Raw genomic sequence first — 242294 nt, 5'->3', positions numbered from 1 at the left:
GCCTTGGCCACCTCCCGCTCGCCCGGAGCCTCTCGGGGCAGAGGCTGCGCGGGCTCCTGTGCCCAGGGAGGATGTGTTTCCCGCGGGAGCCATGTGGGCCCTGCCGGGGTTTGCACGTGAACACGAGGCGAGAAAGCAAATCCCATCTTGTCGGGCGCAGGATGAGCAACACCATCGCCCCGGCTTTCTCCGGCTCCACAGGCGCCCTCCCTTCTGGTACCTCAGCCATGGGCACACGGGGGGCACCCGGTGGGAGGAGTGCGGCACTGGGGCTGCTCTGGATGCTCTGGTGGGGCTCGCAGGGAAAGGTTTCCGCGCCACAGGGCCAGCGGGGCCGGGATTGCAGGGGAGGCCACCATCCAAGGTCAGGGAAAGCAGGAATCTGCCAGCCATGGGAGCTCCTAGAGCAAGGTGCCTCCGGGACAGGAGTCACCCAAAAGGCGAGACCAGCGGGGAGGAGCATAGCAGCCACGAGCCACCTCCCGTCAGGTCTCCTTAATCCCTGCGTGTGCCCACCCGGCGCAGCAGCTGCTCGAGCGGGTACACCCACACCGGGTGCAGCACTGGGCCGCTGGTGCTGGCAGGAGCACAGCCCCTGAGGCCGGGGCCATTGAAGGACGGGAGCTCCATCCCGGCATCCCGGCGTCCGTGGGGTTTATCAGCTCCTGCCAAGCACCTGCTGTGCCAGCCCTGGGCTCCCCGCACACGCCTGGTCAGGGTTCCCCGGCCCCCACTCTCCTGCTCCCTTGCCGCTGTGGTACTGGGTGGCTGCACAGACAGCTGTGGCGGTGCCTTGAGCTGACTCTGGTGACTGCACCGGGTCCTCCATGAGAAAGGAGCTCGGTTTCCCTGTTTGGACACGGATGCCTCCCCGCGCTGCCGGCCCTGGGCTGATGCCGTGAGGCCACGTGCCCGGTCAGGGTCCGCACTGTGGCTGGGTCCCCAGCGCCGCTGCAGCCTCCTGCACCAACGGGGCGAGGGTGCTGGGAGCGCAGGCAGGGAATGCGCACCAGTGCATCTTCCTCTCCTGAGCTGCCACATCCCCCGGGAGCTGTAAGGAGAACTGAGGCACTGCCTGGTCCTTGGGCATCCCCCAAACAGGGAGATGTGGCGGCGGTCATGAGAAAACCAGCCCGAGGGGCTCTTGTACAGCTGCCCACCCACACCAGACACCTCCCAGGCAGCACTGGCACCCCAGGGTGATGGGGCACCTCGGGTGATGGGGCTCCCCAGGCGACGGGGCACCCCGGGCAGCGGGTGGCTGCTGCGTGGCGGCGGGGAGAGGCGGCCGGGCAGGAAGCAATACTGGGTGTGCTTGTTTCTGCTTGAGCGCTCTCACCAGCCACATGGGATCTCCTGGGCTTTCACTTTCGTTACCAGTTAATCTTCTGCGGCCTGAAAAAACTCTGGAGGGAAATTCAGCGGGCGCATGGCACCGTCACTCTCTGGCCTGGGAGAAGCGTGGGTGATGCCTGCCCAGGGCTGGGGAGCACCCAGTGCCAGTCCTGGGAAGCCGGGACAGACGGGCTCGGCTCTCCTTGCTCGAGTGCCACTGCTGGGACAGGAACGTTCTCAGGACAGTTAATGCGCTGCCAATTGCAAATCACTCGGCGAGTATGTAAAAGCATGGTCCCAAGTTCTCACCTCTCCATTTTTTTTTTATCTATTGCTTTTGTATTAAAGTCTTCCTCTTTCCTTTGGGAGCGTGCAGCCATGGGAGCCGGTTGGAGGGGAAGTGAGCCCTGGGGACAGTGCTGTGAGCCCCGAAAGCCGGGGCCACGGCAGGAACACGGCAGGATGCCCAGGGACCCTTGTGCAGCCAGCAAAGCCACAGCCTGCCCAGGGTGCCATGGCCTTTGGGTCTCTGCTGCCCAGAGGGACACCCCCAAACAGCCTTTCTCCAGCGCCATCTCCTCACCCCCTAACCCAGTTCCACGTGTCTAAGAGATAGACATCTGCGGGACGGGCAGGCACCACCCCAGCACCTGCTCCCATGCAAATGCCGGCCACAAACCGGTGCTTTTCGGCTCACGTCCTCCCCGCCAGTACTCGCTACGTGCCCAGAGCAGCTCGGGATGAACGGGACAGCCCGGGGGGAAGAGTGGCTCCATCCCAGGCAGCCCCCAGCTCCCACCAAGCGTTCTGTCGCCTGCGCTCACACGTTCTGGGGGCATCTCACACACATGGGCCTGACACATCAGTGCTGAGCCGCTGCCAGCAGCGACCTGGCTGCTGTTCCCAGCGCTCCCCTGGTGCTCCAGACCTCACAAGAGGTGAGCTGGGACCCCAGCGGGTCAGGGACAGGCACCCAGCGTGGGGCCGGCATCTCCCACACTGTCTTTTTCCACTCAAAGGAAAGGAATGGGGAAATCGGCGAAAGGACTGCACTCCCTGCCCTCCCTGCCTTGGCTGCGGACACTCACGCTCCAACGAGTTGCATCACGCGGACAAACGGCTTTCACAATCCCCGGCCCACATAACCCATCAGCACAGTCATCCAGGCACTGGCTGCTCTTGCCGAGAAAATCAAGGTCACACGCAATGTCTGCGGCTGCTGGGCCCCTGGCTGGGCACAGCGGGTCCAGGCAGATCCGGAGGGTCCTGGGGATGCAGCGCTCCCCGTGCCAGAGAACCCCATAGCCACACGTCCTCGGGAGGGCTGGAAAACATACACAAAACAACCTCCGTTCCTTCTCCGCTTCTCTCCAACTTCTCACTCCCCTTCCCCGTAGGAAGGGGAAAAAAAAGGGGAAGAAATTAGTGATGGGAGAGGAATTGGGAGAGGGCTCCATGCCAAGAGGGCAAATGGAATCAGATCAAATCAGAGTTTTGTTTCAAATGGACCCCAAAGAAAACTCCGAGCTGGGCGGTGGGGATGTCACTCAAGAGAAATTCTTCCTTTCTGGAGAGAGGAAGGGAACTGGGGAACGGCGGCTGCATCAGTAAGCGATGGAGAGCCTGCCCCAACTCTGCCCCGACTCTGCCCTGGTGCTGCCCCGGTGATGCCCCAGCGATGCCCTGGCACTGTCCCGGTGCTGCCTCGGCACCAGTGGCTGTGCTGGCGGTGGCTCCTGGGGACAAGGGGGCCACGCCAAACCCTCCCAGTGACAGCAGCCCCAGGATCTGTGCTGGCAGGACGGACTCTGCAAACACCAGAGAAGGTTCTTGGGCAGAACCAGTGTTCCCTCTGACACCGTCTCGCCTGGCCCCGCTTCAGCACGGAGCGGCCAGACGCTGCCACGGGAGAGCGGGCACTGGGGTGGTGCATCAGCATCCAGGGGATCTAATGGGCAGCACCAGCACCTCCGGGCAGAGCTGGAAAGGTGGATTTTCCAGCCAACAGAGCACAGCAAAGCGCCTGAGCCCACTCACAATCCCGGCAAGTCCCCGGCACAGCTGGGTTCCTGCTCTCATCGGGACAGCTCTTGTGCTGGTCCTCAGAAAGTCTCAGAAAGCCTCTGGGAAGGTAAACAGTGTCCAGGCTGAGCTGCGGCCAAACACGTTGTCATCTCAGATGAGCTCAACAGGATGCCGAGTGACGCTGCACATTCAGGGGAGAGAGGGAGCGTGGGGCTTCGTAATTGATTTCCTAGAAAATTGCCTCTGTGTTTGGAGCAGGAGCGTGAGGAGCACAGGCAGAGCAGCCTTCTTCTCTAAGTGACATCTCGAGGAGTCCTAATTATTTCTCAGGAGTGGAAGCATTTATTTAGGCAACCTCTGGAGAGGTCCTAAGGCTGCTGGCTGTTGCCCCCCCGGCACATCCTGTACCCGAGGCTCCTCCACATCCCTCTCTGCCGCTCCTGGGACACACGGTGTGCAGGGCTCGGTGCTTGGCCAAAGCACAACCGCACTGACCATGTCACCTACAGGCAGGTGCAGCCTCTGCTCCATATGCTCAAGCCTATCTGTGAGGTGGGAGATCTTGCCGAGGACCCCAGCCCCAACCTGTTCCTGCTTTGGGTCCCACGCGGTCCCAGATCTGTGCCGAGGCCAGAAAACCCTCTTGTGATAATCCAGCCCAGTTAATGAAAACCAGATGAATCCCCAAATTAGTCACAGCTTCATGTTTTCCCACTCGTTTTCAAGCGCAGCGAGGACAAAGCTTCGGCGGAGCTGTGCTGGCACCACGGACCCACGGCTCCCGGCACGGTGCCCTTCTGCCCACTCCAGTGGCCCTGAGCCCCTTCTGCTGCGGGTGCAGGTGCCCACGGGCAGGGACGGCGTCACGGGCTCGGCCACGCGAGCTCAGGGAGCTGCAGCCGCCCCCCTGCAGCAGATGTCCCAGCGCTGGAGCCGCTCCTGGGTCTCCGGCCAGCGCCGTCCCCGGCTCCTCACCCCCGGCAGTGTTTGGTCCCTGTGGTCTCTGCAGAGCAGAGTGGGCAGGAGCGCCGCGAGCAGCAGCGAAGAGCTGAAGCTGTTGCCTTGCGGTCTCGATTCCCAGGGCAGCCGGGGGTCTGCGCCCGCCCCAGCCACCCTGGGGGAAAGTGCTGTCCTGGTGCCCGGGCACGGCACGTCCCGTTTTCCCTCACACGGGCCATAAATCCTCCTCCGGGGAGAGAGAGGGATGCACCCAGTGCTGCCAAAGCCGTGGTGGCTGCTGGGTGCTGGGAACAGCCTGCCCATGCCAGGGTGGCCCTGCCGTCCCCCGGGACCCGGGCATGACGCAGAGGGGTCGGGCTGGAGCCGGATGGGCTATTTCTGCCACAGCCGACCCAGAAGTGGTTTCCGGACAGGCTGTCACAGCCGAAGGATGCAAAGGGACATCCCATGGGAGAGCTGACCCAACGGGCCCCGTGGGGCTCTGACCCCACCAGGAGGGAGAGGACACAAAACCCCATGGACAGTGGACACTGGTCTTACGGGCTGCTCGCAGAGAGCAGAGCCAGCAGCCAGCGGGGGGGCAGATCGGGCAGCATGGACCCCGCCAGGGCATGGCCAGCGCGGCACAGAGCCGGCGGGCAGGGGAAAACCGGGGGCACCCACAAAGCTCGTCACCACGGGAAGCTCATCACTGGTGCAGGCTCAGCCCCACCAGTGCCTCGTGCCAGCAGGAGGGGAGGACCTACTCCAGCAAAAACCTGGGAAATGGCATTTTGTCCGAGGGGGAATTTCCACAGGAAACCTCTGCTTCCAGCCACGCGGATACGGCTGGGAACAACCCCGGTAAATGCTCGGCCTCAGCAGCCCACGAGTGTTCCCGCCTGGGCAAAGGCTCTTTGTTCCCTCGCATCATTCATCCAGCTCGGAAAAAACATCCCGGTTTCTGCCTACTGAAAAACACGGGGCAATAACGGCCAGTCTGGGTCTGCGATGGGAACCGGAGCCCCCCATCAGCCCGGCGAGCACTGCTGCACCCCAGGGGGGGCACAGGGAGCCCAGCCGGCACCCCCGGCCCAGCCGGGACCGAGAGAGCGAACATCTCGTGCCCACCGCAGGGCTAGGGCTGGCGGGGGGCCTCAGGAGTGGGGGGACCAGGGCAGCACCCGCCCCCACCCACCCCACGACGGTGCAGCCGCACATCCCCGCACTCACCGGAGCGCTCCCCTCGGCAGAGCCCAGGTTGCCACAGTAACCGCTCGGTCCCAGCCAGCTCCTGCCATCAACACGCTGCTGCGGGAGGGAAAGCAGGAACCCCAAAGCAAGAGCAGCCCCGACCCCCCCCCCCCCCCCCCGGGCCGGACACTGCCCCTGCAGCAGCCGGAGCTGGAAGAGATGGTGACTGGGCAGCTCCGAGGGGGAAAGGGGCCGCTTGTGCCATGCTGGCCAGCAGCGGGGCGAGGTGTGGGCCGGGGGACTGCCGTGGGGCACTGCCCACGGGGTCCGGCTCTGGGGATGGCGGGGGGGCACAGCTCGCCCTCCCCGTGCTGGCGGGTTCCCAGAAGAGCTGATGTGCACGGGTGAAGGCAGAGGGGTGCAGAGGGCTCCTGCCCCTGCTAACGGTGGCACGTGCTAATTCCCAGACTTCGTGCTGAGGGACACCAATGAACCTGCACCTCTGCAAAGAAAACAGGGGAAAAAACCCACCCGAGGAGCCCCTCTGACGGGCTGGCAGCTTGGGGCATGCAGGGCTCGGAATCTAATTTTGGCCAAACCCCACCAGCCTGCCAAGCAGCCAAAGCCCAGGAGCAGTGTTGGTCCGTGGGGACGGTCAGGAGCAGTGCTGGGTCCAGCCTGGAGCCCTTTACCCCATGCTCGGGGCGAGGTGAGCCCTCAGCCTCAGTGCCGGCACAGCCCAATGCCGCGCGCTAAGCTGGGATGGGATGAATGAGTGAAAACGGGCAGGTAGTGTCCCTCTGCCATGGCAGCCTCCGGCAGGGCTGGCAGATGGTGGCACTTGGGGACCGTGCTGTGCTGCAGCTCTGAGTCTGACCTCTGCCACACCTGGCAGCGGGCGCCACCACCGAGACCTTGCTTGGCCCAGTTCTGCGTATTAAAGTTTGAGAGTGATGCAATGTTTGACTTATTTTATGAGCGTTGGGAGGCAGGGATGGCATTTGGCTTGGGCAGCGACGGCTTGGTGCTCTGCAGCTCAGCTCAAAGCTGCCTTGGAGGAGGACATGAGGAGGAGAAGGCTTGGATGGACATTTGGAGCAGAGCATCCCACCGCTTGTTCCCCATTCCACCTTGATGGCAGCACACAACTGGACAGAGGATGGAGGAGGAGACGGCAGCGCCTGTCTCCCCTGGCAAACCCGCAGGTACAGAGCAGCATTTCACCGCTCCAGCCGGCCCTGCCCGAGCTCCACGGGGGTGCGGGCACAGGGCTGGCACCGACCCCCCGTGCTGCCCAGGGCCTTTGTGCCGCCCACATGCATTGCCCAGCCGAGCCGTGGGCGAACGCTCCTGCCCACCCACGTCACCTGGCTCCATGCTGCACCGCTGCCACTCCTGCGGGGACTGGGGGTGCTGCTCCGGCCACTGAGGGTGTGCCTCTGAACCAGCGGTGGGTTGGGAAGGTGGCGATGGGCTGCATGGGAGCAGCCATGGGGCTGATCTCAGGGGGTTCGGGGTACCCACAGTGGCTGCCCCGGGGCTGGAGGGACAAGGGGGGGGTTGCAGTTTCCCTGCCCCATCGGAGCCACCGGGGTCACCCACCGGAGGGAGGATGGGAGCAGGACCCCGGTCAGGACACAGCTGAGCCCCAGGGGTCTATGCCTCCCACCCCCCTGGCAGCACTGCCATTTCAGTCACTCCGCCCCAGGGCCGGGGCTGTAATTATGGCTGTGCCGCGGCCTCGCTAATCCCCGTCTGTGGGCTCATCCCCACAGGGAACTGTCAATATGGCGCAGACTGGGCTCGCCCAGGGCCAGTGGGACCCTGGGGCTCGGCCGGCTGCAGGCAGCAGCCGTCGCCCCCGGGCTCCCCGGGCAGGTGGCTGCCCGTCCCCATGGGGCCACCCCATCCCTGTCACGCAAGCATCTGCGTCCCAAGCGGCTTATCTGCATTTGGAAACCCCTAATCCGTTTGCACATTTGGCTCAGACACCATCCCTGCTGCCGGAGGGGGGGGGCTGCGGCACTGGGGAAGGGGCAAAGCCGCCCCCGTGACCTCCTTTCAGAGCCACAAACAACCCCATTCCCCATCTCCCACCCCCTGCCAGGTCCCGCTGCACAGGGAGAAAGAGGGGACACAGCCCAGCACAAACTGCAGCCCCCCAGGGACGGGATGGGTGGCAGGAGGGGGGATAGGGGGGCAGCGGGTGCCCCGTGCCCTGGCTGCCCCTTGACGCGCGGGGGTCCGGCTGTGATAAGCTCAGCGCTGTTTGTTCACCAAACCTAGAAACTCGCATTGTCACATTGTTTTACAAAAAGGCAATTGCTGAACCTGCTGTTGCAAGATAGCCAGCATCCTGTGAGCGGGCAAGGCTAAAACTGCAAAGGTCAGGTTATGCAAACAAAGTAGGATGTGAAAAAGACTTGGAGGAGGGGAGGGGGGCTCATGAAGACGAAGAGTACATGATGTGAGGAAGACATGAATCTTTCATCCCTGCGACAACCAGGAGGAAAAGGAAAGCAGAAAACGACCCCCTAGCAACAAGTCGTGTCGTGCAGATGCAGAGTACCTCTCTACCGGAAAAAGAAGAGTATAAAACCAGGGACTTTCAGGAACCGGGCGCGAGCCGTCGGCGGAGTGAGACTCCCGGGCCGCCCAGCGCTGTTTTGCTTGCTGCCGCTTGCTAAATAAATATTCCAAATTTTAATTGACTCTGTCTCGCATCAATTTGTGGGATCAACTTATAACAATTTTGGTGCCGTGACTCGGATAGAGGCAATCTGGTGAGAAGCCCCATACAGGGAGGCGCCCCGCTGAAATTCAGCGGCCCTGGCTGGGTGCTATCGCATCACATCCTCTACCGACGAACCCTAAATTCGGCAACAAGCAAAAGAAAGCCGGCAAACCCTGTAATCTTTGTGCACGAAGCCCCGAACGAAGACGCAGGAACGCGTGAGTATAGGCCGGTTATCCGTTCGGTTGGGGTTGGGTATCCCGGAGTGTGATAATGTGAGACGTCCACCGGACTTAGTAGTCCACCGGATGAAGCGAGTGCGGACCCCTTAGTAGTGCGGTTCCCATCTCCCGCGAGGGACTGGGCCACGAATAGGGGGAGCGTGTGTGTGTGTGTAAGAAGGCACTCCGGAAGATGGGACAGAGGAAGAGCAAGCCCTCTGATCCCATGGGTGGATTGGGACCTCATGTGAGACTTCCCCAAATACCACCAGACAGTCCATTGAGTTTAATGATCAAATATTAGGATGATTACCCCTTCTAGGCGGGGTAAGGACAAAGTGAAATTGATTCACTATTGTATGGAAATATGGAGAGAAAGAAACAAATAAGAAAATGTTTATATTGGCCAATTTAGATTTGTGATCAGTCTGACTATCTTGGTGCAGATTAGTGGTAACAGTCTGACTATCTTGGTGCAGATTAGTGGCAAACGGCAAATAGTTTAAGATTTAAGTTACACGTAACTAGCTATTGTTTTAATTAGAAAATCTTTTGGTGTGAGTGAGAAGTGTAATAGGCTCTTTTATATGACTGAGTGAGTGTTTGAGTGAGTGAGGTGCAGAGTTTGTGTGTTCGCCCTAAGCAAAAAAGAATTTTTATAATAGAGGAGAGTGAACATCGACATAGTCCAGGCGCAGACATTAAATGGCTACTACAGCGGCCAAACTGGACTAATCAAGACACTGAACATAAAACTCATATGGTGGATCTGCGCACCAGAGTTGATCAAGAAATTAAAGAATCTGTTCCTCAAAGACAGAATATAAATAAAACTCTTAGTGAATATCAAAGGAAAGATAACCCCCCCGACATTTATAAAAACATTGTTGAAAAGGAATATAAGACAAAAAGATTTTAATGAAGATTAGAGGGGTCAAAGTTTCTATTTACTGGGGACTCGTAAAGTCACCGAGCCCTAAATGAAGTTAAAATTGAGTCCCCAACACGAAGTGTCCGAGTTCCTTGTGAACTTGGGCGCCAAAAGATCAACCGTCCAAAGGTTACCATCTGGATGTGTTGAATCAAAGGAAAAACTCCGAGTAATTGGTGCAAAGAGGAAAACTTTTAAAGTGCCCCTGATAAAAAGTGTAACAATAGAAACTCCAAATAAATATGGAGTGAGAACATTTTTATTAGTTCCAGAAGCTGAATATAACTTTTTGAGATGAGACCTGATAGTAAAATTAGGAATTAATTTGAGAGTAGATCAGGAGAAACTAAAAGTAAAATTATGCTTATTAACTGCAGAACATGAAGCCACAATTAATCCAGAAACCTAGTATAGCCCAAGATCGGTGAAAAAAAAAAAAAAAAAAAAAAAAAAAAAAAAAATTAAACCGATCACAGTCTCCATAAGAGACCCAGACCAACCAATTAAGATAAAATAATATCCCATCTCCAGAGAAGGGAGAGAAGAGTTGCAACCAATAATCTAGAGATTTTTGACCCAAAGACTTTTAAAACCCTGTATGTCTCCTCACGATACTCCCATCCTGCCCGTAAAGCAGCCGGATGGGTCCTATTGTCTGGTATAACACTATACTTAATCAATTAAGCCCAGATTACAAATGGTATAGTGTCATAAATTTAAAAGATGCCTTTTGGGCCTCCTCCTTAGAGGAAGATTGCAGGGATTATTTCGCCTTCAAATGGGAAAATCCCAAAACACATAGAAAACAACAATTACGGTGGACCGTCTTGCCCCAGGGGTTTACAGAATCCCCAAATATGTTTGGACAAGCTTTAGAGCAATTATTAGAATCCTATAAATTAAATCACGAGTTGATTCTAATACAATATGTAGATAATTTACTAATTGCTGGAAAAACTCAAGAAGATGTTAGAACTGAAAACATTAAGTTGCTAAATTTTCTAAGTCTCCAAAGACTAAAAGTTTCAAGATCTAAATTACAGTTTACAGAAGTAGTAGTAAAATATCTAGAGCACTGGCTTACAAAGGGGCATTAGAAATTAAATCCCAAAAGAGTAAAGGGAATCTTGCCTCTAACAATACCTACTAATAAAAGGCAAACAAGACAATTAGAATTGTTAGAGTACTGTCGACAATGGATAAAAGATTATAGTAATAAAGTAAAATATTTATATGAATGAAATTAACTAAAAATGAACTAGTAAAGTAGACCTCTGAGGACAAGAGGCGTTGGGAAGAGATAAAAAGAAAATTGATAGAAGCACCTGTCCTCAACTTACCTGATATCCGTAAACCCTTTCAAATTTTCATCAATGTGGATAATAGAACAACATATGTGGATTTGACCCAGGGATGGGCAGGGCAGAGAAAACCTGTAAGATATTATTCTAAAATCTTAGATCCTGTAAGCCAGGGGTGGACCACTTGCCTGCAAGTGGTAGTGACAACCGCATTATTAATAAAGGAGGTTGGAAAAGTCACCTTAGGAGGTGAACTGAAAGTATATACCCCCCATAACATCCGGGGAGTGTTGCAACAACGAGCTGATAAATGGCTTACTGACAGTCGGTTGTCGAAGTATGAGAAAATTCTGATTAACTCCCCTAGATTAGAAATGGAAATGACTTCCATTCAAAATCCGGCCCAATTTTTATACGGAGAGCCCAAAGAAAGACTACTGTCTCCAGTTAATAAATCTACAGACCAAAATAAGAGAAGATTTAGAAGAAGAAGAATTAGATGAAAGAGAAAAATTCTTTGTGGACGGCTCCTCATGAGTAGTGGAAGGGAAACAAAAATCGGGATATGCCATCATGGATAAGTACACTTTTCGAATAAGAGAATCAGGGCCATTGAATACGGCTGGGTCTGCAAAAGCCTGTGAATCATATGCTATGTTGAAAGCACCAAAAAACTTTTAGAAAATAAAATTGGGACTATTTATATGGATTCCAAGTATGCCTTTGAGGTGGTACATACCTTTGGAAATCCTACCAAAAGAATTAGCCCGGGGCATACTTAACAAATTACACAGCAGAACCCATTGAGGAATTCAAGCCCTTGTAGATCAATTTGAAACTAACTATGCCTGTGTCGAGATATACGGTTTAGCAAAAAGGATCTTAGAAAGATGTTTAACCTGTCACAAAGTGAATAAAAGACAACTTAAAGAAAAAGTACAAGAAGGGCGTGAATTGGCTAAAAGACCATTTGAAAAAAAAAAAAAAAAAAATATACAAGTAGATTTTACTGAATTACCGAAGGTTGAGAGATATCAGTATCTATTAGTCTTGGTTGATGATCTTTGTAGAAGCCTTCTCGGTGGTAAGAACTACGGCGAAAACAGTTATTAAAGTTCTCTTGGAAGAGAGGCCCACATTTTACCTCCAAAATAATCAAGAAGCAACTAAATTATTTGGGACAAAATAGGAATACCACACTCCCTGGTATCCTCAAAGTTCTGGGAAAGTAGAAAGAATGAATGAGGAGATAAAAAAGCATCTAACCAAGCTAAAGGTAAAGACGAGAATGAATTGAGTTAAATGTTTGCCATTAGCCTTACTACATATTAGAACTCAACCAAGAACAGATACTGGTATATTCCCCTTTAAATTGTTGTATGGGATGCCTTACAATTTCAGAATATTAGTAAAACACCTGAAAGTCGAAGATGAAATCTTAACGGAGTATATTTTAGAACTCACTAAAAGAAGAGACCTCCCTTGGACATTTCCATACACCGAATCCAACCTGGAGATCAGGTGTTGATCAAAACCAGGAAAGAAACATCATTAACGCCCCGCTGGGAGGGACCTTTTTGTTGTTTTACTTAACACAGATACAGCAGTATGGACAGCGGAGAAAGGATAGACCCACACTAGCAGAATAAAAGGACCTATCTTCCCAGAAAGGTGGACTATGATGTCGGAACCGAGAGACCTTTGAGTAAGATTAAGGAACAAGACTGGTAAATGCACTTTTCCAGAAAAGAAGTAACGGATAGTTTAACCATGTATAAAGCACCATACTTCTGGATACCTATGTTACGTTGTTTGCAAGTGTGCAAAGTTTGGTAAGAAGTGGTCATGTGTCTCGTTTAACATGCAATCTTGCTGTATGAATTGTCGCAAAAATCTGACATATCAAGAATCAGAAAGTCAAGCAAAAATCTGTAAATTATTTTGGGGATGAGAACTATCAATATCTGAACCCTAGGAGGTATATGAAATGAACTGGTATTGAGCCTTAAGACAGTGTGCTGTAAGATTCCTCTGGAAACAGGTCCAGCAACAAAACAGGTGGAAATATATTTAAGAATTATTGATAAATTAACAGCAGAGTTACTAAAGTGAGAAAGGCGTGGTAAAAGAAAAGCCAGAAAATTCCCCTGAAGACTACCTGCTGCTGCCGAGAAGATATTGATATCCCGTTGCTCTCTGCAAGAGAGTAGACGAGGACAGGCAGAGAGGTATTAAACAGTGGGGAAATGAAAGCTGGTATCCTTTCACTACCACGGCCTCAAAAAAAAAAAAAATGAACACCAACCCTTCAATTAGCACCATAGTTAACTACCTTAATTTCCACCCTGGCGGGGCCCCTCATAATACTGTGGTTAATTTTAACCTTCGGGCCTTGTTATTGTTAACAAATTTGTAGCTTTTGTTAAGAACAAGTTAAAAACAGTGCAACTAATGGTAATAAAGCAATCAAAACTAGAAATGAATATTATACCAGATGAAAACTCTGAGTTAAATGCAGCTTGTGAAGTACTGTCCAGGTTTGATCAGCAAATTTCTTGTAAATAAAAGAAAAAGAGGGGAAGGATTGTAATAAGTAACAGAAGATCATTTGCTGATCCAACCAGTCGCTCAAGGACCGTCTGGACAGTAGGTTATCTCAAGCACAATAAAAGCTCAAGCACAAGCGCTTAAGCGGTTTGATGAACAAAATAGTAAAAAGTAAAAGGGGGGAATTGTGATAAGCTCAGCGCTGTTTGTTCACCAAACCTAGAAACTCGCATTGTCACATTGTTTTACAAAAAGGCAATTGCTGAACCTGCTGTTGCAAGATAGCCAGCATCCTGTGAGCGGGCAAGGCTAAAACTGCAAAGGTCAGGTTATGCAAACAAAGTAGGATGTGAAAAAGACTTGGAGGAGGGGAGGGGGGCTCATGAAGACGAAGAGTACATGATGTGAGGAAGACATGAATCTTTCATCCCTGCGACAACCAGGAGGAAAAGGAAAGCAGAAAACGACCCCCTAGCAACAAGTCGTGTCGTGCAGATGCAGAGTACCTCTCTACCGGAAAAAGAAGAGTATAAAACCAGGGACTTTCAGGAACCGGGCGCGAGCCGTCGGCGGAGTGAGACTCCCGGGCCGCCCAGCGCTGTTTTGCTTGCTGCCGCTTGCTAAATAAATATTCCAAATTTTAATTGACTCTGTCTCGCATCAATTTGTGGGATCAACTTATAACACGGCCAGCCTCCTGATGCAAATCAGGCCACAGCACTTGCCAACCGCGCTGCCAACTGGAGCGTTCACAACAGCCACCCCTGAGATCGGATCAGCAGCCAATTAACCCCGTTACTCACGGGCCCGGGCTCCCCGGCTAAACGTGGGGAGCGGGGCAGGTTCTGACAGGGATGCAATAGGGCGTGTGGGTGCAGGGAGATAAGAAACCACTTATCTGCAGGAGTGTGGGATGGGACGCTGTGTTCCTGACAACAAACGGTTGTGGCAACCCCATGGTTTGCATATCTGTAAGAAAATTCCTTGTTCTGGGGTTTTCTACCCCATCCTGCAGCTGGCAGAGGGGAGCTGGGAGCCATGGGGCAAGGAGAGGGGGTGTCCCTGGGGCTGGGCTGGGGCATGTTCCCACGTGAGCTACCCCCCCATGGCACCCAAGGCAGTGCTGCCAGGAGCGGGTGCACAATCCCACGCTGCTGCCTCGGGGCAGCAGAATGGGTTTACCGGCTCCACACAGAGCCCTGCTTTGTTTTGGTGGCGAAACAGAGGGTCTCGGAGGGTCCGGTTCCCAAAACAGGGACAGGAGCAGGATGCTCCGGGGGGTGGGGAGGGCACAGGAAGGTTTGGGGCAATCTCCAGAGCCTGGAACCAGCCCAGCACAACCGGTCCCACAGGGGCTAGGGGGGATTTATTTAGCATGACCCGCATGGAAAAAGCCCTTTGCTAATCCTGCCCTGACAGAACAATAATCTCTCCCTCTTGGCCTCATCAGAGCCCAAACACAGTAAGGATCCCACTGCTCTGCAGCTTTGTGGAGGGCTGCGGGTGGTGATGGTGTGGCAGCAGCGGGAGATGGTGGTGCTCTCTTGGCATCAGGTCGCTGTTGTGCTGCTCCAGCCCCAGTGCAGCCCACACCCTCCACACCCCGCACCCACTGCCCTCGGCCCGTGGGTGCATCCCCATAGGGCACCAGCTCTGGCGCGTCCCCACGAGAGGGCAGGACAGGCCCACACTCAGCCCAGGGCCACAGCCCTCCCTGCAGCACTAGGGACACAGCCAAGGAGAGGGACAGTGGGGAAAGCCCCCTCTCTCCCCAGAGCCCACCGCCCCCCCCAGGCAGAGGCAGGCAAAGGGGGAACGGCAGAGGGGTCGGGGTGCAGCCCTACGCATTGGCGGGCAGGGAGCAGCCAGAGCAGGGCCCCGGTGCAGCCGCATCCTCCCACGCTGGCACCGGCGTTTCCTTGACGCAAGGGGAGGAGAGCCAGCGCCGCTCCGGGGCGAGAGAACCCAGCAATACCCCCCCGGCCGCCCCCAGCTCAGCTCCCCTAAAGCGGGGGGCCCGAGAGCAGCCGGCCCACGCGTGCGGGGCAGCGGCACAGCCCAGCTGCGGCAGCACCAGGGCGGCTGGTTCGCGCTGAGCAAACCGCAGCTCTGGCGTCGGGGCCGGCGTTTTGCTGAGAGAGGCCCCAGTTCCCAGAGGGGGGGTAAGGCAGGCGCCGCACACAGACAGCTCAACTCACACCCCGAGAGCACGTCGCTTCAGAGCCTTTATTCTGGAGAAAGTTAGAGCCTGTAGATACAGCAATAAAATATACAAAAAAATAAAATTTTTTACAGTATTGAGTGCTGCCCAGGGCTACAGTGACTGCAGCTGGAGGCAGCTACATATGAGCACAGGGGCAACCAAGGGGCAGGGCCCTCATCCCCTCTGGGAACCTCTCAACTTCAAATGGCCTTCCTGTCCCCAGGGGCAACCACAGCACCATCTCCTGCCCACACACAGGGCACAGGACTGGCCCAGACCCCACAGCCCTCTGCCCCAGGGATCCTACCCCTGCCCTGCCCACAGGCTGCGGTGCCGACAGCACAGCCCACAGCTGAGGGGGCGGTGGGGACCACCCCATGGTCTTTACTGGGCACAAGAGACAGAGCAACCCGTTGGGTCCACCCTGAGCCACAGCATCATCACCGGTGCGGATGATGGAGGGTTTCTCTCCACCCAGGGCCAAGTTAAGACACACCAGACGTGTAAAGCCCAGGGCTGGTGCCCAGTAAGACAGTTTTCCGCTGATGTTACCCACAGCCTCGGTGCTGACAGCTCCCGCAGCCCAGACCCCGAGCACCGGGCAGGGCTGAGCACACAACCACCCCTCGCAGTCCCGTTAGCACAACGGGCTTCCAGATGCTGGGGGGAGCGGGCAGCTCTCCTGCTGCCTCTCCCTCCTCTTCCTTGTTCATCGGTGTCTGCGAGCCCACTGCATGGCAAGGGCAGGGCTCCCCCCATCTGCGCATGTACAGAACCACAACCAGAGAGAGCTTCCAGCTCTCCTCGACCCCCTTGAGTAAGGAAACCTGCCCTTTGCAACACCCACGTCTCTGTCAAGTGCTGGCCAACAGCAGATCGCTCTCCCTACGTACATCCTGCTCCCTTCAACTCCTGCCACCTCCTACCTCAACAGCCACAGCCAACCTCTAACAAAAATGCCACGCAAAGCCCCTGAGAAGCTGCAAACCCACTGCCTGGGACACCACAAGCCATACCAGAGGGAAAAGGGCCAAGCCGGGCCATCCACTGCAGGTCATGTTGGATCCAGCAGCCTCCCATGCTCCCCCGGGATCCAACGGGTGTAACCCTGCACAGCACGCACTGGTGTTGGGACACATCTCTGCCCTGCCCCAGGGAAACCAGTCATCCCAGCAGCAGCCCTGGGGCTGCTGGAGCCAGGCAGATCCGGGTGCCTGCAGCAGGAAGGTGGTGGCCAGCTGAGGCAGTCACTGAAAGGCCCTGCTCCCAAGCAGACCCGGCAGGAGCATCGCCCTCGCAGGGCAGGAGCGCCGGGACCCATCCACCTCGCAGCTCTGAGCCGCGTGCTGGTGCTCCTGGCCAACAGCAGGGCCAAAGGTGGAGAGAGGAGATCCCTCCACACTCTGCGAGCTCCGGGAGGGAGCTCATCAGGTAACCTGCATGGAGGCCAGGACCAGCCGATGCCCTCTGAGGCTCCCAGAGGCAAATCCGGGCTCAGGGCATCTCCACAAGCTTTTGGACTCTGGCAGTCAGGAAAGCAGCTTCGAACAGCAGGCAACGTGACCGGGGCTGCAGAAGCATTTGTAAAAACTGAGGCTGCGATCGGAGGCTAATAGGCACTTGAATGAGCAAAACAATAATAAAAAACTGTTATGGAAGGAAATAGAAAAAGGTTCATCCCTCCCTCTCCCCAAAGAGATGAATGGCACCACCCTGGGGAGGGGGTATTTGTTTGGGTCAGACAAGGGATCGGTGGTGAGGACCGCAGTCCCCAGCTCCTGCCGAGGAAACGAGCAGCCGTGACCAAGCAGGGCGAGACCGGGGGATCTTTGGAGGTGGGAAGCCCAAGAGTCCTGGGAGGGCCCCCGCGAGCGCCGGCGGAGCACCTCACATGGGTGAAGAAGCACACTCCGGGGTCAGCTCCATGTCGAAGGTCAGTGACTCTGCGGGGACACACAGCCGGAGGTCACAGGGCCCACGGGTGGTTACAGCCAGGACCCCCGTGGGTGCCACAGCCCCCCCAGACTCACCAAACTGCCCTCCTGCATTGGCCTCGGCGCCCTCGCTGCTGTTGCCAAACTGCATGAGCGAGTCCAGGGTGCGCGGGGACATGGGCAGGTCGATGGTGTTGCTGAAGGAGGTGCTGTCGGGGAGAGGGGGAAAGGAAAAAGCACAGAAACCTCCGGAGTCAGGGCCTGGCCAGAGCTCTCCAACGTCCCCTCTCCCCCCAACAGGCCTCAGGGCACGGTCCCAAGCGCTCTCCAGAGGAAAGGGGCCCCAGGAGGGGAAGAACAGGCCTGCGGTTAGGGCAGCAAGCCAGAGCCCGGCGCAGCCCCCATGGTCTCCCTCTGCCCAGAACAATCCAGGCAAGAGCGGGAAGGAAACCCCCCCTCAAGCAAGACTGAGCATGAATGTGTGTGTGGGGCTTTGCAAAGACAGCCCCCAGGAACACTTACGGGGTGACACAGATGAACTTGGTCTTCAGATACGGAGCAGCACCTGCAGAGGAGCGAGCAGCCTTGTCACCAGCCGCCGGAGGAGGAATACTGCTCTCCCCCCCTCGGAGCGCAGACCTGCAGACAGCGCCCACCCTCCCGGCCCCCGCGCAGCCCCCACTGCCCACACCCCACGGGGACCCCCAGCTAGTCCCATACTGCAGCTATGCCCGCGGGGGACCACAGCACAGGATCCTAGATGGCGACAGCTCTTCCACCCGCGCTGTCCCTGGAGCTGCCTCACAGCGCAAGAGCCGTGCTGGAGCACAGAAAGTCAACGACTACCTGAGTCAGTAGCTTCAGAGTGCTCCTGGCTCTCTGAGCGGCAGTACTTCCCAAACGCCTCCTCCTTGGGGATGTCCGGGTACAGGTACACCAGGGGGGACACCAGGATGTTGGTGGCATCCATGATTTTGTAGCCCATGATGATCTCCGCAAACGACATGTTGTTCAGCTGCTGCTTGGTGTAAGGCTCCACGGACTGGATCTGGGTCTTCCCTGTACAAGGAGACTTTTGACACAGGGCAAGACACCTGCATTCCTTGGGCAAAGGCAGGGCCTTCCTCAAACACCCCAGGAGCAGCAGGGACAAGATGGGCCTGGGGCTGCGCTCAGCCTCACGAGGCACCCAACAGCCCACAGGACAGGATGGGGACCTGCCAGAGGGCTTCAGTGCTGCAGAAGCCTGCCCCACACGGGCAGGGGCACCTAGGAGGCAGAGACCAGCAAAGAGCACCCAGGCTCAAAGACTTAACCAAGGGAGAGGGCTTTGTCAGGGCAAGGACAATGGATGTCTTATCAGTGAACACTGCCATGGTCCAACCCCCCTTCAGAGCCAGGAACGCTGGCTGGGCAAGACAATGTTGGGAGAGCAACGTACCGCTGATGTCCTTCTCCACCCATGTGAAGGTGATGCCGCCTTCCTTGCTGCTCTCACTGAACCGCAGCAGGAATGTTCCCGGAGGTTTCGTGCTCAGGATGGCTCGCTCACGCTCCTTGCTGATGAACCCCATGATGTACCTGGGTGTCAGGAGCAAGGGTGGGTCAGGACACTGGAGCAGCTACTCCGGGACACAAACCCTGCTAGCTCTCTGCACAGCATCAGGCAGCAGCAGGACCTGGCCCGGCCACTGGCAGAGCCACCGACATTTTAACAATTCCCAGGTGGGTTTTTACTCTGAACCGGCCAACAGAGCCTGGACAGAAAAAGCATCCCAGGAGAGCCCACCTGCACCTGGACAGGACTCGCGGGACCCCTCCCATGGCCCAGCCCAACCCAGGGTCTCCAGACTGACGCTGGCCGAGGCTCACCCTTCATTCCACAGCGCCAGGATGTACTTTTTCACCAAGTCAATAATGTTGTCCAGCCAGACCCAGAAAGAGAAGCCTTTGCCAGCCATGTTCTCCTGAGAATGAGGGCAGAGAGGCCGTGAGCACAGTTCAGAGGAAGGGAACAGCCAAGGGACAGCACTCGGGGATGAGAGGGAGTTATACCTTGCAGAACTTGGCCCAGGTGATCTGACAGCCGGAGTAATTCACACCTGGCCCTGGCAGAGAAGAACAGGAGCATCAACATTTAGATTGAGCTTTTCTTCCAAAGTCACCATTTCCAGGGAGCACCGTGAGGAACAGCAGGGGTGGGCAGGACACCCAGACCACATTACCCAGAAGTTTTTCTGCCAGTGTTGTCAGCTGCTCAATGCTGAGGCCACGCTTCGTGGTGGAGGAGAACTGCCAACTCAGCACCTCTGCCACCTGGTCCCAGGTCCCGATGGGGGGCTTGGTGAAGAAGTTTACGTTCTGTACAAGAGAAAACACAGCCCTGAGCAGGACATGGGACGGAAGCAGAGCCGGGTTGAGCCCCAGCCCCGCTCCCAGGCCACAGATTCCCTCTCCTGCCTACAGCCTGCCTGCCGGGACACTCCGGTCCCAGAGCCCTACCTTGGGGTTGTTGGTCAGCATGTTGTACCACAGGATGGATGCCCAGGCATTGGGCATCTGGCAGATGTTGGAGATGACCACCACTGGCAGTGAGTGGGTCTGCAAAGACAGGACGTGACCACAGGCTGGGACATCTCCCAGGGCTCCTCTGCACCCAGGCCCATGGCAACGAGAGGCAGTAACCCACAGCTCACCTCTAGGTCGATCTTCAGCCCCTGGTGATACACCTCTGTCTCAAAGGTGATGAGGTGCAGCTCCTCGGTGACTATCAGCGAGGCCTAGGGTAGAAGAGGACACAATGAGCATGCAGGAGATGCCTGCCCTTGGCCCGACACACGGCCATCAGGCCCAACACTGTTGCTCAGGTCTGGATGGACAGGGCTGGTCTGGCAGCTGCCAACGTGCCAGAGGGTGCCTGCGGACAGCCCCTCTTGGGGCAGGGCTACCACTTCTCCTTGTGGCTCAGCCACGAGTCAGGGAGCGAGACAGCCAGCAGAGCTGCCAGCAAAGGGCTCTTACACCAGGGCTCCCCCAGCACTTACATCGCAGTTGGCTCTGCCTCCGTTTCCGCACCGCTGCTCCCGCAGGGTCTGTCAGAGAAGGAACAGGCTGAAGCAACACTGCGACAGCACACAGTCTCACCAGGAGCAGCCCAAGAGCTCATGGTACCTACCAGGTGCTTGAACTCTGCTGAGAGGCTGCCGTTGTTCGACTCCTCCATGTTCATGACCTTGGTGTTTGTCCCCAGGATGTTAAACTTCCGGGACCTCGAAAGAGGAAAGACAGAATGTGGCTGACAGGGCCCTCTCAGAGCAAACACACGGTAGGACGTTTGCCAGGATTAAAAGCAGAAGCAAGAAAAGGGAAAAAAAAAACCAAACAAACAGAAGAACAACCACCATTGCACTTACCCCCGAAGTGCTGCAACGTCCCCAGAGTCCCTAAGAAAGGGGAGAGAGACACCTGGTCATGGCCATGGCATTCCTACCCTGACGCAGACACACTGGCGTGTGGGGCCGGCTGCGTGACAACATCGAGCCCCACAGGGCCCCCAGACTGTCCCCCTGAAGCGGGAACGAACCCTTGGGACCCAGCACCACCCCACATCCTCCAACGGCAGCAGGAACAAGTCCCACTCCAGTCACCCCACCCAGTGCCACCAGGATCAGACCATGGGACTCACTTGTCAATGCAGACTTTAATTTTCAGCTGATAGTTCAGCTCCGGAAACTTGACCAACAACCTGCAAAGAGTCAGCAGACAGAGAGTGTGAGCATGATCCTTCACACACAAACGACTCCAGTTCAACACAGCATCTGCACAGAGTGCAGAACAGCTGCATAGAGAGCAGCGCTGTGCGCATCCCCCTGCAGGCAGCACCTCAGTTCACACCAAAGTTCACAGGGACACGGCATTACACAGCTCCTCCGGCATCCCCGAGCCCGTCCGCATGCAGGCCTGTGACACGTCAGCCCTGTCCTCAGGACCATGGAGGTGCTGACACCTCCCTGAGTGTCCCGAGGAGGGCTCATTTTGGCTGCTGACTGCCCACACCAGGCAAACATCTGCTCTGACCAAACACCCTCCCCACCGCTCTGTGGCCAGATGCTGCCACATGCCAAGGGGGCGACGGGGGCATAGAGGGGAGGTGGCGAACAAGCTCCAGGCAGAGCCTGGTGTCGGAGCAGCCGCTCTCGGTGGAGGCTGGCAGGGAACACGGGCCAGCTGAGAGGCAGCTGGCCAGGGACGCACTGACGCTTCCTGCTGCCCGCCCCCGCAGCGGGATTTACCAGAATCCCGGCTGCCTCCAGGAACGCGGCAGAGCCCCAGCCAGCAGCCGCCATCCCTGCACTGAGTCACGCAGGCGGCACTCCAGCGGCACCAGCCTGCTGGGATTCATTCCCTCCCGGTGCCAGGGCTCCCCAGGCAAGCTGGAGGCTGCACCCGCACCAGCATCTCCTTTGGAGAGAGATCCTGCCTTGCTTTCCCCTGCACAGCTTCTGTCCCTCACCCATACTGCAGCAGGACCACAGGGGCCAGTGACACCCACCTGACTTTGGTGGTGAACTGCACGCCGGTTTTGATGACCAGGGGCCGGTCGGGGTGCATGGGCATGCAGGGCTGCCTCTCCACGACGAAAGCACTGCAGGGGAAGGCACAAGAACCACAGTCAAACCTCAGGCCCGGCTCAGCACCCGTGAGCCAACTGCCTGTGCCCAGGGGACTGCCCACCGCTCCCCCCTTGGCACCTTTTCATCAGGTTCCTGAACAGCTCCACAATCCGCTCCTCCAGCATGGGCCGGTGTTGGACAATTGGGTCACCCTTGTAGGACACTTTCTGCTGCAGTTCTTCCAACTTCTTGATCTGCTGCCGGGTCTGTAGCTGTGATTCGGCAAGAGAGGTTATCCTAGGGGAGCAGGAAGAAGCAGTGTTAGCTCTGGCTGCCAAGCCCTGTCTGGTCCCAGCCCACAGAGCCCTCCTCTTTCCTCACTTGCATGAGAGAAGACACTCCATACCAAACCATCAGGGAACAGAACACATCTCCTGACCCCATGCATTTTTCCAGGCCATTCATTACAAAAGAAACCTGCACCCCAAGTTCCGCAGAGACACACCAGGACCAGAAACATCTCACAGCAGCCTTAAAATCCCACAGGCCTGGGGCTAACCATTCCAGCACTAGAGCCCACTGTCGAGGACTAGTGGATTACATTTATGCTTGCATGCATCAGAAGCCACAAGGATATTTCCAGAGGCAAAGAGCTCATTTCCACAGAAGGTATTCAAATGCCATCTCTCTAAGGACTGATGCAACCCCCAGCCAGCTCCTACCAGTTCTCGAGCCGGTCTAAGCAGATATTCGGTGGGCCACCAATGCAGGCGATCTGCTGCCGTCTCTTCCAGTCTGCCAATTCCTCATCTGCCAGCAACTTCTGCACATACTCCATGGCTGACAGCAGTCCAGCCAGTTCACTCACAATACCCTGTCAAAAAAGAAAGCAGAACATTCAACACCCTCTGAGATCTGCAAGTTTCACCTTCACAGACAAGAAAGAAGTCACCCAGGGCTGTATTTCCAGCGCTGCTCTCAGTTCTGGCCACGCAGGAACACCAAACTCATACCCCAGGAAAAGGGCACTGCTGCACCCCCGGGGGATCTGGAGGGCCAGCTGCACGACATACCCTCCGCATTTGGTCCAGCGCCGTGAGCATCTGTTCCAGCTGCTGCATTTTCTGCCGGGTCACCGACTGATTGTTTCCATTCAGATCCTGCATGTCTGTGCAGAGAGGTGAGAAAGCTTCAGCCAAGCACATGGACTCCTCCCACCCTCCCAAGCATCACACGAACGAAAGACTTCCACTGCGAAGGAGCAGGCACTCTAGAAAGCTGTTATATTTAAGCAGTGATCTCACACAGCTTTTAAGCACCCTGCTGGCTTTCCTGCATGCACAGCAGCACTATCCCCTCCACAGTGAGGTGGTGAACTCTACCTCACAGGCAGAGTTCTGGTTCAACTCCCTGGAGGCAGTGTCAGTGGCAGAAACAAAACACAAGGTTCCTCCAATTGCCATGCAAATGCCCTCAGCCTAAGCCACCCTTCAGGCTTGGAGAGGAGGCACCGGGAGGGCTGGAACGTGTCCCCCAACAAGTTTCCTTGCAGCAACACACTTTGGTTTGCCAGATGCTAATGAGCTTCCATTACCTCCTTGGCTTTTCAAAGTCTTGTAGTTAAAATCAAAGTCATCCTGTAGATTCTCCACCACTTTCATCTTCTGCTCCAGATCCTGCAAGGCAAGAGACAGGGATTTATTTAAAGCACTAGATCACCTCGGTGGGAAAAGGAGAAGGTGCTTCGGCAGCACACATACCTGCACTCTCTTCCTCACGTCCTGCAGATGCTGCTCCAGCATCTGCTGCTTTTCTGTCACTACAGCTGCTGTTGGATGTGTTGCCTGGCCGCCTTGCTGCAGAAAGGACAAGGAGGGCATCAGATCCAGGCCATGACCCAGGAACGCTCCCCTCCCAACCTAAGCAGGTTTTGTGGGAAGGGTCTTCATCCCTAACAAAAGCCAGTGTGGTTGGCTGCTCACTTGCAGCGTTAGCTCCAGGTCTGCGCAGCAAGGCACACAGCACACCCCACGCGAGGGGCGAGAGGAGAGATGGATGCGCACCAAAGCTAATGGCCACCCCCGGCAGAGAGCACCCGGGCTGCATCCTGGCGGGAAGCAGCTGCTGCCCGCAGAGCAGAAGTTATCAGCCGCCGCAGCTGGACCTTCCCTCAGTGCAAAGCAGCTCTCGTTACTGAAGGAAGCACGTGGGGAGCTTTGGACTGCAGCTTCCCTTCAGCACCGTGTACCCACACAGCGCTGTGGGGTGGGTGGCAGGACGACAGCCCCGTGACACCCAAATCACTGACCTGGGCTGCGGTGGCAGCCGTCTGGAGGAGCCGGGACTCTTCCCACAGGCAGCGAGCCACAATGCGGGCTATTTCCATCGGCTTCTCCAAGTATCTGCTCTGTAAAAGGTTCAAACCCCCAAGGTTAGCACGCACAATGTAAATCCCAGGGTCTCTGCCTCTGTTAGGGCTGCAGGTCACGAGCAGTGTCGAGGAAGCCGTTGGAACACGAGGAAATGGCTTCAAGTTGCGCCAAGGGAAGTTTAGATTGGATATTAGGAAGAATTTCTTTACTGAGAGGGTCATCAGACACTGGAACGTGTTACCCAGGGCAGTGGTGGAGTCCCCGTCCCTGGAGATATTTAAGGGTCATTTAGATACAGCGCTCAGGGCCATGGTTTAGTGGTGGGTTGTCAGTGTTAGGTTAAGATCATCTAGTCCAATCCTTACAGGTCTCGTCCAATCTAGGAGATTCTGCGATTCTGTGAGTTCCACGGGCTGCCCCCACATCCCCCCTGCCAAACCAGTGCTTCCCGCCTCACCTGCAGGAACTGCTTGATGCGCCGCAGGTTGTGCTGGTACAGGACGTTGGACTCCTGCAGGAAGCGGCTGTACTGCTGGTCGATCTCCCCCAGCAGGTTGTGGAACACCAGCGTGGCGTGCGACTCCTTGCTGGCAGCGTAAGCCCTGGGCGAGGGAGGGCAGAGTCCTGGGTGCCCGGCACAGGGGAAGGGGCAAGGCAGCGCCAAGGGCAGCACCAAAGGCATGGCGGCTCTGCTCGCACCCGCCATCCCTCGGGCAACGCGACGCCCCAGCCACCTTCCCAACCTGCACCAGAGCAATGGTCAGGGCAGGCCTGACGTGCCTCATGCCATTAAACTGAGCCCTCAGACTGTGCCCACGAAGGCAGGGCGACAGAGAGGTTTGGGACTCGGGCTTAAAGCCTGGCCTTACGCCAGGCAGACAGCGCACACGAGCACCTCGCCAGTCCCACGTGCTCCCTGGATGGGATCCAGGAACCGGTGCTCTGTGGCAACCTTGTTTACAATAGAGGCCAATGCGAGACAGCCCTGGATGGGGACATCCCCACCTCAGAGCTCCTCCTTCTCCTGGTCCAGGGTCTGACACCACATGCACAGAGTCCCACTCCCCTTCACGCCACACAAGCCTCAGGGAGGAAGACCAGTCCCGCCACATCAAGAGCCTCAGGAAAGGGGCAAAGCTCCTCCAGACCACCTCGGTGCCTGTTGCCACCCGAGGGTGGGTGTCCTGAGCAAAGTCCCCATGTCGGCATTTCGCAAGGCCTTACCAGTCCTGGCTCTCGATCCACGGGGCCAGGAACTGCCGGAGCTCCATGGGAAAGCTGTCACTGTAGAGCTGGTGGAGCTGCTCCAAGTACCGTGTGTCGAGCTGCTGCAGCTGGTTCCACTGCGCCATCCTGGCCAGCTCCAGAGACCTGCCGGGACAGGCACGTGTGCTGCTCAGAGCTGGCACCCGGCAGCCTCCAGACCCCCTGCCACCAGCCGTTCGGCAGGACCCAGCCACAACTGCTGCTCCCCTTCAGGAAGGGCTGATGGGGCCAGAACCAGAGACAGCTGGGGCACGGCGAACCCGGGGCACGCAGCTCCAGGAGAGATGGAGCGGGCAGGGGGCGGGCAGTGCCCGTCCCTCCGAGGGCAGCGCAGAGCTGGGGCAAATGCCGTGTGTGCAGCTCTGGGCCCACAACACTGCAGAGCTCCAGTGCACCCTGAGGGATAAGTCCAGACCCCGTGTCCCTCCAGAGCCGCTCACGCATCCAGGAGCTGGTTCCTCTTCAGCAAAACCCACCCTGAGCTGGCAGCCACGGGACCTGTTCAAGGAGCCCTGGGACCGGCACCAGTTTGTGCCTCCAGGCTGGTCTCCGGCAAGGTGAGAGCAGCCACCAGCTCTGGCTGGCAGGGAAGCGCCACTGCCATCACCCACAGGCAGCCCTGGGTCAAGGGAAGGTGGAACCACAGACCGAAACTGCATCGTTAGCGCAGGAATAACGGCATGCACGCCTGGGGGAGGGCAGGGAAGGAGCCAGCCTGGCTGTGAGGGGAAAAGCCCTTTTCACACCCTCTGACATCCGCACCCTGGCACTCGGCTCCGGAGCCCTCAGCAGCGCAGGACATGGCAACACAGCCTCACCTGCCTGCAGGGTGAACGGCAGAGCAGCCAAAAGTGAGGGCCCAGCAGCACCACTCCATCCCGAGAGCTCCAGCAAAACCCAGCCGAAGGCGAGCGTGGAAGGCAGCCTTCCTGCCCAGCCCCGGTGAGCTTCCCGCGAAGAGCGGCAGCAGAGAGATTTCGCTCCAGCTGCCCCAGCTGTGAAGCTGAATAAAGCCCGGATTCTGACTCATTCTCTTTTTACCACACGTCATTAAATTAATTGGAAACATCTGAGATCAGAAGAGCTGAGCTTGCCCTGGCACTGGCAGCCGGTGGCCATTTGCACCAGATTACAGAAGCGCAGCAGGCAGGCCCTCGCTGCCGCGCTCAGCCCCATCCTCCCACCCTGTGCAGGATCTCACAGCCCACAAACCCTGAGGGTTCGGGGAGGCACAGCCCCAAGCAGGTCAGACCAGACACAGCCGCTCTCACAAACCCAGAGAGGTAGGAAGCCTCACTTCACGCTGCTCCTCGCACCGCAGGGTCAGATCAGAGTTAAAAATTACAACTCAGGCAGCTCCTAATGCCACCAAACCCCTCAGAGCTGCGCAGGAGCTCTCCAAGCACAGGGAATGCGGCTCCGAGCTCAGCTTCGGGAGCTGAGCTTCCATCTGTCCAGCTTCAGCGTGGTGAGCGCCGAGCTTCCCCGCCGGAGAGCACACTTCCCAAGCGCCTGCCTCCAGCAAAGCTTTCTCCTAGACAGAGGCACCATTTCCAAAACTTTCCTACCTTCTTTCTCGGGGGGGGAGGGAGGGGTCTTGGGCACGTAGGTCACTAACGACAGGTACAAGGCTTTAATCTGGTGCCAATGTCTTCCAGGCACCCCCTGGCCAGACGGCACACATGCCTGCCTCTGCTCCGGGAGGCAGGGAAGGAGCTGCAGAGCTTACAGTAAGTGCAGAAGGCGGAGACTGCCAGGAAACAACAGAAACAAGGAAGGAGCAATTTTCGAGTTAGAGACTTGTGTGTCAATGGAAATCAAACTAACGCTAACGAGGGGACAGCAAGCTGTGTTTAGGGAGCGAAGGCACAGAGCTCTGCTCGACGCCAGCAGAAAGTCACTTCCCCACAGAAAGCTGTTTGCTTTTCCCAAAGGTCACTGCAGCGAGCCACACGCCAGCTGGCGTTTGGGGATGGCCAGGCAGCCAGAGCACCAGCAGCCGGCACAGCCAGCGTCACAGGAGCAGGCGAGGGGGCTGGCACCGGCCACAAGTCCCAGGCTGGCCCTGGGCTCGGCACTCCATCCCACGGCACCGCACTCCACCCCACGCAGCACCGGCGCAGGAGCCTGCTGCAGCTGCTTCAGGAGCAAATCATTGCGGTGGGGCCGCCCCGAAGAGCCAGCACAAAGTAAATCCCAGCGAATACGCCAGGAGGTGTGAAGGTCTGGGAAGGCACAGGCAGCAGGAGGGATGCCAGGAGGCACAGAGCAGCACCCGGCAAGCGGAGCTTTGCTCTGCGAGGAGGCAGGTGGGAGGAAGGCTGTGCCACTCCTCAAGAGAGCATTGCTGGCCATCTGTCCACCTGCAGCAGCACGGGGCACACTCCTTCCATGCAAGCAGCTGTGGTGCATTCACAGCACTTTTAACTTGGTCCTGGAGGCTGCTACTACCAGAGCATGAACCCTGTGGTGCTTCTTCTGGGGAGAAAAACCCCATAAATACATTGGCCAAGAGCTGAAAACCTACAAGCCACCAGAGTCCCCTGCCTGCCGGTGAGCTCAGCCACCTCATTTCCTATTGCACCATGGCGATGGCACCGCCGTGCACAGGGGGTGCTTCACCACCCTGTCCAGAAACAGCCACCGCTGCCCCAGCCCCAAGCCAGGAGCCGTGGACGGGTGCTGCTGGGCCGCTGCTGCAGTGTCACCGTCACACGGGAGCCAGCTTCCCGGGCAGCATCCGGTGCGGAGCAGCTTCCTGCTGGATGGACCTTCCCTTATCAGGCTGCAGCAGCTGAACCCAATACCACTTCACTGAACCCTTGATCCAAGCAGATCTATCACAAGAAAGCCACAACCTGGGTGTTTCAGGGCAGTACCGGAGCCCCAGCCTGTAGAGCACCAAAAGGGCAAAGGCAAAGCTCCCAGGCTGCTGCACGGCAGCAGCAGCATTTGGACAAGAATCAGCCACTTCTCCCCGCCACAAATAGTTGCAGGACGAGCCACCGCGGCAGCCCGGGCTCCTGCTCAAGCGCGAGATCCTCCCCACCACAGCGCATGCTCTGTGGCCGCAGGAAGCCGGTGCCCCACCAGGGCCCCAGCACCGTCGTGACAATCCCTGAAAAACAGAACTCGCATGTGGCGAAACATGAGCTGCTCTGCCTCTTCCCACTGCAGGCATCTCACAAGGAGAGCGGCAGAGGAAGGAGAGGAAGTCACTGCAGACCACATACACGAGTACAGAAGCAGCATGGCAGGCTCGCCCCGCACGGGAGCGGAGCAGCAGCCTGCAGGGATGGCCGCTGCCCATTCACTGCGCCTGCAGTCAGTCCAGGGCAGGACATGGTCTCTGCTCGCCGTCCCCAGGGACTCTGCTGCATCCAGTTCTCACCTCAAGGGATCTCTCACTGAGGTTTTTAAAGCCCCTAGTTCAACCGGAGCCTGACCTGGCAAACCCTCCACACGCTGACGCAAGAGCAGTGTGCCAGGAAGAGCCCCGAGACATGCTTTGCTAGAACAGAGGCTCATGCCAACAGAGACAGCTCTGCCGCAGCGGGCAACAGGAGGGCACACAGCCCCGGCGAGGGGGCCCTGCGACAGAGGCCGCCCGGCCCATCATCGAGTCAGGGGGGATGCAGGACCGTCGGGAGCAGGAAGGGGTCAGGAAGCGGCTGAAAGCCTCTGCTCCCTCACGAAGGGCTGAGGGGAGACGTTGCCTCCTTCAGCGCAGCACCGAGCTCCAGCTCCTCCAGAATCAGCAGAAAGCAGCCAGGCAGCCTGAAGCACCGACCGCCCCCGAGGGAAAGGGTCCCCGTGACGCTCCTTACTGTCACAGTCACCAGCATTAGGGAAGCTCCGACCTCGTCAGGCCCAAAACCCCACGCAGAAGCCAGCCAGCCCCGCCGCCGGGAAGCCTCTCTTGACTGGGTTTAGAGATCTGAGGGTTGAACCTTTCCGATTCCGCTGGGCTTGCCCGTCTCTGCGGTTAGCCTCTCCTCCCATCTCTGGAATGGAGCCAGGGAGCAGCCGATGCGGCCAGGGCCAAGCACAGCATGATGCAAGCCCAGGGGTAAACACACTGTCCAGAGCTCAGACTGAAGCTACTAAAAGTAGCTCAAGAGCTAAAGTTCATCTTTCTTTAGCTCCCCTGCAAGGGCAGAGCACGAGAGCCGGGCCCAAGGTGTGCGGCATCACTGGCAGCTTGGGACAGCTCTGCACACTCCAACAGCCTTGCTTGAAAGAGGGTGGCTGCCCTGGAAGCAGTCCCACAACCGCTCTCCATCTGCTTTCTTGTTGCTGGGAGGCACCTGAGAACAGCCCTCGCCTGTACCCCACAACAAGGAATGACTCCCAGGGCAATGCATACGGGAGGAACCACCGGAGAGGCCCCTGAAAGGACTGTGGTGCTCCTCGTCCCCCGCAGTACCACAAGCAGGACGACACTCAGTGACCAGTAGCATTGCACAGGTCACATTAACAGAGCTATCACCAGCAGGAGCATCAGACTCCATCAGGGGAGCTGCCCCTGCTTCCACACAGCCATCAACAGGCTGATGACAAACTGTTCTTCTCCAACAAAGCAGCTAATTGCTCCAGGCAAACACAAGAGCAAGTTTTGAAAAGACTATTAGGAGAACTTGGCTCTTCTCCTCTGGAGCATTTTCAAAGCCAGCCCTGGAGGCGGAAAACCAGAGCAACAGTGCAGAGATTTGCAAAAGAAGAAGAGGGTGACAGCGAAGGCAGGGCAGCAGGAGGCTCTGGGTGACCTCACAGCGATAGCGCTGAGTTCCCTGATCAACCCACAAGCCACAGCTGGCTGTTCCTCCTCGCAGCTCAGCAGCTCTCCAGGATCCATCCCAGCACAGAACTCACACTGTGGGTCACCAGCCCCCCCAGGGCAGAGGGTGCCCGGCCACATACCCATCCTGTCCTCTGCCACCGCTGCACCGGCAGCTCCATCAGATCCACGGGAAACAGCAGAAGAGGCTGCACTGGGGAGTAATGGCGATGGCAATCACCTTTGGGGTGGAAACGGGGTCAACTGCCCTGACACACACACAGGCAGGGCCAGCGTCCTGCAGATGCAGGAGGGACCTTCTCTGGAGCAGGCCTGGGGCAGCCCACGCTCCCCGCGGGGACACCACCCCTGCGCCCTCCAGCTGTGCCCCTCCGGCAGGCACAGGCACACACGGCACACAGGCAGCCTGCGGAACACAGGTCACCCATGCCATTGGACAGCATGGTGCCGAGCAGTGGGAAGCTGCCGGGCAGAGCGCAGGCCAGCAGCAGGCAGGAGTGGTGAGCAGCGCCGTCAGCCCCCGCAGAGCGCTCGGGCGGCTCAGCCACATGGCTCAAATACCCACCTGAGATGCACAACCCAACAGCTCCGCTCTGCACCTGCTCCTCGGCATTGCACCTACCACCAGCAAGGCCGGTTATCAAACCCAAGCTGGTCCAGGCAGGAGATGTCAGGCAAGAGATGGCCAAGCAGTTCTGTTTGGGGGGGGTGGGTGAAGCTGCAGCCCTGAGCTCACACCTCGGCCAGGTCTCCCAGTTTTGCTCTGCCCAGGCACTCACTGGACCCTCAGACTTTCACTTAAGAGTCATTTCAGCAGAGTGAAAACCACCACTGGGACGGGCGGCACCAGCACCTGTCCTAAACCCTCGCTCAGGCAAGCCCGAGTTTGCAGCCCACAATGAACCCCCCCAAAGCGCACGGGCCCCGTGAGAGCCCATCGCTTGGCCTCAACGCAACCAGACCGCCGGCGGCTCCTCTGGCCCTGCCCCGCTGATGCGGACGCTCTGCCCTCTCCGAGAAGCCCATTTAGGCTTTGAACCCTCTGTCGGGGGTCGCGCGGTGGAAGCAGCTTCACCGGCAGCCCCAGCTCTGCCCCGCTGCCCGGGGGGGCGGGGACCCCGCCTGTGGCACTCGACGGCACCAGCGCCGCGGGAGCTCCGAGTCTCGGCAGCGTCCGGGAGCTGTCCCGGCCCGGCTCCGTGCCTGCCGGGAGCGGCGGGAGGAAGAGAAATCCCATTTGCTGTAAAACCAGAGGATTAGGTTAATTAGTACCTCCTTAACTACGGCTCCGCGGGAGCGCGGGTGCTGCCCTCACCGGCTGCCGGGCGCCCGCTCATGGCGGCACCGCCAGGCCGGGCCGCAGCGGGAGCGAGTCGCCGCCTCCCAACTAAAGCGAAACCGCCGGCTGTCCGCGGGGCCGAGCCCGACCGACAGGGGAGGCTCCCGGGAAGGCCCCCCGCGCCCTCCGCCCCCGCAGACACCCGGCGGGACGGGCCGCGGCGGGAGCGGCCCCCACCTCCCCACGGCTCAGCCCCGCCGGGGCGCGCAGCTCCGGCCCCGCGGCCCAACAGCCCCCGAGGAACACCGGCAGCGCGGGCACCGGCACCCAGCCCCGAGCCTGTACCCCCGGGGCCCTGACAGCCCGGTACCGGCGGCGCCCGCCGGGAATGCGCCCCCCCCCCTCCCCGAACCCCGGGCCCGGCCCCCTCCGCGCTCACCGGCGGTCCCGGGCGGGGCGGGGCAGCGGCTCCTGGTGCCGGCGACGATCGCGTCCGGTCCTCGCCGGAGTGACGAGAAACCTGCTACCCGCCCGGGCCCCGCCCCGCCGCGTCACGCCGAGCGCGGCCAATGGCGGTGCGGCGTTCCCGCTGCCCCGCGAGGGACGGGCCCTGACGGCCAATCAGCACAGCCGCCCCGCGTCTCGTCACGGCTCGCGGCGCGGGGGGGTGTATGTGCCCCCTGCCGGCTGTTCCCGGACGGCGCCGCCTCCCGCCGCGGGGAGGCGCTGGGGAGGGGGCTGCGCGGCGGGGGGGGCGGCGGCTGCCGGGAACGGCCGTGCGGGAAACCCAGCTGAGTTCCGGGCAGCGCCATGACGTCAGCGCGCGGCCCGCCGCCGCCGCCACCGCCTCTTAAAGGGGCAGCACCGCCCCGGAGGCCCGGCAGCGACACCGCGTGGGGGGATCCCGCGTGGCCCCGGCCCCGCGTGGGGCTGGTTCCCCCCCTTCCCCCCGCCATGAACACGCTCACGCTGGTGCTTTAGAAAAGAGACTTTATTAGCTGCGCTGCTCGCCGGGACGCAGCCGGGGGGATGGTGGGGGCTCGTCCGGGTCCCGCCGCCCCGGCCCCGCGCTGCCTTCGGTACCGGCCGCCCCGGCCCCGCCGCTCCGTGGGAAGAAATTCCGGCGTGGAAACCGCCCGTGGGCCCGCGAGAGGCTCCGGGGTGTCCCCGGCGGAGCGCCGGGCCGCTGCCCGAGCGGGAGCCCCGCAGCCGCCCCCAGCCCCGCCGGCACACGGGGGCGGCCCCGGCAGCGCGGGACCGGGGGCGGGCTGGATGCGCTAGAATAAGAAGAAAAATAATTCTTAGGGGAAAAGCGTGTTTATATACTCGGTTATGTCAGCGAGAGCAGCCCCCAAGCCCCCGCCGGGGGAAGCGGCCGGGCCCAGCGAGCGGAGCGGGACGAGCCCGGCCCGGTGCCTCCCGCGCTGCCCGCCGGGATCAGCGCCCCCCCGGGGCCGGGCCGGGCCGGCGGTGCCCGAGCGCTGCCCCGCTGCGGGGGTCCGGGAGCGAAGCTGCGGAAAGCGGGAAACGGGGAGAAAAGCGCAGGACGTGGGCAGGAGCCTGAGCCGAGCCGAGCCCCCGGGAGGAAGCAGATGCTCAGAAACACTCGGGGTCCGGTGCTGGACCGGTGTCAAGGCCGCTCTCTGACCGTCAAGAGCCTCACGTGGCATCAGCGCATCCCTCTGCAAACAAGCTGCAGCCGGTGGTGGCTGCTCCGGCACTGCTGCCTGCGCGTCCCCTCTGCCTGGGCAGGGAGCGGTACCTTGCTGCCTGCTGCGGCCACCCCTGGGGGGACCAGATCCAGCACCCCACCTCCGCCATGCTCCTTGCCCCGGCCAGGGTGTGCCCACGGCCACTGGGCCTCCGGCAGCTGCATCAGTAGCCCAAGCAGGGGAGCGTGTGGCCTGCGCTGCTCCTGCCGCGGCCCCGCGGCTGTCACATCGACAGCCCCAGTGCAGCGGGGAGCAGCGGCAGGCCCGGCTGTGTGATGCACACAGGGGCACCCATGGCGGTGCTGGCAGCAGGGCGGCTTTGTGGTGAAGCCGTCATAGGCACCGCCATGTAATCCAGTCCTCGAGAGGGCAGAGAGGAGCAGACCCGCCTGCCACGCTGCTGGCTCAGCTTCGCCTGTGCTCTGGCCTTCAAGAGGACTTGCTCGGCTCTTCCCTCCCCTGTGCAGGTGCATCATGGCTCCTCTGCGTCCCCCATGGGTGCTGGGAGTTGTCCTGCCGGTGGGGATGGCCACGCAGCCTGGCACAGGGAGCAGGGGTGGCGTGGGCTGGCAGGCTGCTTGGCAGGAAGCTTTCTTGACACCAGGTCTTTGCTTATGGAGGACATTTGGGCTTTCCAGGTGTACAGCCGTTATCTTGGTTTTAGCACTCTCCAGCTGGGCCGGGTCCCCCTCTTCAGGTCTGGTGCTGGAAGGCTCTCAGGCAGCCTGCGGCAGGAATGGTCTCCAAGGGTGATTTAACAGTGTAAGAAAAAGAGTCCCGTGTTCCTAACGTTTCTGTGTGCTAAAACTAAAATACAAAATACACCTTGTCCAAGCAGGCAGGGGATTGGCGTCGGCTCTGCAGGGCAGTAAAGATGCATTGTGTACACTTCCCCTGGGGCACCAGGGCAGAGAGAGATCTCGAAATGTGAATGATTATGTGTTCAGCCGTCGTCCACAACCCTTCCGTGCTGCAGCCTGTCCTACTCGCTGTCACTCTTGTCCACCAGTACCGCATCGGACTCCTCCGTGATCTCCAGCAGTGTGTGCATCTCGGGGCTCTCCCCACGCATCAGATCCGAGTTTTCTCCCTCCTCTCCTCCAACCTCCACCAGCTCCGTAGCTTTCACTTCCACCTCGCCCTCTCTTATTTTCTTGACATGGAAAGTGAAGGGTGGCACTTTGTAGACGGCTGTCTTGGACCTGGCATAGATGGTGTGGTCAGGGGTGAAAGACTTCCTCAGCTTGTCCCGAGAGGTCTTCATCTTCTCTCTTCTTTCGTTAGTCACAATCTTGGTGCCCAGTTTGTTCATCCTCTTCTCCAGGTTGTGGCGAGTCTTCTCCAAGTTGTGGCGGGTCTTCTCCAGGTTTTCCTTGGTCTTTAGCTTAGTCTTCTCCATCTTCTCCTTTGAGAACGCCTTCTTAAAGTCATCCACTCTTTTCATGCCGCTCCTTTTGATGCGCTCTGCTCGTGACTCTTCAATAATCTCTTCAATCTCCACCTCTTCATCTGAGGAGAGCTGGATGTGGTCCTCCTCCGCATGGTCCTCACCCACAGGCACCTCCTCGCCCTCACCTTCCTTCTCTAGCTTTTCTCCTTCCTTCAAAGACTTGCTGATGCTCAGTTTAGACGGGAGCTTCACTTCATCCTGCAAGACACAGAGCGGAGCCAGTGAGACACACACACCCAGCCTCAGGAGCCAGCCCCCGCGTCCGGCAGTGCCTCAGAGCAGAAGCACAGCTACGGTTCATACGATTCGTGGCTAAACACACCTGGACAATGTCAGGCCTGGGCTCATCCTCCCTTAGTGCACCTGATAAATTACTGTAAATAGGACTTGCTCTACCTGCAGCAGCTTAGGGCTCCGCTGCATTTAAGCTTCGGTATACTGGCTCTGCTCACTCTGGCCTGGTTCCAAACCCATCTGTGACTCCAGCAGTGCAGGACGAGGCACTGAAACTGGAGACTTCTCCCTTCCTCCTGTGCCCCTGTCACAGTCCTGTCCCCTCCAGTTTCATCTTCATCCCAAGGCCTGGCCATCGCGTGCCCCTGCTCCTGGCCCCGCATCCTGCCATGGAGGGGCACAGGGAACCCACTGGAGCGATGTGGCACCCCTTTGCTTCCCAGTGCATACCCAGGGCCCTTCCCATCCCCACCAGCCCATGGTGTTTCAACTTATTTCCCACAGGTGGTCTTCTCTTGGTAAGACCGCTGGCCACCCCAGCTCTCTGGCCTGGCTGGGGTCCGGCCAGCAGTGGCCCTGGGCACTGTGTGGTGCTGGGCTGCAGATGGCGGCACATTCCGGAGCTGGGAGTCCGGCCACGGCACACACTGGCCTGGCCGACCCCGGTCTGCACTTGGACTTTCCCAAGGCCTTGCAGGATCCAGATGTGGGGCTGAGACATCTCTTGGGATGCAGCACGCTGCCCTGTTTTTCCCATTTCTCTGCTGGGGACTAAGTTAGGGAATTTGTCCGAGCCTGTATCTGAAGGCGGCCCTGACTCGCACAGCTAGGTCTGCAAGGTTACTCTGTCCGCCCTCGGGACAGGAGGTGAATTCATTCAGCTTCTCCACTCTCCCGGGTCAGCTAAGTTTCTGATCCCAGTGGCAGAGGACAAGCATGTGCCCAGGAGAGGGGCACAGGTCTGGAGTGGGATTGGTTTTCATCTGAGCAGCACATAGCGTGCGTCCCTGCTGCAATGAATCACGCCTCTGTTCCCAGGACAGGCTGGAAATAGCCCATCACTGTATGAAGCGTCACAGCTGTGGGGCTGCAGCCCACGGCTCAGAAATTTATTGCCCGTGTGGTTTTAACCTACGGAACTGGGTGGGAGAGGCGTGGAGCTGCTGAGACGAGCACTGTCAGAAAGCCAGCAGCAGCCGAAAGGCACCGTGTGGAACAGGCACGCAGAGAGCAGAGCTGCTGGGCTGAGGTTTGGAGAAAATGACCGCTGGGCACCATTCCCAGCCCTGGGGCAGGCAGGAGCTGAACACAGCAAGGACAGGGGATCCCAGTCCAACACCAGCAGGAGCAGGGCCCGCTGAAATCAAGGCGCAGACCCCGGGGTACCCCAGGCCCGAGTACTTGAAGCACGTGGCAAACGCCAGCAGTGACTCGCCTTCCCCCGGCTCGGGGATGCCAGGACCGGAGCTGCGTCGTGTCCCGGGAAGGTGAATTTGCCGTGGTATCTCTCGTGCAAGGCTGCACGCTCTACGTGTCGCACTTGCGCAACAGTAGCCACTGCACCAACACAGCTGTGAGCTAACGAACTACGCAGATGTCAGGAGCCAGGACACTCGTGATGGTCAAACCACCAAAACAGCCCCTGAGGCCCGGCCCCAAAGAGCCGCGCCAACTCCAGCCCCACTTCTGTACAGGTTTCTCTGGTGCTGCCACAGCAGAGGACATCCCAATCCCTCACACAGCGCCAGAAGGGACGAGCGTGTTCACACGTCTGCGCCCCAAGCACTCTGCCACCACGCACCAACACGCTGCTGCTCCGGCTGACCAAGGTCACTGCCACGCTGCTGCTTCGGCCTGAGCCCCCCCAGACATGGGGCTGCTCGGCTGGGCCAGCTACACTGTCCCCAGCTCTTCCTTCCCTTACACCACTGGAGAACTGATATTTGCTTATTGAATAGGTGACTCCCGCACAGCTTCACCTGGAAGAACTTTGTGAACAATGAAAAGTCAGCTCCACAGAGCGCTGGGCTCAGTGAAGGTGACACAGGCTGCAGTGTCCGTGGTCAAAACACAGAGTCTGCCAGGGCAGGGGTTTCGTTCTGGGTTTTATTATATATTATTATTATTATTTTATTTACTTATTTTATTTTATCCATTTGCACTGGGAAAAGCTCTTTTTATTGCTCCAGATCACAGCTCAGGTCCCAAACACTTCATGGAAATTAAGGTGAAGTGGCCAACATATGTTTTCTTCATTTGATTAGCCACTTCAGGAGAAAACAATACACACACTCTCCAGAGGGTCAGGTCAGTCCAGAACAAATCCACATCACTGGGAAGGCAGGGATCCTGTTCTCCACAACAACACCTGCTGGAGCAATCCCAGAGACTCCGGGGGACCCTGCCCCGCCGAGAACATCAGGAACTCCAGCCGCTTCCTTCCCTCTGAGTCAACACAATGAGCCAGAACAAAGGCATCCCCCTCTCGCCTGGCACAACTGTCGCTGGAAACAGGCCATATCCTGCAAACTCAGATACTTATCAGCCCCTTGTTAGCTCCAGAACATGTGTGTGCAGAAAGAAACACCACCTCAAAAACTCCATGTCTGCCATGTAAATAACCTCTTTTCCTCGTGTTACACCAGCAAATCCATCTTCTGACTGAATTTTCTGATGTGGCTGAGTGGGCTGCACCAGCAACAAACCCATCCGACCGCGGCAGCATCCTGCAACTCTTTCCTCACAATCATGAAGATGTGGCTAGCAGCAGCTCCCAGTACATGGGACAGCTGGAGCAACCCTGACCCTGTTCGGGTGACGGTGCGGCCCTCTGTAATCCCTGACACTTAATCCTGAGAACAGCGCTTGCCCGGCTGTCTGAACTCCCACGCACTGCACTCACAGACAGACCCACGCTTCTGCTGCCCCATGCACCGTCCCCGCAGGCAGCTGCCCCAGCCCCAGCGCAGCATCGCTCATGGGCTCGAGACTCCGCTCACGCCTGTCTCGGGGGCACTCTCACTGCTCAGACACAGAGGCCAAGACAGAGCACAGCTATTCCCATAAGTAAGGATGCCTACAACCCCAGCTTCCCCCCTCAAGATTGTTTCCCAGAGCTTTTCTCCAGCTGCACTTGGGAATCCCTTTGCAACCCTCACCGGGCCCCCTTCCCGCAGAGCCAGGGTGACAGGGGAGCATGCCCACTGCAGGGCTGTGGGGCTGGCTGAGGGCCACCACATAGTGCATTTCTCTTTCCTATGCCTGGTATAATTCCTGCATTTTTTTCCCCTGAGTCTTCTTCAATCTGATTGCTTATCTGAGCCGTAGATAACCAGCCGGAGGACAGCTGGTGAATTTTCAGCACTGTGTGCTGTGGGTCACTCTCCTGACTCAAAGCCCACCTGCATCTAGGAGCATTCCTGCTGGTTTAGCGGGCTCTGGCCGATGCACAGGACAGCTGGGGTGAGAACAACCAACAGCTCTGGCATGTCTTAATGGGGAAGGGTACATTGCTGCTGAGCGTTCCTCACATATAGCTGCCCACCTGCACCCAGGCACTGCCCAAATGCCACCAAGGGTCTCCTCCTCCCTGCTTGAGAGGAGTTTCTCCCATGGGGAAGGGGAGCAGCCCGGGGTGGGCAGAACGTGCCCGCAGACACGGACGCATCTGCTTGCGGTGGAGGACAATGGGACCTCGATGGAACAATCAAGAACCATCCCGGGTTGAGGGGTGGCGGCTACACAAATCCCCGCTCTGGGCAAGGCACTATGGTCTGTGCACTTTATTTCACTCATGACTCGCGCAGATGAGCCACATTTTTAACAGCAGGCATTCCAACTACTCTATTTTTACTGGGAAAACACTGACCCTTGAAGTGGGTGAGTCCAAAATCCTGGGTCTTGGCATCCCCGCTTGTTGGGGTGTTCAAACCCTGGCTCCCAATCATCAGACATAACCCAGTTCTGTTCTCTAAGACAGCTTGAATCCAGCTGGCATAAAGACAGCAAGTAAACAAGATTTCCCAGAAGATTTTCATACCAGCAGAAGAAAAATCTTGCCCTGCTCTGTGCACAAAGCAGAGCTACACCCAGCAGAAGGACAGGTAGTGTGTGTGTGTGCTGGGACTGAGCACGCTGCCATCTGATGTGCTTCACATAAAGGTTCAGCTCCGATTCAAGCTCTACGTTTCTTTTACCCATCTACAGGTCGCCAGCCCCCAACCCATTTCACAATCTGACGTGCACAGCTGTGCTGTCCCTTTGGCCCAAAGCTTCCCTGGGAAGCGGTTTACTTCGGGAAGCTCCCTCCCGCTGGCAGAGCCGATGGGATGGGCAGCCCATCCCTCTGCAGACCTTGTGGGTGCCCGGAGGCGCCCCGGTGCCCATACCCAGCATCCGTGGCTGCTGGCTGCCAGCTGACAGGGTGCTGGGCTGCTCTGTATTCCTCCTACTTCAAACAATTCAGAGCTGTTAGATCTGCCGGGCAGACCGGCCCCTGCCTTGTTCCACTAAGTGGGCTTTTTATCGGATGTTGTTTTCGAGCCCGCGTTCCCTTGCAGTGAGTCACCCCGGCAGCCCCATATGGCCATGTACACACCGCCTGGTTGCTACAACACATGTCAACACTTCCCCTGTCATATAAAAGGCCAATGAGACACAAAGCTGAGCTGCATTCCCAGCCACGCAGAGCTCTTCAAGCACTGCAGGATCACCAGCAAATCTGGGGAACATTCCCAAAAGGCAAGAAGGCTCCTGGGCTGCTCGTGAAGAGGCTCTTATCGTCAGTGCATAAAAAACAGAGTCCCAGAACTCTCAGCCACTCCGACCTCCGGTTTGAAGCTTTAATGGAGGATTTTTCACATGCGCATGCTAATCACATCTGTAATTCATTTTGTTCAGTTATTTTTACACAATTGCAACAGCACGAACGGTTGAGTTTGGTTGACATGCAGCTGTAGCATGCAGAACATGACCAGCTTACATCCCCAGGCTCTGCCATGACCAAAAAGGGCTGATCCCAGCTGCTGCTGGGTGAGCTGGCGCTTGCTGCACCTCCTGCCCCACACCAGCCCTTCCCCTGCCCGCCCGGGGCAGGTCAGATGAGCTCCAGCCTGGGGGGAGGCTGAGGGAGGACTAAGAGCATCTTGGCAGAAGACAGCTGCCTTGGTCAGCCCTGCCAGAGGAGAGAAGGTTCTCCACTCCCATTGCCACAATAGCTGTTTTGCTCTGCCAGTCCTTAGAGGATGCTTTTCCCTGCTGACCTTCCATCAGCATCACGGGAAGGAGGACTCAGTTATTCCCGAGGAACAGCAACACACCTGATAAGCACCCACAGCCCAGCAGAGCTCAGGGATGTAAGGACGCCCTGCACAGCAGAGGAGGGCTCTGCTTTCTTCTCCAGTGCCTTGTTGGAACAGAATTTTTCAGTGGAGGTTATAATTGCTATCAGATTCTCTTGCTATGTCACAAAAAACCTGCCTTTTTTAAAAATCTTGTCACTCTCCTTGAAAAGGAGAAGTTTTCCCAGGCAGCTTCTCCCAGGGACACCAGTTCCTGGGCTGGGTTCACCTTTGCCCGGCTCTCGGGGGAGTCCTGTCCAGCGACCGACGTGGCCGTTCCCACCGGACAGCGCTGCACACACCCGACGTGCAGGCGTCGGGAGCTTGGGGTATTTTCTCCAGTAGCCACACAATAAGAGGAAGGCTAACAGGGCACTATGCTGTTACCAGCGGCCCTTGTGGCATGAGATAAGCGTTAGACAAACAGCAGTTAAAGTCACCACCAGCTCCAGCCGGTGTGCGGGAGCTCAGCTCGTAGTGAACAGCCACTGTGCAGAAATGGATGCTGCAGTGCCTACCTGAGACAACTGTAGTTTTATGTCACAGTTTGTGCTCTCTGCCTGTCTTTTGTCTATTTAAAACAACAACTTCAAACCATTTCACAAAGTCTTATAAACAAAACCTTACAAGAAGCCTGAGGAGGTGTTACCGGGTCTGTATTTCAGAGGGAGAAACTGAGGCTCAGCAAACAGGCAGGATTTGCCCAGTCACAGCAGAGGCCAGCAGAGCCAACTGCTCCTGGCTGCTAGCCCTTCATGCAAGCCATACAGCAATTCCTCCGCCCCAGATCGCAGAGGTAGAGCACAACAAGTCCTGTAATGCCTGAGAGAAAACCATAGCTCCTCTCCGTCTGTTATAACTAGGGCAGAGCATGCAGCGAGCAGCAAGCAGCTTAGCCAACAAGCGGAGGCATTTCTGCCAACGGGAAGATCAGCCTGGCAGGTCTGAAGGTTGCAGCAGCCACAGGCAGGCGGAGAGGCAAAGGCTCTGGTATCAGCAGCTTTCAGAGTTTCAGAAGAGGTTCAAAGCGATCTTCAGGGGGTACTCCTGCCGAGGCCCTAAACTGCTGCCTCCTCGCATGTCTTCTGCTGATTTGGGCCATGGCACTTTCCGCAGCGTGGGCAGAGGGAACCGTTCCTGGAGACGGCTCAGAGGGCAGTCCCTGGTGAAGACTCAAAGCGCACACGCTGGATCTTCTCGGGCTAAGATGAGGAAAACTGTGTTTCAATGGCCAGCAGAAAGGAAGCACAATGGAAAAACTTACCTGTCTCCACCAGGAATCTGATCAGGAACATCGCCAACAAATACTCCGGATTAGCATGAGAACAGGCAGAGAGAAAAGGCACAGGGGTATGATTTAGTAAAGGGAGAAGCCAGGTAGCAAAATTTGACAGAAAAGATAGTCAGCAAAGATTTATTAGAAGGAAGAGTGTCCTCCTCTAATTTACGGCAGGTCCTAGGAGACGCAGAATCCCTTCTATGGTTTCGGGCACGTTTACACTGAACACTGCCACAGGGCCGGATTCTGCTCTCTTTTCACACTGCTGTTCACAAAGTGATTTGATGTCAGCTGTTCTGGAGGTCTCTCCAGTTTCTGTGGTATAGCTTAAAGTAGAGTTTGCTTGTACGTGTAAGATTATGAAAAGATAGTAATTTTAAAACCCTGTGTTTATTAATTCAAATACACAAGCTGGAGAGATCGAAACAGCCGGGTGTGATTCCAGACCTCCATCCGCTGGTTTTGTCAGTGTACTGACCGTACCCTAAACCAACACTGGACAATACCCAGCAGCTTACAGACATCTATGCCCAGTGACACAGCAAATACACTCACTGCAAGATCAAACACTCTCTCTTCTGCTAAACACACTGTGAGGACAAGGGCTGGCTACTCAGCATCCCAAGCAGCAGCTGGCATATAAAATTAACCCCTCCATATGCAATAGGCACGGACAGCCTCAACTCCTACATTCCGAAGGTTGGACAGATTTTATCTCCAATAGTGCCAAGAGGTCCATAAAAAGAGAAGCATCGAGTCCTTAGAGAGAAGACTACTGAATCCTGCAGTAAGAAGTCACCAAAGAACACTCCCAAGACAAAGGAAAAGATCTAAAACATGAGGGGGAAAAACAAAATAGGTTGGGATTAGGTAAATGGTAAAGGGATAAGCTAGTTTGTTGTCAAGCAATATCTCCCTGACTAGCAGAAGTCCTTCTCCTCTCTGTAATTTTGTGTATTGCGCAATCTTCTTGGCACTTTTTTCTGTCAGGTGCATCTAGTTACTCTGTGTCCTGGAAGCTATGTCCTAAAAGGCTGTATCTCCCTCATCAGCTGGTGAGAATGAGCAGCATGGTACAGGCACTGGAGCTAGTTCAGACCTGGTGGTGAAAAGCAAGGGAGGAACGGCGCAGGGAGAGGAGGCGGCTGTGTCTGGAAAAGCGCTTGTGCCTCCCAGTGAGTCAGAAGAAAGGCAGGGCTGTAGGAAACAGAGAAGTAAATAGATTGCAGAGTGAAAAGGCTTTTTTTTTTTTTTTTTTTTTTTCTTTTCCCTCTGACAGCAGAAAAAAGTTTTGATCCTACTATCAGCCTGTTTGTACAACTGGCTTTACTCTCAGAACTGCTCGTCCCGGATAAACCTGTCTCAACTGATTAATAACTCCAGAGCTATTTATGAACAGCAAACCAGTAAAGGTGGAGTTTGCATTACAGATGATATGCAGATAGATCTGTGCTGATACTGACATTTGCATGCTCACATAAAGCTATAGACTAAACATCCTGAGAATTTTTATTCTAAATATTTGATTTTCCTTCACTGACTCTGAGGATCTTTGTTTCTGGTCTTTGTCTTATCTTGCAGCTGGACAGTGGACCCACAATTCTTCAAGTATTTTGTAAGTTGTAGAAGACCTTGCAGAATCAATAGGATAACATGATCCCAAACAGGATAAAAGAGGGCTAAGCATGCTGCCGAAGAGCTTATGAGTCATTGCCATGCTTTCTGTGGAGACTGCATAGCTCTCTACTCATTACTCAGATGGGGACAGCACATCACACTATTGGGTATTGTAGCAAGAAGCGGCTTCAGCGAAGATGCAGGAACAGCCCTCAGTTTTACCAGGTCTGTGCCCAGGTCAAGCAGTACGTTCTTCAGAAAAATGGCTGTGTTAGACTGAGCGTGGCTGCTCATGCCTCCCAGAAAGTGCGTGCCTTGTCTGGAGCTGGGACGGGGTGGCAGCACGCGGTGAGTCACCCACAGCACAGTCAGTGCCAGCCTTGTGAGCAACGCTGAAGGGCGCAGAGGGACGCATGCCAACTACAGAGTGTCTGCATTTACATAAAATGGGGGAAAGGGAGATAATATGCAGGAGTACGACTTCTCCCATGATGCTCCCACCCTTCCAGTGTTTTGCAAGGCTGTGACACTAAGCAGCTTTTACCATCTACCAGTCAAATTCCCACCCAGGGTACACCGGAGAACAATGGGACTGTGTCTTCCCAGGGAGAGGCACGGTCTGAGCATGGACTGGCTTCTCAAATTCTTTGGTTTCTAATTCCAGACCTGCAAACTTGGTTACACGCAGCCTTGGAGAGCTTTTCCTGCTGTGTGTCCATGATGGCTTCATTTATTTTTGCTGAGGACTTGTATCTAGCTTAAGAATGGAAAAATGAGCCACAATCTCACTGGAAACTAGAGCATTCGAGCCACCTAGCCCAGCGAGCACGGCCAGCAAATTCTGCACTTCATTGTACTCCCATGCGCAGTGGCACCATTGGCATCACACAGACATCATGACAGATGCTTAGATCCACTGCCAGTAGGCACAAGAGAGGCTAGAGAGATGAATATGTGATCAGAAGGAATATTACCTTTGGTTTTACTTTCATGAGCCATTAATAATGCAATCTAACCTTATTCCAACTGGCTGAGCAGCCCCTGGCCCTTTGCTCTGAGACAATTTATTGCTGCACAGCTCAGTATGTAACTATAACGCTGAAAGGATTGCAGCAGACCAAACAGTCCTGGCACTAACCACTTATAAATAATACCTGAGCAATGAAATATTAATGCAGTTGATTCCAGGCTGCAGCAGAGTAATCCATGCTCCAGAGCTGCCTTTTGGTAGAAAGACTGATAATCTGCACTAAGAAAAATCCTGGAAGTGAGAGTTAGTAACATCCTGAAATATTTTTAAGGTTCAGCCTCCTGTGAATTATTATCTTCAGACTCTCATAATTCAGCAATGTGGAAAGAATATGAAGGATTCTTTGCACATAAGGATGTTAACACGGTGCCCCTTACAATGGATGGAGAATTCAGCGCTGCAGCCTGAAGGAATTGAGATGAATGACATTTCTCTCCTTCCCCTGGGATGGCATTTTTTCACCGCTAATTTTGCTACCTCTGTGACCAAAAGCAGGAGAATAGAAGGGAAGATAGAACAGCTTTCTGGGCTGGGACCCCTCTGTTCCAACAAAAGAGACAAATGATCAGAGACAAACAGTATCAACTCTTTAATTAATGAGTATGGGTTTGTGCAATTCAGATTTTTTGTTTTTTAACAAAGGCTTCATGATGAATTCTCTTTGGTACTTCTTTCAAGAACATAATAAAATAAAGCAAAAGCAAATCCAGCACCAAAGGAATATTCTGTGCCCATCAACCACACCAGAACTGTCACCGGGTGAGGTGTTTCCTGGGATTTGGCAGGTTGCTGATGCACAAACCCACCAGCAAGAAGTGCACAGTAATTCTCTGCTGAACCCAGGTTAAGAAATGTTGTGGCTATAAAGCAAGCTGCTTTTGAGTGGATTCACAGCAAAATGAAACAAGCCTTTTATTTTTAAGTATTATTAGAAAATAAACACAAAACCCACTGGCTGCTGCAATACAAACCTCTGCAGTGAACCACTGGGAAAAACTGATGCTACACACGGAGCTGCTCCAGATCCCGAGAGGGACTCAAGTTCAAGTGCAGAGCGCTCCCAAGCACATGGAGCCAACCTGCCTTGCAGGAAAAGCGTAACACATATGCCTCGTGCTCCTGCCTATCCCCAGTACTGCCATTCAAATTTTATTTGAAATTTCTATTTATTTTTTAACGCTTGTAGTTGGGCAAGCTCCACTGAATCCAAGGTATGTAATCCACACAGGCTGTTCTTTGGAACTACAGATTGCGCTGTTTCTCACGAACCCTCTGCTGTCATTAGACTAATGAAGTTTTTGTTTCAGAATGATTAATTTGAAACAAAACCATAGCTCGAGGCAGCTGACACGCTGTTTAGGAGGTGGAGAGAGGCTGCAGCCCAGGGGCAGTGGGTGCGGCGGCTGCGGTATGTGGCTTTGTACGCCCTGCACTCCTGGCCCCGTGCCTCTCGTCAGACCCCCGAGCTCATGTTCTTTTCCACGCTCTCTTTTGAGGAGCACAGACCTAAAAATGAGGCACTTCGGGTCCGGCCTTGGAATCTGTTGCATTAATGTGTGGGTTTGAAATTCATCCCTCCTCCCCACGATCGATGATCTTGTTGCTCTCATCCGTATAAGGCCCACTCAAGGCACAAAAGCCAAGCTGTGCTATTTATATTTCCTCATCCAGCCCTACCTACCCTACACATTGTACAGTGAGATTCTCGTTCTACCCAGCTCTCCTAACTGCCCGGCCCTTCCCAGGGAACCCCCACCTCTCCCAGGCTCTGAGTGGCCACTGGAGTCACCCGAAGAGCAGAGGGGGTGCGCGGGACCCCCCGATCGGGCAGCGTGGGGAGCAGCCCGCCCGCACACCGCGGACAAAGGCCGCTCTCTTTCCCCAGACAATGCCACACGCCACCAGCCAGCTCTCCCTCGGGCTCGGCGCCCACGTGCGCCTCAAAATAAAGCACCAGCACATTTCAGAAATTCAATATTCAATACGTGCACTGCGTGCCACAAGCATTCGGATGTCTGGCTGTAAGAAAATCAGGCCTTTGGCATTTGCACAAATAAGTTTAATTGTTGAAAAATGTTTGGAGGAAAAATGCCATGCTTACGTAAGCGCTGACACGTGCCATTCTTCAGACGAGTGTGGCACACTGTCTGGTTTTACAGCAGTGGCTGTTTGCATGGGATATCCATTATTTAGCCACGAACTGTAGTAACCAGACCCAGATTCTTGTATCATAAAACCAGGAGATTTGGGATGAACTCACTTTAGTTTGTCTTTATTAGCAACCACTCTAACCAAATTTGTTGGTGTCCTAATTTCTCTGAAAGACAGGCGCCCGGGACGGGTGGCACAAAGGAAGCACTGAGGAGCTCTGTTCCCATGGGCTGTTAATAACTGCACGTAGTCATCTGACATCAGACTTTTTCGGAGGGCAAGTTCTGTTTACGGACTGTTTTACACAGCAGCTTGTCAAAAGTCTGGCACTTTGCTTTTGGTAAGCTCATTTTCAGAACAAAAAGATGTGGTAATTTGGAGGGGGGTGTTTTTTTCAAATTTTATTCTCAAGAATCGATCTAATTCCCTATGTTAAGCCAATGTCAAAACGCTTACCTCCGCAGAAACCAGACCAGCTCCTGGCAAAATCAGGTTAAAGTGTATTTGAGAGAGTGAGCAAGTGAGAAAGGGCACGCACGTCTATAGGTGACTGCGAACAACAGCCCATAAACATTCTGCTTAATGCCTCGCCCTCAGCTGGCCCTAGGGGAAGTGATTTTCAGTTCTGCCCTTTCTCCCCGAAACTTTGCAACTATGCAGGCAGATGTGCTTCAGGGTCATCTCGACAGGTCAGGCTTTCCCTGAATAAAATTTGATTTTCATTTCCTCCTAATCTAACAGCTAGCAATATCCAGCGCTCACGTGTAGTTTGACCTCTTCTCCCAAGGTGCCAAAAGGTCTTATTTGCACTCCTGAAATAGTCCCTCCATAACTGCTGGAGCCTCAGTATCCAACGCTGAGAGAATAATCAAACATCTATACTCAGTAAAGAACTGATTTCTCTTTAGCTCCTTTTATTTCTTCATACCGTAGAATCATGGAATATTAAATACCTCTGTTTTACTCAGCTATCTCACTTGAAAATAACCACCACTGGTTTTATGTAATACTTTGTGTCTCTTCAGATGAGTTTATCTCTTGTTCTCCAAAAGAAAAGACTAATAAATCTTTGCCTTTTTAGCCATAGCAACTGAAAATGCAATCGCACAGGACAGTTAATCACAGCTTTCGAAAGGCAGCTTTATCTGGGTTAGAAAGTAGTAATAACCTTGCTCACCATCACATAATTAATTACATTATCCAAGAAAGTATCTAACACAAACTTGGATACCTTGTAGGTCTTGAGAAGTGAAACACTGAATTAGAAAAGAGTTACTTTGTAATTTTTTTTTTTAATGATAGACACAGTTAGGAAAACATAGTGACTTTTCTTCATTTAAACTCCCAGGGCGGAGCCCATCATAAAGTTTTGGTTTTATAGACTCTTGAAACATTTTTTTTTAATTTCATGATTATTAATACTGAAACACAGAAGGACATTAGTAAACAGGTAATGCAGCGGGACTCAACAAGGCTTCTTGCAACAACTAGCATTGTTCAATATCAGTAAACCATCTGAACATCATCCTCGGTTTGATAAATGCCTTTAGAATGTACACACAAAAATGTCACTTCTTTCTGTATAGAGTTTTATTCTTTAAATGTGCTGGCATTATCTGTTTTGCACAATCCCAGACGAAGTACCACTCTTGTCACTGATGTGCCTAGAATTACTGACTGTGATAAAATATTTGTATGAATAAATTGTGACACAAAATTGTAACCCGATGTTTTTGCAAATCTGCTGTGCAATTCCCACAGTCAGGCTGTGTTAGGAATTTCTGAAGAATGACATCTTCATGACTACAGTAAGACACAAACCTTAAAAATCCTGTCCCTCCCAGGAAAAAAAAACAAAGCAGAATAAAAACCCCCAAAGTCAAAAGCAAAACTTCCAAGATCCCCCAAAATGTTTAACTTCAGAAGAAAAGGTCTCCACAAATAAAAGAGGCTCCTATACACGACAGATTTTTTTTCCTTACACCAAGCGATAGAATTCAGGTTTCTGTACATTGAAAATTCATGATGACATTTTTATGGACTGCAATCTATAGCATAATGCAACTATTAAGCAACCCTGTTTTCTGTATGAGAAATAATAATTAATGTAGCTCTGAGACAGGCTGTAGATTGTTATAATTTAGAAACATTCTCTGTTGACCAAAAGTCTGTGTTTCTATCATATGCAGGAAAGAGTGGTAGTGCAGAGGACTGCAAAAATATAGCCCATTCTTCCAGGGGATTCCCTGTGGTCCATGCCTGGCAATCCAGTTCTCATCGTATGGGTCTGTCTTTGCCACAGTAATGCGGCACAAGAGTACTATCAAGAAAACTATTTATTACTCAGGCACATTAATATTATTATTGCCTATTTCTTTCTAGTATTCAAACACCAAAAGCCCATCATGGATTTTGTGTTTCATTTTAAGCACCAAATTAAGAGACAATCAAGAGTTTCTCCCCCAAGAGAGACTTCATTTGCCTTAGCAGTGTCCGTCACAAGCCTGCACGCTTGCTGCCACCCCTTCGGTCTCCCCAGAACTGGATCCCTACCTGGTGTGGCAAGGGCTACTAAGGCTCCCTGCAGAAGCACAAGGATTTCCATGAGGGTGCAAAAGGCTCCATTTCACATGAAGCAAACCTGGAGAATTTCTCACTCGTGCTCTGTGGCCTCCCAGTCAAATCACACTAAATTCCATGCTGGGAAATTGTTCTGAATTACAAATAACTCTTTTTTTTTTTTTTTCTTAATATCTTTACGATTCACAAAATCCCTGCCATAGTCCCTTGTCAACTGATTCACCACGAGGCTGTTCTGTCCTGATTACATCAGCAGGAGTATCGCCCCTGATTTCCTTTAGAAGCATGACTGCCTTTTTTAATTCAAAGAGAAACTCTACTCAATATTCATAAGCAGCAGCAAACCAAAATGAACAGCTCACAAAATGTCAATCTGCCAATGTTTAGGATGCTTCCAAAGGACTGAGAAGCTTGCCAGCTTCCTACCTATTTCCGTAACCCACAAGGAATGTTATGTTTAAACAATTCCCTTCACTCTTCTCATTTTGCAATGATTGTTGTTTCTGCAGTACGCTTGGAGTCCTATTTTCTTTTTCCATGGATAGATCTATCCTCCCCCAAAAGACTGATACAAAGAGCTTGTAATAAATACGTATATATAACTGGTTAGGTTGCCCGTATGATCTGAATAGGCTCGAGTATTTCAGCCTTTCAGGCATAATAAAACTACAAACGCTTAAGCTCTGAATCAGAGGGTTACACAGGCCCCTGTACTTGTCAGATTCTGAACACATTATGATCAGCTCTCCCTTCAAACACTGTAGTAAGAAGCGTTTTCCTTTTTTTTTCTGTTTTCCTTCTCTCTCTTCCTGTGATCAGCACTGGATGCTTCTCTATTTGTCCCTGATGATGTCTATTATTAACCCAGAGGCTTCTAACTGAATCGTTAACTATTTCACTCGCTCTTCTGTGGCCCAATAGAAGAGTTTGCTGTGATAAGGAAGACTAACTCTAGACAGGAAAACTGACAGAAACATATTCTTCTCTTTCTTCTTGTTTAATATTAAAGGAAAAATCAATGCTTAGCACAGAGGTTGAACATCAAGCGAACCAAAGCTGTTTTTGAAACCAGACAACTAGAAGATTCAAGACTCACAGATCGTAGAAAAAAGAACAGGGAAATCTGTACAAGCACAACGACAAAGGCAGACCCAAGTGCTAATGAGCTCAAGGAGTGGTTCTGTATTTTCTCTAATGTCTCTGTCTGTCCTCGTCAGTGAGGTTAACCCTGATGCTGGGGTTACTGTCTCTTGTTGTTATCAGATGCATGTCACACATCTGAAATAGTATCGCTCTCCACGTAGCAATACACATGTTCCCTCTCAGAAGAAAAGATGTTGGCAGACAGATTTACAATACTCCCTTCCAGAACCCAGTGCATTCTTATTCTTTTTTCAGCTAAGCAGTAAAATCAGGTTATTTTGGTACTTCTGGTCCATTGCAATGAGTGCTTAGGGCCATTCTCACTATCTTGGTTAAAATTCCTGTTAAATGTAGCAACTCTATCAAACCTTGTCTTAGATCACATAGAGAATGTTAAATCATGAATGAGAGAGCTACTTCAGACCCGCCTCAATTTGGACCACCAGACAGTCAGGGGAGTTTGGGAGAGCAATGGACCAACCGTGCAGCGTGACAGAACTCTTGGCAAACAAAACACCCGCTAAGAAGACATAAAGAAGTCGTGAAACAGCTCCTTACCTGGTAGATCATGACTTTGAAGTTTCTGCGTTTCAGGAGCTCCGCTTCGTTCGCCTCTAGCTTCTTTATCTGCCCAGCTTGCTTTTCCAGGTTCTGCCGAACAGTTTTCACATTGACGCTCACCTTGCGCACTTTTTCCAGCATCTTGTTCACGGTGTTGCTGGTGGTGGTGTGTGCCTTTGTCAGCTTGGTTAATTCTCCCTGGATGCTGGTCACTGCGCTATCCATCTCTTGCTGTCTCTCCTCCAGCTGTGTTTGGGTCAGCTGGATCTGATCCACTGCTCCAATGATCTTGTCCAGAAGGGTCAGTACCATCACACCATTGATCTGGTCTGATTTGATGGGTTCTTCAGGCACTTGCTCCTCAGAGGCCTCAGAGGCAGTTGGTGGTTCGATAATTTGCAAAGTAGTATCCTCCATGATCGCCTGGGAGTCCTGGCTAGCGGAGCCCGGAGAAGCTGTCACTGCAGGGAGAGAGAGGAGGGAAAACTAAACCCGAGCCTCAGCTAAACTCTGCGCTGGGAGACACGCCAGAAATGGAGAGCACAGTGTGTGGATGTCTGTGCTGAAATTCAAATGGCACAGCTCCGCAAAGCTGTCCAGTGAAACTGCCCTGCAAAATTTTCCAGGCTTGCAGGTCATTGGCTGACTCCACCTCAGCTATATAAAAGGAGCCCGCTGCCAAATGCCTGATGACCCACCCTTTCTGAAATGATTAAAATAGTTGGAGAGGAGGCGATGGCTTTGCATGCAAACGCAGGCACAGCTCAGCAAGGAATGCAAAGCTCTGAAACTACAACCGCCTCTTCTTCACCATAAGTCTAAAGGCAACATAAGTAACGAGAGGAAAAAAACAAAAAACCTTGACTAAATGGCTCGGGAAGCTGCTGGAAAGAAAGCAACTCCATCTGGGCACAGCTGTATACATTAAAGGAAGGCTGGTTTAAACAACTGCACAGGTTAAAGGGCACCTGGAAAATTCAGATCTTTTGCCAACACTTAGCTTTTATTTCCAGGACTACGAGAGCCTGATTTTCAATACTTGACGGCACATAATTTCTGGATCATAAAAATTCACACTCCCATGTGTGTGAATATACACAACAGGCGTGCACATGATATGTACAGCGTGCACCACATCTCTACGCAGCTTTGACTGAAAGAATAAATATAATTCACTCCTGAAGTGAAGCAGCTGGCCACTCCCACCTAAAAGCATCTATCCCAGCTCTGCAATCCTCCATCCATCGACACATCAAGCCACTAGACTACTAAACGTGGGACGTGATTCTGCATATGCCATGCAAAACTCTAATTGTAAGCAATGCCCTAATACGTTGTGTTACATAAGGCTTTCTTGGTAAAAAAAAAAACCACAACTAATTGTTTCAAAACTTAATAGAGTACATACTGCTTTGGAGAACACGGGGAAGAAATAACCCTTATTTGCAACTTTTAACCTCAGTGTTGACACAAAGCAATTCACAGTCTTATATAGTGTTGGCAGAAGTTTATGCCTTGTGGAACCATCATCAGCTCACTGCCTTAGAAGACAAGCAGGAGGCGCTACCAAAGGCTGTCTACAACAACCCAGCAGGAACAAGCACAGAAAGGTGGAGAAGGGAAATTCAGATCTTGAGAGTGACCCTGGGCGAGACCCTCTTCACCGCCACTGATGTTGGCTCAGGCGAAGGGAACCAAGCTCCCACGGGCAGAACTGCTGCCCCAGCCTCTGCTGGCTGGGGCAGCAGCAAGCGCTCCCAGGCTCAGCTGAAGGGCCATGGGCAGACTGGGAAGGCTGCAGCTTCCCTCTTGTCCTGTAGCCTTGACAACAAGCAATTCATACTCAACACATCCTGCCTCCCACCGGGGTCGAGCACGCCCTTGCAATTTGCCACAGGCTGGCGAATAAAATGAATGCTCTGCACCACTCGGTCTCTCCAGGCTCACAGCCTACCTCGAGACAGCACTGGGTGAAATGCTTAATTCCGAGCATACAAGCTGGGAAACCCACGACGCACAAACCAATGTACAGGAACATTGTTTAACCATGAATGCTCCTGATGGTCAGCACTTTCCGCGCCCCTGTGCTCTACGCCATGTGACAGCTCACTTTTTACTGCTGTTGTACCCACACGGCACCATTGATTGAGATTTGGTTTCACTGTGCATCAGTAAATTGTGCTGTGCGGCTTCCACAATAGGTATTATGTCATGTATTAAAAATAGGTTGCTTTTCTATACCCTGTTTTTTCCTGGAGGGACGTTTTCCTGAGGATTTATTTCCAGTGTTTGCTGCTGATGAGTCAGTTCCATGAAAAAAATCCTGACTCCAGCCAGATAGCGTTGAGGCTCTGCAGTTTTTTCTCACTGGGGATATCTGCTTCAGATATTCCACAGATATCCCCTGTGAATTTCCATGCACAGCACAGGATGCAAGCAGAGCAGTACTTTCTAGGTCTGCCATTTATTCCATGTATGACTTCAATGCAAACTCTGCCTTCATTTCCCCATTTGGGAATAAAAAAAAATAATCAGACTGAGCAGGTCAATCTAGACAGAATCAGATAAAACAAGACAACAGGAATTTATATTTGTTCTTGATACACAGTAGAAGATATGAAGGGCCACGCTCAGGGTTACTGTGCGCGCAGCAATCACACCCCAAGCTAAAATGCAATGAGTAATTTTCTATGTTAGGACTAACTTCGTTTCAGCCATTTTCTGCCGTGGAGACATACCCGGAAAAGCCAATAGGTGGCAAACCTCAGCCTCCCCGTTGGAGCCTTCGCTGACTCGAGCACACAGGACAGAGAAATCTGTCTCAGTCTCTTCTAGTGTGAAAATTTTCTGGCTGCTCTCATTGCATGGTAGACATAGTTTGATCTTTGGCGCTTCCACACTTGCACTATGCCTTAGATATTGCGGATCATTCCAGTATCCCAGGGATTTCACAGCACCACTACTGAATTCTTTACATGGACACGGAACAGACAATCCAAACAAAACCAAGCCTATTTCAGCTTCAAAGAAAACCTCTGTCAGATGTATGCAGGACAACAAAGGAATACAATGTGCAGCATCTGCTTCCACATCAGTCCGTGGAAGTTCCTGTGACTGAAGGAAACCACTCAGCTCACTAACTTCTTAAACAGCAAGATACAGCTGCTTAGGGCCTGTCAGAAACAGGGAATGGCCTTGGCTTGCACCAGACAGATTCTCTGTCAAATTTCACCCACTGCAGTTGACGAAATTTGTCCCTTCACCTGTAGCTTAAGTACAGAGGACACGGACTGGACAAAGGGAAAAAAGGCAAATTATCTTGTTTTCCAAGGACCTGGGGGTAAGTACAGGAAAGGAGGGAGGAAATGTGCAGCATATGGACACCTTTTGGTATGGTTAGATGCATCCCACAGACAAGGAGAATTCAGTTTTATAGGCCACTGCCAGTGCAATGCATTTCTCAGTCACCAAACTAATCGAATAACAAATTAAGATACATGTTATTTAACCTTCTAAGTTGCCCACTTTTTCATAATCGGAATAATATCAAATGTCAAATACCGGAATAAAAGCAAAACCAGAGTGTTAGCAGCCCTACCACTGCCATTTCCATCACACAGCCATTTCCATCACACAGTACCACTAGCCACACTAACAGGGCCCAAGTCTGCTGGTGTAGGGTGTTGTTTGCCGCAACTGCACCCCACCGCACCGACCCGTGTGATGTCGTTATTTCCCTACACATCTGCAGGTCATCTTCTGTATCGTAGGAGCTCTTAGGGGCAGAGCTTGGGATTTGCTGTTCTGAGCTTGCGCAGCACCCGCACCCTCAGCGGTGCCCCTCTGTCAGAGCACTACAAACGGGCACACTGCAATAACTCCACTCCACAGGGGCCAAACGCCTGCCCAAGCCCCGGAGGGGCATCACACCTCTGTGTGCTGCGCACCAGGAGGGGCTTTCGAAATAAAGACAACCAACCGTATGAAAAGGGATCTGTGGCTAAATTATATTGTTGCTACTGCAAAGGCTCCTCCTTTACTTATACCAAGACCAAGCGTTCACTCAAAGACACCGTCAGTAAGCAGAAGTACTGGGAAATTTAGTGTGTTTTAACTTAAACGTCTGTGATTTTTGGCTTCCATCCCAATGACCCATGTTTCCATTAACAGGCTGGTGCCGAAAACCCCTGATAGGCAGAAGGGTTTCTTGTACGTAACTGGATTTCTGCGTTATGAAGCGCTGTACCCTCGGGTTAGCCCATGGGCTGCCGGAGGGACTTGCCTCCATTGCTGTGTGCTTGTAGAGCCCTTCGATTTAACCCTGAAGAGCTATTTTTCGCTCTTTCATTTCCCGTATCTCTACAGCCTTCAACAAGGAACTGCTTATTTTGATCCACTGGGAGCGGGCAGGCGGCGGGGCGGAGGCTAGAGCCCCCGAGCACACCGAGGGGCCGGTGGAGGGCTCGGCCCAGCCCCGGGCAGCGGGAGCCGGCGGAAGGGGCTGGGCACGGGGGCAGGGGGGGCACGGGGCCGCCCCGGGGGCGGAGGACGCCGCCGGTGGCCCCGGGCTCCCCAGGACCGTACCTGTGGCCGCCGCACGCAGAAGAGGGCCGAGCCCCGTCGGCGAGGGCAGGCCGCGCCCTCGCGCCTCGGCCACGCGGCAGTGACGCCACTGCATGCGTCACGGCACCACCAACGGCGTCAGCGGCCCCTCCGGAGGGGCGGGCAGGGCACGGGCCCAGCGGTACCAGCTGCCGGCTGACCTGACCTGACCGGCCCGGCCCGGCCCGGCCCGGCGCTCTACCGTCACTTCCGGTGCGGACCGGGCCGAGGCTCGCCGTCGCTAGGAGACGCGCTCGCGTGACTCCGCCCCGCGTGCGCGGTGACGTCAGGGACGGGAGCCGCGGCGGATCAGCTGGTGGCGGCGGCGGCGGCAGCGGCAGGTAACATGGCGGGGGCGGGGGGGGTGCGGCCCACCGGGCCGCCTGGCAGTGGGGGCCACGGCCGCCCGGCTCGGTTCTTACGGCCCTTCTCCTCAGAGGCCGCGGCGGGGACGGCGGCGCCATGGGGGAGCTGTTCCGCAGCGAGGAGATGACCCTGGCCCAGCTCTTCCTGCAGTCCGAGGCCGCTTACTGCTGTGTCAGCGAGCTGGGCGAGCTGGGGAAGGTCCAGTTCCGCGACGTGAGTGCCCGCCACCCTTCACCCCTCGCGGGGACGGCCCCTGCCCCGGCCCTCCGCCGCCGAGCGGCGCCGGGACCCCCACCCCTCGCTCCCGGGGGCCAGAGCCCCGCCGCCCTCGGCCGCGGCTGTGCTGGAACCGTCTCTCTCTCCACAGCTGAACCCGGACGTGAACGTGTTCCAGCGTAAATTCGTTAATGAAGTCAGGAGGTGCGAAGAAATGGACCGAAAGCTCCGTACGTTTCTCTCTGGGGTCTGATGTGGCTCTCGCTCCGTAGCTTTTACAGGGGAAATGATTAAGGCAGGCTAAACCTGCAAGGCAGCGTTAGAAAGCGGTGTTGAGGAGGAGTGATGGTGGCCTTTCTTCGGTGTGTCAGCTGGTCACGCTGCCTCCGGGGATTCCTTCCTGCTTGGCAGAGAGCTTTAACCACATAAGAGACTCTTGGAATAGGAGGTGGAAGAATTCACAGCTTCTATTCGGGTTGGGTGGCCTTATGGTGACAGTCTGACACGGAGGTATCTTTTTAGTTAACATTAACAATGTTGTCTCTCCAGGGTTTGTTGAGAAGGAGATTAAAAAAGCAAATATTGCTATCATGGACACTGGTGAAAACCCGGAGGTGCCTTTTCCACGTGACATGATTGACTTGGAGGTAATAATGTGTGTTAAGACTCAAGTAGTATTTGACTCTAGGTGGAAACAGTTCTCTTCTCGCAAGTAACAAGCAATGGGGCAAGAGGAAACAGCCTCAAGTTGCGCCAGGGGAGGTTTAGATTAGTTATTAGGAAAATTTCTTCACCGAAAGGGTCATCAAGCGTTGGAACAGGCTGCCCGGGGAAGTGGTGGAGTCACCCTCCTTGGAGGTGTTTAACAGACGGGCAGACGTGGTGTTTCAGGCAGTGTTGGGTTGATGGTTGGACTCGATGACCTAGATGATTCTATGAAACTACCTTTGTTGGTAGATACCCGTTGAATTTAGTGGCAAAGGTGCCATAGGCCCCAGCTGTCACCTGAAATGCTGGCTCCGCTAGCTCACGTCAAGTTGATTTTAATTCACAAGCACTGTTTTGCTGGTGCATTTATCCAAATGCAGTTAGAAGTGAAAGCACTTCAAAGAAATTTCACCCATTTAAATGAGTCAAAAATTGTTGGAACTACATGGTTTAGAGTGGGTCTGTCATAAAGTTTGTAAGGGTCTTTTAATGATTTAAAGAACACTGTATAAATGCAGTCGATAAAAGGCTGGCTGAGTATGAAAAGTTTCACGTTGTCTGAAGAGAATGTCACAAGTCTGGGTCTGTGTGCCACAGCAGACAATCTGTAATTGTATGCAAATCATGGGAATGTAAAGCATCTTGCCTGCTTAAGACTTAAGAGCACTTATTTATGACACTGCTTTAAGTCCTTTTTCTGTTGTCTTCTTTTCCCACCTTGCAGGCAAACTTTGAGAAAATTGAAAATGAGCTCAAGGAAATCAACACAAACCAGGAAGCTTTGAAGAGAAACTTTTTGGAGCTGACAGAATTAAAATTTATACTGCGTAAAACTCAGCAATTTTTTGATGAGGTCAGAATACCGGGGGCGGGTTAACACTTGGGCAGCTGGTTCTTCTCCTCACAAATTACCATTTTTATTCTCAAATATATTTTTACTTGCTGTTTTGGACAGCAGGGTCATTTTTATGCTTTGTTTGAGAAAGCCTCTAAAATTATTTTCCATTTTTCATGCAGTGCGCATAGCTACCCATGATTTAGCTCTTATGATGTTGTTTGGGTTTGTTTTAGTTAAGCAGTGGTTTGTCTAAAAATTGTGTAAATTGTTAAGATGGTAATAGTTTTAAAAGCACATCAACAGACTAAAAATTTGGTGCCACAGTGAACACTTTCTTCAGTGGGTAAGAGTTTCTGACATATGCAGATAAACAGTCATGCCTTGATTACACAGAGATATTACAATCAAGCTTAATTTCTCTTCAGCCTTTGAAATGTTATATGGAGATTACTCATTAGGGTCATAATACAAAGTATTACACTGAAATAATAGATTACTTATGTATTTATTTAATTGAGCCTTTGATCAAACCCTAAAGTTTTCAGAGGTAAGTTCTGGACCAAAGCTGCCATTTAAAAATCTTCAAAGTTTTGTCGAATACCAGCTAGCCCTGGAACTGGCAGCTCTTTCACTGGACCTGAGAAGAGCTCCTCTGATGCCATTCATGACACAGACATAAAGCCTGCATGGGAAAAGACGTAGTCCTTTGTTGTAAAGCTTAAATATCTCAGAGTCTAGGGAGTTTTCTCAAAGAGCTGTACGTGTTTTAGAACAGTAAGGACATGTTTTTGCTGAGTACATGTCCTGTTTCCTCTAATGCAAGGGTTTGATCAAAGAGTTCTTAAAGGCCAGAAGCTGTATCCGTTACAAGGGCTGTGATCAAGCAGAGCTGGGCTCCTGCAAACTTCAGACCGTTTCTCTAACGGTTTGTTTTTTTTGTTTTTCTGGCACAGGATGGTGCCTGCTCAGGCGTTAAGGTTGTTTCTGTGCCAACACAGGTCTTAGTCACTGCTGACATAGATACTGCTGCTCGTGTGATCAGTTGATTGGTCATGGGATTGGTTTCAGTACAAAAAAACCTTGTCTTCGAGTGTTGAATGTTCACTTACAAGTGTCTCCTTGGACAAACAGCATTAAACTGATAACCTATTACTTGGCTGCATTAAGATGCCCCTGCCTGCCTGTTCCAACTGATTATTGAGTAAAACCAAGTACCAGCTCATGCTGCGTGCTTTTGTATTCATTACTGTCCTCTCTGCTGAGAGCTGCCTACTGCTTTCTTTCTTCATGCTAAATTTAAAGATCAAAACCAATTTCTAAATGGTCTGCGTCAGGTCACACACAAAAAGGAGCTCGTGTCATCCTTAAATGAACTGGACACAGAACGTTTAGATATGTTCCTGCTGCTGTTTGATAACTGTTTTCTGTAATAATAAAATACACCAAATATATTGCTAGATGTAAAGGCAAACTGAACAGCTCACGTGTGAAGTTCAGTAAAGCGTAAGCATTGAAAATGTAAAACTGTTTCTGTTCAGGCTGTAAACAGCTGTGCGCAAGGCAAGAGATCCCAACTACTCCAGGACTTTGAGCCTTGTGCAGGCAGCTCGTTATCCCAAAGTGGTGAATGCTTTGTTTCTTAATGCTGTCATTTGCACAGTACCTTCAACACTTGAAGACTTCAATAACTTGTAATTAAGATTGTGTTATTCATAGTAGTGAGTTGCACAAGAAATGGCTGACTATGCAAAGCGCGTTATACTTGGCATTTGCTCTGCTCTCCGGAGCGTGTGCACTGGGCGAGGGAGGATGGCAAAAGTGTGTCACTTGTTCTTCTGATGACCGTTCTGGTCAAAGTAGCCATTTCTTGTTTCAACATACCATGTTGATGATTATGCTCCTTTTCTCAGTCTTCTTGTCTTTGCTTATGAAGAACAGTATGAGCTGGAGAGATTTCTCTGAAAGTTTTGCCTAGAGTGTGAGCGTAAAAGAAGACTGGAAAAGTAATGGTTAATGGCATGCAGTCCCCTGTCTCTCTTTCCTCTAACTCTTCTCACCATCTGCTTTTTTCTCTTTGTTTTGCATCTGTCATTCCTGTTTGGGCTCTGGGTTAATAAGTTAGATGGTGAAATGAATCCTTTTTAGTTCTTGTGAAAATTGATTTTTTTGTTCTGTTCGTGAACTGGAAGGGGCTTGAATTGTATGGCACTGTGCATAGCGATCCGGAGTCGCTACAGAGCAGAACTATGATTGAGAGTGGGGAAAATGCATTTTTTCAGGCCTTGAGATTGCTGATCTGGGTGAACAATAAGCAATTTAAAAATGTTTAATAATGAAAGGTCTGCATTCTAATTACTGGCATGCAAATGCTTGGGCTTTTCCAACCCTGAATGACCTGACTTAGTAAAAAATACTTCACAATAACTATGATGTTTTGCTCGCTGCTGGGGAAAACTCTTACTCAAAGTAAATTTCCTAGAATCTTGTTTTTCTGCGTTGTAGCTGGATAGCTCTTTCATTTCTGCATAGTCTCTCCATTTTTTAGTTCTGTTAAATCTTAGAACACTGCTTTAGTTATCCCACCAGAATCAGAGCTGATGTCACTATGCCATTTCCCTTCAAGAAAGGGTGAGATCATCAAATCCAAGTAGTTGAGAGATGAATCAAAGAACATAGGGTTTTGTTATGCAAATAATCCTTGTGTAAAAAAGTTCTTGTTTAGCAAAACTGGTCTAATCCAACTTTAATCTAGGCTGCTTTGTTTAGTAATTTCAACCCCTCTAAGCAGGACTTGTCTTTGGTTTATATGGACTCCTGAGTAAAGGACACATAGCCCAAAAGGGTCAGAGGTAATATTAAATATCTGTAAGAATTACTCCCTCAAGTGAGGCGGATCTAAAGTTTTCACATGTGTTATCCTTCTTTTTTGATGTTTCATATGCTAAAATGTGGTGCACCTCACAAAAATTATCAGAGTATCTTGATTACTGGTAAATACAATACAAGCCTCTTACAATTGTAACTTACTGTTTTTCAACATCCTGAAATCTAGATTTCAAATAATCACTGGTGTGTTTGGTCTGTATGTTTTGTTTTGGGGTGACAAACTTTCTTATTTTTGTTGTGTTCTCTATGAAGCAAAATTTTCGTTCCGTTTTTGATGTTGCAACAAGTTGCCTTAAAGTTGAAAGGATCAGCAATTCTTCATGTTGGCTTCCCAAACTAAATTAAGGGCTCCCTTACTTTTGTAACATCTGTAAGCTAAAGCAAGTGTGTGTACAAGCAGTTGACCTGCATTTGATGTCAGCCTTGCAAAAACTTTTCTCATATATGGTAAATACTTTTATTTGGCATGCAAGTAAAGCGTTGTGGAGTTTTTCACTAAAATTATGGTGCAACTATTGCACAAATAAAGCGACTATGGCTGAGTCATTAAACTTGCTATATGCTTTTGCAAGGCTGCGCTGTATGTGTGCATGCATTTTATGTGTTCTAGGGTCAAACTCTACCTTCAAGTGTATTTTAGCAAGTTCTGTTGACAGCTCTGTGGGGAAGACCTCCTGTATACCACAGAGGGTAGAATTTGGCCCTCTCTTTGTGCTGAGGAACTGTAATTTTCGTCATTTCACTATATAAGCTGCAGAGGTAGAAATAACAGTGACGTGGGGGTTGATTGAAGTATGAAGATGGTGCGTGAGAGAAGGTGATTTGAGCATCCCTTCCTGACTTGAACTGTTGCCGCTTACAAGCTATATTCCCAAGAACTTTAGCCTGCAAATTGGTTGCAGAGAAGGACAGTATAAAACTGTGTCCTATTTTATTGCCTGGCTGGTCAAAAAAGGAGCAACATCGTCAGACTGCCCTAAGCCATGCATCTTGTGTGTCTGGCAACAATACATGTAGTGAATAAGGATAAACATCTTGAAGAATGAAAAGATTTAATCAGGAAGTATGTTTTTAAGCTGGAAGTGTTGTGCGTTTTTCCTGGAGGGAGAACTTTGTAAAGTCAGTAAAGAAAAATTACTGTCCAGTACTTCCAGGTTTTGTTACTGGTTCTGACCCTGTATCTACCCTGATGTGGCAAGTAATGTGGAATCGATCAAGCTATCGTCACCTAATTCCAAAATGAATGTTTTTGCTTTGGCATACGGCAGAAGGCCGACACGTATAGCATACGCAGGTCTTGCCTGACTGGGTGTAGGGGTGCAGCCTGGTGAAGCTGGAAGCTGCCTTATACTGTCTGTGGAAGATTTAACCTGGGCATCATTCTCCCTCTTGTCTAGAACAAGACTCCCAGGCTGCTTTACATGCAAGTACAATTTCCCAGGCACCTCTTAGAAATGCCTTTTGCATCTTTAATATGCAGAAAATGCACGAGTAGTGCGAGAGGGAAGCAGCATCCACCTTCACTTTTTTCTTCATTTAAGATCTAGGGGAAGATGAGAGTAAGGCGTGTCACTGTTTTGTGCCATTAAAACATGGTTCTTGGGAACATCACTTGTATTTAAAACTTGACAAATTTTTTTGAATTCTGCCTTTCTTCAGGCTTATATATCCCACAGCCCCTTTGCTCTGTTGCATCCGTCTTCAGACCTTTCTTGTGTGGAAGCTTTGCTGGGCCATTCCACTTTTCCTCATGTTTTTCTCCTTCCTTGTGTGATTCTTGCTGTCTCTTCTACCATCTAGTTCCTCTTTCTGCTGTCTTATGTTCGTTCTTTTTCTTTTCTTTTCTTTTCTTTTTTTTCTTTTTTGTCTCCCCAAACTATCTCCTGGTTCCTCGTTCCCTGCATGCCACTAACTATTTTCATTAGATATTAATTGATTTGTGAATTCAGGCTGAATTGCATCATCAGCAGATGGCGGATCCAGACCTGTTGGAGGAATCCTCTTCACTCCTGGAACCAAGCGAGATGGGAAGAGGTGCCCCGCTACGACTTGGGTAATGGCATTTTGCTTTTTTCTGTCCCGTGTTAGGGTTGCTGGCTCACGTTCGTCCTGTGGCATCGGCAGCAGTTTGAGCGCAGTTGTGGAACTTTCTGGACTGGCACATCAAGCCGATGAAGGCTGATCTAAAACTAGCTGTTGTCCTCTGGTTTTGTCCCATGTACATTAACTTCCCAGTTCATTTCTGTGCTTTGCACATTTCTTTCTGCACAAAAAAAAAATTTACTACTTGGTTCCTTGAAAATCTGTTCTGGTTGATTTTTCAGGCATTCTGCGCTCTCACAGCTTTTGTTGAAACTAGTAACTACTGTGGGCACATAATACTTCAGAAAAATCTGTATAGTTCTATATCCTCTTCATTAGCTGCTTCCAGGCTGTCTTGGTGTGTAATTCTTTACCTGGACGGAGGGGTTTGAACCAGTGAGGTCTTCTGAAGCGTGTGCCTAGAACACAGTCAGCGGTAGTGCGACTGCTGTAATCTTTGCAACGTACCAGGAACCTACTGAACTGAAGACTAGCAGGCATAGAAACTGCATGTCTAAATGCATATGTTTAACCAGTGGTTTATTTCTTTTGTAATAGACTATTTTGTTCTGTTAAAAGGCATAGCTTTTGCTGTAATGCAGTTTTTGTTGTGTGTTTATCTCTGTGTATTTAGAGGACCTTCCATTTTGCTTAAAGAACTAATTTCAAAATAAGATTTTTGTAGCTTTCAATCTGATGCTAAGCTCCAGTTGCCATCAGTGGTTTGAGTGTTAGGCTGTGCGTTCTTTTAGGTTCAGAACTGACATTTATGCTGTCCCCTTTACAGGTTTGTGGCTGGAGTGATCAACCGTGAGCGAATCCCCATGTTTGAGCGCATGCTGTGGCGAGTGTGCCGAGGGAACGTATTCCTGCGTCAAGCAGAGATTGAAAACCCCCTGGAGGATCCTGTAACGGTAAAAGGAACTATCGTTTACAGCAGCAAAAGTCTCGGATGCGCAACAGGATTTTCTTATAGATCTAAGCCTTTGTCCCTCCATGAGCTCCATGCAGTCAAACGTTTGTGTTGAGTCCCTTCACAGTACCTACTTGCAGCCTCTGAGGCTTTAGTGACAAATGTTTTTCCGTTTAATTAGAACAAAAATAGCAGGATGGATGGTGAGTGCTGTTGAAAGGGGGAAAAACAACTCAAAATTTGGACCGCAGCAGAGCATAGTTGCTTCTCTGGCACAAGCTATGAGTGCAACTCCTGTATGCAGTTCTGAAAAAGTAATAATCCTCCTTGAAAGAGGCTCTTTTGGACATTAGCGGTGTAACATCTGTAGCTCATTCATGCTGAACTTGGACTTTTAATTTTTCTTAATTTGCTAACCAGTAATTTAAACATCCACCTGAAAATTGTTGGCTTTATTACAAATATAAACAGTAAATGTGATTGGGCCTGGTTTGACATTCAGTGTCCTCTGTGCTCAAATCAATGGACAACGCCCAAACTTTGGGAACTCTCACTTTTAGCCAGTAAAAAGAAAGGCTGTGTGTAGGCTGCACTGGAACAAAGACAGAAGCATTGAAACTCAGTAACTGCCCCTTTGTTTCTCACATAAGGCTGACTGGTTCTCTTGTCCCACCGACTGCTGGTAGTTGACCTGTTGAATTATCTGTCTACTAGGAGAGGCTTTGTTCTTATTGTGCAGCACTTCCTTAAATTGAGGTTACACCTAATGTAATTATTCTTGAAGCATTACATTAAAATTTCCTAAGTAAGGTAGAACAATAACTTGTCAACAAATGCAGGAAAGGGGACCTGGCTACCAACATGAAAACAGCTGTGCAAAGAATGTGCTATTGGCCTCCCTGGAGAATCACAGTTGTTAAACGCCACTTCATCTTATTTTCATTCACTCTCTAGCTTTCTGCTTTATTCTGTAGGTGAGCTGACTGCAGTAAGTGCTGATAAGTATTTCATTGCATCTCTGTTCTTTTGGAGATCTTCCCAGGTTTTCCTGTTTATTGTGTTACAGAAAAGAGATAATAGATAGTCTAGAACATTTTGCTTCAGTAAACAGAAGTTCGGTAGGGGTATTCTGTACTGAGGCTAAGAAAATTGCTTTCATTGAGATTGTTTCAGTGTTGTTAAGGTACATTCTTGACTCACTGCAGATATGAGGTCTGTATGTACAGATTCAGGGGAAGGAAACGTAGAACTCTATTGTAATTTTCTATAATGCTAATTTCTGTAAATAGCTGAGCTATTACAGTGCACCCTTTTCTCTGTTCTAGGGGGATTATGTGCACAAGTCTGTGTTTATCATCTTTTTCCAAGGTGACCAGCTGAAGAACAGAGTCAAGAAGATATGTGAAGGGTATGAAAGTCTTACAGCTGAGCAGCTCTCAAATATTTGAGACACATTGACATAACTTAATATCCATATTTTTCAACTTCTTATTTCACAATGGTGATAGGAGTACATATTTTGACAGCAAATAAAACATACCATAAATAGTTGAAACACATTTTACAGTCAAACTAGCCACTTCCCAAGTCTGTAATGCTCAAAGTAGGTGACTGCTTTGCTAGAGAATGCCTAAAAACAAGGGAGTTTGTGTTGAACTGTCAGACAGACCTAGTGGGACATCAGCGGGTGATATTCTTACAGGGGAGACCAACAGCAACTGCTTCTAGCAGCAACTGCATTGGCATGATAGCAGCACCCTCAGCTGGGATGGCTAATCAACATTGTGACAGTGCCTGTGGGACGCTGTCAATACAGGGAAGAGAGGATTTCCTCCCACTTCCATTTTCTTAAGCATTCAGCTTCTGTTTTGGACTAAAGCAAAGTTCTGTACCACTTGATTTAAAGACTGAAACTCTGCTTGGCAGTCTTTGCTGATCAGAAACTTCTCTTAAGGTGCTTCTTGCTTTATTTCTGTGTTCAGGCTCAGCCATCTGTCTCCCTCACTGATTTATCTTCTTTCCATCTTTGTTACTAATGGGGCTTGCATGTCTTCCAGATTCCGTGCCTCCCTCTACCCATGCCCAGAAACACCACAGGAGCGGAAGGAAATGGCTTCTGGTGTCAATACCAGAATTGATGATCTTCAGATGGTAAAATAACTGGAGTCAATGCCCTTTTTTCTTTAATAATAGTTGAAAACTTCTTTGGATCCTATTAAAACAGGAGAATTTTTGGCACTATTAGATGACTGTATTTTCAGCTCCAGGTAGCTTGAGACCAGCAGCTCAGCAGTGCTAGAAAGGTGTTTGGAGACTGTCTGCTCTGTTGTTTTCTTTGTTGGGGTTTAGGGTGGTGGGGTGGTTTGATTGTTCTGGAGGGCTGAGCAGTTAATTATATACATGTAAGTGAAGCATTGAGAGAGAACTGCATGCCAGGGAGCAGAGAGGAATATGCATGTGTAAGGAGACACCATGTTTTCCAACTCTGAAAGCGTGCTTGTACAATTGCCTGTTTCATCTGCAAGAACTTTGAAAACATTTAAACTTATTTCCAAGTTGAGATGACAATGCTAACTTTAACTTAGCTGTTCTTTTTTCTGCCTGTCTTCGTATTTTCACGTTGTGCTGTCCTGAAGAGCTTCTGCTTTACAACTAATCTCTTGTGCAGCAGCCTGAGTGTTGGTAAAAAGTAATCAGCACACAAACCTACTGGGTGCCAGCTCTGAGATATTTGATGCTTGCTTCACGGAAGAAAGGCAATATGTTATAATGCAGAAGAGTTTAAGGGATTTGAGATGAAAAATAAGAAAAGGTTCAGAAACTATAAGGAAAAACAGTTGAATTTGGACTGCTTATTTTATACAGAAACTGTCTCAAGCTGTTTAGTAATTTTAAAGTAGACGAGAACTCAAAAGCAGTTTAACTAGTAGGATTCAAAGCTGCGTGTGCCCTGTGTCCTCGCTTTCCCTTGAGTCTAAGACTTTCCAGGCTAGGAATCTGACTTGGCATGAGTTAGATATGTTGCAGTTGGAAAACACCCTCAGTGGAAAACACTTTCTCCTTTCCCCTCCAGTCAAAAAGTCTTTCATTGTAATCTTTGTGTGTTTTCTTAAGGCAATGTACACCTCACTTGTAGAACTCTTCTCTGCTCTTTTAACCTGGGTGGAGGAAAAAATGTTCTCTGCGATTTCTGAGCAGTTTATTGTTTGAAATAGCCACTGACCTTGGAGTTGGAGGAGAAAAGTAGTCAAAAAGTACCCCTGGAAAGAAGCCTTAAAACCTTTTAGCGGAACTAATTAATACGGAGACTAAAGCATATATTGCCACATGCCTGCAGTCTTGTGCATGGGGTGGGGGAGAGGGCTCATCCACCCATCCTCTGGTGGGTAAGGCTTGTCTTAGGTCAGCCTGATTTCACTGTGCACTTCTGTATGCTGCCAGTTTTGGCCAATCATTTTGCCTCATCTTTATCCTACTTCTCTATGAAAGGTGCTGAACCAAACAGAGGATCATCGCCAAAGGGTTTTGCAGGCAGCCGCTAAAAATATCCGTGTCTGGTTCATCAAAGTACGCAAGATGAAGGCCATCTACCATACCCTGAATCTGTGCAATATCGATGTGACGCAGAAGTGCTTGATTGCTGAAGTCTGGTGTCCTGTGGCTGACCTCGACTCTATCCAGTTTGCTCTCAGGAGAGGCACTGTGAGTAACTGCGGTACTGCTGCTGTTCAAGCAGACTAGCCGCTGTCGGCAAACACAGCATGGATTAATTGATTTTTCCGATTTGTGAGTCTGAAATCCATCCCTTTGGGCTGTTTGAATGAGTCCTCACAGAGGGCAGCCTATATCTAAGCCATGGTTCCTGTATGTTAAATAAATTTCATAACAAATATGGGACGTTGTCTAAAGCTTTAAGTTCAGGAAAATGCTGTCATGGTAACACATTTTCCTGTGTTTGAGTCCTCTGGTACATTTCGTTAACCTGGCTGTGCTCCGTAGTCCTGCTGTCTGGATAAATAGCGGAACTTACTGAAAGGTGCTATCCAGGGCTCTAGTAAGCTCACCCTCTCCTCAGATAGACAAATAATAGAGTTGGGTGTCTTGAAGTCCTTTCATTTGCTGTTTAAAAAAACCAAAACAAAACACAAAACCTCTTGCATGAGTTTTCTTGTCTGTCCTAGTCGGATGATGTTGATCCTTTGTACAAGTGCTTCTCCTCCTGCTGTACAAAGTGGAGAGCAGTGGAAACTTGGCAGCCTTCCTCAGCTGCTCAAGTATATTGCTCATCATGCAAGCACATTAAAAAATGCAAGTTTGTAGTTTTCCAAATGCTAACAAGAAAGTAGTGTTTTACTCTGTCCTCTGGTGCTCTGAGAATAGCTTTTCTAATCTTCCTTTTTTTTTTTCTTTTTGTTTTAAACAGGAGCATAGTGGGTCCACTGTCCCATCTATTTTAAACAGGATGCAAACCAATCAGACCCCACCAACATACAACAAAACTAATAAGTTTACTTCTGGCTTTCAAAACATTGTTGATGCTTATGGCATTGGAACATATCGGGAAATAAATCCAGGTAAATTCATACTTATAAAAGTCCCAGACGTCTATCTCAGTTTTTAGTCATGGTGGTTTTCTGTATTGTCTGTCCTGTGTGAAAATTTCAAATAGAGTACTTGACACCTTTCAGAAGCAGAGGGGAAGCTTGGGAATTATGTTGCTAAATTGCATAAATTGTACTGTAGTAAATCTGGGCTTACTTAAATACAGTGCGCTAGGAGTGCTGTCTTTTCTCTTACAGCACCGTATACAATCATTACCTTCCCGTTTCTGTTTGCTGTGATGTTTGGAGATTTTGGCCATGGAATCCTGATGTCTCTGATTGCTGTCTGGATGGTGTTCAGGGAAAGTCGTATTCTGTCACAGAAGAGTGACAATGAGGTAACAGAGTTGCCGCTTGGGTTACTCGCATCCTTCCCCCTTGAGCTGACAGTGCGCATTACTCCTTACTTTTGAAACTTGTGAAGCGCACAGACAGACCGGGAAGCCTGTAGACCACAGGCCGAGTAGCATAATTTCATAATAGTAGTGAGTTCCTTTGGTTTTCCTTTCAGATATTTGTGGGAAATTATTCCTCTCAGTTATTTGAAGGAAATTGTTTATGAAGTGTAGTAGGTAGGCTGTTGTAAACAAATCACCCAAGACTTGGTTGGATCATAAAGGGATTCAGTCACTGCAAAACTCCTAATTTCTTATGTGTGCATCATATCTCCAAGATTCTTCCTGTTTGCTGATCTAGGTGGGTTTTGCTTGCTCAGGGCTTAGGTTGACAGGAGGTGAACCAGAGTTAAGATACGCTGACAGAGCGTGGAGGAAGCGGGGTCTGCGCTGCCCAGTTCCAAAGTAATGCTGCCAGCTGGGGCTCACGTCAGTGCGTGGAGTGGGGTTTATCCTCTTCAGCTAATCCCAGGTCCTCTGTGGACTGTCATGCTGGCTGTTCATCCTCTGTGTTCTGATGCTGTTCTGCAGTGCTACTTCTTGCAGCCCTAATCCCTGCCATGGGGAAACAGAGACTTGGGGCTTTTAGTCCGTATGGCCGATTATTGTTTGTCCTGCAACTGAGTGATTTTACTGTTTTGTCTTTGTGAGAGACCTTCCTTGTTCTCATGGACTTTCTTTGTTCCTTTTTGTTTCTGTTTGTTTATACTAGATGTTCAACATGGTTTTCAGTGGTCGATACATCATTCTGCTGATGGGACTATTCTCCACTTACACAGGCCTCATCTACAATGACTGCTTCTCCAAGTCTCTTAATATGTTCGGTTCATCGTGGAGCGTCCGGCCGATGTTCTCAAAAGGCAATTGGTCGTGAGTAAATAGTTGGTAACTAGACAAAGAGTGACAGTGACAAGCAGGTGACTTATCTTTCCCTGTTGTCCTCCCAGTTCAGGAAAACAAAAACTTCTGAACTCAGTCTCAAGTAGAATTGGAAGAGGGGTGTAAATGTGATATCTATCGAGTTTCAAACCTTTTTTTTTTTTTTTTTCCAGAAAACTTGTAAAGATACCATTTGGTACCTTTCTCCTCATAGACATAGCAAGATTCCTGTCCCCTGCATCTTTTTTCCTTGTGACACTGAGTAACAGGTCAAAAACCAGGTTTATTATTCATTTGGGAAAATCTTTAGGACCATGCAGGAACCTTAGTTATCCCAATTTAAGATATTTCTTGCTCTCACAAGGGAATAATGTTGTTGGTTTTTACAGAAAGAGGACAGCATTGCTTGTGTTAATGTTTATATAATCTACTTATACCCAAACAGAGATGCCTTGCTTGAGACTACTCCTCTGCTTCAGCTGAACCCTGCTATTCCAGGGGTGTTCGGCGGACCCTACCCCTTCGGCATTGACCCGGTAAGAACTCTTCCTTTGCTGTCCATTAAGAACGTCCTCTGTGTCAACAGAAAGAAGAGTGCCTGTCCAGTTCACTGTGAAAGACTCCCACAGCTCAGCCATTCCTTTAGCAAACTCTTTATCAATGTTGGAAACAATAAAATTAATTCAGTTCCTATGAGACGCTATGTTCAGGGTAGAGAGACGTGTTCTCAGGTGTGCTACAAGCTTCTTTCTCACCCTTTCTGACCTGCAGGGTTTTAAAATCAAATCTGGTTAGACTTGCAAATTGCTTTATGAAGCTACTTTTTTACCTCGGGGAAAGTTATTTATCTCTCTCTTTCAGTCAGTCTTGGCAACGTAAGTTTACAAGTAATCCTGTCATTTTGTATCTGCCTCCATCAATAACACTGCTCCTAACACTGCTTGGAATGTTTGATACAAAACTTGCCTGTGTTCTACACTAAAGAGGAAGTGCAGAAAAACAGAACTATGTGTAATTGTTCATTTAAATGGAAAATCGTATTTCTTTCCTGTCAAGCATACAGCCCCCTTTTTCCTGCAACTTTTGCCTACCATAAAAACAAGTGAGGTTTGATTCCTGCTCTGGTGGTGGGATCAGTTGCTGTAAGACAGTGTTCCCGGCAGAAAAGGTTGTCCACTCATTTCCCCAAAAGATATCCGTGTGACAAACACATCTTTAAAAAAACCTGCTCTTACAGCCTAATGCTTCCTGGATGGTTAATACTGTTTAGCTTAAGGTGAACGTTTTCATTCTCTGTTTTTCTTTTACTCGGTGTTTGGCTGACTCAGTGTTGTTTTTCACAGATTTGGAATATTGCCAGCAATAAGCTGGCCTTCCTCAATTCATTTAAGATGAAAATGTCTGTGATTCTTGGCATTATCCACATGCTCTTTGGTGTCACATTGAGTCTTCTCAACCATATGTAAGTGCTTTGCTCTATTTTTCTTATGGTGGGGGGGAAATGTCTTCGGGTGTAATGTGTGTATGAGTTTGGGACACAGGAGCCTATCAGACTTTAACCTTCTGATTGAAGGGTGCGGTGCAGTTGTTTCTGTCTGTGTACGTAGAACTGTGCATGTCAAGTAGTTGCTGTGTTTAAGTCCCAGATACTGCTGAAATGCTGAGCCCCTGCAGTTTTGTTCCAAAGTCGTTCTTCACGCTCTCATTAAAAGTTTTGCCCTATGCGTGCCTAATGCTAACCAAATATTAAACTCTCCCTTTTTCCCCTCTAGCTATTTTAAGAAGCCACTGAACATATACCTTGGATTTATTCCAGAAATGATTTTCATGTCGTCACTGTTTGGATACCTTGTTATTCTCATTTTCTACAAATGGACAGCCTATGATGCTCACACGTCAAAGGATGCACCGAGCCTTTTAATACATTTTATCAACATGTTTCTGTTCTCCTATGGTGATACCAGTAATAAGATGCTTTATAAAGGGCAGGTGCGTGCTCTCGCTAGAATAAGATCGGGGTGCTTCCTGATATTAGAGTGTTTCATTGACCTTATAATAATTGTGAAATGAAGCATGAAACTTTTTCTGTCTGGTAGAGGAAATGTGGCATCATTTCCAAAGGCTGACACTACATAATGTTGAAGAAGGAAGGAATAATCCTTATACCAGTGTTTATCACTTATATCAGTGTTTACCAGAATTTATATCAATCTGAACATAGGTCAGTTGTGGCTCCAGAACATTTGGATCCAGATTAGTTGTGGAAAGTGATTAGGAATATTGTCCTGTGTCTGCGATGTAGTGCCTCTGAGCTTAGCTAAGATGCTAACGCCATTTCCTTCCAGCGCTATCAGACGTCTACCAAATTCTCATTCCTTGCAGAATCTTTTGGATTTTTCCCTAATCTAAACCAGCATCAGCATTACATGCCATGTGCAGTCTGATGGGGCACGAAGTACAGCACATCTTGCTGTTCCTGGGAGACAGAGAGATAGTGAAGCATCCACATACTCAAATTCAGTCGTTCAGTGTTGTGTAAGACCCCTTGCTAGGTTTTATGTGTTTGCTTGAGCACAGACTGCCACTAAATCACAAGACTTGTTTCTTTTACAGAAAGGGCTCCAGTGTTTCCTTGTGGTGGTGGCGTTACTGTGTGTGCCATGGATGCTGGTAGCTAAACCCCTGGTCCTTCGCCATCAGTATTTAAGGAGAAAGCACTTGGTGGGTGACTACCTCTTATATTTTCAATATGAAAACTAATTACGGTTGAAAAGCTATGTTCTCCACCTTGATCTTGGATATATAGGTTCACACTGCGTTGTGACCTGTAAAACGTTTTTTGCACGTTCCTAGGCAGAAAGGCAGGTGGGTTTTACTGGAGACAAAGTATTGCCTGCCTGCTGCTCAGATCTGGATCCAGCATCAAACCTGTTTTTAAAAACCCTTTATGTGGGTAATGATAAAAACAATGTATTTGGCTTGGGCTTTGTCAGTTGGTTTAGGAACACTGTCTTACTGGTTGCTGGATGCACTTCTGTGCCTTCGCTAGGCTGACAATGTAAAAGGAGAGATGTAAGCTTAATTGGCTGGCAGACTCATCAGCTACCTCTGTTAAAGCAGTTTGGATGGTAAAAAACAACAACAAAGGGGAAAAAAAAGAGACTTGCGCAGTCATTGTGTGAGAGGTTGTCTTCTGGGGTACTCTCTAGGTTTCCAGCTGTACTGTAAAGTATCTGTGTAAAATGCAGGAACCTGGCACACGTGCACTGAGGATACTTGAAAATTCTCCCTGCATGTATGGCAGACAGCTTTTAGGATATTAAGTGAGTCAAAGATCAGTTCAGTTAAAGACACTCCCTCTCCCTTCTCTGACCATCTTTCATCCTCCCATGTCCCCTCCATTCGTCTCCCCTTCTCTTTTTGTTTTCTTCCTCCTCCCTTTCTTTTCTTCCATTCACTATCAGGAAGGGCAGCCCGTGGAGGCCCAGGTCAGCACAGTCCCGAACGAGCAGGCACTAGAGGCAGCAGCGGCTGCAACAGTGAGTGGATTTAAAAATCGCCTGATGGATTTAAAGATGGGAGTTGGCTTTCTATCTAATTATCAAGAGAGCATGGAATGTATCTGAATTTCATAAGCGAATGACAACTGCACCTTTAGGGTGAAAAACACTTTCTCTTGGAAAAAGCAAAGTTCAGCAAAACTGATACATTCTGGAAGAACTGCCAGGCTGAAGGATAATAGTTTGTGTGCACAGAATGCAGAGACACTTCTTTGCAGGAGTGCTGCTGAAATCAAAACCTGCAGAGCAGCACAAGAATACCTTGCTACCACATCCCCCCAGGTTAAGTTCCCCTTTTTTCCTTTTCTTGCATATTTGTTTAAGATAGATTAGGATTCTTCTCAGTGAAGCATTTCTGTTTGCATTATGTGTTCACAAACATCATGTTTATGTGATGGCCCCCCAACAACTTCATATCAGTAATTACTGGGTTTCTGACTCTGGGGGTCTTGTAGACACTTTGACTTGAAACTATTATAAAATGATTGTACGCAAATAAGCCTCTCAGTAGCAGTTGTTTCTCCTTATTTGTGTCTAAACCTGTGGACAGCCCTTTACTGCAAAGCTTTCTGGTGGAGCGAAGATGGCAGCAGCTTCCAGGTCCCTTCCCCAGTACTGCGTATTTCAGCTGGGTTTCAGTTGTGCGTGCTGCCTGTCCAACTGGGAAGCATAAATCTCTCAAACTTTTTGAAGCCGTTGCCTTTGCTGTGTGGAGTGCGCACTCTGAGGCACTTCTTAGCTGTTGGCCAGTGTTTCTATCATGACATTTTAAATAGCCTCACAGAAATGTCAGACGTGAAAATGGATCTTTTGTGCATAATCCATCCAGTGTATTAAGTGCATCTCAATACAAGAAGCTGTGAGGGAATGTCCTTGTATGAGGTCTGGTTGGGACTATAAAGTAAACAATTAGAGCTTTCGGAGCCATGTTTAGATTGGATAGTTTGCAGAGAAGGGATACGAGTCGAGTGCGAGGGAAATGCTGCAAAAATGCAAATTCACGCAGGCTAGAAATACATAAATAGGGTACTGACTCTAGTCATCAGTAGCTTGTAATGTTTCAAAGATGATGAAAATCCTAACAAATATATATATAAAAATCCTTGTATATGTATTTTTTCTTTTTCATTTTATTCTATTTTCAGAGCATAAACGGCTGCCTAATTTGTTTTTAAAACCTGACAAAATCTTTATTTCACATCTGGCATTTTGGGCAAGTCTATAGTTCAGGCTGAAGTAAAAGTAGGCTTGTGAGAACAAATCAGTTAAAAGAACATCAAGGAGCCGTTCCGCTGGTATGCCAGAGCGATGAGCTGGTCACAGGCTCTGAAGCCTCTTTGGTTTGCATAGTCCTCCCTAAATGTCTGAAGTCTTAATGTGCCGAGTTGGCACGTCCACGTGCCATGTCTCAGAGGAACCCAGTACAGGGCTAAAGTTGGACGCAGCGATTTTCTTTCTGTTTGTGGCCTTCCAGTTTGCCTCTCTGGGTGGGTCAGACACACGGGTCTCAATTTATAGTCCCTCAGACCAGCCATGAGCATTTTCTGTCTTTGTGGCAGCTGGAGGGAGATAGAAGTCCTGCTGTACAGCGCTCAGAGCAGCTTGCTGACAGAAATCCAGAGGTAGCGATGTGCAGGTTACTTTCATTGTCCGATATGCGTTTACGATGGATGGAAGCTCTGCTTGAGGGCACTGTCGTAAGCAGCAGGTTTGTGCGTCCTGTGGCAGGGCGGTACGGAGCAGAAAGCCTGCCGTGAATCAGCTGTTAGCTGTGCAGTGATGGCAGTTGTCAAGCGGGGGGATCTCCTGACTCTATCGGAGTTTCAACTCGGTTTGTGCATTATTCTTTTCTATTTGGAGCGCAATGGAGTTGCGGCTGAGGGTCAAACGCTGAATGTCAGAGCAAATGTCTATAAAAGGGACTGTTTGCACAACACAGAATTTCCAAGTAAGGGAAAGTCTGATTTCCCGTGTGTGGCGTTCGTGTGCCTGGCGCTGCTGGGGAGCGAGTGTGTGTACGTGTGTTGGTGTCAGCCCCTTCTGCGTTGAGCTGCCGCTGTGTGACTTGTTTCATTTACCCCAGCGGTGGTGTTTCTGTGCTTGTCCGGCAGCTGCTGGGCAAAACGTTGGTCTGTTGCAAGTCAGTGCCAGCAAATGTCCTCTTGAGAGATGTGCCTTGTATTTCACTTAGGATTGCAATTGCTCTGTAGAAATGTATCAATTATTCATTTAGACAGACTTTTTTTCCCTAGCCCTAGCAGGAATCAGCATCTTTCCCATCCAAGCGGGGAAATAGAATTGTCCAGCTGGCTTAACCTGGGCCTTAATACTTAATATTTTGTTTTCTTCTGTGAGCTGCTGCTGCTGCTGCACGTGGAGTCGTAAAAAACATGCGCTCTTGCAGTAAAACACAAACAACGCTTTGCTCTTTCTTTTTCTGCATGTGTTAGGGAACGCACAACTTTGGTGGGATCCGGGTGGGCAATGGACCAACTGAGGAGGACGCTGAGATCATTCAACATGACCAGTTATCTACCCACTCCGAGGAGGGGGAAGAGGTAAGTACCTGACCGTCCTCCCTCTCGGGCAGCGCGCTTGGTTAGCAGCACGCGCTCGCTGTTTGCTGTATTTGCTGATTTCCAAGCTATTTAAGACTAAATAGCAACCCTTTCAGTGAAGTGTTTTCGTAGCAGTTTTCATACAGACTATCTCTTGGTCGTTTCTAGGACTCCAGAAAAGGCAGTGTCATTTGCATATAAGAGGAAATGTGGCTCTGGCCTCCTTACAAAGAACTGTCACCTCAGGGGCTACGCAGCGAGAGCTGCGCGGTGCTCCCAGGTGGCACGTGCAGCTCACGCTCTGGCTGAAGCGCAGTGCCTTTGTGCTGCCACCTTCTCCAGTGTCAGCCAGAATCCGAGGGCTGTATTTCTGCAGCAGTGAAATCATGTTTATATATTCATATTGATTGTTGGGGATAATATTAGTTGCTTTGTCTTACCGCTGGTAGAGAAGAAAAAGGAGTCGAACTCGTGTAGTTTAGGAGTGTTCTGATGCCTCTTAACAATCCTCCAGCAGCGTCTTGCTTCTGTAGTGCATGTGACGTGTTACAGCTTTACTGTGTCATGTGTAGGAGGGAATTACTGAATGTGTTCATGATTAATGTGATTGAGACACCGCACTAAATGTAAACTTATGTTTTCAAGCCTACGGAGGATGAGGTGGTAAGACTACAGCCAGCTTTGCGTTCATGTGTATCTGGACCATTTCCCATTGGTGTAAAGCACATGCTGAATTAAACATGCTGTGTCACGGCATCTCATTTTCCAAAAGATCCAGCTATTTACATGTTACAGGCCATTCTTAATTCTTCACACATACGTGCCCATTAACAGACCTTTAATTACTTCATCTATACAGCTTGTTTGTCTTATCCCCTGTCTGCAGATCTATCTTGGTTTACCTGGAGACCTCTTAAGCTGGAAGTCTGAAACTGAAAAGTTTTTGCTTTTAAACTTCTGAAGAAGTCTCGTTTGCCTTATGTTGTGTCTTTAGTAATTCTGCACTGCAACAAACAGTTTAAAGACATTTTTTCCCAAACTGTCTGCTGTTTTAAGGATGACACTGGTTGCTGCCAGTCAGCAAATACAGAAAAAACAGTCCAGTTTCATACAATTCAACAACTTAACTAACCAATATCTTTCTGTAAAAGAGAAGATCCGTTCTGAGGAACTGCTCATTGACAAACACTTGTAACAAGTATGAGTATTAAAGAAATGTTTTTTTTAGGAATAGTCATGCAGGACTGATTGTAGGTTTCAACGCTATCAGGTAACCAATTTTATTACAAAAAATATAACTGCTATGAAATTAGAGTAGCTTCACAAAAGTGATGCTGCTGTAAATTGTGCTGAAAGTGGTTTTGCTTTGAGATCTATTGTGTATAGGCCCCTCTAGAATTGACGGGGCGTGTGGAAAGAGGGTGCCGGTGTACCTGCTAATTCTGTGTATTGCTAAACTGGTGAAAAATGTGTGAAACTACAAATACTGTGCCAGAGCAATCCTGCTGATTCTCCCACTGCCTAGCATAGTGGTAGCTCTCTCCAGAAGTTGCACATGGCTGTAAATTGTCATTGTTTGACTATTTATCACATTCCATTTACTGCACGCTGACTTGCCCTGTGTGCTGGGAGGCTCTTCACTGGGACAGGCTTTAATAAAGAACTTTGCAGTTCACATTCTGTGGAGAAAGAATTAGGCTTTTGACAGCTAATTGAACTTAATTGCTTGAAATATTTATTGTCCTGGATATACTGGGGGAGAAATAAGAATATAAATAGCTTTCTGTGCGTGCTTAGAGCATTAGTCACTTGATATACTTAAAACATCATGTTCACTTAACTTAAATATGAGCAGTTTCTGAAGCATGGATTAAGTCCAAAATGTAGGGAATGCTTTCCCAAGCTACAAAATAAGATCCTGTCCTACATGGCAGACTTCCTTATAAGTGCTTTTTTGATTACTTCAGAAAATTACTAAGACACAGAGACTTTGCCAGTGAGTGGTGCACAGATGTGACTTTTTCAAGATTACGTTGTGCATTAATTTTGATTTCAAAAAGAGCAAGTTTGTATCTTGCAAAATGCCCTTGTTGATCCTGTAGCAAAGGTACATACACAGTATCGGCTTAGAATACCGTCTCCTTTTCCGTAGCGGTACGTACAATTTACTGGTGAAATCATACGAATACCATCTTGTTGCTGAACAGTCTTTTCCTGGCTAAGTCCATGGCTGGATTTGAAGTATCTTACTTTGATACGCTAGAATGTGAAAACAATAATATTCAAGATGCAGCAGTGAGCTATTGTTCTACAAAACCTAGCAAGACAAGAGAATTAATTTTTCATTTATAAAACTGACGTGCTAAACCAGGAGAAGACAATATCAGTGTCTAACTTCAAACACGGTGTCCTTGGTAATAGCACGAGGTAGTGTGCTCGTTTTCCCCGGTTGGCCGACCCCTGCTGCTTGTGGGGCTCGCAGCTCTCTTCATTTTCTGTGTTCCTTTTTGCAGTTTGACTTTGGGGATACCGTGGTGTACCAGGCTATCCACACCATTGAGTATTGCCTGGGGTGCATCTCAAACACTGCGTCCTACTTGAGACTCTGGGCTCTCAGCTTAGCCCACGCACGTGAGTATTCCTTGGCGAATGGAGGTTTGGATCCATGTCTCTGTTTCCCCTGGGCGGGCGGTAGGTGAAAGGCAGGGGTGCAGGTAGCCTCCCCGGAGCTCAGCCGTCCGGAGAAGGACAGAGCTGTGTGTGCATTAGCTGGGACTAATGAGGTCTACACACCAGTGTCTACTGGCATAGTGTTCTGCTAAAAGCTGTCCGCATCTAGAAGGGAGGGATGGAGTTGAAAGCATGGAAGAAAGCAAAGAGCCGCTGTGCAAGGCCTCCGCCTGACACTGTGTTCGACAGTTGGAGGCAATGTCCTGACGTGCTTGGCTGCAAAAGCTGTTGTCCCTCTGAAGTTTCCCACCTCGTTATAGCGGGAGTTTGCTTGACTGTAGTTTTTGCTTTTTAAGTAAACTGGAGCAGACCTTCATTCTTCCTGCATGCTCTGAAACGAGCTCTCTTCTCCCCTTTCTCCTGGCAGAGCTCTCAGAGGTGCTGTGGACCATGGTCATCCACATTGGCCTCAGCGTGAGGAGCCTGGGTGGAGGCTTTGGCCTCTTCTTCATATTTGCTGCTTTCGCTACCCTGACAGTAGCAATTCTCCTGGTCATGGAGGGGCTGTCTGCTTTTCTCCACGCTCTTCGCTTGCACTGGTGAGTTACTGGAACTCGCAGAAACATCTTGCTCTTCATAGCAAGAAAATCAATGTCATCTGGACTATGCAGAAATGCCATCTTCTTAAATTGTATTGACCCTCAGAGAGGAAAGCTGTAAAATTGGAGTAGTAGATAATATTGAGCCAAGATCAGCAACGTTCAGAAGTGCTGGTGTACCATAAATCCACCCGAACATCTATCTAAATGTCCCACAGCAGATGTGCTCTGACAGCAGAAAGTCTTTAAAAGGGTCAGAGGTTTCAGTCTTGTTTCTAGTGACACACCACTGATTGCATGCGTAAACGTTGCTTAGAAATTGTGGAGGGTAACTAACTGATATCTGCTTAACAATAAATTAGACTACAGCTCTGTGAGCAGTGGGATGGGAAGGTTGTGCTAGAGGGATGAGTGTGCTCCTGGCGTTCAGTAGGACTTTTCTGTTCTGTCTTTTGGTCTGTTGCCTGCTTCTGATGTTTGTTTTCCTTAGTGTGCAATAGCTACTGACTGCAGTTCCCTTCTCCAGGTCTTGCTTGTCTTCGTAAGACCTGGCATTGAACAGGGGCAGCTTTGCCCTTTGGGGTGCTGTGGAATAGTAGCTATTTCTTGTTGGTCTTGTTTATCAGCCGATGCTTTTGTAGCCCCTTTCCTGTGATTCTTAAGCTCCTCTCAATGCAGACAGCCAGTAAGCAAGAAGGAATTACTCACAGAACGCTCATCGCTCTCTCTGCACCCAAGCATGGAAAGTATTCAAGAGCTTTCTCTAATCTGTATTTAAATGCGCTTATTGTTCCACTTCAGATTCTCTGGTTAGTGCACTGGAGGGATCAAGGAGCAATGTGGGAATGAGCTTTGCTCGCCGAGGGTTCTCTTCAGCCTAAAGCGTAGGAGAGTGTGTCTGTGGCTCTGTAGAGTTCAGCTCATGCCATCTCCTAAGGTACCTTCTTTCCTGGTAGGTCAGGAGAACAAAGTGAAGTCCTGTGAAGTTCACAGGGAATATTCTGTCCTGCTTAAATGGGAGGAAAAAAGTTGTGAGCACTTTTACAAAGTAGTTCTGTAAGTGAAAAAGGAAGCCAGTGCCTTTAAAAAAAATAAAAAATAATAATAAAGAAAAAAACACAGCCTTTTTGCACTTCTCCCCTGCTTCTGGGGAAGGAAAACTCTGTCCTTTAGCACTTTCCAACCTGCGGGGTGCAGCCTGGAGTGTCCTGGAGTGCCTGGGTCTCTGTGGCTCAGGCTTCACCCAGAGATTCGGAGGTGTAGCCATCTTGTGCCGAGGCAGCCCGGGGGGGCTGCTGCTGAAAATGGCTGCGGGATGGTGCTTCTGTTTTTCCTGGCATCCAGCCTAGAAATCTTCATACCAGTCGCTTGAGAACTTCTTGCTGACTGGCTGGTGTTTCCTCATCCTCGTCCCGCGGTCACTGTACCACACCACTGCATTAGTGCGACCGAGCGCGCTCTGCAAACCCGGCCGGGCAGTACTGCGAGCAGAGAGTAAGCCGTGCTTGAGCTCCATGTGTGGTGTTTCTGTTCTGCAGCTGCCTGTGAACTAGTGGATTTTCAAAGTCTTGTTTCTCTGGACCGCGGTGCTGCAAAGTGTGTTTCTGAGCAGTAGCAGGTGAACAGTTCTGAACACCTTTTCTTCTTGGCAGACTCTGTTTCCTTTTTTACTCAAAGGGATGGTCTGAGATAAGAAAGCATGTTTTTCTGGAGGTGTCTCTTAATAACTGCAAACTGGACATATGGATACCACTCTCAGAGCACCTGGAACAAGTGTGAACTGGAGGTGGCAGTTCAGCCAAGTGATGCCTTTTCACATTGCCAGGCTGTCTCTAAAGGGCAATTAAAAAAAAAGTGTCTGGAAATGCGTCGTGGGAAGATGCCTGCCACTGAAATGGTAAACAGAGAAACCCAGCTGGGCAGTAAGCACATGGATCACTGCTGCCGTGCAGGGCACTTGCTGGGGAGCTGCGGAGCTGAAGTTCTTAACAAAGTCATGTTTTCCCTAAACATATTTTTCAAACTTGTAAAATTTTAATAAACATTCTTTAAGGGAAAAATCTGTTCTAGTTTAGAGCCCGCAAAGCAGATTTAAGGCAGTATTTTGTACTGCAGATTATCTTCTGGAATTATTTTGGGTTTGTTGGATTTTTTGTTATCACAGTGGAGAGGAAGGTACCTGCAGTTGTTCAAAAGAACATACTGTTAATGTTCCTTTTTGCTTTTGAACATGAAATGAGGATGTTTCCAATGGTAGGTGTTCCCTTTTTAGAAGGAGGGGGGGCGGGGGTCAAATACAGCTGTCCTGGGAGGAGCAGATGGGATTTTCTGGCTGTGGGAGAAGAATCACCTATCTTCAGAAGAATCTGAAGGTGTGGGTGGTTCAGCCTTCCTGGAAAGGGGGAGGAATTTAGCGTGTGTTTTACTGGTGGGGGGGAAAAGCACAGACTGTTCCATGTGCTGTGCCTGTCAGTCCCAAATGAGGATGATTTATTTTGTGCTTTTCCAGAAAGTGTGCATTCTTTCAGCAGGCTGGGTTGTTCTGGGGCGTTCTGGGGTGGAGGAAGCACTCCGAGTGCTGCCAAGATCACAGGCATGTGTAGCGGAGGTCTGCTGGAGCGCAGACTGTCGGAGCTGTGCCCCATGTTGTGCTGTTAACTCCTCTTATTGTAACGTCACTATTCTGAAATATTTCACATTTGTAGTAGTTTTTTGGTAATGTAGCTTGACGTGGATGTTTAGATTAAAGTAGCTTGCCTTTGTTTAAGCTACTCAGGTGTTGTAATGTGAGCAAACATAGACTTTGCCCAAAAGAAGTCTGTAACTGGATTCAAAGGGTCCCAACATCATGGGTTGATGCAGGAATATGATTTCAATGGAGCTGTTTTGATGTGTAAAGCAGAATTTCAGGCTTGGTTTTAGGCTTGATTTGGAGCTGGAAGCTATTCTCCCTAGAGTGTGTCCCAAGACGAGGCCACAGCTAGAAAGAATGGATAGCAGTAGGCATAATACAAAGCAAATAAGGTTAATGCAGAGCAGTGAAGAGTGTGGTTTGCATTGCTCTGTAGGAGCAGGTTCAGCTCCAGAGTTTGGAGCTGTCAAACCACGTTGTTCAGACCCAGTTCCGGTTACCCCAGTGTCTCTCAGTGACTCTCCCACCCCTCAGGCCGTGTCCATCTGTGCAGAGAGCGCGGGTCACAGCCACGCGTGAGTGTAGGTTTGGCAAACAGAGATCTGTAGTCACCTGCTCTCACTAAAGGTTTCGGGCTGTTCTCTCCCTCCCGTGTGCGTCTGCAGCCTCCCTGGCAGGTGTGTGCCCTTCATCGGGGCCATACTTGAGACAGACATAAATGTGATTTGCCTTTATCGTGGGTTGCCTGTGCTGTTTGCCGCTGGTCCATAAACATCCTCGGAGTGAGCTCAGCCCGTCGGAGGCAGTGAGACGGAGTCGCAGCGGTGCTCTCGGTCGCGCAGCGCTGGGGGCAGCTGAAGGCAAGGAGCTGACGCGACGTCTGTTTTGTTCTGAATGGCAAAGTTGGAGAGTGCTGTGGGTCTGTGCAGGAACACCGAAATAGATTTCAAACACAACAAATGCGGTCAACCTCAAACAGCCATGCGGAATAAATAAAAAGCAGTAATTATGCGGCGCTTCATGGACGGCTGTTCTGGGCTGTAAACTGAGAATGGGCAGGCAGACCCTGCTCTGCCCGGGCAGAGCTCCTGGCCCGCTGCCACCCGAGGGGGAGCGCCGCTTCCCAAGCGGCGTGGGCGTGCAGGAGTCGCATCCCGCTCGCAATCCAGTGGGAGTGGTGAAGCCCAGCTCCCCACCCGCTTGCCAGAATTTTATTTTCCTTTGTGAAGGTCATGAGCCAGAGTTTGTCTTTAGTGCGACCCTCAGAGCACAGCACTGCTCTAAAAGGCAGTCTCTCCTGTACGCGCAGGACAGAATGACCCACGGTGCCGCGTAGGAAACTGCTCTCCTTTTTGGGAAAGAGTAACTGCAGCAGTCTCTGCACAAACACCCCGTCCCTTTCTGGCCATGAGGTGTGCTGCAGGCTGCCCTCTCGGAGGTGCGCTCTGAATCGCAGCCGACCCCAGGCGTTGGCACATGCCATTAAGAAATTCCAAGTAGGAATTTGCACTTGTACTAAATGACAGTTCAACAACTGTCTCTGCAGCTGCTTCCCACGGGACTGAGAGTTGCTGAGTTTTCCAGACAGTGTGGGTACTCTATGGCTCTGTTGGTTGGAAAATCCACATAACTACAGTCCAACAAACACTTAAGCTAATTATTAATACCAAAAAGCTGAAGAGTGGGTTTTCTTTAGTGCTGACTGCCAGAAAGCTTTCTAGTCTGTTTATTCGCAGTGCAGTGATAACTGTCTAGTAAATTCTTCTGCAGAACTTGGTCACTGATGAGAGAGACAAAGGGCAGAGTTTAGCAACAGAGCTAGCACGCGAGTGAGCCTGGAAACAGAGGTGTCTCATAGCAAAAAAAAAAGGACGTTGGGTTCTGGGTGTTTCTGTAGGCAATTGCAGAAAAAACACACAGAACATTTATTTAACCGAGTATCATGGCTTAAACTTTTTCAGTAGTTCCCTAACCTTACGACGGCCTCTCCTCGAGCTTTAGGCATCCAGTTGTGGCCAGTTGTAACTGAGTGTGTCCAAAAGGAGCTTTCAGATGTCAGGGCCAGCTGGAACAGTTAATCATCAGGGTTAAAATTTCATTTACAGTGGGTTCTGTGTGACTCATGTACCCAACCCTCTGCCTCTTATTTCCCTTTGCTTACAGAATAGTTACTTAGTCACAGGATACTTATGGAGATTATCAGGGTTCCTGAAAAACTGGAGCGTGTTGGCAAGGAGCCCTTCCTCCCACATGGAAAATCCTGCTCATCCTCGGGATTCCTCTACAGGGAAGTCTGCCTATCTGCAAGAACAGGCAGCAGAAGACAGGAGCAGAAAGCTGTTTTTCTGAACGTTTCCCTCCTGAGCTCTGTTGGGAAATGACTTTTTGCCAGCTGAAATGCCAGCAGCTTTGGAGTTTGCCATGATTCCCCATTTGGAAAAAAAATAATCCAAGTTTGCCTTTTTGTGCTTCATAAAAATACTTCCCCTGAATTGTGTTAAATTGCTCTACAATTTGCTGTTGCTTGATTCCTACAGAGACTTCTTTTTTTCAGTGGATCACGCAATGGAAAGTGTTTCTCACGAGGCTCGTGAAACACTGTGCCTGTTTTTACTGTGAATCATGGGATTATTTTTTTTCTTTCCCTATTTGGCTGTTGCTGACCACTAGACAGGTCTCGAACACTTCTTTTTTTAAACTGAGTTTATTAGGGGAAGCAGGCAAACAGGGCTAAGTTAATGCTCAGCTGGAGGCAGCAGGCACACCTCGAGCTCAGCAGAAGTAGTCATGTGGGGATAAACCAAATACACTCAAATAAATAAACAGAAGTAGCTGAGGGAGGAAGTCTGAGCAGAGCATCACGCGACTGAGATTTGTTCTAACTCAAATGCGAGCTTTGGTAATAAGGTTTATAGGAAGTGCTCTGGGCTCCTGGGTGCTCCTAAGAGACACAGCAGTTAGGGAGTTCATCCTATTTTTGTTGCCTTTTTATTGCCTGTGGGGGTGAGATCAAAGTACCTGGACAGTTCTGCTCTGCTCCAGAAACATCGAACAAAAATTTGGGGTTTGTGCCAAAAGATTTGTTAGCTTATAATACCACTTTTTGTCTTCAAAGCTTTATTTTTTGTTTTTATAGTCAACAATCATACTTTTAATGGAGTTCTTGCTAATTGCTAACTTATATCTGAGAGCTGCCTTTTTGATGATCAATTACTCTTCACTCTCTTGCAGGATTGAGTTCCAGAACAAGTTCTACACTGGCACTGGATTCAAGTTTCTCCCTTTCTCCTTTGACACCATCCGCGAGGGGAGGTTTGACGACTAAAAGCCCCTCCACGCAAGCAGTGTTAAACGTCGTGTGTTTATGGCTAGCCCTCTCCCGTGTGCCTGAGTTGCATGTAATCCTCCCATAGAGAAAATAACTTATTGCAGCACCCTCAAGTGTTACCGTGGTGTTTCAAAGCCAAGAGCTTTGACATTCTTGGGTAATGAGTGACACTGGATCAAAGAAACTTTTCATTCCTTAAGTTTACCACTGAAGATACTAAGTGCATGAAGTGTCTGAGTTTGGTGTGTAATAGCGTACTTCTCGTGTTGTGAACTCCCCAGCAGACTTATCAGGGCTGAGGGGGCATACGAGCACATGGAGAAAAGGTGACAACTTCAGCTTGCGCACAGCTTGCTGCTCAGGAAGAGATTTTTTTTTTTTTTTTTTTTTTAAGAAAATTTTACATGTGGATCCCGTGTGTCTCTGCCTCTGATTAAACAAATTATGACCAGTGGGGCAGCTGACAATCCAGGGTGTGCTTCTCCCACCCCCAGGGCTTCCACACGTGCCATGTTTTAATCTGGCAAAAACCAACGTCTCATCCTGTGCAGGGGTTCAGCTCTTTGAGGGGCTTGAGGAGGCAATGTGAAGGGGTGGGACTCGGCCTCAGCCGGGCGTATGGTGGCTCTGTTTGCTCTAGTGATGGGGAAACACCTTGTCCTTGCAAGAAAGGCTGTTCCTTTCCTCCATGGAGACAGATGCTCCTTCAACTGTGCACCCACGCGCTCATATCCCAGGCAAAGCCCCGAGTCCAGCAGCAAAGGTCCCTTCCACCTCTTGTTTCCGGAGACAGCGGGGGGGGGCTCGGCTGCCTGGGGCAAGCTGGAGGAGGGGTGAGCTGCGGTGCAAACTGTCATACTGATCACTGGCAGTGGAATTTCTTGGGTTTCTTGTTTAAAGGCAAAGCCCTGAGACTGCGGAGTCCTTGAGGCACATCCAGATAATGCCCATGTAGAGCTGGCATCAGTGGAGGCAGCTTTGCGAAGGTGGAGGTACCAGTGATGTGCGTTGTCATGTGTGTGCGGGGCCTAAGGAGCCCTCACAGGCAAACAGAGGCCGAGTTGCCGAAATACCCCCATGGCAGTGGAGTCCCGGTGGTGCTTCCCCACAGTAGCTGTTGCTTTTTCTCCTGTGCAAGATGTGAATAATTTCTTGCCCTCCTCAACTTGATGTAGCTGTAGGAGCAGTGGGGAGTGTGTGTGTGTTAGTGCTGTGTGTAACTGTCGTGTTTAATTGTCACAGTGGGTCTGAACTATTTGTGTATGAAAAGATTAGAACGATAATGAGAATCATTGTAACCTGGAACTGAGGAGGAAATTCCTTGCAGCGCAGGGCTGTTCATGTGAGAAAGGTGTGTGTGCGCTGCGTGCCGCACCGGGTGCATGTGCAGAGCACGGGGATCCTGGTGCTGCGCCTGAGCAGCTCCTGGGTGATCGCTGCGGTTACGGGCGGAGGTCGCTCTGTGTTTACAGTGGTGGTCGCAGAATGAAAGGCGAAATCAAAGCTGGTTTGCAGGTGGAGCAGTCACACCAGTCCTGCTGCCCCGGGTGAGATGTATTGCTGGCAGTCGCTGTATAAATTAAACTAACTGCACAACAAGCAGTGCGGCCTCTTTTCTGTTTTTTCTCTGCAGGGAGCTCCCGGGCAGCGCCTCTTCCCTGCGCCATGCTGGGAAGAGCCCCAAAATCTGCCCGGGGGGAGCTGAGGCCTTCAGCTTTCCCGCCCCAGGCTCCCATCGCCGTGGTGGCCGGGAGGCCGACGGGGTGGGCAGAGCTGGGTTGTACAGAGGGACGGCGTGACCGTGCCTCGGCTGGAACGCCTCTGTGCTTATCGTGCTCCGGCTGACATCCTGAGCAGAGGCCGAGCCGGGGCCAGCGTGTCCTGGAGCCTCCTGCCTGCCCGGATAAACCCATTAACGCAGCGAGACGAGCGGTTTTGCAGGAGGAAAAGTTAAGTCTTGATTAAACCTAGGGGCCACGGATGCCCTTTCATGAGGACTGTGGCAAACACACTCTGCCTGCTGGGGGCTGCTGCCCTGCTCCCGGCCCCCCAGCCCCAGGCTGTCCCCCGCGGGGACCCGCTCTGCACCCGGGAGGGACAGGGATGTGTTTACTCAGGCCTTTCCTGCAGGGCCTGGAGCTGCCCGAGGGGTTTTTCCATATGTGCGGAAGAGGGGATTCTGCAGGCGTTTGGCAATTGTGTTTTTGACGTTGGTGCAGCCCGGAGTGTGGAGTGTTTGGGGAGGGCGAGGAGCGCCTGCAGCGGGGGATGCCTGTCCCTCGTCCTCCGGCGCCCCTGGGATGGGGGTCCCCGCCGGTGCCAGCTGTGGCCAGGGGCTGCTCTCCCCTTTCCCCCTCTCTCTTGCACCACTCCCGTCTGCAATCCCGGTGTTTCTGCCCGTTTCCATGGCTCCGCTTGGCCGCTCTCACGGCCCCGGGGCCGCAGGGACAGCCCTCGCTGCCGCCTGGCACGGCCGGTGCCCCCGGTCCCCCCCGCAGGCAGGGCCGGGGCTGCCCGAGCTCCCCCGTCCCTTCTGCACCAAAGGAGGGGGCACGGCCGCCCCCCGCGGCCCGGGACGCGCCCACGGACCCCTCCGGGAGCCGCGGGACACCCTGCTCCCCGCGGGGGGGGGTCACGACTGTGCCCCCCCGGCCTGCGGGGGTCTGCCTCCGCTGCCGGGGCCGAGCGCGGGGCCGGGGGCAGCCGCCCCTCGGGGCTCCCCCCGCCTCCCCGGGCCCTGCGCCCGCCCGCCTCCCCCGGCGGCGAGGGCTGAGCCCCGCCGGGCGCAGAGGGGCGCGGGGTCGGGCTACCGGGGGTCGGTCGGGCCTGGCAGAGCCACGGGACCCGGTCTCGGAGCGCCCTCTTCTGGCCGGAGCGGCGGCGGGGCGGCTCTCTGCCCATCCCGGGAGCCCGGAGCCGTGCAGCGCCGCTCTCCCGGGCTGGCGGATGCTCCGGGACCGCGGCGGTCCGGTTCGCCCAGCGGGGCGGAGCCGTGGCGGGTAGAAAACGCGGTATGAAAACAGCCCGGAGCCCCGGAGCCGCCGCACCGACCGGGCCGCCCTGGCGGCTCCTGCGCCCCGCGGGGGTCCCGCTGCCCCACGCAGGAGCTGCAGCCCCGGCCCCGTCCGCACCGGGCACAGGCAGCGCCCGCCTCCGCCCCGCCGGAACCTCCCGGTGCCTCCTCCGCCCCGCTCCCGGTACCGGCTCGGCCCCGCCCCGCCCACTGCCGCCTTCTGATTGGCGGCCGGCGGCCACGCCCCGCGGTCGGCGGCGCGGATTGGCGGAGCGCGGCAGCACTGGGGCAGGAAGCGGTGATGGCGGCGCGGCCGGGGCTGTCGCTGCTGGTCATGGCGGCGGCGGCAGCGGTGGCGGCGGTGGGGCTCCGGGTGCCGCGGGCGGGCGCGGGGGACGCGCGGCAGGAGGCGGCGGTGCGGGCGCTGGCGCGGCGCCTGCTGGGCCCGCGGGCCGCCGCCGTGGCGCTGTCGGTAGAGGCGGCACTGGCGGCGGGCGGACCCGACACTTACCGGCTGCGGTCGCCGCCCGACGCCGCCGTGGCCGTGGCCGTGACGGGCTCCAGCGGCGTGGCGGCGGCCGCCGGCCTGTACCGCTACCTACGCGACTTCTGCGGCTGCCACCTCTCCTGGTCCGGGGTGCAGCTCCGCCTGCCCGACCCGCTGCCGCGGCTGCGGGCCGAGATCCGCGCCACCGCCGCCGGCAGGTAACGGGGCCGCGGGGTCCCGCCGGGGCCGTCCCGTCCCGTCCTGTCCCGTCTCGCGGGGGCGGGCCGGGTGCGAGCGCGGCGCCGGGCGCTGCTCACGCCTCGTTAGCCCGGGACAAGGCGCCCTTACGTAAGGGGAGCGGGGCCGGGAAGGGGGGGCCCGGCCCGCAGCCTCCCCCTCCCCCCAGGTACCGCTACTACCAGAACGTCTGCACCCAGAGTTACTCCTACGCCTGGTGGGACTGGGCGCGCTGGGAGCGGGAGATCGACTGGATGGCGCTCAGCGGCATCAACCTGGCGCCGGCCTTCGCCGGGCAGGAGGCAGCCTGGCAGCGGGTTGAGTATCGGGGCCGGCGGGACCGGGCAGGGCGGCGGGGTGGCCACGGGGCCGCTGAGCCCCCACTGCCCCGCAGGTGTACCGCTCCCTGGGCCTGAACCAGTCAGAGATCGACGCCTACTTCACCGGGCCGGCGTTCCTGGCCTGGAACCGCATGGGGAACCTCCGCGGCTGGGCAGGGCCGCTGCCGCCATCCTGGCACCTCAAGCAGCTTTACCTGCAGGTACCGGGGGCACCGGGGCTGCCCGCACACCCGGGGCAGACCCTTGCGACCCCCTGCCCCGCTCCCTGGGGCTGAGACAGCACTGGCGGAGGCTTGGGGGCTGTGGCTCCCTTCCTCGGGCTCCAGAGGCACCCGAGGACCCCTCATGGGGAGGTGGGGGCTCCTCTCCCCCTGCTCCCTCCCTTTTTCTCTCTCCCAGTACCGGATCGTGGAGAGGATGCGCTCGCTGGGCATGATCACGGTGCTGCCGGCCTTTGCGGGCCACGTGCCCCAGGGGGTCCTTCGGTAGGTGCAGCCCCGCACACTCATGGACCCAAAGGGCAGATCAGTCCTGGCTGCAGCCCATTCCCCGCTGTCAGCCCCGTGCCCTTCCCAGGGTCCCACTTCTGGCCAGTGTCAGCTGCACAGGGCGCTCCCAGGGCCAACGTGGTTCATGGCCCTCCTGTCCCCACACTGGCTTCCCCGAGAGGCTGCCCTGTCCCTGCAGGGGTGCAGCAGTCCTGTCCCGATCATGATCCCTATCTCCACCCTCCGGCACAGAGTCTTTCCACGTGTGAATGCCACTCGCCTCGGGGGCTGGAGCCACTTTGACTGCACCTACTCGTGTACCTACCTGCTGGACCCGGAGGACCCCATGTTCCAGGTGATTGGGACCCTCTTCCTGAAGGAGCTGATCAAGGAGTTCGGCACAGACCACGTCTATAGCGCCGACACCTTCAACGAGATGACCCCCCTCTCCTCTGACCCTCCCTATCTCTCCAGGGTCAGCAACGCTGTCTTCAGGTCGATGACGGGAGGTGGGTCAGTGTGCGGAGCCGGCCCGGCCGTGGGGCTCTGGGCGGGGAGAGCCGGGGGCTGGGGAGGGGATGGCTGTGGGCTCCATGGGAGCACTGAGCTGCCTGCACTCAGCAGACCCCTTTGGTGCCAGACCCTCAAAGCCCCCTCTAGGAGGGGCAGTCGATGGCTCTGGGCTCTCACGGGACGCCCGCTGTGCTGGGAGCATGGCGGCTGCGCCGGTGTGACCTGCCCGGAGGGGAACCTCACCCTGTGCACCTCTGTCCCCAGCCGACCCCGAGGCCCTGTGGCTGATGCAGGGCTGGCTCTTCCAGCACCAGCCGGACTTCTGGCAGCCGGCGCAGGTGCGGGCCCTGCTGCACGGCGTGCCCCTTGGCAGGATGATCGTCCTCGACCTCTTCGCCGAGTCCAAGCCTGTCTACCAGTGGACAGAGTCCTTCTATGGGCAGCCCTTCATCTGGTGCATGCTGCACAACTTTGGGGGCAATCATGGCCTCTTTGGCACAGTAGAGGCCATCAACCACGGCCCCTTCGCAGCTCGCCGCTTCCCCAACTCCACCATGGTGGGCACTGGGCTGGTTCCTGAGGGCATTGAGCAGAACGACATGGTGTATGAGCTGATGAACGAGCTGGGCTGGAGTCAGGAGCCCCTCGACCTCCCCAGCTGGGTGACCCGCTACGCCGAACGCCGCTATGGCGCCCCAAATGCTGCAGCAGCCAGTGCCTGGCGGCTGCTCCTCCGCAGCGTGTACAACTGCACCGGCGTCTGCGTCAACCACAACCGCAGCCCGCTGGTGCGCCGGCCCTCCCTGCACATGGACACCGAGTTGTGGTACAATGCCAGCGACGTGTACGAGGCCTGGCGCCTGCTGCTGAGCGCCGGTGCGGACCTGGGCTCCAGCCCCACCTTCCGCTACGACCTGGTGGACGTCACGCGGCAGGCGGCTCAGCAGCTGGTGAGCGACTACTACCTGAGCATCCGCAGTGCCTTCCAGAGCCACGCGCTGCCAGAGCTGCTGACGGCCGGTGGCGTGCTGGTCTACGACCTGCTGCCAGAGCTTGACAGCCTCCTCTCCAGCCACAGCCTCTTCCTGCTGGGCCGCTGGCTGGAGAGCGCCCGTGCCGTGGCCACCAGCGACCGGGAGGCTGAGCAGTACGAGCTGAACGCCCGGAACCAGGTGACGCTCTGGGGACCCAGCGGGAACATCCTGGACTATGCCAACAAGCAGCTCGGGGGGCTGGTGCTGGACTACTACGGCGTGCGCTGGAGCCTCTTTGTCTCTGCCCTGGTGGAGAGCCTCAACTCGGGCAGCCCTTTCCACCAGGACCAGTTCAACCAGGCTGTCTTCCAGGTGGAGAGAGGCTTTGTTTACAACAAGAAGCGCTACCCGGCTGTGCCGGCTGGGGACACCCTGGAGATCGCCAGGAAGCTGTTCCTCAAATATTACCCCAGTGCCCTGTGGCGCAGCCGAGCTGGGCCAGCGTGACTTTGGGCCGTGCCTCCAGAGCCTCCCCAGGATGGAGGGCAGAGACCCCGCACCCTCCTGCCTCCAGGCTCCTGCAGCTCCTGGCCTGACAGCCAAGTCCCAGCCACGCTGGAATGACGGTGCAGAGCCCCGGTGATCCCCAACCAGCCTGGAACGTGCCCTGAGTTGGGCTGGCAGCTGGATGGGGGGCAGGCTCTGCCCCAGGGACCCATCCTGTGTCGTGCTCTGTGCTCAGCCCTGCCGGCCCCAAGCCTGTCCCCGGGAAAGCGGGGCTGCCCCAGGCACGAGCCTGGAGACGAGGGCTGTGCTCCCCCGGAACTTCCAGCTGGAGCTTGACAGGAGCTGGGACTGTGCAGAGGGACAGAGGGTCAGGGCATGCACGTGTCCCCTGCCCGGATCCCCCCAACTCTGGCTGGCTGGCGGGGGTGGTGGTGGTGGAGAAGCAGCCAGGGAGGAGGCAGCGGGGCTGGGGCAGAGCAGCCCCTGCCCCTGGGGGAAGCAGGGAACCGGCCTCCCCCCCCAGTGTGGTGGTCCTGGGCTGTCCTGCACTGGGGCAGCTGCCTGCCCCGTGGACCCCAGTGCCTGCAGGGACCTGCCGCTGCACGGCCCTGGCCACGCTTGGTGCCTTTTGCATTGAAAGAGACTTTGTGGAGTTTTCTGCAGTGACACTGGGGCCGCGCTCCCTGGGATGGGGTTTTCTACACCTTTCCACCTCTGGCTGGGGCTCGGGCAGAGCTCGGCCACGGCACTGCCAGCCCGTGGCACGATTAAAGGCTCAACCACTGAGCGTTCTTTTCTCCTGTGTCTGTCCATCTCCTCTCTCCAGCGTGGGACGTGTGTGAAACTGGGGCAGGGGAGCGGCGCTCGGCCCCTGTGCCTGCACAGCAGGGAAAGCACGCTGCCAGATGCGTGCCAGCAGCCGGGGTGCCTGGCACAGTGCGGCACGGCTGGAGCTGGCCCTGGCTGGTGCCGACCCCTGGGGCTGTGGCTCCCCTTGTGTCCCAGAGCCTCCTCCCATGGGGGGTCCTGGCACCGTAGGGGTTTTATCGCAGCAGGTGCACCATCATCAAGGCTCAGGGAGCCCCGGGCACAGGCAAGGAGGTGGGCGGAGGGGCCTTGAGATAAGGCAGCAGACACAACAGCCGTGACGTGGGGCGGGGGGACCTCCCTCCCAGCCCTATTAAACGGCGCGGCCCCCTCGGCCGGCACTGTCCGCCCATGGAGAAAACTACGGTGCTGATCACAGGCTGTTCCTCAGGCATCGGCCTGGGGCTGGCTGTGCGCCTGGCGGCTGATGCCGCTCACAGGTTCAAAGGTAAAGGGGTGATGCTGCACTGGGGGTCCAGTACCCTTGGGGGTCCCCTGGGCCAGGCAGCGCCCCGCCAAGGACAGCCGGTTCTGGGGGTGGGCTGGGGCCGGCGCGGCTGAGCAGCTCGGCAGCACCGCTGCCAGCCACTGTGCTCTCTCCCCCAGTGTATGCCACCATGCGTGACCTGGCCAAGGGCGAGCGGCTGCTGGAGCGCCTGGGGGGCTCCTGCCCTGACACGCTGGAGGTCCTGCAGCTCGACGTCACCAACCCGGCATCGCTGGCGGCTGCCGCGCAGCAGGTGCAGGGGAAGCGGCTGGATGTGCTGGGTACGGCCCTCCCCAGTGCCCCCACTGTCCCCAGGGTGGCTGGGGGGAAGTCTCTGGGGTTGCCAGCCCTCAGGGAGCAGATAACAGATGACGGGAGGTGCCCTCAGTCCTGGGGCTGGACTGGGATGTGTTCAGCAGGGCAGGTGCTGGGTTTGGGGGTGCCGAGGGTCACTGGCCCATCAACAGGGAAGGGCCCCCATGTTCCTGTCTTCTGGCACCTTGACGGTGCTGGGGAGTGGACAGGGGGTGGTGGTGCCCCGCTCACCAGCACTGTGCCCGGCAGTCTGCAACGCGGGGGTGGGACTGATGGGCCCTCTGGAGACCTGCTCCGACCAAGCCATGAAGACCCTCTTCGACGTGAACCTTTTCGGGGCCGTCCGCACCATCCAGGCATTCCTGCCCGCCATGAAGCGCCGCAGGGCTGGGCGGATCATCATCTCCAGCAGCATCGGGGGGCTGCAAGGTGGGACGTGGCCCTGCTTTGGTGGGACACCCGGCACCCTGTGGCACGGGGAGCCATGGGGAAGGGACCGGTGCTCAGGGTGCATCTCTGCCCCAGGGCTGCCCTTCAACTCCGTGTACTGCGCCAGCAAGTTTGCAGTGGAGGGGCTGTGCGAGAGCCTGGCCATCGTCCTGCGGCCCTTCAACATTCAGTGAGTACTGGCAGCACCACCAGGGGCTGCGCTGCTGACCCCAGACACCGGGATGGGGGGATGCCAGGATGGGGTGCGCTGTGCCAGCTCACACGCCTGGCTCAGGGCTGCGACCCCGCTCCCTCCCGCAGCCTGACGCTGGTGGAGTGTGGACCTGTCAACACCAGCTTCCTGGCCAACCTGCAGCGCCCAGACCCCGAGGGCAGCGAGCTGCAGGGCCTGGACGCCGAGACACGGGGCCTCTACCGCCAGTACCTGCAGCACTGCCAGAGCCTCTTCCGCGACACGGCCCAGGAGGTGGAGGAGGTCCTGCAGGTCAGTGCTGTGGGATGGGGTCTGGGAAGGGCTCCGTGCCTGGGGGTGGCCATGGGGCTGTGCTGGGGACGGGTCTGACCCCTCTGCGGTGCCAGGCGTTCCTGGAGGCCATCGGCACCCCCTGCCCTCCCCTGCGCTGCGTCACCACCCAGCTCTTCGCCCCACTCCTGCGCCTGAGGCTGACCAGCCCCGACGGCTGTGCGTACGTCCAGGCCATGCACGACTTCGTGTTCGGCTGTGGCGAAGCCGGCGGGGACCAGCCCTGAGCAGAGCCGCCGTGACACCGGGGCAGCCGCGCTGCCGTGTGGACCCCCGGCCCCGCGGTGTCCGACCCGGTCGGGGGCGGGGGGGTGCTCGGTCCCACCGTGTTGCAAATAAAGCTCTTTTGCAGCCGCACGGCTCCCGGCTCCGTCCCTCCCGCCGAGCAGCCCTGCCCGGGGGGCTGGCGGGGGGTTCAGACCGATCCCCGGGGGGTGCCGCGGGAGGGTGTCCCGGGATCCTGCCGTGCCCCGCGGGGCTGGCGGGAACCGCCGCGGGGCCGTGCCCGGGGGTTCCCCCGGTGCCGCGGGCGGGGGGCCGGGTCTGTCCGTCTCCTCCCCCCGCGGGCGGAGCCCTGTCCCGACGCTCGACAGTACCGGGGCGTCCCGCCGCCGCCGCGCCGGGGGGCGGTGCCGGTGCCGGGGCGGTCCCGCGGCGCGTTCCGGGTCGGCGGCGGCGGCGCTTCCGGCGGGGCGATGCCGCCCTTCGGCTCGGGGCTGCTGGTGCTGACGGCGCCGCTGCCCGCTCTGCCCCGGCGGGCGGCGGCGGCGCTGGCGGCGGCGGCGGGGGTGGTGGCGGGGCCGCTGTACGTGCACCTGCAGCCGGGGCTGCCCCTCGCCGCCCCCGCCGCGCGCCCCGCCGCGCCCCCCGCCGGCCCCGCGCTGCTGCGGGCACTGGCGGCGCTCTACGCGGCGGCGGCGGCTCAGCGGGGCCTCGACCTGCGCGTCCTGCTGGGCCCCGGCCTCCCCCGCCGCCTGGCCCGCCCGCCCCGCGTCTTGCTCGCCTCCGCCGCCGAGGCGCCGGGGCCGCCGGGGCCGGTGCAGCTCGGCCTGCAGCAACTGGCGGCCGCCGCCTACGGCTGCCCCCCGCGCCTGCCCGCCCTGCTGCTGGGCGGCCCCGAGGACGCCGAGGAGGGCGGCCCCGACGGCGACCCCGAGGAGGACCCCGAGGCGGCGCTCCCCGACTTCTCCGACGTGGTGGTCGGCGGCACCTTCGACCGCCTCCACGGCGCCCACCGCCTCCTGCTCAGCGCCTGCTGCCTCCTGGCGCGCCACCGGCTCCTGGCCGGGGTGGCCGACGGCGACCTGCTCCACCGTGAGTCCCGGGGCAGGGACGCGGGGGGGAGCCGGGGGCGGCCGGGCCTGCTGCCGGTGTGGGGCCGAGGCGTCAGCCCGGTACTGACCGTGACGGGGAGGTGAGAGGGGCCGGCGTCACGGCTGGTGGTCTGGGGGCTCCACGGTGTGTGGGGTCCCGGAAGCCATATTCACCTGGGCAGTGCTCTCCAGGCAGGGTGACGGTGGGGACCCAGTGTCCCATCCACGCCAGCAAGCGAGGCGTGCAGCGGGGACAGGAGGAGGCAGCCCCCCAGGGTCACAGACAGGGTTTATCTCCATCTCCCAGTCTTGCTTTTCCATTGCTCTCCACCGCTGCTCCAGGAGCTGCGTGTTGTTAAACAGACGCTTTCTTGCTTCTCCACCCTCCCGGTGCCCGGCAGACAAGGTCCTGGCGGAGCTGATCGAGCCGTATGAGGTGCGAGCGGCGAAGCTGCGCGAGTTCCTGGAGGATGTGAATCCCTCGCTGCGTTACGACATTGTGCCTCTGGTTGACCCCTACGGCCCCTCGGTCACAGACCCCGACCTGCAGTGCTTGGTGGTCAGCGAGGAGACCCGCAGGGGTGGGGAGGCTGTGAACAAGAAGAGACTTGAAAATGTAATGCCTGCGCAGGAGCCCGGTGGGCTGCCCCTTCCCGCCCCCTCGCCCCAGCCTGCCGCTGGCTGCGGGCAAATGGGGTCTCGATGAGCAGATGTGGCTGTTCAGTGCCCCGGTGTGCCGCGACCCGGGCTGAGGGCACAGTGCCAGCGCACGTGTCTGCCAGCACCCACAGATGGGAGCTTTGCGCCGAGCTGCCCCCAGCCGCATGCACCTCAAGGGTGGTGCAGCAGCAGCCTCTGTGCGCAGCACGACCCCAACCAGTGGCTGCTGGGGCTGACGGCCCTCGGGGCTCTCTCCTCTCGGCAGGGGCTCCCTGAGCTGGCTCTTTACGAGATCCTGTTGATGAAGGACCCCAACCACAGTCAGAACGAGGAGGAGAAGATCAGCTCCTCCAGCCTCCGGCAGAGGCTGCTGGGGACGCTGCTGCGGCCCCCGCGGGTGAGGGGGGACGCCTGGGGAGCCACGGGCTGCGGTGGGTGACGGTGTGCCTGGGAGGAGGGGTGGCAGCCTTGGGGGCTGAAGAGCCAGCTTGTCCCCCTGCTGCAGAGGGACAAGTTTGGAGGACTGCCTACGTGCTGCCTGTGCTGGCCCCCGGCAGGGGCAGGGCTCCGCTCCGCAGCACCAGGACGCTCCATGCCCACCTCCAGGCCAGGTGGTCAGGATCCTTCTCCAGCAGAGCCCATGTCCTCTGTCTGCTGGCAACAGCTTTCCTTCTTCCCTTAGCAAGACCCTGCCTTGCCTTCGCGCCCATACGTGATCGGCCTGACCGGAGGAACCGGGAGCGGGAAAACCTCCATCGCCAAACTCCTGGGGCACCTGGGAGCCTTCCTCATCGATGCCGACAAGCTGGGCCACACCATCTATGTCCCCAGTGGCCCTGCCTACGAGCAGGTGGTGGCGGCCTTTGGGGCAGGTAGAGCCACTGAAGGCTGTGGGGGAGACTGGGAGGAGGAAGAGGAGGGAGGGGTGTGCCATCGTCCCAGGGAGCCGTCCTGCCTGCCCTCCCCCCCTCCCTGTGGCCTTTGGGCTCCACACCACCTGGGGGGGGCTCTGTAGCTGATTTGGTGATGGTTGGGCCTGAGCGCAGCAAACCGCTGCTTTCCCCAAGTCTTTTGCATCCCATGTCAGAGCTACTGTAAAGCGGCTGCTGTGGGAGGCCGAACCGGGCTGCCGTTGGTCTAGGGAATGCTCTGCCCTGTCCTTTTCTGGGGTGAGGTGAAGAGTTGCCAGGTCAGGTTCTACTGCTCCTTTCTGGGTCCCTCTGAGAGCTGAAATCCTTTCACCCTGACCTGGGCTCGCCGCAGGGAAGTGAGTTGGATTCATTCCTCCCAAACCTGTTCTGCTTCTGTCTTGCAGAAATCCTAAATGAAGATGGGACGATTAACAGGAAAGTCCTTGGGGCCAAAGTGTTTGGAAACCAGGTAAGAGCAGCACAGAGACTGTCAATATTTAATCTCCTGAGCAGGGAACTCTCCATCTGTGCTGAGGCTTTTTATTTTTCAGCCCTTTGAGCTGGTGACGCCTTCCTGACTGTACTTTCTGGCAGTGACCGTACGGACAGGGCAGGACACAGAGATCTTGTCTCTGTAGCCAAGTCAGCAGCCGTGCTGGACATGCTCCTCCCGCCCCGGCAGATGCTGCTGCCTCCCTGCCCCCGTCCCCATCCCCGTCCCCCCTGTCCTTCACCCAGTGCAGAGCGACAGCGCTGACGTACGCGGACCTGGTGCTCTCTGACCCTTTGGTGGTTTGGGCTTGTACCCAGCAGGGCTGCGTGACACGGCAGCCGCACCTGACCCTCTGTGCCTGGCTGCATTGGCCGGGCCAGCGCTCGGCCCTTCGCTCGGGTCCTGCGGGCTGCCCCAGAGCTGGAGGCGGCTCGAGGGGCTCCCCCGAGACAGAGGGGTCTCACATGGGTGCTGCTGCATGGGGAGCTCGCTGTGCCACAGGGCAGGTCTTTGCAAAGTGTCTCTGGCAGCAGACACCGAGGTTCTGCTGAGCCTGGCCGGGCAAGGGAAATAATAGGAAAAGGAGCCTGGACCCCGTCAGCAGGCGTGGGAGCCCCTGGCCAGCTTGGAAGCTCTCCTTCCTTACGCTTGGCCAGCAGGCGATGGGCTGGGTCCGTCCCCGGGGTTTTAGCGGGTTCTTTCTGGGTGCCCTCTGTGACCACTGCTGCCACCAGTGGTCCCCTTGTTGGCTGCTCAGGGGTTCTGAGGGCGAGTAACAGACTTCCATTGCGGTCTTTTCTAGGAGCGGCTGAAGAGTCTCACAGACATCGTGTGGCCTGAGATGGCGCGGATGGTCAAGGAGCGGATCAGGGAGGCAGATGCTCAAGGTAAGTGGGGTGGCTTCCATTGCAGCACGACGGTGGGAGTTGGGGGCATGGTCTCACACAGCACACCACGACCCAGAGCCCTGGGAACCTACTGCTTTTGGCAGCACCATGAGTATTTTCCATGCTCAGACACCCTCTCTTCTCTGCGGCGCAGCTTGCTGGGGATTTTCACTAGCACATCTCTGAGCAAACCCTGCGCTCAGCTGGGCCGGCAGCGGGGACAGGCTTCCCGCAGGCATCCAGCTCTGAAGGAGGGTGGAGGTTGCTTTCTCCTTCCCACTTGACTTCAAGTTTGGGTTTAGTGAAGTGCTCCAGCAGTGAGTGTGGTGTGTATTCCTTCTGGGAGCAGATTTTTTCCTGCTCTTGGGAGATGCCGTTGGTAGCTCAATAGGCATTTGGCTGAAGGCGTTGGCTTGCTGTGCCCAGGTGACCTGCCACCCCGGGTGTGCCCTTAAAACAAACACAGCCTCTGCCTGCTGCGCTCTTTGCCACAGGAGGTTCTTTGGCTCAGCAGTAAAGCATCTGCGCTGCCATTTTGCAGGAAGGAGCATAAGTGGCCTGGCTGGGCTGGACTCCAAGGAGCAGTCGTGCTGCCTTGTGATTGCCAGGTAATGAGGAATGGCCTCGTTCCGTAGGAAAGGCTGTGTGCGTGCTGGATGCTGCCGTGCTGCTGGAGGCTGGCTGGCAAGACATGGTCCATGAGGTGTGGACGGCCATCATCCCGGAGGAGGAGGTGGGCGATACCCCTTGGCCTGTTGCTCGCTGCTGGGGCTGGGTCTCAGCTTTCCCTCCAAGCGCCTGAGTCCCCTCTGGTCCTGCCAGGCTGTGAAGCGCATCATGGCCAGGGACGGGCTGAGCGAGGAGGCTGCTCGCAGCCGGCTGCGGAGCCAGATGACCAACAGCCAAAGGGTGGAGCAGTCTCAGGTGGTGCTGTGCACACTCTGGGAGCATGACGTCACGCGCAAGCAGGTGAGCCCTGGGCTGGCTGCGGCACTGGGGTCTGTTTCGGGGGGTGAAGGGGGAGACAGGTGACCGTGACGGGGACCAGAGGGCTCAGTGTTGTGCCCGGGTCACGCGTGGTGTACCTGGGTGTGCTGCTCACCATTGAGGCTGCCTCTGGGCACGGCCACAAGGGATGAATTTGGGTATGTAAATGCAGCAGGGAAGGGACAGGAAGCCTGGGATCTCGGGTGGTGCTCCTGCCCATGCTGTAGTGATGCTTGCCTTATTCTGGCTTGGCTGTGGACTCTGACGTGCCTTCCCGTGTGGGTTCTCTGGCAGGTGGAGAAGGCCTGGGACCTCCTGCAGCAGCGCCTGAGCCAGGAGCGCAGCCCGTGAGGGAGTCACGCACCCCCCCGACCATCACACACCAACCCCACGGATCCCACATCGGTGGGACGGGAGGCAAGGGTCCATGTCCTGTTGCTGTCAGCGTGCCAGGGAGGAGTGCAGTGCAGGGGCTGAACCCACCCGCCACCTCTGGCCCCGCAGAGGGGCTGGGGGCCTCCCGCCGTCCCCTGGGAGAGGGGGAACACTGCAGCGGCTCCTCGGGCTGAAGGGCTGAGCCCACGCTGGTGCCCGGACCTCCCCGTGTGACAGTAAAGAGGCTGCTCCTGTGTTCGTGTCCTGTGCTGGTCCTGTCCCCTGCCCCCCCCCCCCCCGGGGACGGCTCTGCTGCCCCCGGCCCTGCCCGGCTCGGAGGGTCCAGTCCCCCTCCCGCCTCCCCCTGCCCCGCCGCAGCTCCCGAGACACCGGTGACGCCGGGTCCGTCCCGTGGGCGGGGGGGAGGCGGAGCGCCCGGTCCTGCCCCGGCGCCCCATCACCGTGATGTCAGCGGGAGCACGAGACCGTCCCGCCCCGGTACCGGCGGGGCAGAGCCGAGCCATGGCCGGGTGAGGGCGGACGCTGCTCGAAACGCTGCGGGTGGCGGCGGGCAGCGGCGGGGCCGGTGCGGTGCCGTACAGCGGGGCAGCAGGACTGGCTCCCTGACCACCCCACCGTCCCTCCAGGTCTCTCGGCATCCCCCCGTCTCTGCCGGTGCAACCAGCGTGGCCGTTCTGATCCCGGCGGGCACCGGCCCCAGCGCGCACCGGGAGCGGTGGGTCCTGGGGTGAGTTCTCCCAGGTCCCGGCCCCGCGGGGCACCAGCCGGGCTGTGCGGCCCCTGACCGGTGCCTCCGGCCCAGGTACTCGCCAGAGCAGATGTATGAGCTGGTGGCCAACGTGGGCGAGTACTGGCTCTTCGTGCCCTGGTGCAGCCGGTCGGCCGTGCTCTCCCGCTGCGGGCAGGTGCTGCAGGCACAGCTCGAGGTTGGCTTCCCGCCCCTCCTGGAGCACTACGTCTCCGAGGTCTTCCTGGGCTCCCGGCGGATCCGGGTAGGCAGGACGGGACTGGGGCATTGGGCTGTGCCTGGGCAGCCTGAGACCCCAACAGCTCCAGGGAGACGCGGGGTGCTGGGACCATCCCTTGGGAGCAGAGCGGCCTCCTGAGCTGTCTCCCTGCCGCAGGCCATCAGCCGGGACTGCCGCCTCTTCAGGCACCTGGAGACGCTGTGGCAGTTTGGGCCAGGGCTGCCCGGACGGACAGACACCTGCGTGCTGGATTTCTCAGTGAGTGCCTCCCTGGGGCAGGCAGGGCTGCAGGCAGCATCAGCTCTGCCCACTCCGTTGAGCCTCCCACCACCTCCCCACTCCCCACCAGGTCTCCTTCGAGTTCCGCTCACTGCTGCACGCCCAGCTGGCCAGCCTGTTTCTGGACGAGGTGGCGGAGCAGACGGTGTCAGCGTTCACGGGCCGGGCGCAGGCGCTTTTTGGGCCACAGGCAGCGCTGTGGGACTGAGGGTGCCAGGCCATGGCGGGAGATGCTCCTCAGCACTCGGTCTGGCTTCGGCTGGGCTCTGCTCATGCTATTTATGTCTGTTTAACCCGCTCGAGAGATAATTTATTTTTCCAGCCCCATTGCTCTCCCACGTAGCTGACACAAGGCCCGGCTGCCCCGTGGCAGTGCTGGCGGCTGCCGACATAGATGGACTCTGCGACTGGTTGGTGCACCGTGACCCGCCAGCAAACCCCGGTGTGGACGCTGCCGGCTCCGGCTCCCCTCCTGTCGCAGTCCTGGCTGGGACGGAGTTGATGCCCTTGCTAGCGGCCAGCACAGCGCCAGGTCGCTTGGGGAGGGCAGCGGTGTGACAGCACACGGCAGTTTTGGTCTGTCGCTGAGCTCTCGAGGCCGCTCCTGCTCCTCACCCCCACCAGCGGGGCTGAGGGGGCGGGAGGGGGCACAGCCGGGACAGCCGACCCCGACCGACCCCAGGGGTGTTCCGTGTCACACGTCGTCGCGCGCGGTGTACGAACCCCGGGGAGGAGTGAGGCGGGGAACGTTTGGAATGACGGTGTCACCGTTCGGCGGGATGGCGCCCGGCTGCCCGGGGGTGGCTGGAGGCCGGACCCCCCCGCGGTGGTCCGCTTTGCTCCTGCGCCGCTTCTTCGTTACCTATTAAACCGTCTTTACCCCAAACTCCGGGGTTTGCCTCACTTTTACTCGTCAGAGCCCCTCCCCCGCCCCACAAGGGTGACCCAGCGGCTCCGCGGGGCCCGTCACGGCCGGGGGCTCAGCCCCGGGCCCGGCGCGGTGCGTCACGCTGACGTCAGGGCGGTTACGAGCGCTGCGGGGGGGGGGAGGGCGCCCCCTGGCGGTGGGACGATGGGGCGGACTGCGTTTCCCGTCGCCCCCCGCGGCAGTCACATGACCGGGGTGGGCGGAAGATGGCGGAGCCGCCCGGCGCCGCGGCCGAGGACTCGCGGGGGAAGGTGGGCCCGTTCGGCGGGCGCCGCGCCGCGGCGGGGGAACGGGCCGGGAGGGGGGCGGGGGGGGCTGGGGAGAGCGCGAGGGACAGGGTGAAGGCGGGGGGCGGAGGCCAAAGGTCGCTGAGCGCGCGGGGACCGGAGCCGGGGGGTGGGGGGGCTGCCTGCGCGGCCCCGGGGGTCGGGGGGGGGTCGGGAGGAACCGGGGGCGCGGTAGTTGCTGCCCCAGCCCGGCTGACGCCTCTTCTCCCCGCCGCCGGCCCCGCACAAGGTGGACGCAGCCTACGGCGACAATGGCCTGGACTCGGGTAGGTGCCCGGGCCTTGGGCCACCCCCGCACGGTCGCAGCAGCCGCTTGTCCCAATACGGTGACAGCGGCTGCCGGTGACCCTGCACCCCATCCCTCTGCGCCCGGTCACGCGCCCCGGGTTTGTCACTTACTGTGTGAAACCTCCCTCCAGCGCTCTTCATGGAAAACGCGAGGAAAGGCAGCATAGTGTCACGAGCCAACAGTATCGGCTCCACCAGCGCCTCTTCTGTCCCCAATACAGGTAGGGCTGTGGGGTTTGTCCTTTGCGGCTGTGGGTCTTTCTGCTCACTGGGCTGCCCAGCACGTGGCGGGGCTTCCGGCTCGCCCCTGTGCTGAGGGGCTGAGCACGGCTGCCTCCCCTGCCAGCAGGGCAGGATTCCCACTCCTAGGAGGGAGGGGAGATAGTGGGTAACAGCATCAGGGCATTGTGGTTTCCAGCAGTGTTTGGAGGAGGGACTTGGTCAGGTTTTGACACCTTCCCAAGGGGGCCGCTGGCATCTTCCTCCTGCCCAGCTCTACAGAGAGAGGGTTGGCAGTGCCCCTTGAAGCATTCGTCCTTGTCCCTTGACCTGCTGGAGCTGACTGCCACCCTGGGGCATGGGGCTGGCCTGGGCTTGGCTACAGCCCCCAGGGCCCAGCTGGTACCTTGAGCTGTCGCCCTTCTGTGTACCTTTGCCCCCTCCCACGCTTCAGGAGCTCGCCAGTCAGCCTTCTTCACACTCAGGCAAGTTCTCTCCACACAGATGATGAGGACAGCGATTATCACCAGGAGCCCTACAAAGAGTCGTACAAGGATAGGCGCAGGCGAGCGCACACCCAGGCGGAGCAGAAGAGGCGAGACGCCATCAAGGTAACCCGAGAGGCTGTGTGTGCTGTCAGCACAGAGGTTCACAGGGCCCTGCAGCACCCTGCTGTTCTTGGCACCGTCCTCCTTTGTTTCCCTGCTGGATTTACCCTCCCCAGACAGCAGCATGCTGAGAGCCAGCTCAGCTCTGGCTGGCTGTGTGGTGGGATTTGGGATTTGACACCTTTTGAAACAACGAGTCTCACACTGCTGAACTCCAAACACCTGAGCTGCGGCTCTGCTTCCCTACAGAAAGGCTACGATGACTTGCAGGCCATCGTTCCCACCTGTGAGCAGCAGGATTTTTCCATAGGCTTCCAGAAGCTGAGCAAGGTCATCGTCCTCCAGAAAAGTGAGTCTTAAGAGTGGGGAGAGGGAAGAGGGTACTATCAACCCCCAAAATGCCTTGCTAGAACCACGCAGGGCAGAGGTTCAGCATTTGGGGACCTTCTGGTGTGACAATGCTCTGTGTGAGCCCAGGTGCTGGCCACCTCCACCCACGTCCCCAAGGAGAATCAGGGCAGCTGGGACCTCATGCTGCCCAGGTGTGGGTACCTCAGGGCATCATCTGCCACCTTCTGTGGGGCTTTCAGGGGCTTGTGTCCACTCTCAAATCTTCACTCTGTGTTTTCATGCTCAGCCATCGACTACATCCAGTTCCTGCACAAGGAAAAGAAGAAGCAAGAGGAGGAAGTTTCTACGCTCAGGAAAGACGTGATGGCCTTGAAGATCATGAAAGTGTAAGGGAAGAGGGGTCGGGGGATGCACTCAGTGCTTTGCAGGCAGCCTGGCACCCGGAGTACCAAACCTGTCCCTGACTGCTGTCACCATTTCTCCTCCAGTGGCTCATTAGTGTGGGTCTGTCTTGGGTCAGTTGGTGGAGTTTAGTAGGAAGGTGGATCTGATTCAGAAAATGAATCTGCTCCCAGTGTCAGGAGCAGCCTCAGCTTCCCAGTATTTGTGGGATCTTGGTCCTCCCTGTCGTTGCAGCAGCCAGGCGTGTGCAGCCTCACGGGACGCTTGGTTTGTTTCAGGAACTATGAGCAGATTGTGAAAGCTCATCAGGACAACCCAAGCGAAGGCAAGGACCAGGTCTCTGACGAGGTGAAGTTCAATGTTTTCCAAGGCATCATGGATTCCCTGTTCCAGTCCTTTAACGCCTCCATCTCCGTAACGAGTTTTCAGGAGCTCTCGGCTTGTGTCTTCAGCTGGATTGAGGAGCACTGCAAGCCCCAGGTGGGTGCGGGAGTCGTGGGAGGGCTATTGCAATAGCAGAGGGAAACAGGACAGAGACCACTGTGCACATCTGCACCCAGTGCAGGACTGGGCATGGCTGTCCCCTCTCCTGGAGCTTCCAAAAGGGGAGTGTGTGACTGGTGCTAGACTGGGGCAAAGTGCGGGGACAGGAGAAGGTTCCCAAGCTCCAGCCTCTCCCGCTGCAGCTGCTGTACTGGTTTGGTGCTGAAAGCTGGCCAGGGTGAAACAGAGTTCAGCAGGAGAGTCTTGCTTGGTCCCCATCACTCCCTCAGGACACGGAAAGGTTTTCTGGGAATTAAGTAACCTCTGAGGGGGCAGGCACTCAGGCAGGGCTAGGTCCCTGCCCTGCTGCGGCCCAGGAACAGCAGTGGGAGCGTTTCCGACGCAGGTGTCGCAGTGTTTGGCACTGCACGTGCCAGCCCCAGGGGGTGCCCATGGCACATGCCCCAGGCTTTTGCAGGAGTTGCTGAGCGGGGACGGGCTGTTCCTCCCCTGGAACAACTGACCTTGTCTCCTCTCTGCCCCAGACGCTGCGGGACATCGTGATTGGGGTCCTGCACCAACTCAAGAGTCAGCTCTACTGAGCCTTCCCTACAGCGCCAGCAGCTCTGGGGCTGCCCACGGGGTTGGGGCACCTCCTGCCCGGGGACTCGGGTGACGGGCACCAGGAATGGCTGGGCCACCTCCCACATGGCTGTTGGTAAAGCTTCTCTGAATTATTTATTGTATTAACTACAAAACCAAAATGAGGCCGTGCAGATACCGCTGCTCCACAGGTGCTGTCACAGTCAATATTACCAAATATTTATAGGGACTCGGCAAAAAGGGAAAAATAGTGTGTGTTGAGTAGAGGCTTTTTAAGGTGCCAGAGAGTCTTTAGCTCAGGCAGATGTGGCACCATGGGGTTCGCCTGTGCCACTGACTCTCCACTGTGCAGCAGATCTTCTCTGTAACTGCAAGCCACTGATACGACCCCTTCTGATCCCACGGAGGGGAGTGAAACAAGAATGCATGCTAAAAGCTGTTGGTTTCTGTTAAAACAGACTAGGAATAGGCTTCTCCCCTAACTGGGGGCTTTCTCATACCTCCCTCTGACACAGCTCTTACAGGGCATGTTTTTTTTTAAGTTGTGTAGCTGCTTTGGGGAAGCCTGGCAGAGCAGGCTGACAGACGAGCCTGTCACTGCCAGGATGGTGCAGAACTGGTGACATGCACCAGGGACTTGCTAAAACCTGACCTCTTCGCTGTAGCCATAGACCCCTGAAAGGGAAATGGGAGTGAGCTTTCCACGCAGGCTTTTCCTGAGTGAGCGCTGAAGTGTGTCCGGCTTCACCTGCCTTCGGGTTTTGATGTGGCCGTACTGAACAGGGACATCATCCAGTAGCTGTAGCGCATTGCTGACACGAGCTCTCACTGCTTCTCCTTAGAACTTAAATATACACCCACATATACATAACCAGCCTTGATTTGATTTGATTTTTGTTTTTATAAATCACCAAAATCATCCTGAAGTATTAGCAGTGTCAGTTTTGCAGATGCTCTTTACCCTGTCACACACTGCTTCATGGCTCTGGCCAGCACAGATGCTTCGCAGCACAGTGTCACTGCTGCCCAAGCAGGGGTTGGTCACTGCATGGAGCAATTGTACCAGGGCTGCTCCAGCGTGGTGACACCAACAGCAGGATTTGGTCTCTGCAATCACATTCCTGCTCCCACTCAAGGGGTAGCAGAGATTTATTTTACACTGTTTCTCCACTGTCAATGAGGTATATGGTTTGAACGCTGCGGCATAAGAATGTTTAAGCTACTGCTTCTACATGCATTTAGTAGTGGAGAAACCCATTCAGGGGTTGATTTTTATATGTAATTATTCTTCAACCCCAGCATTTGGGTGTCCTTTTCAATGCAATGCAAAGGAAACCCCAGAGCATAAGCCTGTGGTGATGCTCAGCACCGATAAAGCATGCATGCACAGGGTCAGCTGTGTCTCGCCTGGAAGATGTTGCTGTGAGATGAATAAAATCCTCTCATGGGTGGGCAGGTGAGGGTAGGGCTCTGCGGCTGCATAGGGGGCACAGACTGAGCCCCCGGAGCTGCTCTGCCAGAAGCTGCCTCCTGCCTTGGGAGGAGGACGTGGAGTTTTACAGACCTCACATGTGAAAGCAACATATTTTTCTATTGTGAAAAATAATTAAATAAATTTTGCTGAATGTTTTAATGATTTTTCTGCTTTTATTTCTGTTACTGAGTTCCTGGAGCCTTCCCCTAGAGCTGGTCAGAGACGGACTGGTGGTTTCTGGAAGCCCAGCCCAGCCGTCGAGGCTCAGGTTACCCTCTCCTGGCTGTTGCCTTCCCCACTCCTCGGAGCCCAAGCCCTGCCCCGACACCCTCTGAACAGAGAAAACACCACAGCAAAGCACAGCTGAACCAAAACCCTGGTGTTTAATGGGTCATATTCTCCTGTACTGCTCAGTCACACTGTGGGCAGTAGCTGAAATACACAGAGAGCTCTGCAGCAGTAACAGTCACGAGTTCATTCGCCCCACTGAGGCGCTCGCTTCTTTTTCTTAGTAGAACACCAGGGACGCTAACAACAGCGCATTGACACCTCCCCACAGCCCCGTGGGGACACCAGACCTCAGCAGCTCACTGCACTGAAGGGCAGGAAAAAATAATGTTCCCTCTGCAACAGAGACAGTGGGAGGGCCCAGTGCAGAGTCACTCGCTCCAACCACCCTTCCAGCTGCAAAGCATTTTAGAACAAACGCATATAAATATGCAGATGAGCCCAAGCCCTGCAAAAAAGAGGAAAAAAACCCAATCCAACAGCTGAGTTTCAGCATCAGCTCCTTCTCCTGCCCGGCACAAAGACTCCCTCAGCGTCTCACACAGCCGCTGGCAGTGTGACGTTATGGTCCTCGTCCGTCTCTATCCCGACCTCCTCCTGTACAAGCACAGGGCGTCTCAGCAGGGTGGCTGCTCCGGCCCCGCAGTGCAGGGAGAGCCACCGCTGCCATCGCCGTGGGGCCATGGGGCAGAGCCCAGCCTTGGTACTTACAAAGAATTGCTTCTTGCTTTTAGGGTACCCCTCCAGGATGGCCTCCAGCAGCTCGGTTGCCTGGTGAGACAGGGGCATGGGGAGGGCTGCGGGGCGGCTGTGCCAGGCAGCCCCACTACAGCTCTCGGGGACTGTCCCCCGTAGGGGTGTCACAAGCCAGCGCAGCTCAGGTGACAGTGCGGGAGCAGCTTGCTCTAACGCCAGGAGAGGCCGGTTTGTTTCCCCAGGACAGGCAGAGCTTTGCAGGGATTCATGCATTTGGGCACTGCAGCAACATGGTCTTTTCCCAGGGGATCACCTTGGCACCCACACAGCCCCGGGGCTAGCACCGAGTGCAGCCGGCACAGCACTCCCTGCTCCACTGCTACAGCATTTGCCTGAAGTCGTCTCAACCAGCGGCAGGAAGGCACTCAGCTGGGACAAGGGCTGCTCCCCGAGTTGCCCAGCAAACCTCACGTCCCTGTCAGAGCACCAGTGTCACTGCAGGACTGTCACCGCCACCACTGAGGTGCTGCCCACCCACCCCTGCTCGATGGCACGGTCATTACCATTCGCTTCCTTCTCCGCCACTCCTTGCAGTACAGCTTCTGCTCGCTACAGACCTGCAAACAGCAAGACAAAGTGAGAACAAATCAGGCAGCACCTGCTCACCATCATGCACTCAGCTGAGGCTCGGCACAGGCTCTGCGGAGCAGCTCGGGTCCCACACAACCCCCTGCCTCCCTTGTACCGCTGTCAGTTGCATCGTACTGCTGTCAGTCGCACTGGGGACTGGGTAACCTGACAGAGGGTTGGTAAGATTGGCCCACCTGCTCACCTGGGCTCTGCTGCCGGTGCTTGGCTCAGCCCCAGGCAGCTCTTTACCTTCTCTTTTTCTTCTGGAGTCACGTGGTTGGTGGCAGACTTAATCCTCTCCAGTTTCTCTGTGTAACTCGCACAGTCCTTCCTCAACTCCTCAATCTCCCTGGCCATCTCAGGAGTTGTCATGGAGCTGTTCAGGTCCTTCAGCTCTGGAAGGGAGGCACTGATCACCAGCAGGGCCGATAGCCCAGTGGCCAGGGCACAGCCGCCCGCGGGCCCCCGGGCGCTCCTGGTGCCATAGGGGCTGGCTGGGTTCACTCACCCGCTTCCATTTGCCGGCAGCTCTGCTGCAGCGCCTGCACCTTGGTGGAGAGCACAGCGATCTCCCCGTCCAGGCCACGGAGCTCCGTGTCGCTGGCAGCCGGGAGCTGCTCCTGCGGTGAGGCGGTGGGTCAGCGGGGGTGGCTACCAGCAGGGGCGGCGCCCGGGGTCGGGGCTCACCTGGTCGGCGAAGTAGATCTTCTGCTTCCCGTAGGCCTTCTCGCGGATGCGGCCCTGCTGTGCCAGCTGCTCCAGCGCCTTCACCACGGCCTGCGGGACGGGCGCCGTCAGCCGGGCCCCGTGCCACGGCCCGCGCCCCCCGGCCCAGCCCAGCCCGGCTCACCGCCTTGCCGAGCCCGTGCTCCCGCTGCAGGTTCCCGAAGGCGTCCTGGGCGCTGTACGGCCGGTTCTGCTCCCGCAGGTACTGCAGCAGCACGGCGGCGGCGCCTCCTGCGGGACAGCGCGCCGGTCACCGCGGCCACCGGGGGCCGCGACAGAAGGGCGGCGGCCGCCCCGCGCTCCCTCGCCCGGCCCGCCCTCGCTCACCGCCCGCCGCGGGGCCATCACGGCCTTTACTCATCCTCCGCCTCCGCGCCTTCCCGCTCCTCTCCTCTCCCGTCCGGCGGCGCTAACGCACTTCCGGCGTGCCGCCCGTTCCCCTCCAATCGGGACGAAGGAAGAGAGGCAGGCTCCGATTGGCGGCGAAGCTGAAACCACGCCCCGAGGAGCGGGGCGGGGCCAGGAAAGCCCCAGGAGGCGGGACCTGGGGGTACGACAGCGGGATCCCGGGGATGGGGTGGGGCTACCGGAGGAGCGGCGTGCCCGGGGCGCGACGGGCCCGTCCGCCGCGGGGCGAAGGGATGGCCGGAGAGCGCTGGGCCACCAGTGGGGGGTGTGCCGCACCCCTGGGCCGGACGCGGTGGTCCCAAACCCTGCGCCATCCCCCACCTGCCCACCACCCCCACCCCTCCCGGGACAGCCGATCCTCCTATAACATAACCCGGTAACGACGCCCGTCTCCGGCAGCACCAGCGCCGGCACCCCCAGGGAGACGGATTCAGACAAAAGGCAGCAGAAGGGGTTTCCCTGAAAAGGAACGTTCTTTGCTGCGCAAAGGCGACAGGAACCGGATTCTATGGCTTAGAAAACGCAGTGGGAAAGCTCAGCAAGGCGCAGACCGGGGGCGGACAGAACAACTCTTTCCCAGCAGCTGCTGGTTTCTGTAGGTAACCACAGCGGGCACAAGCTCGCTGGTCACCAGTGGCCTGCACTGGTGTCCCCCGCCGGGTCCCCACTGCGCCAGGCTGGGCAGGACAGTGCCACCTCTTCCCTCCTCCAAAAACCTGGCCCCAGCCACTCCCAGGAGGCAGCGTCAGAGGAAGCGCAGCACTGCCATGTCCACCCCGAATGTGCGCTGTAGGAGCACAGGGGATTTTTAGCAAAGTGTTAGTCCGTTATTTTAGGAAAGCAACACAAGAGCAGCTGCCACATGTAGATGATCTTTGCAGGACGCTAAGTCATCACAGTAGATGTCTTATTGCCATTACGTCTCTTACAAAATAGCATCACTAGAAAGCTGGAACTGGAGATGAGTGGGCATTCCAAGTACAAACATGGTGGCCGTACACTGTCGTGTCCACAAGTGGAGCAGGGGGTTTGTTTCTACCCAGAGCTGGATATTGCTGGGAAAGAAGACTTGGATTCTGTGCATATTTTAGGGGCGGGGAATGGTTGTCTTAAAGACAGAATAGCATTAAGTCCCAGACACTAAGTCTGAGGGGAAACCAATCCTTTTCACCTGGCTACACATCAGCCCCAGAAGGTCCGCTTCAAGATTGTCCTTGGCGACGCTAAGTCGATCTCTGGAGCTGCAGGCACCAGATTTATTGTCTTAGGTGAGGCAGTTTGGAGCAAGCAGCATCCTGGCAGACAGTGCAGGGCAACGTGTGGGTGATTGTGGAGCTATCACATCAACGTCTTTTCCCTATGAATTACCAGTGTAGTTTATTTTAAAATCCAAGCGAGGCTACAGTCACAAGTCACAGTGGTGTTCCCAGCCAGGACTGGCTGCCACGTCACTCATACTCACACAGGAGACGATCTAGATAACTGTGCAAGGCCTTTCCTTCCAGGATTCCCCTCCATGATGCACAATAGAAAACCAGTGGGAAGTGACGGGATTGCTTACTGGCCCCGTGAGCCAGCAGGGTCCAGCTGGTTCAGCTCGGACTGATCCAGCAGTTCAAAGTCATCCCCTTCCGCATCAGTGTCCAAGTCCGAGCTGGCCGTTCTAAGATAAGTCTTTGCACCTCTCTGGGGATTGTCGCTGCGTGAGGAGCCTGGCTGAGGGGTTCCTGACAGTGCAAGCTGTATCATTCCTCTGGTGACAAACCCGGCTATGTTGTTAGTAAGATTCTGTACAGATGGCAGTGTGCCAGATTCTTCCTGGTCATAAGGGAGATGCAGATCTTCTGTCACTTGTGGGCGGTAAGCCAGACTTGGGATCCCAATGCTGGTGTCATCTTCGTCATCTATGCCAGTTGCTTCTGGGTTAATGGAAGGGAAGTCAGGGAGATCCCTGGCAAAAGACTCTTCTGGGTCACTATGACCATCCAAGTCTAGAAGAAGAGAAAGTGTTTTAAATACACAGCACACACCAAACACCCTGCAGGCGAGGGCAGCATAGCACACAAAAGCTGGGCCATTACCTCCCCAAGACAGACTGTCTCTTGTCATCTCACAGACCAAACGCTCTTTCATCTCCCTCTCACACAGCTATTCAGGATGCCTGCTGACCTCCCACTTCACTCACAAGGAATACAGATGCTGAACCAGACACCTTCTGCCAGAGGAAAGCGTCTCCTCCCAGACTGTGCACTGCAACCCATATCCCTACAGCCAGAGACTGGCAGAGCTGGATCTGCCTTTGAAGAGCAGCTGTTGTTACTCTACCAAAGCACCAGAGGAATTCAGAAGGAATTTCAGTTCTGAAAGAACAGGTAGTTGTATCTCATCTTAGCCAGCAAGAGAGACATCAAACAGCTAGACCTCAAGGACAGAAGGCAATGAATGCATCCTCTCTCCCACCCACCACACGGGCACCCGCTCAGTATTCCACACCTTCCAGAAACTGCCCATTTCCACTCACCTTCTGATCCCTCTGTCAGGGGAGTCTGGCCCCTTGAAAGGTTAAACATCCCATTTTCAGTGTAGGAAACCTCAGCATCCGAATGCTCCGAGTCGGAGATGGTTAGTTCCTTGGCGACCACAGAGTCATCCAGCTTGAAAATAGGAGATAAAATTGAAAACATCAATACTGGAAGGCTTATTCCTGTGCTTCAAGACAAAACACGTGATCCAGCAGCTGCCAGTTAAACCCACTCCCCCCAGGAGGCTGGTATCTGAGGCTCTTTCACATTTTACTGCCCAGCCTAGGAGACCACAGCTGGTACAAGCAGCGCGGGACATACTTGAGTGAGACAAAATAGGAAAAACCTCTCTAAAAGGAGAATATCCTCATGTGATTTTCCATCACAACTCAGCTACAACTTGCTGGATACGGGACCACACACTGCGTGTCCACACAATGCAGCGAGTTTGTTCTATTCAGCTGAGCTCTTCTATTTCAGAGACGCTTCGTTACCTTGGGACAGAACGCGGCAAGCTCCTCTTCGCTGTCACTCCCATCATCCACAGCCTCCTGATTAAGGGATCGGTGACGCACTGCCAGAAACCAGAGTCAAAGCTTATTATTGCTGCTAAGACAGGGGTCTGTACAGGACCAGCCTTAGGCTGAGCACAAAAACCCTAAACTGGCAAGCTTGGATGTAACACAGCGTGCTTTGTTCCACAGCAGAGCAACGTGACCATTTCTGACTTGGGCTGCTGCAGATCTTTGGCATGTTTAGCAGCTACCTTGCACGGAGTCCTTCCTCTTTCTTCAGTGCAACTGCAATATGGAACACACAGTTCCGGCAGCTGAGAAATGGAGCGGCTCAGCACCACGAAGAGCTTACACCAACTGCTAACTGGGAGATGCCTGTGGAGGCAGAGCTGCCTCGCTTCCTTCCCAAAGCAGTTGCAAGCACTTGCCAAGGGAGCTGGAGTAACTGCCATGCCATACGTGCAGCCCTATCCCACTCCAAGACAAGGGACTCTGTTCACAGTCTGTTTCAGGTACCAAGGATCAGAAACACAGTACAGAAACTTACGTTGCTTCTCCCGCTGCTTTGATATCATATAGCCTCGAACACTGAAATCCAGCCGCTGCAGAGCTGGCTCCAGCTTCATGTACATGCGCTGCCCCAGTTTGTGGTACACAGCCAGGGGCCACAGCAGGATGAAGAGCACTGAGGTAAGTGGGAACGCTGATTAGAAGTTTGTTCAGGATGCTACTTGGCAAACATCTTGCCCATTTTGTGATGCAGTACAACACACACAGTATGCAAGATCTGAGCACTGAAGGCAATGCTGCGGGAGGCAGTAAGAATTAGTGCAACCACCTCTGCCAATTTGACAAAATTGAGAGGCCAACCTACTAGTGCTCAGATCTATAGTTACTAAGCACTCAGACATGTTCTCTCTGGACCAGAGACCTTAGAGTCTTGGCCAAGAACCACCACATTCCAGGCAGAACATATTATTTTTAAAATTTAAAGCCATTCACACAAGCTTTCCTTTTGAGCAGGAGAGTCCCATTCCTCAGACATTCAGATCCCCCCTCATCTCTACTCTTTTTACTAGTAAGTCTGTACTGGCACAGAGATCTACTTACACAGCAAGTATGAGAGCAAGAGTCCAGGGATATACCGGCCCAGGACAGCCAGGAAAGTAAAGACTCCACACACTAGAAGGCAAAACTGAAGACACAGAGACAGTGAGTTTCCAAGGTTAAGCAGTGGATTCACTCAGTTCTTGACCGTTTTGTTCTCCGCAGATTCTAGGTCAAGTCATAATTCTAATGACAGCGAAGCCTTCCTAGCATTCGACTACCCCGCTCTAGGACTAGCACAGACACAGGAGGTATCTGGCTTCAGAGCGACAGGCAGCATGCCGAGGCCTCTGCCTCAGAACATGAGGAGCTTCCCAAAGCAGGTACGCTAAAAGCAAGGAAGAAGCTAAAGAAGACAGAACTCTTCAAGGTGAAAAGGGCAATGACAGTACCACCATGTTACACGTTCCTCTTTGCATAAGTCTCAAAAAAGAAGAAAAAGGAAAAAAAAAAAGCTTGACGCACTTTCTCAAACTGTTAAAATCCAGTGAGGGAGATGAATTTGAGAGACACTTTAAAAAGCTAGAAACCTCCAGAAGGAGCAGCTACAGTTTCACTTCACTAGTGCAATCAACATGCTGACACTCGTTTTCTCCTCCCTCCTCTGCAACCTGATTCTTCTGCCTGTGCTTTCTATTCCTCTCTACCACTTAAGAGCCATGTTGTTGTGAGAGACCTCCTGTGGTAACCTCCCATGTCTGAATGCATTCAGCCCACTCTGGGTGCCACCTCAAAAGGATACCAGCAGTCAGCAGAGGCTCCACACAAAACATTTTATTTGCTGAGGTCTGTACATTCTTACCTTTCCAGGGTTTTGCCTCTTGAAAATGAAGAGGTTACTTAAGAAGCTGGTCCCAGCCACCCATCCTTCAGCCAAATGGTGACAGAGTTCTGGCACTCCGAGCAGCTGAGGGTGAACATATCCCCAGCTGCAGCAAAGGGAAGAATTCAGGAACAGATATTGCTGCATCAACATCAGTGCAGAAGTCACTCGTTATAAACACTTCTCTCAATACTACCTTCTCTTTTCCCCCTGCTCTGGGGTCTAGAGATGAGGGTCAGCCTGCCTTTCAAAACACCACCTTGCCAAAAGCAGCACTTCTACATGCTGTTCTACAAGTCTCCCAGTTCTCCCATAGCAGCTAAGGAGCAATAATTTCAGTCATTCAGTCATTTGGCTTACATTAGTTTCCATGCTACTGGAGAGAAAGGGCAGTGCAGAAGCAAATCAAGCCAATCTCTTTGCTTTTTCTGCATTTATTTGGTCAACAGCAACCCCCAAGAATTCAGCATGAGGTTTACAAGCAGCCTTGTACCTTACTTAATATATACAGGTACTTCGAAGATATCGTCTTTGGCAAGTTCTAGTAGTGCTTCTTAACTGCTAGTCACAAGTACCTGAAGGTTAGGAAGAGCAATTCCTTTTGTAGTTGCACCTCTTGCAAAAAAAAAAAAAAAATTAAAAAAATTGTCATTTGGCAACAGCTCAAATGATTTAATTGAGAGCTGAGCATCTAGTGCAGCTGGGCAGCACAGACAGGTAGAAAGGTGTGCCCAGAGAGAGGAAGGTGTTATTAGCAAGACAACACCCCAGCATTTCTCAACCCATTATTATTGCTGCAGTCAGATCATAACTATGCAGTAACAACTTCTGGGGCAAGCCTGTTGCACATTCCCTATGGAGTCTCAGAAGACTTCATAATTTCAAAGAAAAAAAAAGTTGTTTTCCTGATACTGGAAGCCCATACAAAAGGAATTGCTTTTAAGGCAGCACCTCTAACTTAAGGGTGCAGGGGGCAAGTGGCAGGGGAAGTTTTAAAACACTCAGGCAAGCACTATTGGAGGTCAGCATGAGGCAAAGATTAAGTATAATATAATGGCTTAGGCAAGTCAAAAACATCACAAGGGCTCGGCACAGTTCAGGGCTCCATCCTCCCTCCACTAAGTAGCTCCCTTCTCCCCCTCTGTCCTTGCTCAGAAGAACCAACATTACAAGCACGTGCAGGTAATAATTACACGGTATCACAGCAAAGTACCAAAGAGCAGAGGATTCAATTAGTTTCCTACCTCTCATTGTCTAATTCGTCAGGTCTTGCCACTAAAATATTAAGAACAGACACGACATTAGTCGCAAGGAATTTGCCATGAGAATGCTTAGCTCTTGGGATTTAAGTAAAGCTTTAATGAGCTGAGGAATACTTGGAAGAGGCATTAACTGTAATAAGAACCTGAGATGCATCACTCCATGACACATTTTGAATGTGTACGTGTGACAATACAAGACTGCAAGAGAGTCTCCTCATTGCTCCTCAGTATTTTTTGGACATTGTCTGGAAGGCTGCTCTGGTTACAGTGGCAGGTATTAGCAAAAAATACTGCCTCCATCTCCATCCCTTGCCCTGCACACACCCAGATGGTGAAGGAAGTCCAGCTTGCTCATTGAGGGGCATCAGAAATTTAAGTCTTTAGATACTTTCTCACCCAGGCTAGAATTTGAAAAGTGACCCAGGGATGTACCAGTTAACCCCCCAAAAAATAAAAACCAAGGTTATAAGGGAGCTAGACAGACACTTCCTCATCACTTCAGCTACAGAGCCTGAGCCAAGCTGCTGTTAGAAACCGAGGAAAGCTTTAATGTCTTCCCAAGAACTACAGAGAACATGGGTTGAAGCAGAAAGCTGGGAGTTGTACTTGATCGTTAGTTAGGGAACCACTTCTGAGAGCATGCAAATCCATACGCACTGCTTCAAAACCAACCTGTCTCCATAAAAAGCCAATGAAATCCTGAGCTGCTAAGAATGGTAGTATTAATGAGTATATTAATATCACAAATGATAGACAGAACTGCTTTATTTACTGAAAGCTTTAGAGTAACTTCATTAGCAGCCGTTAAGATGCCCCTCCTTTCAAAGAAATCTCTACTCAACAGCAAGGCTGGGACTCATCTTCATCCTAAAACATGAAGCTGGTTTATTACAGATTCTGAGGAAAAATCCAGATGTATTCCACATATGCTTCAATTTCTTGCTCTTGTACTGAATGCTCGGAAGGTGAATCACTGCTTCAAAACCTGCACTAGTTCACGTACACCAGACGTGTCAGGATTATGAGACAAACACTATTGTTGCATGAATGAAAAGCTCTTCTTATGTTTATATAGGTTAGGATTTTCCAACTCTGGGAAGAACATGCCTACAGTGTTCTTGCCTGCTTCTAGACTCAGAAAACAAAAACTCCAGAATTTTAACTATTTAACTCCAGGCAGTCAGGCCTATGTACCTCTAGGGCCAAAAATGGTGCTTGATGTGCTCACGTTGACTCAAATGGTGCAACTTACCTCCGATTTCAGGCCAGATTTTGTTCTTCCACTGATCTACACAAACTACTACTATAAGAGTTAATGCAACCAGGAACAGCAAGCGAAGAGAAGTCAGAGCAAAAAACCTACAGGGAAGAAACAAACAAATCGGTACCGGCCAGATCTGTGCAACACACACAAAATGGGTAACAACCTCAAAATGAATTGGTCACTCAGTAACAGCTACAGTCAGAGAAAAGTGAGCAAGTGCTAATCAGTCAGCATCCAGCCTGCCCGCGCTGCGCCTGCTGGGGAACTTATCAGGCAGCTGCTGTCAGGCTGCTTTGGGGACCCTTATTTGCTTGTGTCATTTCTAGCACGATAGGCCTACTTTACAGCTCACCTCAGAGCCGAGCCGAACCTGCTGCCCTTCCTCCACTGTTCACAGAATAGTTTGGGTTTTGCTGATTAGCTTTACTCTTTCCAATAACGGGAAACATGCTGAGAGGGACCGAGCTGAAGTAGACATCAGCACTTCCAGGTTCCTTCCTGCCTGCTGACTCGAGCTCTTCGGCCTGGCCGCCCGGGTGCCACCTCCACCCGCGAGCTGTTCCCGGCCAGCGCGGGGGCCGCACCGAGCGGAGGAGCCTTCCCCCGCGGGGACCGCACTCACCGGCTGCGGGCAGACGAGCTACGGGGCAGCCACGAGCGTGCCCTACGGCTGCGGGGCGCTCGGCCGCTGCTGCCCTCCGACCACCCACCCGACACCCCCTGCCACGGGAGGAAAGCCAGGCGGAAAACCTTCGAAGTCCCGGGCCGTCTCGGCGGCTACCGCGCTGCCGGGGGGAGCAGCCTCGGGACTGCACGCACCCGCGGCCCCCCCCGCCGCTGTACGGGGCCTCGGCGAGACGCGCCCTCCGCCACAGGGACTGCTCCGCGGCCCGGCGGCCCGCAGGGGAGCGGACCCGGGCCCCGCCGGGGCGGCCTGCGCCTCAGTCGGCCTCCCGCCTCCCCGCCGCCCGGGCCCCGCGGCCGCCCGCTCACCAGAAGAGGCCGTGCGCCGCCGCCCACCACAGCGCGCTGCGGACCGGCCGCTCCCACACCAGCGCGGCCTGTGCGGCGCTCAACAGCGGCTCGTAGGGCCCCAGGCGGCCCCGCAGCGCCGCGCTCAGCGCCTGCACCCGCCGCTGCCGCTCGCCGGGCCCGCCGGGCCGCGCCGCCGCCATGGCTCCCTCACGGCATCAACATCCGGCCGCCCCGCGCGCGCGCACGGTCGCCAACGACATGGCGGTCCCCGCCGCCGGAAGCAAGGGCCGCGCAGGGCGCCGCCATCTTGGCGCAGGCGCCGCCGCTGCCCCCTGCCAGAGCGCACGCGCGTTGCCAGGAGCGCCGCAAGGGGCGGGGGCGGGCGGTGCTCCCCCGGAAGTGCGCCGCGCGCAGGCGCAGTGCGGTTGGCGCCGGGCGGGAGAGGCGGCGGGGCAGCGGGGAGCCGGGCGGAGGACCGGGCCGGACCGGACCGGAGCGGAGCCGGGGCCGCGATGCCGCGGGAGATCATCACCCTGCAGCTAGGCCAGTGCGGCAACCAGAGTGAGTGGGCGAGCGGGGCGGGCGGCGGCAGGGCCGGGGCGGGGGAGCGCGCCCCGGGCGGGGCCGGGATGCTGTGGGGGCCGTGGGCGGGGCCTGTCGGGGCGGGGGGCGGGGCCTGATGCGGGGCCGTGACCAGCTGTGCGCGGGGCGGGGCCGGCGGGGCGGGGCCAGGGCCGGACGGGGCGGGGCCAGGGCCGGACGGGGCGGGGCCAGGGCCGGACGGGGCGGGGCCAGCCGGACGGGGCGGGGCCAGCCGGACCGGGGATGCTCCGGGCGCTGACCCGGCGTGGGGGCCCGGCACCGGGACCGGCCCTGCCCCGGTCCGGCTGACCGTGCGCCCCCCCCGCAGTCGGGTTCGAGTTCTGGAAGCAGCTCTGCGCCGAGCACGGCATCAGCCCCGAGGGCATTGTGGAGGAGTTCGCCACCGAGGGCACTGACCGCAAGGACGTCTTCTTCTACCAGGTACTGCCGGCCCCTGCCCGTCCCGGGCCGCGCAGTGGGCACACTGTGCAGCCTGCCCTTGTCAGCGGATCGATCCGTGAATGCAGGCAGGGCTGCCTGGGACTGCTTCAGCTCTCTCCAGCAGTGGCCCCCCCCGCCCCCCGTTTGGGGACTGGTGGGCTAACACTGACCCTGGGCTGGTTTGAGTGGCAGCCTCAGCCAAGCACTCCTGCCAGGCAGCACGCTGCCAGGGCTCCTGCCTGCACTCCGGTTTCTGGAAATGGATGTGTTGCGGAGGCAGAAGTGTGAGGCTGAGGCTGCCATAGATACCACCATACGTAACCGCCACCAGCACAGGCCTGTTAGAGCTGCCCTCCTCCGCCTGCCCAGAACTCAGGATATGCTCTGGGGCACATAAAGATGTCGCATTATGGACAGGCCGTACATAACAAGTTTCCCTTCCTCCTCCTCGCTGTCAGATGCCAGCTGTGCCGTGCTCTCCCGCGGCCAGGGGGTGGCACACACACTGGCAGTTTCTCTTGCAGTAAGAAGCAGCGCTGAGCTGCGACTGCATCATGATCTCACTGCTCCTTGTTAAAGGCAGACGATGAGCACTACATCCCGCGAGCTGTGCTCTTGGACCTGGAGCCCCGAGTTATCCACTCCATCCTGAACTCCCCTTACGCCAACCTCTACAACCCAGAAAACATCTACCTGTCAGAGCATGGAGGGGGAGCTGGGAACAACTGGGCCAGTGGCTTCTCACAGGTAACAGCTCTAGTGCTCCTGGGTGCAAACACAGGCCAGCTCATTAGGCCTGAGGCTTTATTGTAGCCTTCTCGTGTCAGTCTCAGTACATGGTTTCTGAAGAATACCTCATAATTCAGCTGGGACTTAGACCTGACACTTCCTGGCACCCTGGGTGCAGGGTCACATTGCCAATCTGACGACTTCACAGCAGGCTTGAGCAGCTCTTCTCCATTTTCTGTGGGAAAGTAGCAAATTCTGGTCTGATCTTTTGCAGGGAGAAAAAATCCACGAAGATATTTTTGATATAATAGACAGAGAGGCTGATGGGAGCGACAGTTTGGAAGTAAGTAAATCAGGGGATTTGGATCCCGTTGCCCTGCTTGTTGTTTTCAAAGCCAGGCTTCTTGTTGATGCGCTTTGAAATCCACAGAACGAGCGCAGGCAGCTGCAGCTTCATTTTCTCTCCAGCTGGGTTAAAGGGACACCAGGGGTACAACGGCTGCTTTGCTGTGTGCCTCTGGCACGACCTTGGCCACTGTCTATGTAAACCCATTTCCTGCATGTAGACAGACAGGGCTCCCTGGTGTTTGTGTCAGGCTGTCGCATGGCAACAGGGGAAGGGAAAACGTCATTGTAAAATAAGCTGGCAGAAGGTCCAAGAGCCCATTGTGGGACCTGCAGCAGGTGGGAACCGCCCTGAAGTCAGGTAGAGGGAGTTTGTCCTCAGGCACTCTAGAAGGAGGGGAATGGCATGGAGGTCCCAGGGAAAGGGCTGAGAACGTGTACGTCCGTTTTGTATGGCCGACTGCATCCTGAAGGTGACGTTGGAGCTATTCTGAAGTCTGTTCTGGGGTGGGAGGAATCCAGCAGGCTCCTGAGCAGCAGTTGCACTTTGTGGTGTGTGCAGAGATGTGGATTCCACCCACGCTGGAAGAAGTGGCCTGACAAGCGTGTGGCTGTAGCTGTGGTCTGCAGGAGCCAGGACTAACCTCCACTCCGTCCGCAGGCGTCAGCTCCGTGCTCTCAGTTGTCACAGGGGGAGTTCTCACCACCCTGGCTGGCAAGTCTCTGCTGGAGCTGCTGGTGGTGGCACAGTGTGCTTTGCTCTGCCTGTCCCTGGGGCTGAGCTGGACCTTGAGCTATCTGCGTTCTGCTTCCTCCCAGGGATTTGTGCTTTGCCACTCCATTGCCGGTGGAACAGGCTCCGGTCTGGGCTCGTACCTCCTGGAGAGACTGAATGACAGGTGAGTGTTCAGCCTTGTCCCCTTCCCTCGCGGCGGAGTCTGGCCCAGCCCGGGCAGCCTGCCAGATCGGGGAGCCGGAGAGCGCTGACTCAGAGCCACCGCCCCCACCCAAACACTGTCTTGTGCAACGCCTGGCACACTGCCTGGGAAAGGGATGGCTCCTGATACGCCTGGGGACTTCAGAGGCTCCAAAACTGGACTCAGTGGTGTCCAAACTCTGCCTTCCCTCAGCCATTCTTATCAGGCAGCTGCCTCCTGACACCCTGACTGTGCAAGGGAGGGTGGGAGGCTCTAGCTGTGGGCTCTGAGCTGCCATCTCTGCCTGTTTCAGCTTGCAGCCTCTTGAAAAGGCTTGTAAGCAGCTGCTTAATCAGCCTGTGGATGGCTCAGCCTCGCCTGTAGCTCAGTCTGGCAGCCTGCTCCTGTACTGCTAGGGTAGGCACTGCTGGGACAAATTCTCTCCCTCCCTGGGAGACGACTCTGGCACAAAGTCCTGGTGACTCACTGCTGTCCTGAGCCCTGGAGACTGCAAAGGGAGCTTGTGGGAGGAGATAGTGCTGGCTTGGTGGTGTTAACCCTTGAGGTGGCTGGGCTTTCTCACCAGGTATCCCAAGAAGCTGGTGGAGACCTACTCGGTTTTCCCAAACCAGGATGAGATGAGCGACGTTGTAGTCCAGCCATACAACTCTCTGCTGACGCTGAAGAGGCTGACTCAGAATGCTGACTGTGTGGTAAGAGTCCCACTGTGTGTCAGGGTGGCAGTGCAGCCAGCTCCTGCCTGGCACCCCTGTTCCCAGCCACTCAAAAAAACAGCTTTTCCTGGGGCAAGTGCCGTAGCTGTGTGGGTTGTGTGCCGCAGCAGCATGTGGCATGCCTGCAAAGCCCCAGGCACAGCAACGAGTGGAGCCCAGTCCAGAAGGGCTGAACAGATGTGGTGGCTCCAGGGACCAGGGCTCTGTGCTATCCCCTGCTGAGCTGTCTGGCTTGGCATTTCTGCCACCGGGATCCAGCAGATTCTTCCCATGGCAGCAAGGACTGGCTGTGCTTCCTCTGCATAGCTGTGCTGCAGCCTTCCATTTGGACTCGATTCCAGCATCGCTTTCAGCACCCACAAGCCCCAGCCAGGCAGCACCTTCAGCCTGCACCAGCGCCTTCAGTCAGGTCCTAACCAAGACACTGCTTGTCCCTCCCAGCTCAGCTCTGCACGTGGCAGGGCAAGAGCAGCTGTGGCAGAGCTGCTGGGGCTGAAGGTTGCTGTGAGGTGCTGGCCCAGAGGCAGTGCTCTTTGGGAGAGCGCTGCGGAGCACAGCCAAGATGGGAGGGACGAGCTTCCATTGACAGTGTCAGTTACGCTCCCCAGATGAGTCAGCTTGTGGTTTCAAGTGTCTGCCACCTGCCACCGAGAGCTCCACCAGGCTGCAGTGCTCGGGGCCTGTGCTGGGTGATGCAGTGCCCTTGGACACGTGGCCAGGGCTGCCCTTCTTCAGGCTGCCTCTGAGCCTCTTCATGGAGTCGATGTTTCTCTTGCAGGTGGTTCTGGACAACACAGCTTTGAATCGCATTGCAACAGACCGGCTGCACATTCAGAACCCGTCATTCTCTCAGATCAACCAGCTGGTGAGGAGGGCTCTTCCCTCTGGGGAAGCTGGCGTGGGGCTTCCTCGCTGCCTTCAATTCGGTCTGAACCTGCTCCGTGGGCTGGGCACGGTGGTGGGCAGCCTGGAGCTGTGAATGAGGGTCCTCTGTCCATCCCAGGGGCAGCCTCCATGGACGCTTCAGCTTCCCCCGGCACAGCTGCATGAAGCAGGTTCTGACTGTGCTCCGCTGCCATGCGGTGACGCAGACGCTGACCCTGTGCTCTCCCCCAGGTCTCCACCATCATGTCTGCCAGCACCACTACGCTCAGGTATCCGGGGTACATGAACAACGACCTAATCGGGCTGATTGCCTCGCTGATCCCCACCCCCCGGCTGCACTTCCTCATGACGGGGTACACACCGCTCACCACCGACCAGTCGGTAAGGCAGCCCGCCAGGCACGCCTCCCCTTCCCCGAGGGCAGGAGGAGCTGCCGTGCTCACCTTGTAACATCTGTCAGTCCCACGGTCTTGTTGTGAGCTGTAATTGTGTGTTCCAAATCCCGGGCCCGTGTGCCCACACCACGTGATGGCCGCGCGTGATATGAATCAGACATGAACAGGCAATTGTGCTTATGCTGGGCTACCTGCTGCATGCGTGAGCGTGGCTGCGGCAGCTATGGGAGAGCTGACAGGATCCAATCTGACAAAAGCCACCCTTAGAAATGATCGGTGTGAGCCCAGCAAAGTGGCCCGGCCAGTGCTGTCACCCCAGTGGGCCACCGGCCCAGGCTGTGGGGGTCAGAACACTGTTGATCATTGTCATGCCAAGACTGAGCATGGGCTCCAGGCATCAGCCCCTTCCCAGGGCTTGATCTGTGTTCTGGGAGGGGATTGCCAGCCCTCAGCTGCATCAAATACTACGGCTTGCGTTTGTCTTGTCCCTGGCCAGTGCCCCCTCAGCCCCCGCAGTGAGAACGGGGCAGTTCTGTTTTGAGAGGCACTCACCTGCGTTGGCTGCGTCTCAGTTCTGCCGGGAGCTAACAGCTGCTGTTCTCCTCTCGTTGTGTGCATTTCCTCAGGATGTTACTCAGAGAAGCAAATCTGAAAAACTGCTGGCTCTGAAAAGGGTATCGAGTGTGTGATCTGTCCTCCCGGGGAGGAGTGTGGGGAGGGCTCAGCCAGCAGCTCAGACGGTGCCTGGAGTGGGGCTGCCACACCGCCGAGCTGTCCTTGCTACGGGCGGTCCTTCGGGTGCCGGCCCTGGCTGCGGCCCCTGTGGCAGGCAGCAGCTGGGCAAAGCCCATGACAGCCCTTGGGGACTGCAGTGGCACGTCTGCCCCCGGGCTCAGTGCAGGGTGAGGTGAGGAGGGTGTGCAGTGGGGAACGACCCCTCCTGTCCTCCAGCCCGGCTCCTTGCCTCAGCAGTGGAGCAGGATAGAAGCCTGACAGCAACAATGTGAAACATGTCCCTGTCACTCTGGTCTCAGCTGAGCTTCACCCCAGCCCCTGCTGTGCTACCGGGGGCACAGCTCAATGCCCTTCTGTCGGAATCTCCGCCAATGCTCCAGTCCTCAGTCTGCCTGCGCCTGTTGTGTGACTTTGGGATTTCCCTGTCCTGCATGTGGCTTTGCACGTGGCTCCATCCCCGGGGTGAGGGCTTCTCCGTCTGGCTGCCCTCTGCTTCTGTGTGTGTGTGTGCAGGGCAGCGGGAGGGCAAGGGAGCAGCACGCCCGCTCCCTCTCACTCCTGGCTGGCGTTTGCAGGTGGCCAGCGTGAGGAAAACCACAGTCCTGGATGTGATGAGAAGATTGCTACAGCCTAAAAACGTGATGGTGTCCACAGGGCGAGACAGGCAGACCAACCACTGCTACATCGCCATCCTCAACATCATCCAGGGGGAAGTGGATCCTACACAGGTGAGCTCCAGTGGCTGTTTCAGGTGCTGGTGGCAATGGCGTCGCCTGCCAGGGAAGGGCACGGTCACTATCTTCCTGTGTGGGGACCCGGGGGTGAGACTGAGTGGTGCTTGAGAACTGGCTCCAGGTTGCTCCTGAGTGGGCCCTGGCCTTGTGGAAAGGCCACTAGTCCCTTGCTGTGAGGAGCCTCCCTGCCTGTCCTTTGCTGAAATCCACCTTCCTGAGGCCGTGTCCAGCAAGGAGCAGCTCCTGGGTCTGCTAGGAGTGGGCTGCTTTGCCCATCGCCCTGCTGCCCCTTGCTGCTCTCATCCCTCCAGGTTCACAAGAGTCTGCAGCGGATCCGGGAGAGGAAGCTGGCCAACTTCATCCCCTGGGGTCCTGCCAGCATCCAGGTGGCTTTGTCCCGCAAGTCCCCCTACCTGCCATCTGCACACCGCGTCAGTGGCCTCATGATGGCAAACCACACCAACATCTCTTCGGTGAGTGCCTCCCCTCTACGCCGCAGGCAGTGCTGGGGCCCCACAGCTGCAGCTCTGATGTCCTTTCAGTCCCAAAGGCGCTTCTCTGGGGCGTTCACAGTAGGGCTTGCAGATGAGGGAGGGAGGGCGGGCAGCTCCCAGCTGGGGCACAGCAGGGCTCAGCCTTGGTCTGGGATCCTGGCAGTCCTGCTGCACCCCTGGTGCTGTTCTGGGAGCAGGCTGCAGCAGGACTCATCTCCCTGGCCAAAGGCAGCCTCGGAAGCACTAGCTGATCCCCAGTGCCGGCTGGGTGCAGGGTAGCAGCCACTGCCCTGCCTGCCCGCCTCCTCCCAGGCAGCAGCCTGAGGCGGTCGGGGTCCCTGGGGAGCTCTGGCGTGTCTGACTGCTGTGCTGCTCTCCAGCTGTTTGAGCGGACGTGCCGGCAGTATGACAAGCTGCGCAAGCGGGAGGCCTTCCTGGAGCAGTTCCGCAAGGAGGACATCTTCAAGGACAACTTCGACGAACTGGACAACTCCCGGGAGATCGTGCAGCAGCTGATCGACGAGTATCATGCAGCCACACGCCCCGACTACATCTCCTGGGGCACGCAGGAGCAGTGAGTGCCCTGCCAGGGGACGGGAGGGTCCCACGGCCACCTCCATGCACGCCGGCAGGGCTTGTCTCTGCCGTGCCCACGTTTAGCACCCCTCAGCGCTGCCCGGCCGCGGTGGAGTCGTTGCACCGGCTGCACACACACGCTGCACTCCTCAGCAGAAGCAGCTCTGGGGGGAGCAGCACTGCTCCTGAAGACCCTTGGCAGGGGGACAGCCTCTGCTCCACCACGTGCCCTGGCCCAGGATGGGACTGGGGCAGCTGCGCGCTGTGCTGGTAGGGAACCTCCACCCATGAGAGCGACGCTCACTCAGAGGAGGATGAGAGCAAACCCGGGGGCTTGGAACGTGTCTGGCCCAAAGAGTTGGGTGCAGGCATCCCCTGTGGCCAAAGGCTCTGTGTGGCTGAGCTAGTCTTTGCCCTGGGCTGGAGCCTTGTTCCTCCTTTGCCAGATCAGGCCTGGGGCACAGGCTGTATCTATATTTTTGTAGGTTATTTTGCTTTAATAAAGGCTGTTCCTGCACTGACGCTGCCTGCATGGCTCCTGGAGTGAGCAGCCGAGCAGCGAGGCAGCTGCAGACCCTGCCAGGGCCAGTGCTTGTCTTGCCCAGCTGGCCAGCCCAGCAGGAGCGCTGAACTGGTGTCGTCGCTCACCTGCACATTGCGGTGGCGCACGGGGCCGGCCCTGCCCCGGCCAGGAGCCAGCCGGCAGCATGCTGTCTGGGCCTGGGCGGTGCTGGGCAACCGCTGCAGCAGAGCCAGAAATACTGGCAGGACCTGCCGGCATGGCTGACCAGCGCCAGGAGCCAGCACCGCCCTGCCCGCAGAGCATGTGGTGCCCGCATTAATGTTTCACGGGGGCAAGGCCCCGTGCGGGAGGGAGGCCGCCGGGAGCTGGAGGGTCCCTGGCTGCTCTGGATCCGAGGCAGGGGACAGCACCGCCGGGAAGGATGTGGGCTCAGGGCCGGCCAGTGTTGACGGAGGGGGAGATGGACGGACTTGGCAGCTCCGGTCCTGCCCCGCGTGAGTCAGGCTGCGAGGGAAGGTGTGGGGCAGCGCTGGCGCTGGCCCAAGCCCAGGCAGCCCAAGGTGAGAATTAGCCTTTTCCTCTGACCCCGTGGCATGGAGCAGCCAGCTAAAAATACCCACCCGCCATGGCAGTGCCGGGCTCCCACGCCCTCTTTGGCACCAGCCCCGCAGCGGCGCCCGTGGCAGTTCCCCCTGCCGGGGCGGCCAGTGCCAGGGGGTGCCGGGGAGCTGAAGCAGAGCTGGAGTGCAGTCTGTGCTGTTGATGAAACGCCAAAGGGCGCAGCGAGCAGTGTGGCTGGCCAGAGGGATGGCGGTCCCTGTCCCCAAGGACATGCTGTGCTGCTCCTCCCCACCACCACTGCCTGTCCCAGGCCCCGCTGCACTCACTGCCCCAAGGATCAAACTGTTCCTGCCTCCCACCACGGCCCGAGCCCCGGCACAGGAAGCCCGGCCTTTCTTTTGTGCATTTATTTAGAAAAACAAGCAAACAACCATCCCCCACCCCCCCCAAGACAGAACTGACAAACTTTACAGAGGCAACATTGAGGGGCCGAGCCCCAGCCGTACCAGCCACCACCCCGCCGGCCACCCCTGCGCCACGAGCCCTACCATGGGGCAACCACGAAGCAGCAGTGCCTGGCCGCTTGGCCAGGAAGAGCCCCGCTGGTCCCTGAGGCAGCTCAGCCAAAAGCCGCCCGCAGCTTTCCAGGAGGGGTAGGCTCAGCGGATGGACAGACAGACGATGGCACAGCACCGCTGCCCGGCAACCCCTTACCCCGGGCAAAGCCCTCGGGGTGGCAAGAGCTGGGGTGCCGACAGAGCTGCCAGGCAGCACGCATGCTGGAGGCAAAGGCACCAGGGTACAGGGGACAGGGACAGGCCTGGGGGCAGCACGGGAGTGACCGCAGCACGGCAGCCCCGCTGCCCTCCAGGGAAAGTGCTGGGAGATGTGGGGGGGCACGGGCATCTCGAAATAAATTAAGGAAATAACCAGAAAGGCAACGGCAGCGCAGGGAGCAAAAGCCCTTGTCGCCCTGCTCCGGGGAGCGGCTGGGGACCGGCACAGACCTGGCGCTCGCTACCATGCTGGCCACCCTCCCCACGCCATCCGTTGGGAGCACCCTGTGTGGCCACACCAGCCACTGGGCTACCTGCGGAATGAGCCCACAGGTGGCTGGTGCTGCCAGGGCCCCGCTGCGGGGCAGAGACCCTGGGGTGGCACGGTGGGATCTGTGGGGCTGGTGGCCAGCTCCTGGGGCCGGGGCAGCCGGGCACCCGCGGAGGCGAGGTACGTGTTGAGGAGCTGGGCGATCTCATCCACCTGCGGGGCAGAGGGGACACTCTGGGTCAGCCCGGGGCGCCTGGCACCCTGCAGCCCTGGGGGGGAAGGAGGGAAGGACAGATGGCTGCCCCGTACCTGGGAGGTCTCAAAGAGCAGGTCCCGGTCCTCCACGGAGAGGCGGAAGGTGCTGCTGTCGGAGGCACCGAAGGAGGAGATGCGGCCATAGCAGAAGCTGTCCAAGGGCTCAGGCTCCCCCGGCTTGTAGAGCGAGACGGCCTTGGCCCCGATGCCCAGCCACAGCCGCTGGGGCCCGGCCCCCACTGGGCTCTGCGGGGAGAGGGGCGTCAGGGCTGCCCGCTGCCAGGACTGCCCACCATCCCTGCCCCGCCAGGGCCTCACCGCACGCAGGTCGACGTCGAAGAGCGTGGAGCCGAAGCCAGGCCACTCCCGCACCAGTGCCACGTAGGCGGCCATGGCCTCGGGCCGGCCCATGCCCTGCAGCAGCTTCCACTTCTCCACAATGGCCGCCATGGTGCTGGCCCCCTCCTCCCGCAGGCGGCCCCGCAGGCGCTGGTCCCGCTCTGCCCGCTGCTTGGCCAGTGCCTGCCCCCACAGCCCGCCAGCCAGCAGCCCTGCGCGCAGCCGGGCCCCCCGGCACTTGGTGGGGGGCCGTTGGCGGGGGGCCGGCAGGCGGGCGTGCAGCACATGGGGCGGAAAGAGCTCCTCCAGGCGCGGGAAGGGGGCATGGGTGGAGAAGTCGCTGTTGAGGCTCTGCAGGCGCAGCGCTGCCAGCGTCTGCAGCGTCTCCTCCGACGTGGGCACGTAGCCCCGCAGCACCATCTCGTGCGCCTGCGGAGGGCAGGGTGAGCCGGTGCCACACAGCCACTGCAGCACGGCCACCCCAGCGCGGTGCAGCACAGCCATGCCGGCATGGCATGGTCGCCCTGGCACAGCGCAGCTCTCACCTGCTCAAAGAGAAGGGCAAACTCCAGGCTGTCGCGTGGAACATTGTCCGTGTCCAGGAAGCCGTAGTGCTTGAAGCAGAGCCGGCACGGTGGGTCCTGCTCCCGCTCCTCCCCGGCCAGGCTGTGGCAGAAGGGACTGGACCCATCAGCATGGGGGCAGCGGGGACAGGCACCCCTGCTCCCTCCCCTCCTGCCCATGGTCCCCCCGACCCCTCTCCCCCATAGGCAGCAGAGCAGGACATTTACTTTTCAAACCTGGTGAGGACGTCAGCCAGCAGCGTGGTGCTGCCCACGGGCTGCTCCCGCCGCCGGGACTGCTCATAGAGCGCAAAGAGGTTGGGGCTCTGGGACAGCCCCAGGCGTGACACCAGCTCCCGGGCCACCTGGGGCGAGACAAAGGCAACCGATGGTGACTGCACATCCCTGGCTGCAGCGCTCAGGGCTGCAAAGGGATACAGACAGGTCACGGTGGGGAAAGGCAGGTGACCTCCAACCCCCCTCCACCACAGTTAAGCTGGGAAGATCCGCAGGAGTCCCCCCCGCCCTCCCAGCCTCGTGTGCCAAAACGTCCCAAGCCCCCTGCCCAGCATGGCTGCGGCCCCTCACCTCCTCAGCCGTGGTGTGGGAGCTGATGGCCACGCTGCAGGCGGGCGCCCCTGGGCAGTGCACAGTGCAGATCATCTCCTGTCGCCGCATCAGCACCAGGATCTCCTCCAGGGAGGGCACGCACTCCCGCCCCTTCGTCTTTCCCAGCGCCTCCCGGATGAAGCAGGCATACTTGGCCATCTCCGAGGCAGGGAACCCGCTCTCTGTCCTGCAAGAGATGCCAGGAGGGTCATGGCAGCACTGACCCGATGGGGGTCCCAGTGCCCGGTGGCTCTGCTGGCACTCGCCTGTCCAGGTGGAAGTGCAGGAAGCGCAGGACAGGCGGGGAGGGCAGGAAGGTGCAGCTCATGCAGGTGAGCAGCTGCCAGTAGTGTAGGTCACCCTGCCCGCCCGGCGCCGGCGGCTCCGTGGTCTGCTTCACCAGCTGGCAGTAGATCTCGTCCACCAGCGGCGGCAGGTCCAGGCACGTCTGCAGGACGCCCTGCATCAGCGGCACCGGGTCCCGCTCCAACTCCAGCTGCTGCAGCGAGTTGAAGAGCTTCACGGCCTCATCGCGCAGCGTGGTGTAGCTGCGGGGGCCAGGGGCTGTGGGACAGGATGGGGGTTAATAGCCCCGTGGGCTTCCCCAGACGCCCCGCGCCCGCAGCAGTACCCACACTAGGGTCAGACAGAGCCCAGCCTGCCCTGCTGTTGCTCCCGCCAGCCCGGGGCGCAGGACCCCCACCAGCCCCTCACCGCTTTGGTCCAGGCTGCCGTAGGGGAAGGGCAGCAGGGGAGCGTAGAGGGGGCTGCTGGTGTAGCGTAGGATGGGGTTGCAGCGGTAGATCTGCTCCAGGACCTCGGGGCTGCCGCAGTGCTCCTGGGAGGGAGAAGCAATGGTGGCAGCTGCAGGGGAACTGCTCAGCCGAGCGCCCGGCACATGCACCCGCTGCCACCCCACGGCATGCGGAGTCCTGACCGTCTGTCCTGGCCCTGCCAACGGCTGCTGGAATGGGCAGCCCCATACCACAGGCTCACCTCAACATCGCGCATGAGCAGCTGGGTGGGCGTCTGGACGGGCACTTTGCTGTCAATGACCTTCTGCACTGCGCACACCCAGTGCACGGCCTCGTTCAGGTGCTCCGTGTACAGGCGGTAGCAATGCTTTCTGCCAAACACCGTCACGTTCCAGTAGCCTGCGAGGGACAGACAGCTCACCCGCTGCCCACCAGCACCCTTGCCCCACGGACCACCATCCAAGCTGGGCCTCTCGGCACCCGAGGCTCAGCACAGCCCCTCCTCGGGGCAACAGAGAGCAATGCAGGGCACAAGGGGCCGCAAAGGCACAGCCCGACTGAGGGGTGCGGGCACCCTACCCGTCTCCTTGTAGGTCTGCTTGTCCGGCCAGAGCACGGAGCAGAGGCTGGTGAGCACAAGGGAGCCCAGCCGCCGGGCCCCCTTCTCGTTGCTGCTGTAGTAGTCCAGGGAGTCGGGCGTCAGCACGAACCAGTACTTCCGAGGCCGAATCCAGGGGGTCTTCACACCACCCCGCACCTCCCGCTGCAGCCAGCCTGGAAGGGGAAGCCTCAGCGCCCGCTGCCAGCACCATCTGCCCCAGCAGCTCTCCAGTGCAGGACAGGGTCTGCCCCCTCCCCGCCAGCTCAGCCAGTGCCCCCTGCCCCTCTGGGACGGGATCCAGCCACAGTTGGGGCATGATCCTGCCAGCTCCAGCTACTCCAGAGGCAGAGGCCCCTGTGCCCCAGCCTGGCTGTGCCCACCTTTCACGAGAGCGTCAGGGTCATCCTCCAGTGGACCCGGGCCCTTCTCCACGATGAGGCTGCGCATCTCCTCTGCGACGAGCAGGGACCTGGGGATGACATGCGGCTGAACCCTGGTGCCTACGGGTGCCTCCCACGGCCCCTGAGCGGGGAGCCACCCGGGGGCTGGGGTGAACCGGGTCCCCAGGGGCTCTGGGCACCCCGCAGCCCTGTGGTGGGAACGCAGCAGAGCCATCGGGTGCAGATGACCCTGGCTAAAAATAAGCTGTTTGCAGTCGCGGCCCTGCCAAGGAATTCGGAAAATGAACAACCAGGAAGGAATGTTGGCAGCGGCATCAGCACTGGGAGGACCGGGAGCGAGCAGGCCCCTGTGCTGCAGCACCCCATCTCCCTGGGCACATACCGCCCCAGGGCATGGCCTCCACTGGTGGACGTGGCCCGGCAGAGCCTTCCAGCCTCCTGGCACAGGAGGCGCCACACACGGCCCCCATCAGCTAGGCCTGTGGCCACCAAGCTGTCCAGCATGGCAAAGGGATGGAGACGCGCCTGAGGATGCACCAGGGATTGGGATGGAGCATGGGACTCCCGGCTCTGCCATCCTCTGCTCTAGCCGATGGATGGGCACGGCACGGTGCCGGCCCCATGGGCAGGATGGTACGGTGTACACTGGCACCAGCGCCTCGCCCCACAGCGTGCCAGGCCCCCAGCTTGCACAGCACCACGCGACGGGATGCCCGGTGGGCCAGAGGCAGGGGGTCACTCACCGCTCCGAGCCACTGCTGCTGCGGGTGGGCTGGCTCAGGTTCACCTCCAGGGACCCCTGGGAAGGAAGGAGATGTCTCAGCCGCATGGTCACCGCCTGGCACCCCCAAACGTCCCCTCAGTGACTGCTCGCCTCCTTGCCAGCCCAGCTCCAGGCCCAGAGGGACAGGGTCGCATCCTGCTGCCATGGGCAGGGAGCCCCAGTGTCCCCACGGCTGCGGCAGGAGCCAGGGCTGCAGCTGGGGCACCCCGGGGGTGTGGGGGCAGCCACCGGGCATGCTGGCCGCACGTCCTCGGCTGACCCGGCAGGCTGAATACCGTGCAGAATTGCACAAGGTCAGTGCTGAGTAATACGCTTACGGCACAAAGTCCCATTGTAATGGGGCTGCTGACTTCCTGCCTGCGGCAGTGGGACGCGGCGCAGGGAAGTCCCTGGCCCAGCAGCGGGACAGGGGCCGGTTCCTCCTCGCGCAGCACAACTTGACATGGACGGCGCTGCTCACGTGATGACCCCGGCACACGTGCTGGGACACGAGGCAGGGCCCAGGCACGGGCAGGCACCGGGTCGGGCAGGGCGTCCCGGCAGAGCAGGGTGCAGGGATGTGGCAGCGCTGGTGGATGCTGCCCTGGGAGATGTGCGGGCAGTCCCGCCAGCTGCAGCCCAACGGGGCAGCCGGAGGCACGACAGGCCAGAGCACGCCACGAAACGCCAAGAAAAAGAGATGGCTGCTAAAAATAGCAGCGGGGGGGGGTGGGGGTGGGGGGGGCAGGGAGGTGGGAGCTGCTGCAGGTACGGCTGTGCTGCAGGGCAGGGCCAGGCACCCCTGACCTGTGGCATTAAGGGCACCTGTTGCACAGCACCGGCACCCGTGCACGGGGCCAGCTCCTCCAGTCACTGTCCTGCTGCCGAGGGAGGGCCCTGCGTGCTCCCACATGGCTGCAGGCACGGAGACGGTGCCCTCCTCAGCCACGGCCCGCAGGAGGAGGAGGCAGCAGTGGCCAGCTCCTGCTCAGGGATATAAATAAACTGGAGAGGAGCTGCGGTGGCAGGGCTGAGGCAGCTGCTCCCACGCTCCCAGGAAGGGGTGGCCGGTGCTGTGGGTTTCCGAGGACCCCCCGGCCATGGCGAAGGGCTCCCTGGGGAGGTGCCGTCACAGCCGCCCACGCCAGCCCAAACCTCCGGAGCCAGTGCAGCCCATGGGATGCGGGAAGCTTAGACAGCTCATGCCATAGCCGTGCCCTTGGCTCTGCCACCAGTGCCCTGGGGGCCTAGCTCCAGCCTTGCCACTGTGCCCACTGCCCACTGTTCCGTGGGGCTGGCACTGCTGGGGAAGGGGACCTGCTGCCAGAGGATGGCTGGTGTGGGGGGCTCAGGGCCGCCCCCAGCCCTGCGCAGCCAGGGCAGCCCGGCAGCAGCAGGGCCATGCTGCAGACCCCGTGGCAGGCAGGAGGACAGGGGCTGCAGCAAGCGGGACTGGGCTGTCAGCACCCTCTGTGTCCCCTCCAGGCAGGGACGTGGCCCAGTGGCTCTGGGTGCGGGAGGCAGCAGGAACCCCGGGAGCCGGGGTTCCCCCCGCCGCCCCATGCTATCAGCCATCCCCCACGCAGCCCGGCCAGAGGAAGCGCCGGTTTCCGCCGCCCCACTTCCCTAACGAGAGGAAGCAGCCGGAGTGGGGAGATCCAGGCCTGCTCCCCGCGCCTGGCACGTGCTCCCGGGGCGCTGCGTGCCGCGAACAGCCCCGGCCTCCTCCGGCAGGTCTGTGCGGAGCCATGGCCGGTACCAAGGATCCCGTCCTCCGGGGACCCTCCGCACCCGGCCAACCTGGCCCCGGCAGCGGCACCAGGCAGTACGGTGCCAGTGTGGGACCGGGAGCCGCCAGCCCCACGGCTCCCGCCCCGAGGAGCAGGCAAGGGCAGGGCAGCGCCCCGGCTCGGGCTGCTCCCCAGCTCCCGACGGGCGTCCGGGCCCCGCCGCCGCGGCACCATCACGGGCCCCGCACCGGGATCCAGCCGGCAGCGGCCCCCGCACCCGTCGGCTCTGCCCCGCGGGCTCCGGCACCCCCAGCACCCGCTCGAGGCTGCCCCGGGACGGCGGCTCCCCCGCACCCACGGGCCGATCCCCCTCTGCATCCTGCGGGGACCCCCTCGGTCGGCGGCGGGGACGCGCCAAGGGCAGCCCGGGCGGTGGGACCGGCGGGGACCTGCTCGGGCAGGCGGCGGCCGCGCTCGCCGGGGCGGCGGGGACCGGGAGGGGCCGGGGCGGCGCCGAGAGCGGCGGCCGGAGCCGGATGGCCCCGCCGAGCCGGGCAGAGCCAGGCAGAGCCGTGCGCCCTGAGCGGGAGGAGCCGCGCACCGCCGGTCCCGCCGCGGAGCCGGTGTCCGACCCGGAGCCGGTGCCGGCCCCACCTGGTCTCCCTGTGCGCGGAGCTCGAAGGACGCCTCCTCCTCTTCCTCGCCGTCCGCCTCCCGGTCCGCCTCGCCGTAGTCCCGCCGCAGCAGCGTGAAGCCCTGCCGGCAGCACAGCAGCCACCACAGCCCGCCCGGGAACGGCATCGCCCCGCCGGCACAGGACGGGACGGGACGGCACGGCACGGGACGGGACGGGACGGGACCGGCCCGCCGCCCGCCCGCGCCACGCACCGGCCGCCGCCGCCGGGACCGGCCCCGTCGCCGCCGCCGCCGCCACCGCCGCCGCCCCGGGCGGGCCGGGCCGGGCGCGTCACCGGCCCCCGCCAATCGCCGCGCGCGGCCCGGGGCGGAGCCAACGTGCCCGGGGCGGCGGGGCCGCCGCTTGCGTCATCTGCCGGGCGGGGGCGCGCGCCGAATGGGGGGAGCTCCCGGGGGGGGCCGGTGCTCCCAGAGCCACCGGCCGCACGGTGCACCGGGCACCGCCTTGCAGTCGGCGTGGGCACCGGCGCCGGTACCGGGCACGGGCCCTGTGCCAGACGGAGCGCGCTGCGTCCGGCAGCCCCGCGGTTTCAGTGGCCGCGGCGTCGGTGCTGCCCCGGGGCACCGGCGCTGTGCGCTGCCCCAGCCCGTCCCGGGAAGGCGGCTCAGCCCGGCGCAGTGCGGGCAGGAGGGCACCGTGCTCGGGCGGGCCGGTCCTGCCGGGGCCTTCCCGCGGGACGAGCGGCTCCCGGCGGGTCCCCCCCCAGTGCTGCAGCGAAGCTGTGCCCGGCAGCAGCGCCCCGCTCCCGGAGCCCCTGAAGGGTTTGAGCACATGAGCCGCGCCTCCGGTTGTCGGGCCGGCCCCGTCCCCGGGAGCCCGCCGTGCCGGGGTGCGCAGCAGAGGCGCCGGCCGCCAGCTCTCCGCCAATGCTGCCAGCGCCGGGCTGCACCGGGGCCGAGCCCTGCTGCGGGGCACCGGGGCAGAGCCCGCCAGCCATGGTGCGGGAGGGGAACGGAGCCAGCGTGGGGCCGGGCGATGCGGGGAGATGGTGTCACGGCCGTGGGAGCAGTCCCGGGCACGGCTATGGGGCTCTGGGGCCAACCCCGCCGCTGCCGTGGGGCAGGCGGAGGAGGGAGCGGGGCCGCCCAGGGAGCGGGGGCAGCTCCCGGCACCCCGGAGTGCTTCTTCAGCCGGGCCCGGTGCGCGGGGCTACTGCTCGGCGTGATGCCAGCCCCGGGGACACGAGGGAGTCCGGGCCGGACCAGCCCCAGCGCGGCACCACGGCCCCGTGGGAGGCGGGAGCCGATGGGCCGGGACGTGCCGGGGCAGAGGAGCTCGTGGGGAAGTGCGGAGGGGAGAGGAAAGTCCCTTCGGCCCCTCTGGCCCCCGCCTCGGGAGGGGGTTTCCAGGCGGACCCATGGCAGGTTTTTCCGGGGGGGTGTCTGCTGTCGCCAGCGCGGGGACTCCCAGCCCCTTCGGCACCCTGCCCTGCCTCGGCCAGCGGCTGTGCTGTGCTGTGCTGCGGGGCGACCCCCGCTCCTGCCCCACAGCTGCCCCCTCTGACGGCCCGGGCCGGGCTGGGGCACTGCGGGGCTGGGGGTGCCGGGCTCGAGCCCGGACATGCCCCCAACCCCGTCCCGGAGCCGGTGCCGGTCCCTGGGCCGTCGCTCTCCGCGCGCCCTCGCAGAGATCCCCCTCCCCGGCTGGTCCCTCCGTCCCCGGCCCGTCCCCGCCCGCCGCCAGGCTACCGGAGCCCCGGCTAGGCGCCCGCCCCGTGTCTGGGGGAGCCGAGGCAGCGGACGGCGGGGACAGGCAGGGAAGGCAAGAAGCGCGGTGTTCTGCTGCCGCCTGCAGGCATCCCCCGGCCAGCGCCGGTAGGCACGGGCGGGCTCGGGGCCGCCCTCCCGCACGCCGCTCTCCGGCCCCAGCCCGTCCCCTCCCGGGGCAGCCCCGGCCCGCACGGAGACGGCGCTCGTCCATGGGGACTCGACCGGGGTTTATTGTGGGGGTGGGAACCAGACGCCTGCCCGGCCCTGCTGTGCGCACCCACTGCTCCCCCTCGCGGGCACCGCACAGCCCCCCGCAGCACGCGTGACATTGCACGGTTCCCCAGAGCATGCGTGACATTGCATGGTGCCCTCCAGCCTGGTGGTTGGCAGGGCAGCAGAGGCACTCGCAGGACGCACAGGCGCTGCGGGGCTGCTGTGCCCCTTGCTCACACGTGTGCGGACACCGTGCGGGTTGTCCAGTGCTGCCCCTGCCAGGGCGCTCTGCTCGGGCCTGGGGCAGGTCCATGCATGAAGGGTGCTCTGCCGGAGAGCCGTGGAGGGGCAGAACCCTGGGGTGCCAGTCCCTGCCCCGGCCGTGGGCACCGCGCCCCTACACCACGTCCTGGCAGGTGGAGACTGATGTCCGCCGTCGGGGACTGGGGCAGCTGGGGCAGCGTGGGTCGAGGGGCCCCACACAGCCAGCATCGCTGGCCAACAGCCACAGCTCCTGGCGGAAGCGCTGGCCCAGGAAGGCGTAGAGCAGGGGGTTGAGGCAGCAGCGCAGGTAGGCCAGCCCACCAGTGACCAGCAGCGCCAGGTCCTTGCGGCGGCTCTGGGCACAGCTCACCTCCCAGCTGGCCAGCAGCTCGGCCGCGTCCAGCAGCACCATCAGGCTGTGGGGCAGCTGCAGGGCCACAAACACCAGCACGAGGGCCAGCAGCACCCGCAGTGCCCGGTGGGGCTGGGCGCCACGGGCTGCCAGCAGCGTCCGGGCCACAGCCGCGTAGCAGCTCGCCATCACCAGGAAGGGCACCGCGAAGCCCAGCACAAACTGCACCAGGTTGGTGGCCCCCCGGGCCACCTGCGAGACCGCCTGGGGGAAGACAACACGGCAGAGCCGGAGGTCCTGGTGCTGCTCCGCTCGGCCGTAGATGAACTGAGGCAGTGCCAGCAGTGTGGCCAGCAGCCAGGCCAGCCCCGCTGTCAGCCAGCCGTGGCGGCGAGCCCGTGGGCGCAGACGGCAGGCGGCCGGCACCTGCACAATGGCCACGTAGCGGTCCACGCTGATGCAGGTGAGGAAGAGGAAGCCGCTGTAGAAGTTCAGGGAGTAGAGGCCGTGCAGCACCTTGCAGGCAGCCGTGCCCGGAGACCAGCCCTGCAGCGTGTCGGTGACGGCGAAGGGCAGTGTCAGGAGCAGCAGGAGGTCGGACAGGGCGAGGTGCAGGAGGCAGACGTCGGTGATGCTGTGTGCCCGGCGGTAGCGGGTGTGCGTGAGCAACACCAGCCCGTTCCCCACCATGCCCAGCAGCGAGAGCAGCAGGTAGACAGCTGGCTGGTAGGTGCGAGCAAAGCCCTGCACCGCCTGCTTCTCGCAGAGCTCGGGCAGCATGCCATCCTCCCACGAGGACCCGTCCTCCCAGGGGTAGAAGTCAGTGGTGGCGGTTGGCTCCGTTGCGGTGGGGCTGGGGGTCACCTGCACAGAGGGAGGCTGAGCGAGGGATGCTCGGAGGTGGTGGCCCAGCCACAGCGTGCAGCACACCACATCCAGTGAGGCCCTCCTCCACCCAGCCCCGCCATGGGGATCCTGGGTGTGCTGCGGCCCCCGGCCCTGCGCTTGGGGCGGTTTCTGTCTCACACCCACCCTGAGGCAGCAGGAGGTTCACCATGCTCAGTCATTGTGAGAGCGACCACACACTTCCCGAGCAGCTGCCTGAGGTGCAGAGCTGGTGGGGAGACGTGACACTGGCCGCGGCGTCCCCGGCACAGCACCATGTCCCACGAACTAACCATGCACCCATTGCGGGTCCCCTAGGGCTCGGCACCCAGCCCACGGCCCTGGTCACCCTGTGCAGCTGGGCCTTGTGGCTCCATGCCAGCATCCCCCGGTGGGTAGGTGCTTTGGGCATGTCCCCATGTGCACCCCTGGGGACCCCAGTGCCGGCACAGCCCCACACTGCCCAGTCCTGCTCCCAGCCAGGGAGGTCCCGTGGCATCCCACTGCCTCACACGGATTGCAGGTGGCTGTTCATGGTGCTCCCAGCTCCCGGACTCTCAGTCCTGCTCCAGGGTGGAGGGACAGCGCTGCAGCCGGGACCCCATTGCCACGGGCATCAGGATCCGGCACGGCTTTGACTCAGAGCAGCCTCACGACAGCAGTTACGCTGTTCCTGGCTCCTGTCAGGGACCTGAGGTGGCCAGGCCCCATCCCCCCCTGCTCTGGGGCTGCAGGTGGGGTCTAAACCCAGGGCTGGGGCAGGTTCACTCCCCAGCAGCTCCCCCAGCCCCTTCCCTGCTCCGGGCTCTGGGCACCTGGAGCACCTGACACTGCCCAGCGTTCCGTGGAGCTTTGTCTTTCAGCCCAAACCCACACGGCTCACAAGAGAACTGTCTGAAAGCAACAAGAAGAGCCAGTGAGGGGGGTCCCCACCTGGCCCCCAGCGAACCCCTTGCCCCGCGGCCCCTCACCTGCTCCTGCATCGCGCAGCAGTACCTTTCTTCCGTCGCAGTGCTCTGCATCTGTGGTTTGACCACGTGCTGCTCCCGATACTGAGAGCAGTACAGAGCACAAGCCCAGCCCTGGGGGAGGAAGGCGAGGAAGCAGATGCGACCCCACTCTGGAGTCTGTCCTGCATCTTTTACTTTGTGGCTAGCACCTGCACAACGGGGACAGAAATAGCAGCTCCGCTCAGGCCCTGTCATGCAGGGCTGGGGGACAAGCCTGGGAGCGCTCAGCTGTGGGCAGTGGGGCCTGGCTGAGGGCACCCAGCACATGCGGGACACCCCAGACCGCACCAGGGCTGTTTGCAGCTCCTGCCCTGCAGGGGCTGCCTCTAGGGCCGGAGGAGGGGCTGGAGGGAGCGGGGCCATGGAATGGAGCATTGGCTGCTGTGGGCTGGCACTGAGCCTGGTACAGGCAGGACACTGGTCCAGCAGGACCAGCAGAGCCACGTCCCATCCAGGAATGGCTTGTCCTGATGGGAAACATGGAACTGGGTCAGCTGCTGGTGGAGGGCACCCCCCTCACCCAGGGGTCCCAGCCCTGCCCTGCACCCCCTCAGACCTGCATCCCCATGCCCCTGTGCCCCCGCAGCACTGGGCAGGCGTGTTGCTGGTTGTTGACAACAGAATTCCCAACTCATTAAGGGGCAGATTAATTCCCGTGGGGCAGAGGCCCCACTTTCCCCAGGGGGCGTAGCAAATTGATCCCTGGCTTTAATGGGTTTTTGGCCGCTTGCTGCGGTAATCCCTCAATCCCCCTTTCTCCCCGCTACAGCTGTCTTTGCTGTGGCTTATCCCAGCTCTGTCCTCATCCCTCCTGCTGCCTCCAGCCTGGAGTGGGCAGGATCCCTGCCAGCTGCTGGTGCCTGTGGTGCAGCAGGGCTGGAGCGTGGCTGAGCCTTGGGGCGTCCCCAGGGCTCTTTGCTGGAGGGTCTCTCTCTCTACCCTGCTCTTTCTGCAGTGCAAGGACCCTGGCTGCAGACCTGTGCTCTGTGCCAGCTCTGGAGGTGCCATCCTGCACCCTGCATCCTGGGGAAGGGGAGAGAGGAAGGTCCCCAGGGCCAATGCTGGCCCTACGGCCACCTGTGGGTGCAGAGCAGGGACCCTGCATGGCCCCGTTGGGGCCCTCACAGCCCAGGGACGGGACGTGGAGCTGTGGCCTGAGCAGACAGCATCCCTGGGGTGTCAGGATGAGGCCAAGTGGGGCCGTTCCTCTCTCGGGGCCAAACCCACAGGCGCCTCGAGGGTCTGGGGGACAGGAGGGCAGCTGCCCGCGGCCCTGGCACACGACTCCAGCTCCCAGTAGCAGAACCCACAGTGTGCCACCGGCTGCCCCGCCACACCTGGGGCTTTCTGTTCTCTCTTTCGCCCGCCAGCCCCGGCCTCGGCTCTGCCTGCGCAGGAAGTGGCCCCAGTACCCGCAGGTGACAGCCGCACTGCCCTGCACGCCGCTGCCCGCTGCCCAGTGACTGGTGACCGACCAGGCCTGGTGGGAGCTGCCCGTACTGAGCACAGCCAGACCGGGCTCCTGCCCAGCACCCGGACCCGGCCTGGACACAGTGGCCCCCAGCGCACCCCCATCCCTCGGGGCTCGGGGCGCTGCAGGGAGCTCTGAGGGAGGGGGACAGAGCCGGGGGGACACAGGGCAGCGCGGGGTCTGTGGGGCAGGCAGCTTATGTAGGCCACGCGGCTGCCAGCACCCCCCTCCCCCCCCCGTCCCCTGCGCGGGTGTCTGGGGGTGTTTGGGAACAGGCACAGACTAAATCCCCTCTTCTGCACCACTGGAGACAGCCGACCCCAAAACCCGCAGCCCTTAATCTGCGGCTTGATTACAGACGGCCGCCACATCTGCCGCGGGAGGGACGGCGGGCACCGCTCCAGCCCCCGCCGCGGGCGCCGGGTCTGCGGGGGGGCTGCGCTGCCCCGCCCGGGCTGGACACGGCGGGGGCCGGGGGCTGCGGGGGCTGCGCGGGGCGCTCCCGGCACGGCCCCACTCGCGTCCGCCCCCCGCCCCGCCCCGCCCTGCCCGCGCACCCCCACCCCGAGCCCCCGAGCCGTGTCCCGGCCGCACCCCGGGGCCGCTGCGACCCCGCACCGGGCCCGGCGCCGAACACCGGGGGAACCGGGGGGGGGGCGGAGGGAGCATCCCTCGGGGGCGCGGCAGCGGGGGAGGCTGAGGAGGGTCCGGGGCTCTGCGCTGCGCCCAGCCCGGCCCCCGCGCCCCCCCCTCCCCGTTCCCGGGGCCGGCTCCCCCCCCCCCGCCGCCACCGCCCCCCCCCCCGCCCCGTGGGCGGAGCCGCCGGTCCCGCTCCGCCGCGCGGCTGCAGCACCGGGAGCGGCGGCGCCGAGGGCGCTCGGTGCGCTCCAGCATGGGCGCTCGCCGTCTCCTCGGGCTCCTGCTCGCCGCCTGCGCCGCCCTCCTGCGCCCCGGCCCCGGCTGCCTCGCACGTAAGTGGGGCCGCAGCCCCGGGAGCGGCAGCTCCGCACTGCGGGACGGCGCCCGCCGCCCCGGCCCCGCACCCCCGAGCCGCCCCAGCCCCCCGAGCCGCCCCTGGTCTCCCCGTTCTCCCGGGCATCCCCCGTTCTTCTGCGGGCATCCCCCGGAACCCCCCGGCGCTCCGGTCCGCATCGTCCTCAAGGTCACCGCCGGACACGAGCGCCCGGCGCCCCCCCCCCCGCACTTTGCCCGGGGCCGCCCCGCCGCAGCCCCCCCGCCGGCGGCACCGCACCCGCCCGGAGCCTCCGGGGGCCCGGGGAATCCGGGGTAATCGGGGATGCCCAGGGGTGCTCCAGGCGCCCGCCCCGCTGCGCCGCATCCCCGCGCCCAGCGCGGCCCCGTGTCCGTAACGGGGAGGGGGTCAGGCACCGGCACCCCCGGCCTGGCGAGACCCCGTGTCCGGACACCCCGGCGGGCGGGGACAGCCCCGCGGGACCCGGCGGGGCTCCGCCAGCACCTCAGCCAGCGCCGCCGCACCGGGCCGGCCCCGCCGCAGGGCTGCACCGGGCTGGTCCGGGGGGCCCGGGGCGGGAGGGGCTGCCCGGGCACGGGGACGGGGACCGGCCAGGCCCCGGCTCCACCGAGTAGCTTTCTGCGGGCCCCTTCTCCCGGGGCCGGGGTGCTCGGGGACCCACTGGCTGCGGGGGATGGAGACGGGGAGTGACGGAGACGGGGAGTGACGGAGACGGGGAGTGATGGAGACGGGGAGTGATGGAGACGGGGGATGATGGAGACGCGGGGCGATGCAGGCAGGGGCGATGCAGGCATGGGGTGATGCAGCACGGGCGCGGCGCGGCCGTCCTTGGCCCTGCAGTGAGCGCTGGGGGTGCAGCAAACGCTCCTGGGACTCCCCGGGCTCCGTCCGACCCGGCCGGGGGGGGACCCTGCGAGGGGCTCGGGGACCTCTGCTCCGCCGGAGCCTCCTCTGCGGATGCCGCGAGGGTTTGCACGCCCCCCCCCCCCCCGGCCCCCCACGCGGGACCCTGCTCCGGTGGGGCGGGGCGGGGCGGGGCGGGGGTGTCCCGGCGCCCACGTCAGTGCGGAGGCGGCTGGTGCGGGCGGCGGGGCCCGCAGAGGTGTGTCAGCTCCGCTGCAGTGGGAGGGGAGACCGGGAGCTGGACCCGCCGCCCCGCGGCCCGCGGAGCCCTCGGGGTCCCCAGAGCCCTCGGGGTCCCCAAGAGCCCGCGGGGTCCGCAGGTCCGGGCCGGGGGGGCCGCCGCAGGGACACCGCCCAATTCAGCACCCCGAGCTCGGCCCCCAGCCCCACTCTCCCCGCAGGACCCTGCTACGATGAGCTTGTCGCTCCCCTTTACTCCTCGTCTATCGGTGCCTCCTCCAGATACAACATCTTCTACTCGGCCAGCTTTGCCCGGCTGCACAGTGAGTCCCCCCCCATGGGACTGGGGTGCAGATGGGGTTGGGGGGCCCACAGGCAGGGGGTGTCCCCAGGAAGGTCTTGCCTCGGGTGGGGCTGAGGGGTCTTCGGGTGCCCACGGCAGAACCCTCAGCATCCCCCAGGATGGGGAGAGCCCCACGGCCCTCCAGGTCCTGCAGTGGGGTGCTGCCGTGGGGCCAAGCAGGCAGCCCCTCCTCAGCCAGGAGCTGCTGTGTGCCAGGCTGTGGGGCTGGCTGAGCCACTCTCCCCACAGGCACCAGCGGCTGGTCCCCTGACCCCCGGGACAAGCAGCCATGGCTCCAGATCGACCTGATGCAAAAGCACCGGATCAATGCGGTGGCCACACAGGGGACCTTCAACACCTACGACTGGCTAACACGCTACATCGTGCTCTTTGGAGACCACCCCACCAGCTGGAAACCCTTCTTCCAGCAGGGCAGCAACTGGGTAGGGGAGTTCCCAAGGGGTCCCTGTGGGACGGGGTCCCATGGGGGGAGTGGAGACCCCCAGCCCAGAGCAAGGTGCTGATGGCCCCCTTTGTCCCCAGACGTTCTTTGGGAACGTGAACGAGAGCGGGGTGGTGAGGCATGACCTGCACTACCCCATCCTCGCACGCTACATCCGCATCATCCCAGTGGCCTGGAACCCGCGCGGGAAGATCGGGCTGCGCCTGGGTCTCTACGGCTGCCCCTACCGTGAGTACCCGTCCCAGGGGCTCCAACAGCCCTGCGTGGGGCGGGACCCACGTGGCAGGGGGCCAGCCCCTGGCTCTGGCATGCCTGGAAAACCCTTTCCCAGAGGGGACTGTGACCAAGCGGTCTGCAGTCGTTAGCTCTGGCATAAACCATAGCAGAAGGGAGCATTCGCCATGCCAGGGCATCTGCTGCTGTGGGCAGTGGCGTGGCTGGAGCCGCTTTGCTCTCCCCAGGGTCCCACGTGCTCTACTTTGATGGGGACGATGCCATCTCCTACCGCTTCCGGGCCAAGAGAATCAGCACCCTTGAGGATGACATCTCCTTCAACTTCAAGACACTGGAGCAGGACGGGGTGCTGATGCACGGGGAGGGCTCGCAGGGTGACTACATCACAGTGGAGCTCAAGCAGGCCCAGCTCCTCCTGCACATCAGTTTAGGTGAGCCAGGGCCGGGGGGGCTGTGGGGGCCAGGGGGGTGAGGGGCCACCAGCTGAGGCTGCCCCTCCCCAGGCAGCAGCCCGCTGCACGCCAGCGAGGGTCACACGACGGTGGCGGTGGGCAGCCTCCTGGATGACCAGCACTGGCACTCCTTGCACATCGAGCGCTACGGCCACCACGTCAACCTGACACTGGATGGGGAGGTCAAGCGCTTCCGCTGCCGTGGCACCTTCAACCAGCTTGACCTCGAGACCGAGGTGGGTGCAGCGGGCAGGGAGCTGCCAGGATGCTGACCCTGTGTCCCCCCGAGGGGCTGACCCCCTCCCTCTGTCCCCCAGCTCTTCTTCGGGGGGGTGATCGACCAGGACAAGCAGCACCTCACCTACCGGCAAAACTTCCGGGGCTGCGTGGAGAACATCATCTTCAACGGGGTCAACATTGCCGACCTGGCCCGCCACCGGAGACCCAACATCCGCTTCGAGGTCCAGCCCGGGGGGTGGCCCCTTCCCCGGGGGTCCTGATCCTGCTGTCGGGGGACCCCTTTCCTGGAGGAGGGCCGGGTCCTCAGCCCCACTGTGGGGTGACCCCTTCCCCGGGGCCAGGTTTCCCCCCCTGCTGTGGGGTGACACGAGGCCGGGCAGCAGCCGTGCTCAGCCAAGCGGTGCCGCATCGACCTCATGAGGTCGTCCCTGGCCCAGGGCACCCGCCCGGCACTGCCAGGCGATGGGATCGAGTGGGAGCGACTGGGGCCAGGGCTGTGGGGCTGCAGGGGGGTCTCCCCACTGCGGGAGCATCCCCTTCCTCATTGCCTCCTGTGGTCGCCCCCAGGGCAGCGTGGGCCACTACTGCCAGGACCAGCTGAACAACCCCATCACCTTTGCCGGCATCAACAACTACGTGCGGGTGCCAGGGATCCCGCGGAGGAACCGCCTGGCTGTCAGCTTCCGCTTCCGCTCCTGGGACACCGCCGGGCTCCTGCTCTACACCAGCTTTGCCGACCGCCTGGGCTCCCTGGAGGTGGTGCTGAGCGAGGGGCAGGTCAATGTCTCCATCACCCAGCCAGGCAAGAAGAAGCTGGAGTTTGCTGCAGGTGGGCTGGGGAGCTGGCGCAGGGCCGGGGGCCAGTCTGGCGGCAGTGCCTCCCCATGCACCCTCCTCTCCCCACGCAGGGCATCGCCTGAACGACGGCTTCTGGCACTCAGTGCAGCTGGTGGCACGGGATGGCTCGGCTGTGGTGACCATTGATGATGACGATGGTGCTGAATTTCGGGTGGCACACCCCTTCCAGCTCCGCACTGGCAGCCAGTACTTCTTCGGAGGTGGGCAGCGGGGCAGGGGCTGGGGGCGATGGGTGCCCAGGGGCCGCTCACCCCGCTGTACCTTGCAGGCTGCCCCAAGCCAGCCTCGGTCACTGGCTGCCGGTCGAACCAGACGGCCTTCCACGGCTGCCTGCAGATGCTGAACGTGGACATGCAGCCCGTGGACGTGGAGCTGCTGGTGCAGCACCGGCTGGGGCAGTACTTCAACGTGTACTTCAACGTCTGTGGCATCACAGACAGGTATCTATCAGGACAGGGGCACTGTTTGGGAGCTGGTGGGGGTCGGGGGGCTGTGCTGGTGCCAGGACAGGAGCCCTCTGTGCCCTCAGGTGCACCCCCAACCTGTGTGAGCATGACGGCCGCTGCATCCAGTCCTGGGACGACTTCATGTGCATCTGTGACCTGACAGGGTACAAGGGGGAGACCTGCCACAAATGTGAGCCTGGGACCTGGGGGGGGCGAGCAGGATGGGCATCTGCAGCTCCTCCTGCTGTCCAGTGCCCCCTTCGCGCTGACCCCAGTCCCATTTTCCTCTTCCAGCTCTTTATAAGGAGTCGTGTGACGCTTACCGGGTCAGCGGGAAAACCTCAGGGAACTACACCATCGACCCGGACGGCAGCGGGCCGCTCAAGCCCTTCACAGTGTACTGTGATATCCGAGGTGGGGGCGGCGGAAGGGCGTGGGGGTCCCTCTGCCCAGTGCCCCCGGGGACCAGCCCTTGCCTGTGTATCAGGGCTGGAGCTGGGGTGTCCCGGGGGCCCCTGCTAACAGCCCCCCTGCCTCCACAGAGGACCGAGCATGGACCATCATCCGGCACAACCGCCACTACGCCACACGGGTGACGGGCTCCAGCGTGGACCAGCCCTACCTGGGGGCCGTGGAATACTGGAATGCCTCTTGGGCTGAGGTCTCAGCGCTGGCAAATGCCTCGGAGTACTGCGAGCAGCGCATCGAGCTGCACTGCTACAGCTCCCGCCTGCTCAACACCCCCTGTGAGTGCTGGGGGGAGCGGGGCCACGCTGTGGGGCCACACTGTGGGGCCATGTCTTCACCTTCCCCTATGCCCGCAGCTGGGCTCCCTTTCAGCTTCTGGATGGGCCGACATGACGAGCGGCACTACTACTGGGGAGGCTCGCGACCGGGCATCCAGCGCTGCGCCTGCGGGCTGGACAAGAACTGCGCTGACCCCAAGTACTTCTGCAACTGCGACGCTGACCACGCACTGTGGTGAGCTGGATAGGGCTGCAGAACGGGGGCTGCGGGCACAGGGGGGCACAGACTCTGGGGGTTCAGGCAGGGGTTCACCAGAGGTGCAGGCTGGCGAAGGTGCAGAAGCCCCTCACGGCCCCTCCAATGCACGTGCCATTTGCAGGAGGACGGACAAGGGTCTGCTCACCTTCGTGGACCACCTGCCCGTCACCCAGGTTGTGGTTGGAGACACCAACCGTTCCGGCTCTGAAGCCCAGTTTCTGCTGGGGCCCCTGCGGTGCTACGGAGACCGTGAGTGACCAGAGCTGTGGAGGGTACCCTGCCCGCAGGAATCCCATGCCTGCAGGGTCCTGCGTCCACGGAGGGTCTGTGCTCATCCCTCACTGCTCCTCCTGGTCCCTGCAGGCAACACCTGGAACACTGTCTCCTTCAACAGGGGCACAGCCCTGCTCTTCCCCACCTTCCAGGCCAACCAGAGTCTCGACATCTCCTTCTACTTCAAGACCACCGCCCTGTCCGGTGTCTTCCTGGAGAACCCTGGATCCCGAAACTACATCCGTGTCGAGCTCAACAGTACGGGCGGGGGGGGGGGGAGGGGGGGGCCATAGGGGGCGGTGGTGCCGGGGGCTCCTCCCAACACCGTGTCCCTGCAGCCACCAGGGACGTGGTGTTTGCCTACGACATCGGGAACGGGGACGAGAACCTGACGGTACGGTCGGTGGTGCCCTGGAACGATGACGAGTGGCACCAGGTGAAGGCTGAGCTCAATGTCAAGCTGGCGCGGCTGCGGGTGGACAAGCTGCCCTGGGTGGTGAGGCCGGCCCCGTCACAGAGCTTCGTCCGCCTGGACTTCGACAGGCCCCTCTACGTTGGTGAGAGCCCCTGGCTGTGTCCCCACGTCCCCAGGTCCTTGCGTGCCGCAGGGCACTGAGCCTCAGCCCTGCTGCAGGCGCAGCAGAGCACAAGATGCGCCCGTTCCTGGGGTGCCTGCGGGCGCTGCGGATGAATGGCGTGACGCTCAACCTGGAGGGCAAGGCCAACGAGACGGAGGGTGTGCGGGTCAACTGCACTGGCCACTGCCAGGACCCACCGGTGCCCTGCCAGAACAGCGGTCTCTGCGTGGAGCGCTACAGCCACTACAGCTGCAACTGCAGTGTGTCCGCCTTCGACGGGCCCTTCTGCAACCACGGTGAGCGGCTGCGGCTGCCCACGCCGCGGGTGGGGGCCCTCCCCAGACCAGGATGGGGGGAGAAGCCAGCACTCCTATCACCCTGTGGGTCCCCCACAGACATCGGTGGGTACTTCGAGGAGGGCACCTGGGTGCGGTACAACATCCTGCCCATGTCGCTGTACGCCGCCCGTGAGTTCGCCAGCATCATCAGCAGCCCCTGGGAGCCCCTGCCCGGCTACAACCTCACCAGCGAGGAGGTCAGCTTCAGCTTCAGCACCACCTCGGCGCCCGCCGTGCTGCTCTATGTCAGCTCCTTTGTCAAGGACTACATGGCCGTGCTCATCAAGGACGATGGTGAGGGCAGGGCTCCCCGCCCCGGGGCTGACCCAGAGGCTGCGGGGACCTCCCTGGGCACTGGGGCCGCAAGGGACCCCAGCCGAGAGCCTCAGCATCGCTGCCAATGGCCCCGCTCTGCCCGCAGGGAGCCTGCAGCTGCGCTACCAGCTGGGCACCAGCCCCTACGTCTTCGCCCTCACCACCAAGCCAGTGACGGACGGGAGGCCCCACCGCGTCAACATCACCCGCCTGCACCGCACGCTGTACACCCAGGTACGGTGCTGGGGCATCCTCCCCACCGGGAGCCGGGGGTCGGGCTGGGAGGGGGCTCAGGCAGGGTGGCAGGAGGAGGGTCAGCGGGTGCTGATGCTGTGTGCCTGCCTCCCAGGTGGACTATCTCCCCGTCATGGAGCAGCAGTTCTCCCTGTTCGTGGACAGCAAGCTGGACTCCCCCAAAAACCTGTACCTGGGGCGCGTGATGGGTGAGCTGGGTCCTGCCCTCGGCCACCCCCTCCCATGCTGAGGTCGCCGGGGTCTCCTCTGCCCGGCGTGGCCCGTGCCTTCTGCAGGAGATGAGCCTTCCCCTTTTGTGCCCCCACAGAGACCGGCGTGATCGACCCCGAGATCCAGCGCTACAACACGCCCGGCTTCTCCGGCTGCCTCTCAGGGGTGAAGTTCAACAGCCTCGTCCCCCTCAAAGCCATCTTCCGCCCCACCAGCGTCGTGCGGCCCTACAGCATCCGGGGGGAACTGGTGGAGTCGAGCTGCGCCTCCATGCTCCCCCTCACCACCATCCTCATCCCTCCCGAGATGGACCCCTGGTACATGGGCACAGGTAGGTGCCGTGGTGGGACCCCAGTGGGGAGGGACACCCCCCGGCAAGTGTCAGCTGTGGAGAGGGATGTTCCAGCACGAGACCCCGCTGCAGCCTGGTCTCAGCCACCCGCTCTGTCTCTGCAGAGTTCCCCCACGTGCACGATGACGGCTGGATCGGGATCATCATTGGGTGTAAGTGAAGCGCCTGGGCAGTGTTCCCCCCTCCGCCCTGGGCCTGTGCCCCCCCGGCCCCTCACTGCCACCTCTCCCCCCGCAGTTGTGACCTTCCTGCTCCTGCTGCTTGGGGGGCTGCTGGTGCTGCTGTACTTCTACTACCATCGCTACAAGGGCTCCTACCACACCAATGAGCCCAAAGCCATCCAGGACTATGGCAGCGCTGCCAAACCGCTGTCGGTGCGCAAGGACCAGAACCTGCCCCAGATCCTGGAGGAGGCCAAAGCGGACTAGCGGGGCCGGGGGGGTGGGATGGGCTCGCAGCCCCCGCAGCCCTGGGAGCCGCCCGGGGACGAGTGAGCGTCGCGGGACCAAAGGGCCAAGCACACCTGAACTGCCAACACCCACCTCCGGACCGCACCGCACCGCACTGACCGCCAGCTCCTCCCCGCGGCTGCCACCGACCCGGCCCCGGAGCGTGGCCGCGACCTGCCGAGCCCCAGCCCCGCTCACCCGGGCGCACCGGCAGCCCCCGTGCCAGAGGCAGGCTGCTGCCTCCCACCAGCTGCCAAATCCTGCCCTGCCTCTGGCGGGGCGCCCCAGGCCGGGCAGCCCACCCTCCCTTTCACAGGGGAGTGCCCTGGGTGCACCCGGCCGCCCCGTTAGTGCTGCCTGCGCATAGATGACCCGCCGCTTTGCTCGCTTCGCCAGAGCCACGAAGGAAGCCACGCGATACCCAGCTCCAGGCACAGCCCGGGGCACGCCGAGCAATACCCTCCCGTGCCGGCGACGGCCGCCGCTGCCGCGCATGACGCCACTGCACTTTGCTGAAATGCTGCTTTCATACAATCAGGTACGGATCCTTTCTACCATTTTTGTTGCTGGATATTCTACTACACTCTGATTTTTTTATTCTATGGGTTTGTATAAAAAACCAAACGGAAGCTCCTGTCGGGTGTTACGTTCCGCGTGTCGTGGTACGTGGTCTGTAGTTTGCTACTTCTCTGTACGAAGTGCCGGTCCTGCCGATTACCTCCAGCCCAGGGAAAGCTCCTGTTCACTTGCTGTATTGTGGTAAGACGACGTTACAGAAATGCATTTATCTATCCAAAGGCCTAGCTCCACTGGGCACTTTATTTTTAAAAAAGCTGTTCTGTTGAATGAGATATGAAGATACTCAAATAAAGGCAGAATGACGGCGTTTGACGCTCCCCAGCCTTCACTTCGGCAGCCAGGGCACGCAGGGGCAGCAGACCCTCTCCTGTCCCCGCAGCTCAGCCTGCACCCAGGGGAGGCACCGGCACAGACAACGGCAATTCCCACTGCCGGAGTGGGATGCGGGATGTAGATAGCCGGGGCTGGATGCAGCTCAGCCGCTGCTATGCTCGAACACACACACACAGACTCATGTCCTGCTCTCCCCCCTGCATGCCTCTGCTGCCTCTCAGCCCTAAGCCAGTGCTGGTGTGGGCAGCCGGCGCTGGTGTGGGCAGCCGGCGCTGGTGTGGGCAGCCGGCGGCACCAGGACATTCACAAGCCCCGCTGGGCTCTGAGGTGCCAACTGCCGTGGCGGGGAGAGCCGGGCTGAGCCCACAGAGGGCAGAGGACAGTCAGGGAACATGCTGCTGCCAGTGGCTCCTGAGGGTAACAGAGGCCAGCGAGCCATGGGAGGATGTTCGCTACCACTTTATTATGACAAAGGCTACAAGCCACACTATTTTTAAAGTGCATTATTATTCACTGTCAACAAACCACAGACACAAGCCTGGCATAGTGCAGATATGGCCAAAGTGGCAGAAGACGCTGAGCCGAGCACAGGGCCAGGGTGAGCCGGGGGGGGGGGGGGTGATGGGGAGCGGGGCTCAGGCAGGTGCCGGGGTACAAGCGCTGCTCCAGACAGACCCAAGCCCCTCCAAGCCCCGGGAGGGCATCACAGACAGCAGGAAGGACGGACGGACAGCCTCACCTGCCACGGCAGGAGGCTGGGAAAGGCATGGCGCAGGGCTGTGCCAGCGAGGGCTCAGCTCCTGGGGCAGACCCGGCACCTCTCTACGCTCGGGGACCCCATGGCTGGGATGGGGCTGCACCCTGGCAGCCCCGTGGTCCCCCAAGGAGCGGGGCAAGGGCCCCAGCGCTGCTCGCCGCTGTGCGGTACCCCCGGACAAACACAGCCCACCCTCAGTGCCACTGCCCCCCTAAGGGGGTGAGGGTCTCTGGCCCCCTGGGTGAGGGCTCAGCCAGGCTCCTCGTGCCATCCCGGGGGCCCAGCACCGAATGCGCAGCGGAGCACCCTCCGGCATCCAGCACCAGGCCGGGCAGGCAGCCGGCAGCGTACGCGGTTACCAGGGGACAGCCCCCTCCTTCAGGTCACCCCAGGCCCTGCGCAGGGGGGAAACCCCCACCCAGACTGCCCCGTCCCGGGCCTGGAGCAATATCCTGAGGGACGACAGCCATCTGTGGTCCCTCCACCCCCGGAGCGGTGCATGGGGCCCAGCTGCCGGCTGGGAAGGATTAGTTTAAAGTGCTTTTTTCTTTTTCTTTTTGCATGGGGTGCTAAAGCCAAACCTCACCCTGCCAGAGAACTTTTCCCCTTCATCCCCAGGGCCAGGACCAGCGTGTCACAAACCCCTAGGCAGGTTTCTGAGGAGCCTTCCCCAGGTCACCGCAGGCGGCGGCAGGTCTGCTGTGCCCTGGTCAAACCTCAGCACAGCAACATCCCATAAGTCCTGTGTAGCAAAAGGCTCTCCCCTCCGAGGGGGCCCGCTCTGCTGAAGTTCTCAATGCCTCCCATAGAGCCCATACCACTCCAAGGGGACTGTCTTGACAGCAGCAGGTGGAGGAACCAGCTCCAGTCCATGGTCAGGAAGTGCTTGCCCGGAGCGGGGGTGGCTGAGCCCCGTCTCCTGCTCTGGGTGCAGCCCCGGCCGGTCAGTGGGAGTCTCCCCGCAGCCCCAGAGCCTCCCACAGAAGCATCCATGTGCCAGCCCCAGACGGGCCAGGCATCAGAGCAGCGGGGGACAGGCACCAGCCACCCAGCCGCCCCCCCCAGCCACGAGAGAACACCGCAGGCTGGAAGGGCTCACGGGTTCCCGCTGCCTCTGGACTCTTGTGCTTGAAGCACCATCCCCAGAACATTGTCTCTAACCAGCTCAGTGGCATCCCTACCCAAAGTGACTTTTTGCATAGTGCTGCTCTCCCCATCCCCAAGCATCGTGCCATGCCAGCCGTGGCCCGTCAGTCCCTGTCCCCAGCCAGCTGGGGCAGGCAGGAACAAAGCCTCGGCGACAGTGGCTTGGGGACTGGGGACCACTGCAGCCACTTCTCTATGGCTTCCAACCCTGTTGCTGTCCTCATCAACAGGACAAAACAGGCAACAAGAGGTAGCACCCAAGACCAGAGCCTATCCCCGGGGTCAGGGCTGGAGGGGACCACCATCCCCTCTGCCACCCTGCTGTGCCCTGGGTCTTGGTGCAGGTAGTACCACACTCGCTCCTGTGCTTCCAGCGGTTGGCAGAAAATGGAAAGAGACTGAGAATTCGCGGCTGTCCCTCCTCCCGCGCCACCGCTTTTCTTCATGCCCCAGGTGCCTTGGTCCATGGGCTCCCTCCAGCCCGCAGAGCTGGTCCAGAGCCTGCCCTGGCCCAGGGCTGGCAAAGCTGCCACCGGGGGAGCAGCCACTCGCGCTCCCGCCCTGAGTCTCTGTCCTGGAGTCTGGATGGGAAGTAGCACTTGTGACACACACAGCAACGGGAACAGCAGCAGTCATGTCAGCGTGAAGCAAACATGGCATTGCTTACAAGGGGCAGCAGCAAGGTGTGCTGGGGGCTGCCCTGCACAGAGCCTAGATGATATCCGTTTCCCTCTCTATGCCGACGTACTTCAGGGCATCTGCCTGGCTGTACCTACAAGACAGAAAAGCCATGGCTGCTGCAATGGCCTCCTGCACTCCCCACAAATGTGCGCACAGAAAGCGGGGTTAACCCTGCACCCGTCCCCCGCCAGCTGCTCCCCGAGGTACCTGTAATCAAAGAAGAGCTCCTCTCCTGCCTGGATGGCCCTCTTGGCAAAGATCCCTATCCGGTGGTCTCCATTCACCATCACAACTGCAACCAGAGAGAAGACATCAGAGACATGCAGCTCCTGCTCAGGCCAGGAGGTCTCGCAGCACTTTTGCCCAGCCTGGCCACCTGCCAACCCCTGGGGCCACCACACCTGAGCTCCTGCCCAGCAGGAACAGGCGCTCCCTGGGAGCTCCCAGCCGCCTGCTAGCAGCGATCCTTCCTCCGAGGCCAGGGCCACCGCAGAGCTGAGCGGGGCCCTCACCAGCAGGAATGTGGACTTTGTCCAGGTCTTTGAAGTTCTGCTGCTCCCACAGGCTCAGGGCGACTGGGGACCCCGGAGAACCGGCTGCAACCCCGGAGCTGAGCTAGACCCCTGAGAACCTTCCCCCTCCGGGTCTGACTGGGCAGGGATATCTCACCTTTGGCATAGCAGTTGGGGTTCACTGAGTGATTGGCAAAGCGGATTTTATTTCCTTTGCGGGTGGCATCAACAACAAAATCTATTAAGAAAAAAAAAAAACTGTAGTGTAAAGACAGGTGTGCTGCTCAGGCGACAGATAGGCTGAGGCTGCCCACCCGGCCACCAGCCCCCTGCCAGGAAGCCCACGTCCCCTCCAGCCCCCAATGCCCCAGACGAGTTACCATTGTTGAGGTTGAAGAGGAAGCTGGACATGTACTTGTCATAGACCTTCCCTCGCCGGTCAGCCTCATCCTGCGAAATGAGCTGGAGAAGGAGAACGCCTTGAGAGACCCTGCGCCTGAGGGCAGAGCGAGGATCGCTGCGAGGAGCGGCACTCACCGCCTCCTGGGGACACCCCCATCCTCCCACCCCACGGGCAGGAGTCACCAGGGCTCCCTGGGAGGGAGCAGGGACAAGAACTGGGCTCCCAGGGAGCAGCACATACACAACACACTGCTCTGTGGTGGAGGGCCTGAGGGCACTGAGATGAGTCCCCAAATGCTGCAAGATGCAATCTCTGAACCCGGTCAGAGGGAGCCCACGGCCATGGCCAAGCTGGGGGTGGCACGCTGTCCCCACTGGAGCAGCAGCCAAAGGAAGCGCTGCCACTGAACACAGCCCGCCAAGCCAGCGGCCACGCAGCCCCAGCACGGGCAGAAGCACTGACCTCACCACAGTACTCGGAGATGAACTCGTTCTTCTGCACAGATTCCTTGATGAAAGTCCCCCAGCCGGCGACATCCGATGGCGCCAGCAACAAATGCTGGAGCCAAGGCAAAAAGGAAACGGTTACGGTCAGCAGGCCCACCACCTCCCAGCACACAGAGATCACCCCCGTGCATCAGGCACGCCAGAAAGCAGAAGAGGAGAGCTCTCCACCTCCGGTACGGTTGCACACACCGGGGTTAGGGCAGTGCCCAGGAACAGCCGTGCTGTGCTGGCTGCCATGCTCCCAGTCCCAACGTCTCGGGGACAAGTAACTCCAAGGACCAAAGGGAGACATTGTCTATCCAGCATCCCCTGGTTCACGGTGACACACAGCTCCCTGCAGACTTACAGGTCGTAGCACCATTAGGCTGGAGCTGCACATTACTCGACTAATTTGCACCTTTCTTTGAATTTTGGTCTTTTTCTACATGTAGTCCCTTGCCCTGACCAGCAGCATTCAAGACCTAACCTTTCTCTGGGGTTCACGTTTTACACTCCCTTGCTCTCACCCTTCCTCATGTAACTCTCGTCTCCTGATTTTCACATCCATAATCTATACTCCAGATTAAGTGCTACAGAAGCCTGGGGCAGAGCAGCTTCTCTTTGACCTCCTCACTCAGAGAGCTGCGTGTGGCTCGCACACCCCCTCCCGCACAGCAAGGGCTCTGTTCATCAGCCCTGCCCTGAGGCAGCCCTCTGCCACCCGTCCAGACCCACGCTGCCGTCAATACCTTTTTGAGACCTCGCTGGATGCTGCAGTTCTTGCAGGAGACCACTTTGCAGTCCCAGTGCTCCGAAGCCCCGCAGGTCAGGCAGAGGTCCGGATCGCATTCCCGCACGGCCAGGTAGCATGGGCACTGCTTGGTATTGCACTGGGTTTTACAGCGGCAGCCTGGGAAGCGGTTCTGACCTGCAGCAACACAGCCCACGGTTTTGCACCATGAGGTTTTTCAGCCCCGCAGGAACACAGAAGCTCCTCCCGAGCCAGGTCTCATCCCGGCGGGCCCTGGGCAGGTACCAAACTGAGCCTGTCCGCGACCAGGGGCCGTGCTGCCTGCCCACCACCCTGCTAGCATAAGGAAGGCGCCTTTGTGCTGACAAAGAGCTCTACACCCACTCTGCTCTGGGCAGCAGTGACAGGAGCCCCCAGACCGGGCAGTGGCCAGGACAGCGCTCACTAAGAACGCGAGAGGTGAAGGTGGGCAGCCACGCACCCCAGCACTGGGAGCAAATCACAGAAGCACTCTGGGTGCATGGGAGCTTGGAGCAGTGCTCCCACCGAGCACAGCATGGACCACGCACAGGGTCCTTCCCATCTGCGTGGCTGGAGATGCTGGTCTGCCTCTTGGGACTAATTATGTGCAGTTTGAAAATAAACAACTCAGATAATATAACAGACCAGTACAGAGAATCTTGGAGCCTGAGCCGGCTCCCTGTCACCCTGTAGTCCTGCCAGCCCCAGACTGTGTCATGACCCTTAAATCCACCCTCAGAAGCCCCACTGTTGTGGGCAAGTGTGGTTATCTCCATTGCAGAGCTGGGAATGGAAGCCCAAAGAGGAAAAACAACCATGCCAGAGCCGTGACCCAACTCCCACCCTAACCGCTGGCCACACATCCTGCTCTCAGGGAACCAGCAGCATCACCCGCGGGTTGTTGATGCTGGATACAGACACGTGGCTGAGCATTCTCTAACAAGAGCATGAGTCTCAGCTGCTGAGAGTCACGGGGCAGCATGGAACAGTTTCCCTTTGGACTTCAGCAGACTGCTAATCAAACTGCCGCAGATGGACAGAGCAGCAAATGCAGGAATAACTAACGCAGGCCTCCAGCAAGTCCCAGCTCTGCACCCTCCCTCCAGTCTGTGTCAGGGGAGCTGGCCGCTTTCCTGCCCGATAGTCCCAGTTTTCTCCTTACAGTCAGGGTTGCACTGGCAGAACTTCTCACAGAAATTCTGAGTCATGATGCAAGGGCAGGAGCTGTCACAGGGATGCTCGGGGTGGTCACAGGGCTGGTAGTTGTACACCTGGGTAGGCGAATTATCTAGAACAAGAGGAGAAATGCCCGGATTAGAAGCTGCACATTGCAGAAACATTTATAGGCAGCACGCCCAGGGCTCTGGTGCAGGGAAGGTGCCAGGTCCCAGTTTGCCCGCAGAGGGCAGGGAGCCCAGCAGTACCCAGCGCAGAGCTCCGGCAGACATGTGGCTGTGGTTGCCAACCCACGGCACACGTTTGCTCTGCCCCGATGAGCCCATTCTATGGCGGGGCCGCACGCCAAACCTCAGCCTCCCCTCTGGCTGGAGCAAGACTGCACCGCATGGACAGCCTCAGCAAGAGCGCTGGCACGCCGGCGATTCCCATGGCACAGCCGCAGTGGGGCTGGCCCGCAGCACCCCGAGGAGCGCGGTTGAGGGGTGCTGCTCCCCCTCTGCGCTGCCGCAGCTGCGGGGCTGGAGGGCAGGATGCGGCCGTCCCAGGGAACGCGATCCTGTGGGCAAGCGGCCACGCAAACCTCACGCGACGCAGCCACAGCAAACGCTACCTTTCTTCAGCTGGATCTTCCTGCAGTGCGCAGCCCACAGCCTGGAAGAGAAGCAGACAGGGTCTGAGGGGACGTGCGAGCCTCCGTCGGGAAGAGCCGGCCTCGACTGCTCGGTACTGCCGGCTAGTGCAGCAGGGGGAGACTGGCAAGGCTGTCTGGCAGCTTCATGCATTAATAACCATCAGCCAGCCGTACAATGGAGAAAGATGAGAACAACGCAGCTACAGCATTTGTTATTTAAGGCAAATGTTAGAGCCAGAATAACACTGGACACACTGGGACCAGCACACAAGAAGCAGGTTGTAGGTCAGGGAGCTGAGGCTCCGGCTGGGACAGTGGTACGGCCGTCCCCACTGCAGCCAGGCACAGAGCTGCCCTCCCCTCAGGGCCGAGCCCAGGGCTGCCGAGCCCCCCACCAGGGCAGCAGGGCTGGGGAGAGCCCAGGGGCCAGCGCCAGCCATCAGCACCGTCAGCCCTGCGCGACAGTGGGACGTGTGCGCAGATGGGAGCCAGATGGGGATTACCAGGAATGCGTTGGCACAAAAAGCAGTGGATCTGGTTGCATTTTAAGAACAAAACAAGCTTGTCCAACACTTGCCTGTGCTTCCTTTTCTTCTTCTGGGATGGATTCATTAATTCGTTTGTTGGCAGTTTTGTTATAAGTGATTCTTTCACTGCAAACTGAAAAACCTACCAAAGAAGAGAAGCAAAAAGAAGAATAAAGTTCAGTGTGCTCAAGCCATTTTTATCTAAACCGTAAACAGAGGGAGTGCAAGCAAGCACACACAGGGGCCCCCAGTCCCGGCACCAGTGAGCAGGCAGTTCTGCTGCATTCCCCTGACCATGGGTGCCATTGCTCCTCTCGCCTGGGGAACGAGAGCGGCTGCCCTCAGAGAAGGCACTCTGGGCACATGCGGGGCTCGTTCCGCAAACAGCGGCAGTACTGAAAAATAACACTGCTGAACTCCACTAAGTGTTGATGCAACACATTCCTCGGGGCGGTTTGTGGCAGGGAAGGAAAAACAACAGGGGAGCAGCGGCCAAGGCCCCCCTGCTGCCGCTGGGACAGGCGCTGCGGTGCTGGCCCTCTCCAGCACCCACCTGCTTGCACGTCTTGGTTCCCAGCAGCCTGGCAATGGAGCAGAAGTTGTTAAAGTATGTCCCGTGGAAGACGCGGAAGAGCGACTCCTCGGCTCCTGTCCACTCCACGGGCTCCTGAGGCGTCTCCACCGCAAAGAGCTGGGAGGAGGCTGGGCTCAGCTTCTGCTTGGTGGGGGTCTGGCAGCGGGAGTTGGCCTCTGGTGGGAAAGGCAGACGTCAGGCAAACACAGCATGGGAAAATGCATCCTCACCGCACAGCTCCCCAGGGCAGCAACCCCCAGCAGTGCCCTCACACCGGCACCGGCACCTCCCGGCAGCCCTCAGCACGGGTGCCAGTTGGGATGGTGGCACCGGCCCCTTGCAGCACGGCAGCACCAGAGCCACTGTGCCACCCTCCCCCTGCAGGGCTGGCCCGGGACTGAGCCCCCTGGCCAGGGCAGCAGCGCCAGAGAGGCCTGAGGATGAGGAAGCCGGTCTCTCCGCTCCTCTCCCGCCCGAGATGGGGCCCAGACATACCAGACCCCTCTGCCTCCCTGGGACCTCATTCTGCCCCAGCCACCACCGCTTCCCCCAGTATGGCAAGAGCAGCTCAGTGCTGGTCTGCGGCCCCGAGGAAGCGCTTGCCCCTGGCAGGTCCACAGACAAGCCCCCCACCTCGACAGCTCCCCAGCCATCGCTCTGTGCCATGGTGGGGACAAGTGCACCAATTGGCACTGCCGGGGCACCTTCCTCGGCACCGCCAGGCACGGCACTCGGAGCCGAGGGCTCTTGGCTTTGCAGGTCCCAGCAAAGCTCTCGCTTTGCCTGGTACCATTCCTCCTCCCTGGGGGAGCACAGTGCACCCCACAGCAGCGCGGGCAGGACCTGGTGTCCCTCGTGTTTGTTTAAGCCCGGCTGGAAACACCATTTGCCAAACTCCGAACTCTGCAGCAGCGAGCCAGGGAGAGCCCCCGCTGCGAGGTGCGCCTGTCCTTACTGCTCGTACCGCCGCAGGAGAGGGGGGTCTCTGGGCTGGCATCGTACCCGAGGAGCTGGAGGCCCACTCGTTGCCCGTGTCTCGGTCGCTGTCGCCCTCCCTTGTCTCAGCGACGGCAGAGGCCGGGGTGTTTGAGCAGGAAGCACCCACCATGTGGTGCCTCCGGCGGCGCCGGCCTGAGCACTTGGACCTGGGGTTGTGCAGCGCAGCAAACTCCTTGGCTCCTTCCTGCAACCAGAGCAGAAGACAAGGCGGGTGGCAGCTCACCAGGGTACACAGAAAGGCTTCTGCACAGCCCCTGGGACAAGTCCTGCCACCACCAAGAGAAGGCGAAGACCCACCATTCGTGGTCACTTCAGCGAGCGCCAGGGCCCTGCCAGCTGCCCGCGCTGCACGTTCCGGCTCTGCTCCCTCCAGTGCCGCTGCCCAGCTGGGAGAGGCCCCCTGGCCCCGGCCCCCACTCCGCTCCCCCGCCTCTCCCTCTGCTCTAGCCCCGCAGCACCCCGCGACCACCTCTGGCTCCTCCAAGCGCTCCCACCCCCCTGCAGCCCCCATCCCCAGCAGCACAGCCTGGCTGTATTTCTGAAACAACATTTTAAAACAGTTCCAGCCTTCCCCACATACGCTAGACTCCTTCCTCAGCGTTTTGAACCTGGGCTTCATTTTTTCCAACACTGCACTGAGTCCAGAGAAATCATTTGTCACCACAATCTCCCATCTGCTTAGCTATGAAATTTGTCTTTGCTGGAGATTTGCTAAAATATGCATCTGGTAAGGTCTGTGTTTGGATTCACGCTGTCCTGAATCCAATGAGGATTAGAACTAATTCTGAAAAACCATCAGAGGTGTGAAAAGGACCCACAGAGCTCTGCAGAGCGGGGTTGGCCGGGCCACTTCTCTCGGGGTTTCAAAAGCAGCAATGCAGAAACATACCAGCCAGAGGAAACAGTCTGCTCCGCAAGGATCTGGCTCGATCTTGGTCTCTCTATTCTTTCGTTTGTACACATTAGGAGTTGCATGAAAAGCTGAAAAAATAACAGTTATCTTTACTATTAGTGTCCTCCAAGGGTCTCCCCCCCATGTTGCACGGGACAGGGGCAGCACGATCTCAGCGAAGGCAAGTGGGAGCCAGAAGCTGTCGGCAAGAGACCAGCGCAGCTCCCCGCAGCGCGGAACTGGCGGCAGCTCCCGGCAGCCCCACTCCAACCCATGACGGACACCCAGCAGCACCAGGGGAACACTTGGGAAGGAGAGGCCATAGGAAAAAGATCTGCTTTCAGACTGAAACAAAAACACCACATGATCTTAGTATCACATCTTTTAATAAATAATTCACTGGAAAGAGTCCTGTGGCTTTCCAAAGAAGCCCTTGGACCTGGGAAACAGCAGGTCCAACAGCTAATGGGTATCCAAAAGGCTCTGGCAGCACAAACCGCAGGAACATGACTAAGATGAAGCTGTAAGTTCCAGTGAGGCAACAAAACACAGGGGCATGTCCAGACTTTGGAAGTGAAACACTCATGCCTTTCCCTGACGAGCTTCTGCAAAGCAAGAGCAAAGTCTAGTCGCGGCAGTACTTCTGGCACAAGCTGCCAGGAGGCTCGAACGCGGCGCGCTCAACAGTGGCGAGAAAGAGGGGACAGCCACGCAGGTCGCTTTACCATCCGCTTGAGGACACGAGCGGAGCTGTCTTTACCAAAGGTTTCTAGGCGCCTGTCAGCTCCGAAGGCCCCACGGCACACTCTGGGCAGGCAGTGCCCGCAGGGACTGCAGCACAGACACTAAGCAAGGCGGACAGAGGGATGAAGCACTGAGGAAAAATGAGGAAAAAAGGGCTCTAGGGAAGCGTCCGGCCAAGACTGCACTTACGATGCAGAAAACAGTCGTATTTGAAGCAGCGGCGGCAGAAGAGGGTGTGGAAGGAGTGCAGGGACTGCTCCCGCTGGACTGACTTCGCGCACGGCCCGTCTATGTTGGGAGTGCACTGCGGCGGCAGCACGTTCGGGTCCGACACTTCCGTGAGCTCCCGGTACCTGTGTGACAGAAACACCCACAGATGGACCTGCTTTCCTAACCGGGGACGTTTCACACAACTACATTACTGTCTGGGCCAGTAGGACTCTGGCGCAGGTACCCTGAGGCTAAACTCAAGTTTCTAACGCTCAAAAATTGCTCTGCTCACGGCGCCTGCAGCCAACTGAGCTCTACTTTCTGGTCAGAGCACAGTGCTGCTTTCTGAAATACAGATTTCAATTGGTGCTAAGAAAGGTAACAGGCAACTTAAGTAGAGATCTTCTACCTCTCTTTCATATCATCTGGGAAGCCGTATTCAGGAAACATGGAAGAAATAGCAGTGAATATCATGTCATTTGGAAACCGCTTCTTCAAACACTTCTTATTCCCTAAGAAAAAAGAAGAGACACAATTCCTCAGTTAAGCTGGATGTGAAGGTGTCTTTCCTTCTTCCACAGACAGCGATTCCAGTAGGTGTTCAGGATTGTATTTTAAGAGATAGAAATGTAATCCCATATACAACAGATAAACCTTTTGTCCTGCAACCAGGGTAAAGTATTTCCAGATGCACTGCACTCTGCCACTTCCAGAGCAGCATCATGTATTGGTGGAAGTACTGACAATTTCTTAAGGATTATTACTATTTATTTTTACCAAGACAGGATTTGCACACAATGCTTTTCTGCATCTACGAAAGGTCCTGGTATTTGTGCTGCCCATATCCAACCAAAGACCAGGATGGAACTACCAGTCAGCATGCCTAAGGTCATGCAGGACACATGAAAATCCCACAAACCAGAGCTTCCTCTATGCAACAAGAATTCCAGGTGGCACAGGAGATTGAAGAGGAACACGAATACATGGAAAACGGATCTGGAAGGGATTGGAAAAGGTCCACCTTGCTGTCCTACAGCAGGATCGAATTTACCTACAAACTTACTGACAGATGCTTGCCAGTCTGGCACTTTAAAATCTCCAAGAGCAGAGATCCCAAAGATAACATCCCACTGCTTTGCTAATCTTACCGTGAAATGGTTTTCCACCTGACTCATCTAAATTCTTCCATACCACACCGTAAGCTGGTGACTTCTTATCCTGCCCACAGGGGACTGTGAGAACAACCCATTTCCCTTCTGCTGTCGACTACAGCACCAGAACTGCCCAGCTGGTCACTACCCCAAGCAACACACCAATAACCCCGAGCAATGGCAGGAGAGCAATGGGCAGCTACTCAGGCAGGGCAGGATGGAAACGTGACCAACAAAACCCCAACTCTTGCGGCCAAACCCACCTTCCACTGCAATTCGCTTTCTCTTCCTTGTGACTGGCAGCTCCTCTTTCCCATCCTCCTGTTTAACCTCAGAATCGTTGTGTCCTTCCTCTTCCTCATCTGAGTACTGATTCAGGGCATTCACCAGCTCCAGGAACACAGCATCGCTGATGAGGACTGACCCTGAAATCATTTCTGAAACACAGAGATGTCAGCCAGCTTGTGGGAGCCCCAGCATCCTTCACGCTCCTCATGGTGGCAAACCACAAGCCAGCCACACAACACCATTAGCAAACAGAACCCCTCTCTCAATTTTGTAGGCATAGGTGGGATTTTAATGCTAAAGAGCCGTAAGAGCGGTGTATCATTTTCAGCAATCTGAGGACAGGCCATACCAGACAGTTTCCCACTACCTCCCTCCCTCCAGGCAGAGTTTTATGACAGGGTAGGCAGCACTGTAGGGAAACACGCTGACTTTTAGTTTCTGAAAAGATTGATTTGATTGAGGTCTTGGGTAAGGTCACAAGCGAAATGAGGTTGCCAAGCGCCTCCTAACCTCAAACATTTTTCAGCATCCCAGAGCACACCTGTGAACCCCCATGAGAGAGAGCATCGGCTCCAGAGCACCCCGGGGTATCGAGAGGCAGGACTGTGTCCCTGCAAACCAGAACAGCAGGCATGGTCCTCTTTTCCTACTCTAAGAGCTCCCACAGAAAAGCTGTTTAAAAAAGCTCGGTCTAATTTTGTTTAATATATTCATTAATGACCTGGATGAGGGGACAGAGTGTATCCTCAGCAAGTTTGCTGATGATACCAAACTGGGTGGGGTGGCTGACACCCCAGAGGGCCGTGCTGCCATCCAGCGTGGCCTGGACAGGCTGGAGAGCTGGGCAGAGAAGAACCTAATGAAGTTCAACAAAAGCAAGTGCAAGGTCCTGCACCTGGGGAGGAAGAATGCTGGGCACCAGTACAGGTTAGGGGCGGACCTGCTGGGAAGTAGCTCGGAGGAGAAGGATCTGGGGGTTGTGGTAGACAGTAAATTATCCATGGCCCAGCAATGTGCCCTTGTTGCCAAAAAGGCCAATGGAATCCTGGGCTGCATAGGGAAGAGTGTGGCCAGTAGGTCGAGGGAAGTCATTCTCCCCCTCTGCTCTGCACTGGTGAGGCCACAACTGGAATACTGTGTCCAATTTTGGGCTCCCCAGTTCAAGAGGGACAGGGAACTGCTGGAGCGAGTTCAGCGAAGGGCAACTAAGATGATTAAGGGCTTGGAGCACCTCCCTTATGAGGAAAGGCTGAGAGAGCTGGGACTCTTTAGCCTGGAGAAGAGAAGGCTGAGGGGAGACCTTATTATGGCGTACAAGTATCTAAAGGGTGGGTTGAAGGAGGATGGAGCCAGGCTCTTTTCAATGGTTCCCAGTGACAGGACGAGGGGTAATGGGCACAAGTTAGAACACAGGAAGTTCCGTTCAAATACACGGAAAAACTTCTTTACGGTGAGGGTGACAGAGTACTGGCACAGGCTGCCCAGGGAGGTTGTGGAGTCCCCTTCCCTGGAGATTTTCAAGACCCGCCTGGATGCAGTCCTGAGTAATGTGCTCTAGGCAATCCTGCTTTAGCAGGGGAGTTGGACTAGATGATCTCTAGAGGTCCCTTCCAACTCTGATAATTCTGTGATTCTGTGATACTGCTGCCACCTTTTGACTTCTTAACTACTTTGGTATGTTATCTGCAAGAGGCCGACTGGACAGTGCTGCCTGCTCCCAGCTTACCTTCCTCTCCGTGAACTTTCCCGTCATAGTTATTAATAAGTTCTTCAATGAAAGTTTCATCTTCTTCCTTCACCTCATCTCCCATGTACGGGATATTGCACAGAACAGTTTCATCCTCCACCTGAAAAGAGATGCGACACAACTCAGAAAATGAGCGCGTGCCAATCCGCCGCCCGGCCGTGTCTCCGGGGCGGCTCCGGTCCCCTCACAGCCGCACACAGCACGGGGCAACGCAGAGGCTCAGCCTCCCGCCTGCAGCTTCACATGTCTCATCACTGACATTTCCCTGCTATCCCACGCCAGCAGGGTAACTCTGACCCCTGAAAGCGCAGTTTGCTTTATAAAAGAAGAGCTGTGTCTCCAAGGCTTACAGGAACTCAGAAACACACACGCTGCCAAGAGCAACAAACAGCCAAAAAACGTCAGAGAGATTGTGTTCAAGGCAGAGCAGAACTGGAACGGTGAAAGGCAAACTGGTAACTCACTCCCCGGAGGAACACAGCCAAAGCTGAGGAGCGTTCTCACGTTAACCACAGGAGCAAGGACATTGGACCTTCATTGCCATGGCACCACTGACCGACTCCGTGTTACCGTCGCTGGTGTCACTACTCCCGGGCTGCGACGGGAGGCTCCAGAGAGCCCTGCAGGTTGCAGGAAGACATCCACACCCCACGCCAGGCAAAGAGCCAGGCTAGCCACACATCACTTACTTGTTTAACAAATAATCTTAACTACGCCACACCAAACCCTGCATTTAAATCACTCCCCACGCTGCTACGATAGAGGCACTAACCCTCAGTAGCATCCTGGCAATGAGACCAGCAGGGTCACCCAGCCACAAAGGAAAGGACCTGCCTACGGAATAAAACTCTTCTTTTAAAGGGGAAGAAAAATCTTAAGAAAAAAAAAACAACAAAAAGCCCCCAAAAACATATTTACACCTTGAATCCTGTGAAATAATGGTGGTGCTATCAAGGAGCCAGGTGTAAAGGACAGACTAGTTGGGTAAGACAGCGTGCATACAAGGCTGTTTTATGGGATTCAACAAAACAAGCAACTAAACCAATACTTTCCATCATCTCTCGAGCAGACATCGCTTGAAACAAGGGGGCTGAGGGAGGCATAATCACGCCACAGCCATGTAACAGTTACGCACTAATCGCACCAAGACCTTGCGCCCCAGAGCCTTCCTACATACCATGAAATTCTGCTGAAGAGGGGACCAGGAATACATAATGGGCACCAGCGCCACCGTGTTCAGGGTCCTCATGTACAGCGTCTGGCTCGGAAATCCCGGGAAAATACTCTCAACGGTACACTGGAAAAAGAGTAAAGAGAAGGGCAGCGAGGAAACCGCACTTCAGGACACACACAGTGACACCCTGCCCTCACTCTTTGGGGCTCCTTCACAGGAAAAGCCTTTGGGGTTGGGTTTCTTCCCCCCCATTTCTGCATCCCAGAAGAGTGTGAGGCACAGCCTGACACTGACACAGGACAGCACACACAAAAACCGACCCCGTGTCCCCACAGCTCCCTGCAAAGCCCTGGTTCTCGCCCACACTTGCTGCTGCCGTGCCCCTCTCCCCTCCACACCTGCTTGAGGAAGGGGTGCCCGCTGACCGGCTTCATCAGCTGCACCGGCTGGACTCGCAGCTTCTTCCAGTCTTCATTCAGAATTTGAGTCTTTTCATGAACCTTTGCAAAGTTGGCCACAAACAGAGCCTGAAACGAGAGAAAGCAGCACTCAAAGTTTAACAAATCATGTTGAGAACACTAAAACCTCTCCTGTCTGTTTCAAGTATCGAAATGTACGCAGGGCAGAGCATTTCAAATCGATGATGCTCATTAGAAGGAATTATAATTAAATTCAGCATTGGCACAAAACCATGCTGAAAATCTACCCAACAGCCAGAGGCTCTTGACAACCCCTGATCACAGCCGCCCTCTTGTAAAGTCCTGTGGGCCGAAGAGAGGAGTGGCAGAGTAGGTCGCCCAAAACCCGCAGCCCCGGGGGGACTCGAGCTGGGAGATGCCGTACAGAACAAGCAGGAATGAGTCTGTTGCTGCGCTTCTGCATGCACCCAGCCAACGGACGCTGACTGCGTGGCCCGAGGCTCATAATGGAGCGTGGGGAGACGTAGGATCTCTTCCAACTTATCCAGTTTGCAACTAAAATGCAGCTTATCGGCTCTGGGGGCCCCTCTGACACCGGCTCAAGCACAACACGCTCAAGTGAAGCGTTTAGGAGACGCAGTTCAGCTGCGGCGACCACAGCTACGTCTTTACCTTAGCTCCCATGTTCGCCTGAAACCTCTTCAGCTGCCGCAGACGCATATATTCAGACTTGACTTTTCTTTTCCAGTATATGATACACTTCGATGTTGGAGGAGTGGCGATTTCCATTTTTCTAGGAAAGCACAGAAAGAATAAGTATCAAATAACGGAGAGCTTAATCCTGTAAACAAGCGCTGTTAGGAAAAAAAAAAAAAATCCCCGTGGATTTTAAACGCATCATAGACTTTAACCGAGGGAAAAAATAACTGCGCAAACCTGTGCTCATCCTATTTACGGAACAACCGCGGCACAAAGCGCCCTGACAAGGCGGGGGGGGGGGGAGCTGCTGTCCGGTCTCCTGCCCCCCCCGAGCCCCGCCACCCCCCCTGTGGGCAGCGACACGGACCCACGAGAGACCCCGGGGGGGTTGTGGGGGGGTTCGATAGGGTCCCCGCCACACGCCGCCGGGGCACAGACCCCCCCCCGCCCGGGAAGGCCCCAGACGGCCGCTCCCCCCGCTGCCGGGCCCAGCCAGTTCCACGGGGAACACCCCCCCACGGTAATACCCCCCCCTCCGGTCCCGCACTCACTCCTCGGCCATCGCGCCGGGGGGGGGGGGGGGGGGGGGGGGACGACGACGACGGCGGTGGGGGGGCAGGGGAGGGGGGGGCTAGGCCGCGAGCGCCCCTGCGCAGCCGCGCCTGCGCCGCTACCCGGGATGGCCACGCCCCTCTCCGCGCTCAGGCCACGCCTCCAGAGCCCGCCTCCACGCTGCGGGCCCGTCCCCCCAAACCACGCCCCTCCACGTGTGGCCACGCCCACTGAACAGGCCCCGCCCCGGCGGGGGAGCCCTGCGCGCCCCTGGCCCGATCGGTGCCGGGTGGCGTCACCGGGAAGGAAGGGGCTGTTACCGACGGCCTTCCTGCTCCGGGGGGCCCCGGCAGCGGGGAGCGGGCGGTGCTGCTTCCCCCATCCCCGGACGGGGGTTGGGGGCTGCCCCGGGGGGGAGGCGGCTCCACGCTCCCGTGCTATCCGAGGAGCGGCGGTGGGTGACCGCGGGGGACGAGCCGGCCCGCAGCCCCGCAGCCCGCATCTGATGATGCCTTTGGAGCTTCGCTGAGTCAGGCGGGGGGCAGGGAGGGGAGCCCTGTGTCCCGTCGACCTTCCCGGGTATTGGCTCGGCTGCAGGGGGGAAGCGCTGGGATGGGAACGGGGACCGGGATAAATCCCTGGGCACAATCGCAGCGGTGCCGGCAGTGGGAGGATGCTCCTCGGGGCTCAGCTTCTCTGCTGCCTCCTCCTTCCTCTGCTCCAGCGGGGTAAGGGAACGCCAGGGGTGGCAGACGGGGCTGCACAGAGGCACCCAGGGGGTCGGGTGGGGGGTCTGGTTGGGCAGTGAGTCGCCACAGGGTCCCTGACCCATTTTTCCCCTCTGTCCCAATGTGTCCGTGCTGGGTGGCAGCATCCCCTGGCTCCTCCTGGCCTCCCCTCGGAGGATGCTCTGGGCAGGGTTTGCCCCGTGCTTGCGGGGGTTGTTTTTGGCTCAGAAACTGCTCTGCCCCCATTGCAAAGGCCGAGGCAGAGCCTGGAGCCTGCTGCTCCCCTTCCCTCAGCCCGGCCTCCTCTGCTGGGCTGAGCTCGGCCTGTGAGGAGGAGGGGTCCCTGGTGTGCTGGGACCACCCTGGCGCATGCCCCAAAGCTGGCTGGGTGCTGGGGCTGTCCCTGGCTGTGCAGCCCTGGCACCCCGTGTCTCCTTGCTGCAGGGCGCGGGGACACAGAGTACGGGGACCTTGAGGACGAAGGTAAGACCTTGGTGACACTGTCCCAGCGCAGCTCTGCCCCTGGCTGCCACAGCCAGGGGCAGAGTCTTGGCCCTCACACCATCCCACAGCTCCTGCCAGTGCTGACTGTCCTTCCAGGTCACTACCTGTACCTGGATGAGGACGGTGAGTAGAGCTGCCCTCCTGCAGTCCTGGCTGTCCTCACCACCCACCCACCTCGGTGGGCCCCGTGCGGTCTGTGTGGGGGCTGACAAGAGCCCAGGTCCAAGCTTGGGGTCCCATGAGGCCCCTGCGGCCACAGGCAGCCCGGGCAGCCCCAGCATGGGACCCCCAGGGCCACATCTTGGACTCCCACATGGCAAATGGGGCACCTGTTTGGGAGCGTTCCCCAGGGGTGTCCCCAAACAGCCCTCCTGAAACTGGTCTTGGGGGGAGAGTTTGGGGCACAGCAGCGTCCCGGGGTCTGTCTGGTGCTCTGCAGGACCACCGGAGGTGCTGGGGGGGCCAGCCCGCTGCCAGGACACCTACCAGGACTGGATCTCCCTCTACTGCTGGGCGCCCTTCCACGCCGCCCTCATGGCCACCCCCGAGAGCAGCCACTGCCGCTGGGACCAGATCAGCAGGTGGGTCAGCGTCAGCCCCGGCAGTGCCATGTGCCCACTCGGAGCGGGGCCTTTGCGGTGCTGCTGCTGCGGACGTGTGCCCATCCCAGCAGGGCGGTCTGACACTGCCCCCTCCGCAGCACCTACAGCGAGCTCTCTGGCTGCACCCAGCTGCTGGCCCAGCTGCTCGCCTGCCCCTGGCCCAGCGCCGTCCTCGACGCCTTCTTCCTGCAGGTCCACGCCGAATACTTCACCAACTGCACGGCAGCCGGATCCCCCGGGCCAGGCGGGCTGCCCTCGGGGGTGGCCGTGGCTGCAGCCGTGGGGCTCAGCTGCCTCGTGCCCCTCGCAGCCGCCCTCACTCTCAACAGAGCAGGGAAAGGGGCTCAAACACCGGCGGGCATCTGCCCAGCCCCTGCCTGTCCCTGTGCCCGCAAGGGGCTGGCAACAGCCCCCTTCGCCCCCAGCCCTGGGAACTAACGAGTGGGACGAGTGGGCCGAGGGTGAGGGGAACAGGGCAGAGCAGGGACGGGGGTCTGGGTGTCCTTGGGGGATGGAGCGGGTCCTGTGGCACAGGGGGAGGATGGGTTTGGGGCTCCAGATCCCTGCATCAGCCCCCAGAGGGGAGAAGGGTCCCAGGCGCTGAGTCCCATCCCTGCATGGGCCAAGCCCTCCCCTCAGCATCCCAGGGCCGGGGCGGGCAAGGAGCACTGGGGGTGCCAGGCTGGGGAGGGGGGAGCCCCAGGCCTTGGCTGGCAGCCACTGTCCCGGCCCAGCCCATCCTGTCCCGTCCCGTCCCCGCCGGCTGCCCGGGAGGCCACGCTGAGATCACTGGGTGTCTCCCTGGCAGAGGCTCCTGCCGCACGGCCACAGGCTCCAGCGGTTCCGACAAAGCACAGGACCGGGGGGCTCCAACCCCACAGCCCCCAGAGCGATGGGGCCTGATGGCTTCCAGATGCGGCCACTGGCCCGTGAAAGGCCTCCAGGTGCCCTGGAGCAGCAGCTGCCGCAGCCAGGGGAGCATCGGGCGGCTCTGCCGGGACATTGGCTGAGGAGCGCGAAGCCCGGCAAGATCGTCCTTGCGCAGCAGGGAGGGTCCCACCGAGCCGAGCTGTGCTTCATCACGGTCCCACTCACGCTCTGCGCATTCCACAGGCACGCTGTTAAAGGGGAAGCTTTGGGCTTGCGCTCTGCCCTGGGCCAGAGGTGAAATGAGCTCACCCGGCCTCAGCCCAGTCCTTGGGTGGGAACGCCACAGTGCTGGGGCCGTCCTCGGCAAGGCTGCCCTGCGGGGGGACACGGGCCCTGCCGGCTGAAGCTGTGCCAGGAGCGAGGGGCCCTGGCCATGCCGGGCGAGTGCCGGGTTGGGCGACGCAGGAGGAAGGCGTCGGGGCCGAGGAGCAGCAACCTCGGCCAAGTCTCTGCCGTCTCCCCACCGCCCTGCCTGTCCCGGCCTCGCAGGTCGCGCCACTGCCCTTCCCTCCCCGGCTGTGGCACTGCCCCAGCGGTGCCGGCCCTGGGGCAGGTGCCCACTGAGCCAGGCCCCGCGGTGTCGGGGCCGTGGGTCCCCCCACCGCCCCCGCGCCCGGGCAGCAGCGCCTGTCCGGGGACATTACGCTTCCCCGTCCACTCCCCCCGCTGCCGGGCTGCCTGCCCTCCACGCAGGAGACGAGGGATTTCACAACCCAGCCCAGACAGGATTAAAGAGAAATACACAAGTAAACAAATAGCGGCTTCGTAAAACTGGACGTGCTGTGCGGGGAGCGGAGCCTCTGGGCCGCGGGTGAGGCGCGGGCTGCCCGGGCGATGCCCGCGGGGGCCGGCACAGCGCTGCACGGCGGTGGGGTCCCGCCGGGAGAGCTGCTTTAAAGCAGCGCTGAGCAATCTCATTTTTCACACGTCTCCTGTAGTCAAACTGCCCCTGTCAGAGGAAAGGAGTTGCTTCCTGTTATTTCCATTGAAATACTTGTCCCGGTCGTTAGCCGGCAGGCTTTGGCAGGATGGCACCGCGCGCGCAGACGGGCTCCGGCCGGCTCTCCCAAGGGCTCCTGCTGCTCTGGGGTAAGTGCGCGGGGCGGCCCCGGGGCCGCGGCTGCTGGCGGCAGGCGGCTCCGGTGCCTCGCACCATCCTGCACGCGGCCGCCCTCCTGCGTGTGGGGCCCGGGGCCGGGGTCCCCGCTCAGCCCAGCCCACCACCCGCCCCAGCATGGGGCCAGCCTGACAGCACCGAGGGCGGCCATCGCCTGCGTGGCCAGGGGCCAGTGGTGGGTGAGCAACGGGCACTGCGGGGCATCCCCCACCATGCTCATCCCTGAGCCTTTCACAAATGACCCCCGGGGATGGCTGGGGAGCCCTGCAAAGCCGCGAGCTGGAACAGAGAGGGGCTGACGGGGGTCATCAGGGACAGGGACAGGGACAGGGCGGGCTGCCCTTTGCACAGCCACCGTGCCAGCCCAGCAGCACCCTGTGGCCAGTGCCTGGCTGTGCCACAGCTCCGCAGGAGCAGCCCAGGCAGGGTCCACCAGGGTGGTTCACCGCACAGCCGTCATTGCTGCCCCACGCTGTGGGCCCTCAGCCAAGGGTGGAATATGCCCTCGGGCTGTGGGGCTCCAGTGGGCCAGGCAGCAGGCAAGCGGCTGGCAGGATGGAGGCGGCACATGCCCCACGGCCATGGCGGGCTGTGCTGGCTGTGGGGCAGATGGCGGGCGGAGGGGTTCTCCGGCAGTGCTGCGCTGCGGCCAGTGCTTCCTCTTCCTGCCCCAGCCCTGTCCGGCTGCAAAGCAGCCACCCGCACTGATGGGGCGGCCCCTGCGCTGGCTGCCCATGGGTGGGGGCACAGCTCACCCCAGTGCTGTGATGCAGGGCCCACAGCCCCTTGACAGCCCCTCCGAGACCTTGGGCAGCTGCCCGCAGCCCAGCTGGCCCCCTCCCCACAGTCCCTGTACAAGGGGCTGGAGACCCTGGCCCCAGTGCATGCGGGGCTCCTGGCAGCGTGGTTGCCCCACACCCTCACCCCCAGCTCCAGCAGCCCCCAAGGGATTCCCAAAAGCATTTCCCTCCAGCAGCCCCCAGTCTCTGCCGGGGCAGCTCCCATGTACGGGGCCCCACCACTGCCTGTCCCCCGCTGACCCTGTCCCCTCCCCTCCGCAGCACTCCTGGGGACCGGGCTCTGCCACACGAGTGCCGAGGCAGAGGGCTTAGGCCAGGATGCCAGAACGAGCCCACCTGTGGCCGTGTTCAACTGGACAGCCCAGCTTGTGGGTGAGTGCTGGGATTCAGCAAGGGCTGGGCACTGCTGTGGGGCCGACGTTGCCCTGGGCCAGGGCCGTCTCTGCACCGCAGGGTGACCTTTCCCCTGGGTGTGCATTCTCTATCCACCCCCAAAATAGATGGGCTGTGCCGCGGTGCCCTCCACAGCACTGGTCATAGCGAGGGCAGCCGGTAGCAGCCTGCCCTCTTGCTGTGCTCCCGGGCATCTCCCTGGGCCTATGGCGGGGTCCGGCTCCCTATGGTGCCTGTGTCCTCCCTGGTGGCCTGGGCACAGGTCCGGGTGCTGGGTGTCACCCACCGGCAGCTGTGGGCAGGGATGGGCACTGGCAGGGGTGCACTGCCCGCGCTCAGCGCCTGTCCCCTGCAGAGGAGACGTACACCAACATTACGCAGAAGTGCTGGGAGTTCTTTGTTGACCTGATGAGGAACGTGACGGCATCGGAGCTGTGTGAGTGGAAAGTCATCAGCAGGTATGGGGTGGCCAGAAAACCCTCCCGGGCAGTGCTGGAGTGGGGTGCAGGGGCTGTGACTGGCTATGGGGATGCCACATGTGGGGACCCTTTGGTGGGGGCATTGCCTGTGGTCCCTCCATCCCCAGGGACACACAAGTGGGAGGCAGCAGAAAGTGGGCAGACCCCCCCCGGGTTGTGCCAAGAGGCTACCAGCTCCCAAGGGATGCAGGGCCACCTCCAGCAGCTCCTGCCTGCATGGGGCTGGCTGGCGCAGGAGTGCAGGGCAAGCCCTGGGCAGTCTGGAGGGGTGCTGCTGTGCTGCGGGGGGGCTGCCTAGTGGGTGTCTGTGGTCCCGGCCCCTCCTAGCACCCCACGGCTCTCTTCCTCCAGGCCCTACAGCTTGCTGCAGGCCTGCCTGGAGGGCTGGGCGGACCACCTACGCTATGGCTACCCCAACGCACTGGCAGAGCAGTACATTTTCCAGAGCCACCATCGTTACTTCCACAACTGCACCCTGGAGCACCAGGTCTACTTTGACCCTCCCGAGGATGTGCTGCTGGCCATGATCATCGCCCCCATCTGCCTCATCCCTTTCCTGGTCACTTTGGTCATCTGGCGCAGCAAGGATGGCAAAGCCCAGCCCTAATGCTGCCGGACTGGGGTCTGCCTGCAGCGAGCAGACCATGGGGCAGCGGTGGCCCTGTGGGTCCTGCCCCCTCTTCCCGGCTCAACCGCCAGCCCCGTGGCTGGCGATTAAACGCTTCTTCCCCCGACGCGTGATGCTCATCCTTCTGCTGCTCCGCGCACGGCGGCGAACCGGGCAGGGCGGGGCCTCCGCGGTGGGCGGGGCTACGATATGGGCGGGGAAAGGATGGGCGGGGTTTAGTGGCGGCGGGGCGGGGCTGCGTGAGAGCGGGGTGGGGCTACCGGCGGCGGGGGGAGTGGTTGCGTGAGAGGGCGGGGCTGCGTAGGGGTGGGGCCTCGCGGGAGGGCGGGCCGGAAGCGGGGCGGAAGACGGCAGCAGCGGCGGTTCCGGTGGCGGCGATGAGTTTCGTGTGGCCTTGGCAGTACAGCTTCCCGCCGTTCTTCACGTGAGCGTGGGAGGGGGCCGGGAGCGGGAGCGGGAGCGGGAGCGGGAGCGGGGCGGGAGGAGCGGGGCCGGGGCGGGGGGTGTGGGACCCGCGGGAGCGGGGCCGGGGTGAGGCGGGGCCGGGGTGAGGCCGGGCCCGGTGTGCCGGGTCCGTCCCTCCCCCACCCCCCTTCCCCCGCCGCGGGAGCCGCCTAGCCGCGGTGCCAGTGCCGGCGGCTGAGCGGAGCCCCGCAGGCTGCAGCCCAACGGCGAGACGCGGCAGAAGCAGCTCTCGGCCTGGTGCGCGCTGGCACTGGCCTACAGCCAACGGCACCGGCTGCCCGCCATGACTGTGCGGGAGGCGCAGGACAGCCCGCTCTTCGCCAACCGCCGCCTCCAGCGTATCCTTTGGGGCCCGGCCCCGGTGTGTCTCCCCTCCCCGCGTCCCCGCCTGACCCCCGTCCCCTCCCTCCCCCGGTCGGTCAGCTCCTCCTTAACCCCCGCCCAGGGAAGCTGCCGCTGGAGTCCATCCAGGTGGTACTGGAGGAGCTCCGCAAGAACGGTGGGTGCCGTCTGTCCGTCCATCCCGCTCGCGGCCGGCGCCCGACCCATAGCTAGCGGGGCGGGAAGAGCGGGAGCCGCTGGGCAGGGTCCGTCCCGGGAGCCGCACTCGGGGCTGTGCGGACCGGTCGGTGGGTGTGGGCCGTCCCTCTGCCCCGCCGCCACCCCTGCCACGGCCCCGTGGGGCGGGGGGAGCTGCTGGGGCAGAGGGGGCTCAAAGAGAAATTAATTTCTGAACACGTAGAGGTGTTTAGGAAGTTGGTGCGAGCAGTGGCGGGGAGAGACAGGGACCTGCAGCTCCTTGTGGCTATAACATCCAGCACGCGTCGTGAAATCGGCGTGTTTGATCATTACTGTAGACTTGTGATCTGATTAAATACCTTTTCCCTGTTGATTTTAGGGAACCTGGAGTGGTTAGATAAGAACAAAACCAGTTTTCTGATCATGTGGAAGAGACCAGAAGAATGGGGAAAGCTCATCTATCAGTGGGTGAGAACGTAGAAGCCGTCTTGTCCCACAGACCAGGCTTTTGTGTCTGGGGAGGACAGGGGGTATTGGTTGCAATTTGTGAAAAAAACAAAAAACACACAAAAAAAAAACCAACAAAAAAATCAAAGCCAAAACCCCACTGTAATATTTTTCTCTGGCTTCCTGACTGCTTTTGTGTTTCTTCTTCCATTTCTCTCTGTTGTAGAGAAGTGTAGAGATGTTACAGCTTTTTACTTCCTCTAAGGTGCAGTTTGAGCAACGAACACAGTTGTTCTCTCCTGCTGCAGTTTGCTGTTCCGTAGTGAGGACAAAGCAGTGTTACTGCGTTGCCTTTATTTGGCACGAGTCCTTATTGAGAAACACACTGGCAGAAAGAGCAGAGGGGCAGGGAAAGGAACTGTCTGAGTTTCCTTTGGTGTCATTTCTTGATTCTGCAGTGCCCCAGAGGGTTTTCCAGGGTATTTTTGCTTAGCGAGTGCTGTCCACGTTCCATTTCTCTTGCACTGGGACATATGAGAGATCATGCTGAGGTTGTTAAATCACACAGATGAGATTTGCTGTATTGCTTTTATGTTTCCAGGTGTCGAAGAATGGCTTGACCAACTCTGTGTTCACGCTGTATGAACTAACCAGCGGAGATGATACAGAGAACGAAGGTAATGTCATGTGTTATGATCCGGAGGAGGTTTTCAAAGCACGCTTGATTTGAGCGCGTAGTCAGTTGATTGTCAGATCATAGTTTAGTAGGTTAAATATTTTTAAATTGTTTATGCAAGCTCACACCGATCACCACTGGAAAATGCTGCTCTGGAGGCTTTTTTACCTCTTTGCATGAACATCTCCCTTTGTTATCACTGTTTGTATTTCAAACCTTCCCCCACCCCGCAAGCCTCCCTGGTGCCCAGCTCTTATCTGGAGTGAGGTGTGGGGTGTTTTGGTTTTACACTGAGCTTCTGCACTGCCTTTGAGACTGCTGTGACTCATTCCCTTCTGTTGGTTGACCTTCAGGCTTTGTTCCTGATGCAGCAATGTAGTGATGAGTCTGTTGGTGTAGCCGTGACTCTGGATTTGCTGTAGTGTTATGGTGCTGGAGTCTGAAAGGTGCTCTTCAGGTCCCTCTGCTTCACTGCCACCAGTCCCAGGACCTTGTAAGCCTCTCTGTTTCCTGATGTGATTGTTTTTTTCTTTCCTGTTGATGGCGATCTCTGTCCTTCCCTAGAGTTCCATGGCTTAGATGAGACCATGCTGCTGCGTGCCCTGCAAGCCTTGCAGCAAGAGCACAAGGCTGAAATCATCACGCTGGACGATGGCCGAGGTGTTAAGTTCTTCTGATAGGAGCCCCCTCCCCTCCACTCTTCTCTGGCTGCTGAAGCGGTTCTCGCTGTGAAGGTTCGCTCTCCTGGCCTGGTTTCAAGCCATGACTGCAAACAGCTGCATACTCGGGATTTCTTGGGGCAAGGAGAATCTGTGAAGCCTTCCAAAGACATGACTTCTTAGAAATATTCAGAGATCCTCTGTCTGTCTTTTCTCCCTGTTGATTGTGTTTGAGAGGCTAAAGCTGCTCTAGGCAGTTCTGGGAGGGACCACCCAGAAGTGAAATAACGGGACTGCTTCTATTGCCGATCCCTGTTCCTGTGAAAGCCACGGAGTGATCTCTTCAGCTGGCTGCTCGAGCTTGGCCTTGAAGGGCACTTCTTCCCTTCTGCCAGCCGCGTGCTTGGGCTCTGCAGTCCCCGCCACATTGCCAGGCAGGGTGAAGGCACGCACCAGGAGCTCGCTGTCGCTGCTGCACCGTACAAGACCCCGATGGCAGGTTGATGTGTGCTTGCTGCAAAGCAGGCTGTGCAGCGGGGTGGGGATGAATGCCAAGGAACTGGTTTGAAGTAATTAAAATAAGAATTATTTATAGAGCAGCCTCGGTGTTTTCATCTATTTTTCCATCAGAAACAAAACAGAGCAGCATACCGGATTCTTGCCCTTCAGCCGCGTTCCCTTACTGCACCGGCTGAACGCAGCAGCCTGCTGGAGAGAGGGTGGTCCTGCCGCGCCACCCCACCCGAGAAGGAAGCAGGCAGCACAAGTGCTTTTTTCCACATGCCAGAGCTATGGACCACGTGGGCCCTTACTGTCTGTCTTCAGGGCAACATTTAATTTCATTTTCCATGTGCAGTCCTCTGAAAGCTAATGGGTTTGTTGCCAAGGTGGTGGGGTAAGCTCTGTACAACAGTGGCTGGTAGATGGTATGACTAAGTTTTAGTGCTGATAAGGAAGCACCCAGCTCGTCAGAAACCACGACCCGGGTACAGCCAAAGACCCAGTAAATCCTTAACCGAGGACCAGGGGAAGCTGGGCAGCTGTGCTGGGGAAGGACCACACTTGCCTTTCCCGTTCTTTGCCCAAGCGTTCAGTGCTTGTCGCAGGCAGAGGGGGGATGCTGCGCTGGAGCCATCTTTGATCACACCCAGTGTGGTCGTTCGTGGGGTGTGCAGAGCAGACAGCACCTGCTCCCCAGCACGCTTTAGCTGTATGTGTTCAGCCGGTGCTGAACAGCGTGTCCTGCCTGCCCTGCCCTCGGAGGAGGACTCGGCACTGGTTCAGCGGCAGCAATGCAGACACCCCTTGTCAACAGTAGGTAATTTTCAGTGTAGACAAGATGCTGGAGTCTAGGCTGAGTTTGTGGGGCTGTGAAATTTAAATGTTTCTTTTTTGTAGCAGGAGCCTGTTGACCTGAACTCAGTGGGCTGTGATGGCTTGATCTGGGCATATCATTCTGGAGCTGCGGCTGGAGGCTGGTGGCCAGCGTTCCTTTCTGTGCTGGTGACAGCAGTGCTACGGAGGAATTCCTGTGTGCCAGCACTCCTCTGCTGGTGCAGAGCAGTGGCGCTAGTGCCGGGTCGCTGACATGCTGGGCTAATGTGGTCTCTGATCCTTTCTGGAGACCCATCATCCCTATGAACACTGAGATGACTTAAGTGAGCGAACGGGATGGCGCAGCCTGCGGTGAGCATGCCTGCCCCGCTCCCACCAATGCCGCAGCAGCCTGGGCTGTGCCCAGGATGGTTTCTCGTGCCCTGCCCTCGGGTGCCTGTTCTGACAGCCTGGGCTGAGTCCTCACCCGAGCTGTGAGGTGTTTGGGGACAGGGGATGGCATCTGCGTTTGATCCCGAATAATGAGCCTTTAGCGGCCAGGCCCAGGATGTTTGTATTTCTTGCTCTCTGTAGATGTGATGCTGACCTCTCAGCATTGTGTTCCCAGTTGCATGTGCTGTATGTAACCTGGCTGTCCTTGAGTGAGTCTGTGTTCTTAATTAAATTTGCTCCCTTCTTAGGAAATGGCTGATGTGACATTAGATAAGCTGAAAACCAGCCTTTTTCTTTCCAAGGCGCTCCTGGCAGTGATTCACTGCTCTTTTTCAGCTTCCTACTTAGTTGTTCACTTAGTGAGAGGAGCAGGAAGAGTACGTCCCCCCCTTCAGAACGGACATGGTGTAAAATTCTTTTTTCCGCACCTTCTTGGCTGGTTAAAAAAGGTCACATCCAGTCGTGCCTGTGAGGTCCTTGTGGGACTGACTCCCTGCGCTGGGCACTATGGCTGTGTCGCAGCAGAAGCAGTGAGGTGCTCACAGGCGCTGCTGGTGACTGCGTGGGTCTATGGGACAGTCCTGGTGCTGGAAGAGGTGCTGCTGGTGGGTGCTGCCGCCCTGGAGGCAGAAGATATTCCCTGGCTGTTCCCGCTGCTGGAGATGGGGCAATTTGTAGCTCATGGTGATGTAAGCTCCTGCTGGCAGCCTTTTAATTGCTCTCTGAAACTAGCTTCCTTATCTTTATTCGGCACTTCATAGTGTTTGATGGTGTGATCGTGGAACTGGGACACCAAAGCCAGCCCAGAGATGCTGTGTGAGGATGCTCTGGCGTGGCAGCCCTTGGGTGCTGGGTAGGGACGGAGGAGCTGTAACTGGGCTGCTCAGAGGGAGGGAGCATGGCAGCCTCCAGCCACCACTTTCCCCTGAACGGGAGCAGTCACACCTCTTCCTGGTGCTCCAGACCCGGCGAGAGTTGTGGGCGCTGCGGGGCACAGCAAAGGGCAGGGGAGGCCTGTGTTCCCCAAGGGGTACGGCTGAAACGCGCCCGGGTGGCTCCCATGCCTGCCGCTTCCCTGCCGCTGCTGTGCTGCCTGCGGCACGGCATCGCCCGCCCCGTTGCTGCAGCGGGGACCAGCCCATCTCACATGGGGGTTGGCATTATAGAGTTTATGAACCCAAACGCAAACCTCCCTGTGCTCCCAGGCGTACCATCATGGGCACAGCATGGACTCTGGCACCCGGAGGTGCTTTCAAGCCTGGTGCCGCAGCCCCGCAGAGGGGCTGATCTCTGAAGAAGGTGGCCTTTCTGCAGGGGGGCTGGCGCAGCCCTCTGCCTACAGCCTGGGGCCACTCTGGGGCTGTTGCTGCGTCTGGCCACAGCGATTAGGGCTCGCTGGCCGGGGCGAGGCAGAGTGTGGAGGGCTGGAGCTGAGATAAGGTGCTATCAGACCGTGCACACTCAGGTCCAGCCGGTCGGGGAAGGGACGACGCCAAGAGGGTTTTTATTTAATGCAGCAAGTTTGGAGCAAGAGTTGTTTCAGTCTGATAAATTTGTATGTTGGGATAAACTTGCACACAGGTTACATCTGAGGATTTCCTCAGCCCAGAGTTACAGAAGTTATCTGCCCAGGGTTAAAGGCACAGCTGAGGTTTGGGTGGCATCTCTGCCTTCCTGAACCGTCTGCGTTAGGGCAAGGAAAGGCATGGCAGGAGGAGGCTGGGAGCTCCTGCGGGCACAGGGTGCCAAAGCCAACCATGAAATGAGCCCCGGGTCGCTGCGGAGTCCTCCTCCACGCTGACCCTTCCCAGGACGGGCACCCTGTGCCTTCCAATCAGAGCTGCACAGCCCCCATCTGCGGGGACGCCTGCATTCGGACCCCTTCTGGCCCTGCCATGATCCCACCCCGAGCACCGGGATCAGAACGGGCAATTCCTGGCAGGGCTTGCTGCAGCAAGGCGCTGAGCAGGGCTTTGATTCATGATCTAATCCTGAGAAGAGCAATTACAAAGTCCCCTGTTCTCTTGCTGGCAGCCAAATGCAAGTGAGAAATGGGTTACATTGCCTGATTGCAGCGGTTCCTCAAAGCGAAGGGCTGGCGCTGGCACCCGCAGCCCAGAAATGTCACCCTGATAACGGCTGGGGAGCTGCGGGCACCGTCACATCGCTGCAATGGGCAGCTGATTGCAGAGCAGGAACCGTCTGATTTTGGGCCAAGCTGGCTCCGGCTTGGTGTCCCGTGCCAGGTCAGGAGGGGACCCGCGCCCCTGGCCGAGCTGCCTCCCCCCTGCCAAGCTCGTGGTGTGGGATGGCATTTGGGGGGGGCCGTTGGGGAACTTCTCATGCCCTTCACCAGGGAGGTGTGGGAGGGCAGTAGTCAGAGCAAACGTCACCCCTAATTTCTCTCCCATCTGCAGGGGCCTTGCCAGGACCGGGACACTCCTCTGGGATCTTCTGAGGTGTCTCGTTTCATGATGAAAACACTTGATAAGGGGACAGGAGCCTACCAGCGACCCGGCCGAGAGCGCTGCCCGGCGCCGTGTCTCTCGCCGACAGGCTGCGTCTCCCTGCCAGCCTGGGCCGTGTCCCCGTGCCTGGGCAGCGCAGGGCCCCTGGCAGGGACCCCTGGGGGGAGGCGGTAGCTGCAGAGCCATCCTGCAGGGGCTCGGGCAGCGTTTCGGCTGGGCGGGAGCCCTCCTGCTGCTCACAGCTGCGCCGGTTCAGTCTCGCTGCCCACTACGGGGCCAGCCGCCCTCAGGTCCCCGTCACAGACGTGCCGGGTCCATCCTGCACCTGCTGTGCAGAGGGAGTGAGCATCTGGGACCAGTTTTCTCCCTTTGGACTGCCCATGCTGGGGACAGCCCGGCTGGATGCCCCTGGAGCACGTGCCTGTCCCGGGGCGGTGGGAGCTCCTGCCCCACACAGCGCCTGCTCCCTCCCAGGACAGATCTATTGTCCCGTTTAATTTGGGAAGCCACCAGCGTGAGCTGGCCGGTGATGGGATCAACCCTCCCGTAGGTCCCCGAGCTGCCAGGTCTGGCTCCACTCTGGCAGCTGCAAAGCGAGACGCGGCACTGCCCGTCTTGTGGATCAGGCTGAGGAAAGACTGAGATCTCCACCTCTGCTAGGACAGGATAAAAATAACAACAATTACTTTTTAAGCAGGGTGGATTTTAAACCTGACATGTTACACGAGTGAAAGCTGCAGCCTTGTGTCCTGTGGTGGGTTCCGGAGGAGAGGCAGATGCCGAAGCGGCCAGAAGGATGGCTCCTTGCCTGCCTCCTCCTGCCCCCCCAGGCTGGGATGGGGATCACCCAGCTCCTGCGTGGGCTCCTTGTTCTGTGCAGGCTGTGAGGTGCTCAAGGAGAAAGTTCAACAGGAGCAGGACAGGCTGAGAGATGCAGCATCGGAGGCAGCTGTGAGGGGATCGGGGTGCACCCCTTTCTGGCAATGGATCTGGGGCGAAGTGGTCTGGTTCTGGGCAGGTCTGGGGCAGGGTGCACCCGAACAAAGCCCATTGTTTGGCAGAGCTGAATCAAACTGTGTCACATCTGACAACACCAGTGTCTCCCACAGCAGGGCCAGTGCCAGCACCACACCCCTCAGCCCGCCTGCCCTCGCCTTTTCTCTCTGGCAGCCACGGGCGCCTGGTGTTCCGGCCTCTCTCGCAGGCAGCAGGCAGAGCCCTGCGGTGGTGATGGCGCTGAGCACGCGTCTTTCAGCTGGCGGGGGCTGTTCCCCCAGGACTGTGCCCCATGCACACTCCGGGGAGCACAGGGCTGGGTGAGGACGCGGTGGCTGCTCTCTGCTCACTGGCCTGTGCTGTGGGTGAGTGACTCCGCAGGGAGATGTCGCTCAAAGCCCTTCCTGGGGTGATGGCACACAGCTCCTGCGGCGAGCCCGTGAGCAGGGCTGGAAGAGGGGGGTCATGCAGGGGGAGCAGAGTCTGCCCACAAAGGGGTCAGCACTGGGACACTCAGCAGGTTCAGGGCTTCTGTAGGAACAACGTTTCATTAAATGCTTCTCCCTCCTCCTGGCGGACAGGGGAGTCTGTGGGGCTGCGGCTGTGCGGGATGTGGCCCACAGCAGTGCTGTGGATGCAGCAGCACCAGTCACCCGGCATCACCCAGTGTGCACCAGGTCAGCAGTTGGGGACACGTGGGCTCCCAAGTGGATCCTCTCCTTAATGTTTCCGGTACCGTTAAGTAGAAACAATCTGACCTTAGGGAAAAGAAATTAGCATTGGCCTCAATTGCTTTGTGTTTTGTGTAAACAGCCTCACCGGGTAGAACAACCTCCTCGTTTAACCTGGAGAGACAACAAGCTCTTGTCCCGGCTGTTGGCTCGCGCAGGGCTGACACACACATTTGTATCTTCCTATTTATTTCCATGACCCTAATTTCAGGATTTTGGACTGCAGTGAACCTGGAGAGGAACAGCTGTCCGGGATGGCACAGGCCGTGCGGGGGCTGATCCCGCAGCACGGGGAGGGGGATAGGGCTTTTCTTGGACACGCTGCTCCGAACCCCAAGTCAGACGCTCGGACGAAAGTCTAAACCAGGTGCTTTCCTGCGGCTCAAATGAGGCTGTGTCCCCACGCCCGGGGCTTCGGTGACAGCGGCGGGGGGAGGGGCTGCCCGGAGGGGAGGGGGGGCTCGGAGCCCCCCGGTCAGCGCCACGGCAGCGCGGCTCCGGGGCTCTGGGGGGAGCACCGGGTGTCCCCCCGGGGTGTCCACCGTCCCCGCGGGCGGTGCCAGGGTGCGCGGCGCTCTGCCCGCTGGGTGCAGCCCGTGTCTGCTGCCGCAGTGCCAGGCGCCCGGTGGCGGTGCCGGTGCCCGGTGGCGGGGTCGGTGCCCGGTGGCGGTGCCGGTGGCGCAGCGCTGGCGGGGGGCGGCAGCGCGCGGGGGCGGGCCCGGGAGGGGCGGGGGCGGTGCCGCCGGGCGGGGCCGCGGCGGGGCCGGGGCCGGTGCCGGTGCCGGTGCCCGGGCCGGGGCTCGGCGGTCGCTGGTGGCTGCGGCGGCACCAGGTGCGACGCTGCGCGGGAGCGGCCGCCCCGGGCCGGGCTGAGCCGATGCTGGCGGCCGAGTCCGCCGCCGCCGGAGCCATGTCCCAGCCCGAGGCGGAGCGGGCGGGCGGCGGCTCCGTGCCGGAGCCGGAGCCGGAGCTGGGGCCCGGACTCCCCGGGCGGGCCCCGCACCGCAGCCGCGGCCGGCGGCCCTCGGGGCGCGACTCCCGCCGCGCCTCCTCCCGCTTTAACCGGCGGAGCTCGGCCGAGCTGGAGCTGCTGGGCTACCCGGCGCCGGGCGGGGAGCACGGGGTGTCGCCGCCGCCCGTCGCCGCCGGTCGCCGCGAGCCGGAGGAGACGGAGAGTGAAGAGGTGGAGACGCGCGCGGTCGCCACCTCCCCCGACGGCCGGTTCCTCAAGTTCGACATCGAGATCGGCCGCGGCTCCTTCAAGACCGTCTACAAGGGGCTGGACACGGAGACCACCGTGGAGGTGGCCTGGTGCGAGCTGCAGGTACGGCCGCCCCCGCGCTGCCCGTCCCCGCACACCCCTGCCCCGGGTGACAGCGTCGGCGGGGGCACTCGGACCCTTCTCCGTCCGGTTTCCCTGGCGTGGGCAGCCCCTGCCCCGGCCCTCAGCCCCTCTGCCCGCCGCTGCCTGCCCGGGCTGCTATGCGGGCGCCGCGGGGCATCTCCCCGGGCTGGGAACTGGTGCCAGAGTGCGCGGGGACCCGCGATCCCCCTTCTCTGCCAGGCACGTCAGTGCCCTTCTGCAGTCGGGCTGCAGCGGTGGAGCAAAGCAGGGTACCTGCAGCCAGGCTCAGGCCCCCCTTGCTTCCCTGCGCTGTGCCCGTCTGTGCCGGTGCCCCGGTGCCACGCGGGGCTCTTGGCCCGGGCCCAGGCTCCCTGCTCAGCACTGCTGCTCCCGGTCCTCCTGCCCGTCACATGCTGTTTTCCATTTGCCTTCTCACTGCCTGCACTATGGAGTGCACTGGGGCGCCCGCACTCCCGGTGCCGATCCCTGCTCCGGGGGTTTACAGGTGGATGCAGGACCGACTGCCTGAATGAGCACCCCACTGCCTTTCCAGTGCCCATCAGCTTGCAGCTTTCCCTTCAGGAGGGCAGGGGTGCCCTCTCCTGTGCCAACCTCTGCACGCGTGCCTGTGCCAGTGCTGGAGCTGGCTGCGAGGTTTGCTGCGATAGCCCTCGGCATGCTCTGGGGCACGTGCCTGCAGCAAGCCTGGGGCTGGGTGTCAGTCGGGAGCAGGGTATGGCGCGACCTTGGTGCATGCCGTCTGCTTGTCCTTGGCTGAAGCGGTGTCCATGGGCACCTGTGTGTGGTTTCTGCGATGCTGCCAGGGGCTGTCTGCTGGGAGCACCTGGAGCTGTGGTTTTCCATGTCCCTGAGCAGCATCCCCATCTCCTCTCTGCCACCACACTCCTCCATCCCCTTTGCTGCCCTGCAGCCCGGCAGTAGGATGCTAAAAGTGGGATGCTGAGGGCAGCGGTGAAGGTGTTGCCTCTGCAACGCCTTCTCCCACTTACTGCTTTTGGTAGTCCTGACCTTGTCCACAGAGGTGCACAGGGAGAGACGTGCTGTGGGGCTCCCTTTTCTCCTTGGAGCCCCTGGGGAGGGGCTTTGGCAAAGTCCAAAGTCTCCGACAGGCTCCTGACCTGGGGGCGGCTGCTTTGGCTGGAAGGTCCAAGTTCTTGTTTACACAGAAAAACGTGTCTTGCGAGTTTGTTGTCTTGTTCCTAAAACCTTGGTGCGGCTGCCCGGGCTGGGTCCTTGGGATGGCTGCAGCCCAGTAGTACAAGGAGAGATCCCGAGATAGTGGTGGGTGATTTCTGGAGGGGCTGACTGTGGCCTATTGGCGAGGAAGGTGAAGTCTTGGGCCTCTGCCTGCATTCGTGGTTTGCACAATTGCCTCAGCTGGCTGCTGAGAGCCAGCTCAGCGCTCCCTCCCTCGTGCGGCCCCACGGCTCCATCTGAGTGCTCCTGAGCTCTGTTTGAGTCCCGTGTCCCTTCGGGCAGCAGGGGAAGCACCAGCGCAATGCTGGCAGGAGGGGCTTTCCTTGGCAAGCCCAGGACCTTCTCTGGATGAGTCAGCTGTGCCCAGCGCTTCCCTCCTGGCTGGTTCCGCGTCTCTCCCTGTGGGTCTCAGCCCCACGCTGCAGACGTGCCCCAGCTCCCCTGTGCTGGCAGCCGGCACATGTGGCTCGCTCCCTGCCCTCCTGCTCGCCCCCGTGGCCAGGCTGCGCTGCCCTGAGCGGCCCCTCTCCCCATCCCGCTGTGGCAGAGCAGCTCCCGCATGTCTGCTGGGGCTGGATGCGGCCCCTGGAGCCCACCCTGCAGCCCAGGGCAGGGGCTGCGTGCACACGGGGCTCTGTCGGGCAAAGACCTGGCCGCGGTCCGGCAGCGGTGCAGGCAGGGTGTGCCTGCGGGACACGGGCAGCTCTGGTGTCCTGCGAGGTGGCTGCCGGGGGAACAAGGCTGCACCCTCCCGGGTGGAGGGAAGGGGGTGAGGAAGCAAAACTGCTCCTGTGCCCCAAGTCCAGCAGGCACATGCCTGCCCTGCGAGCCTGCTGGGCTGGCGTAGGCTGGAGCTGTGGGAGCCGCTTGCTTGGCCCATGGGGAGCTGGTGGGGGACATGTGTGGGGTGACAAAGCTCCTGCCAGGGACTGTCCCATGAGCCTCCTGCGGTGTCTGCGAGACCTGGTAGACCTGGCTGCCCTCCGCTGCCCGCTGTCACCCTCCAGGGGAGCACAGTCCGGCTAGTGGTGAGAGCCCCTCGAGGGCAGCCAGTGAGGGCAGTCCCGGCCCCACTCCTGCCCCACACAGCCCCGGCGCGTCGTCCCCCCCGTCACTCCCCCCCAGCCCTCTCCTTTCCCCACCCAGTATTTGGCCCTGTCCCACTGACGGCTCTTTATCCAGTGTCTCTTGTCCCCAAATCCAGGTCCCACGAGGGGCTGAGAGCACAGAAGCAGACTTTTAAAAGTTTGTTTTTTTCAGCAATCAGGCAAAGAATCAGACACTGTGACACAAATATGGGATTTGGAACCGCAAATAAAAATGGTTGTGGTTCTGTCCTTTTAAAAATAGCTTTGTCCTGTGTCTTTCACAGTTCTCCTTTTATTGCCTTTCAATTCTAAATGAATACCTAACCTCAGCCCTGACCTGTTCCGGTCTGGGAGCCTCATACAGCTGCCATGACGGCTCCCGATCCCAAATCCCAGCTCTCCGTGCTGTCCTCACCCTGCCCTCCCCTCCCCTGTTTCTGGCAACCCGGAGGCCGTTTTTTCTGTTCCCTGCCTTCCTGCGGGTCCCCTCTGGGGACCTGCCCATCCCTGTCCCCCCGTGCCACTGCCCCCCAGTCCTGAATGTGGCATCTGTCTTTGCCTCCTGACTACATCCTGCAGCCCCGCCGTGACCTGTTTGTGCTTTCCAGCTTTAGACTGGGGACTATTTCTGTTGATAGGTGCTGCGGGCAGCGGGGAAGGAGGAAGCAGGGAGGAAACTGGAGGCCCAGAGTGGGATGGAGCTGTAAATACCTGGCCGTGAGTGGTTTTCCTGTGGGTCCCCTTGGGCTCCCTGTGAGCGGGAGCAGCCCGGGCAGCGAGTGCTGCCGTGCCTCCCCCAGCCCCCTTGCCCAGGTCCGGCAGGTAACCTCGGCCGGCTGCCCCGGGGCTGCGGGACACCTTTCTTCGTATATTCCTGCATTTTTCCCAAATCTTGTCTACCACATGCGCAGCCCATCCTGCCTGTGCTGTGGTTGGGAATTGTGCGGCGACTGAGCCCGGTGAGACCCTGGGGCAACGCTCAGCGCTCAGCCTCACTCAGGGCACAGAGCTCTGCCTGTCCAGAAGACGAACCAAGGAGACTGGGGGGATTCGCTCGACGGGGGTCCTGCGGGCTTGGGAATGCGACCGTGTGTGTGTGTGCACGTGTGAGCATGCACAAAGTCACTGCTCGCCAGGCTGTGGGGGGCAGACCCACGGGGAGGAGTGGTGGGGCACAGGTGCCCACTGCTGCTGCAGCGCCAGCTCCTCGGCCGGGGGGTCAGGACCTCCCCGCGGCTGGAGTTGCTGTGGCCGGAGCAAGGGCACTGGGTGATCTCCAGCACCTGCTCCACGCATGACAGCATCGCTATGAACATTCCTTCAGTGCGGGGTGCCCCCTTGCTGGGCACAACTCTCAGCCCCACACCATGGGGCTTTCACAGGCTGCCGGAACCCCCTGCCTGGCAAACCACAGAGCCAGGGCCCTGCGAGGGCTGTGGACCCTGAGCTGAGCACCGGTGCTTCCTCGCGCTGGGGAGAACCTCCTGCTGCAGGGGTGAGAGCCGTCCTCAGCCACCATGCCTGGCCCTCCCTCCTCCCGCGCTGGCCTCTGCTCCTGCCATTGGCCGTGCCGGGCTCCCCGGCAGCCAGCTCCTGGCTCATGGGATGGGGCTGGACCGCTGCCACCCAGCTCCTCACCCGGCCCCGTGCCGCCATCCCCAGCATCCTCTGCCCTGCGCGAGGTGCTGCTTGGAAAGGACACAGTGTCCCCGCGTACCATGCGGGGCGGCGTGGCTCTGCTGCTTGCCCTGCCTGCCCTGCCCTCCCCAGTGCCCAGTCCCTGGACGAGCAGCTCCTCCAGCCGGGCTGGGGCTGGACTGGCTCCGCTCCCCGCTGCTGGCGCTCAGTGGGGAGAGTGTCGGGAAGCCCGGCCATGGGACCAGTCGCCGCTTTGGTCATGCAGGAAGAACAGTGCCACCAAGACCAGCGGTCCTGGCACGAGGCATGTGGATGTTTGCTCCAGGCACCCTGGGAGAGGTGGTCTCATGCCAGGGGTTCTGCCTGGGGTGAGGGGTGGCATGGTGGGGGTTGCACTGGCATGACCGCTCCAAGTGGGGTCCCCTCTTGCCGAGCAGGGGGAGCCATGGCCACCTGTGACTCCCTCCCCGCCCCTGTTCATAGCCCATGTCAGCTCCCCCCATGCCCTTGCAGGTTTGCGGGATGCAGTGAAGCCTCCCTCAGCAGGGAGCGGGGGGCCAGGGGGCGTGAGGGCAGCTGTGGCGCTGGGCAGGGCAGCCAGTGTGCCGCTGGGCTGTGCGGGGGCTTCGGTTGCTGTTTTCTTCCTCAGGTATGAAAGGTCCCATTCATCCCACTGCAGCAGAGCTCAGATTCTCTTCTGGGCTGAGCCGGGTCCCTGAGCGTGTGTTAAAAGCAGAGGGGATTATGGAGCGGCTCCAGCCCGGCCGTGGGGCCGGCTGTGATGCAATGAAAATATTACGAAAGCAGCCCGGGCTGATGGATGGCGGCTGCCAGCCAAGGAGCTGAGCATGGCTCTGGCAGTGCCTGGCGGTGGGAGCGCAGTGGCCGCCTGCGGCAGCTCCGGTTTCGTTGGCCCTGTGAGCGAGGGCTGGATGGGGGTCCTGGCTGGGCGGCCCCTAGGCTCTGTAGTGGCCGGCCCTTGGGGGTCCTGGGCTGTGGTGGAGCCATGGCAGGGGATGCTGCTCCTGCTCCTGCTCCTGCCCCGGGCTCGGCGCTCATGGCTGCCCGGGCTCAGGGCAGGACTCGGCTCCTTCTGGGTCTGGCGGGCTCCCCCCTTTCCTGCACTATGGGGCTGTGTCCCTCCAGGACGAGGGGTGTGCGTCCTCCCTGCTGGCCCCAGCCCCGGCTCCACTCAGTGCCCATGTCAGCGCTTGGCTTTGGTTTCCACTTTAATTAACTCGAGCAGGAGGAACATGGAAAAACCTGCGCTGGAGCCTCCCCCGCCTCCTTTCCCCAACAAAGGCCTCATTGAGGCTGTCCCGGCACCCTGCCATGCCGGTGCCTGGTGCTGGGAGCCGGTGGTGCCCCAGCAGGGGGCTGGGCTGTGCTGGGAGGCAGAGGGGCTGTGGCGGTCATGTCTGCATGGCGCATGCTGGCAGGCAGTGGGCATTGCAGAGCCCCCATGTGTCCTCTTGGCTGGTGGCTGCAGGCTGGGGATCCCCGTCCTGTGGCAAAGTGGTGGGCACCAGCTGGGGGCACAGAGCAGGGGAGCAGGGTCATGTGGCCCCGGCACAGGGCAGCTTTCACAGCAGGGAAGCACACGGGCTTCCCGATGCACAATCTGTTGTGGGAGACTTTAGCCATCTCTCCTCAAACCAGAGGAGAGTGGCTCCATCTGGAGCAGCGCCGCTGAGGTCCAGGTGGGGTGAGACCATGGTCTGGGATGTCCCCAGCCCCCTGTGAGCCCCTGTGCTGGGGAACAGCAGGTCTGACTCTGGCTCTGCACTTGGGGCCACAGCAATCCCTGCTGCCTCGTATGTAGGGAGTGGGGACGAGGACGCGAGGGTCTCTTGTAAGCCAGGGCATCCCTCCGTGCTCATGGTGGACCCCGCGTGCCCCCCTCACCTCCCTGCTGGCTCCTGCAGACGCGGAAGCTGTCGAAGACGGAGCGGCAGCGGTTCAGCGAGGAGGTGGAGATGCTGAAGGGGCTGCAGCATCCCAACATCGTCCGCTTCTATGACTCCTGGAAGTCATCCATCAGAGGCCAGATCTGCATTGTGCTGGTCACAGAGCTGATGACATCCGGCACCCTGAAAACGTGAGCAGGGACCGCCAGGTCGGGGTGTACAGGGGAGGGAACGGGGTCCCTGCAGTGAGGGACAGGTCTGCGCCCCCCACTTGGACACGTAATGTGGGCATTCAGGTGGGAACGAGGGGCTGTGGTGGGCTCAGGTGGGATCTGGGCTGGTGATGGGGCAGGGCTGGGAGCTGGACACAGAAATCAGGGGTTGCTGCTGAATGTTTGGGGACCCGGGAGTTTCACTAACACTGTCCTGCAAGGGGACGGTGTGGCCTAGGCAGCCTGGTGCCAAGCAGGCCGGCAGCACTGGCCACTCGCCTCGGCGGGCTCCTGGAGCCAGCAGCTCAGGGACCTTGGCTCCTCCTGGGCTGTGTCTTCTGTGCTGCCTCTGCAGAGCCCAGCTGGGGAGGTCCAGGAGCCCCTGACTCCGAGATGCTTTTTGCTGCTTGCCCTGCATGGGCACCCATGTCCGGACGGGCTTGGCACGGCAGTGGCAGAAGGGTGGGTTTGGGCCAGCGCGTGGTGCTGAGCCCCGTGGGTCCCCCGGCAGCTATCTGAAGCGGTTCAAGGAGATGAAGCTGAAGGTGCTGCAGCGCTGGAGCCGGCAGATCCTCAAGGGGCTGCATTTCCTGCACACCCGCTCGCCCCCCATCATCCACCGCGACCTCAAGTGTGACAACATCTTCATCACAGGCCCCACTGGCTCGGTCAAGATTGGGGACCTGGGTCTGGCCACGCTCAAGCGAGCCTCCTTCGCCAAGAGCGTCATAGGTGGGGTCCTGGCGCGGCCCCGGCAGGGCCGGGCTTGCAGCTGCCCCGCTGTGGCTGCGGGTGGGTGGGTGGGTGCCCCGGCAGTGCTGAGCCCGCTGCTGCCCCCAGGCACCCCCGAGTTCATGGCGCCGGAGATGTATGAGGAGAAGTACGACGAGGCAGTGGACGTCTATGCCTTCGGGATGTGCATGCTGGAGATGGCCACCTCAGAGTACCCCTACTCCGAGTGCCAGAACGCCGCCCAGATCTACCGCAAGGTCACCTCGGTGAGCGGTCCCTGGGCTGGGGGCGATGTTGCTGGCTGGTGCTGTGGGAGCCGGGGTGAGGGGTGCTGGGAGCGGTCGGATGGAGCTGTCGGGCCTTGCTGCTCCCCAAAGTGTGTCACCACGCAGGTTGTTCAAGGAGCCAGAAATAGTCTGGGCAGTGAGAGGGTGCCATGCCATCCCGGGGCAGGGGGGGCTATGGCTTGGCCAGACCCCGTGTTCCTTGCCCCGTGCCAGGCACTGCCAGCGTGTTAATGGGGTGGAACGGGAGCAGGTGGCTTGGCCACCCCGTATCCACGGCACCGTGTCTGCCCCAGCTGGTCTCGGCCAGCTCCTGCCTGCTGCGGTAGAAACTCAGAGCCCCAGGGCGTCCTGGCCCGGGTTCCTATGCAGGCACACGTGGCCTGGCTGCGGTAGCTGTGGCTGGCTGGTGGGGCTCTGGGCTGGGAGCCCTGTCCCGACATGTCCCCCACTGCCGGCGGGGCTGTGCCTGTGGATGGCAGGGGCTGTGGGGCTGCAGCTGTGTGTCTGGCAGCCTCGTGGCCCCGCAGAGCCTGGGTTCAGCCCTGGGCCCTGGAAAGCCGGTGCTGTGGCAGGGTCTGGCACAGGAGGCACTGACGCCCGTCTCCCCCAGGGCCTGAAGCCCAGCAGCTTCTACAAGGTGAAGGTTCCAGAGCTGAAGGAGATCATCGAGGGCTGCATCCGCATGGACAAGAATGAGAGGTGGGGGGCAGTGGGGGCCTGGGAGGCAGAGCCCCCTCCCGGCCCCTGGCCCGGTGCTGAGCTGTGCTCCCCACAGGTACACCATCCAGGACCTGCTGGAGCACTCCTTCTTCCAGGAGGACACGGGGGTGCATGTGGAGCTGGCTGAGGAGGACGACGGCATCAAGTCTGGGCTCAAGCTCTGGCTTCGCATGGATGACACGAAGAAGCTGCACGGCAAATACAAGGACAACAACGCCATCGAGTTCCTCTTTGAGCTCTACAAGGATGTGGCAGAGGAGGTGGCCCAGGAGATGGTGGGTGCAGGGATGGAGGGACTCTGGGCGCCGCAGGGTCCCTGCGCCCTGATGTGACGAGCCCCCTCCCACACAGGTGGTGCTGGGCTTCATCTGTGAGGCTGACTACAAGCTGGTGGCCAAGGCAGTGCGGGACCGCGTGGTTGCCATCAAGCGCAAGCGGGAGAAGCTGAAGCGCGCTCAGGACGTGCCATCACCTGCAGAGCCAGAGCAGCCGCCAGGAGTCCTGCGGCTGCTGGAGGAGCTCAAGTCTCCGCTGCCGCCTGGCGCCCCTGCACCTGCCCCAGCCACCCTCAGCTCCGGGGAATCCGTCTTCAGCAACGCCTTCCCCCCAGAGCCCGAGGAGCCAGAGGCCGACCAGCACTTCACCTACCGGCACACCAGCTACTCCTCAGCCACCTGTGCGTAGGCGCCGGGAGGGGGACAGCAGGGTGGTGGGGGTGGGAGGCAGGTGGGGGGTCCCATCCCAACTCCCATCCGTTTCCCAGGGGTGCAAGCCAGGGAAGGGGCTCTGGCTCCGGCCGTGCTCACATGAGTGTTTCCCCTGCAGCCGACTGTGAGACAGATGGCTACCTGAGCTCCTCCGGCTTCCTGGACTCCCCGGTCCCAGCCCATCGCAGCTCCTCAGCGGGGGACCCTGCCAGCCCACCACCCGCCCGTCCCATGCGCTGCTTCCCCACGGTGAGCGAGGCCCCGTGGAGCTGGGGGTTATGGCAGCCATGGCCCCAGCTCACGCCACCCTCTCCCCGCAGAGCATCGCAGTGCAGCTGCCCACCGAGCGCCTTCCCCCCACCAGCGGCTTCTCCTCCCCGGTGGACAGGTAGGGGTGTAGGGGCCAGGCAGGGGTCAGGGGGAGCATGGTAAGGGAATGTCTGCACCGATGGTCCAGTGCTGGGGCTTCCCACAGCTATGCCTCGGACGTGGCATCTGGCATGAGCGACGGCTACGAGGGGCTCTCAGCCAGTGAGCGAGGCACCGAGTTGCCTCCCAAGCGGGCCTCAGGGAAGCTGCTGCGGCGCCGAGCCCGGTCCCGGCTGCGCATCACCAACGTGAGTGCCGTGGGTGGTGGGCAGACGGGTGCACGGGCGCTCCCCAGGCTGACCAGCTCTGCCGCCTGCAGATCTCCGACAAGAATGACCGGGTGGTGGAGTGCCAGCTGCAGACCTACAACAACAAGATGGTGACCTTCAAGTTCGACCTGGACGGGGACAACCCAGAGGAAATCGCGGCTGTCATGGTGAGTGTGGGGTGGGTGTGCGGGTCGGGGCCTGCCTGCCATACCAGCCGCTGACCAGTCCTTCTGCCCCCAGGTCCACAATGAGTTCATCCTCAAATCGGAGCGGGACGGCTTCATCCACCGCATCCGGGACATCATCCACCGCGTGCAGACACTGCTTCGCAAGGATGGCCACAGTGCCTCTGAGCTGCCTGAGAGCCCTGAGGCTGAGTGCAGCACAGGCAGCCCTGTGAGTGCCCACCCTGGCCCTGCCAGCGCTGGGTCAGCTGCTGATGCTGAGCGCAGCCAGGGGTGCTGCCCGGCCCCGGGGACCGCAGTGGGGAGGGGGACGGGGTGCAGGGTTCCCCAGCCCCGGGCAGGAGCAGCCCTGTGCTTGAGACTCTGGATCACTTGGCCGCTCCTCTAATGGGTCATGGTGCCCCCCTGCCCGGCAGAGCCACCAACCCCTGTCCCCACACACGGTGGGGTGGGCTGGGGGCCAGCGGGGGCTTGGTTCAGCCTGTCCAGGGTCTCTGCCCTGATGCTGAGCTCAGCTGCATCCCCCTTGACAGGTGGACCTGCAGCTGCAGGAGCTCTCACGCTCTGTCTCCTCCTTGTCCTCGCTCAGTGGTATGTCTCTGCCCCTCTGCGGGCCCTTCCCATCACCCCAGCCCCGGGCAGGGCGGGTGACAGCCCCAGCTGAGCCCCAGGGGTCCTGTGGGGCACATCCTGTCTTGGCTGAGCGTCAGCTCTCACCCCTGTGCTGCAGACCCGGGCTGCACCAGTCCCAGCCTCTCGGTGCCGTCCCCCGTCCTGCCATCACTGAGCAGCTCCCTGTCGGAGAACCATCCTGTCAGCCCCATGGGGCCGCCGGCAGCTCCAGCCTGTGAGCTGCGGCCGATGCTGCCAGGCTCCCCCACAGGTACCAGCCCTGGCACGGCCAGGCACCTCCATCCCTCTGGGGCTGCTGGCCGCAGCCACCATGCCTCGGCTGGCCCCTCACTGGCACAGGGCTCGGAGCTGCCTGGGCGAGGGGTGGCGGGGGCTTGTGGGGGTCAGGGGCTGCTCCTGACACTCCTCTCTCCACAGGCTCTGTGCAGACCTGGCCCCTTGTCTCGACGGCTCCCTCCTGGCTGACGGCGTCACCGGCGTTTGCACAGACCCCCCCAAGCTCCCCGGGGGGGCCTGTCCCACTGGCCCTGCCTCAAGCCCTCCTGTCCCCACTTCCGCTCCCCACATCACCTGTCCCCAGCGGGGCCAGCAGCCCCCTGAGCCCCCCTGTGACCAGCACGCCCTGGTCCCCCACTGCCCCCCTCCTGTCCCTGGCCAACGTCTTCTCCCTGGCAGTGATGAGCGTGGCACACACGCTGCTGCCCGCCGTCTCCTCCATCGCCAGCTCGGGTGGGCACTTCTACCCCCCACTGCTGCCGCGGCCGCAGAGCCTTGTCCTGGGGCCCCCGCGCTTTGCCTACCCTGACCCTGCCAGCATGGCCAAGCCAGCCCCGGCCTCCAGTGGGACCTCGGAGACAGTGGGGGCTGATGTCCCCACTGCCAGGGGGTCCATGCCATTCCCTCCCCTGGCACCGGCCCTGCCGTGCCCCACAGGGAGTGAGGCTGCGGGGAGTCCCCTGCCATCACTGAGCACGTCCACGCCGGGGAGCCCAGAGGGCAGCACGGTGAGTACGGGGGTGTCAGGGGCTCCCCAGGGCTGCTCCAGGTGGGACTCAGTGCCGGGGGGGCAGGCTGTTGCTGCAGATGCTGCCCTGGGATGGGACAGGCAGCCCTGTGGCATGGGGAGCCCCTGGGATGTGGGGAGGGCTGAGCGTGCAGTGGGTCCCAGGACATGGGCAGCAGTGAGGGGGGGCAGGAGGTGTGGGGGGACGCGGGGTGGGGCGGGTGACAGTGCTTGGTGTCTGCAGGTGCTGCCTGGCTCCCCCAAGCCCAGCCACCCGCTCATCATCTCAGAGTCACCAGCCCCCGGCATGCCCAAGGCCCAGCTCTCACCCATCAAGGAAGGTGAGGTGGGGAAGGGCTGAGGCTGCGCTGTGTGGCCGTGTCTGTGCTGGGGCACTGCCATGTCCCCGCCAGCCCCTGTGCCCTGAACCCCACCAGCTGCCCCCTGTCCCCAGCAGAAGCCAAGCCCCAGATCCTGGGCCGGTTCCAGGTGATGCCAATCAAGGACCCAGTGCTGACCTCCCCAGCGCCAGGCAGCAGTGGGGGCAGCAGTGAGGGTGAGCAGCGCAGTGTGGAGCCAGCAGAAAGTGGCTCCCCCCCACCTGCGGCCCCCGAGACAGAGAGCAGCTCAAGCAGCGACTCGAACTCGGTGCTGGAGCCGGCCGAGCAGGACCCCGAGGCTGAGGAGGGCACAGTGGCACCAGTGGAGAGCGACCGGGAGGGCCCTGGGGAGGAGGGCACAGAGAGCGCGCCGCAGGCAGTGCTGAGCCAGGTGTGGCTGAGCTACTCCCGCAGCTTGTCCTACCTGAGCAGTGATGACACCGAGAGCGAGGATGAGGAGATCTGGGAGGAGCTGCAGAACCTGCGCCAGAAGTGAGCAGCCCCACGGCATGGGGGGAGCAGGGTGGTGGGCTGCACCCGGGAGGCAGTGCAGGGGCTGCAGGAGGGGACAGACCTTCCCACCCACCCCAGGTGGGAGGATGATGCCCCCTCCCCAGAGCCCTGGCTCGGCCAAGCGCAGCGCACTGCTTGGTTGCATCCCCGGTCTCCTCTCCAGGCACCTGGCCGAGGTGCAGCTGCTGCAGAGCGCCCAGAAGAAGGAGATCGAGGAGCTGTACCTGCGGATGGGGAAGCAGCCGCCACTGGGCATTGTCTCCCCTGCCGCCATGCTCTCCAGCCGCCAGCGACGCCTCTCCAAGGGCAGCTTCAACCCCTCCCGCCGCAACAGCCTGCAGCGCCTGGAGCTGGCGCAGCCCCCAGGTACCAGCCCCACTGCCCTTGCTCCCTCCCAGGGGCTCCCGTGGGCTGGGCAGGGGCTGCGGGACAGGGACCCTCCCGGGTCCGTGGGGATAGGTCCTGCACGGGGCACAGCTCTGCGCCCGCTGGTGCCCCCTGCTCAGGGCTGGTCTGTCCCAGCAGGCATCATGCGCCGTAACTCACTGAGCGGCAGCAGCACCGGCTCACAGGAGCAGCGGCTCAGCAAGGGGGTGACCTTTGCCGATGACCTTGGCCGTATGGTAAGGGGCAGGGCGCTGATCCTGCTGCCAGCAGCCCTGCAGGGCTCCCAGCAAGCTCCAGCTTACCGTTCCTTCTCTCCCCAGTAGCCAGCTGGCCAGGAGTGACTTCATGAACTACCTCAACCAAGTGCCTGCTGCCTCGGGGGTGGGTGAGAGCCCACGCACCTCCTGGGAGGGCAGTGCTGGCCCTGGGGGCAGCCAGCACCCTCGGGCTGAGCCAGCTGGGTGCCCACCCCAGGGAGCCCGGACCCCACCTCCTTGCCCCTGTGCCTCTGCCAGAGGGAGGGCAGGCCTGTCCCACACTTGTCCTCCCATCTCCTCCCTCCTTGTGCCCCCCCTGCCTCCTCCCTGCTGTTTCCAGCCTATTTGCTCAAGCCCAGCCCCAGCTGCAGGGCGCTTGCGAGGCACTGCCGTGCTTCATGGCTTTACTCCAAGCTGAACCCCCACAGGCAGAACTGGGCCAGCCACCACCCTGCCCCGAGCAGAACCAGCCCCTCTCTGCATCCCCATCCCCACCCCTGCCCCCACATTGTCCTCCAGCCCCACTCCCTGCGTAGGACCATGCGTGGGGCATGAGCCCACTGCCCCGGGGCTGCCCTGCTCACTGCTGCTCTCACCTTATTCTGCGTAACCCAGAGCGAGCCGGCTGTGGAGTGGGAAGAAGCTTCCCTTGGCCCCGTAAGGCGATGGGGCTGGCGCACCAGGAATGGCAGCAGGTGCACTTTGTTACAAACTGATGTCTGGAAAGTGTTTTCATAAATACAAATTAAATACAAATGGGGTCTGTCTGTGTCTGTTCAGTGGGACTTGTGGACACTGTCCTTGCTGTTAGCTCATGATAAATCATAAAAAGAGCAAAACAGAAAACTCCCCTACCTCAGCAGACCCCAGAGCGGTAGAACCCTGAGCAGGACTCTGGCCAACAGCCGCTTTAACAACAGGCACTGACACAGTCTCCAGACAGGCTATTTATTCTGGAAATTGACAGCCACCTGGGCACCCCTGCCTGTCCCAGGAGCAAGTCCCTGGCAAAGTCCCTGTCTGCTCTCCAGGAGAAAGCTGACTGCCTGCAGGGGATGAAGCCCTGCCTGCAGGGGGGGCCCCACAGTGCACGTCCCTGGACCGCATCGAGTGCCGTGCAGGCCCAGACACCTGCAAGGGCGGCTGCCCCATGCCCACGGCCAGGCGATTCCCCTGTGCTCGAGGCCCCTCCTGCCCCGCGGGGGCTGCAGCTCACTCGCGGGGTTCACCGGGGCTGGGCCGGGCCCTCCGCGCTCAGCTCGCTGCGCTCTCGGCCCGCGCCTGTGCCCGCGCCCGTGCCGCCTCTGCCTCCTGCTCCAGCTCATCCAGAAACCGCTCCTGCGACACCGAGTAGAAGGTGTAGCCGTCTGGGCGGGATGTGCGTTAAGGAAAACAGCGGGCGCGGCCCCAGCGCGGCCCCCCCGCCCCGGCCCGGCCCGGCCCCTGAGGATACAGATGCCAAACGTCACCGCGCCTATGCCGAGCGCCAGCAGCACGTTGCGGCCGCGGAGCCGCCGCTGCAGAGCGCGCTGGCGCTGGGCGCGCTCCACCTGCGCCATGAGAAGGCGCTGCTCGGGGCTGAGCCCCGGCTCCCGTGCTGGGTCGATGCGCCGCGCGAACGCCGCCTCCCCACCCGACTCCCGCGACGCCGCCATCTTCCCCGCCGCCACTTCCGCACAGCGCGGTGACGTCACACCCGGTAGGGGGGCTGGCCAATCGGAAGGGCGCGGGGGAGGTGGACTCGCTACGCGCAGGGGCAGTAGGAGCGGGACGTCAAGTGATTGGCTGAGGCCCGGCGCGTGGCTGGCCGCGGAGGGGGTGCGCTCTGATTGGCGGGGCGGGGTCCCGTGACCAGGAAGGTGCTGAGGCGGGGCCCGCGGAGGTGGTGGTCGTCGCGCTCGGGCCTGCCCCGCCGGTGGGCGGCCAACACGGGTCCCTTTCCGAAAGTGACCCTATCACTGAGGGGTTGTGGTTTCCTGGTTGTGTCTCTTGGACCCCAAAGCTGAGTGGGGCTGTGGTGGGGGCTCTCAGGGCTCTTTCCCACCAGCGGTGACGGAGCACTGTGGTGCTGTTGAAATAATTATTGTCCTTAAGGTCTCAGACCTAAACTGCTAAATGGGGTCCCAGGTGCGAGCAGCATCCCGGTGCTGCGACCCAGGCCCCATCTTTGGTGAGGTCACTCCTGAAATTATTGAGGATACGCTGATCCAGTTGGCCACAGAAAATGAACAGTCCCTGAGCGAACTGTCGGATCAGGCTGGATGCTTCAAAGAGACACAGACAGTGGGTGAGACTCTTTATCAACTGCAGCTAACTCCTGAGATGGTTAACAGCTGTATAATTAGCTTCAATTGACTCAAGTGAATGACTGTTGCTCTTTTTTGCAGAATTTATATTCCTTTTGTCTGAAAAATGGCACTTGGACCAATCTGCAAGGTACCAAGCGGTAGAGTTACTTGAAAGGTAATAACTATCCTGAATGTTCAGTGTATTTCTCGTTTCTTTTACATGGTTATGCTGCATATGCTCTATACCACTCATTCAAACAATGTATAATGGGTTTTTTTTGCCTGTGTAGAGCTTTGTCTCTTTACTCATTTCTTTCAAATTAACAGCTATCCATATATTCTGAGTACATGCAGAATTGCTTTTCTTCCTTTTTAGCAGAACTGTTTTCTGAGCAATTGTGGGTTTTGTAGGTTTATGATCAAGCAAGTAGAACAAGCCTGTAAGTCCTCCAGAGAGAACGTTAAAAGCCGTGAACACGGACAAGGCAGCAGCTGGAGCTCTCTGAAAGATCAGATATGTGACACATTTGTCCTGCGACTTGTGTCGTGCATTCAGCTTGCAAGTAAACTTTCCTTGCACTATAATGTAAGGCAGCTAAACCTTTTCATGTAGTGTGTTTTAGCAGTGTAGTATATTAATCTCCCCTAAAAAATAGATTTTCTCTCTGAAAGACAATAATGATAATGAAATGCAAAGGATATTGAAATAGAGACCATTTAGGGCAGATTAATTATCACTTATCGAGTAACAACTTGTTGAGAAATATTCCTGGTACTGGGGAAAAAAGTACTCTGCCCGTTGTTGCTGAAAATTGTGTGGCTCAAAAGGGTTCACACCTGTCTGGAGAAGGTTTGTGGAGCAGAGGAAGCTTTCAGGAAAGAAGGCTGGGGCTGGATTTCTCATGCTGGCTTAAAAGACGAGTTAGACAGCTGGGTTATTGGGCAGTATCCCTGCTGCAGTGGCTCATGCTTAAATTCAATGGGATGAGTAAAGCAAGAAAGTACTTTGTTCTTAGCAAGTGTTTTATTGCCTAGAAGATAACTTGTCTCTTTTTTTCCTCTTCAGATAGTTAACAGTGACACAGCTTTAAAATTTCTACAGTCCTTAAAATACTCATACACTAAACAGGAATTGCTTGAGTCGGAGCTTGCCGTTTTAAAGAGTTTGCACTACCAGATCAACGTGTCAACTCCTTTGGCTTATGTGGAATTGCTTCTAGAGGTTTTGGGTAAAAGTATTAATAGGAGAGAATGGGAAGGAATTTTTAATTCAGTTATTACTGATCTGAACCAGAATGTCTCATGTTACAGATTTTTGCATACTGTGAAGGCACATGAAACTTTTCAGGTTGTCCAGAGCTTTACTTTTCAGATGAGAACTTTGTCCTTAATAGAATCTGATGAATGTTGTTGGGGAGTCAGCCATGACTCATTCAGTAAAAGAATTTAAAACCCCCCAAAGCTAGTGGAAGGCCACATTTTCTACAATGACTCACCGTTTTGTTTGCCTGGGTCTGACAACCTGAATTTCAGAATCGGTGAAATTATACTGAGATTGAGGAAGACCTGTGGCATTCAGAAACAAAGGGCACTTGTCACCAGAAATCTGCATCCCTCTCTTACAGTAACTAACACTTCTTTCTAATCCAGTTTAATGACTCAAAACGTATGACTAGTTATGTGTGATCTCTGTGCTAGGACATAACGGCTGCTTGCTTCCTGCAAAGCCATTACATCAGATGTGTATGCAACTACTAGACTTCTCCTATCTTACAAGAGATACCATCTACGACACGTTGTTGAAGATTGCCATTGAAAATTCGACACCAAGCAAACTGCAGGTGTAAGTAGCTTACATGACTATTGCTTAAAATAACGAGTTGAAATTAAAACCCTAAAAAAGCCTAAGAAATATTAGCATAATTAGCATAATGCCAATTTTCGGGGCATGTTTTAAAAAAACTTCATCTGGGGCGCTATCAGCATTGTTTATTGATCCTAATATACCTGTTCAAAGGAACGTGCTTCACCACATTTGCTTTAGGGGCAACCTAGGAAAGTGTTGGGCTTAATTGTAAAAATCCAGCTTTAGCACTGTCAGTTAAAGTTAATGGTATGAGACTTTATTTTGACTGAATAAGCTAACCTGTTCGAAGGTGTATAGCGATTACAGAAGTAGGTGCTTTTTGAACTGTAAAACTAGCATCATTTTACACCAGAAGGCACTTTTACTTCTGCAGAGCAAAGTTTTTGACCGTAAAGGAAGATTTCATGCTCTTGGCTGTTGGAATCATCAGCACAAGCGTGTTCATACTAAACGCTGGGCAGTGGAAGCAGGTACAGTCGCTTCTAAACACATTAATTTGACATGTAAAATTGTGAAGGTACTTTCTATGTTTAAGCACAGCAAGAAGACAGGTAGACTCTACTGGGAGTAGCATGAAGGAGGTGACATCTTTCAGTTTTTTTAGCAGGAAGTGTGTGTACTTTTGTACGAGCATTAGGGGGGTACATGGGCAATTGCACAGGAGGGCTTGAGCTTGCGCTAGTGTGAGCTTATCTTCACGTCTCAGCTTCTTTACAGTCAGAACAGATCCCCAGGCACTATTTTGTTGACAGGTGGAGAAGCAATCCCATGGGACAACTGTCTGCCCAAACTGCTACTGAATACTATAACAAACAGCCCATTACAGATAATAGCTTTTTCATTTTACTTCTTTAGTAGAAGCAATTAAATTAAAATAAAAAAAAACCACAAAACCAACAAAACAACACACAAAACAACCCAAAACAAGCAAGCAAGCAAACAAAACCCCAACCAAATAAAAAAACACACTGAGAGCCTTCAACTTTTGTTGAAGTGCACCCCTGGAGCACTATTCTCATTAGATTTGGAGGGTTTAAGAGGTATGTCTGTAAACTAATGTCTCTTAGGCACTGTAAGTATGTATCTTAATTATATTTTTAAGGTTGTGGAGCATTTGAACTATATCACTGGCATTACTTCACAAAGTATCTTAGAATTTTCTTATGCACTACTGAAACATATTGTTGGCAGTACCACTCCAAAGCAGCACTACAGGAACTGTGGAACAAAAGCCCCAGAGAACAGAATTATGCCTCTTAAATAGAACTATCTTCTGTGGCCAGCTGCTAGCGTATCAGTAGCAAACTGTTACGCTGCTGATAATAGTCTGTCTTCTGTGATACTACAGAGGGCACCCAATGCAATTTAGTTTTGCTTTTGGTTTTGAACACCAGCTGTTATGAAACATTTTCTGTTAGGTGTTAATTTGAAAAGCTTGTCCTTTCAGGCAGTGCACTAGCGCTGTGAAGGGAGGCACGCAGGAAACAAGTAGCATTTAGAAATACCTCTTTCAGCACCAAAAGCTTTGTTTTATGAATATGTTTCCTTTGAATGAAGAGAAAATTCTAGGAAGAGTCATGTTTTGAAAAGGTATTAATGCGTGTGGTGTTCTGCTTGGCAGTCTGCATTGCTGGAAGCAGCTCGTGCACCCAGCTGTTATAAACAGGGCTTTACTTTCTTTCTCCGCTTGCCGCTTTTTAAAAAACTAATTATTGTCTCAGGGAGCCTGCTGCAGCCAGGCTGCTTGTTACTGTGTTCCCTCTTTGCCAGTGCTCAGAGCCCATTTGCTTGTACCCTAAGAAAGCCAGCTGGTTGACCAGCGTTGTGAAAAGGACAGAATCCCACCGATTTTGAAAGTGATGTAACTGTTGCGACAGCAGGTGCCTATTCAGCACGTCCCTGTAAGTGCCAGGGGCTGTTTATGCTATGCCTGGCATATGCTAGATGAAAGCACGCTTTGTGTAGAATAGTGTTTTATTATTTACGCAGTGCAACTCTGTGCAAGAACAGGCTGCAGGAAGTATTACAAATAGTTGATATCATCATAGCTAACAGTATTTTAAACAGTATCAAATGTTATTAAGTTCAGTGGCACAAAGAAGTACTGATAGGACTTGGAAATTATTTTATTTCAAACTGTAGTTACCCTTTAACGACCAAGCAGAGCTTCCACGAGTTCCTTCACGATATTCCCTGTTTGTAACATTTCACTTTTCTAACCAGTGTGTTAAGCTGAATCAAACTCACTGGTGTTTTGAAGTTTGACAGTAATTTATGTGCATATCTATAAACCCCAAAAGTACCAGTTTAGCATCTATTCAACAGCTGATTTTTTTTTTATTCTATTCAGCTGAATGATAGAACTTTACATATTGCTTTTGTATATACTACTTGTAATAATTGTATTTTAAATAAAGTGTCTTGTGGATTTTTGGTATTGTAAACGTTTTGTACTGGTTAATATTAAGAGACATCTTAATTTGACTTTCTCCAATGAAACGCAGACACTCTACAGCTGCCAGGACGAGTTCTTTACATGGTTACTTGTTATAGAATTGGGATGAGACCCAGGCAAGACCCCACTTCAGGTTAGTTAACATGAATTTTAGTGCTTTTGTCCATTGCTCCTCAGAGTTAAATTGTGTTTTAATAGAGTAAGAGCCACCACTGCCACCTGTATCTTCAATCTTTCCTTTCTCCACGTCCATCCTGTATCACACACAAAGTTTTATTAGTGCATTACTACTGCAAGCATTTAATCTCAATGTGACGTCAAGTACTAAAATTTAAATCTGACATTCGTATTATTCTGTGTAAGAATACTTTGTTTCTAAAGGAAATGTAGCAAGCCTCAGATCCTCACTGAGGAACTAGCTTTAAATTTCAATTAAACCAAGCGCAAATGCGGTAGTCCTGCACATTATAAAGAACACTGGATGATTCCAGAAGGACAGGACCGAAACAGCAAGCAGTGCTGTGGACTGGTCCAGAGGGCAGTTAGCAGCGCTGCGCAGGACAGCATATAAGGTCTTAATGTGACGTGTTATACAGCAACACTCACCTGTAGGGCAAACAAAACCGAGTTTCACCTTTTTCCACTTCCTCTTTAAATTGCTGCACACAGTCCAGGAAAGCCACCATTGCATGGTCAAACTTATTGTCCCAGAAGAACCTCAGGCCTCCAGAACAGTACAAGGGGAGCTCCTGGAAAAGAAATTTCGTTTCAGGCATCTCGAGCACTCCATTTTAGATATGGTCCCTGCAGCTCTTTAGTCTTGTGCAAAGCTTGAATTTGTCATAGGGCACTCAGAAATGTTTTTTGTGGCAAGTGCCTGCTGCATGCAGGCTTAGGTTCCTAATCACCAGCAATCATCCCAAATGGTGCTACCTTCCTCTGGCCAGCTGCGGTGCATAGTTCAAGAGTCCTGTCATTTTTAATGCTACGTGCTGATGGAACAAGCGGCTTGATATAGGATATTCAGTGAGATATTTTTATGTTGGAGAAGCTGGGGCAGCTAGCTCTCCTGTACCATGAATTCATCTGGAGCTGAGTTTGTCTTCTGCAGCCCCCAGCGCGACCTCTGTGGCATTCAAGGTCAGCGTCCTCCAATTTGTGCAGGATCTCTTACCTTTGATTTGTCCGTGAGGGACTCTAAATACGAGTGGTTGCCATATGGTACCAGACGGTATCTGAAAGGAGATACAATTCACTGGCAGATGAGTCTAACTGTCTTTATCCGGGTCATAAGTGAAATGTGTATTATATTGCATATACCTTTGAAACTTCAGGCCCATTTTGTTAGCCAGGGCATGTAGCAACAGCACAGTCTGGCCCCAGGCAGCATTGATCTCATTCCATTCTACAGGAACGCTGGGGAGACGGCCAAGTCTGAAGTTATTTATTGTGCCAAACTGACCACTGTGCCTGTGATAAGAGGAATTATAAATAAGCACACTGGGGCAGGAACAGCTTCCAGCATGCTAACCAAACAAGGGCCGCATACTAACAGGTACGGAGCGCACACTCCTAACCAAGCAAAAGGAGGGTTTGGGGGATCTAGTTAAAAAGTGTATATAAATACCAACCAGTTGTTCTCTTTTTATGACAGAGTTAATTTAAAAAAACAACCAAACAAAAAACCACCAACAAACAACCACAAAACCAAACACCCAACCCCCCTGAGCTACCTGCTCTGTAAAGCCTGACATTAGACCATTACCCTTGGCTAGCACAGTAGGTCCCCGTTCGTTAATGGGGTTACTGAAAGAGCCATTTCAGTCTACTCTGACATCTGCACAGCATTGCAAACCTCTCTCAGCGGACGCTGTTGGGAGCCGTGACCAGTTGCTTTGTTGTGGGGTAACTATGACTTGGCTAGCACCTTTCCTCTCAAATGCAGTATTACTTAACTGGTCCTGCGTTGCAGATTTGTAGCGACCTGAGGCAGTATTCAGTGTCTACATTACCAGATGTGAAAGGTTGCATTGAACACGTTGGTTTTCTTTAATTTATCCAATTGCATCTGGGCATAGCGCATCTGGTTGTCCACGCTTTTCAGCTCATCATCTAGCTCCAGTTGTTGCCTCTTGAATTCACAGTATTCTTTCTGATACCTTTTAATAAAAGCAAGACGAGAAATGCTAAGTGCAGGCTTTTACAGAAAAGTGATCGCTCACATGGTATATACTCGGGTTTTTTGGTCCGGCCAACTTCAGTTTGGCAACGAACGAGACACTTGCATTTGGACATTATTTACAGGTTTCTCCACGTTATAATCTCATTTATTTATTATTTAAAATCCCTGACATAAACTGCAGTTGTTGTTCACTCACTGAGCTTCTTCCTGCTCCAGCCGCTCTGCCTCTGCCCTCACTCTCTCGAAGTCTTCAGCAACAATCTTGCGGTTCTTCTCAACATCCTCTAGCTCCTGAATCAGTTGCTCTTCCTCCAGCGCAAGTTCTTTCAGTTCTGTTTGCAGTTTGTCCTTATCATCCTCATTCATTTGTTCCAGTATCTCCAGACATCTCCTAGAGGAGAGTGACAGGATTACCACCACAGGGATCCTGGAAGCGCCCACCAACCGTCCCTGGTTCCGTGACAGCCTGCACACGCGAGCAGAAGTGCAAACAGGGGCTCTGATCCCACGTGCACCTCTCGTTAATCCCAAGCTCTCCGTATCAATCCTGCGCCATGAGTCAGAAATGCACACAGGAGAACAGGGGAGTGAGATGGTGACTGAGGATTGCTGCTGCCTGTCAGTAGCCACCTCTCTGAAGCCCTCACCCGCATTGGAATGCTGCCACACAGGCACCGTGGGCAGGTGGTGTCGTTGTGATGGGCTCACAGACTCCAGCTGGCGAAGCTGTGTACCACAGGATTCTTAAAAGCATTCTCAAAAATAATTTTTTTGTCTTATTCAGACCAAGAAAACAAAGTGCTGCAGTCAGGGATGTCTCCTGCTGATCAGGGAAAGCCAGATCAAGGCTGTATTCTTGCCCTAGGCTTCATGCTTGAGCAACTTGGCCTCAGGTCACCTCCGCGTCACTCACTTGTAGTTCTGGCACTCGTTCTCTGTGATGTTCAGCTGCGTGTCTAGCTGGTCTAGCAGAGTGTCTGTGCATTCCTCACACAGAGGGTGATCCACATCTGTCTGCCCGGACATAATGTCAAAGAGGTCACCGGTGACCTGTAGGAAGAGCCCGCCGTTAGTTCCACTGAAGCCACAGGCAGCTGACGGCTGGTTTTCAACAGACAGGTGTGCACTTCTTCAATTGGCAAAGTATTTTTTCCAGGTTAAATCTTGATTTAAAATAAGCCAACTTTACTGAACTACTCACCAAAACACAGCAAGGCCAACGCTACGGGAAACAGCAGTCTGACCTTGCAGAGCATCTAAAAAAACTGATGCTCCCTTCAAAAGCATCTGAGTTTACCCGCTCACGTAAAACTTGCCTTCAGTCTCCGGCTGAGGTTTTCCATCGTGCCGCCATCTGACGCCTCTCCAATGAGTGTGAAACTGTTGGCACTTTCTGTTGACATCATTCTTGGAAGGAATTTTATTGAGAGTTGAGTGCTGAGGGCGGTGGGGAGCCAGGCCCAGTGCGAGAGGGGAACCAAGGTCCGGTTTGGGAGTCGGGGGAGGGGGAAGGGTGGGCAATCTGCGTTTCAGAACCGCACTGCCGGCACAGCCTTTTGCGTTAACCCGTAGCTAATGAGCAGTGTTTAAAATACTGTACATTTACATATATGCAAATGGAGGTGCCACCGCCTGCTGAGGAGCCCGAGGGCCGTGGGGATCCCCGGGGGAGGCTCGGGGGGGTCGCGCAAACACCGGCGGGAGCCCCAGGCAGAAGGGGCGCCCCGCGGGGGGGGGGGGGGGGAGGGCGGCAGGCGGGAGCCGTACCTGGCTGGCGGGATGAACCGCCTGGAGACGCCATCCTGCCGGTGCTCCGCGAAGGCCTCCTGTGGGGCAAGCAGACACCGTCATCGACGTGGGCCCGGGGGGACTGGGGGGGGAGGGGGGGGGGAAGTCCCGCCGCCGCGCCCGACCCCGCCGTACCTCCGTCAGGGCGCTCTCTTCCTCCTGCACGTCCCCGGGCCGGACAGGGGCGGCGGCCAGCAGCGGGGCTGCGGGAGAGGAGGCGTCACCCGGGGCCGGGCCCTCGCCTCGGCCTCGGCCCCGGCCCCCCGCCCGCGCCCCCCGTGTCCCCGGTACCGGTGAGCTCCTGGATGGTGAGGCGGTCGAGGATCTTGAAGGAGGTGTCAAGCTTCAGCGGCTGGCTGCAGCGCTGACACACGAAGCTGACCTGCGTGGTGCAGGCACCCGGCCGGGCCGCCTCCATGCCGCCGCTCAGCCCCACGCCCGCCCCGCCATCGCCGCGCGACGGACGTGACGCAGGCGGCGGGACACGGTCCTGGCAGGGGTATAGGGGAGAGCGGCGGCGGCGGCCATTTCCTCTCGCCCCGCCCCGCGCGGGCCGTGTTGAGCGGCCAGGACCCGGCGGCGCGTGCGCGCGGCGGGCCGGGAGACGCGAGTTGTGTGTCACGCGGGCGGCGGGCGCGCGCGGCATTGGCGGGCGCGCAGCGTGAGGTCAGTTCCGGTGGCGGCGACGCCGGTGGTGGGGCAGGCGGTAGCGCGGCCCCGCGCCAGAGCGAGACCCGGACCCGCCCGCCGCCGCCATGGCCTCGCTGCTCAAGGTGGACCCGGAGGTGAAGCTCAAGGTGCGCCCCCTCCCCCCCCCCCCCCCCCCCCGCGCCGCCGCCGCGGGTGGGCGGGCGCCGGGCCGGGCCTCGGGGCCGCCCCGCCGCTTCGTCCCGGCCGTTGCTCGTGCGGCCGCCGAGCGCGGCCCTTCCCTTCCCCCGCCCCTCCCCCCCGCCGCCCCCGCGGCTGACCGCCGCTGCACGGTGGCTCCGGCGGAGCGCCGGGAGGGCGGGGGCGGGGCCGTTCTGCGGGCGCCCCCGGGCCGTTCCCTGGTGGAGCGGGGCCGCGGGCCCAGGCACGGTGGCTCTTCCTCCCCGCCGCGGGCGGGAGCTGCTCGGTTGTCGGTTTCCCCGCCGTGACTCTGCACTTGCGGCCCGTGCTCTGGAGCCCCGGCGGGGCGGGCGGGGGGCCGCTCCTGGCGTCCTCGTCACCTGCCGGTCGCGGTCTGTCGGCTCCTCCGGCCCTCGGACGGTTCTGTCCAGACAGAGCGCTGCACCTGGAGGGATCGGGCTGACGCTGAGCTCCGCAGCCGCAGGAGCACCGCTTGGCTTGAGCTGAGCTCTGCTTTTTGAGAGAGACTCTGAACTGTTGCTTTGGTTTTCCTTCTGCAGGTTGACTCCTTCAGGGAGCGGATCACGAGCGAGGTGAGTGGCCCTCTGCCGCTGCCCAGAACGCAGTAGGGCAGGAGAGAGGCCATTCGGCTGTATCTTTCTGACAGACCTGGTTGTGATTTGAGCGTCTGCTGGAGGCTTAGCAGCGCTCAGAGCATCAGTGCCCAAGCGGAGTGAGGCTACACAGGCTCATGGCTCTCCTGGCAGCTTCTCACCTTGGCTCAGCGTCACGCTTGGGAGCCAGCATAACTTGTGCTCTCTTCTGTTTCCTGCCTTTGGACAGTTAGTTTCCCTGGTGTTCTTGCCTGCTAGCAGGATCCTCACAGTGTTGTTTCACATCGTCGTCTGTTCTTTCTCTCTCAGGCTGAAGACCTGGTGGCAAACTTTTTCCCAAAGAAGCTGCTAGAGCTCGATGGGTTCCTTAAGGTAAGGTATATTTTTTTTCTCTGTACCTTTTTTCATTTTCAAGCTAGGTGTTGAAAGTGATGTGGCAGGTCTCATCCTCTGTGTTTTCTTGTGTATTTCACCTTGTTACAAAAGCCTGAAGCAGTGGCTGGTTGCTTGTGTGCATTTGAGTGCTGTTAGCTCTAGAGGGGGTGCTTCCTTTTTCGGTTTTCTTTGTGTGATCACTACATTTATCTTTCTTACGTATTCAGCAATTTCAGGCTGTCCTTCACGATGCTGCGGTCTCACAGGGACTCTAGTGTTGCAGACAGCTGATAGCTTTGATCACAGTCTAGAGCTGGCACGCTGTTCTTGGGTGGAGGGAGGTCTCGTCACAGGCCTATTGTTAGACTTTTTTTTTTTTATTTCATCCTTATTTTATGGCTGGATAAGAGGGAGGTCTGAACCTTTTGTCTTCTCATTGTGTTTGGTGTGACAGAATTTGTTACTTCATAATTAAATAGTAAATCTGCTTTATTTTCCAGGAGCCTATCCTGAATATTCATGATCTCACTCAGATCCATTCGGACATGAACCTCCCAGTGCCTGACCCAATTCTTCTCACGAACAGCCACGATGGACTGGATGGGGTAAGGTTACTCTCTTGGCTTTGATCCCTGCTTCTGTTAATTAAAACTGCATGGCTTGCTCTGTGCTGGAGTAGGATATTCTTATTTAATAACAGTTTATGGCTCTCCCAAAGACTTTAGGAATTGGTCTCTCGAGCCTGGGAAGTCTGCTGGAGGTAACGCTGTGCTCTGCAGGCCTCCTTTGTTTTTAAAGAAGGATGCGTAGAAACCAGGAGCATAGCAGAGACTGAAGTTTTTCTTATTTCCTTTGCAACACTGTTATAGCTTAAGACTAGTTTGTGAGTAAAACATTTTGTATATTTTAGCCAAATATGAAAAAGAGGAAGCTGGAAGACCGTGAAGAGACCTTTCAGGGTAAGAGTCCCCAAGTCTCCTGTGTTGCTGCCTGCCCCCTGAACCATGCGCCATGCCTTAGGGGTATGAAATCACGTGAACCCCACTTGCCCTGTCCTGACAGCAGCTGCTGCTCCTGCAGGCCTGTCCCCACAACTTCTCAGAGCCTGACCTACGGACGTTCTGTTGTGCAGGAGTCAGGTTCCAGCTCTTAGAAGCACAATTAGGACTTCTCTGATAGTCATAAGTAGTACTTGCTTGAGTGTGGCCTTGACAGAGGCAGCTGATCTCCCTGTGGCTCTGTACTGAAAGCTCTCCTTGTCTGGAGGAAGATACCAGGCTTTGGATTAAGCTGAGGCAGAAACAGCTCATACACGTGCATCAGGAAAATCCTTTGTGCCCAGCCTCAGCAGCCTAGAGCTTCTTCAGCTCTTGTCTCCGCTCCGTGTTTTCTCTGTTCCTTCCTTTGTGGTAATTGCTGTTATCCCATGTCAAATTTCCCCTTCCCCACAGGTTAGCTATAGCCTGGCTCAGTGTCCACTACTAGCCTTTGTGGGAGATAAGACGCTCAGGTGGACCTTCAGTCTGATCCCGTGGTGCAGCTGTTCCTACACGTTGTGGATGCGAGGTGTTTTTCTCCTCTGCCGCTAGGTACCAAAGTGTTCATGATGCCCAATGGGATGCTGAAGAGCAACCAGCAGCTGGTGGACATCATTGAGAAAGTGAAACCAGAAATCAGGCTGCTTATTGAGAAGTGTAATACGGTGGGTATGAACTCTGGAGCAAGTGGAGACAGTAGGATGCTTTTGTTCCTGGAGAGGCAAAGCTGCTGTGAGTGGAAGGAGCGGCCCCTCTGTATTCTGTAGATGAGGAAAGGCAGGATTCGTATTACAGTGTCTAAAAGTGGCTGGGAGGTAGATGTAGGGAAATAATGCTTTCTGAGCCCTTGGGTTGCTCTGTAGTTCACCTCCTGAAGGAGAATGATGTCTGTTATGCAGTCTCCTTCCCTGAGGCTTTTCTTCACCCTCCTTTTGCACAGTCACAGACACCTGCTGAGAGCTTCTGTGGCACAGTCAGGAGAGCTTCCCATGGGAAGCTGTGTTTGTGCTGGCTTCTGTGGCGTCCCAGCCACATGGGAAATCACCTCCTCGGAAGTGTTGCATGAGCATGAAGGAACTGCAGGAGTTTATCACGAACTGTATGGCAAAGGCAGGGTGCTGGGGGGATTTTGGTAAAACTTTTGAGAGAGGTCTCTGTGGAGATATTGCCATTGATCAGTGCTGTGATCTTTCAACTGCAGGTGAAAATGTGGGTGCAGCTTCTCATCCCCAGGATAGAAGATGGAAACAACTTTGGTGTTTCTATTCAGGTAAGGCATCACTGGCTCTGTCCTGCTGTGGGAGACATCTCTGCTCCAGGGACATGGATCTCAGGTTCCTCTGAATCTTTCATTTGATGGTATCCAGCAGCTGCAGTCATGGGGTTGGTTTAGGTTTTAAAACCCAAACCTGAGCTTGACATGACACTGCTGAGACGTGTTGCTTTCGGAGTCCTGAAGGCCAGTTGCATGAAGCTAATGGCTTCCTTGTCTTCCCCGCAGGAGGAAACAGTTGCTGAGCTTCGAACTGTGGAGAGTGAGGCAGCGTCCTACCTGGACCAGATTTCTAGGTAGGCATGCAAGAACAGACCTCTTCTGTGGGATCCTCTTGGGAAAAGTAAAGTGCTTGGGGAAGGTCCTGGAGCTTTTCTAGGGCAGCTTGGGCCTGTAAAAAATCTTGATGCTATTTATCTGACCTCTAGTCTCTCCCTTTTCCTACCAGATATTATATCACAAGAGCAAAGTTGGTTTCCAAAATAGCTAAGTACCCTCATGTGGTAAGTAAACGGGGAAGTGGAGATTTACATGTTACACGCTGCTGCTTTTTTGGACTCTTTGGGCCACTTGCTCACTGTCCTTTTTGAGCTGAGGGTCCTGGGGGTAAAAGTGGGGGCTCATACAAGGATGTAGGACATCTGCGTTAGAGGAGAGCAAGTGAAGGGGGGATTCCTTTGTAAAAGGTAGGACCTTCACTTGGTGTATGGGAGGCACAGCTGAGCTCAGGCCACTCAGCCGTGTGTCTGCTCTCTGTAGGAGGACTACCGCCGCACAGTGACAGAGATCGATGAGAAGGAGTACATTAGTCTGCGCCTGATCATTTCAGAGCTGAGGAATCAATATGTAAGTAAAAAACCAGAACTCGCACTGTCTCCTTGCACAGCGGTGGAGAGAGCACTTTTGACCCTGCTGCTGCTCTCCCTTCTCCCTATGAGTACACCTAGTCCTGGCAAGAAGCCTGTCTCCTCCCCACTCTGCTTTGGCTCTAACGAGATGAGCTGACTGTTGCCTCCCTGCCATCTCCCTGAGATGCCAGTGTTTACAACTGAGCATTCATGGGAGTCTAGCACAAAATACTCCTTCCACCTCTGTGGGAACCTGTGATCCTAAACTCTTCATGTGGTACAAGCCATTCCTGGGATCTGTAAAGAAATCTTCTCTTTTTGGCATTACCTGCAGTGGCTTCTGTAAAGCCTGGCTGAAAGAAGCCCTTACCTTAACTAGGTGTGTGGTTGCATGCAGGGGTTGAGGGTGGTGCCAAGGTGAGCTGTGCTGCGGTTTTAACCAGTGCTCATTGTGAAAGCTGGATGACTTTGTCCTTGTCTGAGTCCTCTTCTCCCTTTTTGCAGGTTACTTTGCATGACATGATCCTTAAAAACATTGAGAAGATCAAGAGGCCTCGGAGCAGCAATGCTGAGACCCTCTATTAAGTGTCAACGTTTGAACTTGAGAACTGTTCAGTCAACTAAAGACCGTCATTGCCTTGGTTTGTTACGTGACTATCGAGATGGGAAACTGGCTGGAAATAGTATCGCATTCTTAGTTAAACTCTAAAGAAATTCTCGCCTAGTTTTGTGATTGGTTTTGTTCAGGTCTCAGGAGCTTTCCCTCCCTCTAGTAACTGGTAGTGAGAAGGTCGTGCTGCTTTGGGGTGCCCTAGAGGCTACTGCAGAGTGAGAGTACCAGCCAGTCAGGAACATTCCTTCACGCCTTTCTTCCTACCAGAGTAGGAATGACACTAGAGACCAAGCCCTCATCCTGTCCCATCTCTTGGCTGGAGGCTTCACTGGGGTCTCTGGGAATGGGGCAGACAGTCTTCAGCACTAGAGCAAGCCCGGGTGGTGGTGCAGCGGTGGAGAAGCTTGCGCTCTTCACTGCTGGCTGTAGCTGCCAGTGCTCTGCACTGACCCACTGCAAAGACAAGGCAACCTGCCCCTTCTGGGCTGGTGGCAGCAGCCACGCTCCAGTGCCGCTTAGTGGTCTGCACTCCTTTTCTGGCTCTCTTCTGACTCAGCAGAGCCTGCCCCATCTGTCTCTGTCTTGTCAGTTCTGGTTAGATCAGTGCAGAGCGCGAGGTGGTGCTTGAAACTAGGGCTGGTTGCTCTCCTGGCTGGTCATGAGCTCAGGTGGCTTCCGCTCTTGTTTGCGATTTGACTAGAACCACTTTCTTGGCTAAAACCAACTTAACTTCACATACATCCTAGTGCCCCTTCAGCATGAGGTGCTTTTGCCCAGGTTGAGAGAAGGGAGAGGCTGGAGGTCTGATGCTAAAGTCCTGATAGTCTGTGCACATGGTCAGACTGAGACCCGCTGTCTCCTGGCAGTGCTCCCCACTGCCTGGGCAGAGCCGGCCAGCTGCGACGCTGCCTGGGGGCGAGGACGGCCGATACCCACCCGGTACCATTGCAGACCTTACAGTGTTTCCCCTGCAAAGGGCACACTTGTGTGCCTGGTGACTAAGGCACCGGAACATTTCATGGTCCATTACAAACCCTTTTGGAAATGACTGGTTGTGTTGCGTCAGTTTTTGTGTGTGGCAAGTGGGCCCATAACGCTGCAGGATCCAAAATTTTCTTATTTATAGTATTTCTACTTAAGTCCCCTATTCAGGGAACATTAAATCATTTGTTTCAGGAACCTCGCTGTTTCCTGGGTCTCGCTGTTACACCCGTATATTCTTATTGTGCAGTAGCCTTAATAGTTGTGTTAACCTCATTGTAACAACAGTGACAAATGGAATGAACTTTATCCCCTCTTTTTTTTTTTTTTTTTTACTTTGTTTTTGTCTCTTCTGCTTCCACATCTAAGAGCCATGTTGTCTCTTGCTGGTTTCCCAGGGATTTGCCCAGAGTGTGGAGGGCCACTGGCCCTTGCTATCAACTCTTCTGTTGTTGTTTGTAGTAAGTCAACTCTTAGTCTTCCCGCTAATAAATATTCAGTAACAAACCAACTGCGTTCTAGCTGCTCTCTGGAAGCAGCACTTCCCCTTGTGTTTCTTTGTATTGATTCCTTTTAATTTGTTCGGCTCTCTTTGCCAGATGAAAGTATGTAAACTTTTACCATGTCAAGGAATTAAAATAAGGTACTTGGAATTCTTTTAAGGTAGCCCCTTGTCTGTGATACTGAGCTCTTAGGTTGCGCAGTGTCAATGTCTGTTCTGGTCCTGCCTTTCTCACATCCAGTTGCTCCTTCCCTGCATTCTCCTCATTCCTCTTCTTGACTGTGTTGTAAACTGCTATGTACTGCTTTGTAGATTGTTTCTACTCCTTTAGCACGCCTTACGTTAGGCCCACAGTCTTGGGTTTGATGCGACCTGTCCCTTCTCAACCCAGCGTGCGGGACTGTGGCCATCTCGGTTAAAACAGACGCAGGAGACTTGCGTGGTGTTTCTCGAAGAGCGCGGACTGCTCTGTGGCTGCTGCTGCACCTCTGCCAAGCAGCATCTGCTGCGCCGTCCTGGGGCAGGTGCCTGGATGCCGTACCTGGTGCGTGTTTGGTGGGTGGTCCGTTACCCTCTCGGCTGTTCTGCGCAGGCGGTACGGAAGGAGAGTCCGGCCGCCCCGCGGTGCCTCAGCCAGAGCGGGCTCTGCTCTCCCTGTTGTGCTGCTGCTTCCTCCGTCCCTGCTGCCCCACCGCCGGCGGTGCAGAGACCTCCCCCGTGGCGCTCCTGTCCCCCCGCGGGGCCGGGGCTTGGCCGCCCTGCCCGGACGGTCGCCGCTAGGGGGGGCCCGTGCCCGCCACCGGCAGCCGCGGACCGGGGCTCCGGCCCGGCACCTCCGGCTCGGCATCCTCAGCCGCCGGCGGACAGCCGCTCCCCGCCGCCCGCCCCGCTGCGAGTCCGGCCGGTGCCCGAGACTCCGGCGGGGAAGGCGGGGTCCGAGCGGCTGGAGGCAGAGCTCCGGGGGAGAACGCGCTGGTGGGATTCGGTGTGGTGCAGCACGGGGGGTCTCTCAGAAGAAACTGAACCCCGGGAGGTCTGCGCCAGCAGTGCTGGGGAAGGACGGAGCACCCGGCACGGTGGTGTTGGCGGGGAGCGTGGTTCCCCCACGGGAGCAGAGGAGGGTTTGCTGTCTGTGATCTTCGCCCCTCAGTCTCCGTGCAGTGTTTTCTGCTTTGCTCTCCAGGAGAAGCGGCGGTGTGCTGTCACAGGTTCTTGAGACATCCCAGCTTGTATGCAGTGACTGTTAAAACTTTGAGAGGAGAATAAAGGCACAGCAGTTGTGTGCAGATGCAAACGCTGCCAGAAGTGCAGCCAGCATGGGTAAGGGTCGGGCAGTTTCCACCCTTCTACTTTACATAAGCTGAGCCCCTGAGATGAGAGAATGGGAGTGGTGGTTCCCGAAGGCAGAGGACTGGCTGGGGGTGCGCTTAAGCCTTGCCCGTGTCGGGAGTGTTGGCAGGGGTTTCTGTGCCGTACTCTACCAAGCTGTCTGGCAGTCACTGACTCAGGCTCCCTGAGCCAAAGCTGTCTGTCTCTGGTTTTGGTTACTATAAATTTCAGAGGCTATTTTTTGCCACCTCTACCTTTCTGTGCGAGCAAAAACCAGCAAACTCCTCTCTTCCTTGCTTTGTATGGGAGACGCGGGCAATTTAACAAATATAAGATGTTCCAATGGGCACTATCTAAAAGCAACCATGTAGCCAAAATAAACGTTGGTAGGATGTGAATTCTCCATATTAGGTGCGGGACAGAGTGATGAGCTAATCAGACTGGAGAGCTGAGATGTGGGAAGAGGTATGTGCACCAAACAGGTCATAAACAAGTTGTGCTGCTCTTAGTGAGACATGTAATTTTTTTAAATTCTAGGTTAGCTTTAAGCTGCTTCAGGCTTCTTTTGTAGGAGGTGCACAAGCAATTCAGTGATATGTGTGGCCCTTAAAGATCCTGATCGCTTTTCATCAGTAAGGTATTGACACAGGTTTCCTGGCTCTGCGGGCTCAGTTAATTACTCTGCTTCCTGAAACTTCTACTGCAAGATGGAGATGGATTTAGTGCTGTTCTGTTTATTCTGAAACGGAGCTCCCAGAAAGCACAGGCTGATTCTTGTGCTGCTTGTAGTAGGCTTTAAAAGTCCTCAGCTTGAAAAGTACAGCAGAAATGGACAGTATTAAGTAAGGTGGTATTTGACATGGCATCCATGGGACACATCCTGTAGCAGAGCAGAGGCAGCGCAGAAAGTTTCGTTTGTAACGTGTATCCTGCAGGGCTGGGGTGTGTGCTGTGGGTTGGTTTGTTGTGAGGATGTCATTACAGGTTAGGGTTTCTCTTTTTTCCCCAAACACCCGACATGCACAGAGCTGAGTGCTCCCACCCTTTATTTTCATGCATTTCCCAGGCAAGCTGCAGGCTTGAGTTGTGATTTGTGGGGCAGTAAGGCCTGTGGAGTTTGTCCAGTTCTCTTAAACTACTGCTGTGCTGCTTAGAAAATGACCATCTGTAATTGCAGCCTATGCCTTGACTTTTAGGGACTTGGGATGCAAAACCAAGAGGCAAAGTCAATGCTCTGCTGGTTTTGTACTTTTTAAAAAGAAATATCAATGTGAGCATAGTGCGTGCAGTGGTCTCAGCTCAGTTGTTCAGGTGCATGTTGGATTCCTGGGAGGCAGGAGGTACGTCCTGGCTCTCCTCTAAACCTTAACTGGGGCAGCAGCGCTTTCTCTCTGCACTCTGCATGAAGTGGATATCATGTTTTAGGCTTACACCAAAAGTGAATTTTTCTTTCAAGCCTAACCTCAAGTAATCCTCGAAGCCTTGTTGACTCCATGGATTGAAAGACTGACTTGGAAGTCAGCCCTTCTTTGCTTAGTTTGGGGCTACTCGGAGGCATCTGATTCTGCCGCTGGTGGCCAGTTGAAGGTTGATGAGAGCAGGGCACCTCTGAAACCTGTAGCTGTGGCATCCCATGTAGCCCAGACCCTCTTCTCATCTCTCCTGTCTCTCCCCATTGCTTGTGTCTGTGCCACAGAGTGAACCTCTCTTTTTGGCTCAGCGGCCACGCGAATTGACTGCTGTGGCTCTGCTGGCCTGGCGGCCAGTGTGGCAGAGATGATGCGTACTGGCATGGGGTGGACGTGGCTGTCCCCAGCTGGCACAGCTGCAGCCTGGGCTAAAGAAGGCTGAGGCTGCCAGTGGTGGTGAGGAAAATGGAGTGTGTCCTATGGCAACGTGGCCTTCTGCCTGCCAATGTGGTGTCTGGTGAGCACAGCCGGAGGACCGCCGCGGGGCTGAGTGCAGGGCAAGATCCGCTGCAGAGGAAGAACTGGAGGTAGTGCTGAGGGTGGGGGGGCTGTCTCCCACGGGGAAACTCTGACGGGAGGAGGAAGAGAAGGCCAGGGTGAGGTGAGGTGAGGCTGGCAGCAGGAGTGGAAATGTTGGGTTGAATCTCCAGCCCTGGTTCTCTTGGATGCCTTGTGCTTCTCAGCACCAGCTCAGGGACAGGCAGGGATCGTAGCTGAAGCAGTGCATCTTGTCTATCCCAAGCATCTGCCGCGTGGCAGGCTGGAGTACCAAGTCCTGTTGTCTGGCCACCTTGTTCTGCCAATGCCTTTCAACGGTGCTGTGGGACCAGCAGAGACACCTTTGGTGGAGATGGTGGAGGGCAGTCGTCACACCTTTTGGTAGAAGCCCTGGAGGTGGCTGCTCAGACTGGGCAACCATAGCCTGGCAGCAGAGTGGCAGCGGGCACTGCCACTGGCTATCTGCGCGGGTGTGGCAGGTTGGGGGTGGTTTTGTCCTTGAGGGAACTTCTCAGAGGCTGCACTTCAGTTTGTCTTTGAATTGGAGGCAGAGACAAAAGCTGTGTGATCTTGTTTCAGTGGAATGCTGGGGGATTAATTAGTTCATAGCTGTTCGGAGGTGCAAACCGAGAGCTGGTTGTTCACAGTGCATTGGGGCCTGAATCTCATCCTGAACTCCATCTTTCCATACCTGCCAAAGTTTTTCTACTACTACACAGATGGATGTGTTTTCAGCAAAGGCTTCCATGTGGAAGATTTTAAAAAATAAAATAAAAAGTAACTCCAATCTTGGAATCATGCTGCCAGGGAGAATGTTTACAAGGAAGCAGCCTGATAAACAAGGTAAATCTGGTGAGTTGCAAAGAGGTGAAATTCTACAGTGTGGCAACAATTCTCAGCTTGTCAGAGGTTCGCACTGGTCTCAGCCGCCTTAGGCTCACTACAGGATCTTCGTTTTTACAGGCAGACTCAGGAAGCTAGGTTGGACTGAAAAAGTAACGGAATTATGTGAAACTTGTCTGAGTCACTGACCCTGCATCTCCACTAGTTCTTTCAGGGCACTGCTCGTGGAGGAGGACAGAGAAGGCTGCAGCTGAGAGAGGAGATCTGCCCTTTCTGGTGACCACGAATTTCAGATCTCCTCCCCTAGCCTCTCCCAGTCTTTTGTGCTTTCCGTGCTAATCCATCCAGTGCAGTGTAAACTGACAGAGGCAGCAGCTGGAAACCCTGCTCTGAAAGCTGCTGTGAATGCCTCAGGACCGGCAGCAGCATGCACATAAAAACCGTGCTCATCCTCCTCGTTCTGGCTTTAGCCACAATATTTGCTTTAGTCTGCGTGTTGCTGACCAGAGGAAGGGCCCCTGGCACCTGCCAGCACCAGTCCCCGGAGCGGGAGGACACCAATGACGGCCAGAGCCTGGTCTTTGCCGATCTGACACCCGAAGAGATGGCGCAAGTGGTGCGGTACCTGCAGGGAAACCTCGGGGTGCCACTGGTTGACGCTTCACGTGCAAAGCCCTCTGACAACTGCATCGCCTCTGTCGACGTGCAGGTCCCCGCCAAGGAAGAGGTGCTGCGGTTCCTGGATGGTGGGGGGGCTCGCCCCCTGCGGGAGGCACTGGCTGTGCTGTACTTTGGGAACCAGCAAGACCCCAACGTCACCGAGTACGTGGTGGGTCCGCTGCCGACGCCGGTGTATCACCGGGATGTCACGGTGCGGAAGTACGGGGGGAAGGTGCCGTACCACCGCAGACCAACACTGGCTGTTGAATACAAACAGATTGGAGCGTTTTTAAAAAGCCAAGTGTTCCCCACAGCTCCATCTTTCATGCGTCAAGTACTGGAGTATGATGGAGCCAGTCTAGCAGCCCTGACAGCTGCTCCCCGCGGATTCCAGTCTGGAGATCGGATCACCTGGTTTGTTTTGTTTCAGAACGTGAGTGGGTTTTTCCTGCACCCGGTGGGGCTGGAAGTGCTGGTGGACCACAGCAGCCTGGACATCTCCCGGTGGGCGGTGAGTAGGGTCTTCTACAATGGGCAGTACTACAGGGACATGGTTCAGCTGGAGAGTGCCTATGTGCAGGGTCGCATCAGCGTGGAGAAGGTGAGGAAAGCGCCGCGGGATGGGGACTTCTCGTCCATGAAGCCCCGAGCACCGTCGGCTGCGCTGTTCCCTTTGCAGTACGAGCCACAAGGTCCCCGCTACAGCGTCAGGAACAACCACGTCCTCTTCCAGGCGTGGAGCTTTGCCTTTGGGATGAGTGTGAACACAGGCCTGCGTCTGTTTGACATCCGACACAAGGGGGAGAGGGTTGCCTATGAAATCAGCATCCAGGAGGCGTTGTCAGTGTATGGCTCCAACTGCCCTGGAGGGATGTCCACGAGGTACATGGATGGCAGCTTTGGCATCGGGCGCTACACCTCCCCCTTGGTGCGAGGAGTTGACTGCCCATACTCAGCCACCTATGTCGACACACACTCTCTGTCCGAGACCCTGAGCCCCAGCAAGAGAAAGGCTTCCCTCTGCATCTTTGAGCAGAACCTGGGCTCCCCTCTGCGGCGCCACTACTCCAACTTGCAGTCGCTCTACTATGGGGGGCTGGTCAACTCTGCTCTGGTCGTTCGGTCCATTGCAACCGTGGGCAACTATGATTACGTGTGGGACTTCATCTTCTACCAGAATGGGGCCATAGAAGGCAAGGTCCAGGCCACAGGGTACACGAGCTCGTCCTTTCTCCATGGGGATGGTCTGAGATACGGCAATAGGGTTTGGGAGCACACGCTGGGTACAGTACACACCCATTCCGTCAACTACAAAGTGGACTTGGATGTGGGAGGTAGGTCTGGGTCTTCCTTTAATGTCTGCTATTATACCTGTAAACCCCAGAGCTTTGGTGGGATTGCCTCCTAGTTTGTAGAATCCCTCATAACTGACATCACAACTCTGCTTTTTCACTATTCTAACCTTTTCTTTCATTGCAATATAATTTTTCTATGTATAAAATAGTCTGTCAAGGTCATGGAGTTGAAGGCAGTGTGAATTGTCTGAGAGCTCTGTGTTCAGACCAGGGAAAGTATGAAAGGTAGCAGCTGAAAAATGTTTGTGTTTCCTTGAGGCCTCACGTCTGGCACAGTGTGTGTTGCCGTAGGCATGGCCAGGCAGACAGGGAGACACAGCCCTGTCTGCAGGGCTGGAGGTGTCAGCCTGCTCTTGCTGCTTCAGATGCTGGTCCCGGTGCTCCTTGTCACCCGGGAAAGCGCTTTTTGTATCTCAAGTGCCCCGCGTAAAGCGGGGCAGCTGTACTGGTGCTCTACAGGGCTGAGCTCGTGCAGCCCTATCCCCGCTCCTCTTTTGAGGAAACTCTTGTAAGTTGGATGCTGAGTCTCAGGCTACAAAGCTGCTGCAGTGAGCCAATGAATTCCCCTGCTCCTGCACAGAGTCATGGTTTTTGGCAGTGGATCCCTGTGGAGGGTTATTTGAGTCCAGGACGGACTGAGCAGCGCAGTGCTGGTGTCCACCCGGGAGGCAGAAGGATGCTCAGGCTGAAAGGACAGCTTTGCTTCCCCTCAAAGGCCATTCCAGTAACTGCAGTCTGGGGAGGTGCAAGGGCAGTGGTGGTGCTGGGGGCACGGACTGGCAGCGTTGTGCAGAATCCCAGACGGGACAGGGCTGGAAGGACCCTCTGGAGCTCCCTCAGTGCCACCCCCTGCCAGAGCAGGGGCACCTCCAGCAGTGGCACAGGACACGTCCAGGCGGGTTTGGAATGGCTCCAGAGTGGGAGACTCCCCACCCCTCTCTCTGGGCAGCTGTGCCAGTGCTCTGCCGCCCGCACAGGAGAGAAGTCCCTCCTCAGGTTCAGATGGAACTTCCTATGGTCACGTTTGTGCCCGTTCCCTCTTGTCCTGTCACTGGGCACCACTGGAAACAGACTGTTCCCACCCCCCGGCACCCTCCCTTTAAGGATTTATAAGTATTGATAAGATCCCCCCTCAGTCTTCTCCACACTACAAAGACCTAAGTGCCTCAGCCTTTCCTTGTAAGAAAGGCGCTCCGATCCCGTGATCATCTTTGTAGCGCTAAAGTTAGGTGTCTGTTATTGAGACCTGCTCCTGTAAAAAACAGAGGAAAACTGTTTTACATCTGCACAGGACCAAAGAGATGGCTGGTAGGCAGTGCACTACATCTGTACCAGCCTGAGGAGAAATGCAGCTCCAGTAACCTGTGCTGTCTCCTGGATTGCGGGGGGTCATCGGAGAACTACGTACGTCAAGCTGCAGCGGACTCCAGTGCAAGTGTTCAGGCCCGGAACGTGTCCTCTCTTGCACCTGCCTGCCATGCAGTGGTTTGCGTGGCCCTGAAAGGTGCTGCTGCTGTCATTATGGTCAAAAACAGGGCTGATACTTGTTCCCTTCCTGTAAGCAAGGCTTGAAAACATGCTAAAATGCCATTCCTGTATGGTGGCAAGGTCCTTTTCTGTGACTGCTGCCCCTCGGTTCCCTGCTCTGTTTGCAGCCCCTGAGCTCTGGCTGCTGCAAAATGCTCTTGAGAAGAGTTGTACAAAATCCCAGACTTACTCCCCTCAGTGAGGGAGGGGAGCCCTGGCCCGAGCAGCAGGGCTTGGGGCCACACAGGGTTCTCGAGAGGCACCCAGCAGGGTCCCCCCACCCCTGGTTCCAAGCACAGGGAAGGCAAAACTGCAGCACAGCAAAAATGGGTCATGTCCCACACAGGTTTCTTGGATCCTGGTCTGAAGCTGGTGTGGGATCTGCAGGGAAAAAAGTGGCAATTATTCCCTGGCTGGAAATGAGAATGAAAACATAAGTTCCTAAATTAACGTGATCACAAGAGCGGCAAATTGATCCAGTGCTGTAGTGGTTTCAGCCCCTGCCCACCCCTCCTGCCCGTGCCTCAAACGGTCTCCACCAGAAGGGTGCGAAGTGGACCACAATCTCAGGAAAGTGGCTGTCGGTGATGTATCGCTGCTGCCTTGCGCGGGGCTGGGTGCAGCGGGGCCAGCCTTGCAGAAGCTGGTGGCCGTGCAGGAGCAGCTGCCTCACAGCACGGTGGGGTGGCCCAGCTGGTCGTTGACCCCAAAGGAATTCTTGCTGCGCTCCTCACCAGGGAAGGTCCATGGTGTGGTCAGGGGTATTGAACAGTTTCCTGACAGTAAACACTTCTGTCCACGACAGCTCTTGTCTGAGGATCGCGTCCCCTGGCATGGGGTTGGGATGGCCGAATGGGGTCAGATGTGTCCTGTTCATCATCCTGCAGCCTCTGCTCCTGGTGCAGCCACTCCAGGTGCTGCACGTCACTTGCTGTTGCTGCCAGAGGTTTGGTGAGTGCTGCCTGTTCTCACCAGGGAGCTTCCTCCCATCTCGGCCAGTCTGCCCACAGCTAGAGCCGGGCTAGAGCTGCTGGGTCCCTTCCCTTGGGTTTGGGAGGGACTGGGAGGTGGCAGAGAGTGGCGACGGGGAGAAGAGGCACATGGAGGTGCTGGGAGCCAGCAGGTCGTGGGCTCTCCTGGAGTGCCAGCCTGGACCAGCCTTTCAGGGGCATGGGGCTGGTCCCGGGGCACCAGGGTGCGGCAGCAGCGGGGCCGGCCAAGCCTGCCCCTGTGGCGTCAAGGCGCTCCCACATCAGAGGGGATGGGGATGACCTGGGAGACGCTGGGAGAAGCAAAGGCCCCTTGGGCAGACTGAGGCCGGGGCTCTTCCTGGTGTCACCCTGCAGCGGAGAAACCCATCAGTATCTTGGGGAGTGAGTCAGGCGCCGGCTCCCCGGCTGGCTCCCTCGCTGTCTCTGGGGTGGGGAGTAAACAGGCTGAACTGGACAGGACCTGTGATCTGTTCTCAGAGCCCATGCAAGCTCCAGGCGCCCTCCCCACCTCGCAAGCGACGCCTTTACGCCCACAGTTGGCAAATGAGTTAAGAGCTCAGTCTGCAGGTGAGGGACATGTTCTGGAGCCTGCCGCCGAACCCCACACGTTGTCTTTGCGCTGGGAGAGATGAACCCCAGACTTCCCTACATTCTCCTGGTTGGTGCTGCAGTGATAATCTTCATTCTTTCCTGCGTGCTGCTGAGCAGGGGGAGGCAATCACCCAGCTGCAAATCCCAACCCCACATGGTGGAGAAGACGGGGTCCACGAGCCAGAGCCTGGTCTTTGCCGATCTGACACCCGAAGAGATGGCGCAAGTGGTGCGGTACCTGCAGGGAAACCTCGGGGTGCCGCTGGTTGACGCTTCACGTGCAAAGCCCTCTGACAACTGCATTGCCTCTGTCGACGTGCAGGTCCCCGCCAAGGAAGAGGTGCTGCGGTTCCTGGATGGGGGGGGGGCTCGCCCCCCGCGGGAGGCACTGGCTGTGCTGTACTTTGGGAACCAGCAAGACCCCAACGTCACCGAGTACGTGGTGGGTCCGCTGCCGACGCCGGTGTATCACCGGGATGTCACGGTGCGGAAGTACGGGGGGAAGGTGCCATACCACCGCAGACCAATGCTGGTCAGTGAGTATGAGCAGGTGGGAGTGTTCTTGGAGACAGTGGCGTTTGCTGCAGCCCCAACCTTCCTGAAGGAAGTGTTTGAGTATGACGGCACCAACGTGGCGTTTCAGACCACAGCCCCTCATGGATTTCGTTCTGGAGACCGTAAGTCCTGGTTCATCATGTTTCAGAACGTGAGCGGATTCTTTGTGCACCCAGTGGGGCTGGAAGTGCTGGTGGACCACAGCAGCCTGGACGTCTCCCGGTGGGTGGTGAGTAGGGTCTTCTACAACGGGCAGTACTACAGGGACATGGTTCAGCTGGAGAGTGCCTATGTGCAGGGTCGCATCAGCGTGGAGAAGGTGAGGAAAGCGCCGCGGGATGGGGACTTCTCGTCCATGAAGCCCCGAGCACCGTCGGCTGCGCTGTTCCCTTTGCAGTACGAGCCACAAGGTCCCCGCTACAGCGTCAGGAACAACCACGTCCTCTTCCAGGCGTGGAGCTTTGCCTTTGGGATGAGTGTGAACACAGGCCTGCGTCTGTTTGACATCCGACACAAGGGGGAGAGGGTTGCCTATGAAATCAGCATCCAGGAGGCGTTGTCAGTGTATGGCTCCAACTGCCCTGGAGGGATGTCCACGAGGTACATGGATGGCAGCTTTGGCATCGGGCGCTACACCTCCCCCTTGGTGCGAGGAGTTGACTGCCCATACTCAGCCACCTATGTCGACACACACTCTCTGTCCGAGACCCTGAGCCCCAGCAAGAGAAAGGCTTCCCTCTGCATCTTTGAGCAGAACCTGGGCTCCCCTCTGCGGCGCCACTACTCCAACTTGCAGTCACTCTACTATGGGGGGCTGGTCAACTCTGCTCTGGTCGTTCGGTCCATTGCAACTGTGGGCAACCACGACTACGTGTGGGACTTCATCTTCTACCAGAATGGGGCCATAGAAGGCAAGGTCCAGGCCACAGGGTACACGAGCTCGTCCTTTCTCCATGGGGATGGTCTGAGATACGGCAATAGGGTTTGGGAGCACACGCTGGGTACGATACGCACCCATTCCGTCAACTACAAAGTGGACTTGGATGTGGGAGGTAGGTCTGGGTCTTGTCTCTCCTTTGTGCCCTCCTTGAGCACTTTTAGACTCCCCAAACTTGACTGGTTTTGGTCCTTATGCAGTTTTTTTCTTTCTGTGTGTGTGGTAGGATGGTGTGCTGACACAGAGCTGCCTCCCCTCTGTTTTTAGAGCAGTGAGAAGCTGTTGTTACACAGGGACAGTTTCCCCCTCTTTCCTGAGCAGTATCCCCTAAGAGCCGTGCAGACCTGTGGCTTCCCGGGCTGGTAACGCCAGGCTGCCGTGTGCCTGACCCCTGCCCCTAATGGAAAGGGGTCCTTCCCCTCCTGCCCCGGGCAGCCCCAATCCTGCCAGCCTCAACACTGCCAGGGCTCTGCAGAATTTGAGATTTTCCCCCCCCGCGCCCTCCCCCTGTCCTGAGCCCCAAATTATAGTCGGAGTCACTCAAGCTGGTTTGTTGGGATGTGGTTTCCAGCTCACATTCCTACCGCCGACAGCTTTGTTGAGCTGCTCCTGCTGCTGGTGTGCGGGTGGAACAGGAGCTGTCCTCCCCGTAGGGCTGCGGGCACAGTGGGCAGATGCTGGGCTAGCAGCCGCTCGGCACTCAGGGCCATTTTGCCGGGGTACGAGGGATCCTCTGCTCTCAGCACCAACAGGAGCGGTGGCTGCAGTTTCCTAGGTCTTCCCCTACCATTTATGCCACAAATCTGTCCTTGCACTCCTGCTGAAATTGCACTTGCTGCATGCTCCTGCCACCTATTAAAAATATCCCAATTTCCTTTTAATTGGAAAACACAAAGACTGTTCCATGTGGTTTTAGGATGTGTTTTGAGTGCTTAGGGAGAAATGGGGGATGGCAAAACTGCAAGAACAGGGAAAAGGCGGATGAAATCAAAGTGTCACTACTGCCACTATAAGGGGAGGTGAGGGGTTAGAAGTTTTGTTCACATCAGAAAAGGGAAGAAAATGAGCCCAGTGACGGTTTCTGGTGTGGATCCTCTTCCATGGGGCTCAGGCTCTGGCACTGACCTCAATGGCAGCCCTGGGGCTCAGGCCCAAGGTGCTGCTCGAACATTCCAGGACGGCCACAGTGTCAGCTCTGCGATGGCCTTTGTTCAGGCTGGAAACTTGTGTGGGGCCGAGGGGAGCGGAGTGGAGCGGGACAGGTTACACCGTGTGCTCCGGCCGGGACGGGCAGTGGGTGCCAAGCCCTGGCCCCTCTGCCAGAGCCGTGCTGGCACCGGCCCTCGAGCGCTCTCAGCCAGCTCTTTCCTGTCTTGTCCCTGAATTTACTGCTTCCTGTGCCCCTCCTGTAGCTCTGAGCCTTTGACTCATGACTCTTCTTTGTGGAAAGACCTGAACTGCACAGCGCTGCTCCAGTTCTGTGATGTGCAAATGTGCTCGGAGCCCGGGCCCTTCCTAGTGCCTTCCAGCTCACAGGACACACACTGACGAGCGCAGTGTCTGGGCCATCAGATGCTTGGGTTAATTACACGGTGCTGCACTGGGATGCAAACCTGTTCTTCTGCACTGGGATGAGGCTCTGCTTTTGTCCCTCTCAGAAGGTGAGAGTCCCTGTGGATGGTGGTGTCAGCCACAGCAAGGTGTTGCTTGGGTCAGACAAACGTACAGTTGTACAGCCATAAATGTGCACCATGTACAGTCGTGCTGCCATGCAGCTGCGGAGCATTAGTGGCTCTCACGGGCAGAAGCCGTTGCTCAGAGCCCGGAGTGCGGGAAGGGAGGATTGGGAGAGCGAGTCAGGCTGCAGCAATGTCTGTGGGGAACAGGGGACCGCGGGGACACTCCTCAGCAACTTTGCTTTTGCTTCGCAGGTGTGAAGAACTCTCTGGTGGCCCATGACATGGCATTTGAGATGACGCGGGCTCCCTGGAGCCCAGAGCAGCAGATAGAGCGGCCACGACTCACCAAGAAAGTCCTGGACACGGAGGACCAGGCTGCCTTCCGGCTCCAGTCGAAGATGCCCAGATACATCTACTTTGCGGCCAACAGCAAAAACAAGTGGGGCCACCAGCGTGGTTACAGGATCCAAACCACCAGTTTTGCGGGGGACCATGTCCCCGAAGCCAGCTCCATGGAGAGGGCCATCAGCTGGGCAAGGTCAGGCTGCTCTGACTGGGATGGCAGGTTCTCAGAGACACCCCAGCCTCGCCGGCTGGGGCAGCAGTGCATGGATGTTCCTTGATGGGGAGACACAGGGCAGACGCTCCCCTGGGCTGGGGTTACTCCACAGGAGCAGGCTAGCGCTCTGCAGGCTCTCCGGGATGCTGGCTTTCATCTCTGCCCTGCCCCAGGGGGTGCTCCCAGCTCTTTTCTTGTCCTCAGGTACCAGCTGGCTGTCACCAGGCGGAAGGAGGAGGAGCCCACCAGCACCAGCATCTACAACCAGAATGACCCCTGGACGCCCACCGTTGCCTTCGCTGACTTCATCAACAATGAGACCATCACCAACGAGGTGAGGCGGGGTCCCCTGGGCTAGAGCTGTAATACTCAGCCCCAGGCTGAGCAGGAGCCCTAGAGCTGCCCCAGGGGCCGAGTGACCCCGGCATTGCTGGTGGGACAGCAGGCTCAGCTGGGAGAGCAGTAGCCCTGAGGAATGAGTAGAGCGGGTCTGAGCATCCCCTTTTCTGTGTGTCTGCTTGGCGCTTTGGTCAGAGTGTGTAGATCAGAGTGCAGAGGTGGAGCTTGTGTCTCTCTCCAGAGAAATGCTGGCAAAACATCAGGAAAATCTCTGTGAGGCCACAGCTTGGCCACAGGTGTCAGGACAAGGTCCCTTCTGCTGGGTGGACATCTGTGGCTGCAGCTACGGGCAGGTCTTTGGGGAAGGGAGGGGATCTTTCCCAGGAGGGGGGAGCTCGGCATGTGGGAACGTGGCCAGGCTGGTGCCCGGGGAGGTCCAATCCTGCTCTCCTGTAACTTTCCACAGCCCCTGTGCAGATTTCAGTCGCTGCCACTGCAGGCTTCTGAAATAACCATGGTCTTGTGGCTCTTCCCTTCCTAGGACCTGGTTGCCTGGATTACCGCTGGTTTCCTCCACATCCCTCACTCTGAGGATATTCCCAACACTGTGACGGTGGGAAACTCAGTTGGCTTTCTCCTGAGACCCTACAACTACTATGACCTGGACCCCTCCATATACTCGCACGATGGCGTGTTTTTCACCAGCGAGCAGGACTTCACGGCATGTGAAATCAACCCTATCGCGTGCCTACCCAAAACTGCCTCTTGTTTGCCAAACTTCCCCCCATTCGCCTATGATGGCTTCCAAAATATGAGCAGGCTTTAACGCTACAGGACAGTGTTAGGAGACACAGTCAGAGGTTGACTGTTGTGTCTCAGTTTTTCATTTTTTTAGTGAAGTTGTCTCAATTTCCACTTGTGCAATGACTTCACTTTTTATCATTGCTTTGAAAATAGTGCTCTTTAAAAGGGAAGCATAATCTTCCTGGCATGATGCCAGACGGGAGTCTACGTTATCTCTGTTAATTGCTGAATACGAGTCTGTTGCAGGAGGAAAGTGAGGAGGAAATCCTGTTCCTCGGCTGTAGAAGCAAGCGCTGTGTAGTGCCTATCTCAGGTTAAAGAGATGAAAATTATTCTGGTCCAGTGCTCTCTTGAGTGTCTTGTTCTTTTGACTTACAGCAGCGTCTGCTTGGGGGATGACGCTGGGTCTCTGCTGTGTTTCCTGCATCCACAAACCAGCCCAGCAGCGTGGCCTGGGGCACCTGTCTGGGCACAGGGACAGTCCAGCTGGGGGCTAGGAGGGATGGGCTGGGGAGTCCCGGGGCTCTGGGGGGAGGACAGAAGCGGGTGCTGGCACCACACTCTGGGTGCTTGGGTGAGGCTGGGGACAAACAGGACCCATGTGGGCTGCAGCTCTTGGGCAGTCACAGCTCAGCAGAGGTGAGGGGCGCGGAGGGGACCACTGCAGGGAGGCGTCTCGCTGTCCCTGCGCCAGTGCTGTCCCCACCGGTGCCTCTGCATGAACCAGCTGGACCTCAGCCCCGCGGGCAGCGTGAGGGCCAGCTCAGCCCATCACAGCCTGATGCTGGCCAGATTCAGGTGAGAGCCCTCCAGGCTCGTTCCAGGGCGTGGGAGGCACGTGGCTGCTGACGGTGCAGCATGGCCAGTGCCGCTGCCCATTTGCCAGGATGCTCAGTGTGCTTGGGAGCCCTCATCCTCCTCCTCGCAGCTCCATCTATGCCAGGACGTAGCGCAGGATCAGGAGGCACCTTTGAGAGGGTGATGAGCATCCCATCCCTCCTGGCTGCAGGACCGGTGCCATCCCATGTGTGGGGTCATCGGCAGCAGTGTGTGATGCTGCAATGTCTTGGCACAGGCTGTAGAGGTGTTGCTGGTGAAGGTGGAGCTGTGGCAGTATGGGGCCATGGTGCTGTATTCAGCAGTGCTCTGCACAGAGGAGCATCATCCTTGCAGGCTCTGCTGCCTGCCTGGCTGTTTGCATCTTCAGGGTTAAGAGGAAGAGATACATGGACATGCATTTATTTCCCCCAAGTGACTGGATCTGTCCTCTCCAAGGTCTGCAGTGTAGCTTGTGGGACAAGAAGGGAAGGACAGATGCAGAAGCATTAAGTTTACTTAAAATTATGACCCACTGGGGGAAGCAGAGCAAAATTGCCTTTTATGGTTCCCAGCAAATCCTGGGCATGTCTGAGAACATCCCCCTGCACCCTCCCTGCAAGCTGCTCTGGGCTGTTCCCTGTTGAGAAAACGAGGGAAAAACCACACCAGACCAAACCCAGTCTTTCTGTCAGCGGGTCGCTGGGAGGGTTCTGCAGCTGAAAACCCGCCCTGCTGGGCTGCGGGAGCTCTCAGTGCCTCAGCAGACATGAACGTGAAAACTGTGCTCATCCTCCTCCTTCTGGCTTTAGCCACAATATTTGCTTTAGTCTGCGTGTTGCTGACCAGAGGAAAGGCCCCCGGCACCTGCCAGCACCAGTCCCCGGAGCGGGAGGACACCAATGACGGCCAGAGCCTGGTCTTTGCCGATCTGACACCCGAAGAGATGGCGCAAGTGGTGCGGTACCTGCAGGGAAACCTCGGGGTGCCGCTGGTTGACGCTTCACGTGCAAAGCCCTCTGACAACTGCATCGCCTCTGTCGACGTGCAGGTCCCCACCAAGGAAGAGGTGCTGCGGTTCCTGGATGGGGGGGGGGCTCGCCCTCCGCGGGAGGCACTGGCTGTGCTGTACTTTGGGAACCAGCCAGACCCCAACGTCACCGAGTACGTGGTGGGTCCGCTGCCGACGCCGGTGTATCACCGGGATGTCACGGTGCGGAAGTACGGGGGGAAGGTGCCGTACCACCGCAGACCCGTTACTGGCAAGGAGTATGTGGATATCAACGCCCTTGTCCAGCGGGAGCTGCGAAAGGCACCGCAGTTCCTCGCTGCGTGCTGTGAGTCCGATGGGACTGACCTGGCCATCCTCACAACGGCCCCGCGGGGCTTCAAGTCTGGTGACCGTGTGACCTGGTTTGTCCTCTTCCACGGCGTGGCTGGCACTGGCTACTATCTCTCACCGGTGGGGCTGGAGGTGCTGGTGGATCACGGGGACCTCCACATGTCCCGCTGGCATCTGTGCCAAGTCTTCTACAACGGATGGTACTTTGACAGCACAGGGGATCTGGAGGATGCATTTGTGGCCAACTTGCTGCAGGTCGTCAAGATCAAGAAGCCCCAGGCTGAAGCGGTGCTGGGCTCACTGCGACCCCGGCGCCCGCCTGGCTCCCCAGGGCCGCTGCAGTATGAGCCCCAGGGTCCCCGCTACAGCATCAGGGACAACCGCGTTACCTTCCAGGGCTGGAGCATTGCCTTTGGCATGAACCCCAACTCTGGCCCACGCCTCTTTGACATCAGGTACCGTGGGGAGAGGATTGTCTATGAGCTGAGTCTCCAGGAAGCCTTAGCCTTGTACGGCTCCAACTGCCCCGGGGGCATGTCGACCCGCTACCTTGATGGGAGCTTTGGCATCGGCAGGTTTGCCTACGAGCTTGTCCGGGGCCTCGACTGCCCCTACACAGCCACCTACGTGGACCGGCACTACCTGGCAGAGTCAGAGACCCCTAAAACCAACCAAAACTCACTCTGCATTTTTGAGCATGATGCTGCCCTCCCTCTGCGTCGCCACTTCTCTGACTCTCAGTCCTTGTACTACGGTGGGCTGCAGAAAAACATGCTTGTCATCCGTGCCATCTCCACTCTCATCAACTACGACTACGTCTGGGACTTCATGTTCCACAGCAGTGGGGCTGTGGAGGTCCGGGTACATGCCACCGGCTACATCAGCACTTCCTTCCTCCATGGCCAAGGGACCGACTACGGCAACAGGGTTGGGCCCCACACGCTGGGGACGATGCACCTCCACCACATCCACTACAAGGTGGACCTGGATGTTGATGGTAGGTCTGGGCACCTTTGTGTGCGGCCGCAGTTCACTGTGGGCTGCAGCTCTGCCCGGGGTGCGGAGCTTGAGAGGGTTTTCCCTTCTGCTTCACAGGGCAGCTGAACTCTCTGGAGACCCAGGACATGGGGTATGAGCTTGTGAAAGACCCCTGGAGCATGCAGAACACCATCGAGCGGCCATACCTCCACAGGGAGAGGCTGGAGAGGGAGGACGAGGCAGCGTTCCCGCTCAACGCCCCCATGCCCCGCTACCTCTCCTTTGCCAGCCCTAAGTCCAACAAGTGGGGGCACCCGCGTAGCTACCGGATCCAGATCGTCAGCTTTGCTGGGGAGCACCTGCCCACCAGCAGCCCCATGGAGAGGTCCATCAGCTGGGGCAGGTGGGTGCTGGGGCGCACGTGGTGGTGTCCCCCCCCCCCATGTCCCTGGCTTCTCCTGCCTCCCCACAGAGGGGGGCTGCTGCAACCCAGCAAGCCTCTGCTGGACCGCGGGGAAGGGTTAAACAGTGAACACGCCTATTTTTTGGCTCTGAAAATCCCTTGAAAAGTTGCTTAATGACATCTGTTCACAGTAGTTCACAGGCAGGAATCTGACCCCAGATAAGATTAATTTAGAGCAATCGCATGTGTTTTTACCCTGTGAGGGCAACCAGGCAGTCGGACAAACTCCCACGGGAAGCTCTGGCATCCCCAGGCCCTGACATCTGCATGTAAGGACAGAATGTCTTTTGGAAAATGCTGGGGATAAACACAGAGCTGGCTTACTGCCAGGGTGAAATTTAAGGGCTGACGTTCTGAGGGAGGCTGTAGGAGTTAAAAATGGCTGTGGCTGAAGTGAGTGTGTCAGGCAGCGAGCAGCAGCGTCTGCGCCTGGACACATTCCTGTTTCCCAGCGGTGTGGGAGCAGCCGTGGGCAGTGACTGACCCCCGTGAGCCTGAAGGTGCCGGGGCTGCTGCCTGTCACTGCCACGCTGGTCCGTGCCAGCCCCGTCCCTCCCTGACCCAGGACAGACCGCGTCCCTGGGCACACGCCAAGGACGCATCCAGCCCCAGTTTGCCAGTGCATCCCCAGGCGGCAATGCCGCCATCGCCCTCCCCACACTGGCACAGACGAGCCCCTCTGCTCCCCGTGATGGCAGGTACCAGCTGGCCGTCACCAGGCGGAAGGAGGAGGAACCCACCAGCACCAGCATCTACAACCAGAACGACCCCTGGACGCCCACCGTCATCTTTGCTGACTTCATTGACAACGAGACCATCACCAATGAGGTGAGCCGGGGTCTCACAGGTGGAGGAGAGCTGGGCACCACGGGCACCACCCTGGCTCCTGCCCTGGCCAGAGGCTTCACCCATCCCACAGCCAAACTGGGCGGCTGCTGGGCTGGAAGGGTTCCACTCAGCCTGACAGGGCACCTGGCTCCCCTCCTGCCCAGGACCTGGTTGCCTGGATCTCTGTGGGGTTCCTCCATATCCCCCATGCCGAAGACGTCCCCAACACGGTGACCGTGGGGAACGGCGTTGGCTTTTTCCTGAGGCCCTACAACTACTTCGATGAGGACCCCTCAGTGGAGTCACCCGACAGCATCTACTTCAGCGGTGAGCAGGATGCTGGAGCGTGTGAGGCCAACCCCCTCGCCTGCCTGCCCTCCGCCGCCGCCTGCGCCCCCCACCTGCCCCCCTTCCGCTATGGGGGCTTCCTCAACCTCAGCCTGGCCCCGCTGCCCGGCGGGCTCTGATGGGGGCTGCCGCTGCCCCCGTCCCCAACGGTACAGGTGGTTGGTGTCAGGCTGTCGGATGTGTCCTTGGAGGGCTCCACCGGCAGGCGCGGGCCGGCCATGCTGCCTGCCCTCCCCATCCCGGGAACGCCGCATGCTCAAGGTCAGGTTTTTGGAGAAGCTCAGCTCTCATTTCAGGACCGCAACACTGCTGAAGGCAGACTCAAAGCCTCTGAAAAACATCCCCTAGAAGTGATTGTTGGGGACTGCATCCAGGAGGCCACCCAAAGGGCTGTGGGGTGCCCAGGGCCACTCTCCTCCTCTGGGACCGGGGCTGCTGCCGCCTCACCGAGGTAGGTCGGTGTACACAGGGTGATGGTGCTGGCTGGGGCTGGGCACTGCACAAAGCCGCAGCTCCCCTCAGAGCCCCGGTCCAGGCCGAGGTTTTGCCCAGGGTGGCAGGAGTGGCGGCGTGGCAGCTACTGTGGCCTGGCTGGAGCCCGGGGGCGTTGGGCGATGGGGAGGCAGCAGCTCCAGCATGCCCGAAACGTCCACCTTGTCCCCGCGGCTGCTGCAGCTCCTGGGGCCCAGGCGATGCTGAGCTCTGGCTGCTGTGGTAATGCCAATCTCTGGGGATGGGGACGATGCACTGGGCTGCACTGGGAGCCCATGGAAGGAGCGTGCCGCAGGACCACGGGACAGACAGTCCACAGGCTGAGCTGCCTGTGTCTGACCTTCCCCAATAAACTCGGGTGCTTTTCCTGACCAAACTGTTGTGTAGCTCACGGGTGCTGCTGCGGCTCCTGTGGCTGGTGGCCAGAGCGCTGGCACTGCTGACTCTGCATGTGCTGGTGCCTGTAACGGATGGTTCTGGCTCAGCTCTGTGGTGCTCGTGGGGGTCCAAGGGCCACGGGGCCTGTACAGCACCTGGCACGGCTGCGAGAGCGTGCACCGGCCGTGCTCTTGGCCCCCGGGTGCTGGCAGGCGGCTCCTGCCGGGGAATACGGGACAAACAAGGGAGTTAATGTGTAACGGCTGTACCAAGCTGCATTAATCAGTCCTGGCCTTGGCTGCTGCCCGGCTGTGTGCGCGGCCCTGGGCTGCAGGATCCCCCCGCCTCCAGAGCCCATCCCTGTGGTGCAGGCTGGGCTGGGGGCACTGAGGGGCTCCGTGACGGCCGCTCAGCTCCAGCCCCATGGCCCAGCCCTGGCACGGGACTGCAGATGCCAAGCACTGGCCAACGTGTCCCTGGGGGTATGATGGGCATCCACCCCCTCTGCCCTGGGAGATTGGTCTGCCCTGGGCTATGCTGGTGATGGGCTCGAGAAGCTCTAAGGGCAGCAGCACATCCCCCCGTGAGGCAGCTCGGCTCGCTGCAGTGCAGGGAAGGGATGTCGGGCAGGAGCGGGCAGCTCAGGGACACCGCTCTGCAGGGCTGCAGTGGTCCCTGGGTGCCCCGGGGTGATGGTGGGGACTGTGCCCTGGAGGCACCTTCTGGGGCACAGGCGGGATGCTCCCTGCGAGGGGAAGGTCACAGCCAGCTGGCGCCCTGCCTGCTGCTGTGTGCCCAAGTGTTTGCAAGTGCTGCCTGGACTCTGCCCGTGTGCTGACGCAAGCAAGACCAGACACGCTCCCGTGCTGGCAGCCACCCAGTGCGCTGCCTGGCCGCAGACCTTGCAGCAGGCTGGGAACCTTCTGGATGAAACATTGGCCCCCCGTGCGGCACATCACGTTAGAGCACACACGTGTGCTGCGCCTCCCAGAGCTGTATCTGGTGCCTTGGGAACCACGGGGACACCATGTCCCAGCGCCGGACGCTGTCACTGCAGGCACATGGCTGCTGAGCTGCCGACTGGTCCTGGGTTTGTTGCGCACCGACCCCACAGCAGAAATGAAGCACCCCCTGCCTGTCCCCCTTCGTCCCCTGGGAAAACCGCCCTGGCCAGTTTGCAATGCACATCCCTGGCCAGCGGTGCTGCCAGCACAGCTGCCCAGTGCGTGGCATTCCCAGAGCTGGTGTCCAAACCAGCCAGGGTGCAAAACCTCATGGTGCCCCAGAGGTCAGCAGCCCCTGCTGCCCTTGCTCCACGCGGTGGCTGCGAGGCTGGGGATTCACCCGAAGCACAGGGCACAGAGCTGGTGCTGGAAAACTCTGCCGTGCAGACCCTGGCAGCTCCGGCACAGACCTGCCCCGCAACATGTGCAGCCTGGCCGCTGCACAGGGGGACGCTGGCCCGCGCTGCGCCATTGGCAGCACAGCTCTGTCGGCAGCACAGGTCTGTCGGCAGCGCTCCGTGCCCACTGCCGCGCCGTGCCAGCCTCTGCCAAGCTGGGAGGGAGGAGGTGGCGGCTCCTGTCCTGTTTCCCAGACTCTTCCCCGCTGCGACCCCAATTTTCCTGCAGTGACTTTTTCCAAGGCGACTGGAGCATGCTAGTCCCCACCCCCCGACACCTTTTGCCCCCATTTTCTGCTGTGAAATCTCTCAAGGAGAATTTATTGCTGACTGTTTCAAAACATTTTTGACACGGAAGCCAAGTCTGTTGCATTCCTTCACGCTGGCCAAAGCCACTCCGGGTTGAGGACCCTGGAATGAGCTCTTGGAGAAATGGTTTTGCAAGAGTAATTCCATTTCCATGAAAACTTCTGCTTTGTTGTTTTTTTCCTGTAGGTTGGGAGCTCAGTCCGGGGCTGGGATGCCTGGGTCTGTCTCCACTGGGCGCAGCACAGCCGGGCTGGGGGAGAACAGGGAGCAGCAGCTCTGGGAGGGACGTGCCTGTGGCTGGCGCTGATCCTGCAGTGTTTGCATGGCTTCGTCTCCTTCACGTGCATTTCCCGTTCAATGACGGCAGCTGGGAAATTGCACAGACTGGGTGACTCCCCCCCCTGGTGCTGCGTTCTGCCATGCGCTGCCTCGGGGGTCCCCTGGTCCCCCTCCCCAGCATGGCGAGGATGCTCTGGCTGCCCTCCATCCCTGGGGACAGAGTTGGACCAGGCCAGTTGGGGCCGAAGATGCTGAGTGCAGGGTCAGGCGTTGGCTGTGCCCAGGAGCATCAGCCCCAGTGCAAAGCGAGGATGCCGGGAGGGGTCCTGGCTGCCGCGGCCTGGGGCACAGCTCCTCGAGGCCGAGGACTGGCTGCCCACAGAGCACATGCATTGCTGGTCTGTGACTGCACATCTGCCCTGGCCGCCCCAGCCTTGCAAGGCAGATCTGTAATCACCCAACTGCCTTCAGAGGCAGCTTTGCAAATATGATCCCTCTTCCTTGCCCCAGCAGCTCCAAGAGTGGTCCGTGCCTGTATTCTAGGGAGGAAGGTTTGCCATGTTTTTGCCTTTTGGACCTCATGGCTCCCAAGGCTACGTGCAGGCAAGGGAGCAGGATGCTGCTCGCAGCATCCGCTGCGCAGCACCCGCTGTTTGCGGGCAGGACTCGCCGCTGGACGCGACCTCTGCCTGCTCTGCACCGTGGCAAACAGCACAGGGGTAGCGGTTCAAGGATCTTGACCTGAACTTTCTCGAGGAGGGAGATAAGTGATGCATTTTCACTGGCTGCTAATCATTAACGCCTGGTTGCCTGTTCCCCCACGAGGGGGCTGCTGCCTGTTTTGCTGTGGCGGGCTCTGGCTGGGCACCCCACGCCGCTGCCATGGGGCTGCATGTTCATGCACCAGCAGCCATGACGGCCGGCCAGAGCTGGGGAAAGAGGTTCCTCCTGCCAGGCTGACCCTGTGTCCTCAGACTCCTGGACATAGCTCTCCATGTTACTCGTTCAACATTACCTCCCAGGGACGAGGAGGAGAACAGAGCTGTGGTGGCAGCACTGCTGCCAGGGGACGGGGGAAAGGCCACGGGCAGGGATCTGGCACTGGCACGTCCAGCTCTGTCCCCACGGCCAGGGTCCGGCAGCGCAGTTTTGTGCAGGAGGGGGTTAACACAGGGGAGCTGTGCTGGGAGGAATGCCTCCCCTCCCAGGGGACCTCATTTGCAAAGGTCCTTTAACCCCACACCAGAGATCAGGAGAAGGCGGCTGGCAGCCAGGAGCTCCCCCAGCCTTGCTGTCTGAGGCTTTGAAAGTTTCCCATTACTCGGAGTCCTGGGTAAACCAGCCAGGCGAATGCCATGGCAGAAAGGGGGTTTCTCATCAGCTAGAGGTTTCAGCTGACATGAGGGTGGTGGGTAGCCTGCCCCCCGCCCCACACACAACCCAGTCCACGCTTCTGGTCATCCCTGCGGTGCTCCGGGGGTGCTTGGGTTGACAGCAGAGGGATGGGAGAAATGTAACAGCTCGGGGCTGCAGCAGCTCTGCAGTGCCGCTCTCACAGTGCACGGGTGCTTCAGCCTCCTCCTGGGTAACAGAGCGAACGCTGGGGCGCGGTGGCAGCAGCGGAGCGGTTGTGTCAGGCTGCAGGAGGAGCAGGGGCTGCGGGATCCCCCCGAGGGAGGCAGCCACCTATGCGCTGCACGGAGGACAGTGCGGTGAAGGGTTAAGGTGCCGGAGCACCCCATGCTCCACACGGCCTCAAAGCCTGTTTTTCCCTTTTATGAGGCCTGTTTTTCCCTTTTACGTAAGGTGTTCCAAACATGTTTGTAACAACCCCCCGGTGATGCACCTTTGGCAAAAGTGGTTTTGGGTCCAAAGATCAGTGCTGGGACAAGTGACCTGCCTGTGGCAAACAAGAGCCCGCAGAGTATAAAACCCCAGCAGCGCGGTGGAGCGCAGGAGAGCCTGAGCTGCGCCGAGGGGCAACGGCAGCAGAGGAGGATGGAGGCCAGCATGAACCTCCTGCACGACACGGGCATCCAGGCGACGCACTGGCTGCAGGAGCACTTCCAGGGCTCCCAGGACTGGTTCCTCTTCATCTCCTTTGCCGCTGACCTCAGGAACGCTTTCTTCATCCTCTTCCCTATCTGGTTCCACCTCAGCGAGTCGGTGGGCATCAGGCTCATCTGGGTGGCCGTGATCGGTGACTGGCTCAACCTCGTCTTCAAGTGGTGAGTGGCCCTGTGCCACGGCTCCCTCTGGGCGTGTTGGCGCAGCTGGACTAACGTGGGCCAGATATGCGCTCTCAGCCTTGATGCTGGTGTAAAACATAGCAGAGTTTGGCCCCCAGCTTGGCAGTGGTAATGGTCGCTCCTTCCCGAGCCGTGCAGCAGTGGCTTCCCCCTCCCCAGATGCTGGGCACAGACAGAGCCTTCTGCAAACAGTCCCCTCCACCGTCAGCCGGGGCTGCGGTTCTGCCCAGGGGCTGCACAGAGCCTCTCGCCACAGGAGCCACGGGGGTGTTCTGGCACAGCTCTGATACACAGGACCAGGGCTTGGTGCTCCCCTGATCTTTTAGGCAAGTGTTTCCCGTGGGTAAGCCAGGACACCGGTATCCCCTTCCTTTCCACGGCTGGTAGTGCTGGTGTCGCTGGTGCGAAGGGAGCTGTGGTGGGGAGCCCCATTGGCAGTGTCAGTTGTACCGCAGCACCGATCCACCCCGACGCCTCGGCCCAGCAGGGCTCAGTGTCAGCCGGTAGCCGTGGGGCTCTGTGCCCACCCCACAGCTCAAACCCCCCGGGATGCCCATGCTGCCCGCACGTGTGACAGGGATGGGTGGCTTCTACCTCTGATGCCATCACGAGACAGTTGCTCTGGGCCTGAAGAAGACTGAGGGTGCAGACATTGCTGCTCTTTCCCAGCGCACTGACTCGCTCCCTGGAGATTCTTCCTCTTCCCCTTCAGGGATGGGAGATGGGAATGTGACAGGCAGTGGCAGCTGTCGGGACCAAGTGACCAGCAGGATGCTGTGTCTGTCTGCTCACGGATCCTTTGCCTCTTCCAGCTCCCAGGCCAGAGCTGAAACTGCAGCTGTGCCCACCTGCTCTGGTGCCCAGGACCCCTACAGCCCCCGATCTTCTTTCTTTTCAGGATCCTCTTTGGGGAGAGACCGTACTGGTGGGTCCACGAGACAGACTATTACAGCAACATCTCTGCCCCAGAGATCCAGCAGTTCCCGCTCACCTGTGAGACCGGCCCCGGTATGCTCCCCCTGCCCCAGTATGGTGTCCCGGCCCCAGGAGGGTCCCCCAGCCCCAGGAGGGTCCCCTGGCCCTGGCGCTTGCCTGGGAGGACCTGCACACACAGCTCCCCACTTCAGGTCTCGGTCCCCACAAGGAGGACGGTGCTGGCATGGCCGGGGCTGCTGCTGGCAGCGCATACCCTGAGCTAGCTCTTGAGAGAGGGCCGTTGTCGCCACGCCGTGGCATTGGCCCCCGCTGTGCTCCCGGGGACGCCAGCCATGCCTGCAGTGGGTGGAGGCAGGGCAGCCCCTGTGCAGAGCAGACCTTGACCCTTGACGCAGACGTGGCAGTTCGGCACAAACCCCTGCCCGCACTCCGCCACAGCCTTGGCCTGCGCTGGGGCCGGGCTCAGCTTCCAGCCCCAAATGTGGGCAGCCAATCCGTGGGGAAGGGGTTTGCCCTGTTCAAGAGCAGCTCTGTCTGTACCTTGACCGTGGCTTTCCATGGGAGCCAGGGAAGGGCTGCAGGCGTCCCCGTCACACTTGGCACAAGCCGTCGTGGATGGTCAGTGCCCTCTGCCCAGTCATGCCACCAGGGGACAGGTGCTGGGTGCTGTTTCCCATCCCAAATCAAAAACATAGTACTGTACCAGCTGTTAGTAAGAACATTGACGCCATCCCAACTGAAACAATGACACCCACTTTGAAGCGGGGGTCTGACCTGGGTTCTTCTTGCATAGGGAGCCCCTCTGGCCATGCCATGGGTGCAGCGGGAGTGTACTACACCATGGTGACGGCCCTCCTCTCTGCCGCCATGGGGAAGAAGCAGTCGAGGACACTTAAATACTGGTAAGCAGTGCGCCAAAGCCACCCGTGCTGGGCAGAGGCTGCTGCAGAGCTGATGGCCGCGCAGCTGAGCCCACGGAGGCACATGGGCAGACAGATGGGCTGCAGCGCCCCAGGTGGGGTGTGCAGGAGGACGGGCTTGGTGGGCGCCCAGGCACTACTCGGGGTACGCGATGGCGGCACCCCGGGCAGCACGAGCCGGCCCTGGTGCTGACATGGCCACCTGCCCCTCGCAGGGTGCTGTGGACAGTGCTTTGGATGGGGTTCTGGGCAGTTCAGGTCTGCGTCTGCCTGTCCCGAGTCTTCATTGCCGCCCACTTCCCCCATCAGGTCATCGCAGGGGTCATCTCAGGTGAGTGACTCGGACCCCCCTGTCCCCTTCCCCACAGCACCACCGTGCTGGACTGTGGCACTGGCCAGGAAAGGTGCACAGCCAGACGGAGGCGTGCAGGGTCATGACACAAAGCTGCGTCCATGGCTCCGCAGTTACTGCCCTCATCATCACGGGCAGGATGCCCTCCAGAACATGCCTTTGTCCCTGTCCCATTGAGGCACGAGTCCCAGCCAGGGGGGCAGGGTACTGCCAGCCGCTGCTGGGCTCTGAGGGACAGTGAAAATGGCCCAAAGGCACAGGCAGCGCAGGCTTAGGGTGTGAAAGGGTCATCACTAGACAAGGGAGTCGAATGGGCTGTCTGTGAGCAATGGGGCACAGCAGTGGCCATCGGGGCAGTCAGCATCACTTGGGAGCACCACTGGCTCATGTCCCCAGGGCTGCAGGGTCTGCTCGGCTCCACTGCCCTGAGGCTGGTGATCACTCACTGATTGGCACCACCTCTTCTCCTGCTTCATTACTGGCAGGGATGGCCGTGGCCAAGACCTTCCTGCACGTCCGCTGCATCTACCACGCCAGCCTCCGCCAGTACCTGGGCATCACCTTCTTCCTCTTCAGCTTCGCTCTGGGCTTCTACCTGCTGCTGCGGGCACTCGGCGTTGATCTGCTCTGGACGCTGGAGAGGGCACAGAGGTGGTGTGCCCACCCCGAATGGGTCCACATCGACACCACCCCCTTCGCCAGCCTCCTCCGTAACCTGGGCATCCTCTTCGGGCTGGGGCTGGCCCTCAACTCCCACATGTACCTGGAGAGCTGCCAGGGGAAGCAGGGCCAGCAGCTGCCCTTCCGCCTGGGCTGCGTTGCCACCTCCCTCCTCATCCTACACCTCTTTGATGCCTTCAAACCGCCCTCCCACATTCAGCTGCTCTTCTACATCCTCTCCTTCTGCAAGAGCGCAGCCGTGCCGCTGGCCACTGTCGGACTCATCCCCTACTGCGTCTCCCAGCTCCTGGCTACACAGGACAAGAAGGCTGTCTAGGGACGTCCCTGCAGGTACCAGTGCGCCCAGGCAGGTGGCCACCCCGGCTCTGGACTCGGGGGCAGTCACTGGACCATGGGTGTACCCCAGCCACTGTTTGCTCCCTGCTAAACCTGCACAGACTGGCTCCGCTCCGGGAGTGGACCGCAAAGGCTGGGCTGGTGGCGCTGCTGGACGGCTCCTGCGGCACGACCCACAACGCCAGTCGTGCGGTAGGCTCGGGTGGTCTGTGGCCAGCTGACGGCACAGCGGGCCCCATGCTCCCAGGGCTCTCCTGCTGCCCTTCCCATGCCCATGGGTGGGAGTCATCAGCCCAGGGCCTGGCAGCAGCAGGGGGAAGACCCTGTACTCCCCCTGCAGCTCATGGGGATGTGCCATCTCCATGCTGCAGGGCTGGGGATGGCACCGCCAGGAGCAGGGTGCTGACCCACGGTGCTCGGGGTCTGCTGGCAAGGCAGCTCTGTTACAGGAACAGGCAGACACTGTGACGTGGAGATAAAGCACTGGCTTGCGGGAGCCCCCCCCAGCCTTGAGGTGTTCAGCATTCACTGCTGTGTGAAGTGTTGTGGGGTACACATATGCATGTGTGTATACATATATAATGCCTATCTCTATACGCATATACATATGGCTGTGTCTGTAAAGAAGAGATATTTTATTAAAGCTGAGGGTGTGTTTAGCTAGTCAGTTTGGCTGTCTCACCGGCTGGTGAGGCAGAATGGCAGATTGGCTCCCGGGCGTGGGGACTGCAGTGGGGGCTGCTGGTGGCGTTTAGGGGAGGCACAGCCAAACCACCGGGAACGGCAGCCCGGGGCTCCCTGGTCCTCATCGCCTTTCACCCTCGGGTGTAGTCAGACGTGGCCAGCACAGCCAGGGGGACAAGCTGCTTTTTGCGCTGTTTATCTAGGGTTTCTGGGTGCACCTTGAGCTAGGAACAGCAACACACTCGTGTCCCCTCGCTGCTTATGGAAGCAAGCATGGCTTTGGGATGGCTTTGGGACCATCCGGCTGGGCTAGGGCTGTGCTGAGTCCCCACGCTGCAGGGACAGAGCTGCCGTGCAGCTGCTGGCTGCACGAGGGGGTCGCGGGGTCGGGGCCCGGGAGTTGGCGCTGAATCAGCCTCCAGGTGCTGCTTGCCCGAGCACCGGCTCTGCACTGGCTGCGCCAACGTGGCGTTAAGCTGCATGGCCGCTGCCGGCTCAGCTCTGCCAGCAGCCGCATCCCAGCCCTCCTGCCTCAGCGCCGCGCTCGTCAGCAGGGAGCTGGCTGCAGGCTTGCTCTGCTGACTTCAAAGCCGCATAGGCAGTACACCCTGCCAATTAACTCAGTTAGTAAACATCCTCTCTCAGTCTGAGATAGTTTAAAATAGATTCGGAGGTGCAGATACTTTCTTCCTGCCAGACTGGACGTGTGCATGTGCAGCGTCTCCCCTAACACACCAGTTCCTGCAGCATTTACACCATACCCAGCACCATTCCCCATACCCCAATGCCGCATCAGCATTCTCTGCTGTGGCCACCTAAGAGATGCCATCTCCCCTGCCCAGATCTTTCAATGCCTTTGGGAGATGGTGTCCAGCAGCACCATGGTCACGTCTTGTTGTGCTGTGGCTTGGATGGGGCTTGACCACATGTGGCAGCAGCGTGTGGAGGCTTTGCAGCCTTTCCCTGATGGGAGCGCTCCCACCACCGCAGCACTGAGAGCCATCAGGCAAGAGACCACCTTTGCCAGCAGAACCTCATGCTAAAACCCATCCATGCTATAATGCCTTCCATGGCAGAGTTTGCTGTAAATCTTGCTCGGTACGGAGCTCAGCTGTGGACCTAATTCTCTGTTGAAAGCTCACCTCCATCAGCACACACCTCTGCCGTTTCCCCCTGCCGGGGAGCGGGTACGCTTGGCCCAGCCAGACCCCACTGAGGCATCCACAGAAGGTCCCTCACTGGGAGCCCACTGTGTGCGGTGGGAACTGGGGCTGCTGTCCTCCCTAGCAGAGTCCCCACAGGTGCTAATGGGACCCTGCGCCCACTGCCCACCGACTGCACAAAGGGCTCTGCACGGAATGGTGCCGCGTTAGCCCTGTGCTGAGGGCGTCTGTGTTCGTGACAGATAAACCTCCTTGGCACAGAGGCCTCTTCGTCTGTTTCTCTGGGCCAAACCTGCCATGCCATGTCTAGCAAGAAGGGGGGAAAAATTCCCAAATTACCTGTTGTGCTTTTTCACGCTGTGGCTCCACAGCGCCCTTTAGTTTCTGCACCTGAGACTGCAGCAGCTCCAGGACCCGCACTGGCAGAAAAGGCAATCTGAAGGAACACCGGGCAGCAGCTCTGCCTGGTCCCATGGGAGTTTATACCTGCACCAACCGGACAAATTCCCGATGTTCAAAATTGGATCGGTAACCACCACACCCCAAGAAGGGAAAGGA

At 57.5% G+C, this 242294-nt stretch overlaps 23 protein-coding genes and 1 pseudogene across 35 annotated transcripts; 15 read left to right on the top strand and 9 right to left on the bottom strand.

Moving 5' to 3' along the window:
* Positions 1-15439: 15439 nt before the first annotated feature.
* Positions 15440-26851, bottom strand: STAT3 (signal transducer and activator of transcription 3). Of its 4 annotated transcripts, none has more exons than XM_082494768.1 (24): positions 26434-26851; positions 25574-25720; positions 24807-24951; positions 24286-24384; positions 23738-23833; positions 23572-23653; positions 23051-23145; positions 22700-22851; positions 22116-22274; positions 21917-22009; positions 21050-21109; positions 20778-20807; positions 20540-20633; positions 20409-20456; positions 20061-20144; positions 19867-19965; positions 19590-19725; positions 19420-19472; positions 19237-19331; positions 18806-18945; positions 18208-18423; positions 17887-17929; positions 17461-17573; positions 15440-17373 (listed from the first exon to the last, which is right to left on the bottom strand). In XM_082494768.1, the coding sequence occupies exons 1-24, from the start codon at positions 26682-26684 to the stop codon at positions 17318-17320; spliced, it is 2586 nt and encodes an 861-aa protein (XP_082350894.1). In that variant the 5' UTR covers positions 26685-26851; the 3' UTR covers positions 15440-17317. The 4 variants fall into 4 exon arrangements, with proteins under 4 accessions (XP_082350894.1, XP_082350895.1, XP_082350892.1 ...); XM_082494769.1 differs by having other exon boundaries at positions 18211-18423; XM_082494766.1 differs by having other exon boundaries at positions 15440-17573.
* A 5817-nt stretch (positions 26852-32668) lies between these two features.
* CAVIN1 (caveolae associated protein 1) lies at positions 32669-51415 on the bottom strand. Its single transcript, XM_082495081.1, has 2 exons — positions 50786-51415; positions 32669-35052 (listed from the first exon to the last, which is right to left on the bottom strand). The coding sequence occupies exons 1-2, from the start codon at positions 51203-51205 to the stop codon at positions 34387-34389; spliced, it is 1086 nt and encodes a 361-aa protein (XP_082351207.1). The 5' UTR covers positions 51206-51415; the 3' UTR covers positions 32669-34386.
* Positions 51416-55687: 4272 nt separating this feature from the next.
* ATP6V0A1 (ATPase H+ transporting V0 subunit a1) lies at positions 55688-86223 on the top strand. Of its 3 annotated transcripts, none has more exons than XM_082494833.1 (21): positions 55688-55731; positions 55828-55969; positions 56124-56202; positions 56522-56619; positions 57405-57533; positions 62375-62457; positions 63274-63400; positions 64725-64807; positions 65457-65550; positions 66889-67101; positions 67823-67973; positions 68199-68338; positions 69108-69265; positions 69720-69810; positions 70618-70736; positions 71047-71263; positions 71888-71995; positions 75285-75392; positions 77906-78023; positions 78490-78661; positions 84525-86223. In XM_082494833.1, exons 2-21 carry the CDS (start codon positions 55853-55855, stop codon positions 84616-84618), a joined length of 2499 nt encoding a protein of 832 aa, XP_082350959.1. In that variant the 5' UTR covers positions 55688-55731; positions 55828-55852; the 3' UTR covers positions 84619-86223. The 3 variants fall into 3 exon arrangements, with proteins under 3 accessions (XP_082350959.1, XP_082350961.1, XP_082350960.1); XM_082494835.1 differs by lacking the exon at positions 84525-86223 and adding an exon at positions 80314-80692; XM_082494834.1 differs by lacking the exon at positions 84525-86223 and adding an exon at positions 79463-79844.
* Positions 86224-87935: 1712 nt separating this feature from the next.
* Positions 87936-91963, top strand: NAGLU (N-acetyl-alpha-glucosaminidase; the record flags this gene model as incomplete). Its single annotated transcript, XM_082495008.1, has 6 exons — positions 87936-88339; positions 88528-88675; positions 88753-88899; positions 89099-89184; positions 89440-89696; positions 89965-91963. 6 exons carry the CDS (start codon positions 87936-87938, stop codon positions 91179-91181), a joined length of 2259 nt encoding a protein of 752 aa, XP_082351134.1. The 3' UTR covers positions 91182-91963.
* Positions 91964-92399: 436 nt separating this feature from the next.
* HSD17B1 (hydroxysteroid 17-beta dehydrogenase 1) lies at positions 92400-94050 on the top strand (the record flags this gene model as incomplete). Its single annotated transcript, XM_082495121.1, has 6 exons — positions 92400-92496; positions 92655-92816; positions 93100-93279; positions 93376-93469; positions 93601-93784; positions 93880-94050. 6 exons carry the CDS (start codon positions 92400-92402, stop codon positions 94048-94050), a joined length of 888 nt encoding a protein of 295 aa, XP_082351247.1.
* Positions 94051-94518: 468 nt separating this feature from the next.
* Positions 94519-99703, top strand: COASY (Coenzyme A synthase; the record flags this gene model as incomplete). Its single annotated transcript, XM_082495106.1, has 9 exons — positions 94519-95137; positions 95538-95752; positions 96062-96193; positions 96479-96668; positions 97112-97176; positions 98003-98087; positions 98723-98820; positions 98910-99056; positions 99369-99703. 9 exons carry the CDS (start codon positions 94519-94521, stop codon positions 99423-99425), a joined length of 1608 nt encoding a protein of 535 aa, XP_082351232.1. The 3' UTR covers positions 99426-99703.
* Positions 99704-99826: 123 nt separating this feature from the next.
* On the top strand, positions 99827-101574 carry LOC309681270 (coenzyme Q-binding protein COQ10 homolog A, mitochondrial-like; annotated as a pseudogene). The gene is made up of 5 exons (XR_014270598.1): positions 99827-100045; positions 100097-100197; positions 100273-100462; positions 100595-100696; positions 100788-101574. The product of XR_014270598.1 is annotated as a coenzyme Q-binding protein COQ10 homolog A, mitochondrial-like (transcript).
* A 259-nt stretch (positions 101575-101833) lies between these two features.
* On the top strand, positions 101834-104956 carry MLX (MAX dimerization protein MLX). The gene is made up of 8 exons (XM_082494772.1): positions 101834-101896; positions 102162-102198; positions 102352-102441; positions 102944-103050; positions 103297-103396; positions 103685-103784; positions 104079-104280; positions 104829-104956. Exons 1-8 carry the CDS (start codon positions 101852-101854, stop codon positions 104883-104885), a joined length of 738 nt encoding a protein of 245 aa, XP_082350898.1. The 5' UTR covers positions 101834-101851; the 3' UTR covers positions 104886-104956.
* A 2161-nt stretch (positions 104957-107117) lies between these two features.
* Positions 107118-109138, bottom strand: PSMC3IP (PSMC3 interacting protein). Its single transcript, XM_082494773.1, has 8 exons — positions 109028-109138; positions 108825-108931; positions 108662-108751; positions 108483-108594; positions 108224-108369; positions 107908-107961; positions 107360-107419; positions 107118-107245 (listed from the first exon to the last, which is right to left on the bottom strand). The coding sequence occupies exons 1-8, from the start codon at positions 109059-109061 to the stop codon at positions 107186-107188; spliced, it is 663 nt and encodes a 220-aa protein (XP_082350899.1). The 5' UTR covers positions 109062-109138; the 3' UTR covers positions 107118-107185.
* An 839-nt stretch (positions 109139-109977) lies between these two features.
* Positions 109978-117883, bottom strand: RETREG3 (reticulophagy regulator family member 3). The gene is made up of 9 exons (XM_082494771.1): positions 117595-117883; positions 116590-116696; positions 115320-115350; positions 114055-114181; positions 113256-113340; positions 112693-112830; positions 112125-112204; positions 111630-111762; positions 109978-111099 (listed from the first exon to the last, which is right to left on the bottom strand). Exons 1-9 carry the CDS (start codon positions 117774-117776, stop codon positions 110666-110668), a joined length of 1317 nt encoding a protein of 438 aa, XP_082350897.1. The 5' UTR covers positions 117777-117883; the 3' UTR covers positions 109978-110665.
* Positions 117884-118020: 137 nt separating this feature from the next.
* Positions 118021-125664, top strand: TUBG1 (tubulin gamma 1). Its single transcript, XM_082494934.1, has 11 exons — positions 118021-118137; positions 118487-118599; positions 119179-119346; positions 119603-119671; positions 120493-120572; positions 121177-121303; positions 122103-122189; positions 122441-122590; positions 123915-124067; positions 124385-124546; positions 124948-125664. Exons 1-11 carry the CDS (start codon positions 118089-118091, stop codon positions 125143-125145), a joined length of 1356 nt encoding a protein of 451 aa, XP_082351060.1. The 5' UTR covers positions 118021-118088; the 3' UTR covers positions 125146-125664.
* Positions 125665-126631: 967 nt separating this feature from the next.
* Positions 126632-134147, bottom strand: PLEKHH3 (pleckstrin homology, MyTH4 and FERM domain containing H3). Of its 3 annotated transcripts, none has more exons than XM_082494891.1 (13): positions 133945-134147; positions 131541-131596; positions 130777-130865; positions 130375-130569; positions 130037-130194; positions 129755-129878; positions 129307-129604; positions 129020-129227; positions 128660-128796; positions 128414-128534; positions 127848-128297; positions 127750-127775; positions 126632-127470 (listed from the first exon to the last, which is right to left on the bottom strand). In XM_082494891.1, the coding sequence occupies exons 1-13, from the start codon at positions 134089-134091 to the stop codon at positions 127314-127316; spliced, it is 2166 nt and encodes a 721-aa protein (XP_082351017.1). In that variant the 5' UTR covers positions 134092-134147; the 3' UTR covers positions 126632-127313. The 3 variants fall into 3 exon arrangements, with proteins under 3 accessions (XP_082351017.1, XP_082351015.1, XP_082351016.1); XM_082494890.1 differs by having other exon boundaries at positions 126635-127487; positions 127584-127775; XM_082494889.1 differs by having other exon boundaries at positions 126634-127487; positions 127584-128297.
* A 2159-nt stretch (positions 134148-136306) lies between these two features.
* On the bottom strand, positions 136307-139428 carry CCR10 (C-C motif chemokine receptor 10; the record flags this gene model as incomplete). The annotated part of the gene is made up of 3 exons (XM_082495007.1): positions 136307-137389; positions 138382-138569; positions 139398-139428. The coding sequence occupies 3 exons, from the start codon at positions 139426-139428 to the stop codon at positions 136307-136309; spliced, it is 1302 nt and encodes a 433-aa protein (XP_082351133.1).
* Positions 139429-140783: 1355 nt separating this feature from the next.
* Positions 140784-148882, top strand: CNTNAP1 (contactin associated protein 1; the record flags this gene model as incomplete). The annotated part of the gene is made up of 24 exons (XM_082495132.1): positions 140784-140862; positions 142190-142291; positions 142561-142754; positions 142855-143002; positions 143236-143439; positions 143512-143696; positions 143778-143921; positions 144268-144529; positions 144609-144758; positions 144827-144998; positions 145088-145194; positions 145299-145418; positions 145547-145750; positions 145829-145985; positions 146131-146258; positions 146373-146540; positions 146621-146839; positions 146917-147156; positions 147256-147492; positions 147620-147747; positions 147863-147956; positions 148076-148309; positions 148435-148482; positions 148568-148882. The coding sequence occupies 24 exons, from the start codon at positions 140784-140786 to the stop codon at positions 148756-148758; spliced, it is 3915 nt and encodes a 1304-aa protein (XP_082351258.1). The 3' UTR covers positions 148759-148882.
* Positions 148883-150135: 1253 nt separating this feature from the next.
* On the bottom strand, positions 150136-166239 carry EZH1 (enhancer of zeste 1 polycomb repressive complex 2 subunit). The gene is made up of 20 exons (XM_082495131.1): positions 166233-166239; positions 165655-165775; positions 164962-165090; positions 164567-164686; positions 163369-163489; positions 161618-161791; positions 160613-160715; positions 160183-160346; positions 159247-159338; positions 158361-158541; positions 157338-157534; positions 156835-156926; positions 156237-156277; positions 155610-155735; positions 154425-154603; positions 153653-153748; positions 153168-153249; positions 152945-153025; positions 152483-152567; positions 150136-152366 (listed from the first exon to the last, which is right to left on the bottom strand). The coding sequence occupies exons 2-20, from the start codon at positions 165769-165771 to the stop codon at positions 152306-152308; spliced, it is 2241 nt and encodes a 746-aa protein (XP_082351257.1). The 5' UTR covers positions 165772-165775; positions 166233-166239; the 3' UTR covers positions 150136-152305.
* Positions 166240-167911: 1672 nt separating this feature from the next.
* On the top strand, positions 167912-172520 carry RAMP2 (receptor activity modifying protein 2). Of its 2 annotated transcripts, XM_082495105.1 has the most exons (6): positions 167912-168046; positions 168166-169808; positions 169936-170086; positions 171176-171286; positions 171663-171743; positions 172138-172520. In XM_082495105.1, exons 3-6 carry the CDS (start codon positions 170026-170028, stop codon positions 172311-172313), a joined length of 429 nt encoding a protein of 142 aa, XP_082351231.1. In that variant the 5' UTR covers positions 167912-168046; positions 168166-169808; positions 169936-170025; the 3' UTR covers positions 172314-172520. The 2 variants fall into 2 exon arrangements, with proteins under 2 accessions (XP_082351231.1, XP_082351230.1); XM_082495104.1 differs by lacking the exon at positions 167912-168046 and having other exon boundaries at positions 168545-169808; positions 171663-171765.
* Positions 172521-172759: 239 nt separating this feature from the next.
* On the top strand, positions 172760-175779 carry VPS25 (vacuolar protein sorting 25 homolog). The gene is made up of 6 exons (XM_082495092.1): positions 172760-172838; positions 173072-173217; positions 173325-173378; positions 173778-173866; positions 174447-174522; positions 175086-175779. The coding sequence occupies exons 1-6, from the start codon at positions 172792-172794 to the stop codon at positions 175196-175198; spliced, it is 525 nt and encodes a 174-aa protein (XP_082351218.1). The 5' UTR covers positions 172760-172791; the 3' UTR covers positions 175199-175779.
* A 6240-nt stretch (positions 175780-182019) lies between these two features.
* Positions 182020-195737, top strand: WNK4 (WNK lysine deficient protein kinase 4; the record flags this gene model as incomplete). 4 transcript variants are annotated; one of them, XM_082494931.1, is made up of 20 exons in its annotated part: positions 182020-182466; positions 188357-188529; positions 189062-189282; positions 189391-189548; positions 190180-190268; positions 190345-190564; positions 190641-190965; positions 191115-191245; positions 191317-191384; positions 191472-191613; positions 191685-191801; positions 191875-192030; positions 192353-192410; positions 192550-192702; positions 192870-193456; positions 193700-193796; positions 193913-194327; positions 194512-194714; positions 194874-194971; positions 195059-195737. In XM_082494931.1, 20 exons carry the CDS (start codon positions 182020-182022, stop codon positions 195074-195076), a joined length of 3876 nt encoding a protein of 1291 aa, XP_082351057.1. In that variant the 3' UTR covers positions 195077-195737. The 4 variants fall into 4 exon arrangements, with proteins under 4 accessions (XP_082351057.1, XP_082351059.1, XP_082351056.1 ...); XM_082494933.1 differs by having other exon boundaries at positions 195056-195737; XM_082494930.1 differs by having other exon boundaries at positions 194871-194971.
* Positions 195738-195932: 195 nt separating this feature from the next.
* On the bottom strand, positions 195933-196669 carry COA3 (cytochrome c oxidase assembly factor 3). Its single transcript, XM_082494751.1, has 2 exons — positions 196446-196669; positions 195933-196359 (listed from the first exon to the last, which is right to left on the bottom strand). The coding sequence occupies exons 1-2, from the start codon at positions 196645-196647 to the stop codon at positions 196247-196249; spliced, it is 315 nt and encodes a 104-aa protein (XP_082350877.1). The 5' UTR covers positions 196648-196669; the 3' UTR covers positions 195933-196246.
* A 385-nt stretch (positions 196670-197054) lies between these two features.
* On the top strand, positions 197055-200432 carry CNTD1 (cyclin N-terminal domain containing 1). Its single transcript, XM_082494786.1, has 7 exons — positions 197055-197279; positions 197380-197455; positions 197692-197866; positions 198347-198509; positions 198979-199123; positions 199521-199617; positions 200250-200432. The coding sequence occupies exons 1-7, from the start codon at positions 197108-197110 to the stop codon at positions 200409-200411; spliced, it is 990 nt and encodes a 329-aa protein (XP_082350912.1). The 5' UTR covers positions 197055-197107; the 3' UTR covers positions 200412-200432.
* A 667-nt stretch (positions 200433-201099) lies between these two features.
* On the bottom strand, positions 201100-206046 carry BECN1 (beclin 1). The gene is made up of 11 exons (XM_082494785.1): positions 205864-206046; positions 205708-205775; positions 205552-205610; positions 205101-205191; positions 204698-204834; positions 203981-204175; positions 203615-203761; positions 202923-203072; positions 202777-202837; positions 202209-202351; positions 201100-201856 (listed from the first exon to the last, which is right to left on the bottom strand). Exons 1-11 carry the CDS (start codon positions 205988-205990, stop codon positions 201688-201690), a joined length of 1347 nt encoding a protein of 448 aa, XP_082350911.1. The 5' UTR covers positions 205991-206046; the 3' UTR covers positions 201100-201687.
* A 206-nt stretch (positions 206047-206252) lies between these two features.
* On the top strand, positions 206253-212799 carry PSME3 (proteasome activator subunit 3). The gene is made up of 11 exons (XM_082495147.1): positions 206253-206369; positions 206961-206993; positions 207324-207386; positions 207890-207994; positions 208300-208348; positions 208979-209091; positions 209628-209696; positions 209928-209995; positions 210148-210202; positions 210459-210545; positions 211052-212799. The coding sequence occupies exons 1-11, from the start codon at positions 206328-206330 to the stop codon at positions 211130-211132; spliced, it is 765 nt and encodes a 254-aa protein (XP_082351273.1). The 5' UTR covers positions 206253-206327; the 3' UTR covers positions 211133-212799.
* Positions 212800-217209: 4410 nt separating this feature from the next.
* On the top strand, positions 217210-232417 carry LOC309681166 (uncharacterized protein; the record flags this gene model as incomplete). Its single annotated transcript, XM_082495004.1, has 9 exons — positions 217210-217353; positions 222092-223514; positions 225331-225616; positions 225842-225971; positions 226518-226791; positions 228364-229935; positions 230034-230319; positions 231078-231207; positions 231372-232417. The coding sequence occupies 9 exons, from the start codon at positions 217210-217212 to the stop codon at positions 231672-231674; spliced, it is 4548 nt and encodes a 1515-aa protein (XP_082351130.1). The 3' UTR covers positions 231675-232417.
* Positions 232418-236413: 3996 nt separating this feature from the next.
* On the top strand, positions 236414-239869 carry G6PC1 (glucose-6-phosphatase catalytic subunit 1; the record flags this gene model as incomplete). The annotated part of the gene is made up of 5 exons (XM_082494950.1): positions 236414-236643; positions 237563-237672; positions 238394-238502; positions 238736-238851; positions 239358-239869. 5 exons carry the CDS (start codon positions 236414-236416, stop codon positions 239867-239869), a joined length of 1077 nt encoding a protein of 358 aa, XP_082351076.1.
* Positions 239870-242294: the final 2425 nt, after the last annotated feature.

This window comes from Vanellus vanellus, assembly GCF_965231255.1.
Source record: "Vanellus vanellus genome assembly, chromosome: 24".
In the NCBI taxonomy this organism is placed as follows: Eukaryota; Metazoa; Chordata; class Aves; order Charadriiformes; family Charadriidae; genus Vanellus; species Vanellus vanellus.
Note: the sequence above shows the minus strand (reverse complement) of the source record. Positions and strands in the feature narration are given on the sequence as shown.

Bases quoted from the DNA above. Each gene is read 5' to 3' on its own strand.
- PSMC3IP (XM_082494773.1), bottom strand. From the start codon at position 109,061: ATGAGTAAAGGCCGTGATGGCCCCGCGGCGGGCG. The intron at 108,932-109,027 runs GTGAGCGAGGGC...GCTGTCCCGCAG, and splicing joins TGATGGCCCCGCGGCGGGCG to GAGGCGCCGCCGCCGTGCTG. The intron at 108,370-108,482 runs GTGAGTGAACCC...CCTCCCTTCCAG, and splicing joins CTGCCGGCAAATGGAAGCGG to AGCTGAAGGACCTGAACAGC.
- MLX (XM_082494772.1), top strand. From the start codon at position 101,852: ATGGCGGAGCCGCCCGGCGCCGCGGCCGAGGACTCGCGGGGGAAG. The intron at 102,442-102,943 runs GTAGGGCTGTGG...CTCTCCACACAG, and splicing joins CTCTTCTGTCCCCAATACAG to ATGATGAGGACAGCGATTAT. The intron at 104,281-104,828 runs GTGGGTGCGGGA...TCTCTGCCCCAG, and splicing joins AGGAGCACTGCAAGCCCCAG to ACGCTGCGGGACATCGTGAT.
- PSME3 (XM_082495147.1), top strand. From the start codon at position 206,328: ATGGCCTCGCTGCTCAAGGTGGACCCGGAGGTGAAGCTCAAG. The intron at 207,387-207,889 runs GTAAGGTATATT...TTTATTTTCCAG, and splicing joins AGCTCGATGGGTTCCTTAAG to GAGCCTATCCTGAATATTCA. The intron at 207,995-208,299 runs GTAAGGTTACTC...TGTATATTTTAG, and splicing joins GCCACGATGGACTGGATGGG to CCAAATATGAAAAAGAGGAA.
- ATP6V0A1 (XM_082494833.1), top strand. From the start codon at position 55,853: ATGGGGGAGCTGTTCCGCAGCGAGGAGATGACCCTGGCCCAGCTCTTC. The intron at 56,620-57,404 runs GTAATAATGTGT...CCCACCTTGCAG, and splicing joins GTGACATGATTGACTTGGAG to GCAAACTTTGAGAAAATTGA. The intron at 65,551-66,888 runs GTAAAATAACTG...TCTCTATGAAAG, and splicing joins GAATTGATGATCTTCAGATG to GTGCTGAACCAAACAGAGGA.
- RAMP2 (XM_082495104.1), top strand. From the start codon at position 170,026: ATGGCACCGCGCGCGCAGACGGGCTCCGGCCGGCTCTCCCAAGGGCTC. The intron at 170,087-171,175 runs GTAAGTGCGCGG...TCCCCTCCGCAG, and splicing joins AGGGCTCCTGCTGCTCTGGG to CACTCCTGGGGACCGGGCTC. The intron at 171,287-171,662 runs GTGAGTGCTGGG...TGTCCCCTGCAG, and splicing joins CTGGACAGCCCAGCTTGTGG to AGGAGACGTACACCAACATT.
- RETREG3 (XM_082494771.1), bottom strand. From the start codon at position 117,776: ATGGCGGCGGCGCGGCCCGGCGGGCCCGGCGAGCGGCAGCGGCGGGTG. The intron at 111,763-112,124 runs GTAACGAAGCGT...CCTATTTTCAAG, and splicing joins TTGCCGCGTTCTGTCCCAAG to CTGGATGACTCTGTGGTCGC. The intron at 111,100-111,629 runs GTGAGTGGAAAT...CTCTTCTTCTAG, and splicing joins CCTGACAGAGGGATCAGAAG to ACTTGGATGGTCATAGTGAC.
- VPS25 (XM_082495092.1), top strand. From the start codon at position 172,792: ATGAGTTTCGTGTGGCCTTGGCAGTACAGCTTCCCGCCGTTCTTCAC. The intron at 173,218-173,324 runs GTATCCTTTGGG...ACCCCCGCCCAG, and splicing joins CGCCAACCGCCGCCTCCAGC to GGAAGCTGCCGCTGGAGTCC. The intron at 174,523-175,085 runs GTAATGTCATGT...GTCCTTCCCTAG, and splicing joins AGATGATACAGAGAACGAAG to AGTTCCATGGCTTAGATGAG.
- CNTD1 (XM_082494786.1), top strand. From the start codon at position 197,108: ATGGGGTCCCAGGTGCGAGCAGCATCCCGGTGCTGCGACCCAGGCCCC. The intron at 199,124-199,520 runs GTAAGTAGCTTA...TTACTTCTGCAG, and splicing joins ACACCAAGCAAACTGCAGGT to AGCAAAGTTTTTGACCGTAA. The intron at 199,618-200,249 runs GTACAGTCGCTT...TATATTTTTAAG, and splicing joins ACGCTGGGCAGTGGAAGCAG to GTTGTGGAGCATTTGAACTA.
- CAVIN1 (XM_082495081.1), bottom strand. From the start codon at position 51,205: ATGGAGGATACTACTTTGCAAATTATCGAACCACCAACTGCCTCTGAG. The intron at 35,053-50,785 runs GTAAGGAGCTGT...TGTGTCTTGCAG, and splicing joins TCAAAGTCATGATCTACCAG to GATGAAGTGAAGCTCCCGTC.
- TUBG1 (XM_082494934.1), top strand. From the start codon at position 118,089: ATGCCGCGGGAGATCATCACCCTGCAGCTAGGCCAGTGCGGCAACCAG. The intron at 122,591-123,914 runs GTAAGGCAGCCC...TGGCGTTTGCAG, and splicing joins CGCTCACCACCGACCAGTCG to GTGGCCAGCGTGAGGAAAAC. The intron at 124,547-124,947 runs GTGAGTGCCTCC...GCTGCTCTCCAG, and splicing joins ACCACACCAACATCTCTTCG to CTGTTTGAGCGGACGTGCCG.
- COA3 (XM_082494751.1), bottom strand. From the start codon at position 196,647: ATGGCGGCGTCGCGGGAGTCGGGTGGGGAGGCGGCGTTCGCGCGGCGC. The intron at 196,360-196,445 runs GTATCCTCAGGG...CATCCCGCCCAG, and splicing joins CGCGGTGACGTTTGGCATCT to ACGGCTACACCTTCTACTCG.
- BECN1 (XM_082494785.1), bottom strand. From the start codon at position 205,990: ATGGAGGCGGCCCGGCCGGGTGCCTGCACCACGCAGGTCAGCTTCGTG. The intron at 205,611-205,707 runs GTACGGCGGGGT...CTTGCCCCACAG, and splicing joins AAGAGAGCGCCCTGACGGAG to GAGGCCTTCGCGGAGCACCG. The intron at 204,176-204,697 runs GTGAGTGACGCG...ACTCTCCTCTAG, and splicing joins AACGAGTGCCAGAACTACAA to GAGATGTCTGGAGATACTGG.
- EZH1 (XM_082495131.1), bottom strand. From the start codon at position 165,771: ATGGAAATCGCCACTCCTCCAACATCGAAGTGTATCATATACTGGAAA. The intron at 160,347-160,612 runs GTAGAAGATCTC...TCTGTCACACAG, and splicing joins CCAGATGATATGAAAGAGAG to GTACCGGGAGCTCACGGAAG. The intron at 153,749-154,424 runs GTATTGACGGCA...CCTTGGCTCCAG, and splicing joins TCCAGCGAGGTCTCAAAAAG to CATTTGTTGCTGGCGCCATC.
- STAT3 (XM_082494766.1), bottom strand. From the start codon at position 26,684: ATGTTTCCAATTAATTTAATGACGTGTGGTAAAAAGAGAATGAGTCAG. The intron at 24,385-24,806 runs GTGAGGCGGGAA...AACCTTTTACAG, and splicing joins GCATCAAGCAGTTCCTGCAG to AGCAGATACTTGGAGAAGCC. The intron at 18,424-18,805 runs GTACGTTGCTCT...CTCCTTGTACAG, and splicing joins GGTGGAGAAGGACATCAGCG to GGAAGACCCAGATCCAGTCC.
- PLEKHH3 (XM_082494889.1), bottom strand. From the start codon at position 134,091: ATGCCGTTCCCGGGCGGGCTGTGGTGGCTGCTGTGCTGCCGGCAGGGC. The intron at 129,228-129,306 runs GCGAGTGCCAGC...CATCTCTTGCAG, and splicing joins CTGCACTTCCACCTGGACAG to GACAGAGAGCGGGTTCCCTG. The intron at 128,298-128,413 runs GTGAGAGCTGCG...TGCCCTCCGCAG, and splicing joins TTGCCCTTCTCTTTGAGCAG to GCGCACGAGATGGTGCTGCG.